At 39.7% G+C, this 242,905-nt stretch overlaps 25 protein-coding genes across 41 annotated transcripts; 12 read left to right on the forward strand and 13 right to left on the reverse strand.

The window, feature by feature from the left end:
• Window positions 1-8,880: 8,880 nt before the first annotated feature.
• Window positions 8,881-13,800, reverse strand: RB195_012889 (uncharacterized protein; the record flags this gene model as incomplete). Its single annotated transcript, XM_064202470.1, has 3 exons — window positions 8,881-9,088; window positions 12,704-12,747; window positions 13,762-13,800. The coding sequence occupies 3 exons, from the start codon at window positions 13,798-13,800 to the stop codon at window positions 8,881-8,883; spliced, it is 291 nt and encodes a 96-aa protein (XP_064058351.1).
• A 3,391-nt stretch (window positions 13,801-17,191) lies between these two features.
• RB195_012890 (uncharacterized protein) lies at window positions 17,192-33,081 on the reverse strand (the record flags this gene model as incomplete). Of its 3 annotated transcripts, XM_064202472.1 has the most annotated exons (12): window positions 17,192-17,275; window positions 18,361-18,415; window positions 18,499-18,585; window positions 18,764-18,853; window positions 23,875-23,966; window positions 26,070-26,113; window positions 26,169-26,256; window positions 26,929-27,050; window positions 29,218-29,287; window positions 30,570-30,672; window positions 30,777-30,823; window positions 33,073-33,081. In XM_064202472.1, 12 exons carry the CDS (start codon window positions 33,079-33,081, stop codon window positions 17,192-17,194), a joined length of 891 nt encoding a protein of 296 aa, XP_064058353.1. The 3 variants fall into 3 exon arrangements, with proteins under 3 accessions (XP_064058353.1, XP_064058352.1, XP_064058354.1); XM_064202473.1 differs by lacking the exons at window positions 18,499-18,585; window positions 18,764-18,853; XM_064202471.1 differs by lacking the exons at window positions 30,777-30,823; window positions 33,073-33,081 and having other exon boundaries at window positions 30,570-30,641.
• Window positions 33,082-35,262: 2,181 nt separating this feature from the next.
• On the forward strand, window positions 35,263-35,691 carry RB195_012891 (uncharacterized protein; the record flags this gene model as incomplete). The annotated part of the gene is made up of 1 exon (XM_064202474.1): window positions 35,263-35,691. One exon carries the CDS (start codon window positions 35,263-35,265, stop codon window positions 35,689-35,691), a length of 429 nt encoding a protein of 142 aa, XP_064058355.1.
• Window positions 35,692-38,334: 2,643 nt separating this feature from the next.
• RB195_012892 (uncharacterized protein) lies at window positions 38,335-39,872 on the reverse strand (the record flags this gene model as incomplete). Its single annotated transcript, XM_064202475.1, has 3 exons — window positions 38,335-38,483; window positions 39,055-39,196; window positions 39,813-39,872. The coding sequence occupies 3 exons, from the start codon at window positions 39,870-39,872 to the stop codon at window positions 38,335-38,337; spliced, it is 351 nt and encodes a 116-aa protein (XP_064058356.1).
• A 771-nt stretch (window positions 39,873-40,643) lies between these two features.
• RB195_012893 (uncharacterized protein) lies at window positions 40,644-45,987 on the forward strand (the record flags this gene model as incomplete). 3 transcript variants are annotated; one of them, XM_064202478.1, is made up of 8 exons in its annotated part: window positions 40,650-40,696; window positions 41,256-41,346; window positions 41,426-41,588; window positions 43,201-43,256; window positions 43,314-43,439; window positions 43,971-44,022; window positions 44,082-44,224; window positions 45,880-45,987. In XM_064202478.1, the coding sequence occupies 8 exons, from the start codon at window positions 40,650-40,652 to the stop codon at window positions 45,985-45,987; spliced, it is 786 nt and encodes a 261-aa protein (XP_064058358.1). The 3 variants fall into 3 exon arrangements, with proteins under 3 accessions (XP_064058357.1, XP_064058358.1, XP_064058359.1); XM_064202477.1 differs by lacking the exons at window positions 40,650-40,696; window positions 41,256-41,346; window positions 41,426-41,588 and having other exon boundaries at window positions 43,227-43,256; XM_064202476.1 differs by lacking the exons at window positions 43,201-43,256; window positions 43,314-43,439; window positions 43,971-44,022; window positions 44,082-44,224; window positions 45,880-45,987 and having other exon boundaries at window positions 40,644-40,696; window positions 41,426-41,620.
• Window positions 45,988-49,180: 3,193 nt separating this feature from the next.
• On the reverse strand, window positions 49,181-63,599 carry RB195_012894 (uncharacterized protein; the record flags this gene model as incomplete). Of its 2 annotated transcripts, XM_064202479.1 has the most annotated exons (12): window positions 49,181-49,397; window positions 51,493-51,559; window positions 51,636-51,737; window positions 51,852-51,962; window positions 53,698-53,733; window positions 53,795-54,121; window positions 54,218-54,532; window positions 55,587-55,668; window positions 58,296-58,394; window positions 60,585-60,677; window positions 60,754-60,830; window positions 63,569-63,599. In XM_064202479.1, the coding sequence occupies 12 exons, from the start codon at window positions 63,597-63,599 to the stop codon at window positions 49,181-49,183; spliced, it is 1,557 nt and encodes a 518-aa protein (XP_064058360.1). The 2 variants fall into 2 exon arrangements, with proteins under 2 accessions (XP_064058360.1, XP_064058361.1); XM_064202480.1 differs by lacking the exon at window positions 63,569-63,599 and adding an exon at window positions 63,265-63,271 and having other exon boundaries at window positions 53,795-54,532.
• Window positions 63,600-65,527: 1,928 nt separating this feature from the next.
• RB195_012895 (uncharacterized protein) lies at window positions 65,528-77,615 on the reverse strand (the record flags this gene model as incomplete). Its single annotated transcript, XM_064202481.1, has 19 exons — window positions 65,528-65,606; window positions 66,199-66,257; window positions 66,583-66,706; window positions 66,809-66,942; window positions 67,658-67,748; window positions 67,843-67,974; window positions 68,024-68,118; window positions 71,044-71,148; window positions 71,283-71,358; window positions 71,445-71,558; window positions 73,318-73,415; window positions 74,171-74,333; window positions 74,391-74,482; window positions 75,216-75,370; window positions 75,466-75,637; window positions 76,041-76,163; window positions 76,926-77,054; window positions 77,448-77,530; window positions 77,585-77,615. The coding sequence occupies 19 exons, from the start codon at window positions 77,613-77,615 to the stop codon at window positions 65,528-65,530; spliced, it is 2,055 nt and encodes a 684-aa protein (XP_064058362.1).
• A 2,143-nt stretch (window positions 77,616-79,758) lies between these two features.
• On the forward strand, window positions 79,759-86,710 carry RB195_012896 (uncharacterized protein; the record flags this gene model as incomplete). The annotated part of the gene is made up of 3 exons (XM_064202482.1): window positions 79,759-79,803; window positions 79,862-80,017; window positions 86,597-86,710. 3 exons carry the CDS (start codon window positions 79,759-79,761, stop codon window positions 86,708-86,710), a joined length of 315 nt encoding a protein of 104 aa, XP_064058363.1.
• Window positions 84,661-85,227, reverse strand: RB195_012897 (uncharacterized protein; the record flags this gene model as incomplete). The annotated part of the gene is made up of 1 exon (XM_064202483.1): window positions 84,661-85,227. The coding sequence occupies one exon, from the start codon at window positions 85,225-85,227 to the stop codon at window positions 84,661-84,663; it is 567 nt and encodes a 188-aa protein (XP_064058364.1).
• Window positions 86,711-88,959: 2,249 nt separating the features above from the next.
• RB195_012898 (uncharacterized protein) lies at window positions 88,960-89,529 on the reverse strand (the record flags this gene model as incomplete). The annotated part of the gene is made up of 1 exon (XM_064202484.1): window positions 88,960-89,529. The coding sequence occupies one exon, from the start codon at window positions 89,527-89,529 to the stop codon at window positions 88,960-88,962; it is 570 nt and encodes a 189-aa protein (XP_064058365.1).
• A 20,397-nt stretch (window positions 89,530-109,926) lies between these two features.
• RB195_012899 (uncharacterized protein) lies at window positions 109,927-131,824 on the forward strand (the record flags this gene model as incomplete). 4 transcript variants are annotated; one of them, XM_064202488.1, is made up of 15 exons in its annotated part: window positions 109,927-110,079; window positions 110,681-110,758; window positions 111,396-111,589; window positions 111,753-111,903; window positions 111,963-112,064; window positions 114,362-114,525; window positions 114,587-114,662; window positions 118,581-118,705; window positions 118,807-118,913; window positions 120,153-120,499; window positions 120,748-120,978; window positions 123,355-123,431; window positions 129,771-129,904; window positions 131,231-131,357; window positions 131,710-131,824. In XM_064202488.1, the coding sequence occupies 15 exons, from the start codon at window positions 109,927-109,929 to the stop codon at window positions 131,822-131,824; spliced, it is 2,181 nt and encodes a 726-aa protein (XP_064058366.1). The 4 variants fall into 4 exon arrangements, with proteins under 4 accessions (XP_064058366.1, XP_064058367.1, XP_064058369.1 ...); XM_064202487.1 differs by lacking the exon at window positions 120,748-120,978; XM_064202485.1 differs by lacking the exon at window positions 110,681-110,758 and having other exon boundaries at window positions 120,153-120,383; window positions 120,815-120,978.
• A 617-nt stretch (window positions 131,825-132,441) lies between these two features.
• On the reverse strand, window positions 132,442-134,243 carry RB195_012900 (uncharacterized protein; the record flags this gene model as incomplete). The annotated part of the gene is made up of 5 exons (XM_064202489.1): window positions 132,442-132,559; window positions 132,822-132,927; window positions 132,999-133,138; window positions 133,232-133,363; window positions 134,209-134,243. 5 exons carry the CDS (start codon window positions 134,241-134,243, stop codon window positions 132,442-132,444), a joined length of 531 nt encoding a protein of 176 aa, XP_064058370.1.
• A 1,986-nt stretch (window positions 134,244-136,229) lies between these two features.
• Window positions 136,230-143,222, reverse strand: RB195_012901 (uncharacterized protein; the record flags this gene model as incomplete). Of its 2 annotated transcripts, XM_064202491.1 has the most annotated exons (6): window positions 136,230-136,334; window positions 136,423-136,461; window positions 136,554-136,604; window positions 137,662-137,790; window positions 139,819-139,821; window positions 143,121-143,222. In XM_064202491.1, 6 exons carry the CDS (start codon window positions 143,220-143,222, stop codon window positions 136,230-136,232), a joined length of 429 nt encoding a protein of 142 aa, XP_064058371.1. The 2 variants fall into 2 exon arrangements, with proteins under 2 accessions (XP_064058371.1, XP_064058372.1); XM_064202490.1 differs by lacking the exons at window positions 139,819-139,821; window positions 143,121-143,222 and having other exon boundaries at window positions 137,662-137,787.
• Window positions 143,223-143,449: 227 nt separating this feature from the next.
• On the forward strand, window positions 143,450-143,926 carry RB195_012902 (uncharacterized protein; the record flags this gene model as incomplete). The annotated part of the gene is made up of 1 exon (XM_064202492.1): window positions 143,450-143,926. One exon carries the CDS (start codon window positions 143,450-143,452, stop codon window positions 143,924-143,926), a length of 477 nt encoding a protein of 158 aa, XP_064058373.1.
• Window positions 143,927-144,063: 137 nt separating this feature from the next.
• RB195_012903 (uncharacterized protein) lies at window positions 144,064-145,813 on the forward strand (the record flags this gene model as incomplete). Of its 2 annotated transcripts, XM_064202494.1 has the most annotated exons (3): window positions 144,241-144,512; window positions 144,570-144,722; window positions 144,787-145,813. In XM_064202494.1, 3 exons carry the CDS (start codon window positions 144,241-144,243, stop codon window positions 145,811-145,813), a joined length of 1,452 nt encoding a protein of 483 aa, XP_064058375.1. The 2 variants fall into 2 exon arrangements, with proteins under 2 accessions (XP_064058374.1, XP_064058375.1); XM_064202493.1 differs by having other exon boundaries at window positions 144,064-144,846.
• Window positions 144,911-145,813, forward strand: RB195_012904 (uncharacterized protein; the record flags this gene model as incomplete). The annotated part of the gene is made up of 1 exon (XM_064202495.1): window positions 144,911-145,813. One exon carries the CDS (start codon window positions 144,911-144,913, stop codon window positions 145,811-145,813), a length of 903 nt encoding a protein of 300 aa, XP_064058376.1.
• Window positions 145,814-151,297: 5,484 nt separating this feature from the next.
• Window positions 151,298-168,158, reverse strand: RB195_012905 (uncharacterized protein; the record flags this gene model as incomplete). 2 transcript variants are annotated; one of them, XM_064202496.1, is made up of 11 exons in its annotated part: window positions 151,298-151,475; window positions 151,539-151,640; window positions 151,910-152,068; window positions 152,467-152,627; window positions 154,659-154,805; window positions 154,998-155,182; window positions 162,828-162,957; window positions 163,559-163,818; window positions 163,875-163,941; window positions 167,540-167,652; window positions 168,149-168,158. In XM_064202496.1, the coding sequence occupies 11 exons, from the start codon at window positions 168,156-168,158 to the stop codon at window positions 151,298-151,300; spliced, it is 1,512 nt and encodes a 503-aa protein (XP_064058377.1). The 2 variants fall into 2 exon arrangements, with proteins under 2 accessions (XP_064058377.1, XP_064058378.1); XM_064202497.1 differs by lacking the exons at window positions 162,828-162,957; window positions 163,559-163,818; window positions 163,875-163,941; window positions 167,540-167,652; window positions 168,149-168,158 and adding an exon at window positions 156,350-156,611.
• Window positions 158,121-159,616, forward strand: RB195_012906 (uncharacterized protein; the record flags this gene model as incomplete). The annotated part of the gene is made up of 3 exons (XM_064202498.1): window positions 158,121-158,411; window positions 159,141-159,228; window positions 159,474-159,616. The coding sequence occupies 3 exons, from the start codon at window positions 158,121-158,123 to the stop codon at window positions 159,614-159,616; spliced, it is 522 nt and encodes a 173-aa protein (XP_064058379.1).
• Window positions 168,159-168,184: 26 nt separating the features above from the next.
• RB195_012907 (uncharacterized protein) lies at window positions 168,185-175,030 on the reverse strand (the record flags this gene model as incomplete). The annotated part of the gene is made up of 8 exons (XM_064202499.1): window positions 168,185-168,410; window positions 168,478-168,579; window positions 169,196-169,318; window positions 169,736-169,896; window positions 172,104-172,250; window positions 172,456-172,640; window positions 174,260-174,389; window positions 174,935-175,030. 8 exons carry the CDS (start codon window positions 175,028-175,030, stop codon window positions 168,185-168,187), a joined length of 1,170 nt encoding a protein of 389 aa, XP_064058380.1.
• Window positions 175,031-180,138: 5,108 nt separating this feature from the next.
• RB195_012908 (uncharacterized protein) lies at window positions 180,139-183,400 on the reverse strand (the record flags this gene model as incomplete). Its single annotated transcript, XM_064202500.1, has 5 exons — window positions 180,139-180,218; window positions 180,316-180,402; window positions 180,477-180,590; window positions 182,475-182,663; window positions 183,313-183,400. 5 exons carry the CDS (start codon window positions 183,398-183,400, stop codon window positions 180,139-180,141), a joined length of 558 nt encoding a protein of 185 aa, XP_064058381.1.
• A 17,794-nt stretch (window positions 183,401-201,194) lies between these two features.
• On the forward strand, window positions 201,195-212,136 carry RB195_012909 (uncharacterized protein; the record flags this gene model as incomplete). Of its 2 annotated transcripts, none has more annotated exons than XM_064202502.1 (8): window positions 201,195-201,290; window positions 201,521-201,620; window positions 202,155-202,227; window positions 204,392-204,497; window positions 207,728-207,829; window positions 209,038-209,124; window positions 209,193-209,260; window positions 211,906-211,951. In XM_064202502.1, the coding sequence occupies 8 exons, from the start codon at window positions 201,195-201,197 to the stop codon at window positions 211,949-211,951; spliced, it is 678 nt and encodes a 225-aa protein (XP_064058382.1). The 2 variants fall into 2 exon arrangements, with proteins under 2 accessions (XP_064058382.1, XP_064058383.1); XM_064202501.1 differs by lacking the exon at window positions 211,906-211,951 and adding an exon at window positions 212,079-212,136 and having other exon boundaries at window positions 201,234-201,290.
• A 2,475-nt stretch (window positions 212,137-214,611) lies between these two features.
• On the forward strand, window positions 214,612-221,539 carry RB195_012910 (uncharacterized protein; the record flags this gene model as incomplete). The annotated part of the gene is made up of 11 exons (XM_064202503.1): window positions 214,612-214,627; window positions 214,685-214,763; window positions 214,824-214,929; window positions 217,171-217,301; window positions 217,363-217,448; window positions 218,734-218,827; window positions 218,890-218,947; window positions 219,005-219,108; window positions 220,790-220,858; window positions 221,282-221,411; window positions 221,471-221,539. The coding sequence occupies 11 exons, from the start codon at window positions 214,612-214,614 to the stop codon at window positions 221,537-221,539; spliced, it is 942 nt and encodes a 313-aa protein (XP_064058384.1).
• A 1,822-nt stretch (window positions 221,540-223,361) lies between these two features.
• RB195_012911 (uncharacterized protein) lies at window positions 223,362-229,162 on the forward strand (the record flags this gene model as incomplete). 2 transcript variants are annotated; one of them, XM_064202504.1, is made up of 7 exons in its annotated part: window positions 223,362-223,386; window positions 225,481-225,578; window positions 226,152-226,220; window positions 227,251-227,421; window positions 227,487-227,582; window positions 227,885-227,974; window positions 229,082-229,162. In XM_064202504.1, the coding sequence occupies 7 exons, from the start codon at window positions 223,362-223,364 to the stop codon at window positions 229,160-229,162; spliced, it is 630 nt and encodes a 209-aa protein (XP_064058385.1). The 2 variants fall into 2 exon arrangements, with proteins under 2 accessions (XP_064058385.1, XP_064058386.1); XM_064202505.1 differs by lacking the exons at window positions 227,885-227,974; window positions 229,082-229,162 and having other exon boundaries at window positions 227,487-227,594.
• A 782-nt stretch (window positions 229,163-229,944) lies between these two features.
• On the reverse strand, window positions 229,945-236,641 carry RB195_012912 (uncharacterized protein; the record flags this gene model as incomplete). 3 transcript variants are annotated; one of them, XM_013449095.2, is made up of 14 exons in its annotated part: window positions 229,945-230,013; window positions 230,985-231,146; window positions 232,693-232,894; window positions 232,964-233,048; window positions 233,120-233,249; window positions 233,984-234,062; window positions 234,119-234,253; window positions 234,326-234,459; window positions 234,707-234,770; window positions 235,100-235,233; window positions 235,292-235,429; window positions 235,496-235,604; window positions 236,347-236,462; window positions 236,573-236,641. In XM_013449095.2, 14 exons carry the CDS (start codon window positions 236,639-236,641, stop codon window positions 229,945-229,947), a joined length of 1,626 nt encoding a protein of 541 aa, XP_013304549.2. The 3 variants fall into 3 exon arrangements, with proteins under 3 accessions (XP_013304549.2, XP_064058387.1, XP_064058388.1); XM_064202507.1 differs by lacking the exons at window positions 229,945-230,013; window positions 230,985-231,146 and adding an exon at window positions 231,829-231,924; XM_064202506.1 differs by lacking the exons at window positions 232,693-232,894; window positions 232,964-233,048; window positions 233,120-233,249; ... (7 more) ...; window positions 236,347-236,462; window positions 236,573-236,641 and having other exon boundaries at window positions 230,985-231,140.
• Window positions 236,642-239,183: 2,542 nt separating this feature from the next.
• On the forward strand, window positions 239,184-241,597 carry RB195_012913 (uncharacterized protein; the record flags this gene model as incomplete). 2 transcript variants are annotated; one of them, XM_064202509.1, is made up of 5 exons in its annotated part: window positions 239,184-239,191; window positions 239,825-239,939; window positions 240,732-240,790; window positions 240,860-240,935; window positions 241,499-241,597. In XM_064202509.1, 5 exons carry the CDS (start codon window positions 239,184-239,186, stop codon window positions 241,595-241,597), a joined length of 357 nt encoding a protein of 118 aa, XP_064058389.1. The 2 variants fall into 2 exon arrangements, with proteins under 2 accessions (XP_064058389.1, XP_064058390.1); XM_064202508.1 differs by lacking the exon at window positions 239,184-239,191 and having other exon boundaries at window positions 239,826-239,939.
• Between the last annotated feature and the right edge of the window lie 1,308 nt (window positions 241,598-242,905).

The raw sequence follows: 242,905 nt of genomic DNA on the forward strand, positions 1-242,905 counted from the left end.
AAAACAAAATTATAAATTTGGAGAAATTTCAACTACTATTATTAGCATTAAGTATTACTATTATTTTTAATTGATTTCTCCCAAGTTCCGTGGGACAATGGCCCCCATAATCAATGTTCATAACCTTTGCTAGGACGAAAATCCTGGATGCGTAGTTCGTAGTTACCGGACCATCAACCATGAAAACACTTTTGGACCCTATTCCCAATGCATAGCCAGTGCATAGTGATTAGCAGGAAAATTTGAAGATAGGGGCCCAGGAAACTCTTCTTATCGGTTTATGGATACGAATCGAGCCGTTGTTTTGCGATGAAAACGTGCACTTTCTCCGAAATTTTCAGGAATTTAGAAGCGTGAATAGCAGTCATTCCACTGGACATTTGGAAAAAAATACATCCGAAAAGACGATTTTCGTGCCCTCAGAAAATGAGAAGATTCCCTTCGTTACAAGAAGTAAAATCAAGAAAAACTGGTAACCGATTTAAGCACGGGATTCGTGGAAATTTTTTCCTTTCATAGGGGTGGACGGTGGCTTTTTTAGAGTTGTATTCGTCGATATAGTGATGATATATAGGAGAAATTAGAAATAGGAAAAAAGGAGGAATAAGAGCTTCTGATGCTTCAAATTCCTGGATTCGTGGGAAGAGTTGCACGTTTTCACCACGACGCTGGTAAACTAGATAAAATGTACGAAATTTCGAGGTCCCAGCATTTGACTTTAGGTATCTCTGGGGGACAAGATAGAGACTTCTTTTTTCAAGAAATTTTTCCCATATCTTTCAGTTACTGTAAGAATGATTCTAGCTTATGTAGAATAGTGAGTTAGACAGTTGTTTAGGGATAGTTTTAAGTTTTACGCTCCAATATCCAATGAGGAAAATTTGCGTTGAATGACCTCATTATCTGAGTTTTAGCTGTGCGGAGTTGAAAAAAAGAGGAAAAAACCAGGCGCGTCACTTTGATTTCTATTTTTGAGAATTTTTTTCTAAGGGGAAATATTGTTGAAGAAAAAGCGACAAGTCTTGTTCTAGTGTAAATTTTCCCTCACGACGTTTTGATGCATTTAATTCCTGAATTAAGGAACAATTAAGGAAGTGTGGATAGAGTTTGAGAAGGTCGCATAAATTGATGTTTTAATAACTATGGAGCTGATTCTGCTGCTATGCTGACTTTTTCAGCAAATCTAGACCTTTATTGACTTTAGACCTTTCTACAGATGTAAATGAGAGGAAACGATCCTCAAACGACTGACGCAGTAGTGTTGTGGACGAGAATGGATGCAGACAACCAACGAAGCGTCATAGATAATGTAGGGATAATGCTTGAAAAGCTCGGATAAGCTCACTGAGACGGCTACGGATGAGAACGCTCAAAAACACACACGAAAAAATAAATGGATATCGATAAAACATCAAGAACTTCACTTCTTGTGGGGATTGCATTAAACATAAAAACCGATGGGTAATGGATATTCGAACAGAAAAAAAAACATGAACTTGCCCGAAACGCTTGTCGCTAAGGAGGTATTTTTTTTTGTCGCGCCGCTAAAGAACTATAAATGTGAAGTTGTATTTTCATAATCGATAATTATTATTTAATAATCATAATTTTGCTAAACAATTAGTGATACTTAGAACAAACTCATCACAAATGAAACCTTTACCGTAACAACAACGGAATAATTGCGTCATAAGACATACATCCAAGTTCTAAGGAAAACTATTGATATATGGAAAAATCGGCAAGAACGATTTCGAGTATAAACATCTCTTACAGTGATGATGGTGAGATCAGCAACTTAAAGGATAAAGTATAAGGTGTCTGACGTTAATCAGTCCGCTTGAGTTACGCTTATGTACTTACCTTCACCAGCCAATCCAGAATCGTTATGAGGTTTATGAAAGTGCGCTAGCCAAAAAAATCACTAGGGAAATTGTAGTTGGGAGGGGGAACTCAGTCACGCTCTTACTTCTGGGGGCTCTAACCTCCTTTTTTTCTTAGTGACTTTTTAGTGACTTTAGCTTAGATCTCATAGATCCTCTAAGAGCAATACATGTATCCTAGAGCCCTGATCAATTTAGTCATTGAATTCCAGAACTAAATCCGCGACTGAGTGCCTCCCAACAACATTGTACCCCCAATGACTAGTAGGAGGCTAGCTGATGTGAGAAGTCAGTGTTTTCATCCTTACAGACAAGTCCGGCACCAATTTATGGACCTCGGAGGGATGAAACGGTTGTTGGGCACTACGGCGGTCTCAAACCATCGATCGATCGTGCAGTCACGATGGAATCTCTTACCGACAGTGCTACATCACCCCAGTATATTAGGTAGAAACCTTGGAAAAGTAACCAACGAAGTATACACACTTTTGCCACCTTTTGTGCACTTATATACATGTTAAGGGGCGGATGAAGTGTAGCGGTTCAGAGGTTCGAATCTGCCCTAGTGCTCACCAAGCCTTTCATTCCTCCGAGGTCTGGGAGGATAAAAACACTAACCTGACACATCGGCTAGCCCCTGTAAGTCATTGTATAGGCCAGTTACACGTTCCTGAACCTCAAACGATTCTGAATTGGAGTGAACGTAGCGTGACGCATCCCAAGCGGATTGATTAACGCCAGACACTTTATCCTTTTATCCTTTATATACATGTTACACTTCGTAAGTAGTTGTTGTGTTGCAGAAAAAAAACAGCTACAAATTCGAAACGGAGGTCTCTATAGTGATGGTGAGCTCAGCAACGTAAAAACTGTCGCGACGATACACCTAAGAAATTTTATACTTCTCAAGAAAAGCGTAATACTGCAGTAAAGAAGAGCGAAACGAAACTCTCCTTTTCAAAAGAATGATATCTTTATTTTCGTACTTATTCCTGGATCCTCTCGTTGTGGAATTTTCTGATGTACTTCAACATTGATGATTAAATGACGCGGCGGCTTGACACCAATATTTGAAGGGAGAAATGTTATCGAGCGTGGACCGCATCCATTATCCACCAAACATCAACACATCATCACACATCTCGAATTAATTCACTACGAGTTCATGAGAGGGGATGGGGGGTGAAAAAAATGTTGTGATGCTGCTTTTAAACCAAACAAAAAATCTCTTTAAATAGTCAAGAAAATGAACATTATTAGCAGAATTTGTTATTCATTTTGTTGTTGAACATTATTAATGTTTTTGTTATTCATTTTGTTGTTTGTTTCATTTTTTGTTTATTTGAAAACATTATTAGCAGAACGCTACTAATGTTTTTGAAAAAGAATTTTTTTGGCACATAAATAAGCACACATCAAAAACAGATTCAGATTTTTAAATTTTATAAACTACTGTTCTAAGCCTTGATTCTATTGATTTTTGTTTTTTCAGATCATCAAAATAGAGTAAAATCAAGTGAAACGAAAGAGAGAGTTCTTCTGAATTTAACTATCAAACAGAAAATTAATATTTAATGAACTTACTACTAAATAGGAGTCAGCAAAATGTAATGAACGAAAATTTTGAGCAAGTTTTGAAGCGATTTCAAAAACGGAAATTGTCACATACACTCCATCTTTATTCTCATGTTTGGGACATTTTTTCTGCACATCGAGTTTATAAATTGTTTCGAACAACACTTCTCTCCTGTCTCTATCTGTCGAAAAATATAGAAATAAAGAAAACAGAAAAATAGAAAAAAATATACAAAAATAAATGATTAAAGTAACGTATACACATCAAAGATTTCCAGGAAAGGCAGCTATTTGTTGCTATGAGTTTCCTCAGCATTAAGATGATCAGCGATCGTACCTAGGTAAGAAAAGAAAAAGAATGGGAGCTGAGCGATGAGGAGCGCAAAACCAGCGAATTGGCGGCCACACTAAAGGGAGTGGCAACGTGGTGCTAAGTGCACATGTAAGCCGTCTCAGCCTTTTTTTTTCGAAACAATTCGCTCAAGGATAAATCCGAGGAAATGTATTACTAGACCTAGCCACACTATCTTTTAAAATCAGCAGAATATGGTCAGATCAAATTGAACTGAAGATGACGGAATTCCACCTCGAAAGCATTGGATGTAATGACGTACTTTGGAAGTATTACAGAAAGGAGATGAGACTGGATTAATGTTTCCTTTTTGTCCCAAAGAGGCTTAAGTAAAACTTTTTTTTAGTAGTCTGACATTTTGACAATCACGTCTTTACCAAAGGTCATGCATATCCCATCAAACTCCTCCTCTCTCTTTTCCAAGCATCGACATCCTGCTAAGTGCACCACGCAAAAACTTCAAACACGGAAACAAACTGACCAGTCTCACCGACTAGCGGGCCCGGTGAACCACCGCGTTCTTACAGATTGTCACTCAAGACAAATGAGATCTACACACTGTGCAATGCAATCCTTGACTATTGGTGCCTGGATAGTGTTAAGGAACTGCATGTGAGACAATCTTGCAGCTCACAGAGTGTTATGAACGGCGCAAAGTCATTGGTTATTGATAAGCACTCATTTCAGCTATTCATGGGAGGATTCCTGACGGAAATCCAGAATTCTTCCAATGCCTTCCTACCAGATATTTCTTTCTCTGATCGTACACCCTTTTTGAAACTCATTTCCATCGTGTTTGTCATTTTTGCGCCACCCTAATGATTTATCCTTGGAAGTCAGTAAAAGCATTCCGAATTCCTGTGAGGAGTCCATCCATGAACAACAAAAATGAGTGCTTATGAGCCTTTTGCAGCCAAATGTTTTTTTTTTGATATACGAGCTCAGTACCCTTCCAGTTCCATCAATTTAAATGAAATTCCAGGTTAATTACGCCTGTGCATCCCCTTCACCTCGGACTCATTCACTGCTGTGATACACCGGACTCTTTTGCGAGCATAGTTGCGATATGATGTACTGGTGCTCATCCTGAACGACAGCTGGTTCGTGATAGACTTCAGGATAGCCTAGATATGCCGGAATATGTATGTTGCACTGTATTTCCCTATGCTAGGACTGGACGCTGGATGAAGATCGAAGTCATCTACCAGATAGAGTACCTAGCGTGCAATACCATATACATGGGTGAAACTGGAAGGATCCAGAGCTTGCGTACCAAAGATTGACTGGTAAAAGGCGTGGAAGTTCGATGACCCCCGTTAGGGAGAAACACTATAAAATAAGTTAGAAATGAAGTGCACGATATTAGCCCAGGAGAAAGAAATATCTGCTAGGAAGTCAGTAAAAGCATTCCGAATTCCTTTGAGGAGTCCATCCATGAATAACAAAAATGAGTGCTCATGAACTTCTAGTGATTTTAGTCGCAACACTCTCTAGGCTATAAAATTGTCTCACATGCGGTTCCTCAACACTGTCCAGACAGCAATACTTAAGGATACAGCACAGTGCGTAGATCTCATTTGCCTTGGGTGACAATCTGTGAGAGCGCGGTGGTTCATTGGGCCCGCTAGTCGTTGAGACTTGGTCAGTTTGTTCTCCTGTTTGGAGTTCTTGCGTGGTGTACTTAGCACGATATCGATGCTTGGCAAAGAGGGAAGAAGAGTTCGATTTGATGTGCAAAGCATCAGAAACCTTGGGCTATTTTTAAGGCTTCGATGAAGATGAAGTTGTCGAAACGTCAGCCCACTAATAACGTTTCACCAAAACTTCGTTGGCAAGAAACAAGAAAGGATCCAGTGTCCAGTGTTTCATAATGCCAATGTTTCAAGAAGAGAGGATATGGAGATTGATGAATGAGACTGTTCCGTAAAAATTTGCTCCGGAAATGTTAGTAAGGCTGAATAGTAAGTGTCACCTCCAGAAATCTATAAAACAAGCTGAACTCTCAATTTCAGTAGATGATATTTGCTGTAGTGTAACTCAAAAAATATTAAATGATCGTGAATGAAAAAAATGAACGAAATGAGTGAAAAATTTTTATCTCATACTGTTCCCGTTGGTCTGCTGCTACTTAAACGAACATTATTTATCCTCAATAAAAACGTTACAAATTTAAAATAGACACGAGCACAGTTTTTTGTGATACTATGTGGGCATCTTTTTATTCCTCACGAAGACATGGATGTAAGCTGTGACAAGAAACGTCAAAGTAGGCAGGCATGGATGGTTTTTTCTTTCTAGAAAAAAAAAACATTCCCTGCTTTAAGCGAGGAAGAAAGAGGATCATTGAGATATTTTGGTCACGACTGATGTATGGCTAGGATTAGGGTATTCGATAGCGCTTCACGCAAACATGAGGAGGTCATGCATGATATCCTATTTGCCTCTCACTAATTGGATTGTTGACGGGACTTTTCCCTTTTCAATCCAGAGCGTCTATGAGAAATTTTGTATCCAATATGCTAGAAGAGACGCTAGAATTTATTTCTAACAATTAATCAACTGTTAAAGTTGGACTACTACTGAAAAAAAGCACGAGAGCGCATAAGTTCAAGTGCCGAATGCCGTTTCTAAGTTTAGCGGACGACACGTGGTGTGGATATAAGAACGTTGCTTCGTTATAACTCGTTTCTAATTACAAATGCATTCCAAGTTATGAAGAACAGCAGCGATGTTGCGTTTGCTAGCCGGAAACATGCAAATTTTCAAATTCCATGCATTTTTAACGCCAAAAAATAGTTATGAATGTCAAGAGATTAAAGGCATCACCCCACGAATCTGAGGTGGTAAGGATTTCAGGTGGAGTGTTCGTATACGGGATAGCAGATTATGGAGAGAGGGGTAATTCCGTCCATTTCTTCCTAATTGCCGTAAAAAACGGCCCGTAAAAAAAGGCGCGCTATTTTCTACCACGAGTTTGATTGGAGAGCGTGCAGAGGTCTGGCGCGCTCCAATCGAACTCGTTGTGGAAAATAGCGCGCCGGAACGCCCGAGGCCGTATCTTCTGGGCCGTTTTTTTACGGCAATCAGGAAGAAATTGACTGGATCACCCGTCTCTCCGTAATCTACTCTGCCGTATACGAATACTCCACTTGAAATCCGTACCACCTCAGATTCGTGGGGTGATGCCTTTAATTGGTCAAAAGATGAATGACCATGAATGCACATAGTTTGCAGCAGGAAAAAAATCTGATGTCATTCTGATGCAAACTGATGCCATGCTTCAGATGTCATATTTCTTCTAAAGTGAAAATTATTAGGATATATTATAATATATAATCATTATATTGTTATATTAACAAATTAAATCAATCAAACTTACATAAATTAAAAAAATGATAATAAACTAATATAGTATTAGAAAAAAAAATAAATTCCCTGACGCATAAATCCGCTTAGGATGCTATGACGTGTTCTGCTGCAATTCATAAGCCTGCTCACGAAGACGTGGCACGTTATTAGGTGCCTCGTAGGCGAATCCGGTGCTACAGTTCGGTTTCCCACGCCGTTTTTCCTTTATTTAATATATCGAGGGAACGTTAGAAGGAGTATTTAGGATATTTCACATGTCTTTTTCTGGATTATTATTCTAGAAGAAACGGAGCGTGATTACACTTCTCTTATTCCAGAAAAAAATTGCTTCCAACATTGCTTTTGAGTTAATACTTGCCCACTTACATACTTAAAATCTGGTTCACATGAAGCATGACGCAAAAAAACTACCGGAAGCTTTGCATTAATCAAAATATTAACCCAAAATATTATATTGACCAAAAAAGAATTTTTTAATCAATAATCACAAATTTCTACATAAGATCTTACAAATCACAATCGAAATGACCGCCTTTAGCTTCAATACAAACACCAAATCTCTTCCAGAAATTTTAGAGGATGTGCGCGATCATTTTCCATGCGAAATGCCTTCTCTAGTGCTTTTTTCAGCGAATCCAGTGACTTGTGCTTGAAAGAGAAGGCTTTTTACTGTAGAATCGACCAGAGAGCAAAGTCCAAAAGACTGAGATCGGGTGAGTTTGACGGCCAAACACCTCTGTCAGGAGACCCGGAAGATTGGATCTCACACCACTCGTCCGGTCTTCTTTGCGCCGTGGACTGGCGCACAATCATCGTGGAAGGTCCAGTTAATGTCCTTAGTGTTTTATTTGGCCCAGAAAATCACCGCATCCTTAAAGTTTCCATAGCCCGTCACACTTCGTGTTGACCACCATGTATATAACATAGGAATAGATCAAGGAATTGTGTGCTTTTTCACATATCAGGAGCTGATGAACGTTATGGTAGGTGTTCGCCATAGTCTATGCTGTTATTCACAACTTTACGACAATAGGCATCGATGGGTAGAGGAACTGAGTTAATGGCATCACTCCACGAATCTGAGGTGGTACGGGTTTCAGGTGGAGTATTCGTACACGGGATCGTAGACTATGGAAAGAAGGGTGATTCCGTCCATTTCTTCCTAATTGCCGTGAAAAACGGCCCGGAAGATACGGATTCGAGCGATCTGGCGTGTTATTCTCTACAAGGAGTTCGATTGGAGCGCGGTAGCCTTGTGCACGCGCCGCATATTCCGGGCCATTTTTACGGCAATTTGGAAGAAATGGACAGTACCACCCCCTCGCCATAATCTACTATGCCGTATACGAATACGCCACCTGAAATCCGTACCACCTCAGATTCGTGGGGTGATGCCTTTAACTAGCCCGAGTTATTTTATATCATTAGCGATGTATAAAATCATCCAATGCGACGACCAGCAGGAGAAATGAGTGAAAAGGTGGAATAGGAGGTATAGAACTGATGCATGGAAAAATAGCGCTGTTTATTTATTTTGTTTATTATTTATTTATTAAATAATAAATGAAATAAATAAATAGTGCTACTCGAGTGAAATAGCCAAAAAAATGATGCAGCGGAATAGTCCAGGAATTAAAGTGAAGTGATTGAGAAGTTAAATCAACGAGCACAATAATGTTGCGCATTTATTTTAACTTTTAATCACTGCCGAGACCTTTGAAGCGCACTCGGTAAGAGGTCCGACTTAGACTGCACGATCAATCGATGGTTCGAAACTGCTCTAGTGCCAACCAAGGCTTTGATAACATCGGGATCAACAGATTTGTGCCACACTTGTCCGGGAGGATAAAAATACTGACTTGATACAGCGGGTGGGCCCGGACGTCGTTCTATAGCCCAAAACAGATCCCTGAAAAATCTCAACGATTCCGAATTTGCAGTTAAAGTTCGTGGCGTATCTTTAGGGGCTGCCATTGGATATTGTCAACAAAACTAAGGCAAACATGGATCCGTTTTGAAGCTACCACGTACACAAAGAGAACGATACTACTGGATTAAGCAAAGGCACATCTTCAAGACACTTTAAACTTTTTTTTCTTAATTTATTGCAAAGCTTTCTAGAAATTTCTACGATAGAAAGAGTTTATAAAGGGGATCCAAGTACAAAGTCATAACGATTTCGAAATTTCAAAAAATGACAGCTTTTGAAGGGTAGTTCGATAGTTTGGAAGAGGATCTTTTGCAAAATGATTCACGCCTCTTCTTCGCATCTCCACGGCAACTTGTCAGCTGAAAAACGTGGAATCAATCATTACCATGGGCACACAATTTCCAAGTGTCTGTGCAGTCGTGACAGCTAATAATAATGTTTCGACGAAAGGCAAACGGGGGGGGGGGGGGGGTTTAGGGGAGGGGGAGTGCATGTGCATACAATTTTCAATTTTCTAATTTTCAATCTCGAAGATCTATGCTGGAAGCTGCTGTCACCAGAAACAACAGTAGTTACTCTTCATGGCGGACACTTTGACACCCTGGATTTTTGCGGAAATACTACAGACGCGGTAATTCCTCGCGAGAAAACGAAAAAAAAAAACGCGAAAATCCCCTTTTCCTCCGAAAAAAAACGCTTCCTCCTCTTTTGGAAACGCTTATCCATGCCAGGTCCATGTGTCAAAAGATTTCCAACCGCTTTCCTGGAAATCGATAACACTCGTTATATTTCTTGTATACGGTACATTGTGCATGGAGTGAAAACAACTCTTTACCATCCGCTGATCTTTTCGTAGCCGTTCAGAGACGACCTCGAAAATCCAGAAAAGTGCATCAGTCTATTTACAAGCAGACATCTCCGGTAATTCTACAGAAAATGAGAAAAGAAAAGGAATTCTACATTCTCTATAATCTCGCTATGAATTGACAATACGTTGTAAACTACGATGGTATTTAGATTTTGCACCAAAGCCACAGATAGATACGGTAGAAATAGAACGAAGTTTTTTCTTGCAGTGTCCCAGAACTTCTTACACAACCAAATAAGGACCTTATTGATCATTTTATTATTAGGTTGAATAATAATTAAGTTCCGCAAAAGTACATGGTAATGATTCTTATAGCTTACGGATACAATGGATTGCCCGAATAAGGGATTTTGTTGTCGTTACGCAGATAGAACTTCGATTGGTGTTTAGACAGCATTCCAGTATTGTGCACCTTACGTTTAATTTTTTTCGGTTCACCATGAAAATGGAGAATTAAAAAAAATATAAATACGCTACATATGTGATGCTTCAAGAATTTAAACAAGGATACAATGGATTGGAGCTTACGGATACAATGGATTGCCCGAACAAGGGATTTCGTTGCGGTGCTGCGGACAGGGCTCAAAAATATGCAGTGTGTATGGTAAAGGAGTGATAACTGATTGGAAATTGATTTCTCAAAATCAGTTCTGGAGAACGTGACTTTGAAAGATGAAGCAAGGCGGGTGTTAGCCTTTCAGACTTCCATGACGATATTTTAAAGTCAATATTGGAACGAAATCCAAGCCCTACAACGAGAGAACTAGCAGAGAAGTCCAATAGGTCACAATCAACTGTTTACCGCCATCCAGAGAAATTTGTGGAAAAGAAAACGGAAGTTTTTCATGACTCAACCTAATATGTATAATAGATCTACCTACTACAAAAAAATTCTCATATATGAATTTATGACAAAGAATTCGTATTTCTGCTTTGAAAAAAATTACAAATTGCTTTCCGGAAAATGTGAAGACCGAGTACGATTTAGATTGAAGAATATAACTACGGTATGTTAGCACAGAAGTCTGGATGCACTTTTCAGGGCTATAAAATTAAAATGACGTCATTCCACTGCAAATTGCTAATGTTAGCCTTCGTAGAGAGGATAAACCGCAAAACAAACTGCAAAACAAGGCCTTGCACTGAAAGGACACATTTGCCGGTGGTGGAACGCGAAGAGAGGGAGAATGACGTGATTTGAAGGGATTTGAGATGAAACGAAGCAAATCAAGTGCAACGCTATTTCGGAGACAGGAATTTCCCCAAAAAAAAGAAAAGAGAAACGAATTTGTTGGTGGTACTAGGCGCATTGTGGAACCGAGATCACTAAAGAACTTTTCAGGGAATTTGAGGTACTTTAGGGAGGTGGCGACTTCGCCACAGCGTTCCCTATCACCTAAGAGGAGGAGGGGGGTGGCGCCTATTCCATCCCGTACTGAAATAGTCAAAATAGTCGTTTTGACTGTTCTTTTTCCGTAAAGAAGATATTTAAGAAGTGTTGCCCGGTTATAACTTAACTTTGCACTTGCCATCTGCACTCTTGCAAACGTTTCGCTAATGAGGTAGTGTGTCCCACGACGAAAAAAAAAAGCCCAGCTGCGAATGCTGAATATCTCATTATGCAACAATATACTGAATACAATACATACAGTATACTGAATACTGGGGTTTAATATTAAAAATGAAAATGATTAAAAAAAAATAAAGAGAAATAATGGACATATCCGTAAGCATATAGTAAGCAATAGACCAAGGGCAATAGTATAAGATAAGAATTGGTGATGTTTTTATTTTGATATATTTATAGTTTATCTTATATTTCATATTTCATTCTATACTTTATTTAATTTTTAATTTATTGATTTACATTACAACATTATTCATTGAAACTAAGACCTCAACCTTAATTAACGTTGATAATTTAAAATGTTCGAAACCAAAAGTAGAATTCACATTACACTCATAGATTTTTGCTTTACTACCATATTTAAAAAAAAATAAAAATTTCAATCAAGGTATCTAAAAAAAATAACTACTTAGAGTGTACATAATTTGATGAGCACAACCGATTGTCGAAGTCGAGTAGACAGGAATTCAGGGAAGAAAATACTCCTCCGAGGAGGAAAACAACTTCGATTCAAACGCTTTTGTTGACTTGAGTCGACGCTTTGTTGACAACTATGAGAAAATTGTGGTGCGTACTCGAATAAATCCAAAATAACAACCTTTCGAAGCATTAAATAGTCATAGGAATGTTTTGTGGCAGTATTCTATCAGGTACGGACATAAAAATACCCTGCCCTCAGGCGTTCAAGTCGTCATATTCGAACGTATTGGACACTTAGAGGTTCCCGTGACTCTTCTGTTTTTACCTGAAGCAAAATGAACTTCAGGGGTCTACTGGATAGAATGGTTGGGCCATGACGACATCTCAATCTTTTTTTTACTTTCGTTTTCCTGTCAAAATTCTGTCCCCAAACCAGAAAAAAAGAAAGAATAAAGAAAAAACGAAAAGAAAGAATCTAAAAAGAATTCTGTGTTGAATTTTGTCAATGTCAAGCATACATATGTTGTACACTATGCATTTCGACGAATCTTCAAAAAAAAAACAAAAAAAAGGAGAAGAGCTTCCCAAAGAACCTACGAATCCATCGATTTCCATCAGAATCCATTAAAACATCTCCTGAACTACGTAAATAGGTAATCCTGCTTGGGAGCTTGATTACCCATCCATTTCTTGTTTCCACAGGGAATTACATTTTACGCAACGCTGGAAAAGCCGTAGATAAAATTTGCAAGCCGAACACGAGTATTTGTTTACTTGTTTTTTTTCGTTTGTAATTTGAAATTTTTCTTACCAGCTATAGGGATATTCTACCGTAACCACCGATGTGCTATCAAAAAGAGAAAAATCACTTGAAGAGATAATAAACTAAAAATAAAAAGTATAAAAAACAAAAAAAATAAAGTAAAAAATAAACAAATATGGATAATATAAATATGAAAATAATAGTTGAATAAATCACTTAATAAATAATTCCACACTTTCTTAAAAACCCTATCATATTCTTTTGAACCGCCCTGGTCAAACGTTGGCTTTTAAATTCGTTGGCTCAGTGGTGGACCACGTTTGATTGATCATTGATCCGATTGATTGATCACTCATTGATCTAACTCGATATTTACAGCAGTACTCCACTGCATAATCTACGCAATGAACATTTTGAGAACAGTTAAGGCTTGGGAGCCAGGAATAGCTTTGGTTTATGGCTTACGCTTTCGACCTGTAGACGAGCATTGAAAATAATAGACAATAAATAATAAATAAAAGCCAAGATATCGAAGTCTTGGATTCATGAATACGTCCCGAGGATTTTTTCAAACTTAAAAATATTCTATTCAAACTCAATATATAACCGAGGAGAAAACAGAAAGTGCTAGCAATTAGCAAAATTTTGCAAAATCTTTTGATGAAGAATTCCTGGATCTTCACGAAATTAGTGTGCCTTAATCCTTTTATTTTTTTTTGCTTCATTTTTTCCTTACGACCATGAAAATGGAACGTCTACTGAACAAAACAGAGCAATTTCGATAACTTCCATTCTTTTCCATTCAAATGCGTGCTAGAGGTGCTAAAGCAGCTCGTGAGAATTGCGTCGTTTACGAGTGGGTATCAAATGATGCATGATAAACGTGGAAAATAACAGAAAATGGTGTAAACAGAGAGAAAACCACCAAAGAAACAAAAATTGGGGAGGAAAAATACAATAATACATCGAAATACCTGCTGAACGAGGGAGGAATTCGTTGAGGATGACATCATGTATTGAAATGAAGAGTGTATTATAGATTGATTCCGTTGTATAATTTCTTTTGTCTGGAAAAAGTTCTGTTTTGCAAGAAAAAAGATTGAAAAAAGAAGAAATTTTCCCTCACCCATGACATGACGATGGCGATCAATGTGTGATCCGTTCTTGAGGTCAAAATTCCACTTTTTGGTGGCGAGGAATAATGGAGTTTGGTGATTCCAAGGATTCCTCATTTCCCACACATTTCCCACCAATCTCAGCTTCAACGAGCCTATCGTATTGATAGGAATTTTTCGAGAAATTATGTCAAAAAGTTTTGTTTTGTGTTTTTTGACACTTTTTCCAACGATCCCTATGAACACTTAGTATGCGGAATCAATAAGGTCAAAAAAAAAAATCAAAACGCTGCTGTCGTGTGGATGTGAGAAATTCCCTGACAAAAGACTTTTTCTCTCCTCATTCCCTAAAAATTTTGTGAACATTTTTCATTTTTATGTACATTATTAAACTTAAGAAATTTTAACCACTTATTCCTCAACCTAATAATTATCCATTTACTTCGGAACAAGAATATCAAAGAATGTCCGAAGAGCACGAACAAATTGCGGTCAGACGCTGCTATTTTAAACATTATTTATTTATTTATTTATTTATTTATTTATTCATGCATCTGTTTATTACGCTACTCTCTGGTGTGGAAAAAGAGATGTGACAAGAACAAAAAGCGAAAAAAAAAATGCAATGGATACAGATCGAAAAAAAAACAAAATAAGGAAGAATTATTAGCAAATAAGATATAAAAAGAATAGCTCCTGTGGAACGTACTGTACTGTCATTCCCAAATCCGTTACAGTTAATGCAACAGAAAACTGTGAATTAAAAAGTATTCAAATAAAAATACTTTCTCTGAGAGTTTGTTCACTTCGGAGTCGTTCTTCCAGTAACGACTAGAACAGTCAATGCAGAAGCTTGTGAAAAGAATATCAACGTTATCCTGAATCGTTCGACATTTTCCTTGGGAGGGATTACTGACAAGTATTATATGATAAACGTAGAGACAATGTAACAAAGTTTCATGCAATCGTAGTTCTTGAGTGGTTTACAGGCTATAAGTAGAAAAAGTGAGTAAAAAAAAATGGGTGATGATTCTCATACGTTAAATTTGTTCTGAAAAATGACCGAAAGTATAATTACACTTGACGTTCTGAGAGCCTTAGAGCCAATTTTGGTGATTTTGACCTCTAATACTTAGGAGAGTTGGTGAGGTGAAGCTTGAGGTCCCCTACGGTTCTCCCTGACGAATTCCTCCGTTCTGGATTAACTGATCACTCAAACCCTGATATTCGTTTATCCACTATAACGTTCTGGGTTTGAGAAAGGATCTCGCGTGAGGATTCCTCACATCCCGTAGCAAGAGAATGTCAACCCACCACACAATGTCCAACGAAAGGCCTACCCTGCTGAATAAAAATAAGGTGAAATTGTAGTGGGCCTTGTCCTTTCTTGTCTTTGGTTCATGACACAGCTGCAGGTATTTCCAAATAAATAAATGAATAAATAAATTTTGAGCAATATCTGAAGTGGAGACGTGAAACGTTCAGTTATATGCCCGAACCTATCCGAATTAAGGTCAGCTCATGGGAAAGCGGGCGCATATTCACGTAGGCTTTCGAGTTTTAACACCTTGAACTTTGACGGATTATCCGGAAATTTCGCTCACCTCTTACTATACTCCTAATTTTAATAATTTTTAATATTTTAATGTACCCCATATATACATATGTGTGTATGTATACATTCTGAGTTATGTGACTTATGAAAAAAAAACATTTGTAAAAGATCACCATTTCCAGTTCAATTCATAATTCCGCAATTTCACAATAAAACGACATGTTCAGCAATTCAAACCTTCTCGTGTCTTGGAACCTCAGCATATTTCTGTCTATGTTTTTCATTAATTCGCCTACGAGGAGAACGAAACCTCGGAGGTATAAAAAATAGAAGATATGTAGACATACATATCCATAGTTCATTTGTCCTCAGCGTTGCACCACAACTACTATTATATTTACTATTCAGCATATCATTTCACCAGATTGACGTACTGCAGTAGGAAGGTGGATTCACTGGGAGCAATTGTCTGTTCAAAGCAGTTAACGCCTTTCATCCTTAGTGAAAGGTACGACTTGCTGGCTTCATAGCCTCCAGTGGACCTTGGAGGAAATGGAAGCTACAGAGGCTGCGTAACTATAGGTAAGGTTGTTGAATTTCAAGCCAATCAGGGTAGAACACGATTTCAAATTTAAGTTCCATTAGATTTGGTTTCCTATCAATTCGAAGGTGTCGCATCACGAAAATAACGTAGTACGGAAACCCTTGGGAAACCGTAGAGTTTGGATCATAGATCACGGAAGCCAGCGTGGCTCCGCTCAACTTCCCCACATCGTTGTAAACATTGGCGTGGAAGACGGTGTTCGTTCCAACAAAATCAGTTGCAACGCATCGTTCTGTTCATCGTTGTGCACGTGCCGCGTCGTCGCGAGCGGTCGAAGAACAATGATGCCTCCTCAGCAGCCTATTCAAGTAAAACTAACGGATAGCCTCCTGAGGGGACCGAAGCGTGCACGAGGGACGTGTTCTAACGTACCTCGTAGGAACGAAGTCCGTTTCCGCGTTGATTTTTAGTAGGATTGAGCAAATTTGAGTGCAGCCGAGCGATTTTTAGGACGATTACGAGGAACTGGGCGGAGCTACTTTGCCTAATAGTTCTATAAAAACGGCTTCCGTTATCTACAGCCCCAACTCCACGGCTTTCCTGAGTTTTCCATACTACGCCGATTTCGTGATGCGCGCTACCTTTAGGGACACAGACAGAGACAGATACAATAAAATTGAGTATTTTTTGCTACCATCATTCAAATGAGGCCAAGCCTGGGTTCCGCCATGGCTACCGATTCTTCTTTTACTCTTTTACAACCTATACTGGTTCAGCGAAGCGCATCCATCTAACTTACTCAACATTTAAATCCTATCGCTAACGCCACCTTACTTATCTGCATCTTATTATCCGCACTCATTAACTCAAGAAAGAGTAATCTGGCTATTCTGGGGCAGGTGAAGACAGTACATGGCTGTGAGTGCCAAGGGAAGATTGGACGAAATCCACAATCTACATCACGTTTATCGGAGGTGGGCTTACTGGAGAGATCGTTGAATCAAGCTAATTTTGAGTTTAAAAAAAAGTACTGTTGCTCCTCCACGTCTTCGCACCAACAACAAATTATTAATGGTGGCTATCTGAGAGTAAAATTTCTCTGTAAACTGGTAGGTAGCAACCAAATTTATTGGAAGAGTAGTCATAATCGTTTTACATATGATGAATAGGCTTGATTGACAACATCACAATCATGAAATTGAAGCTCTTCCCATATCGTTTATCTTTGGTTTGTCTCCTTTGAAGGTTCCGGCAATCTTTTCAAAGACCACCATCTGAAATTTAGTGAGTGGAGTTTCCTGGTAGCAGAAAAAACTAAAAGTCATCCTAAAAGAGGAATTAGAAAAGGAAAATTTTAATTTTTTTTTTGCAAAGTCAAGCGTTTAGTTGGGGAAAAATCCCTCTGAAAAAACCCACACTCCCTCCCATCTCATTCCTCTCGGAATTCCCGCTCATATAGTAATCAAAGATTAAATATAATAAATAGGATCAAAGAAACAACTTAGTCTCTTAATAAATATAATATAATTCAATATAATAGGTGTTAATAAGTAATGCTATAATGAATATTAGAATATAGTGGTATAGCTAAAATAAAAATATAATATAATACAAACCGCGCGGGTGCCCGAGAGCTCTCTATCCAGAATCAGCTTTTAGTTGATTTGCAGTAGCTAATTTGTAGCTTAATTTTGTTCTCCTTAATATGATTTGATTCAACAACGGGTACCTTTCCATCTCTGCTCTCTTCATTTCTTTCCTCCTTTATCCATCCTCCTTACGACTCCCCTCTTGCTTCCACACCCTCCTTACGATCCTCTGCTATGAAAATCTCATCGCATGCTTGAACTTGTTCGTAATATATCTTTGAACAGATTGAAAAAGATAGCTTTGAAGTTACTAAAATGCTACTAGGCAGAAATCCAACGTGAAGCTGGGCTGACGACGAACTCATTTACCATCTCATGTGATTTTGTATAAAACAAAACTGCAAAGGGGATCTCGATTTTGACGTGGTGCGGAGCCCAGAACGAGGTCGGATAGAAGATTGGGGAACCCAGCGTAGTCCCGCTCTTCCTCGTGGAGGACGATGACTTCAGTTGCAGCCCTCCACTTCTGTGCAACCGTCGTCTCCAGCGTTCGAAGATCGGTGATGTAGACCGATGATATCTTCTCATCAGCTTATTCCAGCGAAGCCAGTGACGATTAGGGAAAAATGAGCGGAAGCATACTGGGTTCCGCAATCTACTATCCGGACTCTACGTTTTCACTGTAGGTTCCGCACCACGTCATCGATCATGATACGCTGGCTTTTAACGTAACGCAGTGCAAACGTCCGTTGTGTTCGGAAGCAACTTACGTCATCGTCATCACTTTCAGCCTCCTTTCTCGGACGCGTCACACTTATCTTCGCCCTGCAAAACTCAAAGTCGGTCTGGTTACTTAATGACCTTTACTGAAACTCAAACAAAGGCAAAAGGGAAAAACTGAGACCAACTTAATATCCCCTCCTGGAAGCCAAAATAAATGGCGAAGGTACCGGTTTTTGCGAAAATCAACTTTCCAAGTTTGCCATCCTCGTCTTCTGTGCAAGGGTAATGCTTTTTCAAAAAAAAAAGATGGTGTTGAAATTGGTTCCCTACGGAACCGATACATAGGGATGATAACATACTATGTTAGGAAGGCAATACTTTGATGAACAGGTCAATGAGAGGTGAATCAACAGAATAGTCTCGAATAAAAAACACTTCGGTAAAATCCACCTTTCGTTGCCAAAAATCCAGTACAAAAATGGTTGCTCTTCACTGCTTACCGAACCCAGACAGAAAACAGTGTTCTCGGCTATCGTGCTTCTGTAAGTTTATATCTTTGTGATATTAGTTCTTGAAGGCGTTGAATCTGCATTTGGAGTTTTCTGTTATACACACTTAGAAATATTTTTGAAAAGATTCCTAGAAGAAGAACTTCAAGTGAAAGTTAGTGAGCCCTGCGAAACCTTCAAAAATATTTTCTTGTGATTGTTTGCAGTACCTGCACGAACACTGAGAAAGAGGAAAAACAATTTTTTTAAAAACTACTAAATTACTGGAGTTATTCTTAGGTAAAGGTGAGATCAATTTCAATAGTTTGGACCAATTACATTGAGTCGTATTTACATTGATCTATTGACCGCTTCTCACATTTTCAACAACTATGTACAACTTTGGGGCAGGAGTAGTGTAACGGTTAGAGGTTCAGCTTCCTGCACGATCGATCGGAGGTTCGAATACGCCTTAGCGCTCACCAAGACTTTCATCCCTCCGGAGTCGATAAATTGGTACCATAGTTGTCTGGGAGGATAAAAGCACTGACTTGACACATCGGCTAGCCACCGCAAGTCACTTACTCACTTAAGTCACAGGCCACTTACCTCGTTCGTAAACCTCAAACAATTCTGAATTGTACAGGCCACTTACCTCGTTCGTAAACCTCAAACGATTCTGAATTGAAGTGAATGTGGGGCGCACCCCCAGCGGATTGATTAACGTCGGAAACTCTATCCTTTATCCTTTATGTACAACTTTGTACTAGGTAGGTATCAGCACATAGCATGAGAATAGACAGACATGCAGATGGGCAGATAGATAAATCACAACAAAGCGGTAAATACTGTCCATCATAAATGAAGGAAAATGTTCTGAATCTCCGAGCAATGAATACACCGGCCAGTGAGCACCTGCACAAAATGAAATAGCGTACGATATGTTAAATCACCCATACAGTTGTGAAGAATTGCTTCACCGAGTAGATATATTTGTTCAGGGAACGTATCAAGTGGAAGGACTAAAACATTAAAGAGGCTTGTAAACGCTTGAAAACTGAATCAAATGATGAAAAAGGAAAAGTCTCTACCGCAAATTTTGCAAAAGCGAGCATGGAGCGCGCACCAGGCGAACGGTCAACGGGGCACGAGGGTGCTGGCGGCAAGTTTTGTATTCGTGTGTTGTTATTTTTTTTAACCGAGATTAATAGTCAAAAAAGGGAAGATAGGTAGAAATTCAAAAAAAAAGTTTAAAGAAGGAGAAAGGGGGAGGGGAATCCGGCTTGGGTATAAACAGTGTTTTAAAGAGGGTTTCCACGCGAGGATATGCTGAGCAGCGTAGATGTTGATGTTGAGTTCAGTTATCGTGACTATGAGTTATGTCTGGTGCCGTAGTTGTACTTTAAGGGGCTCCAGTAGCGCAGTATGGGAGCTAGGCTGCTCAGCGCGTTTTCATCAAATGTGATGAGTTGTTGTGAATAGTTGTGAAGTACCGAGGTAAGTGGCGCCTAAGTTGTGGATCGTGGAGCACCGAAGTTGCGGTTAGCTGTGGAGAAGAGCGCGTAATGGTCAGCACCCTTTGTTTGACGTTGACGTGAGATCTTCACCGAGAAGGGCGAGGTCGCGTTGGGCCGGGCCTGGGGTGTCAAGTATATTAGTAGGCTGTCCGCTATGACCCGATGTCAAATTTAGTAGGTTGCCCGGTATGGCCCAATGTTGAGATTAGTGTCACGGTGAGTTGCGTTGTTTACACTGTTTGCTAGAGTCACTCGCTTTCTAGAAATATTCATAGAGTTTGGCTTGGGTTTAACTTGATGATGTGTACAGTTCGTCGGTCCTGTCTTTTCGGCGCGTCTCGTTTGGATTTGATTTCGTTGTGGGTTCTCTTTCGCTCACTTTCTCTTGAGATTTATGGCGCATTTCTTGAGTTTCGAAATTTTCTTTGAATTTGAATTAGATGTTGCAAAACATCACGTGATCGATTTGGTCGTGGCTCAGAGTGTTGCGAAAACCTGACCAATTTGAATTTGAACGTGGGCTTCCGAAACACTTATGCATGACTTGGCACGTGGTGTCACGCGGTACTACGAAACCCACGAGCCAAGCCCCGCGCGACCCCGCCCCGCCTAGTCATTCTATATACGGAACCTCTGCGATCCGGTCCTGTTAGAAATTTATTCACTTTGTATGCCCCTGGTAATCATTCGCTATTGGTATTCTCTGGTTGTGACGTTTGTACTGCTATTCTTCTACTCTTAGTTGCAATCATATAATTTTGTTTTTAGGGAGAAGAGAGAGCAATAGATGTTAACTATGCAGTTACTTGAAGTAATCGTCGTTAGCTGCATGATAAAGATCGAAAAGCCTAGGCTCCAATTTGATCCCTTACTCGGTTTGAAATTCGGAGATCATGCTTCCTTTCTTTCTTGGATTAAAGTTTATTGTGATATTCTCCTCGTTTCTTTTGAGGTAAGAGTACTTGAAACACCGTAAGGCACTCATTTTCTACCTTTCTCTAAGCTTATTCCTCTGAAGTAACAGAGGAAGTATTTACTCAGTGTACAATTTTGAATTTCGCAGCGCGTTAGCATTGGTCCAAAGGGCGGAGCCTCCCGCAGCCGAGTTTAAGTTTAGATACGAGTCATTCAGGAGATGCAAGAGGGCTCGTATTCAGATGCTGATATCAGGTCTGCAGAACAGGCCCCCTTGGGTAGTCACGATACCGTGACCTTAACGCCTATTGTTGATCGCATTAAGCCAGCTCTCAACCAATTAGTTTCCACAGGATGGGGTTCCGGTGTTATTCACGAGGCTAGGGCGCCTTTGCCGTAGGACCCACTCGTCGTGATTTGCATAGCATATTGGGTTGTCTAGATATAAATGAGACTTTCGTGGCAGCGCTACTTCCGAAAGTATCAGGAAGTATAAGGCTGCGATTTTTTTTCTTTTTCGTTTGTTTACTACTTTGTTCGCTTTCAGTTTGTTATTGGCAAATTTCGATTGCTTGTGTTTGAAATTTTTTGGTTGTTTCGGAAAAGTTGGACCAGAAATTCATCGTTCGTGTGAGTGTGCTTTACGATTTCAAACAAGGCAAGGGTGCAACCGAATCCCTTCAAACTCTGCATTCGAGCTTTGGAGAGGACTCGATGGAGAATGCTCATTGATAATTGTTGAGAAAATACATCATGGAATAAAGCTGTTTCTTTCTTGAACTGTGATTTGCATAAAAATGGGTCAAATGTCTCATATTTTGACAACCTAATAATTCTCGACCAGCATGCCATCAGTGTTATTGCCTCGTGTAGAGGAATTTGACGACGGCTCTTAACTCCACTTACTTCTTTAAAGCAGCCCGCTTTGTTTTTACCTCCCTGATACCTTATAATAGCCTGTTGATGGACTTGTTTTGGGTCTCGTTCGTCGAAGGAGTCGCGTGACTCTCCTCCGGGCAGTATTTGGAGGAGCGCTGAATGTACTTTCCCTCACGCCCACTGCTTGCGGCTTCCGTTCCGAGAAGGTTCGTGAGCATCAGTTCAACTCGGCCCGGATGCGATACAATGCCTCTTTGACATTGCGGTTTTCTGAACGTCTGGCGCGCCCTTGGGCAGGTGTGCCATATCGTTCGTCATTTTCTTTCGATGCACCCAGAGAAGACTTTCGTGCCTCTGCGAGTATCACCCCTAACCCATGAAGATACGCACTGGCTCGCCGACAGGACAGCATCTTTCGAGAACTACCGTCGTTTCCAGGAACTAGCCAAGCGTCAAATGGTCCGGATCTTTAACATAGCCTGCTCTGCTTTATCTGCGATAAACAATATGCATGACGATCGATAGACTCACTAGGTGACTGCAAGATACCCAGTTTTCACATCTTCCTATTGCGCGTTCACTTCGTTCTCACGGACATTGCGACCGAAGCTGGATGATCTGGGAGCTGTCCATTGGTCATGTGGATAGTCGGTGTTAATGCTCTCATGCGAGCCACAGTTAAACGAGCAGATTTGGCGTCGCACTCCAAGAATTTGAAAGTAGTCGTCGACATTAGCGGTTGGCATAATCGAACGGAGGAACGGTGCTTATAAAGCACTGTTCCTCCGTTCGATTTCGACTTATAAACACGGTCGTCCCATTGACAAGAACATTTTCCTTGACATCGCTGTCCGTTTGAGAAAGACATCGACCGCCGCCGAATCAACTAGACGAACATATTTCGAGAATGTGCCTTATCGTTAATTTCGTGAGGGTCGGCAACCTTTGCCACTATAGATCGAGTAAATGGGTCTGCCATTCTTGGTTGCCCTAAGAAGTAGGGCCGGAGATCAAATTTTTAGAGACTGTCAGTCATCAGGAAAAAAGATTTTGCTAAGACCACATATTCCATGCCCTATTATACTAACGGAACCCAAATCCATCAAAAACAAAAAAAGATGACTTAGAAGAGCTTGTGGTGCTCTGTGGAGATGGGTTTTCAGAGATGCTTGGAGGTGATTTTAAAAAAAGGTTACTTTTAGAAATCTACAACAACCTTGCATCAATACAGTTTGTAGTTCTAGAAAAAAAAAACGAAACTCTCTCATAGTGTTCGATGAAGCACCAAGCATTACATTTCATGTTAGAGTGTTTCCTCTAGACTTGACTTGCATCCTATCCGTACCTACCCAAATCAAACAGCGTTTACGAATCTAATGCAAACCTATTTCTGGTCCTACTTTCCATTTTTGTTTGGATAGAGTGCAGGTCTTTTACAGACATAAGTAAAGTCAGTTTTCATCTATGCTATTGGGAGTGGAACTGTTGCACCAGAACACGAGGAGAGCAAAACGAAAAATTGGTTCAGCACTAGAAAATATTTGAATCCCATGTCGGGAATATTTCCGTGCACAATTAGGATGCAGCTGATATGCAACCAATCCCAGACGATGATTCATGACGCTTCCTACCGTAGCCAAGACGGCTTCCTATCTATATACCAAGGCATCCACTCTCCATTGTTTGTGTCTTGGGCTTTTTCCCTTATTCAAACAGTTTTGATTCGCAAGTAAATGGAAAAATTTACAAAAAAAAATAATACCTTTTCTTAGCATCAATAGATGCAGCGAGCGACCTTGTGTGAAATAGCTGTAGATACCTCAGCAACATGAACAAGATATAGCTCGAAAACGGCTGAAAATGTTTGTCCCTTTTGTCTTTCACATTCGTGATTTCCCAATAAATTTTGAGAAAATTGCTCGGTAGAAACCTTGCCAACGTTAATCATGCATCATCCGCCGCGTTTACAAGCATGATCGTTATCAGCACGTTGTAGCTCTGCCTCCGCTAAACGCAATCAGAGATTTGAGTATACGCTTTGGGAGGCCACAAGCTATGGAGCCAGCAGTTTTGTATGGCATAAGTTTTCCAAATATTGCGAAAGGGGCTTTTGTCCGAAACACTGTTAGAATCCATGACTGATAAGTCGAAAGAAGTAGAGAAAATACGAACTTTTGGACCAAGGACATTTGTTTGACAACAACCGCAGAACCACTGATTGCAACTCCAACGATCCATTCTGTCCAGAATACTTAGCTATTTGCATAGATGCATCCTGAATCGCAGGGAACCTACGTCAGAGGACATTCTATTATAAGCATCAGAAACTACACCATTCACTGCAGTAATGCTAGTGAAAAGAAGGGTTTCACAGAGATAGTAGTATATTAGTAGATAACACCTACAATAACGTGTCATGCAAATCAGATACAAATCAGATCAAATCATCGTTGTGAAGTCGTCTAAATCCGTCTTTCAACGATCGCAGGATCGCAGAGGATATAAACTCTGGGTCGTAAGTGCTTCCAACAGAAACCGGTGAGGACTGTAATGAGGACCCATTCTATAACGAACTCAATACATTGGTGTTGAAGATATGCAGCCAGTATGTCAAAATTGAGCGTAACGGGAAATTCTAACAGTCCGATCCAACAACGTCCTTGAAAAATGAAGTAATGTTCTGTGAAGCAAACTTGTAACAAGGGTAATTATCTGATAGGTGTTTGTGAGCACACGAAAATCATCTTGACTTATCAAATATAGCGAAGACAGTATTGATAGGGAACTAGTACTCCTGCTGAGTCCCATAAACCAGGTATACTTTGCCAGGATAATGACCAAAGCGTAGCAGTTGCACTCAAAGTTTGTGCTGTCATTTGATCTGGAATTCAAATCCGCTTCGGACTCTCCTTGTGGAGAGCATTTTCTCAAGGTGCATAACGCCAATGGAAAGTCAGGAAAGTTCATTCATGTGAATGATGAGATAAGTCGACAGTAAAGCAGTTGCTGCCGTTCGAACAAGAACTGCATGTGCTCCATGATTCGGAGTAGAAACTGAACAAGGCTACAGGCCGTTCATTATCGCTGTCTATTATGCAAAGGACAGTTGAGAAGGGTCCTCTTTTAGCACCACTTGGACGTTGTCGGATCGATCCTGAATACGCTGCCGACAATATTCAGAGGCACCGTATAGAGCAGCACAAAGTTGCGAGATGTCATCAGTCTTGTGTTGATATTAACTGCCTCCTGCGGTTGTAAATTCGCCCTGACAAACATAGGGGGATGTGAATCTCCTCGAGACCCTCAACGGGAGCCAGGGTGAACGGACAACTATTTTTCCTATCGGTTGTCCGTCCACTCTAATTCCTATCGAGGACCTAGAGTGTCTGGGATGTATGCTGGAAACGATCACAATCGCGAGAGGGATAGTCAACAAAGATTTGCCAACAATAGCTTTCAACACATGCACTTTGCGGCTGTGATAGACACCCACAACTGGAGTCGAGGATAGCACCATCTACGGCAAAAAGTGGCCGCACCGAGAATAAGCTGCTCAAATGACTGTTTGGCTTCTCCTGGCCTACGGTAGTACAGTGGTGCGGTATGCTACGACGAAGAACTCAGCAGCGTTTGAAACATCAACATCTTGCCTCTTCTAGAAGAGACGGAAAGCCATGTTCGCTTCTTTGGTCACGTTTTAAAGAGACCATCAGATTGCTTTGTCCAAGTTGTCTTGAGGATGCTTCCAGACTGAAATTGGAAGGCGTCACTTAGACGTATTAGAAAGTTGTTCACAGAAATGGTCAACGTGACGTCCCACAGTATATAGAACAGTAGAGCATGGACAGATTGAGAACACCACCCTAATATAAAATCATGTGCTATTCGTAGCATACTTCAGTGTGTTTCGGACCTTTCAAATTATTATTTTTACAAAAAAAAACTTCCACTACTTACACTTTGATGCCTTAGAAATAGATCGCATGATGGAATCCATCGACCTAAAAACTATAGAGTTAGATGACTCAAAGCAGAAATGAAGAAATAGTAATTTACTTGTTTTGTTGACTGGTTCAGTACTACAGTATGCGTCAACGTATGCATCGACAATTAAGAAGAGTATTGAACACACAAGCGTCGCACACTGAACGATAACAACTATATTACTAAATTCCGAGAAGCATTCGCAGAGAAGGTGGGTAAAGAACAAATGTAGGAGGTTCTTTATCATTTTTTAAAAATTAGTTTGCTTGTTTATTTGTACAATAAATGTACTACATTGAATAAAACAAGATGGAAAATTGTAACACGAAGTAAAACAACAAGAGAGTATGATAATGTTTTAGACAGAATTTCAAGAACAACCGGTAAGGAGGAAGTAATTCTTGTATCTGAAGTCAGTTTTTTTCTAAACCACTTGAACTCATAGCTTTTCTAAAGCAAGGACTACTGCTTGTAGATAAATTAATAAGTTATCAAATAAACTATTAGTATACTAAATATGTATATCATTGGGCTAGTGGAACTGAGATTTCTGAGTTATTTCTTGGAAAATTAACAACAGATTGAAAGTATGAAACGACCACTACTAAAATTTGTCTGCATTTTGTTTATTGTTCTTTTTTTAATCCGAACGTTTTGAAAGTTCTCCTTTAAGATGACGTTAGATTCACTAGGATGAAATTTCACCCTAATAACAATCCGAACATGAATGATTGAGTGTACATACATTGTAAAGATCAAAGATCATCAAAAATTGTTTACAGATGTTTCAAAACGAGGCACCAGAAAACCCATAAAAATATTTTGTTCTTACCCATACAACATAAACAGGGACAAATAGCATTGTTCTGTTGGTTACGATACCAATAACTGCAACAATGAGCGATACGAACCAAAACGCGAGGCACGTCGTCCAGAACGCCACATCGTTTAATCCTGAAAAATTTCATATTTCCAAAGTGAGCGAAAATGTACAAATGTATGTAATTATGTTGTTTTGAGATCCGTGTTTGGTTGTATGTCGTGGTTATATCTTGAAACGCTAACAATGGCAGAAATGTAATGTACTAGGTACCTGAACATAAGTAAATACTTAAAACGAAATTGTCTGGTGTGAAAACCTGATGAGAAGCATAGAATTTAGCTAATCCCTCAACAGCCTATTCTTTTCATTGGTTTATCTGAATAGGCAGATGAGGACACTTCATTGATCTCCAGCCGCTCGCTTGTGGGCGCGGCGCGTGCACGAGTGTGCAGCGTTTTCACGTGCCTTGTAGGAACAAACGTCGTTTCCCACGCTGCTTTTTCAGGACAGTTAGAGGAATTGAGGGTAACCACGCTCATATGTACACGCAAACTTCATCCTGAACTCTATGTTCTCCGAAAAATTTCGTGTTTCATGATACGCTGCCTTCAGCCTATTTATGATATTGCTTCACATCTATAACATCCCACCTCTGCGATCAATTGCAGGTCAATCATCTGACTCGAATGATTTAATCAATAACTCATTAAATGCGTTGTTTCCGTAGAAATCCCGTATAATTTTAAAGAAAAATTACAAAGGTAAGTCCTTTAAGCTCTATCTGATAACAGTCGCTGAAAAATCCCTTATTTTAACACTTTCAACAACTTTGGGAAGGTTTTTTCATGCTGAAAAGATATTATTATTGCACGAATATTAAAATAAAACACTCACATACAATATTTCAGCAAACGGAATATTAATCTACGAGCAATTCCTATATTTAAACAACTTCTATCATCAATCTACAGGATATTCATACTAACAAGGCTACATTAACAAAAAAATACGCGGAGACAAACAGTACACGTAAGTTCCACCACAATATTTGAGGCATTAATAAATAAATTATAAATGAATAAATAAATAAGTAAATAAATAAATAAATAAATAAATATATATATATGAATGTATGTACATAGGTGTTTATGTATGTGTATGTATAAATATATAGATACGGATATAGATAAAACATACATAATAGTTTTTATATATACCTATAATATATAAAACAGTACCTATATCGCTCTATTTATACATCTAATATATAAATAAACAACAATACCTATACATACATATACATTAAATATAAATTAAACATAAATAAATAGGAAATAACATAACAAAATGTTTTATATACCTATATTAGGCCTTTTTTATATCACATCATGGCGCCTTGTCCTTTAATTACAGTAGTTTCTTTCTTTCTAATTATAGCGCACTTCGTTCATATACACTATCACTATTCTTATCACATACTAAAATAGATTGCATACGACTTCGAATATTCTACTCCTTTTTGATATATCTCTATTATTATTTTGATGTCTTTTCAACTACTTAGATAATATTATTCTCTAAGATATAAAATGAAATATAAAAACAAAAAATATATATTTACACCATTTGACCCTCATAATTTCACTATTATCATTCTAATTTAAAATGTAATTAGGTTGTAGTTACCTTACTTAGGTGAGTTTATTTATTTATTTATTTATTCTATTTACTTACATTTTTAATTTTTTTAAAATTTTTCTTCTTTTCTCACTTTCTTTCCTCTTTTAAAAAAAATATATATATACGTGTACCTTGCAACTCGTATCTTCATTATACTTCTATACTTTATAACATAACACTACCGATGTGGATTACCAGTAGTCTCTGGCATGGCAGGGTAAGAGCTACGCCTCCGGTGTGTTATTATTTAGGTAGTGCCAACCCCTGGAAGCAGCCCTTCCGAAACCATACGGTAACCTTCCCTCTGACTAGGGTTTAGGTCTGTCCTAGTCTTAGACTATAGGCCTATAGGCCACTTTCAAACAAATACAGCTTACACCCATTCCCCCTATTATTTTCAGGAACACATATTCTACAAAAGTAAGGTTAACGGTTTATACAACCTATGTACTTAATTTTGGTAATAACAATGAGGGTCAAAAATGTTCTAATAATTGTTTCTATTGCAATAATATTAACTTCAGCAATTATATAACATCATATACAAAATTATATAACATCATATTTGAAAAATTTGAAATTCGAAAATATTTTACTTTCAAATGAACCTTTCAGTACCTGAAATATCACTTGCAGCGATTATCCATACAACAGTTGCATCAATAAGAATTAAGAGTGTCGCTGTCACCTGAATTTGGATTAATTATGGCGGAACTGTTCACCTCTTCATCAGGCGGCTACCAGCCGAATCTTTGCACTTTGCTTTCTTCTGCGATACCGATCATTCCTAATCGTCCTGTTATAATCCCGTCTACAGTAATGTGATTCTACAACTTCTACAATCTAGTTTTACTGTAATCATTGACTAGTTTTCTAGCGCTCCTCTCAGAGCGAAAAATGTACCGGCGTCGTCTACAGTCTAGCAGAAATTCTACCGCTAATTTTGTTATTCTATTACGTTGTCCCGGCCTAAAATATTGCAAAATCATTGAACATATTGACTGTAGACCGAATAGAGTTACAAATGACTTCAAAATAACTTATTACATTATTCATCCATAAGTACGTAATTTATAATAAAATATAGGATATTTATAAGTTCATGATATTATAATCCTAAGAATCTTTGATATTTAACATAATTTATAATTTTTTACAATATATTATATTTTCATAATTTCGAAACAAACGTGATCTAGATAGGCCCTATAAAAGTATAGTAAAAAATCAAATAATAATTAAAATAAAGGAAGAAATAAAAAATAGATGAAAAAAACTATATAAATGTTTAGAAGTCATTTGTAACCTACAGAGAAGAAGAAAGTGCAATGCATTACCATTAGCAGAGATCTTACGAATATTTTTCGCTATATTTCTGAGCAGGTAGACGATACAGTAGAAATAGGATCGAAAAATTAAATCGTCACTCGTGTATTGGGAGCTGAGGCAACAGCTACTTGAGGTACTTTGCGAAACTCCACAGGTGTACCGATAAATTTTCTAAACAAAAATCGCCGACATCCTCTTTCATTAAAAGCTTGAAAGACGGAGCTTGAGATCATGAGGTTCGATTCTACATGCTCGACGAAATGGGGGCAAATGGGCACAGTACCACTTCTTCATGGAAGAAAAAAAATTATGCTTTAAGAGAAAAATGGAATTTAAATCGGTAACCAAAAAAATGCATTAGTTCTACCATGTTTTTCCTGCTCGCTTGCCTAGCAATGGTGCTCACATCGTCTTCAGTGTAAGTTCATGGTTACATTCGTATTTTATTATTCTTTATTATTAAAATTATTCATTACTAAAATTTTTATATCCTCTCTTCCACGCAGTTTCGTATAGCTGCACTACACGCAAGTTTCTTTCGTTAGGTCAAGTACATAGTAGCTATTCCAGAGCGTAGTTCTAACAAATGTTACCGAACCGGAAGACGATGTAAAAACTAAAACTGAGAAATTATTGTTTACTTTCGAGTTGAAGAGTTCGCTGCCGACAACAGATGATGTTGGCTTCAAAGTCACGACTGGATTCTTCCCCATGGAAATCCCTAGAGCCCACCTTATTTTGAACCTTTAATAGATAGAAAATTAATTTCTCATACATACAAGATGATGATGCAAGATTATATGCACTATATGGATTCAAAAAAATACAGTATTTGGAAAGCACTTAACGTTATCCTGTTATATGATGCGGAATTTTTAAATGTTCTTCTTTCTCTCTACCCGTCCGCCCGATATCCTAAAATCGATCAACTAAAGCAGATCCAAGAACTCTTATCCGTATAAAAAAATACGAATTGGTACTAATTGGGAACGACGAAAAACGACGAGCTTTACGGAACAATAAGTTTTTTTTTAAAGATTAAGGAACTGATGGAGAAAAAAGGATTGGTGTCGTTTGTTCAGAACGAATTCTTATGTAGAAAGAGATGTCTACTGTATGAGTGTAGAATATCCGGAAAGAATTATGCGAAAACAAGGAACATTACAAAGAACAATGACCTTCTCATTAAGTACTGTTTTAAAGGCAAGCCAGAATCTCATCCCTTCGAAGATGTAAAATTGGCGCCAATGTATTTTGGAAAGATAAAAAAACACTGACACGATACATTATTTGCCACCCGCAAGTTAATATGTGGGTGTGTATTTGTTCATAAACCTCAAACAATTCTGAATTGAAATCGAAAACGTTGGAACACCCTTCGTGGATTGATCAGCGTCAAACACGTTGTCCTTTTGGAGCCCGAAAATGCAGCTCATATTTGTCATCCTCTTCCACCATTACCAGAAATAATTTCACTTATACTGTTATCGGAATAATAAGTGATTTTTTTGACAAAGGAAGTGTAAATTAAGAAGAATGTCTGGAAAAACTTTTGAAAAAACAAAAAAAAAATCATTACAATGAATTCTTGAATAGTTCTATGAAGTAGAACAACAATCACGGTCCTAATACAATGTATTAAACGCAACATATCGCGAAGTTTGCGTAATGTGGAAACCTTATAGAAAACATGTTGTGTTCGGGGTGTGGATCACGAATGAGAGCGTGTTCTCTTTCAATCTTCTTCAATCCAATCGCTAATTCTCGTGCTAAAAACGGCGTGGGAACGGAGTTTTTTTCTACGAGGTACGTTAGAACACGCTTTTTTGTAAACGTTCCGTTCCCTTCTGCAGCCTATTCATTGGTTGAACATGAATAGGCTGGTGAAGAAACCTCATCGATTTTTGGCCGCTCGCTCATGGACGCAGCGCGTGCGTGAGGGTGCAACGTTTCCACGCACCTCGTAGGAATGAGCCCTGTTTCCCGCGTTGATTTTTAAGGCGATTAGAGGAAACTGAGCGAGGTCACGCTGATATTCGTTAACTGCTCCTCAAACGCTTTATTTTTTCCATGAGATTTCCACACTAGGGCAATTTCGTGATACACCCTGGCTTCAAGTCGATGTTACTAGTTCTTTTACTACAATTGTAAATGTCGAAGTGGATCATCCGGTAGAGGAGCGCTGTAGCCTTGGTCAAACAGTCAATCGAAGCTACGTTGGCGTTGATTAGCTGATTGGAGCATTCCTTGTTTTTTTCCCCCTTTTTATATTTTTCTTCTTTCGCTTTATTGTGTTTGACTAGAACTAGTAAGCTTAGCCGGATTTTTTTCTGTTGTTGTTTTTTCGCTTTTTGTTTCTTTTTTTCGCTGCAAGGGTGTCTCTAAAATTTTGATTAGCAGAGATTGGGTTTGTGCAACGTTTTTTTTTTTTGAGTGACCATACATTAATTTGGAACTTGCAACAACTGCAACTATAAAGTGACCGTAATCACGCACAACGGCAAACGAATAACAAGGAGAAAAAGCAATCATGAAAATAAAACGAATTCTAGAATCTTAAATAAACTATAACGAGAACTCCAGTAACGAAACTGATGAGGAATTTTCGTTTTTCCCCCCACGTGATCCTCTAATCGTTCCGTGAATCATAATCAATAGATTTTCGTTCTTTTTTTGCCCCAATCTCGGGAGGAAAAAAGAACGAAAGCCTATTGATCAATCGTTCTGGCTGGGCCAATTCCCCTCAGCTCATAACGCGACGCGTGGACTCTTCACGTTTGACGCCAGGACGTTCGCATTCTCTCTGGAACAAAACTCTTTAAAAAAAAATGTTTAGTTTCTTTCGTTGCCGATGCGATGAAATTTATTTATGTTAAAGTACAAGTGCGAGGATCATAGTTTCCCTAGACGTTTCATTTCGGGCATTTTCTAGAACCTCAATATTTCTGCCAAAGGAAAGGTTGGATGTCAGAACGTTCTGTAGACGTTCTGTGTCTCAAGACGGTCCTGACGTGAAGCTCATCTACATCTAACTTTTTTTTTACAATGAAATCCTTAAGATGATTGAGTTCTACTAACATTGCTTAGGGACCCACTTCCCTAAGATTCTTAAATTTGAAAGACAATGGAATTTAAGACACTCACATCGTTCATGCTGTTAATGGATTCGTTAAAAATGTACATAGTACGAATGAATATTGTTTGTCGAAGGCAGATGCAAACAAAATTCTCACAAAAACAAGACAAACAATGTATCAAAAGAAAAAATGTTGAAAATAAAAAGGAGGAAAATGGTTCGATGGTGCAAAGAAGTATGCTTTCAGAAGCTTTTAGGCAGAATGTATATGCTTATTGCTGACTGAAAAACAGTTGCTGTAGCATACATCGATGCCTGAGAATACATCGTTGATGTCGTTTCGCATATTAAACACTTAGGAAGAACATAGAAATTAAAGAAATACAAAACAAAGTGTGCATAACTTATATGTATACACGTAAGAATTAAAGTTATGGAAACGTAACGTATGTTATGCCATTGTTGATGAACAGAATGCGAATCATAGTCCCATACTGACAATAGAGCTTTTTTTATTCTTCAGAGCTCGTCGAATAATCCGATAGATTGTCTATTGTATTGTAGCGCTTAAATCGATGCGCCAGAACATATATCCTGCCCCGTTGCTTTCAATGATAACATTTCGTTCACATCCTAATTTTGTACCAAGTCATTTCTGACACTTTTGATTGATTTGTTTAAAGGCATCACCCCACGAATCTAAGGTGTTACGGATTTTAGGTAGAGTATTCGTATACGGGATCGTAGATTATGGAGAGGAGGGTGATTCCTTCCATTTCTTCCTAATTACCGTAAAAAAGCCCTGAAGATTCCGGCGCGTGCACAAGGCTAGCGCGCTCCAATCGAACTCTTTGTACAAAGTAGCGCGCCGGAACGCTTGAAGCCGTATCTTCCGGGCCGTTTTTTACGGCAATTAGAAAGAAATGGACGAAATCACCTTTCTTTCCATAATTTACGGCTCCGTATAGGCATAACCCAACTGAAACCCGCACCAAACCAGATTCGTGGGGTGACACCTTTAAGTCAAAACAGGAATTTATCTTTCCTAAGTAAGCACTAGCTGAGCACTAGCCTTCATTTGAATGTTTTGAATGTTCGTTTGAATGTTTTCTGTTGGGCGATGAGGCCGTTTGAGAGAATAAGTCATTGATTTCTTTGATTTTCCAAGCTCCGATGAGGGAAGGGTGGGGGTAATGTTAGCTGTTAATCAATATAAATACCGATCATGGCTACAACTCAAGCAAATCAATCAAAAGCTACGTATTCAACATGCCAAGATTCAAGGACAGTCGAAAATGGACACCACTGAGAGATTCTCAAGTTTTTCGGTGGACATCGTGTTCAGGTTCGCCGTCACTGATGCTAGCAAATTTTTGTGAGCATTGAAACGGTACCACCGTTCTTGGGACCCAAATTTCATCAACGCAAACGAATTGGGACAAGTACCATAACCATTTCTATGTTTTAATTCGTAGAAGCGCTAGTGTAAGAAAATTGATGTTCTGGCACAGAAAATGCTCCAAACACTTCTTCATCAGATTATGTGGAACAGATAGAACTACATATGTACATATTAACATGAGATCCTACAGTCTTTCTGCCATGCCCGAGCTCCATTTTTATGAATCTTTTTTCCTCCTATTCGGATACGGAAACAATGTTTTACAAAGGATAAAATCACTGGCGTATCAACCCTCTTGGGATGCTTAACTTAACGCTTACTGCTATTCGTAATCGTTGAGACTTTGTTGGCCTATACAATGAATTGCAGGGGCCAACCGATGGTCAGGTCAGTGTTTCTATTTTCACAGACAAGTTTGATACCAATACCAATACTTGATACCGACCCCGGAGTGATGAAAGGCTTGGTTTGCACTAGAACACTTTCGAACAGCCTGTGCAGCTACAGCGGACCTCTAACTGACTGGTATACACACGCCCCCATCAAGGTGGTATGGTAATTGAAAGTTCCCTATTTCTGCAGTCAGGAACTATTCACAAGAAGCGGCATTTCCATAGATCCACATCCATATCCATATCCGCATTTACATTTATGAACACATCATACATGCATATGTGCATACATCGTTCATTTTGTATCTATAACCAACATTATTCGCATGTATCACGTGTGTTTGCGATGACTACATGTTTCTCTTCCGCCCGCCCCACGTACATGAGCAGATCTACATTGTAGACCACAGCGGGCAAGTATTTCGTCGAAATCACTACATTTAAATAGATTTTTATCAGAGAGGATGAGCAAGAAAACTGACCGTCATCTGAAGACCGTTAAATTAATCAAAATACCCAGATGTCTTGGAAAATTTGATATAGACAAAGTGGCAGTGGATTTGCTGTTATTCGTATCACCTGTACCACGTGTGCTCCCGTTGTTCATCGATTTGCTCGAGCGGGCACCAATAATACTTCCATTTGTCGCGATCGCGCGCAAGTGTTGCCCAGTGGCATCCCTTCTCGCGAGCGACACGAAGAGCGTCGTATTTTTCTTCGAAGGACTTCGTAAAGACGTCGGACTATCGGGTCGGCGGTCTTCCTGCATTGCGTTTGATGCCGAGTGGTATCCAATCGCTTGCGGCTCTGCTCCAACGATTGTCGTTGAAAAGCACCACGTATCCGGGCCACCTAATAACTGCTTTCCTTGGCATATGCGGCAGCGTCTCTGATCTTCGATCGGTGACTTAGGAGTGAACTTCGAATCCCTTCTTCGAATTGCGTAAAGCGGGCTACTCCTAGCATCACTCTTTCAATTTCACTTTCGCTGATGCTAATCGCATTTTCCTCCTGCTTGCGAAACGCCTACGTTTCTGAGGCGTAGGTCAAAGCAGGATGAACGGTGGTGTTGAATAATTGAGCATGGAGCGGAATGTTCTTGGTCCTCTTCACTACAATCTCGATGCTTTTGAATGCTCCCCGAGCCGCCCGTTTCCTTCTCCCCAGCTCGAAGGTCGTATATGATACTGGAGAACTGTTCTCACGAGCATGTAGAAGAATTGTAGAGCCAATGTCCTCGTCCACACGACAGTGGAAATAAAAATTGATTCTTTTGAACAACAAACGACTAAGATTGGAAGACGACGGCTACGAGAAGAAAAAAAAATTCGTACGAAAATCAGGCGAAAAGAAAAAGGGCAAGTCGACTTTTTTGTAGGGACTACAAACAAGGTCTCGATGGATTGTAGATGGAGGGAGCCACTCTGTGGAGCTCTCATTTCTGGAAGTAAATAACTAAATCAGTCGGCACCCTAAGACCTAAGCATTACAATTACAGGATCTATGACATAAATAAGAAATAAGTGAGCTAATGTTAGAGATGCTAATGTTAACTAATGAGAGAAAAGGTAAGATAGAGCAAAATTTCAGAAAAAAAAAGGCGCCACTGAGTGTCTCCCAATTACATTTTCCCCGAAGAAAAATTCAGAAAAAAAGGCGCCACTGAGTGCTTCCTCCCCCAATTACATTTCCCCCGAAGATCTTACCTTAATCGAGATAGCTCTCGAAGATAGGAGGAACTCTGGAGGATCTCGTAACGCGATACACAGCATTAAGGATAAGGGATAAAGTGTACGGCGTTGATCAATTCTCATGGGATGCGCCTATCCGTTCGACTCCAACTCAGACTTCGCTTGAGGTTTATGAATGTAGCGCTACAATTGCGGGAGCCTGTCAATGGACCAAGTAAGTGTTTTATGCTCCCAGACAAGTCTTGAACGAATTCTCCCATGAAATGTAATTACATCCTCAGCTCCATTCGTCTCCCACTTTCCAGACCGCTTTCCAGATCGATATAGCACTATAATACGTGAAAAGCACATACAGTAGATAGTCTAGTACCAGCTAGTACGACGCTCTAATCCTCTGATTTGCATGTGTCATAAACAGTGCAAAATTTCATGTTATTCCCTCACCCCCATACGTCTCCTAGGCGTCCAACATCCACGATGCAATCGCTCCACATGCAAATTTCCAAGACAGTCTTGATGCTGCAGTTAAAATCGTGGGCGTCATCGATCAGTGCCTGCAGGCTTTCTTGATTCAACGTATGTAGAGATGAGGAAAGCACGTAGAAACAATAGCCCTCTTCAATCTCTATGATGTTGAAGCTTACAAGCCCTTGTAAAGAAATTATAACAACCCTAAAAACAGTGATTTTTTGGGTTCTCTACATGGGGTGCGTGCTTTGTTCGTGCCTTGGTTATTGAAAAAGCGTTAAGCAAACTTTTTTTCCTGCTTTTTTGGCTTTTTATTAGATTGATTCAAAAATCTCGCACCAAATCCCACATTTTTTATTCAAACAGTTATAATTTTGTTGTTTTTAGATACCAATCAACAAAATAAGGACCATCATTGTCAACTACGTAAATCCAACGCTTCACTAGACTCTCAGTTCCACAAGTCCAGAACTCTGGCTTTTGCAAGTCGAAGAGGGGCGAAATATCATTCTCATAAATCTTCAAGGCGAACCGCAATAGGTCAGCTCGAGTGACGTCACTTTAAAGTTCTTCTCAATCATTCAAAATCAGATCATTTCACAAAATCAGATCGCTAAACACAATTTTTTAGAGAAGGCTGTTTATTTTTGGTCGAGTAGGAATAAACAATAGGAATAAACAGAGGGGCGGGTGTAGTGTAGCGGTTAGAGGTTCCGCTTTCTGCACAATCGATCGAAGGTGAACCGAATTGGTACCACTTTCGGGAAAAACTGACTTAACCAAAAAAAATAAGTGTCCCAGATTATACCCAAAACTACATTTATACGTCCCAAAACTGATAGCACATTCAGGAATGGTTTTAAATTGCTGGGTTTTTTTTCAATGCGTACTTTCTATACCAGTTGTATATCAGCATAAAGAAAGAAAAACATTTTATACAGTGATGCTGCAAAAAGTCCAGTGGGTCCCGCATCTTTTTACAGTAAATATCAAACGAGGTTTGGTGGTTATTAATACGTAACTGCTTCCCTAACAATGCGTAACGCTTCTCTTGAATTCCAACGCTTATTCCTGATTTTCGTCAAAAGGATCTTGAGCGTAACATAAAACTTCTCGAAGTCTTTTCTATCCTACTTCCACTTCTACGCATGCTTCACATAACTTAATTTCAGAAAAGGCGACTATGAGATTCTAGAATGATAATCACTTGGGTGTTGTATTGTGGTTACAAGATACAGAAGAAATGAGCACCACACTTTTTTAAGAACAGACAAAAAAGAGGAAATATCTTGTAGAAATCATAAAAACACTCAAATCAAGAAGATTTTTTTTCATGAAATCGTAAGGTTGATCAAGCTGAGAACAAAAAATGTCCTGTTATTCGTAAAAACGTGGCCGATTGAACAACAAACAATAATAATATGCACGCGAAGAAATGACACGGATACGCGGCGTTCGTTTTTTATTCAAAACACTGTCGCCGTCAACATGTAGAACATCCGTAGCATCAGCAGCATGGATGCATTCTAAATTTCCAAATTTATCAGACTTCTAGATATTCTGGTAGTTGAGAGGCAGATATCAAAAGTCCTCAAAGGGGAGAACTGAAAATAATCCAAATTTAAAATCGCATAATATTCCAAAGACGATGTCTTAATTTCAACTGTTGTAGAAAATCCAGAACATCTTGTCCACCACTTACATATGTTAAACCACTTCTGTAGGTTGGTAATTCCACCGAATATATTGCAGAACGGTAGCGAAAGACTTTAGTGAAAACGTTGCTGAAGGATAGAAAGATAATTATTAAGAGAGTTAAATTAAGAGAGTTAGATTTAAAAACCAGTATTGGGCCCCTTTTAATAAGTTGTGTGCTGCGAAAGGGTGTCACATCTATAAACGGAATTATTTAGGCGATCTGCTGTCTTAGTATGACCGAGGAAGCAAAGGCAGGTATTCTCGGGTCTCTTTGAACGTCCGCCCAAAATTCTGACGCTTTAAAGGCAGTATATCACGGATCCGACGTGATGCTGAACCGACTGCAGAAGCGTAGAGTTCAAATAGTACGAAACACAACATGGTTCCGCTCATCTTTACCTAATCGTCGTAAGAAAACAGCGTGGAAGACGCCTGGTATTATCTCAGTTTCCACTTCGAACGGTGAAATTAATACGGATGTGGGCTGAGGTTTAAACCGCTGCAGTTGTTCGTCATTGTCATCAATTGCGATCGAATTTTCCTGAAAAGAAGGCCTCGATAGGGAAAGTCGAAACACAGGAAACATAACTGCGTAGCCCTCGAACGCCGCTGCTTCTCACCTATCACTTTTCTAATAATAAATACCTAGACACCTTCATCAAGGTGACGAAGAGCTCCATCCAACTTGGTAGGTGATTGCACCATTGACACTTCCATTAGCAATGTTGACGGCTGATGAACTTTTCTTATGTTTGCCGCCATAATGTTCTGGTAAAGCTTTTAGTTTTTTCCAGGTTCTTGTCCTTCCAAGTCTTTTCGAACCTCTTCAGTTCATTTCACCTATTTGTCTCAATCTTTTGCAGTTGCATGCATGCAGCTTCCTTCTAAGACGCTTTTCATTATTGAAATCAGGATTGTAGCGGATGCAAATACGGATTTCTCTATATGTGGATTTTGTCATATACTCCACATACACATAAAAATATTTGGATTTCTTCTTCATAGATGCAAAAGCGAACTTCTTCCCAAGTATTAGTGTTAGAAGCTTTTTTCCGGATAGAACTACGCCTTACATACACTTTGTAAAGGAATCTGTTTCGCAGATCTCGTGAAGGTCCCCCTCAGCTCCTCTTCAGCCGTCAGAAAGGTTTTCCCACCTTAACTGACGATGTCGAAAATCCCTCATGGACAGGACGATGAAAGTCATCCACATTCATTTTCCTAGTACATCCCACCGTTCTTCAGCTATCGTCTCGCTAAGGATTAATGTAGAGGATCTTCTTGCTTAAGATCATGATGAAATCTGAACGAAAATCCAAATTTTCCAATCTGGTCATTTTCAATAATTTTTCAAATAGCACCATTTACCATACACTAATTCCCAAAGAATAAGAGGCCTGGCATTGATCAATCCGCTTCAGGTGAGCCACCGTGTTCAATCCCAATCGTTTGAAGTTTACGAACGCCTGCCGGGCTTAAAGAATGACTTGCGAGGGTTAGTCGATGTAGTCAAGTCAGCATTTTTATCCTCCAGGACAAATCTGGTACCAATTCCTCGACCCCGAAGTGGTGAAGAGCCTGGTTGGCGCTACGACGGTTTTGAACCGTCGATCAATAGTGCAGTCAACCTCCCAGCGACTGCACTAGAGCGACTGCACCATCTTACCATAGTCAGCGTGCAAAATCATCACTGATCTTTATCAGATGATTACAAGTTAGGATTTCTTGAATCGGATTGTTATGTTATTTAAAAGTCATCAGTTGTATTTACTAGCAGAGAGCGAGCGGCTGTCCTTCTTTTCACGGTACCCAAAGATCAAAGGAGTGAAGAAAGCAAGTAACGAGTTCGTTTTAAAGAAATATGGCTAATACCAGTTTTGATTTTTTTTTTGGGTACAAAATCCAAATTTACAGGTTTCTCAACGATAAGTCAGCCATTTCAAGCTGAGCCTACGCCCTGTTTGTAGAGGGCTCTTATTTCTAAGCAAATGATAATGTTCTCTGTGTTAATAACACTGTCACTTATTTATGAATCTAGAAGGTATTTGAATATTTTAGTCTTTCCTCTTACAAAGGGTAATACGTAAGTGAACTTAAAGGCATCACCCCACGAATCTGGGGTGGTACGGATTTCCGGTGGAGTATTCGTATACAGGGTCGTAGATTATGGGGAGGAGGGTGATTCCGTTCATTTCTTCCTAATTGCCGTAGAAAACGGCCCGGAAGATACGGCTTCGAGCGTTCCGGCGCGCTATTTTCCACAAGGAGTTCGATTGGAGCGCGCCAGCCCTGTGCGGCGCCGCATCTTCCGGGCCGTTTTTTTACGGCAATTAGGAAGAAATGTACGGAATCACACCTCTCTCCATAATCTACGATCCCGTATACGAATACTCCACCGGAAATCCGTACCACTCCAGATTCGTGAGGTGATGCCTTTAAGTGCACGAAAGGCGGTGAGCTGAGATCAGAATTGGTAACTCCTAAAGATTAGAATCAAGGCTTAAATTATTCTACAACAAAAATGAGGCGCAAAAAAATAAGAAAGACAACAACATTACTTTTCGTGACAATTGCCTTAAGTATGTACAAAAAACTTCCAGCAACCCTGATCCATTTGTACCAAAAATTTTCAAAGAGACTACGGATTGGTTTACATCGCTACGTTTGGACTATAACGTGGAATACTTAAAGGTGGATCCAAATACAGATAAGGAGTATACTGTATTAATTTTGATCCATATATAAATATCGATTATTTGATGTTTTCTAGATGGCTATAGGAAAAATCGAGAGACAAGAAAAGGGCGCAGTTCTCGCTGCCTTAAAAAAATTAACAGATGGGAAACCATTCTTGAAAGAAGTATATTCATCGACACTTGATGCCATGGTGTACGAAGGTCTAGATCAATCAGAAGGGACAATGTTCGACGAAAGTTCTTTTTTTTTGGTTTCATGTTCTTTCTAATGTGCTTAATTTTCCGGGAAGTTTCGTAGTGTCTGCCAGTGCTGTCATGTTATATAATAACAGGCTTATTCTGTCACGTGTGTGTGCTGTGTGTGAGACTAAATTTCAAAAAGGGAGATGGGTCCCACGGCGTCGGATTGGTGCGCCGACGCTACAAAGCTATAAAATGGGGTGCGACGGGTCTCATGGTGTCGGATTAGTGCGCCGTGGGATCCGACCAGCCAGATATCCATAAGATGGGGTGAGACGGGTCCACCGGTATGGGATTGCTGCGCCATAGTACAGTAGAATCGCGCAGTATCTTCGTGTGCATATCGCAAAAGGTAAATGGGACGTTGCAACCGTTTCATAGTCTTGGCCAATGCCCGCGTTGCGTTCCAGCTGTGCGACTTTTCCGTGGGTCCACTTCCTTGCAGGTCTGCCTCATTTTGGTGACATGCTTTCCTCAAAAAGGGGGAACATCCATGCAAGCGGCCACTTAAATAGTAGCTAACAGTCTAAGTGATCTGACGTGGAACTTTATCTCTATCAAAACGATGATGTTGTTCATATCCTTTTATTGTATGTTAAATCATTCCGTGATAACTGTTTGGAGAAGACAAGAAGAAAATCCATACTTTGAGTAATGCTTTCAAATTGTGTCTATATTATATTGCTATGAAAGAAGTGTTTGAAGCTGAAATTTGAATGTTCTCGAAATGTAGTATTGACGCATTTAGAAAGAAAACTATAGAATCTTTTTTTCAAATTTATTTTAAAAAAGGAGAAAGCGTTCTTAGGAAATCAGCATTCCAGTTTTACAGAAAATCCCACTACTATCAATTTTTGTTGACCGTGAAGGCGAGCGAAACGAACACCACAAAAGTTCAGCTTTAGCAGGGCGTTCAGACTGGTTTGAAATAGCATGGATTCCGTTCTTTTTTCCAAACGTGAAGGCTTTGCCACTTAGATCTTTTCGAAGAAATTAATATCGGTCGGAATTGATCATCCAAATAAAGTAGCGACTTCTGTGCGAAACCTTAAAGGCATCACCCCACAAATCTGAGGTGGTAGGGATTTCAGGTGGAGTATTCGCATACGGAACCATAGATTGCTGAAACCGGTGGGATCCCGCTCATTTATTCGCAATCGCCATAAAAAAACGGCCCGGAAGACGCGGCTTCGGGCGTCCCGGCGCGCTGTTTTCTACGACGAGTTCGATTGGAGCGCGCCAGCCTCGTGCACGCGACGCATGTTCTGGGCCGTTTTTTACAGCAATTAGGAAGAAATGGACGGAATCACCCCCTCTCCATAATCTACGGTCCCGTATACGAATACTCCACCTGAAATCCGTACCACCTCGGATTTGTGGGGTGATGCCTTTAAGTGAACTCAGGTTCCTGTATGAGTGCTGTGACTTATGTTGTGCTAATTAATGTGCTCAAGGATCGCTGTTTGATTTCTCATTTAACTTGACCATTTTAAAACCAGAATATGGTTTACACTTCCATTTAAATTCATTTGTGTTTCATTAAGCTTACTTACTTACTTAGCTTACTAAGCACACACAGCCATTAATCAATGAATCATAATCACCGAAGAGATCGTTGTATCAAAGATGTCTTGCATGCATCCCGGAAAGATGTCAAAATATATGGTCCAGAATTGTTAGGATATTCGATCAATCGCAAAAAAAAATTGGCTTTTTTTTTAGGATCTGGTCAGATTTGATCTTACTCTCACCATTAATGCTCTCTTTGAAATGGTATCGCTATTACAAAACCGTCGTTTGTTTATGAAAACCTATCTTGTGGGAAAGGACGTATTGAGGGCTAGTGGAGTGAGACAATTTTTATTTGATTGTTAATCAATTCATGAGTTTTTTTAGTCAGAGTGCTGTACAGCTACACTCCGAATAAATTTAAGAGTTTTTCAATGTTGGGTTCCGTGTGTTAATGGTTAGGTTAGGTGTAACGCAGTCGGTAAGAGGTTCTGCAGTGGCAGAACCCAAGTCCAACCAAGCCTTTCATCCTTTCGGTATCGATTAATCAGTACGAGACTTGACCTGAAGGATAAAAATATTTACTTGACACATAGGCTAACCCCAGCAAGTCATTGTATAGGCCAGTTTTACACGTTCGTAAACCTCAAACGATTCTGAATTGAACTTGAACGTGGTGACGGATCCCAAGCGGATTGATTAACGCCAGACACTCTATTCTTTATACTTTACTCTTCATTCTTTTGATGTGAAAATCTATGTAACCTTAGTGTAAAACTGAAAAAATGTCCTTATAAAATGTAGAGAACTAAGCCAATGTTTTTCCACTAATTTACGAACTATTTTCTATTGTAAGTAATTGTTCTTCAGATGCACTCTAGATCTTTTAAAGACTACATCAAAGACGATGTGAGAATAATTGGTTGGAATATTTTGTCAAAGAATATCTAAATTACCGTTCTTGGAACCTCTACCTTTCAGATTATACGCTGAACGGGATTAAAAATGTGCTTAAAAATAACCAATCGTTTGGAAGTACGCCCGAAATTCTAAGCAATCTGGAAGATCTTGTCGATCCTGCAATGTCGAAACTAATCATGTATGAAGTAAAAGAGACTGCGAACGTTAGTTTTTCTTCTTCTTCTTCTTCTTGATTATTTTGAGCATTTACTAAAGTTTAATAAACGTCAGATATATTCTCGCACGAATTTTACGCGTACACATATAAAATCATATAGTCGGGTCAGAAAAACATGAAGCACATTGCAGTTGCGTAGGCGGCTACGCTTGAGGCGGCGCGGTGGAAACATCGATTCGGATCAAGGTAGAACCATCGCGAACTGAGTGGCGATCCACCACGATTCTATCCGCCACGCTCGACAGCGACGCTGATGAGTAGCCGCCTACGCAACTGCGCAGCACCTAACCCTAACCCACTACATGTTAGTCAGCTTTACACATTTGTTGTTAGTAGCATTATTCTCACTACTCCAGTAACACATTTGCAAAGTTTACAGGCATATTTCTGTTCTACTATACAAAGTAAAGGAACAACCAAACCTCTTTGGCACCATTGGAACTCTAGAAATCGAGACATAAATCGAGTCAAATATCTTCTCCCTCTTTATAACATGCTTCTTTGTAACATTCTCCTCTAATTCTTGTTCAACTCAAATCCATATCGCCTACATTTTCCACCTTTTCATCCATTAAAGGCATCACCCCACGAATCTGAGGTGGTACGGATTTCAGGTGGACCATTCTTATACGGGATTGTAGATTATGGACAGGGGGTGATTCCGTGCACAAGGCTGGCGCGCTCAAATCGAACTCCTTGTAGAAAATAGCACTCCGGGACGCGCGAAGCCCTGACTTACTTGACTTAATCGGCGGGCTGATGTCATCGCCTGACACGATTACCCGCATCTTCGCCGAGGTGTGCCGTCCTTGAACACAGCTCTGCTCAACCTTCTCGATCTTCTGCGAGAGCTTGCACAGAATCAATCCATTCGTCGCCGCGAAGCCCTATCTTCTGTTTTTTACGCCAATTAGAAAGAAATGGACGGAATCATCCTTCTCTCCATAATCTACGATCCCGTATACGAATACTCCATCTGAAATCCGTACCACCGCAGATTCGTGGGGTGATGCTTTTAAATACAAATCATCAATACTCTTCAATCCTCATCTTCAAGCATCGAGCAGGATGCAACCGCGATAGTGTCTACCCTTTTTTATCTCGATATTTCCGGAGGCGGAGGAGGCGCAAGGTGCAAAGGATCACGAACGAAGAACAATGTAAGGCCGATATCTGTGAACATTGTTGATTGGAAGGATTTTCACTAAGTTTCCACCAAAATGCATGTACCGAGGCATTGTACGCCGCCTAGGTTCCTGTGTTAGGCCACAACACGCAGATGAGACGTTGAACGAAGAAATGCGACATCACGGAAGGACCGAACCAAAAAGTTTCTGGATATTAGTTATCAACTAACACTCCTGCTTAGCTCATTTTTAATTTCATGCTTTGTTGGCTAGGCTATGTCGTTTAGTTCACTTCTAGTGCTTTTTCCATCTATTCAAACTTGATTTGGGCGGTTGATTGCCTCTCTCGGCATTTACCCTGAAGAGAACCTTTGACAGGGTTTTTCTTTCTTATTTTTGGGTCAAATACGAAAGTGGCAGATTTTACCTTGTGAAAGGTTCATAATACACCCAATGTTAATCTCTTTTCACTGTATTTAGTTTATTTTATCTTCTTGTATTAATCTATTTTCAGAAATATCGCTACATCTACGAAACACATCTCGACCTTGCACATCAATATAAAGAAAAAATCTTCGAGTCTCTTGCTTTCTTTGCACATTTTTTAAAACAACTTTTTTAATGTGTACGCTGTATTCGTTACTTGATGCATTGAATTTGCTACATAGCCTTCGAAAAAAATCTCTTGGAAGCATCATTTCAATAAATTTTCATCTTTTTTGTTCAATAGTCATGGTGCTTGAACAACTAAACCTACCATCACATCAAAGCATGTAAAAGCGTATCGTATCCAAACTCCCTTCCCATTGTCTCGTCATTGAAGAAATCCATACAAGCCTAGAGCCCAAATTTATCATCATTCTGATACATAATAACGGTATAAAATGTGTAGCTGTACATCAAAAAACACTCCATGCAGTGTGCAGATCATTTTCGGCCTGAATCGCTTGTCTAGACATTGGTTTTTTGGAACGGCGTATCGGTACCAGAAAGCATTGAGACAAGTTCCATGGTATAAGGTCTATAGCAGAGTCAAAACGAAATGATGTACGGTGCAGTTGCGTAAGCGGTGGAGCTCGAAGCTTTGCAGAGGAGCGCAGCGGTTTGGATCAAGTGAGGACCCCTTCTGCCATCATTCATCGCTGCAGTTCGCGATGGTCCCACCACGATTCCAACCGCTATCTCCATCGCGCCGCTTCGAACGAGCTGCTTACGCAATTGCACTGTGTTTCATTTCGTTTTGACTGAACTATATTTAGTGCGGTTACGGCAAAAAAAAAAAACAGAATGAATGCGAGTGGAGTCACGCTTGAATTTTATCGTAAATTTCTTTGTTATTTGCCACTAGGACAGCACAGGGGTGAGATATATGATGGAAATGAGACTGAAATAAAGTGTACGATATTAGCGCACGATAAAGAAATAAGAAGGGAATAAGAACCATTCTGGATTTCCATCAGGAATTCATCCATGAATAGCAAAAATGAAGGCTTGTCTATTACTGAAGCCTTGAAGTTCGTGACACTTTGCTAGCTAAAAGATTCCGGTAAGAACGTGGTGTACACAGAACATACAGTCCTTAACACTATCCACACATCAATGCTCAAAAATGCTGGAAAGGGTGTAGATGTCACTCACCTTGGATGACAATCTGTAAGAACCTGACGGTTCTCCACTCCCCTTGTCGGTGAGAGTGATAAATTTTTTTTTATTTTTAGTGTGGTGTACTTATAACAAATATCGAAGCCCGGCAAGGGGAGAGGAAAGTTTGAATGGGTATGGATAGCATCAAAAACCTCGAACAGCTTTCTAACTTTTGATAAAGACGAGGTCGTCGAAACGTCAAAGCATAAACAAACTTTAACGAAAACTTCACTGGCAAAACAGGAAAACATAAGGCCAAACACTAATATTCAATTTATCTGATGTGGGAGGAGGGGGAGAAGGGGTGCAGCACAGTCGGTAAGAGGTTCCGTTGTCTACACGATCGATCGTAGGTTCGAATCCGCCCTAGTGCCAACCAAGCCCTTTATCCCTCCTCGGTCAATGAATTGGTACCAGACTTGTCTGGGAGGATAAAAACATTGACTTAACACATCGGCTAGCTTCCGCAAATCATTATATAGGCCAGTTACACGTTCGTAAACCTCAAATGATTCTTAAATGAAGTGTGGTGGCGCAAGTGGATTGATTAAAGGCAGCATAACACGAATATGGGGTGGTACGGTGGAGCTTCAGGTGGAGTATCCGTGTACGGGGTCGTAAAATATGGAGATAGGGTTGGTTCCGCTCATCTTTTCCTGAACCATTGTAGGGGTCGTAAAACCCTATCTGGAGATCTAGTGGTTCGCTCATCTTTCCCTGGCTATTTTGTACGATGCTTTTGCCCTCACGCGTAGCGTCCCTTATTGCCTATCCGCACGGTCCGAATTGATTTTCGACGAATCGCAGGGCGGAGGCGGCGCAAGGGGTGGAGCCTTGCAATAGATGGCGTCCTACAAAACAGCATTCTGGAGGCGGCTGTTTGCAGTGATGCAGGGAGAACGGGCGGAACTACCCCCGTATCCATAATCTACGACCCCGTATACGGATACTTCACCTGAAATCCGCACCGCCTCAGATTTGTGGTATACTGCCTTTAACTCCGCACACTTTGATCCTCATATCCTCATCCGATGCTAGCTGCCTCAGCGATACATAGATATGGATATGTTCGTGATTTGTTGTAAAATTCTTGTGTTTATCACTATGCTGCTGATGTTCACATACTACTAAGTTTATAGAAATTGAGAAATATAAGAGATTTATCAAATATGTCAAAAATCCCCTCATTTTTTTTTATTGTGGCAGAACATTTTTGACAACTGATGAATAATGACAGCAAAAGATAGTTTCACGTGAATTGTGAGGATGAATCGTTGAAAAACCGGCTTTGTTTTGGCTGTTACCTTGGCTCCTTGCCAACTATACCTAAATCCATGGGATTTACGGAAATTGTTGCTGTCACCGTCTTTAGTGGATACCAGTAAGAATCCAAGTATTTCAGGATTTTGCCTAAACCCGTATTAGGCCCAGTACAGCCAGTATTCCGGCTGTACTTATCAGCACATAGACGCGACACGTCTCCGATGCAGGCATGTACTGAACCTTCTCTACAGCACTCAAGACCTTTTTCCTCCTCGGATTTCTTTTCCTCTTGCTTTTTCGCATCGCAGGGCGGAGACGGCGCAAGGGGTGGAGGTGGTGTTTTTGTGGTTTTTCAATACTTTTTGCCGACAGTACCTGAACAGGACAACAAAATATCAGCAAAACCGTTCCTCATTACTTTTTCTGGTCCTAGGCACCTTTAATATCTCATAAATGTGTAAGGAGTGAATTTTTGACTTAATTTTTTTGTGCGATTATGCATGATTAATGTTTGCTTCTTTCTTCTTTAATTTCTAAGGTTAAACTTAAGGTTAAAGGTTTTTCAGTCAATATAATAGTTCCTAGTCCTTTTCCGAACCGCATATTTATATTCGAATTTGTGTGGCAAACAGCTTGACCACTTATGGGAACTGTCAGAGATAAATCCTTATAAAACCGATACATAAACTTTGAACTGCAATTGAGAGTAAATTTTGCAATTTTGCAAGGTTCTTAGTTTTTTTTTTTTTGCTATAGCTTTTTCAGAACCTCTAGATCATTAAAAAAAACATTTTTGAAAATTCGATAAGGCTCTGCTAACCTTTATCTATCTATCAAAAAAAAAGTCAAATGACCACAATGAGGTATATGCTGACATCGAACAATTGAAAATGGAAAAGTTGACACTGCTATGGTTCTTTGGCCGGCGTCTTATTGCCTCCTTTGCCTCCTGCTTTTGCTCCACCTTTTTCGCCTTTTCCGCCTTTTCCCCCTTTTTTGTTTTTTGAATTTTTCGATTCAGCTTTCTGCTTCTGTTCTCTCTGATGTCGTGAAAGAAGGATAACTCCAACAACAGCAAGTATGATCAAGACAATAGCAAGTAATAGGAGTATGAAGATGGTCATCCTGGAAATAAATTTCTTTTTATGGTTGTATAAAAAAGGATATGAGATATGTGGGATACCATCTGAAATATTCCAAAATTAAAGTAAAAAAGCAGAAATGCAGCACCCAAAAACTAGCAAAATGCAGAGATGGATGCATCGCTTTTGAAGGAAACCAATTAACTTTATAAACCACAAGAATTGGTGTAATCTTCATTAACAAAGAAGAAAAAATCTAGTTATTATTGGTTGTGCCGATCAATCCAAAGAACTGATTTTTTCTAATTCTTATTTTTTTTTACTTGAAACTATTTCAAATCTTTGCGGCATTATAACGCATTGTCTAATTTTTTTATTAGAAACTTATTCCAAATTTTGATAAATAAATAGTGATTTCAATCCCCCCTATAGGCTTCACTGAAAATAATTTTTTCTGTGTAGAAATCATTGCATCTATAAGATTCTTTTTCTATTACTTCCAAAAAATATAAGAATTTAGTTAGATTTGTTTGAGTCGTAAACTGAATAGTTAGTTATTGTTATTGATTTTTAGTGATTTTTATTAACGTGTCTTATGTAGGGAGACTAGGCGTTCAATATGACCAATTACTTATAGCTCCAATAGGCTTCGAGGCTCTAGCGGAAAAGATACCCCCAACACTTCAGCTATGCCAAGGCCAGTAACAATTTCAGCTACAGTTTGAAGTGATCTTACTACAAATATTCGAGCGTTCCGGCGCGCCACTTTCTACAACGAGTTCGATTGGAGTGCGCCAGTCTTGTGCATGTGCCGCATGTTCCGCGCTGTTTTTAACGGCAATTAGGAAGAAATGGATGGAATCACCCTCCCCATAATTTAGGAGCCCGTATAGGAACTCTCCACCTGAAATCCGCACCACCCCAGATTCGCGGGATCATGCCATTAATGCGCATCTCTATAGGTCCATGGCTTAGCGGGTGCCGTGAGCGGAGACTTTTACTACACTCACCGCTAAACATCTCTTTTCCTGCCAAATTCTAGGGTGTCATACAATTCACTATCACCCCGGCCAGACCCAGCTTAGTCTCGCCTCTTTCTTTACTACAATTCTAGCGTGAAGGCAATCCGGGCCCGCACTGGTTTAGTCTAAAAATACAAAGAAGCTGCCGCAAGTCTATCTGCTCGCTGTTCATCGCTGTTCTTCCGATCATGATATGCGAATCCGTCCATGGTGACGGTAAAGCTCGACTACGGGAAGGGAAGTTAATTAGACGAATGCTTGACTTCTACATACATAATGTGCTGGCGGGTGGTCCGAGAAAAAGTCAACATCTTTCCTCGACCTTTAAAATAGCAAAATGTACTCGCTTTCTTGGTCATTTTATAAGAAGGACACCAGATCGACTTTTTCAAGCGGCTTCGAGGTTGCTCACAGGCAAAAATTGAAAGAGGCCACCTTTTTCATGTGTCCCTTCGTGTGATGAGTTTTTTTTTAGAGGATACACCTCTTGCTTTGATTTCCTATGACGAAGAAGATGACGCCGAGACGAAGCGTGAGTTCTTAGTAAAAATCAATAATAATCACATCTAAAATTTCAAGTTATCTAAATAAAAGCGGAGCGATAGCACCACGCGGATATCCGCTAACATCACGGCAACGCGGCTACTAAGGCTCTGACGAAGGCGACAACGCCGAAACGTTAGCCGTAATAAATTTTGTTAACAATCTTGGCTGTTGCTTAAATTCGACTATCAATTAACCTTTTTTTTCTTCAGTACTATCAGTAAATATGTCCCAAAAGGATAACGGTTCTCTACAAATGTTTTAGAATAAGGCTTAAAATGCGTACTCAGGAATTTTGAAATTGAAAAAAGTTACGTGATGAGTCATTCAGTGATTTAAAATTGACCAACTCAGAGCAATAAGCGTAAAAGATAGATTTTTCTAGGGAATTGGAGAAATACATCACCCAAACATTTGTTGCGGAAGGTAATAATATGCTGTCTGCTGCTTTTAGGCTGGACAGGTTTTATATAGCTAGCGCTCTCGTTTCAACCTACAAGAACCGCGGAGGAGGTTAGAGACATTCCCCGTTAGACAAATACTTGAAATCTCCAATAGATCGTGAAAACTAACAGATCAATAGAGCTATCATCGGATGAGTCCGCTCCTGACTTGCTATTTTTCCCGTCGAGCCCTATTACTGAAAAGATACCGATCAAAAACATCAATTACGGTAGAACATTAATTTATAAAACGAAAGCGGTCAATGTACATACCATGACTGTCACCACCATTATCACTTTCATCTCCATCTTCACCTCCACTTCCACCGCCACCTCCATATCCACCTCCACCACTGCCTCCAGCTCCACTTCCAGCTCCATTTTCACCTCCAGCTCCGCCTCCAGCTCCATTTCCACCTCCAGCTCCGCCTCCAGCTCCATTTCCACCTCCGTTTCCACCTCCACCACTGCCTCCGTATCCGCCTCCACCTCCGCCTCCAGCTCCATTTCCACCTCCAGTTCCACTTCCAGATCCACCTCCACCTCCTCCTCCGCGTCCTCCTCCACCTCCACCTCCAGATCCGTCGCCACCACCACCTCCTATTGCGAAATTTGTTTAGACTAGAGAGTGAAAGTTAAGAAGTTTAGCAAATTTTAACATCTTCTTACAATAGTGTTTGAAATTTAGTACTGAAATGAACAACAAAAAAAGTGGTGAAGTACATCCGTATCATTATGCCGACTATACCCTAGAGATTTATTGCGATCTTATGAACAGCAGGGAATGGCAAAGCATACCAGTGTACAGATATCTCATTCCCTTTTTCCTTTAGGAAAGTATTTTTTTTATAACATACCATGCCATATGACTACAATTTGATAACCTTAAAGCATTCATAAGTCTTCGGAGTCGTGTCAATCATGCTTCCAATGTCTACAATGGTAATCGGAAAAGTTAATTGCTAACGTCTATTTGGAGAAAAAACACTTCCGTATTATAACATAGGGCGAGGAATAGGATTGATCTACTTTCAGCGTTTAAAAGGTGCTTTTTGGTAATTACCTTCGCTTGAGAGACCGAAAACTGTAGTTGCAATATGATGCAGGCGTAGGCTTGTGTGGGAGGTAGAAGATTGAGCGAATATTGATCGGTATGTGCAAAGATCTGCTTACACTCATTCCATTACGTTCATGTAGCTTATGTAGATATATTTCTGGGTACACATATTAAATCCCGGAAGATAGCATCCGATACGAAGTTGAAAGGCTATCTGAGCTTATATTACCGTTAAGAGCCGCGGTGACCATCTGTGCATGTAACCTAAGAAAATCAAGACCTGATGGGATTGAAATGAACGAGATGAGAAGGGCATCTTCATTGATATAGTCGGGTAAAAAACGACTCGAAGCACGGTACAGTTGCGTAAGCGGCTGCGCTCGAACCGATGCGGTGAAACGTAGCGGTTATGATCGAATGGGAACAACCGTTAGCACCACTCGTCGCCGCAGTTCTCGATGGTCCCATGCGTCTTTTCTCATCGCTAGGAGCGCAGTCGCCTGTATGACTGCAGTGAGATTCATGTTATTTTCACCCAACCATACCAAAAAAAATTTCCTTGGAACAAAAATCAGCAGAAGATTTAGCAAAGTTCGTAGAGATTTCACCTCCACCAAGGAATCAACAAAACGAGGGGAACATCTGAAAGATGTCGAATCAAAATCCACTGTGGTATGTGTAGGTGTAGAATTTTTGGTAATATACTGACATTAGTTGACGAATTAATCGAACATCTTCTAGAGAAGTGACAAAAGTCGAAATAATCAGAAGAACAATTATTTGAAGAAGTTGCTGAGATGCTGGAACATTCCTAAGGTCAGCGAGACTTACCACACTGTCATTTCTACGAATGGCAGCGGAACGTTTCACATTACAAATGCGCGCTCACTCATATGTTTTAGAATGTGCTGTACCCCAGTGTTTAGAATATATTCGATAATAACCTGATAGGAAACCAGAATCATATTACTAAATTGTTTCTTCACAGTTACTCTAAATTTAGCATACCACGAATATGACGTGGTAAGCGAATCCACGGAAAAAGCTAGAGATGATGTTGTAGATTGTTGTAGAACCGAGGTGGTCCTGGAATCTGTGCACTACCCGAACTCTACGCTTTCATTCTGAGTTCCGCACCACGTCAAAATTGTGATACGCTGCCTTCAAGTAAATGAGGTCTTCACCTGAACAACACTAGTCACTAGTCCAGAATATGAAAACTTGTATTTCACGTAATTGCTGTACAACCTGCATTTTTCGAAAAAGTAGTGGTCTTACCGGTTTTCTTTGTAGTCTTCTTCGTTGTTTTGCGTCCTAAAAAAGAAGTTTCTTCCTGTTTCACAGGGAAAACACGAAAAATACAGGGTTTTACCACCTCCTCCAGGACGTCCACCGCCGCCGCTGCCATCGCCATTGTTATCACCTCCTCCAGGGCGTCCACCGCTGCCGCTGCCACCTCCTCCAGGGCGTCCACCGCCGCCGCCGCCGCTGCCATCGCCGTTGTTGCCACTTCCTCCAGGGCGTCCACCGCCGCCGCTGCCATCGCCGTTGTTGCCACTTCCTCCAGGGCGTCCACCGCCGCCGCTGCCACCGCCATTGTTGCCACCTCCTCCACGGCGTCCACCGCCGCCGCTGCCACCGCCGCCACCGCCACTGCTTCCACCGCCGCCACCGCCATTGCTTCCATCGCCGCCACCGCCACCTCCTCCACGGCGTCCACCGCCGCCGCTGCCACCGCCGCCACCGCCACTGCTTCCACCGCCGCCACCGCCATTGCTTCCATAGCCGCCACCGCCACTGCTTCCATCGCCGCCACTGCTTCCATCGCCGCCACTGCTTCCATCGCCGCCACCGCCACTGCTTCCATCGCCGCCACCGCCACTGCTTCCATCGTCACCATCGCCATTGCTTCCATAGCCGCCACCGCCACTGCTTCCATCGCCGCCACTGCTTCCATCGCCGCCACCGCCACTGCTTCCATCGTCCCCACCTCCACTGCTTCCATCGCCGCCATCGCCACTGCTTCCATCGCCGCCACCGCCACTGCTTCCACCGCCGCCACCGCCACCGCCGCCACCGCCACCGCCACCGCCTTGTTTTTTATTTCCATCAGCTTAACAGGCATATTTGAGATCTTAGCTGTGCGTATACCTCAGACTCGATTAATAAGACTGCTAGTTTTTACGGTGAAGCATTCACTCTTATTGCTAGTAAACAGAACCGTTATACTCGTGGAATATCAAACACGGATGTGGTCCATGATGAAGCACACCTGTACCTTATTGTAGGCGCGGTTGTAGTACAAGGCTCAAATTAATACGTCCGAGTGCTTTTTTTAAATCAAAGCTACTACCACGTAAACAACTTTAAAACGATGTGATCTTTGACACAACAACGGAGAGATTTCTCTTGATTTGTCGTCTGAGAGTCGAATTGAACACAAGTCTTGCGCAGCGCTAACTAGGAACATAACCATAAAGTCGTACAAACACAATGCACTTCTCTAGTGAGAATTGTTAATTCGAAACCAACTAAATCATTTTTAAAGATGAAATCGATGTGTTCGTGATTAAAAAATCTGCTCATATATTACCGTACATTGTCTTGTTATATGCGTGCTGTTGTGAAAGAGTGAGCATCCATGCTAACAACGACAAGATGAAAAATATAGTGTAGAAGAAAAACGTAAATCGAATATGCAAGTCCAATGTAAGAAACCTGAAAAGCTTTTCAAGCTTTTTTCTGTTGCTTATTTTCCCTACATTGCAATTATTCTGCATGTGTTTTCCTCTTCAATTCATCATTCTCCGTTTTTTTAATGGACTTTTGTTCACAAAGGTATTTCCTCTCGTTTTCTCGTACTCGGTCATTCTCTCTATTACTCCCATTCTCTATCATTATACAAAATATATTATCTCATTCTCTTTTGACTCAATTTTTAAGCACGCTTCTTCAAGGTTTTTTTTTTGATTGTGGTTGTTATTTTCCAAACTAATGCCATTTCTTGTAACAAGGGAGTTTTTTTTGTGGTCGATTACTTTACCTACAGATCGTCAAAGAACTGTCTTCAAACCTTTAGAACAAGTCAAGGAGTAAATGCATGTTTAAAGAGTTCACTGAATCCTACGAATTTCATGATTTATAAAGAAATTTTGATAAATATTCACCTCCATATGTTTGCTTCAGTTTTTCTAAACACTTAGTCGACTTCGGGCTCCGTTTATAAGATGGCGACTTTTTCCAGAGATCCTTGAATTATCACAGATATTTTAAGGATACTTTCAGTTTCTTAGGTCTTAAGCCAACTTTTAGAAATCCTTTAAATTTTTTCTCTAGAAAGTTTTTGCTTGCGGAAAATTTACGAAATATCCACAATCAAAAGAGAGAGAATATCTGCCTAACTTTGGAACGTTGAAAATTTCTAGTAAGAGTGCCTGGATGAACATTATTACGGACAACAAAAGACAAGAAACAGCTTGATAATTGATTTTTGCTCATTTGGAAAAACTTCTTGCTTTCCAAACGTACGTAAAACAAATAAAAATTAAGAAACTGTGGAACACGGAAAAAGAGCAGCAAGAGATGGCAAAAGCAACGCAAGCAACAAAAGAACTGAAAAAAAAATGCTAACTTTATCTTATTTTTCAACAAATTTAAAATCACAATTCTTCCTACGATTTTCGCCTTTTCAAAGAGGAATAACATTATATACGTTTTTTATGATTATAAAAAGATAAAAGAGAACGTGCGCATCGTTGATCAATACCTATTGGCTGGACTTCAATTCTGAATCGTTTGACGTTTATGAATGCGTGCGCAGCTGAATAATGACTCGCGGAAGAAAACCGTATCCAAACAATTCTGATACCAATCTATCGAGCCCGAGGGGTATTTTGAGACTATTGATTGGTTATACAATCACAGACGAACCTCTCACCTACTGTCCCATACTCATTTTCGATAATAGATTCCACAGTTCTTCCTCACTAGAGGGATCACAGCCGGTTAGTCGCAAAGCTATGTGGCTCGTCCGCAGGTGGAGGAAAGGGGCTAATCGCGGGACCTACCTGCCTGCACTGAAACGCAGGTGGATTCAGGGGATGCACTCTGTGTTTCTGATGTGCAAGGGCTGACTCATATCCTGCACGTCGGTCCGGCCGAAAGCCTGTGACCAAGTGACTGGGAGGTGCAAGGGAGACGATTTGGTGTCGCCTCCAACAAATAAGCTCCACACGTCCACTCCGGAAGAAAGCACCGTTCTCTCCACTCTTGGAGGTCTTCTTTTACCGCTTCTTCGCAAAGCGTTGCGAGCTCAAATTGGTGTCTGTCCTTCACTTTAACTCATGCAGCTCCACACTGAAGTATTAACTAAAGAGGTTACAGGCCCCTGCAAATAGTTTTAGAACTCTTGCCGTTCTCATACAGTGTACAGAAGAATTTTTACGATCCGATCACATTCATCCCCGATGGTGTCGACGGTACGGTAACGATTCGGCGGAACCTCTCAAAGGCCCATATAGCAGATAAGATGCGCCAAACTAAATGGTGCAGGTACATCGTTCGTCGTCGTGACAACGTCGTTGCCTACACCTGTGCCCTGTGTCCTCACGTAACCAATCAAGGACCGAGATCAAGCCGAAAATGGAACAAAAAAAAATCATCTGAAAGCCTATTAAAGAGTATGATGACATGAGACAATCAAGGATTCATTCCGACTGACTGAAGACGAAACTAGGTGAAATGGTACAGACTAGGTACGGTAGAAAAGTGTACGCATTAAGGGGAACTCAAATACTCGCCGTATGTGTTCGGTCAAAGTTCTCGTTACGGTTGATAGTTTTTCAAACAACTGCATAAAACACAACGAAGCGATAACTCAATTCAGAAATATCAAAGTATTATTGAAGTTTGTAATGATATCTGGGATTTTTCAGTGATAAGTTTGTAGATCTTCTTCTTATAACAGCGATATTGTAGTCACATTGCGGAGGTTGTAAATTGTTCTTAAAGCTTTGAATTTCCAAATATTTTTTAGTGTTAAATTGTCCTCATTTCATATCACATAGTGTCAGCTTTCTACCAAAACACAAAACAAAAATATTAGAAAAGATTGAAACTTATTCAAGTGACTTTTTTTTAGCTATAAAGTTGAGAACGAGCATTACGATGAAGCTGTAACTGGATTCCCTGCACATTTCTAAGCTAACATTTCTTGTTGCTAATACACTGGACGAACATCAGCGATGTATTATATTATTTATGTAGTAAAGTCAAAACGACATGAAGCACGGCGGTTAGTTGTGCTAGCGGTTGCGCTCGAAGCGGTGCACTGGGACGAGGTGGTTACGATCGAATAACGACCCCTGGTGTCACCGTTCATTGCTGTACTTCGCGATGGTCCCACCCCGATTCCAACCGTTGTCTCTATCGCACCGTTTCGAGCGCAACCGCTTACGGAATTGCACCTTGCTTCATATCGTTTTGACCGGACTATAGTTCAAATTCATTTCTTGCTAAATATCTACAAATGACTTACTCTATATGATCATAACCGCTAGAAATTATTGACACTATTGCAGTTTTAAACTACCTGGAACATGAGCTGCAACAGTCATTCAAAGGACCATTCCCATTAAAGCAGCTTAATTATTTCCAGTGGATATGATCACATATAGTAAGAGTTATGCGTTGATATCTAAGCAGAAATGAAAGAAAAGATAAGGAAGAATGAAGAAGGTAAGCTACATTACTATTATATCGTCATTACTTTCTACTTATTTATTATCATTCCGCCAGCACCACTTTCGCGAAAACCCATTGAACTCTCCATTTTAAAGGAGTATCAACAACATAGTATTTTTTTTAAAGAAGTTTACCATGATATAATCGATATTCTTATTACAAAGGTCCTCCGTGCAGAAGCACGCCAATTCTTGACTCATGTGGTTGTAGAAACATCCGACGGAAACCAACTTCTGAAAGAAAACATATTCATATGGTTTGCATCGATATACGATGCGTATAGTTAAAATAATAGGGCAACTGTCCGAGAAAAGAGAAGAAAAAAACAAACAAACAGACAAATTCTTGCTATTTTCAGCTTATAATTCACTTTATTTACTTTTTTATTCACTCACATATATGTATAAATATGTAAATACACAAATAAATACATAAATAGAAACATATATGCGCACATTGAAAGAAACATATGTACATGCAGCTCACATATATACGTACATACATACACGCATCTTATACCTAAATTGCTCACACAAACACATCGCATAAAATGGCGTGAGAAACGGCCTTCGAGTTCAGATTTCTTTACGAGGCACATTACAACGCCCCCTCCCCCCCTTTTACATGCGCCAGTTCCCTCAGCAGCATATTTATTCGTTTTACTTGCTTGATCCTTACCATCCTCGATCTTTTCTATTCATCTCAAACTTCAACCTACCTAGAGTAGAGTATAGGAAGTCACAATTGAAAAACTAGGTCTCATAAAAAGAAGTGTCTCCACTAAAATAGTGTAAAGCATATAATATAAAGCATTGATATCAAGTATACACAAAAAGACGCCTTAACTCTACTAAATTTATTCATTTATTCAGTCACTATTATTACTTTGCTACCTGAACCACCTACAGCTCTGCAAATCAGCAGATCTGACACATACACTCACATATACTCTGAAATATTTCACAGGCAAATAAAAAAATCAAAATTTTCACAACGAATATAGCGCTTTTTACTCAAGGACCACATGAGTTGCCGTGTTTTGCAACTTTTGAAGGGTTGAAATAAAATACATATTAAAGGGAGCATATCACGAGTCTGGGGTGGTACGGATTTCAGGTGGAAAATCCATTTACGGGGTCCTAGATTATGGAGACGGGGTGGTTCTGCTCATCTGTCCCTGAATCACTGCAAGCAGTCGGTCCCTGAATGCTGTTTTGTACGATGCCTTCTATTAGAACGCGCCACCCTTGCACGCGTAGCGTCCCTTACTGCCTATCGGGGCGCTCCGAATTGATTTTCGACGAATCGCAGGGCGGAGACGGCGCAAGGGGTGGAGCGTTGCAAAAGATGGCGTCGTACAAAACAGCATTCTGGAGGCGGCTGTTTGCAGTGATGCAGAGATGACGCACCACCTCAGATTCGTTATATGCTCCCTTTAAAGGCATCACCCCACGAATCTGAGGTGGTACGGATTTAAGATGGAGTATTTGTATAGTATACGGGATGGGAGACTACGGAGAATGGGGTAATTCCGTCCATTTCTTCCTAATTGCCGTAAAAACGGCCCGGAAGATACGGCTTCAGGCGTTCTGGCGCACTAGGGGAGTTCGACTGGAGCGCGCCAGACTTGTGCGGCAATTAGGAAGAAATGGACGGAATCACCCCTCTCCCCATAGACTCCCATCCCGTGTACGAGTACTCCACCTGAAATCTGCACCACCTCAGATTCATGGGGTGATGCCTTTAAGGACAGAGTCACTGGTGTATTAATCCACTTCGAATACGCCAACGCGCCCTACTGTAAATTCGCAATCGTTGAGATTTTTTGAATGCATGTTGGCCTATACAATGACTTGCGGGGGCCAGCCGATTTGTCAGATCAGTGCTTTTATCCTCTCAGACACGTCTGGTACCAATTTAACGACCCGGAGGGATGAAAGGCTTGGTTTGCACCAGGGCGGCTTCAAACCATTGACACTAACACACACTGGATACAACTACTACTGCAGAAGTAGGTGATCATTAATCTAACCAATTAATTTAAAATTTAAAACTTACTACTTAATTTGACGGACTTTTTAACTTTTGTAAAAGGGTTCATACGAAGAACACTAACGGAGATTGCGACAATAAAATGGAAATATTTGATTTGTGTTAGCTATTCGGAAAAATTTTAGTACTCCACTGTCAAAATATTATTTTTGTTATCTTCTAATTCTGATTGCGAGCAGTTGTGCCTTGAATTTAAAGTCAGGCTCAACAAACGAGTCAAAGATTTCGAGCCAACGTAATGTAGTTTCAAGACACCTATTACAAATCTTACTATTAGAAACAGCATCAGTTGTTTATATAAATAAATTTGTGCTTAGATTTCTACGTTCTTTCATGATTTCACCTCAGATTTTAACCATTAACATCCTTACCGTTACTTCTGCCTTCGGCAGAATAGTTAACTCGACCGAGTGAGTATCGCATGATCTGGGTAGTTGAATTATGCAATACGAATCGTCACCACTCTAAAATAGGAGGAACATCTATGAAAAATTTAAGGACCGAAAATTATATTTTAATGCAGAGAACTTGCCAACTTACTTTAGACCTTCCACTAAAATTAATTGCACATTTGAGGGACTCAATGACAGGTAAAAGAAGTGTCAACAGCAGCAGATCTGCAGAAGGTATCACATTTTTATCATTTCTTTACATAGGTCTATTAATGGACTTTTTTTAAGCTTTTAAAGTGTGCAACAAAACATTCAATGCACTAAAAAATTTCTGGAAGTTAATGTTGCTTTTTACTTTTTGCGCAGGAAACTGGTAAGATGTTAGAGGAATTTCCGCAACCGTAAACCGAGTTCATATACGGTCCTTTAAATTCTTCAGAAGTTCTGAGCTCTCAAACTTTAAGATTTTCCTACAAACGTTAGATTTGATTTTATAACTGATGATAAGATACATTTGATCTAATTGAAGGTTTATAAAATAAAATTAGTTAGTAATGGTGTTTGCAACAATTTACAACAATTATTATATTATAAATACAAATAAATAGTATTCCAAAACTTGAATTTTCTGCTTTATAAAATATGTGACTTAGTATTAGGATAGCATTTGTAATAAAAGAGTCTTCGCTTAGCTTCAGACTTCGAGAAAAGCTTCGGACTCCGAAGACCGGTTTAGGAGCATTAGGAACGGATTGTGGAACCGAACCTAACGAATCGCTAAAGAAATAGCAACCACACGAACAGTAGAAGGCTCTCCATCTATTTATTTTTTTTTCCGTTGTTTTGGCGTTTAAGAAACCAAACGCAGAATTCTCTTCCATGCAGCGATTGTCGATTTTAATTAATCTTCCTGCAGGAATTGAAGTGGTGCAGAATTCAGGAGTTTCGTATACGGATGGGACTTTATGGGGAGAGGGTGATTCAGTCCATTTCTGCCTAATTGGAGAAAACGCCCGCAATCTGCGCCCCCTGTAGTCGACTTCCAAGATAGTGCCCCGGAACCGTATCTTCACGGCCTTTTTTTGCAATTAGGAAAAAAAACAGGAATGAATACTCCACTAAAAACAGGGAAGGAAAAATTCGTGGAAAAGAAATCCTTTAATTCAATCACTCTTCACAAGGTGATGAACCGAGGCATCGTACACCACGTGGATCCCGATGTTTGCGTAAAACACACACAAAAGACCCGTTTGATCAAAAATGCGAAAAATCGACCTGGAGATCGGATCAGAACCACATGAGTAATATTTTTGAGAAAGCTACGACTTCTTTTTTGGAGAATTGACTGATTGCTCCATTAACACGTTTTCGCTCCATTAAGTCCACATTAACTACACCTTCGACTCAGTACCAACGCATTCTTCCTTAATTCCATTCGTACGGCTACATTTTACGCCACGTATAAACATTGATCATAAGCTTTGGAATGGTTATGGTCTCATTTCTGGGTCAGATACACCTGAGACATTTCCCTTACAAGGATAACATTTGCTATGGCAAATTCCACTAATTTAAACACTGGTGTAATCTCCAGAGTGAAGTTCCGTGTCATCTAGTTGGTTTAAAGGTATCAGGTTTAAAGGTACGGGTTTCAAGTCGCTTATGCATAGCGGGGACGTAGATTGTGGGGAAGAGGGCGACTCCATCCATTTATTCCTAATTGTCGTAGAAAACGGCCCAGAAGATGCGGGGCGTGCACAAGGCTGGCGCGCTCCAATAAGACTCGTAGGAAATAGCGCCCCAGAACGCTCGAAGCCGCATCTTCTGGGCCGTTTTTACGGCAATTAGTAAGAAATGGACGGAATTACTCTCTTTCCCACAATCTACGACCCGTATAAGCATAACCCGCCACAAACCCGTACCACCCCAGATTCGAGGGGTAATGCCTTTAAGTCCTGTTAGCATAGAATAAGAAACTAGAGCTTATTTATATCTAACATTCATCCCCAAATATCACTGCATATATCAAGTATCCAGAACGAACTTCATATCACTTAGATTTTATACTTAAACTCATTCACGACAATTTCACCCACGGGTGGGTCGTATATGTAATCTGGTGAAAACGACAAGAAGCATGGGGCAGCTGCGGAACCGGTTGCCCTCGAAGTTGCGGCACGGTGGAGATGACGTCGACGTTGGACCAACGCAGAATCCATGGATGGATGAACTGTGTATGTAGCCTGATAAGGATGAAGGACCTTCAAAAACAAGAAGAGGTAGTACGAGACACATGCCGGCGCCAAGTAGAAGGAAAGCAGATGCATGCGAGATCCTATCCTAGTACCAGATTCGAAGATAATCGAGATGCTCGTATGGGAAAATCTGCCGAGTAATCTATGTTCTCCCAAGTAGTCCGGCCGAATTTGTTCCATAATTACGGACGACTGCCTACAAATATTCCAGATAACTATCCAATTTTTATGCAGTTAGATGGATAGTAATAACCGCAACCTCTTTCTACTGTATCGCTCGTTCCGCCAACTACAGTAGAATACAACGCCGAAGCGAAATGAAACGAAAATAGGATGTAAGCATTAGAATCTACAAAACTACCACCCTTAGACGATTTTTTTTAACGATCCTAATATTAACTCACTGTACATTGTCCAACCAGCAGCTGCAGTCCAAGATGAGTAATGAACTTTACTTCAAGAAATGAAATTACGTAGCAAAAATACAAAAGATCAATCTACCATATCACTTTTGTTATATTTATTGATTTCTCATGTTATATTCAAAGCCTAGAGGATGTATGGTCAGATAATCCACCACGAGGAACCTAGCTCTAAACTGATTTTTCTAAGCAGAACGAGTACATACCCTTAAAAAGAACTCCCAAAATGGGGAAAAAAATGGAAGAAAAAGTTTCCTGGTATATTAAAGACAGCTTAAAAACTTACTTACAACTAAGCATTCATCCCTATAGATCATTTCTCCTCATGTGAACTACATAATTCAAGACCATTTAAGCGGAATCTAATTTCTAAGTCCATGATGGATAGCAACTTCATTAACCGCATGTTTTCTCACATTTTACTGTCAGCATGAGATGACAAATCGCAGCAAAAGCTTAGAATTCGAATGCTGAACTGCAGAAACCAGCTTTGCTCCGCTCCTCCTTCCCTAATCGCAAAAAAAAACGGCATGGAAGACGCGGTTTTCTCTACAAAATCATTTGCAACGCGAACGATAAGGTTTCCTCGATAGTCTATCCAAGTAAAGCCATTGAACAGGCTCCCGTCTTTTTTTTTACGACGGTTAAGAAAAAATGACCTGAGCCACGCTGGTTTCCGCTATCTACAACCTGAACTCTAGGCTTTCACTGTAGTTTCTGCACTATGTCAGGATCTCAATGCGCTGCCTCTAAGCAAGTAAAGGGTAAGTAGACAGAATTTCGTCTTCGTGCAGACCTTGACATCTAACCGTATGCCGTAACCGTAAGCCTAAGTATATCCATCTATATGTCTTCATCTTTTCTCTCATATGTATGCACATACGTATTTTCTACGCATTTCTACATACCACGAGAAGGACGAACGTTTAGCTAAACGTGTTTCAGATTTCTTGCAGTGCTCGCATCACACAAGCGAGTAATAAAAAATTAAAATAGAACACATGTAAGTAGATTTCTACCATCAAAACTGTTCCTAGTGTAAATATATTTGAAACATACATATTTAAAGTGAGGTAAAATATACTTCATTAAGCGTGGATTTATTCAAGTGCATTTCACTGAAAACTTTCTTACAAAACAACACAAAATCAACAAGAATAACATTAAAAACTGCAGCAATCAACAATATATGTTGTATTTAAAAAAAAAACTAGCAAGTAACAACAAATGTTATACTAAAGAAACAAATTGGTTGTGAGGAGAATTTCAAAAGAGAGAAAAGAAAAAGGAAAATTTGACAATCACATGCAGTTTGACAGTTTTGTAACTCTAAGAAGAATTGTGAAAAGGCTCTGTACGACACATAAATTTTGTACAACAATCCAACTTCGCTATGAGTTACCAATGTAACTCAACTTCGAATATTAAAGTAACGAGAACACAATTTATGCGGAAGTGTTGGGAATAGTAGAATGGTTCTGATCTGGGAATTACTGGAAATTTATAATAGCGGTGGCACAAGTATCATCAGATAGGTAACATTTCCATTTTTTTTTTACAACCATTACCTCCTCTGTAATCTTCTACCTCTGTTTTTTTTTTTCCTAAGCGCAATCGGCTAATAAAATTCTCTTGAGAAACTAATGCTTCAAAATGGATAATGGTCTTTTAAGATTTTGTAATGAAAGGTGAATATTTTGCGAACAATCATAATTCATGTCAAAATTAAATTGTTTCAAAATATGCTGAGCTTATGTCGCAAACAAAGCAGCCATCATCTTTCCGGTGTTACATATGTTGCTATTTGATTAACTAAGCGTCAGGAACATCCAATTGAAAAAGTTTAACTACGTTACCACAAAAACCTGCAGTAATGGCATAAGATGCTCGTAAACGGAGGAAAAAAGAATTCTACTTCTTGATTTCTACTAATTTAATGTTCACGTTGCACAATACCCCACCAGAAGTTGTACTTTTTTGATAAAGAAAAAAAAAACCAAAAGAAGCTTCATACTAATTTCCCATCAACAAAAATGGCAAATAAATAAACCTTTCAAAATTTGATCTATGCCCTGCCCTAAGGCGTCTGTCAGAGCTTGATCGAAATTGAATCATCGGCGAGATTTGTGTTCGGAACACACACACATACCCATATAGTTATTTTCTGCTTTAAATGCAAAGATTATAATGGGAGTAAAACCGTCTACAACAGTAAAGAGCTACTAAAAACGTAAATGCTGGTCTTTCACGCAAATAATTTAGCATTTTTGTTGTAATCTTCAATCACTGGTTGTACCCACTGTCGATCAATAATGGAGACGTTTCTGAAAAAATAGGTTCTGATAAAGTGTCCCTTTCCTATCTTTGGACTCTTGAAATAAATCAGCCCTTTTCTAAAGAAAAAAAAAACAAAAAAGGGGAAGATGATGGCAAGAACATCGGAAATTCCTTTGACACCGTCATAAAGTTGTGTTTGGCGTTATTCATTCCACTAGGGATGCATCAACGCGCTCAACTCCAATTCGGAACAGGAAAAAAAAGTTCTATGAACACGTTTTGGCCTATGACTTGTGGGCCTTACTGATTTATCAGGCTAGTGATTTCACCCAGACCAGTTTGGTAGCAATTTAATGATCCTGGAGCGATGAAGGGCTAGATTCCGTCGGGGCGGTTACGTACCATCGACCGCGCAATGCCAGCCGAACTTCTTACCCACTGTGTTGTACCCATCCAGTAATACAATATAACTCTAACATAGTAGCAGCAAAATTTTTGCAAGAACCCATCAGAAATCCTTCTAATTTTACACGGACAGGTTACTGCCAAAAGAAAAAAGAAAGAAGAAGAAAAAAAGCACTTTGAATAGTTCGGTTGGGTACGTTTCTGTATATTAGGCGAAAACAACACCGTTCTTACCTTGCATACAAATCGGTGGTCTTGACCAGATCCGTGAAAACAATATACTGAGGACGCGACTGAAATAAGGAATAAACATCTGACAATTGCGTAAGTTTCTGCATAATTTGAATCCGCTTTTTTTCGAGATTTTCTTTGAGTACATTAACCAGACCCGGATACTTGAAGCGAAAACTATCTAACTAAAATATCCCATTTTTTACATCATACTTTCATTTTGAATGGGAGAATTCCTTTGAAACATCTTCAGTACAAATGATTGCCAAAAGCTCTATTGATATCATTTCGCCTCGACGGCTTGCCCAAAATTTAAAACGCAACGAAGTGAAGTAGCTCTATTTGCATGACAGGGGATGACTGTCGAAGAAAGTTGCAAATACTCACACGACAAAGTCCAGATGAAGGATGAATTTTCAATGTGGTGCTAGGTCTAACAAGCAATCGATAGCGATCATCTCCACGATCATATTCACAGACGTTCATGAATAAACCACAGGCTAAAGCTTGCCTAAAATTAAAAAGACCTAGTCCTTCAACTAAGCTTTCGATAAACAACTGAAACCGAAACGTCAAGATTTCCTAAATATGTATATCACTTCCTTAATCCTACCGTAGTTTTTCTCTTTGAGTTCCACATGAAGTAATCCGCATACCGCAGTCGCGAACAATTTGATGAAGCTGTTTGCGTACCTTCAGCACCATAACCAAATTTTTGAAGTTTAAGTGATTGGAAAAACACCATTCCTAAAATGAGGATAGGAGCAGTCAGAGGAAAAGACCATCTTGGACACGACGACCGCAACATGCACCAATAGTAAAAATTGTGTGTAGGGGTTAAAATGTTAAAAGCAGCATACCATGGATCTGACGTGGTATGCATTTCTCATGGAAAGCTTCTATACGAGGTCATGGATTGCGGAAGACCACGCGATTCCGCTCACCTCTCAGTAACCGTCGTAAAAAAAAATGGCAGAATTGCTTTACTTCCTACGAGGTGCGTTATAACGCGCATCTATGTACAGGCTCCATTCACCTCAGCAGTTTATTCATTAGTATAACTTGAATAGGCTGCTGAACGAGACCTTATTAATCCTCGAAGGTTCGTTCGTTGATGCGGCGCGTGCGCAAGGGTGGCGCTTTGCAATGGAAGCCGTCGTAAAGAAACCGCGGCTTTCGGACCGTTTTTTACAGCAACTACGGAGAGGTGAGCAGAACCACCTGGTTTTCTGCAATCTAAGACCCTGGATGAAAACTTTCAATGGGAAATCCATACGACGCCAGATTGGTGGTATGGTGCCTTTAATCAACTTCACCTTCCCATTGCCCTAAATCAACTTCAGATAACATGACAATCCGTGGTTACAAATTCCAGCTATTACAAAAATTATTACATTTACAAAAATTATATTAAATTATTACATAATTAATTACAAAATCGGGATCGACACCTGTACTGTACCTTTAACTGACTGCTACTGAGTCGCTTCTTCTGCTTAAATGCCAGTACAATGTCCAGCATAGTGAGATGATCACTCACGCTCGAAGAAAACCTAGAAACCAATATATCTACACTACCCAGACGAGTGTTGGAACGCTAAGTGAAAGCACATTTTGCCTAAATTAAGCAAAGAAACCAGCACCAACCGTGTAAGAGATTGTTCGCTGTCTTCTACCTCAGAACTACTCTCCTGATCAAATATGGTTTCGCATGACATAGCAGCAATTACTGTTAGAGCTTCCTCCAAGCACGATAATTCGTTGGCGATCATGAGAACTCTGAGAAATATTAGAAATGAAGCGAATACAAAAAAAGTGATATAATCACCTCGCTTGATTGGGTATGAGAGGAAATCTACACAAAATATGGCCGATCGATGTCAGCTTCAATTCCTTGCCATTTGCTTCTATTGCTCCAAGAGCCTGAAAAAGAGTAGATACGGCACAATTTTAGGGCAGCTTAACAATGAGTTTCAAGAAACGCAGCGATACCGAATGTTTTCCGCTCTTTTCAAGATTTCTAACGTTAATAGTAAATACGATAATATATTAGTATGTCCCATACTCATGTGGATTCATGTGATAAACGATGGCTTATAAAAAAAAGGTAGAAATCGGAGACGTTCTGAACTTCAATAATAACAGAAGATATTCCACTTTTAAAAAAAATTCAGGAGCAGTTCTGTTCGAAATTAAAAACAACTCCATTGAGAAGAGTCTAAGAAGTTCATAGACTTGTCATAACTTTGCGAGCTAGAACTTGTCCATTCCTATCTACTTGAGAAATATGAGTGTTTGGTGGTACGGCTTAAAATCCGAGTAATGCTAATTTTAAGACCAGAATTAGTTAGGTGATAATGCATTCAAAGGAACGAATCAAGTATCATGATATATAATAACGAGCTTAGTCCGTGTGTGTGTGTGTGTGTGTGTGTTTGTTTGTTTGTTTGTGCGTCACGAAATTCGAAAAAGGGGGTGCGACGGGTCCACCGGCTTCAGATACCTATAGAGAGGGGTGTGACGGGTCCACCGGCTTCAGATACCTATAGAGGGGGTGTGACGGGTCCACCGGCGCCAGATACCTATGGAAGGGGGTGCGGCGGGTCCACCGGCGTCGAAATGGTGCCTCGACGCTAGAAAGCTATAAAACGGGGTGCGACGGGTCCACCAGCGTCGGATTGATGCTCCGGCTCCAGATACCTATAGAAGGGTTTGCGACGGGTCCCGCGGCGTCCGGTTGGTGCGCAATAACTTCGTGTGCATGACGCAAAAGATAGATGGTTGCAGCCGTTTCATAGCCACTGGGCGCTTTGTTTTTCACCTTTATGACTCCTCCGCGTGTCCCTCTCAGAAAGTGGAAACACGCATGCAAACGGCTGCTTAAATAGTAGCAAGATGTGTATGTGTTCTAACGTGGAAAGTTACCTTTACCAGTAGGATGATGTCTTTCACGTCATTTTATGCAAAAACATCATTCTTTGATGACTGTTTATAGAAAACAGGAGGAAAACCCATATTTCGCGTGATACTTTTAAATTTTGTCTGTAATATATTGATAAGGAGTGTTTGAAGCTGAAGTTCGAATGTTCTCCAAATGTAGAAATGACGCGTTTAGAAAGAAGACTATGAAATCTTTTCCTTTCAGTTATAACACAAAAAAGGAAGAAAGATTGTTGGAGATACATAAGTCTGGTTTCACAGAAAAGGGCATTGATATTGATTTTCCTTGATCAGTGAAGGCGAGCAAACACCACTGAAAGTCTGAAGTCCGGCTTTAGGCGGACGCTCAGACTGGTAATACTATAATTTTAAGTTATTAATTACAGTAAGAAAAAACTAAATAGACGGTTGAGAGCAGCGGGGGCAGTTTTCCAACGCGTCAAGGAAGCTACGGACCAATTGACAAACCAAGATATCCGTCCCCATCTGTTCGACTCCATAGTTCCTTCAGCGCTCTGTTACCCAGCGGAGACGTGGTCAGATACCGCTGCGACGTCTAGGAAGCTACTCACTACCCATAGCCCTTGAGAGATGTCTTCTGAAGTTTAATCGGCACACACCACATCTAGTCAATCTTCGCAGCACCGGGCTATGTCCTGTCTTCGTCACCCAGCGGAATATATATCAAAAGCATGTTTAGATGGGCCAGTCACATTATAAGAAGAATCGACGATAGATAGACCAAAAGAACGCTGGAATGAATCCCAAGAGATGCCAAATGCCCTCGAGAGAGACCGTCGACGATATGGAGTGATGTGTTCGCGGACAGACCAGCTGAGAGTTCGGCAGAATACGGCTCAAAAACCTCATCAATTCACTCACGAGACTTAAAACCTTGGATGACCACGGCAAGGGAACGAAACGAATGGAAGAGATGCTAGGGCCCGCACATCCAGTGAAGACGGGCCATCCAAGTAAGTAATTATAGTATTTCAAAATAAGCGCTGGAACTGATGTGTTTAATACTAAAATTTTGAATTAATGCAATACTTAATTAAGAATGAAAATTATTTGATAATCAGTTTTCAAACACATTGAAGATCTTCCCTTTCTGACCACGCCTCTTCTCACATCAAACTTACTGCACAAGGAGAGAAAAAGAAAGGAGAAGCGGAAAATAGGAGATGTGAGGAGTAAAAAAGAAGGGAAGTCAATAGTGGCACAGTGTCTTGAGAAAAACTGAAATCAGAACACAAGTTCCATAAAGGCAACGATAAAACTTCAACAGTTTGATACCTCAAAGGACCGACGAAATTCGTGAAGAAGAAGAAAATAGATCTGCACTAAAAAGCACAACATAGTTCTCAACCATTTACAAAGGAATGTAACAACATCTAATGATCAAAAATCCTCTCATTGCGTGGACATTGTTTGTTTTAGATCTTAGTAAGTTCGTGAAAAGGTCACACTGAGAAATACTTTTCGATGTATTTACTAGAAGGTTTACGTTACAAAAAGTTGAATTGATGTTTTCTGAGCCATCCTCGTTTTTCTCTTCTTTTTTTTTTAGAGAGAGGGGGAAGAGGGGTAAATTAGACGACGGAAGAAATTTTGACGTGGAAAGAAAAGGGGTTGTATTTTTTTCATTTTGATTCTAAGAAAAACAATTTTGCCAGGTAGGGCAGATTTTGCTCAGTAGGGTTTTACACCGGTCGGATTGTGAGAAGAATAGGTGTGTGGTGTTCTGTTATAGCTTTTTTTTTCGAAAATCTCCCCGACAGATATAACAAAAATAGCGAATGCTTGAGAAATCGACATCAGCTCTGAAACTGATGGTACATATCTCTGTGTGAAGTTATCCTCTAGGAAAATGTTCTGCACAAACTACAATGGACCAAGAAAACAAACCATTAGTTCACGTTCAGCCGCAGCCAAATTTTGCACATCGGGCTGTTGGATCAGTTTCAACTTCCTGGGACGCTTAAGACCTAATGCCAACATTTCCAACAAAACCTTAAAAATTGCCGATGAAAGATGGGATACAAAGAAAACGTAAAGACCAAAAATCAGCAAAGACTCTTTGGAGTGGAAATTGATATCGAAGTCAATTCAATATGAATTCCCAGTTCTAAATAAACAGTTCTTACAGAAGATAAATTGCTCCTCAATACTTCTGGAATGCTCGATGCCATCATGTTTTGGAAGCATTCGGCAGAGTAGAGACTAAAATGGAAGTCTTACGACATTTCGAGGTGCTGATATGTGGAGAGAGTGGTGCAGTTGTTTTTGAAAGGTCTCCAGTAACCCACCGGTAGCATTTCCCAGGAGCATCACGACCCGCTCGTCCTGCTCTCTGCATTGCTTGTGCTTTGCTGATGTCACAGACTCGTAATACATCTATACGCTCAGTAGCAGTGAACGATCTCAAATTTTTCATACTCAACAGAAGACAGATATGAAGAAATATTAGATCAATTTCAATAGATTAGATCAATTTTAGATCAATTCAATGTTCAATCAATTATGAGAACCGTTACAAAATTGTATGCGGAAACGGGACAGTAAGTCCTTTCAATTCTTCCCTGAGATATATCTCAAAAATTGTGAAAGCTGATATTTCCCAGACAGCGGTTATGTAAGGCCAGATCTAGTATAACTCGTTGAATTATGCGCATACATTGTATGAACAACATAGTAAAAGAGTGAAACTTCTTAATATAGACTTCGTCAAATCTTTCATATAGTTAAAGTCCTACAATTTATGTAGAATCTCTGAAATTTCCCTTCTTAACAAACAGAATATTCGTTTGTATTCTTCTTCTGATTACAACATGCCCCTAGTGTCACAATGTTACGGAATAATTACTGTAGATCGGTTCACGTATTGATTGATTGTATTTAGACAATGGCAACAATCTTAGGTGTGACTGAACCACAGCAATGACTTTATTCTGGATGAAAATCATGGTCCGCTCGAGAAGAAAGAAAAAGAAGGGGGGAAGAAGCCAGGAGAAGAAAAAAAAAAACGATGTTGAGTAGAGGGTTTTAGAACGTATGGCGTAAGAACTTAGGTAGACAAGCAATGTGTAGCAGAATAAACAGAAAAGGAAGGGGCATTTTTTGATAAACAGTCTATGTTAGAAGGGAACCTACTGCAAAAAAAAGAAGAGTGAGCAGGCTTGAGACGATGTTTATAATAGGAACTTTGTTGTCGTTCTCGGCATGTGTGTGATGACTTTTAGATCATCCTCGCAAGCTGAAAATGGACGCGTTGCTACCTTTGATGAGTATAAGAGGCTCTTCAAGTGTGGTTAACAATTCCCGCTGTTCCTTTCTGCCACCATGACGCGCAATTGCCGTCGTCACTCCATCTCCGCACGTCACTCATTCTCCTCTATCTGGCCGGAACCGCGATATCGACACGCCCAGTCAGCACGCCCCGCTGTGCTCGGTACTGTCGCCTCGGCGATTTCCTCGGATAAGACCTTTCGGGACGCCCGTGGTTTATTTCGCGGGTGCCGATCCGTTCAACCACTGGCGAATGACGTCGGTCAACCAGTTGTCCATTGTCAATCGGGTGCGAACTCGTTGGTACCTACTTTGACGCAGTATAAGATGGACGCCGCGCTGATCGCTTCCTCACGTTCGCGCACCCCACGGGCTTGAGCACCTGTCACCGGGGATGGGTGCCCATGTTGACGTCGGCGGACGTCCCTAACTCAACTACGGTCCATCTGGGTCCGTCGCTGCTGCTTTTCGTACGCAGCGGCGCTATTCAAAAATGCACGGTCTCACCACCCTCGCCGCACATTCACACCCCAACGTACCTTTTACCACCGCTTTCTCCACCTGGCTTCTCATTCCCTTCATCCACTATGCTTCAACCGGCTCACACGTGCATCTTGCCCGGTGCATCCTGCCTAACGTTGACTCTGCCAATGGTCTTCAATGATTTGCAGTTATCGTTTCAAACTGCAACAAATTTTTTCCAACTCAACCTAATACAATGGTTGAAAGAATTACTTTCAGGTCTCGATATCTGTGATTCAAAAAAAGAATTCTCCCAGTGAAGAAAAAATCAATGAATCATGCATGTTCGATACTTGTGCTTAAAATAAAATTTTGTAATACTCGAATAAAAGGCTGGGAAAAGGCTTGGCTAACACAGCTTTCAACACTCACCTTGTTTTAACCTTCCCTGAATCAATAACTACTCTCACTCCAGGAATCGTGAGAGATGTTTCAGCAATATTCGTCGCTATCACAACTTTGCGATGGCCCTGAAAAAGAAAATACATAGAAACTAGTAGGACTGAGACAAACAAAATAAATCTGTCAAAATAAATCTGTCTGTTGAGATCCGGAGTAATCTAATTTTCTTGCACGAAGTGTGGGACCAACATATCGGTATTATTGGTTGCTACATGTTCGCATCAAAAAGGATGTGAATGCAAAGAGTAGACCGCGGGAATCGACACAGGTGGCTCTTCTGATTTAAATGGGACATTTGAACCATTCGTTCTGGTGATCTATCAGCTAGCGCTCACTACTAAGCTTCTCAAATCTAAGGTCAGCATTCAGTGTAGTTGTTAGTGATTGAAAAGGTAGGCCTAGAGTTTGTCTGTTTAGTTGTGGAGATATTTGTTCGTTTAAAGTGTTAGCTGAACCGCCCACTTCAGGCTCTGAAGAAGGGGGTTTCCAAAAAATAAAGTTAGCCAACTAAATCATTTAAAATCAATTAACAACCTCAACCATAAAAACTCAATATGACATCTTCCTATGCCGAGATTCATTGAAAGTCCAATATTTCGATTAATTTTTAAATAATCAATTTGAGTAGTTAGCGGAACCACTTTGTAATATGTTTTATTTCATTAAGATATATGGTTCAAGCGATGCTAACGATCTAACACACATTTACTCCTAAGCCTTAGCGAACAACCACAATTTGGGGAGAAACCCGCACCACAATAAGAGTTGCACCAGTACTAATCAGCAAAAAAAATATTTTCTGTGTTTCGTCTTTCACACTTACCTCTGGAGGAGGTTCAAATGCTTTCATTTGTGAACTGGCACTCATGGCACCGAAAAGAGGAACAGCATAAATTGGAGCAGCGAAGTGTTTGTTCAATTCACGTAACTTTTTCACCACAGCTTCAATTTCATCACGACCAGCAAGAAAGACAAGGAAATGGTCACTAAAGGGAGATTTTAAAATTCAAATGGGCATTTATAACGTGTAAAAGCAATCATACCTCAGAGGCTCTTCCAGGTGAAGATCTTTGATACAGACAAGGGTATTATATACGTAGTCAGAGTTCTCTAGATTCAATGCAGCATGAAAAATCTAAAAACAGATAAACTTAGGAAAGAATAGCCGCTTCTCTTCAGAAATAATTATTTCGCACGAAAGTACCACAATTCGTACGAATCACATACTTAAATAGTATTTGAAAGGTGTTCGCGGAGATTGCTGCGTCACTTTTGCATTTCGAACTTCCGACACCGCTCACTAGTGGTAGGATATTCAATAGGAGTTCAATATTCGTAAATCGTTATTGTTTATTTTATCTTATTTTTTTTATTTCGGTTATTGTTTGTGGTACCCATTAATCGGCCATCCCTCAGTGCAGTTTTCGCATGCTCAGTCAACACTTTGTCCAATAGCATTTCGTGCGTTTCAGCACAAACATCGTGTGGCAAACCTCTTTTGTTAAAAAAAAAACAACATGACATTCGAGATCAGCACCTCGGATAGCTTCAGCAGATTTGGTTTAGGCTACTTTCTTGATGATAGAAAGTCTCAATGTTGTGAAATTGCGCCAAAATCTCTCCTTTGACCATTGCTGTTTACCTTTTAGGAACAATTTCTTTCAGAAAAAAAGATTGCTCATTTCTTCACTACTTATTTGCAAAATTTTGATAATTAATCAACCAATGTGCATTCTTAGATTAATATTAACGTAAAGAAAACTAGTACGGCCAAAGCGGACCCCTTACCAACTGCGCTACACCCGTCCCTAGTGGAATCAAACACATTAACAATCCAGAATAGCGCCGACATATCCCGGAAAACCTACTTCAACTGGGAACCGTCTGCCCTTTACGACGTAAACAGGAGCATTATTGAAGTAAACAGAGAAAAGTTCGGCTTCCAGCGTCGCCGACATTATGATTATCCGGAGTTGGCGGTTATTGGATTCCTTTCGCTGACGTTGGCATAATCGCAAAACATCTGGAATGCGACAGTAAACGTTAGACAAACTATCAAAGTTCGTAAACTTATGTAACATGCAATACTACATGAAACACTGGAAAACCTGTGCTCACTTAAAAGGATGTCAGTGTTAAGGCTACGTTCGTGAGCTTCATCCACGATGATGGTGTCATAGCCCCTAAGAAGGGGATCATGGAGAGCTTCTCTCAACAACATACCATCAGTGAGGTACACAATTTGCGTACTTTCAGACGCTTCCTTTTCAAATCGAACATGGTATCCAACCTGAAATAATACGCTAATATGTTATTATTAGAACTCATTAACCCATATCCGTTATTAGTAGTTTGTAGAACTACCTCAAGCTTTTTTGCTCAAGTGTCTCTAAAAATTCTATTCCACACTGAAAAAAGGTGCCGTGAACACCCCATCTGAGAAGTAAACTCTAGTAACGAACATCGCTAAAACACAAAATCACAACGCAACACCTTATTCGCAAGGAACTCGTTTTTAACCTCCAAGGGAATTTGCAGACCCTCATGTATGCTTGGTTTTGCGTATTGTCTAGGAGGAAAAGGAGTGTACCAGTGACTTTCTGTTGTCACCATTTAGCATTTATGCTTGTATTTTGCTTCCTTCAGAATTCCATAATGTCCTAAAGCGAGAAAAAAAGAACTTAAGGATATACCTTGCGACCAAGGGGAGAATTCATTTCCCAAGCAACACGATGTGCGAGCGACACAGCAGCTAGGCGACGTGGCTGAGATACACCAATCCGACCGTTTCTTGCGAGCCCCATACGAACGCAGAACTGAACAGAAGTACATTACAAAGTAATTTTTGTTGGATACTTCGATGAAGCTGTTCAATTAATTCACACCTAAAAACTGTGGGTGCGGAAAGTGTGTAAGTAAATAGAACGAAACTTAAGACAAGCAAATTTCCACCGCTCAACAGCAATAAGGGTAGTGAACTTTAAGGAAGAGAAAGAGGTCTCCATAGAAGAAACGTCGACCGAAGTCAGCAAATGGAACAAACAAGAAGAATAAGCACTGCGCAACGAAGTGCACAACTAAGAAGAGAATACGGAAAACGGTTAGAAAAAGAAACGACGGTTAACAGGTCGAACAGAAAAAGGCTAATCTTTTGCAAGGAGAAAAAAAGAACTATTTTCAACTTTTCTCCGATTTCAGCGCATGCGTTGTAAAAGAAGTGTGCAAGTGAGAAGGTTTTACTATCTTTCATTTCAGTGACCCATTTGATAAAGCTTGTTGGGACCGTGACGCACACCCTCATTATTATTGTGCTCATACCGGTACAATTCACCAGCAGACGGGTAAATTCTGTTGTTAGCAAACTTCACCAATATATGACTGTTTACCACATTTTATGTTAACAATTGAACAAAGGTTCCATTATACGTATAAAACAGAGTAACAGGCGCAAAAGCGTGACGCAAGATCTTTCCCATCAAAAAAAGAAGTTACAAAGAAGTAGCGATAACTTAGCAGTAACATAACATAGTGTAGCATACCATGCTGTAACTGAATTTTGCTGGAGATTTCAATATTACCTGTGGTACTTGGGTGCTTTTCCCGCATCCTGTCTCTCCAATAAGAACAACAGTTTCATTCTTAAGCACAATACTCATGATTTGATGTCTAACTTCGTGAATTGGTAAATGAATCCGGTCGGAATAATCCTGAAAAAAAAGTCGCATGAGTTGGTAAGTGAATTCGCCATTAGAAAATATGAATATGAGTATGAAATTCGCCATCTGAAAATTCCACATAAAACCATGAGTTTGAGTTAACAGGTAAATTCAGATTTCTTGCTTCTAGTACACTCAAAACACTAAAAATAATTGGTTTGGTTATCAAATATTTTGTAAACATGCATTGCTTTCTCGCATTAGTACCTATGACAAAACATTATCATTACTAACTGGTAAATCAATGTTCAACAGTATAATGCCAGCATGTGGGATATGCTAGGAAAATAAAAATGTGCTACAGAATCTCCCGAAAAGCGTTCATCGGTTCACTATATGCATCTATTGGAAAACAGAAGAAAATCATGAACAAACAAATCTTACAGCTGATTTTGAAGATGTTTCCGGGTGCTCGATAATCACATTGTCCTGTCGACTATCGACTCGATCTTCATCGAGCTTACGGTCTGAATAATGACATTTCAATCCTTACAAGATATTACTATAGTGAAAGAACGAACCTGTTCGCTTCTTTGTCGTCAACTTTGTCATGACACTGAAACTAATCGAGTAATCAAAAAAGCTTACATGATTACATGCTCACACGAAGAATGCTTACAATCGTTTTCACCAAGGGAAAGGAGTGGCGCCTAACGACGATGATAACAGAAAAAAAAGCTGAAGATATAGAACCCCTGTCTAAATATTGTAAACGCTCTAGATAGAAAAATCTTAAGAGTATTTCCACAAAATTTCGAAACTTTTCGCTCCTGAGATCGATAAGAACCATTCTTTAATTGTTGTCCTTCATGAATACATTATTTCGTATTTCGATGCAAGGTAGTTGTGGAGGGGCCATTCATCGTTGCTCTAATTGAACTGTACTTTTGAGCGCAAAACGTCTATAGACCACCAAAGTCGTTCTTACGTGACAAATGTTTTTCCGTCTGAGAAGACGACAGTCCATCAATCGACAATTCATGGCTGGAAATGAATAATTAGGTCAGACGGGCAGTAGAACCTAAGCATAAGCTAAAGCTACTAAGAATTAGAACATTAGTAGATGCAGCTCTATCTTCCTTTTTTCCAAGGTGGCTTATATGTAACAGATAATCTAAGACTATTGCTTAGGTTCTTCGGCCCCGACTGATCCAGCTAATATTTCTAGTGATGAACTATCGTCTTCTTAAACGAAAAAAAAACATCTTTAAGCTCTAGGAAGGTTCTTTTGTGCACCAAAGACCAATTGGAGCAGCGTGGAGTGCGCCCCTTTCAAACTACCTCTGCAGCACCCACAACCTCAATTCTCCAACATTTGTGAAGAAAAACATAGACTAGGGAGCGGCACTCAGTGGTGCCCTTATTTCTCGAGGCTCTAACTTACTTTTTTCTTTTAGAAATTTTAGCTTACATGTCATAGATCCTCTACGACTAACACTTAAGTCTTAGGGTCCCAACTGGTTTAATTGTTTACCTTGAGAAATAAGGGTTTCACTGAGCGCCCCCCTCTCCTCGCACAACTACATTTTACCCAAAAACGTTTTCAACGAAAATAGACCTCTTATCCCGAACGAGTCAAGGATCGGTCTTGAAGACAACGATTTCTGTGTCGTTCCCTTATCGAATAACAAAGAAAAAAAGTTGCGCTAGGCCAGCAATCAATAGAGATCTTCATCCTCTAACAAGATATGGAGGATTAATGACACTTCTAGCTAGTTCATTTCTACTCTTACTTCTTATTGTGAAAAGCTTCTGCCTTCTGAAAAGCTTAAAGAAAAAAGGAACTAACTAGCATTTCTACGTGCACAGATTCTGGACAGTAATTCTCGGCATAACATTAATATTAGCAGCCTGCACTAGCAGGACATTGGAGGTAAAATTTAGTTGAGGGGAAGGGGGCACTCAGTGGCGCCCTTATTTCTCGAAGTAAATGAAAGTGAATAATATTTTTTGCATTGTAGAGAGTCCTTCAATACAAATATATATATATATATATATATATATACAAAAGTGTTGCTGCCTTGTTTTGTACATCCATACATAAGAATCAGAACACCTTTATTCCTGCAATCTGCGTATTCCTAAGCAGATAAAAACAAATTCCAAGTGAATGACATCGGACCACAACATTGTACAACACAAAAAACGAAAAAGACATTAAAATGGGGGAAATTAATATACGAACAAGGCGATCGTGTTTATGCAGAACGCCTGTCTAAATCGACGTCTAGCCCCTAGCACAGTTTAGTAACGGCTTTTACCTCAGCTACTAGTAGTAATATTGGATTTTTTCAATCCATATGAACATCACATCACATCAACATCTCTTGTTCACTAAATGAGAATCCATAGGAAGATCAGTGATCCTGCGGTTCCAACAGTGCTATTTTCTGTCAATTAACGTTACGATGAATTTGGAAATAAGCAAAATTTAAGGCCAAGTTCTGCTCACACTTGCTTCGTACACGTGCTGTATTACCGCAATAATACGTTTCGTTGCGCTTCTTTGCGCAGTGCTGTTCTTGGAGATCTTACGTTACACGTGGGGTAAACAATAATAGGTGCTTCCTTTGTTGTCGATATCCCTCTGAATGCATGAAAATACATTGTCGTTATTTTCTCAAGTTATTCTAATGAGATACGATACAAATACGAAATACGAGCGATGTTCATTCTCTATTTATTCATTATTTAGATGTCCAATATTTCGACCAAAAATAGCCATACGGATGAAGTTATGGTGAGCAGTTCGCTTTCGAATTTTATAGTAGTAAAATGAAGAATGTTGTGTCTTGTAGGTGAACCAGCATCTTATCCGTGGAAGGATCCCCGTGAGCCGAGACTCCTCCATCGAACGAACATCTGATGCATCATCCAGCGACAGAAGATATGCTCTTTTTGCTCAAGAAATGTCAGCAGATACCGCTTCTTTAAGAAATGTGGATAAAATGGAGGTGCTTATCTTTGATCATAGTGATATCCGATTCAGTGAGTAAACAGTGTTTTAGTGCACAGATTTCATATTTTGTGTATCGCCTACCCAAGGGGAGGATAGCTTCACCCCCGTGAAAACAGGAGGATAGTTTCACCCCCCCCCCCCATGAAACTCAGTAGTGCACATTCATGTTGCAATAAACATATGATACCTCTGCAATAACCTGCTCAAAGCAACCTTTTTCCCCAAGAAATTAACTATGAATTAGTATATGGATGAAATGTGAAATATTCTTTTTCTATCACTTGCGGCTTATTTCTCATTATCAGCCTTTCACAAAATTTTGTGTTCTTTTTTAAGACTCATTTATACGTTTATTTAAATCTAGGGAGCGCGGTCAGGTTTTTGAAATAGTTTTCTTGTTTCCAATTGAGACAGTACTTACTATTTCTTGGTACTTCTTGTCCAGCTCTCTGTTTAGGAGATCAAACATCTGCCGTTAATTACTGTGTTCATTTCAGTCTACTAAGGTAGTCAAATTAATAATGATCGCAACGGCACACAAGAGTGGTCACATAGCTATGTGACCACTCTTTGTGAAGCTATAAAGAACTAGCTCTTCGATTTATTTAATCTTTATTTTCAATTTAATTCCTTCTATTTTTTCCATGGTCACTCCTCCTTACTGATGAGCCTCGGGAGTGAACTATTTGACATTGTTGGTCCTAATCTTCCGCTTCGTCTAAGGGTAGAGGCGAAACGAGGATCTTTTTAATCCTAACTCCTATATTTTTGTACATTTATATTGTATATAAAACTTTTATTATTAATGCTGACGATGTAGTCTTGCAATGTTGTGGGAAGATGCATCGGGTTAGTGTTTTTTTCCCTCCCGGAAAGGTCTAATACCAATGTCCATAGATAGATGAAAAGCTTTGCTTGCAGTAAGGCGGTTTTGAGCTATCGATCGTGCAGTCACGATCGAACCTCTTAGTGGCTGTGCTGCAGCCTTCGCTCCACAAGAGCAGGGTGTAGCGCAGTTGCTAAAGGGATCGACTGTGAATGAACAATGGATGGTTCGAAACTGCCGTAGGGCCTACCGAGCTTCTCATTCTTCCGACGTGGACAAATTGATGCTAGACTTATCTGAAAGGATAAAAACACTGATTCAATCTATAAGCAGATCTCCACATTCATTGCAAATGCTGAACACGCGTTCATAAAACCTCATAGAATTCTAGGTGAAGTTGAACTTGTAGACATATCTCAAAGGGATTGATCAACGCCGTGCGCTCTATGCATTCCGCCTAATTGTAAAGAAGGTATGCAAAACAGCTTTGGTTGCACCTGTGCCTCTACGATGCAATGTGTTACGTGATAGAAAAATGACGATTCAGTCGTCGTCCAACGTACGCAGTGTAACTGTTATAACTCAAAAAAACAGCAGAAGCTCCCCCATCTGCGCAGTTGCAGAAGTTGCAGTTTCCTTGGATAGCACATTTGCGGAGTTTCCTTGGATTGCTATCGTTCTACTACCCTACCTCCAGTAGTACATCGGTGCAACTTTGGCTGCTTTGCACACCTTTACTGGATTGCCAAAGAGAATTGAGCGTAATCACACTTGTGCTCATGAATTATACCGCTATCTCTCCTATCTGTTCTCCTATTGATATCCCAATATCACCAATTTTGATAATTCTTTATATTAAGTAGTTTTAGTGACGAATCCTCGATTGTTCGTGCTCTATTGCTGTAGTATTTAACATCTGGGTCACAGAGATGCGTAATATGGTTCGGTTGCTAGAAACAAAAATAGAACAGCTTCCAAAAACTATTAAAATTTGTTGGAAAAAGCCAAGTAATGTTTCTTTGTTTTTGTATTTCCTTCCTTAAAGGCGGTGTATCACGATTACCGATTGGCGCCGAACCTAAAGCGAAAGCGTGGAGTTTGGCTAGTCCATTGCGGAACTCAGTGTAGTTCTGCTCATCAGTTCCTAAGTTTTTTTTTTCTTTGCTTCCTTTTTTTTTCAGCACCCTTATTCATTGGTTTTAACTGAATAAGCTGGTGAGGTGGTATCATTGATCTTCAACCGCTCGTATTTGGATGCGGCACGTGCAGAAAGGGGACATGTTCCCACTGAAATCGTCTTTAAAAGAAGGCGTCTTCTACTTTTTTTACAACAATTAGGGAACCACGCTGGGTTCCACAATCTGCCCGAACTCTACGTTTTCGTTGTGGGTTCCGCACCGCGTCAAAATCGTTATACGCTGCCTTTAGGAAGCCGTTACAGTTTGAACGAAGTTCTCGATAAACTCGAATAAATTAAGTTCAGATGTCAATAACGGACATGGTGCGTCGTCTCTGGGAATCTCGTGAGGTTTGCAACGCCATCGAAGACTACGATAAAGAGCTTTTTGGAAAAATTGCGAACTGTATTTTTCGTTAATCTCAATGAATGCAATAAAACATATCACTATGGGTTTTACCGCACGGTTGATTGTAGAAAAAAAAATGTGACGCCTACCGAGCGAAAATTGCTACGTAAAACTAAGCATCACACACTGTTTCTGTTCGAACACGAGATGTGGACCTAGATTTTACTAAGAATTTCTGTAAAGACAATTCAGATCAGTTTTCTGCGAAGACGTTTAGATCCACTTTCAACACCAGCCTGGCGACTCAGTCATGACTTAATGAAAATAACCAAGCTGATCACGGATGCGTTCTAAGCATGGTGGAGATAGCGGTTCGAATCGAAGTAGAAACATCGCGAACTACAGCGTTGAATGGTGTCGCAGGGGTCGAGTGCGACCGCTTACGCAGCCGCACCGTGTTTCATGTCGTTTTTACTCTACTAAATTTACTAGAGGGACGGGTGTCGGCAAGACGTCTGCTGCGGCCAGGTACTCGATGGTTCGAAACCGCCGTAGTGTCAACCAGGACGTTCACCCTTCCGGAGTTGAGAAATTGGTACCAGACTTGTCTGGGAGGATAAGAAACACTGGATTGATCATCGGCTGAGCCCTGCAAGTCATTGCAGAGGCCAACACGCAATCGGAAACCTCAACGATTACAAATAGGTGCAAAACGCGTTGGCGCATCCCAAGTGGATTGATACGCCAGTGAATTTATCCTTCACTTTTATTATGACAGCGGACTAGAATTTTTCCACTGTTTTGAGATTTCCTTCGATAACGTCTTTTCCTTGCTAATCTTCTAATGTGCCTAGAATTTCCTCGTCATTCAGTGAAGTTACGTTCGTTCTTTCCCTGTTCTCGAACTTCTTTTCAGCTTGTTTTTCCCTAATGTATGGTTGGGTCAAAACGACGTGAGGAACGGACAGTTGCGTAAGCGGCTGCGCTCGAAGCGATGGAGTGGAGCGCAGCGGTTAGGATCGTGTTAGGATCCTCGCAAATTGCCACCCATCTTTGCAGTTCGCCATGGTCGCACCTCGATTCTAACCACTGTCTCCTCTTCACTGCTTCGAGCGCAGCCGCTTTCGCAACTATCCGTGCTTCATGTCAATTTGACCCGACTATATCAATGAAGATGCCCTTCTCATCTCGCGCAGTCCAATCACATCAGGTCTTGATTCTTCTTAGGTTACATGCACAAATGGTCATCGCTGCTCTTAAAGGCATCACCCCACGAATCTGAGGTGGTGCAGATTTCAGGTGGAATATTCGTATACAGGATGGGAGACTACGGAGAGGGGGGTGATTCCGTCCATTTCTTCCTAATTGCCGTAAAAAACGGCCCGGAAGATACGGCTTCATTCGTTTTGGCGCACCATTTCGTACAAGAGGTTCGATTGGAGCGCGCCAGTCTTGTGCGGCGCCGCATCTTCCGGGCCGTTTTTTACGGCAATTGGCAAGAAATGGACGGAATCACCTCTCTCTCCGTAGTCTCCCATCCCGTATGCGAATACTCCACCTGAAATCTGCACCACCTCAGATTCGTGGGATGATGCCTTTAACGGTAATATAAGCTCAGATAGCCTTTCAACTTCGTATCAGATGCTATCTTCCGGGATTTAACGTCGCATCATGCCTACCGTGAAAACTGCATTGTATTTTTATGTGCTTTTTGCTTTTCTTTTTGTGTTGAATTTTTGACTGTATTTTCCCTATTGTATTTTATCTTTTTTCCATTTTTTCTTTTAATTTCTCTTTCCTTTTTTTTCTTATTGTATTATATTGATCACTGTGATTCCCCCCTCCCCTCGAAGCAGAAACATGTACAAAGAAGACCATGAATCCTATTTTCCAAATACTGAAGTAGGCTTCGGTGAGCAGCTATGGTAAAGGAAGGGAAAGTAAAAGCGGAAAACAAAACTTCCCAATAAATAGTCTGTGAACAAATTAGCCCGATTCCATTGCATTCCCTTCAAAAATTGCTTTAGGCAATATCGCAATATCGCCTTAAACGCAGCTCTGGAGAAACTTTTCAACGTTGGGTCCTATCTACTAATGGTTGGGTTAGGTGTTTCGCACTCGGTAAGAAGTTTTGCTATTACTGCACGATACATGAGAGGTTCCATGCGCTTGTAAACCTCAAGCAAAGAAAGAAGCGAAAAGAACGTAGTGGCGCATCCCAAATAGAATGATAGTGTTAGTAGATAGTTTTGGGCACCTTTGAGTGTGAAAACTCCTTCTTAGGCTTCACCCCCACATGGAATTCTTTCTATAGGCCCCCAAATTGACACAATCAATGTCTCTGGGCACGTCTGAGTGGGCAACGTTGTTCTGAGTCTCCACCCTTGAACAGACATTCCTAACAGGACCCCAAATTGCCCCATTCAGCGTATTTGAGCACGTTTGAGCGCACAACGTTGTTTCTGGGCTCCACCCTTCAAAACGATTGGGTCCATAGGCCCCAGAAGTGCCCCATATGGCACCTTTGGCACGTTTGAGCGCACAACGTTGTTTCCGGGCTCCACCTTTGTACACAATTTGGTCCACAGGCTCCAAAATTGCCCCATTTGGCGCCTTTGGGCACGTTTGAGCGCACAACGTTGTTTCTGGGCTCCACCCTTCAACACGATTTGGCCCATAGGCCCCAGAAGTGCCCCATATGGCGCCTTTGGGCACGTTTGAGCGCACAACGTTGTTTCTGGGCTCCACCCTTGAACACGATTTGGTCCACATCCCCCCAAATTGCCCCATATGGCGCCTTTGGGCACGTTTGAGCGCACAACGTTGTTTTGTCGATCCTCCCTTGTACAGCATTTGCTCCCTAGGCCCCCAAATTACACCATTCTCCCAGACAAACCTGGTAGCGATTTATTTATCGACCTCGTAGGGATGAAAGGCTCGGTGAGCACTATGGCGGATTCGAACCTCTGTTCGATCGTGCAGGAAGCAGAACCTCTAACCGCTGCGTATCGTGGTTTGAGCACCGTTTGCAGCGGTTAGACGTACAGGTACACCCGCGCCTGTAAAATATAAATACTTGTATCCATTTGCAAAAAAAAAAATGAAAACTTCAACTCTGTGTAGTTTACAGCGCTTTAGAAGTGGATTTATCAGAATTTGAACAGCAAAAAAGCTCATATTCTGTGTACCTTGTTATGTCTGGGAGATCGCGAATAACTTTGTTATAAGAGGATCAAAAGGAATGTTTCAGGTGGTTTTTGAGAGAAGAAGTTTTGCCCTTAGAAAATAGTCATATAGCTGTTTTTTTTCCACCACCTAGTCCTCTTGGAATTTTGGATGTGACGAAATTTAAAATTTTTGCAGAAGTTGCAGTTTCCTTGGATAGCACATTTGCGGAGTTTCCTTGGATTGCTATCGTTCTACTACCCTACCTCCAGTAGTACATCGGTGCAACTTTGGCTGCTTTGCACACCTTTACTGGATTGCCAAAGAGAATTGAGCGTAATCACACTTGTGCTCATGAATTATACCGCTATCTCTCCTATCTGTTCTCTTAGTGATCCCAATATTACCAATTTTGATAATTCTTTATATTAAGTTTAGTTTTAGTGACGAATCCTCGATCGTTCGTGCTCTATTGCTGTAGTCTTTAACATCTGGGTCACAGAGATGCGTAATATGGTTCGGTTGCTAAAAACAAAAATAGAACAGCTTTCAAAAACTATTAAAATTTATTGGAAAAAGCCAAGTAATGTTTCTTTGTTTTTGTATTTCCTTCCTTAAAGGCGGTGTATCACGATTACCGATTGGCGCCGAACCTAAAGCGAAAGCGTGGAGTTTGGCTAGTCCATTGCGGAACTCAGTGTAGTTCTGCTCATCAGTTCCTAAGTTTTTTTTTTCTTTGCTTCCTTTTTTTTCAGCACCCTTATTCATTGGTTTTAACTGAATAAGCTGGTGAGGTGGTATCATTGATCTTCAACCGCTCGTATTTGGATGCGGCACGTGCAGAAAGGGGACATGTTCCCACTGAAATCGTCTTTAAAAGAAGGCGTCTTCTACTTTTTTTACAACAATTAGGGAACCACGCTGGGTTCCACAATCTGCCCGAACTCTACGTTTTCGTTGTGGGTTCCGCACCGCGTCAAAATCGTTATACGCTGCCTTTAGGAAGCCGTTACAGTTTGAACGAAGTTCTCGATAAACTCGAATAAATTAAGTTCAGATGTCAATAACGGACATGGTGCGTCGTCTCTGGGAATCTCGTGAGGTTTGCAACGCCATCGAAGACTACGATAAAGAGCTTTTTGGAAAAATTGCGAACTGTATTTTTCGTTAATCTCAATGAATGCAATAAAACATATCACTATGGGTTTTACCGCACGGTTGATTGTAGAAAAAAAAATGTGACGCCTACCGAGCGAAAATTGCTACGTAAAACTAAGCATCACACACTGTTTCTGTTCGAACACGAGATGTGGACCTAGATTTTACTAAGAATTTCTGTAAAGACAATTCAGATCAGTTTTCTGCGAAGACGTTTAGATCCACTTTCAACACCAGCCTGGCGACTCAGTCATGACTTAATGAAAATAACCAAGCTGATCACGGATGCGTTCTAAGCATGGTGGAGATAGCGGTTCGAATCGAAGTAGAAACATCGCGAACTACAGCGTTGAATGGTGTCGCAAGGGTTCCACGTAGATTCTAACCGGCAAGCTCGCCAATACCGCTTCGAGTGCGACCGCTTACGCAGCCGCACCGTGTTTCATGTCGTTTTTACTCTACCAAATTTACTAGAGGGACGGGTGTCGGCAAGACGTCTGCTGTGGCCAGGTACTCGATGGTTCGAAACCGCCGTAGTGTCAACCAGGACGTTCACCCTTCCGGAGTTGAGAAATTTGTACCAGACTTGTCTGGGAGGATAAGAAACACTGGATTGATCATCGGCTGAGCCCTGCAAGTCATTGCAGAGGCCAACACGCAATCGGAAACCTCAACGATTACAAATAGGTGCAAAACGCGTTGGCGCATCCCAAGTGGATTGATACGCCAGTGAATTTATCCTTCACTTTTATTATGACAGCGGACTAGAATTTTTCCACTGTTTTGAGATTTCCTTCGATAACGTCTTTTCCTTGCTAATCTTCTAATTTGCCTAGAATTTCCTCGTCATTCAGTGAAGTTACGTTCGTTCTTTCCCTGTTCTCGAACTTCTTTTCAGCTTGTTTTTCCCTAATGTATGGTTGGGTCAAAACGACGTGAGGAACGGACAGTTGCGTAAGCGGCTGCGCTCGAAGCGATGGAGTGGAGCGCAGCGGTTAGGATCGTGTTAGGATCCTCGCAAATTGCCACCCATCTTTGCAGTTCGCCATGGTCGCACCTCGATTCTAACCACTGTCTCCTCTTCACTGCTTCGAGCGCAGCCGCTTTCGCAACTATCCGTGCTTCATGTCAATTTGACCCGACTATATCAATGAAGATGCCCTTCTCATCTCGCGCAGTCCAATCACATCAGGTCTTGATTCTTCTTAGGTTACATGCACAAATGGTCATCGCTGCTCTTAAAGGCATCACCCCACGAATCTGAGGTGGTGCAGATTTCAGGTGGAATATTCGTATACAGGATGGGAGACTACGGAGAGGGGGGTGATTCCGTCCATTTCTTCCTAATTGCCGTAAAAAACGGCCCGGAAGATACGGCTTCATTCGTTTTGGCGCACCATTTCGTACAAGAGGTTCGATTGGAGCGCGCCAGTCTTGTGCGGCGCCGCATCTTCCGGGCCGTTTTTTACGGCAATTGGCAAGAAATGGACGGAATCACCTCTCTCTCCGTAGTCTCCCATCCCGTATGCGAATACTCCACCTGAAATCTGCACCACCTCAGATTCGTGGGGTGATGCCTTTAACGGTAATATAAGCTCAGATAGCCTTTCAACTTGGTATCAGATGCTATCTTCCGAGATTTAACGTCGCATCATGCCTACCGTTAAAACTGCATTGTATTTTTATGTGCTTTTTGCTTTTCTTTTTGTGTTGAATTTTTGACTGTATTTTCCTTATTGTATTTTATCTTTTTTCCATTTTTTCTTTCAATTTCTCTTTCCTTTTTTTTCTTATTGTATTATATTCATCACTGTGATTCCCCCCTCCCCTGGAAGCAGGAAGCATGTGCAAAGAAGATCATGAATCCTATTTTCCAAATACTGAAGTAGGCTTCGGTGAGCAGCTATGGTAAAGGAAGGGAAAGTAAAAGCGGAAAACAAAACTTCCCAATAAATAGTCTGTGAACAAATTAGCCCGATTCCATTGCATTCCCTTCAAAAATTGCTTTAGGCAATATCGCAATATCGCCTTAAACGCAGCTCTGGAGAAACTTTTCAACGTTGGGTCCTATCTACTAATGGTTGGGTTAGGTGTTTCGCACTCGGTAAGAAGTTTCGCTATTACTGCACGATACATGAGAGGTTCCATGCGCTTGTAAACCTCAAGCAAAGAAAGAAGCGAAAAGAACGTAGTGGCGCATCCCAAATAGAATGATAGTGTTAGTAGATAGTTTTGGGCACCTTTGAGTGCGAAAACTCCTTCTTAGGCTTCACCCCCACATGGAATTCTTTCCATAGGCCCCCAAATTGACACAATCAATGTCTCTGGGCACGTCTGAGTGGGCAACGTTGTTCTGAGTCTCCACCCTTGAACAGACATTCCTAACAGGACCCCAAAATGCCGCATTAGATTTGAGCACGTTTGAGCGCACAACGTTGTTTCTGGGCTCCACCCTTCAAAACGATTGGGTCCATAGGCCCCAGAAGTGCCCCATATGGCACCTTTGGCACGTTTGAGCGCACAACGTTGTTTCAGGGCTCCACCCTTCAACACGATTTGGCCCATAGGCCCCAGAAGTGCCCCATATGGCGCCTTTGGGCACGTTTGAGCGCACAACGTTGTTTCTGGGCTCCACCCTTCAACACGATTTGGCCCATAGGCCCCAGAAGTGCCCCATATGGCGCCTTTGGGCACGTTTGAGCGCACAACTTTGTTTTGTGGCTCCACCCTTGTACACGATTTGGTCCAAAGGCTCCCAAATTGCCCCATATGGCGCCTTTGGGCACGTTTGAGCGCACAACGTTGTTTTGTCGATCCTCCCTTGTACAGCATTTGCTCCCTAGGCCCCCAAATTACACCATTCTCCCAGACAAACCTGGTAGCGATTTATTTATCGACCTCGTAGGGATGAAAGGCTCGGTGAGCACTATGGCGGATTCGAACCTCTGTTCGATCGTGCAGGAAGCGGAACCTCTAACCGCTGCGTATCGTGGTTTGAGCACTGTTTGCAGCGGTTAGACGTACAGGTACACCCGCCCCTGTAAAATATAAATACTTGTATCCACTTGCAAAAAAAAAAATGAAAACTTCAACTCTGTGTAGTTTACAGCGCTTTAGAAGTGGATTTATCAGAATTTGAACAGCAAAAAAGCTCATATTCTGTGTACCTTGTTATGTCTGGGAGATCGCGAATAACTTTGTTATAAGAGGATCAAAAGGAATGTTTCAGGTGGTTTTTGAGAGAAGAAGTTTTGCCCTTAGAAAATAGTCATATCGCTGTTTTTTTCCACCGCCTAATCCTTTTGGAATTTTGGATGTGACGAAATTTAAAATTTTCCGACATTTTTAATTTGTCCCATCTCAATTTTGAGAGAACCAGGCGGTTCGAGAAAGAGAAATTTGCCACAGAAGGGTTTTCTTAGCCCCTCTATCCGAATATATGGGTGATTTTCCAAATAGCGTTCCATTTTCCTGGAATGGAAGAACTCGCCAGAAATCCCAATTTCTGCTAGCGAGCCAAGAAGTGTGTGATCCTGAATAAAACTCAATAACTCGAAGTAACTTAGAGCTAAGCAAATCATCTTCCAATCATAATCATAGTAGGGTAGCCGAGGATTTCCTCTATCAGATGGTCCAAGACTACGCTGTTTTTCAAATTTTTGATGCAACAAAAATGGTGAAAATTCTATTTTCCCGTCTTTGTCCCATCAAAATTCCAAAAAGATTAGGAGGTGGAAGAAAAACAATATAACTGCTCTTTTAGGGCACTCAAAAACTACCTAAAGCATTTCTTTTGGTCCTCCTATCACGAAGTTATTCACGATCTCCCAGACCTAACGGTGTGCACAGAATCTGAGCTTTTTTGGTCATTAAATTCCAATAAATCTTCTTTTAAACTGCTGAAAACTACATAGAATTGATATCTTCATCTTTTGAAAGTGATTTCAAGTTTCTAACTTTTTTTTTTTGCAAAAATTTGACTCAGCGGAGTGTCAAACCTGCATCTTTCCATTCTCGTATTGTAGGGACAAAATGTTGATTTTTCCGCTTTTTTTTTCGACGTTCCTCTGTTATTCGACCTATGCACCTGACTCTTCTATTTTTGGTCGTATGCGCTTTAATCAGAATTTAAAGATATTTAATAGATTTTACAATAAAAATATAATAGAATAAAAATGAAAGTATTTCAACACCAATATTTCAGAAGCATCTCAGCAAGTTTGCCTCTTCTGCTACTTGGTGTTTCTTCGCTTCTGTGAACTGTCAGCCGATTTCTCATTTTCTATTCGTTCTTCGGATAATTTTCGATTTTTCCTTTCCGAAATACATGATATTCTCAATATATTAGATTGGCAGCAGCTGAGAACCGTTGCAGGAATGTTAGAGGAGAAGAAGAGGGGGAGATGATCGTATTCGAGAAGGTCGTGTCCCATTACCACGCTTGTCCCTGATCGGGGAACATATACGTGGTACTACTCCTAAGGCGTTAAACTCCATATGTGGAGTTATTTGGACCATCGAAACCGTGACACATGGAATGTAAGGAAGTTACCATGAGCCATAGTTGGTGGGTAAAATTTCACCTACAATGTGTCCTTATGCCAATGCCCCTGAGCGATGAAGTGATCGGTTCTCATGGGGGCTTTCAAACCATGTACATACCGTCAGGTCGAACTAACGAATTAATTCAAACCTCGAATCTTTAATCATTTGATTTTCATATTCTTGTCCTATGAGTTTTCCACACCTACTTTTAATCAATTATGTGGGACCTTCGCTGACGCGTTTGCAGGCCTAACCCCAGCGGTTGCGCGCCTAGCAGTATTGCGTCTCATAAGTTCAGACGATCTGCCGGTACAGTGCTTCAGTTCCTCTGGAAAAAGGTTGCTTTCTTCTGCAGTGGCAGCTAGGCGGATTGTGTATCCGCAGTTTCAGTGAAATTACAATAAACCAATACAGTAACCTTGAACAGTGGACCGCCCTTTTCAGAGACCCAATAAGTATTGTATAATAGTTTGGTGAAGAAGGTGTTCCCTTTTTAGAATGATAGTAGAGAATTAACAAACGCTCAGTGATGGACTTCTGTGATTAGCTTGGTGATTGTCCGCAAATATTGTGAATGTGTTGAAGAACTATTGACAGCGCTGCTCCTTTGAGAATATTTACTGAGTTCGGAGACTGCGGTAAGATAAATAAATGAATGACATTTACTGCTGTGTACCTGATACAATTTCTACTAACAAATGTTCTCCATTACAACTTTTTTTTTACATATTCTTACGTACATATTTGTTTTACATCTCTGTTTGTTTTACAGTTCTGATGAAAGATCTACTGCTGTAAAATATCTAGCTGATACTGTACGTAGCTTGTAAGAAGGTTAAAGAGAACATGGAGTGGATTAACCGGAAAATCATCTGATTTAACCAGAAATGTATGCGAATCATACCAGAAAGTATTCTTTGTTCTAAGTATACAGCTTTTTTTTTTCTCCTTTTTCTCCTTTCGGGAACCATCAATAATTTTCTAATTATAATAACTAATTAAAGGCATCACCCCACGAATCTGAGGTGGTGCAGATTTCAGGTGGAGTATTCGTATACAGGATGGGAGACTACGGAGAGGGGTGATTCCGTCCATTTCTTCCTAATTGCCGTAAAAAACGGCCCGGAAGATACGGCTTCATTCGTTTTGGCGCACTATTTTGTACAAGAGGTTCGATTAGAGCGCGCCAGTCTTGTGCGGCGCCGCATCTTCCGGACCGTTTTTTACGGCAATTAGCAAGAAATGGACGCAATCACCTCCCTCTCCGTAGTCTTCCATCTCGTATACGAATACTCCACCTGAAATCTGCACCACCTCAGATTCGTGGGGTGATGCCTTTAAATTAAGTGTCTCGCCTCTTCCTTCTCCACCTTTTCGGTATGACGTTCGAATGTGACGAAGAGAACTTGAAAACTTGTAAAGTGAAGAGAATCTAATTTTGTCACCTCAATGAAATTCATATACATTGAGCGACAGTGTACTATGCACTTCGTTTTTGTGTGGATCATAACTTTAAACTCACTAGAGTACTGATGATCTCCGTCGAGGCCGCTGTTTTAGGTTTGAAAAAGTTTTCGTATCGAAAATTCAAAGGCGCCGATGTAGAGCAGTCTGTAAGACGTTCCGCTCCTTCTGTTCTGTGTGGACGTTACTTTTCTATGTGCAATTGGATCGATCGGAGGTTCAAATTTGGCAGCATTCCACGAATCTGAGGTGGTACGGATTTCAGATGGAGTATTCTTATACGGGATAGTAGATTATGGAGAAGAGGTGATTCCGTTCATTTCTTCCTAATTTCCGTAAAAAAACGGTTCGGAAGAATGCGGCGTGTGCACAAATGCTGGCGCGCTCCAATCGAACTCATTCTAGAAAATAGAGCGCCGGAACGCTTAAAGGCCGTTTCTTACGGCAATTAGCAAGAAGTGGACGGGATCACCCTTTCCTCCATATTCTACGATCCCGTGTACGGATACCCCACCTGAAATCCGTACCACCTCAGATACGTGGGATGATGCCTTTAATCCTTCATCCAAAATATTGCCTATGTTGTAAAACCATGAAACATCGTAGTAAAATGTTTATGCTGTTGATGTGCTTATAATTTCAAAGTTTGTGGGAGAATGAGGAGCGGGCCAACTCCTCAATCTTTGTTATGAGCTACCACTGTAACCGAAGCGGTATGGATGAAAAGATTCTGGCGATGATGTCCTTGGCGATGACTCGAACAAAGCGATTGTGATCAGGATAATCAGGTGTATCATCGGTTAGGCAGCTAATTAATAAGTGTTGTAGATGAAGTTTGCTGCCTAACAGAGAAAAAAAATGGGGATTATTATACGAGCTTACTTTTTTTTTCTCCTTATAAAACTATACATCTGCACTATTTAGTGCTTGGCCTGACGAGCTTGGCCAATTTGCACTTATAAAACTCTTAGTGATACATTCAGGTAAGTTTAGCGCTAATTAGTAGTAATTATAATTATCTCTGGATTTAGATTTTAAATTTAGCTGGACTTTCAAATAAAATTGTGGCCGTATTCTAACGGCGTACCCTGTACAGCGACTTACATGTAACTCTCAGGCGCGCAATCGTAATTTGTCTTCTTTTTACGACCCCGTATGTGTCGATCGTCACTTTCGGTGAATTTATGGGGAATTGATTTCGTAGTAGAATTAGGAAATCGGGGATTGGAAAGGAAAGGAACATCTCTGCTAGTTGGAGTTGACTGTTCGTCACTGCATCATTGGGGAAGGAGAAAAGTTCGTTTTCTAGGAGCAAGATCTCCGACATTAGCTGTATTTTATTACCTTTTCTCACCCTTTTTTTCTGAAAACACCATAAACTATGCGTAATGTGAGCTTAATTCGAAAAAAAAACCCAAATTTTTAACGGTGAAAATTTACATTTCAAATAAAAACTGGTCAGAAAAAGCGCGACAACGATTTTACCCTATAATAAGACCCGTCATTTTTGGATTAGTATAGTTTTGTACGAAATCATATTCGTTGGGTGGAGAATTGAGTTCTAGAGTTGATCCTTACAACGAAAACACGCAGTACTCTTAAAGAATTAGATTTTTTATCAAGGTCACCTTCTACCCGGATCACGACAATATATTATAGGGTAGATTAGAATTCTTGCTGTTGTTCTAATTCCTTCCATCAGCTGGTTTTCAGGAGCTTCCTAATTTCTTCCTGGTTTGTATAGTAAATTGGAGTGAACAACAAGAAAATTTGTTTTTAATGTTTACTTTTGACGTTATATTAGGAACTGGAATGTTTTTTGTTTGGGAATACTTTGAGACCAATTTTGTTATCATAAAAATGAAAATTTGATGATATCAGTGAAATAACTAAGATTTCAGCGCAATTTGTTTGATTCTCGCATATGTTGGTTCTTCGCACGGGAACATTTCCCGCAGATTTTTGAGAAGTTTGTCGTTTTGACTCAACTACATATATTTTCTGTAGATTTTTAAGAAATTTGAGAAATTCGCACTCCATTTTGTAAACATTGCAGGAAATTGATGCGCTTGGGATATGCTAGAACCAGTCAGATGGGTTTTAACTAGAAACTCTGAGGTAAAGTACTAGTTTGTTACTACAAGGGCAATATAAGATGAAGATGAGATGAAATTAAGAGTTGAAAATATTGAAGAACGATCATCATTGCGAAATGATGGAATTAGATACTTCAACATTTTGATTCTAATGTGATTTCTGATGTTGAGACGATTAAAAAAGAAAGGAAGAAACAAGTTTTCTTGAGGCGTTGATTTTGATTTCGATTGTATGCAGTGTCAGAACTTTTAGTAACGCACTATAATTTCTGAATAAACATGATCTACACGGGTGGATAATGCATCCATACAAAAACTCTTGAAGAAGATTAACAAATTCTTTAAAAAGGTGATCACGAAAGGTTCGCATCGTGGAGACTCAAATGGAGTCTTGTCGGGGCACCCACGGGAGAACTAACAATAATAGTAATAATAACAATAATAATAATGATAAAATGACATTTTAGTATAATAAAAATATAATAAATAACATTTTAATATTATAATAATAACAATAATAATAAATAACCAGAAAATAAGCGATACTTTCACTTGGAATCTAATCAAATTAGGATTCATGAAGCTAAATTCTTTCTTTCTTTGAGTACTTCTTTTTAAATTGTATGCTTGTACCTATGGATTGAAGTGTTCGAGGAGAACCTGAAGAGCGAACCTTACTTTATTCAAAAAATATCAATATCAAAATATTCACATCCACATTCATACCACCACCAACCTCCAAGGCGAACACACCTTCATTTTTTCAAAGGCAAGTGTGTGAAGAGTTGTTTTATTGAATATTCCTGAATTCGCAGCAGCTCATTAGACTAAATTTTAATCATTCAATTTAATGAAGCTGCTCTGAATTTCGAAAATAGTTTAGCTCTAATTTAAGTTGGCAAGAACTGATATGGTGGATAAATTTATCGACGCGCTAATTATTTTTTCATCGGTGGACCGGAGATTTAATTTGAAGAATTGGGCAGAGCTGGTTGACCAGTCGAAAAGTTTTGATTCTTTAATTCCATAGAATCATAGATTCTTTTATTTCGCGGTTCATATAGATCTCACTTTGAACCTATACATACAAAACATTGCCTTCTGCGAGCGCTTCTAGATACTTTGCAAAAAAAAAATCATTTCAAAAATATTATTTGTTTCCGTTAGATTTCAAGTGCTATTAGCTGTGCACTAAAAAAAGTGTAATTCAAAATAAATTTTGAATTGTATTTGATCGCGCAATATTTGTTGTTCTTCGCGACATTCACGTTGAAGAAACAACCTTTGCTAGTGGCGGAGATATTCTGTATTTATGTGAGTATGAGGATTGACGACATCCAATCCCAAAATTCTTTACCGGTGGAGACTTATTTCACTTTGTTCCATCTTCAGAATGTACTTGTGGTTTTCTGTAGGTTCACAGAAAATATTACGGTGGAATGATGTTTTATCTAAAGTATTTAAAGAATTATGCCATAACATCGTAAATTTAAAGAGTTATCCCATAATCTCATTACAGGAAAACTGAAAAGCGTAACGCAATCAAAGAATCTGCTGAACCTACTAGAATAACTTAGTTGAGATGATCAATATTAATCAATTTAAACAGCTCTTATGTTATTACATTCAATCATCATTTACAAAAAAAAATTTAAAAAATGTCGTATAACCGGAATACATGCATTCGAGACAGAGCCTGCACCAATACTATAGTCAATTTTATTCTTGAAAACTGTCAAAAATGTGTTTAACAATGTAAAGAAATGAATGAATGAGCTTTCAAACGATTTAACATGGAAAATCGCTCAGTCAAGGACGATATTTTAGCATGTGACAATTAAATTTTGTAAGGAACCTGTAGAATGGGTCATGTGTGCTGTCAATACTGAACTAATCCACAATTCTGATTGCATGTTTTGTTAGGTAGGCCGAAATTGTACTGTATTACTGTAGATTCTCATTTATGTTTAAGAATTTCACCAGTTTTCACCCGTTGGGTTGAGGGAACCGGACATAAACGTAGTTACCATCTCAAATGTTTCATTCCCTTTTTAAAAAATTCTTTGGTTTTTCAGAATCTGGCAAAGAGAAAGTCGGCTAACCAGGATTGAAAATCGATAAGGATCAGAGCTTATGTCCTATGCAATCCAACCGGGCAAATTGAAAGTTATCGGTTATAAAACCTTACATCTGAATTAAACATCTCAATCAATACGAAAATCCGAGTATTGAACGTTTTTCTTCGAATGAATTCCTTTTTTTCTGCTCCATGATGAAATTACAACTCAGCGAAAGCTTAAAACGATAACTTACGATGAATCATGTGGAATGTTCTAACCTTGGATACTATGCGGAACTAGTTCAATAAGGTGAAAATTTTTTATTAGGTTAAAAATCACTTTGCTAGGATCATCGTACAAAAAACACAGATCGGGAAACCCTCGATTCGTTTTATCGTCCTTATTATTTCGTCGTTTCAGTTAGGTCGTCGAATTGAAACAACACGAATGCATGGAAGGACAGGCGATACAATCTCGATGAGATGTAATCAGTCGGCAAACTCGCTGAGTCCGTCACAATGGCAAAAAGTAGCAGCTATCGTAAACGGGCGCTCATCTATGATGATTTCGTCGGGTTAAAGGAATTGTATGTCCATTGAACAATAGGAAAAAATTCGTAAAGGATCGTTTTGCTCTTCGCTCCTTATCTCACTTAAGTAGCAGTTGTTTTGCGTAGTTTTACGTAATTTAGCATGTAATTTAAGTAATTTAGTAGCTTTATTTAATTTTTATTGACTGTAGAAGAGTGGTAATAAAAATATGCTCACAAAATTATCGCCTGAATAATTCGTAGAATACGGCAAGGATAACGAAAAAAAAAAGCCAGGTAACAATTTAAAGAAATCCGGAGCAGGAGCTAGAGTCTTTCTCTCTCACTCTCCTCCAAAGCGGTATCTCACCGATTCCACAGGCAGACAAAGAGATAAGGAGGAATAATTGTGGTAGCGTGGGATTGAAACAGATAGAAACAGTTGTCGTTACCCTTTGTCTGTGTTTCCTGAAATACACCCAAATGGTTTTCGTAATTTATGAACTACCCATAAGTTGGTCCACTGGTGCATCGTTGGCTCCTTTATTTACTTCCTAGTACTTATTTACTAAGCTCATTGGTGTGTCAAAAACAACAAAAAAGGAAAAGTATATAAGCAAAAAGAAAAACATACGGTATGACCAGGTATTAGTTCTGCGTAGGATTGCAAATAAGTATAGAAATACAGAAAAATCTTCGCTTTGAGACAATTTTTATCATACAAAAATGGTAATAAAAGTATGCACACAGAAATATTACCGTAATAAAAGAATAATATAGTAATAAAGTGGAAATTTATCGTATAAGCATTGTAATAGAGGCTTATTTGAAGCTGACAATTTGGAATAAATGAAAATTAAAGGAAACTAAGTGAGTTTACCTTACAAAGCTAAATAGTAACCTTTAGTTTACCTTTCGAAGTGTCGCGAATAGGTATAAGTGAAATTAAAAAAATAATATAAAAAATAGAATAATATATAAAATAGAAAAATAGAATGGTATAAAAATGGTATAAATAGCATAAAATAACTATAAATATTGAAATATCTGCTGAATTTTCAGTCGTTCATTTATTGGAAGAGGATATGTAGTCTGTTTCGCTTTGTTCAGAAACCTCTGCGAGATGGGATGGGCGGGTAAAATCACCGATACTCACTTCTGTAGATGCGATCGCAACAATTTCACGCACTCTCCCTGCTCACCAAATATTCCGTTGGCCTCTGCCATGCCCCTCAAGCATATCCGAGCAATTATAGATATTTACGCCTATACATAATAGCTATCAGACAAAACGGACCAGTATGAAAAGTAAAATTTTAATGAAATGAGTCAACACAGGAGGTATTTCCTTGTAGTCGAGGCCAAATTGGAACACAACTTCAATTCGTAGTGCCCTCGAACCTGTAAATCGTTAGGTTCGGTTTAGAGCATCAAATATAAATAAATATAAATATTATTCTGAGAAAAAGTTTGCAGCAAAAAGCCAAAACAATTTTCTGCTGTTGCCTACATTTTTTACTTTTTTTTTAGTTCTTAATTAGGAGAGAAACATCTTGAAAGAAACCCGATTTGATTTGATTTCTATGGATTGCATTTGTCATAATACTCGAAAAAAGATCATTATGTAAGAAAAACATAGACGTTTCGCTAGCAAACACACCTCTTTTATATTTATGATACAATTTCGCATAGAGGCATTTGTAATTCGATCTGACGGTTGAATTTAAGGAGTCTAACCTTTTCATTTATGTTTTACATTGTTCCTATGTGGATAAAAGTGAAGAGTTGACAATAGCCTAGTACTAAGTATAGCTTTGAGAAGTCGTATGCAAATAGAAGCATATAATGGAACATTTTCAGATTTTTATCAAGTATTCCTACTGAAAAATATGGACGCTACATAGATATATCTCCATGCTGCGTTTTGCATCTGTAAGACGACCAAATATCGACATATATTTCTCATTTGTATTTTTTTCTACTAAAATTTTCCATTGTTCATATAGTTCGCAAAATCCTCACTTCGCTGGATCCACGGTGGCACCACAGATGAACAGCTATGCCGAGAGAAAAAATTCTCTCTTATCTTTTTTTTTCAAAATAAAGGATCGTAATCGTTGCCAGACTACTTAAGGATTAAGTTAAGAAAGTCTTGTCACGGTTTTCTGAAGAGTCTAGAAGTTTCGATTCTTGGTCGATACGCATGATCATCATGTGGTAGTTATGAAGTAGTAATACCCGAAATATTCATGAAAGCTGTTCAATCAATTTTCCTATGAAACGATAAAAATGTGCAATAGATGCGAAAGATGCCCCGCCTTCGAAGAAATATAGCCTCAATTACGTATCCCTATTGTGATGATGATTGACAATGTCGGACTAACTCGACGGAACATTATGCTTTTGGCGGACAGCCAATTACCGAGTAGCCACCACCACCACCGCCGCCACCACCACCACCACCGCCAGTCATGACGATTTATAAACGTCTAGTCGACCACACAATACTTTTAGGTGGTTACTCTCCAACCTCCTATCTCCCCTATACTAATATTATTCATTCTAATCGCTTTAGTAGTTTGTAAGGACAATTTTAAGGACGATTACGGAGATCCTGAGAAATTTTTCGAGCTGGCAACATCTTTAAATCATATTTAAAATCTGCCTAACTTGTTTTCTTCCCTTCGTCTTTTTTTCTCTGCTTCACATCATTCTAATTAAAAAACCAACGGGTGTTTGTACTTTTTAAAATTTATTACTAACAACTATTAATGCTATTTTTTTAAATATTTTTTTACGGTTTCAAGCAATGTTTATTTATAGTGTTTTTAGTAAAAACCATGTTACAGTACTTAGTATCTTTTGAGACCCCACATGTCCAAGAAAATTTCTCTTACTTTTGCTTAATTTGTGCTCTTTCTTATATTTTTTCCTTCAAAATAGCGGTGGATCCCCTTGGATTCGCATTATTTTTTTTTATCGATTCGAGTTTTGATCATCGTTATGAGCATAAATGTGACTGAGTTAGTACAGTAACTCTTACCCTAGATCCCCTAAGAAATTGACGCAATTCTACGGCGAAGAGTCGTTGATTGATAGTTCAGTGATGTGTTTCTGTTGGACCAGAATGGAGCTGGTACGATGTGGTTTCCCGCTGTGTGAATGCCGTTTGTACCGTCGAAGACCGTCGCCAGCTCTTCCTTCACCTCCTCCGCTTATCGTGCAATCCACACCAGATCCAGTGTGCACCGCCTGTTGCGCAATGTTTGAGCGCCGCCGCTTGTCCAAATACTGTACGATCGCCTTCTGTCACAGTACCCCCGTCTATTATCTGGCGTAATCTCTGTTTATGGCGTTTCGTTTAGTGTGAATTTATGGAAGTAGTATTCTCATTACTCTCGTACGACTTTTATGGGATCATTAAGTGCTCCCAAAGCCAATTAACAGGTTAAAATCATTGTTGAAGACTAACTGACGAAGCAAAAAAAATGCACAAAAAGTTCAGTCAGTTTAGTGGGGCTTAAGGATTATTCTTAGCTTAAAAAAAGACTAGGAGACTGATAAATCCTTTAAATATAGTATTCTCTTCCTGAAAAAAAGCAAAATTGTCGAAAGTTCTGCTCAAGAAATTCTACAGTAGTCGTATTGTTTGTATTCTTTAACTTCCTTTCACTAATTTTCCTCATCTACTACCGGACCTATTGGTAGAGAGTTATTCCTTGCCTCAATGTGACCACTAATGGATCATTATAGCAGAATTTTGCCAGCCTTTGCCGTCTCCTTCTCTCCTACTAACGACATATGTGCTCTAACACTGCGCATAGCACAACTGTTTCGGAGGTTTACAGCCCAAATCTGACAGTTCTGGCTTGTATAAGTCATTCGTTGTGAGTTATGCGAACTATGCGAGATAGTTGCCTTTGTTTTCAGTTGCGGTATCTGATAATACATATTTATTCTCAGTTAAATTATTGAAATTAGGCAGGAAAATCTTGTGATGGTGATGTGAACTCCTTCCTTCCTTAATCCTCTCTTGCTTAGGGGACAGCGATTTAGGATTGCATACAGTGTTTTTTTCGATCAATACCTTGGCTACAGCTCAAGAAATCAATTAAAACAGTGTTTTTTCCTCCAGATTTTCTTTCGATATATGCAACATTTCCGAGTTTTTCTTTCTAGGACATTTTTCTCATGCAAATTTTAAAAGCTCTTCGTTTTATTCCTTTTTCTACAGTACGTTTACGTTTCAAAAATTGTACGTTAGCATTTAAACTCTTTTACATCATCTTTTACAAGTAGTAAAAACTTACTTCAAACTCGCACCTCAGACCTGCTGCCTGTGCATATTTTCGATTTGCGTACAATTTTCTGTATTTTCCTGTATTTTCGGTATCCGAGCTACCACCACATTCGATTTTTTCCTTTCTCCTTATGTATTTTTACTTAATTAATCAATTTTGTTTCCCCACCGCACCGCTTTCGATCACTATGAGGCTCCTGTTCAATAAGACATGGGACGTTGTTAGATTTCCCAGTTGCACTTAGAGAAAAGTCTCCAGAACTCGCAAAATTTGTAGGAACGTTTATTACCGTTTCTGGAAGAACATTCCTTTGATAATGGTGAGACTTGAATCACTTCTCTCTATCTGAATTTCTACTTCCACTGTACTTATAATTCTAATTTACACTTTTTTTTGTTTTTTTTTTATAAATAAGATTTTTCCTGGTTCTGTTCTCTAACTGTTCCTTGTTCTTCGACGATAACCCTAGATTTCCGCTCATAACCACAGCATAGCACTATCCATTATTTTGCCGCTGTCTCCTTGTCTCAAGAGTTATTGATGGTTTACGTGCGCAAAAGACAAATCACCGGGTTTTCGCTCATAGATCGTCATTTCCTGGGAGACTTCCAGGACAAAATGAAGGTGAACACGGGTGGTACAAGCTGTAGTGTGCTTCAGTGGCTTGTTGTTCCATGTACTGAGCAAGAAAACTATACGCTATCGTATTGTTTTCAAGTAAAAATTGACTGTATTGCATTCTGTTCAAACTAGGATCCTATGGATGTACGCATTATCCGGGGAATATGGTCGTGTTTAAAGGGACAAACTCAGAAAATTGGTGAATGGTTGCGCTAAGGAATTTTTCCCTGAAATATATTATAATAGTAAGTAGTTTTTATTAGATCTCTTATCTAAAACACATAATTATCAAGTTAATTAGTTGTCTAATTATCTAAATTTATTTACCCACTTATCTATTTGATTATTTATTAGTTATTTATGAACGTTTGTCCGATGACACAAATGCGGCCGAGCGAAAAACCCTGAATCAGCGGTTATCCCTGATTTTCAGGTTAATGAGCGCTTATATCCCATTTTGAGTTATTCACTGATTGTTATAAAGTATGCAATCTATGTGTAAAGGGTCGGCAAAGTTGTATTTTTTTATAAATGTAAAAAAACCGAGGATTGATTCAGTTTGAACTAATCCCAATCAGATTTTAGATCGTGCATCGATCTTATTAGCCGAAAATCTCCGTTCATTGTGTTTCCTTGGTGTTCGGAGCTAGTGTGACGAGTTGGTCGCCGGCGCCGCTGCTGCTGCTGCTGTGACGTTCAGCTTGTGAAGTGAATGTGTGTATGTATAGCCAAGGAGCCAGCCAGCCAGTCAGCCAGCCGGCTGGCTGGCTGACTGGCTTGCCGTGATAAGTACCGTAGTCGTCTTCCGACTGCGCTTTTCAGGGAATAGACGTTGGTGGCGTTTGTTGAGGAGAACGCCGTGTAAGGGGGTATGCGAGTGTGTGTATGTGTGTGTGGCCGTCCATCCGTCCGTCCACCTACAGTATACTGAGCTGAGCTTCTAACCACAGCAGCACCATCGATTGTCCCATGGGGCCGACCGACGAGGCAAAGAGATAGAATCTCATTATTTGACTCGCCCGCCCTGGTCGACTCCGGATATTCGGGAAGATATTCGGTGGTGGAGTCCAACGTTCAATCTGAACAGTCTCTATGTCAATGTCGCACATATTGAACCAGTTCTTAGTTGTTGCTGGAAGTTTGTTGCGCTGCTATTATAACCGTAAACATTTTAAGGATTTATTTTGTATGCAAATTAATGAGTACAGACGACTGCACGCTATTCTCACCCCCGCAATTTTTTTAAAAATGAATTGCATGCTTTGTAAACTTTTATCTCTTTATACTTTGTGACATATGACAAATGGAAACAAACAGCAGTCATTCGAACAGTTATTTTGAGATGTTGACTGCAGCGTTCTCAGATTTCCCATCAATTTCTTCTAAACCACTTTTTTCACGTTTTTAGGAACCCAATAAATGTAAAATATGTATATTGTCGCTGTTTGAAACTTAGACAAAATTCTATTGAGCACTGTTCTTTTTTGTTTCGGTTTTATGGTGCGACTTTGAGGTTTTTTCAAAGTAAACAAATAAACAGCAGCTAATTCAACCATTGGTACTCATTATGACAATTGTTTATGCATTAAAATAACTCTCTAAACCATTCTAGTTAGCTGCATAAGCAGAATCCTTGATCCAAAGCCTGATCCTTATCTTTACATCTCAATATCTTCGTTTCACTCGATGTCGGAGTAGTCTTCCTCTTCTTCATGCAGCAAGCAATCCACTCTTCGTTCCACAAATTAGAATTATGCCTGAGGGTCATACGGCCATATAACGAATCAACAACAATATTCCCTTATTCCTTGTCTGGTGACCTAAAGTTATTTTACGGCAATGAAAGAGAGAGGGAGAGAGAAGCTATGGAAACCCGAAGAAACGATTACCGCTGCTGCTGCTGCTGTCGGCGACGGTGTGACACCATCGGAGTATCCCCCCGTTGTTGCCTTGTAACGGTTACTCGGTTACATCTATTCCCGGCCAATCATCTTTTTGTAGCCATATATCCATGGTTAAATCCAGAAAAAAAACGGTAGCTTTTGTTCTATTTGATAACTATTTATGTATCTTTGTGTTTGTTCTCAGCGATTGCAACATTCGCCAGTGCATCTTGTGATGTTGCGACCTTAATCGGTCAAGCGATAAGCACTCACTCACTACCTTTTTCTACCTCGTTTTTTCGTTCCGAACAGCCTGACTGTAAAGATTCGCTGATAACAACGGCTTCTCTGAACTGGTGGATAGCATCTTGCACAACTTTTTCAATCATATTTCTAGGAAATTTCTCAATTTCGATGATTTCTTCGTTTTTTTTTCATCAGTAAAAAATTAAGTAAGGATCAGTTATACTCTTGTTTTTCTTTTCTCTGTTGTTCTTTCTTTCTTTCTTTCTTTCACTCAAGATTTGTTGTACTTGTAAACTACAAGTACTTTTAAGGACAACAAAAGGAAATCTTCGTTACTGTCGCTCTCATTCGTTTCTCCTCAAGAACACGTACCTCTTATTGTTGAAGTTTTTCGACCCAACTACCGAATCACCTCATTAAAAACTGTTTTCACGAACGGTCGTTTCTGGTCACGCTAGACGCCCGTGTCGAAGATGGGACCAGCGCGTCGAGCACGCAATAATGTGTCAGCTCATAAAATACGTCTTTACGAGCACCTACGATAGCCTCACGTTGACCCTCTAACCGCGCAACATTCGCTCGTGTTTTATGGGATCGTTTTATGCAGTTTGGACTACTCGATTCACCAGCGATTATTCGCTGTTTATGGTACATATAGTTCGTAAAAAGTAAGTTTTTTGACCTTACCAATACTTACCTCAGTTGAGAAGCAAAACCTTTCGTATCTAGAGGACCTTGATACTAATTCTAACTTAAATTTCTCCGGCTGTATGGATATTTCCATTCTTTATTTACTCAAACAGTTATTTACGTAGTCTCTAATGTTCTTGGACACTTCTATTTGTTCACGAAATCTCTGCGGTTCTGGGAAATTTATCCTCAAACATTCTACTTAGGGTTGCCTTATCATTCCTTCACTTTAAGGCACAAGGTCACTTTTACTCCAGTGAACCGCGTGAAGTCTGCGATTTTCTTGGATCCTTATTTGTTCACGACATTTCTGAGATTCCGAGAAGTTCATTCACAAAGGCTCTTCTGCTCAGGATTGAGTTATTCCTTACTGTAAGACATAACGTCACTTTGTCGCTACTGTTCCGCTGATCTTTTCAAGTGTGGAATCTTATCGTATGTAACTTTTGTCCCCACGGTTTGGTCACCTGGAGTAGTTAGGTTGAAAAAACTTCTCAGGAACTCTCCAGAATCCAGGTATGTGAACATGTGCCTTGCTCAATTTGAGAAAGGAATGTTCCAGAATACCTACATCCCAAACTGTGCTCTCTCCCTATTATTTGTTCCTAGAATTTCCTAATTTGATGCTTCGCCCCGTTTGTGCATACATACATACGTTTGAACGTGAACATCTGGCGCAAATGTCAAAAGTCTTTGTGGTGTCCATGTTGCATCCTTTTCGCTGCATATGTACATACATATTTCCAAAGGCAAAGTTCACTCGTGTGGATTCGTTGCCTGTCATGTTCTTTATCGTGTCCTTACTATAAATATCTGTTTTCTTTGATATATAGATGAGAGTGATGGCGTCGAACTGAAATCATATCAACTGTTGAGCAGTCGAAAATTGATTGTCTGCTATTAGGACATCAAAAGCGAAGTAATAGCAGGACAAATTGTAACAAATATGTATTGGACTCCTCTGAAAATGCACGTTTTATCCACAAATTCCTTACCTCAGAGCTTGGACATGGTTTTAAAAACCTCTCATCAACCAAACTATTGTAATTATATGTCATATTGTTGCTTTTAATGAGCTGAACACAAGTTTGTTAAATAAATTTATTCGTTAACGAAATAAAATTAAAGAAATATATAATAAATAATTAAATAAAGAAATCGAATTCGCTATTCGAAAATCGCCTTCTTCAGGGCTTGAAGTGAGAAAATTCCTACTACTGTGATTATAAATGTCATTTATAGTTAAATTGTAGGTGAATTGTGTAAATTAATTTTAAAAAAACGATTTGCGACAGAAGTTCCAGGGATTATTTTCGGGTAAAGTTTCAATTTCCAAAATTCTATTGGAGAGTGGATGATTTCTGTTCCTTCCATTCATGGAAACCTTTCCGGTAAAGTCCCTAATCTTTACATAGAAAGTATCAATAGCAAAATAAGTATTTGTATGTCTAATAGATCTACAAAATAAAGAAATGTATATAGAAAATATAGAAAAGCTATAGCAGCTTTAAAACTGAACTTAAACTGCACATTTCCACTTAAACGGCAAATATAAATTTCTTTTTATTAATTGGATAACCGTTTCAATGAACATTTATTGATTAGTGTATTAGTAATAATATTGATCACTCCAAGACTGATCATGGTGTCAGTTTGGAACAAAATGAACGCAGTATGAGGAAGGAATTCCACAAATCCCTTCTATAAATAAGTGAACCTTATCGCTGTGAAGCTGGTGCTCATTGGCAGATGATGATTTGACCTTCTAGACATGAGCTGTCGATACTATCATAAATCATTTTCTCGGCTTTTGTCGTTTTGTGCGGCACATCTGTCCGTCCGTGTTTGCGTCGAGTCAGATCAGTGGTGGAGGAGGGTCTTGTGGTCCGTCCGGTCCGATCCGATCCGTATGCAAATTCCGTATGTGAGTCGACGGAGAGGAGAGAGAGGGCGGGCGGGCGGTTGTGTAGAGTAGAGAGGTTGGCGGCCGATCCTTAGAACTGCATCGTCATCCACGTAATTCGAGTCGACAGTTTATACTCAGGCGAGTCAGGCCAGTGTTCTCGAAACAGGTTATACAATAGTCAGATGAGACGTCACTCGTTCATCCTAGTTCAGTCCACCATAAAGTTACTAGCATCTATTCGTAAATTCTTTTTATTTATTGAGAAAAAAAATTTTGTTCCAGTGTTTTTTTTCACATCGTTTTCCATCTAACTAACAATTTTTTTTGTTTTTCTTTTTGTTGTCTTTCCTTGAATACTCTCTCTATCCGAATGTCAACTGGATAGAATGTCTTACGGTGTTGAATTCGCTCGTTTCCCATCTAAACCATAGGTGTTTTCATTCGTCAGCTCTCCTCCTTAAGAAAATGAATGATTTTGTGTATTTTATCCGAAGTTCCAAGCAGTGGAAGACCTCCTTTCTTCCTCATCCCATGGTAGCAGTAACGATAATTCATCGTGTTTTGTATGTACAAGATTTCCTTCAATTATCTTCACTTTTTTCTTTTTTTTCTTTTTCTTGTTTCTTTTCTTCATAGCACTGAAGTCGTAACAAAACTATATTAGCCAATTTAAAAAATGCTATTTTTTTTAAAAGAATTTTGCTCAATTTCTATACAAAGAGTCTTTTTTTTTCGTTTCCTTTGAATTACATTGCATTTCAAGGATTTCCTTGGAAATATTTTTGTCGAACTCGCTGATAGCAAACTAATTATCGTAATCTTGCTGATAGCTCACTAATTATCGTTCCCAGATCAGCGCCAGCGAAAACTCGAACTTCCCACCAATTACTGAGCTAATTGTCGACCTACCACGATGCGGTAGGATCAAACACATCCACAGTGCTCCGCGTAGTTCCACTAAGCGCCGTCACTCATCGTAACACTATTAGACTTATCGGGCCTGTATCAATTTCACCTATCACATTATTTGGATTGCGGGCGCTCCTTACACCTCCGCTCCTCGTCCTGTGTTTGGTTTTTTCATTAAGGTCTCTAGGCTCTGGGAGCCGCAACCACTTTAGACCCAGTAATAGGATAATCTCAGAATCTGACTGACGGATCGGCGGCTAATGTTTTTGATTATTTCATTGATATGGTTATGGTGGTTTGATAGGTGTCCTAACTCAATTTTTTCGGATGAGAATAGGGCTTTTTCAAAACCATAACTTGTTTTTTATTTAAACAAATATATCAAAAGATAGATTTCAAAGGACAGAAGGTCTTCTAACTACTTTACCGTAAACATACCGTCTCCATCACAACCCATTTTCTTCTTAGCTTTATTCTCACTGTCTCCTTCCGTGTAAAATTAGTGAGAGCACATCTGTGACGCCTTTGAATTACGTACTAAAACCACTTCTGCTTCTTGACCTTAGAATCATAGCCATAACTTTCATTTGAACGTGAGCGTATCAGCGTGAAATACCTTACCGTTTCACAACTTTTAAAATCACTCTGAAATTATTCGGACCGCTCTCCTGCCTCAATTCGCCTTCTACTGGATGAAAACAGTTTCAGAACGCTAACCGGATGCAAAAGTTCTTCGTTTTTTTCGTCTCTCCAATGTTTTTATGAAGTCATAAATTTTCCAACATGATGGAAACGCAATAGCTTTGACAAATGCATTGTTCGGTATTAATAAACGAACAACTATTATTCTAGAAAAGATGGAACTTCGCTTCCATAAAGGTTTCATGAGAACGTCTGTTGTTTAATAGTTTTCTGTACGTATCAACGGCTGGAATTGAATGAGTTTACTGTTTTTGATCATGACCTAGATAGAAGTCTTCATTTTTGAACTCATTTTGGTTTTTTTTTTCGCCAAATACATTGGTATTTCAAATTATGTTCGTTGACTGTGCTTAACTACGACACCTGCACTCCTCATGTACCGCATCAATCATCGTTCCGTGTCCCATGAACGTCAACGATGCCGGAAATTTGACGACGACGATCGATTTTCCAGACAGTGGTTTTCGTGAAAAGTTTGATGTAGAAACTGCTACTATGGGAGTAGATGCTTGTGGGTGATAAATGAGGTGAAATTTCGTTGTCTGAAGGAAAATTTCTCGGAATTTTTTTTTCGTACGTTTGAAATATTCACTGCAAAGATGGAGCTTTGTTGCTGAAGACGCCATCAATATTGGAAAGATTCAATTCTTCAAACGAAAAATTTGGATTTACTCTTTTTACCTTATGTATTCGTTTATTTCAGATAGTGGGCGAAATAGGTGTGAAGGGGATCACTGGTTACTCCTAGGCCAGACCTAGTTTTCCCTAATTTTGTCCGGTTTTTCTCGTATTTTTCCTTATCTTTCACCCGGCTAATAGATCCTCAATCCTCTATCCTCATTCAAAGTCAATCCTTCAACGAGTGTACCGGACCCTGTAATTTAGTGATTAACACAGCATTGAGCAATAACGTCTAGTGCTGTCCTCTTGTCCGCTGGCATTAATCTAAGTGGAATTAATTGGCGCAGCACGAGCACTTGATGCGATGAATGCATGAGATGTTAGCGCATTTTCCTGTTTTCTTATTCACTTATTGTTCGCCTAACACAACAGGAAGAGCTGCTTTTTTTTGGGGAAAAGCTTGGTAAAAACGGTGATTATCTTATTAGGAGAAGTGACAAAATACCCTTATCAATCAACGGTTACCGGGAGAAAATCAGGAGGAATCTTTCTTGCCATCTTCTGCATCAAATATTGAATGATCTCATGAATCGCTTATGATTTTGTACGCAAGACTTCCTAATCCTCTTTAATGTCAACATAAATTTGATTGCAGAATGTCCGAACCGCAACTATGGCCTGGCGCCGTGGATGTTTGGCAGTTTCATGCTCCTCTCGCTCCAGGAGCATTTCCAGTACATGGAGCTGCACTGCCGCTTAATGATTCCTCTACAGGTCTTGTTAAACTTGAGAAGGCAGATCCAATCGAGGTAATTCACTTATGTTAGTGAGGTGATCGTTTCGCCAGCCAACCATGTATGGCAACAAATAAACTCATGATATGGCTATATCTTTCGGCTGACACTCAACCAAGACTATTTTTTAGAGAGCGCTCAGATAACTCTCTAATCTATCACATTTTATTGCGCGGCGTTCGGAAACCAGTTCGGCACGACGACGAGCCGCTGATATCACTACATCTCTCGTGCTTATTCACTAATCAACATCTTTTGAGCAGATACCCTAACATTTCGGATATGAGCAATTCCCATGGAGCCGTATTGAGAGAGGATTCACTGCTTTATACGACACATTTTGTGCTCACCTCAAATCAATGCGTAAACTACAGTATGAAGTAGGGCCGATAGGGCGTGGTGTGAACGTCTGATTGGACGCAGTGCCATCGTTGTGGGCGGAGTCACGGGCAGCGGGCCGCGCGCGCTGCCTGTGCGGCTATTGCGAAGCGCTCGCGGAAACATCGTCAGAGAGCTGTCACCTCATATTCATCTGTATTTACAAGAAGCGAAGGCCCTAGGCGCCACGTAACGCAACGGCTAAGACGTCGTCACCGGCCCGTCGTCATCCGTCAAGTCCCGCTCCTTTGCCGGCGAGTTCAAATCCCCGCCCCATCCTGGTCGTCGTGTGTGCCCGTTAGGCATGGCCCACAGGGTACATATACAAAAATATTTCTTTCTTTCTTTTTTTTTCAAATTTACTGCTTGTCGTTACGGATTTGAAATATCATCGTTATATATGCGGTTATTTATTGCGCTGTCTGTGGGTCGACTCTCGTCTCTCTCTCGCAGTCATTCGCAGAGACGCTCGGATTCCCGCATTGAATTGTTATCCTTTTCGCTATATTTTAAGATATGTGTCAGAGAAGACAGCTCAATAGGCTATAACTTTGATGACCGCACACTGCTGCGTGCTTGCTACACATCGTTTCTCTCATTTCTCACCTCTCTATTGCTTCAATACTCTTTAGTTAAGCGTTTCACGATTAAAACATGCTAAATTGATGTACTAGAATGTTATTTTCTTGTACACTCGTTTAAACCGCGCTAATCGCTATTACGGACCCTGAAAATCAATCCTAAAAAGTGTGGTATGAATTTCTTTTAGTCCTATAAAGTGTTCCATCTCGCTGAAACATCCACAAATCCCCCCATTCACCTTTGGAAATTGGATCGATGCGATTAAAACGATAAATACAGATTGCGCAGACTAAATGTCTCTGTTAGGGAATAGGGAAAGGACACATTTCTACGTTCGTTACGTTCAATATTTGAAAACAATACGATTTCAGTACGGCGATGGCTACGGACCACCAGCACCACCGCCAGGCGATGGATCCTATCCGGTACCGACGGATCCAACGGGAAACATGGGTCCATACTATAATAATATGTACCAGCTAGGTGGACCAATGTCCACAAGCGATCAGATGATGCATCCTCATCTTGATGAGCAAGTGAAGCGTGACAAGGCGGCTATTCATTCGTAAGACATCTATACATATACACATATACATACTCTTTCGGCTTCATATTCATAACAAAGCGTTTCTCTCGAGGGGGCGCCTTCACTTTGTTTGCACTCTTTGTGCAACTCAAAGACTTGTGAGGTTTTTTTCCCTTAAAGATTTTCACTTGAGATATTACAGACACCCACTTTTTCCACTGCTTACTGTGTTATTCGAAAAATGTGAGCTAGCAACCTCTACACCACGTGAACAAAATCGTGATGGAACATCTACAAGTGATGTGTGTTCATCAAGTTCCTTTAAAGAAGACCTTGCTGAATTTGCAAAAACTGTGAGTTGTTCTAGAATATTCGATAAAGACGTGAACAAGTACTGAGTCTGTCATCTTAGGTGAAAATGGAGAACACGTTTTATGTGCCTAACAGAGAGCTCGACAATCTTATGCTTCAGTCCATCCAAATGCTTCGTTTCCATTTATTGGAGCTTGAAAAGGTGAGAAATCGTAAATAGGCTGAAGGTGATTTGAAAAAATATTTTTCATTGAATTTCTACGGACTCCATGATTTCCTTCCATGTTTCTTTCTTCCTTCTTTTTAAGAATTTCTGATAATTTCAAATTTTTCCAGTTTCCAAATTTATTTCAATAACTTTGCACAAATTTGGAGTTTTACTGGATTTCTGGAAACGTGGTTTTGTCCTTGAAGTAAAGACATGCGTGTGTTATGAGATAAAACAGATTATACGGTTATTCGAGGGTATATGCCATAGGAAGAGCAACCAGGAGCTTTTGAATACGTTCGGATGATTTGATTCTCCACTAAAATCCTAAGAATCGATTTTAGTTTCACGTTATGAGAAATAATCCTTAATCTTATTAAGAAAATTATGAAAAGAAATAATTTTTGATAAATTTACATCTTTTAAACAAACTCAGCTGCTCAACTCGTACGTGAATCGCAAGAAGTCAATTTTCTCTAAAAAAAATTTTCCTACATCTCCTTTATGGACATCCATTGGCAACTTCTCATCTCTTTCATGGATTAGAGATTACCTCTGATGTTCTATTTTCAATATCTGTCCGAAGAAGATTTTTTCCTTCTGTCCCTAACGTACCTGCTCGTGAAAATGTCGCGAATAAAGTGAATAAGTAACGATGATAGGCTTCCGTTCAGCTCTAGACACCGTAAATTTATTAATTTATCCCTTAAAATTTTCGTTTAATTGCAATTAAATTGCTTAATTTAATAGTAAATTGAACTTTTCTAGGATATATTCTTTTCCCCGTTGGAACTAACCATTACTTCGCAAACATTTGAAATGTGGTGTTCGCGCTTCTGATATGATTCGTCTTAGTACCATCCATTCTTAGTTTTATGCACTCCAGGAGTGCATTTGCACTTTCATCTCAACTTTCGTGACTCCTATTAGATGAAGATTCGTTTATCAGTTTGCCGTTATCATGTCGTGTTGTCTCAAAAGTGAAGTTTCGTTGGGGTTTTTTTTTCTCTTTAGGGTCTAACCGCCCTTCCACATTGCTCATGGGGAACGATGTTCGTTCTTTTTTCTACTCGTCTCATTCGACTTCATTCAATGAAAACGCATTTCTCCTCTTTTTATTTTATGCGATTTCTCCTTCTATCCCCCATTGCGAACTCTGCGGGACGTCTGACATCGTTTTGCTGTTCCGACCGATTTTCAAGGAAACACCGACGTTAGAATGTACTGGATTCAATCGATTTTTGTTTCCTGGACGCGGTTACGTGTCCACCAAAGCAAGCGCGTTTTTAAATTTGTTGTAGATGAATTTACCACATAAATAATTGTGCAACACATAACACTTTGTCACTATAACGGCGTTGTTGATGGTCTATCGATCTGTGTCCGGGGCGGCGTGAAACTTTTGATGGAACGACTTGAACGTGACGTGGTGGTGGTGGCGTCAGCGACGGCAGCGGCGAAGCGTACGGAACGTGCGACAAGCGGATTTGTCTTCATCTTCTCCTAACACACATACACACACAGATACATTGACAGATTTTATTGATCTAGTATCAAAATCATGTAGACAAATGTTTTTATTTGTAATGGATGCACTTGTCATTCACTTGAAGAGGAACGATCATTTCTAATGAGAAGTGAAAATCATTTCAGTCATCCTGGAAGAAAAAAATGTGATATTTCAGCTTTACTAAGAAATCTTTGTCCGTTTCGACACATGATCGATTCTCATCAATAATGTACTTGTCTAAATATTTAAAAATCACCGCCGTGTCAAATCGTTTCAAATAGTCCCGCTCTCACTGAGTGCTAATAGGAACAAATGTTGCCATCATCTTGTGGCTCAGGTGAAGTACGTTGGAAGTGACAGCTGCTTGGAAGTTTTTCCGGATAGATTTTTCGCGTTCCCTGTCCTCATTAATCTAAAATTACGCTTTTTCGGAATTCAAGGTGTTCATCGTATATCTCAAAAATTCATGTTGTACCTCTGGAAAGAAATGTCTTGTTTTGCTCGAACAATTACCTTTGGGGAAGATTTTAGTAATCCCACACTAGTTCTCCATTGTCTATTACTATCCAGGTCATATTCTTCGCGGGAACCACGATACAAAATATATATAATTAAACAATTAATAACGCATTATGATTAGTTTCATATATTTTTGACCCTCTAGCCATCCCATGTTTTTTTTCCTCAATTCTCTACCATTCTTCTCTTGAATGAATTCAATATTTTACCACTAATACTCAACACTGAACCATCAAGGAGATCATAATAATTTTCTTTGCAGGTCCACGAGCTTTGCGATAATTTTTGTAATCGATACGTGACTTGTTTGAAAGGAAAAATGCCTATGGATATAGTTGGCGATGAACGAGCATCCTCCTCTCAACCGCCAATGTCACCCGGCTCAACGGCTCAATCAGCTAGTCCAAATATGGGTACACCAATGAGGTTTGTGGATATTCTACGATTATCCAAGAGGAAGAGGATATAACTCTCGTTTTTTTTCCAGCCATTTTCAACCTCCCTACGAGCCACAAACAGTTCCCTTGCCGGAGAATAATCGGTCGTTGCAGAATTCTATTGAGGTGATTATTAGTGCACTAATCGAGACTACGTTACAGTGTTCAAAAAGTCTTCCAGTCCAGTCACAATGAATGCTGGATTTAAAGTAGAAGAAGAAGAAGAAGAAGAAAACATCTGTTGTGCGACATTGTGCACGCCTGACATATGACTGTGGTGGCGCTGATTTATAAGCGCTAGTACCGCCTTCACCATCATCATAGAGACTAGCAGGAATAGAGAAGTGTGCCTAGCTTACAAAGATGATGATGGAGATGATTCAAGTCAAGGGATTGACATTCATTCATTCATTCATTCATTCATTCATTCACTCATCGATAACAGCCAATCCCACTTGCACTTTCAACAATTTCACACAAACCCACAACCTCCATCAAATTCCTCAACGATGAGACCACGAACGAACGACATACAACCACCACCGCCACCACCATCATCATCACCACCACCACCACCATGCACAACACCTGACGCCTAGCAGTTACCCTCGATTTGAGGAGGTTAGCGTCGGCGCTGGCGGGTGCAAGCACACATCGATCGCGATTGTGTGATTGAATGGAAGGGGAAGTTCGTAGAGGGGTGGGGGGATGCGGGGGGGGGGGGGAATGATGCGTTCTGATTGAAGGGATTTTTCTTTGTACTTACAAAATATTCAAAAACATATATGTATTCTATTTCTCTACAAACGTTGATAACGCCCTTTAGTGTAGTAGCTTTTCTGGAGCTATCTGCTGGGAGTTTTCTCCGTGGATATGGGAATATTTCAAACATATATGTATTTTATTTCTTGACAAAATTAAAATAAAATACTAGATTAATTTCCGTAATTATTTATTGTTGATCAAGCGCTATATAAATAAATATAAGAAAAATTTATTAGAACTATTCCATTTCGCTAATTCATCCTGTATATGACCATACAAGTATTAAACATCCTCTGATGGAGAAAAAAAATCATTTTATGTAACAGAGTCAATGCAAGAACGTTTGTATTTTCCCGGAATATCCTTGAAATACATTCTAAATAGATTATAAATTACATTTTTTTGCTGTTTGGAAATTTTTCTAATACATTTTCTTTTTGTTTCAGGAATTTTTTCCCTTTTTTTGCTCCAAAACATATCGAACAGAGTTTACAGACATTAAAAATTGGAATATCTGAGACTTTTTCCATATTTTTGTTCTTGTTGTGTAATAAAAAAACAATTGCACTATAATCTCTTGTTAAAATTATGTTTATAGCGTCCATTTCATTTCAAAATTTTTCTGCCATACTTCAAAATTTGTATCTCCTTCGCTAACACAACATGACGCTTCAAATAGCGGTTGTTGTCAATCTTACGTGTCTGCACCCTATAATTTGGAGTCATTTTCCAGGAAGGCCGGGGGAAAGAGTCCGCTAATGCGTTCGCCACGCGCCCCCCACGTATCATCTTTCCTTGAAACCTTCCCTGGTCAAGTATATAGCTAATCTTATGCTAATTTTTCTCTTTGCGGGAAATCACGGGCGCCATCATTGAACAGCGCAGGTTTTGACGAACATCGTACGGCATTCTTTTGTGTGTTCGGGGAATGAGGGATTTTTGACATTGTAGCCATCTTATGGATAAGTATTGGCAAGTATTTCAATGCTAAACCTGCCCTAATAACAGCTTCTTAGGTTTTCATGGATTCTTATGGATAGGGATGATTTAAAGTACGAAAAAATAATAACACAAAATAATAGCAGAAATAATAATCGGTTCAGATAACGATAAATCAAGTCTCGTGAATCATAGCAATACAAAGATAAGATCACAAACACTTGCTCTTTTATTGATTGATCCTTAGTCGTAAGTAGTTTACCTTAGTCCTTGTAACGCTAGCGTTAGTTAATACATCAAACATACGTATTCATATTGATTGGTATTGATTCCATATCATGGAGTATTACAAAGCAACAGCTTATTCTAAGCGTCTCAATATCACCCTTTTATAGCTTTTATACTTCAGAATCCTTCAGAATCCTTACTTCAGAAATGAAAAATCCAGAAATCGTTTTTGGTGCTTCCATTAGGAATTTTAGAATATGTAGTTCACGTTGTATTTAGCAATCAGCGCGTTCTTTACATCTTAATTGAAATTCGATATAAAAAAAAGATGAAAATCCTGGATAGATGGCCTACAGTAACGGCCTACTGTAGCACAAGCTCATTATAAAATTTTTTGAGCTCTAATTTTTCCTTTGTACATAGTTTGAAGATATAAAATCAGTAAGTAAAACTATTCTCTGGCAGCATTTAATCTCAGGTTAAGTAGGAAAAACTTTTTGATCGCCAATCTGTTGGGAATGGATAATATGTATAAGCTAAATCGTTGCAGTAAATAGTAAATAGTAAGTAAATAAAGTGAATAGCAGTAAATAAGTAAATAAGGGTTAAATAATTCGAAATCAACGTTTCATCCAAGAAGATGAAGGTTTCGATTGTATCGAGGATCGTGCTAAGATTTGTGGCTTAGGTATGTACTAAGGTTAACACGATGCACTTTACGGGCAAGACTCTTCTCCTCTATAAAATCAGCATTTACCGCAATTTCTGTTCCATGCTATCTGTAGTTTAACCTACCTTTTTGTTTGTTTACATTTTTGCAATTTAATCAAATTCAAAACAGTTTGCTGGTACCACTCTGAGTATTGAAATCATTCTGAAATCTGAAATTCAAAACATTTTAAACACACTCAACGGCATTTTCTAATAACAACCTGTTGCTGTTACCATTCCCGGCTTTTTCTTCTGGACATGAAATGTAGCCTTTTTAGGTCTCTTTGGATTCCCCAGATTAGTAAATACACACCTAGAACATGCTACAGTACACTCCTTTCGTTTTGAAACAACTACTAATTGCAGATATCTTTTTGTATAAAATGCGTATATCATAAAAACTGGAAAAAAAGACGAATAGAACGATTGTGTATGAATGTATGAACGTATGAGAGCTAAATTATTGATCCTGGCCTAAGGATTCCGACAACTAGAACTACAGATCTCACATCCAATAGAGGATTTATTTCCGGGCACCTACAGTATCCGTGTGTGTGTGTGTGTGGAGAGAGAGGTGCTTTTGTTTTATTGTTGTCGCAACCGTCCCCTCTCCTCGCACCGTTTTGTTTGTATATTGGGGCGCGAAATTTGCGCACACCCACCCTTCGTCGTGCTACCGTAGCACTTCTTTTCCACTTTGACGCCATGGACTTCATTTGCTATGAACTTGCTGAGGTAATAATATGAATTCGATTAATTTTACATTAATTTCACGTGTGATTACTGTATAAACCGTAACTTTTGTGAATTAATATTTCAGCAGCAGCAAATAATTTAAGTTTGCGTGCTCCTCCACATTATCACCAATATTTAATATCATTTATTACTTTATAAAATTGCTACTCGACTTAAATAAGCTTGAGCTGAAGCCAATCCATCGAAATGATCGAGAAGAGTATATTATGGAACATGTTCCTTTCTGAGGAAGTATTGATTGATTTTTTTCCTGTCCAGCATTGAACAGTTATCTCTATATCAGCTCTCGAATGAAACGAAATAGAGGTCTCGGATCTCTTGAAGGGACGCGAATCGATTCCATGCATTGCTTATCGCGTTACTAGTTTTTCTCGACCACTGGCCTGGAACGCGTTCAGCACGAGTTGCTGTTCGAGTTCCCCCCACCCCCGTTTCCGTACTTTTGATCCAGGACTGGTTTTCTGGATGCTTCTGAGCATTTGGAACACAAAGGCGGATTATAACAGCAATAAAATTTGAGCAAATGGGCACAGACGTTAACGATTGCGAACTTTCAACAGTACTTTTTAGATAAATTAGATTTTTAGTGCTGAACTATACCAAATCTCTTCTTTTTCGGATTTTAATCAAAATTCACTTTTTCAGGGACCATCAATGGGCTATCCACTACCTTCTCAACCAGGCCACCCTTTAGCGATGGGCGGGACGTCACCCACGGCGGCTGGAACGTCCCAAACCCTGCCCATGCAAGCCGTCAATAGCCCTAGCAGGTGGAGAAAGATGGAAACTTAACACTTATCTTTGCATCCAACTTCATAAAGTACAACGAAAAGGAGGAAAGGAGGATCATCATATTTTTTTCTCTTTCCAGTTCGACGTGTCTCCGGAATGATGTCACGCCGCAATCTGGTGATACACCCGTACAGCAAGTAGCTAATAATGGGAACCCTCCAAGCCTTGATTCGATCTCGGAAGCTGGTAAGTAGATCGAAAAAATGCTTGCAAAACTTTCCTAAACTAAACTAACCTTGCATAGACGTTACATATTTCGTCTTCGGTATATTTCAACGCAATTTTTTCAGTCCCGCCTGTCCGCTTGTTTCTCTATCCTCATACTTTTTTTTAACGATGCTTCTTTCCCTCTTTTAACCATCATTTCTTTTTCCTTTACTGCTTTTCATCACAATCATTCTATTCGTGTTGTTGTTGTTAGAATTTTGTGGATATTCCCTGGGAAATCACCTAGCAACCGGTAACCTTTGTTTAACGTAGTTGCATAGTAGACGACCACTGAGGTCACTGAGGTAAAATTTCTTTTTAGTCCGATAAAGGCCTACGGGAAAATCTCATTTGTACTCAAGTGAGATTTACTGATCATGTCCCTTCAATATGGGTGTTGTCATCACAATATCGATCAATTTCAACTTTTGTAGATCTATTTTAGATGCTAACTTGGAGACAGCGTTCGGGAAAATTTTTGATTTTGAGCTCACCGCAGGCGTAGGTACATAGACTTCGCAACGTAGTTTGCAGGACAAGAATAGGTATCTGAGGAAGGAAATTTCCTCGTCGAGTTTAGGTATCATAAGCCTCAGAGGTACAGGAATGCTCATTTTAACTAACAAGGCAACTACTTGCACCCATTGGATCGACGAAGTTAAAACTGCTCGATTACAGGTGAAATTGCCTTATAAAAGAACTCTCCGTTGTTTGGAGGGTTTCTGACGCATCCGATTCTTAGAATCGTAGACATTTTGCCTGCAAACTACTTCCGGAAACCAATATATTAGTGAAAAAGGTGGAAGAAAGCTTTTTCCTAACCTTGAGAAATACTTCCTAGTTTACCTTGGGAAATTCTTAATAGTTTGAGGAATTCACATCCACATCTCCCTGGTTATTGGGCTGACATGAGCTAGAGTTTAGGTACGGCTCTACCCCTTAATTCCCCTAATTCTTCCATTGTCCATGTGTCCATAGCACTGTCAGGTCATATAGTGTAAGTTCGTCTGTTGCATGTCTGTCCCGTTCCTTTCGTTCTTGCACCTTGCATGCTGAGTCGGCGTCGTCCTAGGAGCACTATTCTCCTTGAAGCCAGCTGGCATGGTCTTTCGGCTAGGCTCACAATAACAGTTATGAGTGTGTCGTGTGTATCGCAGATTTTACGCTTGAATGCGTTTGTCTAATGAGCTTTCAATGTTGTCCGTCGACGGCTTTCAGAGCTTTGTATGTCTACGGCTGCCGGCAGTGGTTGCGGTGGTCTTATGGATGAATGTCTACAACATCCACCAGGTCTACTTATGGACTGTACCGGCTACGCCGGCCCATCGAATCAACATCGTGGTGGTGGTGGCGGTGGCGGCGGCGGATATGAGATATATGGTGGTGGCAACGATTACTGCCAACAGGTTGTTGTATATTCACAACATCCATCAGATCCACCTCAGGCAGGTCGTGATACGCCGCTTCGAGGTGGCAAGGCTGCCACCGCTCAGTCGAAAAAACGAGGGATCTTCCCGAAACCGGCCACGAACATTCTTCGAGCTTGGCTTTTCCAGCATCTAACGGTAACTTATCATTGCTTCCTTTAACGCTTTTGTCATCTAACTTGGCTGCGCCTGACGCCTGGCTGCGATTGACGTGGTTCATTTATGTTTTTTTTTTGTGTGTTGCACTTTTTTGTTCATTCACAATATGTTCGACAAGCAATTTAGTGTCTTTATGTTCGCCAGCACCGTCTCATCGTTCTTTCTTATCTTCACATAACTCTAACAATTTTTTAAAATTTCTTTTGACAATCTATGACGTCACATAGCAAGCGGATCTGCGCGGGACACATCACTACGGATTGTTTCCCCCCGGTGTCAACGGCGAATTTGTAGGCGATGAACTCTTGTCATTGTGCGGTTCGAACGAAGATGGTCGCGAAAGCGTGCTGAGCGACGGCCAGAACGGATCCATAAACGGGCACAAACGCAAAGTCCCGAAAGTTTTCTCGAAAGAAGCGATCACAAAGTTTCGCGCATGGCTATTTCAAAATCTTACGGTATGTTTCAAATAATCGAATCGCTCCTATTGATCTCTGCTGGATTTCTTTTCCAATTCCGTGAATTATTTATGAAGGCGCTCTAAGTCCTCGCATCATATTACGCAGGTCATTCGTTCATGTTATCAAAATAATTATCGAATTAATTAGCTAAAGTAATTACACCTGGAATAATATCACTTATTTTTTGAAAAAAATATCGCCTATTTTTTCTTGCTGGCCCTTTAATCTCTGGAATTGATACATCGGACGACTTCATACACACAGGATGCTTAGTGAATTATTCGTTTTGAAGTCGTAGTCAATGAGTACACTTATTCGTCCCAGAAGGTTACTGTAATAGCGTTTTTGTGTCGCCGGGAAGTCGTTACGTGACGATTCGCTAATAACTGCACGCGAGACAGGAAATTGGCGTGTGCAGATTTCCAGGCGGAGTATCCAAGAATGGGTTGTGGTATACGGTAGTCGTCGTAAACGTGTGTTGTAAGCGTTCTTCTAAACAAGTAATGAATTCTGTGCGAAATGTTTTTTTTTCTTCAGCGAAATGATGAGAAGACTCGTATTGATCCCATTTTTTTTTGTTGCTGAACATTTTTGGACAATTAGTTACGTTTAAACTTCGGCGATTTCTTCTTCACAATGTCACAGATACAGTAAGCTTTTTTGAGCATGTTGTCGGTAAACGACGACTGCACATCGGCGAACGAACATATCACACTCATTCCACCACCTACCGTGTCACAGCGAGAGAAAAAAAAAACTCTCGACGAATTATGTAGAGATGTGTAACAATATCTTACACAAAGAGGTCAACTTATGGCACGTGCGTTCCTCGACGCTACCGATGTACGACGACGAAATAATAGCTACGACGCTCTCGTCAACATTTGTTTCGAATTTGACCGCTGTTTCAAATTGAACGTGTGCTGTCAAAGGGACCATTTAAGGGATCTTCAGGATTTTGTAACAAAATCCTATTGCCCTTGTTTTCCCTCAAGATATTCAGAGAAGAACAACATTTTGTTAAGTAGTTGTTGTTAAAGGAAAAAGTGGAAAAAAATGTAGAAACTAAAGAGAAAATGGGCCTAACGAAGTGAATATCGAGAAGAAAACGAATAGAGTGATGAGTTTTTCAAGGAACCCCTTTGTAAGGAACTCCCAGTGATCTACTACGTTGCCTTCCACGGTTGTTGAAGTAATAAATTAGTCTGGTAGTTCTAAAAAATTGCAAGACGTTCCATTTCGTATTGGGTTGTATCTCCATGTCGGCTTCTGGATTTGAATAGCTTTCTATAGCTGATTTAGTAGTTTACGCACGAATGCATACATTTATTTGAACGTTCGGGTACAGAATATATGGGAGAAAAATTGAAATCAGAGTACAGAAGGGACGGGAGTCCTACGATAATTTCTTGTCATCTTCAAACTGAGTTTTTTTTTCAAGATATTTTGAGGAATAGGTACATAAATTATACACTCCCTAAAGTTGCTGAGTAATTTCTGTGCTTGTTTTTTTTTCCTCAGCGGATATTACTTTTTTTTTCTTTTAAGGACTTCTTCAAGATATTCAAACTTTTTTTGTAACCATTAGTTGTAAGAAATAACTTAGGTCACTTCCTTTTTATTCGTTTGATCAAAGGAAAAGAAAGTGCAAGTCACAACTATTTAACTCGATCTATTATTTATGATATGCTAGATATTCCACAAATGAGGTCACACACATATAATCCGCGCTTTATTAGCTCTTTGAGCTCTTTCTTTAAGTACAAATAAAAGTACTTTTGGATTATATGTGATTTTTAGCATAGATAAAGAAGATTAATGAAAATTTGAAAGAAAAATTTGAAGCAACATTCGTAACTACGCAAATAGAAACCTTTATTCGAATTTTTGTTATCCTTGCTTGAAAAATTCAGGAATGAAAAACTCAGAGTAGAGAGTTTTCTCGTCGGGAGGCATTTTTTTTGTAAAGATTTTTTTGATTTTATTAAAATTCTATAAATTCTGCGTCAATCGCATGCTATCGGGCTGAAGGCGAGCGAATTCGAGCTCTACGCGTCAGAACGGCGGCGAGTAAACGTCTGCCTCGGCTGACTACGATGGTAGTCGTCAGGCAGGCAGTCAGGCAGTGGCACTCAACGTCAAGTTCATTATTCTCGATAAATTGGCAATCGCTTTCGTTGGCCGACGTTTCCATTTCTCATGAGCGACAGCGCGAAAATTATCGCGCGTCATTTTGACAGCGGCATGCGAGATGTGAAATCACATCGTGTCACGATGACTGACTCCTTCATTTGTCTTCGCTCGCTTGCTTGCTCGTTCCCTCTCCCTCCATCCCTATTTTCCTCGTATATTCAATGTGGATTTTTTTTTCAGCATCCATATCCATCAGAAGAACAGAAAAAACAACTGGCGAATGACACGGGTCTGACTATTCTACAGGTCAATAACTGGTGAGTCTTCTGAGTTCTATTTTAAAAAAATTGGACTCGCTTTCTGAATTCTTCTTCTCATATCCTCCTCTCTTTTAGTAGTGGAGCTATTGAGTCACTTGAAAGTTATGATATCCTCTCATGGAATTCGAATTTTGAGATTTTCCCCTTCGGAATACTTCGGAATATCGTATTTTCCTGGCAGTATCTTGCCAATATTACAGTTGTGGTTGATTTTCGATACTGTTTCTTCATAGATTTCTTCGGATAGGAAGGAGAAAAATGGAAGAATTTAGCTACAAATCCAGAATTCACCATGGAAAACGTGCGTCACGCAGTTTTTGGTAGATCATAAAAGTTCAACCAAGAATCTCAGGCTTTCTCATACACCTTTTCTGAGAGATACGCGCTCCTTCCTCATCAGCGCCTCGTCAACGTCAATCGCTACCCCAGCTAGAGCTGTCTGTCTGTTTGCTGTCTTTGCGGCGGCCTCTTTTTTTTGATGTTGTCAAAAATTACTCAATATTACCTTATCACAAATATAACCGGTTAAAAATTAAGATGATGATTGACATTCGGGGATTCGCGGTGAAATCTCATTCACCACGGTAATGTGATGCTGTGTGCCAGTAGCGTAGGGAAGTGATGCCGTATGGTGCGTTATCGTACGAGATAATGGGCGATGATCTCACATTTAAGTACGCATGACCTAACGTGAATATGATGCGCTAAAGTGAATAATTACTGTAAAATTATATGCATATGTGTCTGGGGGGAAATGTGGCTAACGTAGTTTATAGTCCAGGAGGGATCCACGAAAAATTATCGCTGCTAGAATGAAGGAGAATGAAGGAAAATCCGCGAGATAGTACATAATTCCCTTGTTTGGGATGGTTACTGGGTGGAAAGCCAGTTTTTTCTTAGGCATATGAGTTTAAGGAAATGTGACTAGTAGTTTACAGTCCAGAAGGGATCCACGAAATATTATCGCCAAGAGAATGAAGGAAAATTTCAGCGCGGGTACATAATTGCGGTGCTTACGTGGGTTACTGGGTGAAAAGCCAGTTTTTTTTTCTTCCATCATGGTTCTATAGCGGGTTTCTGACTGCTGCTATCGCTGCTGCTGCTGCTGCTGCTGTTGTTGTTGTTCTGACCGATTTTGTCTACAGTCTGCATTTGAGCGAGGGTTAATTACAGCATGTTCAAACTACCTTTGTTCTCTTTTCAAATGTGTCCTCTGAAAAGGCACTAAGTGACGTTCGCGTGCCGCTCGTCACACGGCGTCGATTACCGTCTCCTTAAGGGGACAATCCTTAAGGAGACACGCGAGCGGATAGTGGTCGATGTAAGGGGGTTGGCGGACGAAATTGAATCGTCTCCTTTTCAAAATATATGGAAATAGATCCCGACATGATTTTCACTTCTAATCGATATGGGTTGAAGATGTTTTTCAACGTTTAATAGATCATTTTAACTTATACAATGTTTACTTTGACAAGATTTAGTTCTGAAAAAAAAAATCCGCTAAAATTTTGACATCGTTCTAATCTAATCATAGTCAACAAGTTGTTTACTTATTTATTCACATACATCAATGGTGCATCAGAAAAGAAGAAAAAAAGAAAAGGAGAAACACTCTGTCTAGGTCAAAAAATTTTACAAAAATTGTCACCAAATTTATCGTCAGTGAAACCTGGCACTGTCCTCTTCCATGGCGGATAAAATGTCGAAAAGTATGAGTAAACTAACTAAAAATAAACTAAGCAGCTAAAAATAAACTTAAAGGATAAAGTTTAAAGTTTCTGGCGTTAATCAATCCGCTTGGGATGCGCCCCCACGTTCACTTCAATTCAGAAAAATAAACTTAACTAACCAAAAATAAACTGAGCTGAACGTAGCCTCATAGTTTATAAATGAGAAAAAAAGCCAACTTTTGGAAGGAGTATAAGTCTCCCGGTGACGACGAAGTCGGATCTTGGTGGTTGGGTACCCGTCCATCCAGAAAAAAAGCATTTACATGATTTAAACTCAAGATTTTCGTATTTTTTTTGATTACTACGTTCGTAAAACTCAAAACTCTCCATTCCTACGCGGTTCGGCCTCACCGTCAAATTCATTTCCTAAATCGTTCCTCAAAAAACTTCAGTTCATTTCTATGTACATATTTGCAAGCTAAAATCAACGTTTCCTCTCACTTACGCGGTTTTTGCAGTTCCGTTGATTAATGTTAAATATTACAATAATCAATTAATTTTGAATATTTACGATTCTTCACAGAAACTGGATTTGCAATTGGGGGCAAAACCGAAAAAAAAGAAAGCGTTCAGTCGCTTTTGAAGTTAATACGTTGTTCTGATGAGGAATTTTCTTTGATTTTCTTTCAATAATTGTTCCATTTTGCCATTTTGTTAACGGGCTGGACATCAATAACGGCTCAACTCTATACTTATTCATTTAATTTTGTTTTGATGAAGAATGTGTGATTCTACAAAAGTTCAAAAGTGATGGTTTCAACATTTTGTTCACCGTACATTGCAACATCAACTATTCGATTATTCTATTAGTGGTTCAGTAACATATTTCGAGACACTACGACGAATGCGTAATGAATTCGCAATGGATTGTGTAGTTGTGGGCTGCTGCTTACGGCGGGCGGACGCTGGCGCACGTCCGCAAAAGCAAACCACCGGTCCGTAATTGACGGCGCACGTCGTTCATGTTGGTCCGAAATGGGGCTGTAAATAGTCGTTTGATTTACTCATTCTTCTCATTTTCTCCCTCGACTACTGAAGGGACCGATGTACTTCGGAAGCGGAAGCGTTTGGATTGAAAAATCAATAAACACTCTCACCATTAGCCTATTTTTCCAGGCATAGCCACTTTGAGGTGGAATAGTTGTGATTTGAACAAATCGGATCCCTTTTTTCCAGTGAATCGTCCAAATCTGTGCCTAGATGTTCTTCCGAATTGTGGTGTGATTTGAAAGATAGCCGGGAACCCCCTCGGGGGGATAAATGAACGCTTCATCGTTTCTCCCCTTCTCCCACCCGATGGCTATTTGCTCCACCATTAAATTGATAAGATGGCCGTAGTTAAGTCAAGTGCTTCGCCTCCGCCTCCTTACTGCGGTTCGCGCCATGAACCACCACCATCACATTTCGCGAATCGGAGTATCCATTACTACAATTTCGACGAAGGGGAACAAATCCATCTGAGTATGGGATTGAGTTGTATCAAGCCATGAATGAGGCAGCTAACATTCACTTCTATAAATTTTTTCGTCGAGTTCAGATATTTTGCGGATTTTTTTTTCTGCTCGTAGCCAGTTTACATTTCGACTATGGTGAAACATAGTGAAATGTTCTCTGTAATTTTTCAGGATTTTCACTCACAGTCCTTAAAAAAACTTTCTCAGATGGAAATCCTAAAGAAATTTTTGAACACTGCGCGATATAAAACACTTCGAAACACGAAACTCATTCTTATCTATTTCCTATTCAATTTTAATTCATTTTTTTTAAATAAATAAATTTTATTTTAATATAAATTTTTCGAATGTATTTTGAAGAGCAATTTGAAGAGCATTAGCCATTAAAACATTTTTTACGGAGCAATAGTATACTGAATTGTTTTTTTTAAGCTTCAGAGCAGGAAAAGAGAGAGTTCTCCCTTTTTTGCCTCGTGGAAGTTGAGGGACATAGCAGCGGTACCTCTAACAGATTAATTGGCACTAATCACCGAGGTTTATTAGCATCAACAAGTCTATAATAATATTAATACTATGAAATACGATATTGTGTTAATCTGACACAGCAATCGCTGCATCAATCGGCAACAGTGCCGGCCGTGGCGCGTTCCCTCGTCGATTACCGTAACCGCGGGCCTTGAAGATGAAATAGCTTGCCGCGAGAGGGGTAGCAGGAGCTATAGGATGGAAATGTGTATGGGTTCGTGAGAGGCACGCAGACATTGAAAGTCAGGCAGCCTTGGCAGTGATGGATGACGGCAGCTGGCCGCGCTGACAACACTGAGAGAGCAACGACAGAGACATGAGTCGAAATGATACCCCCAGCATCGAGCAAGTGGGGGACTAACGTGTACGTAACGTTTGATATGAAATCAGAATTGAAACGGGGATCCGCGAAGGAGGTGGGGGAGAAGGAAGTTCATACTTTTCCATCGGATAGCGTACGATTTACGTCATCCCGGCTAAGCTCATCGTAGATAATGCTTGAGATGAGCGTGACGATCTTGATTAATGGCCAAGTTTCGGGGCCCCCGTCTCGCTGGGGCTCGATTTCTCCCTCTCTATTTCTCAACCACGTTCAACCCGTTGTTTGAATGATAGAGTGTGGGGGGGTTTGCATTTGATTACGTGATTGAAATCGTTGTCATCCGACGGGGGCCCGGCATTGATGTGTGTTTGAATTCTGGCAGCGCCTGACAAGTGCGCAACCATCGATGTCAATGTTGTTGAAGGATTATGTGTCAGAACATTCGGAAAAGATTTATTTGATGTTGTTAGAAGTGGTAGATTTCATCAATTACCATCGATTCGAACCAAGTATAACTTATATAACTAATCAAATAGCATCATGCACTTAGTAAAAGTATTTATTAATGGTAAAAGTGCAAAAGACTTTTGCCTTTCTCCATTAGTCGCCAAAAACTTCTTACGTTTTTCCACAATGTAACGTCTTTTCTTCGTTTACCTCGTTCGTTTTCGTTTTTTTTTTTCTTCTGCTAGGCTGACACTTTTTTCTTTTTGCTAAATACCTCACTCTTTTGTTCATGTAACAAACTAGGATCCAATTTTAAATACTGTACGAGAAGAGCTTTGTGTGGAAATGTTAGGCTAGATTAATTATTCTAAATAAGTCCTAAGTAAATCCTAATGATCCTAAAATAATAAAGGATTGAAAGCCCCTTGGCCCTAAAAAAAATGCCTTCATCCAGTCTAGGTCTTAAAAAACAGTTTAGGATCGATCACTACGAAGATATTCCGGAGATATTTGAAAAAATCTGATCTTTTGTCCCCTTAAATTCTCTGAAAACGAAAGGAATCTGTACTGAATATGTAGTTTGATGAGAGGTTAGTCGGAAAACGAATTAATGCTAATATTATTAATCATAGTCAGAATCATCATTTTAATCATAATATAAAAATATAATAATAATAATAATATAGTTAAGTTTAATAACTTAGTATAAAATAACTTAGTACACAATAACTTATAATAATAATGATAATAATAGCAATAAATATAAGATAACTTAGTGCAAATATGTAAAAGTATATTAGTATAAATGGTATAGTAAGTATAAAAGTATTACTATTAGTATAAATATAATATATAACAGAATGATTAAGTCATAGTAATATTAATCATTCTATTCATTTATCGACAATTTTAAACTATTATTTTATTTATTTTATTCTATTTTTACAATTTTATCGTTCATTAAAATTTATTGCATACGATATTACTGGAGAAGTAAGTGTTCTGAGTGTTGCTAACCCTTAGCACCATTACTTGATCGTAAAGCACTATTTACGATGCTTACGACGCCAACTTGTTGCGCGTATGGTTGCGTTGATGCTGATATCGCAACATTCAGTTTACGATTTCCGCGCCCCGCGTAGTAAGTCGTCATAAACGCGATTTACGTCCGATTTGTGGGGTGTAGGATCGGGAAGAAGTGAGTGAGCGTTTCCGAGATGTTATCGCGTACGTAATCGCTACGCGATCAGCACTAAACGATGTGCTTCAACGTTAAAAATTCACACTCTATGTACCTCGACTCTATTCAATAGAGTTCATAGTTTGCAAAATTTGAATGACAACGGATTTTTGCACTTATTGCTGTGTGTGAAGAGCCTCACGAAAAAAAAAAACAAGGACAACTGCGATGAATCCATAGCGCAGAGGCAAAAAACCGAAAGAAAAAACTGAAGAAAATTCCAAATTTTCATACGATTGACCTTTATTACGTTTATTTATTTTATTATTTATTTTACATTCCCGGTTATTTTCACTGAACCAGACAAACACATCCGAGGGAAAAATTTTAACTTGAAAAAATTTATTCAGAAAAAACGGCGTAAAATAAGAGGTTCTTCAACAGCGTAGCTTCAGTGTATGAAGTAAAATATTGGTAAACAAGAATATTGTTCACCTTTTTCAGAAATTTAATTTATACTTTAACGCTTATTTTTTTAAGTGAGGCGCGATTATAGTTTCTTCACTTCTATGACTAGAGATTTCCTCCTTCCTTCACTATTCCTCTTCTTCTTTTTCTTCCTCTTATTCTCAAAAAAAAAGAATACGGTAGTTTTCTCAAACTATTTATTCATTTAAGGTTCATCAATGCACGGCGACGCATCGTGCAGCCGATGATAGATCAAAGTAATCGTGCTGGAAGAGCACCAGCAGTTAGTGTATTCAAAAATCGGCGACGTAATAGAAGCGATCAAAGTCCTGGACCTAGCCCAGGTACGTTCTGAAATTTTGATGCTTTGTAAATTTATCGTAAGAGTCTGCACAAATAACATGGTGTTGACAAACAAAAATTTCGACATTTAATCCTCGAATTCACCAAAAAAAAATACGTCAAGCATGATAATGTCGTTGAAAGCAGCGTCACAGATGGAAATGAACAGTCTTTCAACGTGTTGTCTAAAAAATCGCTGTTTTGCAGGATATGATTCCCTACTCGTTGGAATTTCTGAAATCCACGAGGAAAAAATTGAAACTAAAAATACGAGACTAATCGATAGAAGCTGGAGATGATTACATGTGTTTACATTACCTGTTAAACATATTTACAAGATGTTTACTTTGTTCCGAAAAATTTGAGGAGATAATTACAAAATCAAGCAAACACTGGATATTTTTTCGTGGCAAAATACTAGTCCTCCCAGACTGAACACCGTTACTCGTTTTGAAATCACCTCAAAAGTTTACGTAACGGGAGATGAAGGGTCTCGCAACGTATTTCTGTAAGGCAACGGTGTACAAGCATTAAGGAAAAAGTGCTTGTAAATTAAAACTGGAAAAATTAATTTTTCTTAACCACTGAAAACCCCTACATGGAAAATAAAGATCAGTTATTAACAGGAAAACAGCTAAAGCATTATGATCGTTTATCTTAGGCAGCTGAGTTGTTTTTAAATAACTTTTTTTTCTGGTAAATCATGGTGCATTCTCTAGGGTTTTTTTTCCATGTGAAATTTTTTTTAGAAGGAATCATAGGATTTAATTTCACTCACCCTTGTTTTTGAGCATATTAAAAGAAGCACTTTGAGAGTTGTGAGAATTGTAGGCGTTGATAGGATACCGTTTCTTATATAGTCTGATCAAAACGAACTCACATACGGTGTGGTTGCGTAAGCGGTTGCGTACGTGCGCGGTAGAGACTTAGACGGCTCCGACGAGGCTGTGGAGTCGCGCGAAGGTCCCACAGCGCCATTTCGAGCGCAGTTGCTTACGCAATCTGACCACAAATCAAATAATTTTAATCTAACTGTACTTTAATTGCGCTTAAACTTGCAGAAGACATGATGGGATGGCAGAGAATGTTGAAGAGATGTAATGTACTCCTAATATTTCCATCTTATTCTTCTTTTTGTTTTTTTTTTCTTAAAAAATCTCTAAAATTAAAAATTAATCAAATAGAAATTAAATTAGTTGAATCCAAACTCTTCAAAATTTTTCTCCAAATCTAAATCTCAAAAATAGCAAGTAGTTGTACGGTTCGCATTTCAAAACATAATTATACTTATACGAAAGTCTTCTTTCATTTAATTCTATCATTCAAAGATCTTGGTGCTGGTTATTCACCTGACACTGCTGCTGTCACTATGCCTGTAGCGTATCCTGGAGCAGAGATCTACAATATGCAACGGACAATGTTCCCAACGACACCGTATAGTGCATTTCCAAATCCGTAAGTTTCTTTTAGCCAAGTTTATAAAATGTAAATTTATAAAATGCAGCAATTGAGAGAAACATTCGAAAGTTATTTCCCAAACGTACCTTAAAATGTTAATTTTTCTGGATTCGTATGGGCCCGCCTGGAAGTTGTGGAATTTCACTTTTTCGAGAAGGTCCCTCAATCGAATACACTTTATGATAATGATTTTGTTCCGCTACGAACCGCCTTTCGTTGCTGAAATGATCCTCGATTTTTTTCTTCAAATAAATCCTCAGCGCGTTTAAATCGAGTAGGTCAAAATCCCACCGATCAGACAAACATCACATGAGAAACGCATGATCATATACTACACACACCGTTTCAGAGCAATGGCGAATCCATTTATGCCTCAAATGGGAATGATGGGTTTCCCATCCGCTGGTGCTGCTCCATGGATGGATCCAAGTTTATTGTCCTCAACACATGGTATGGAGGGTTGAACAGAATTCTTTCAACAACAACAACATCAACAACATTGCCTTCGGATTCATATTCGGTTGGAATGTTTGGGGAATAGTACAGAAGAAAAGAAAAAAAGCAAGCCTAAAAGCCCTACGGCAGTATTTTTGCGTAGCTTAGTGATGTCTTTCTGATAATTTTTTCGTTCGTTCGTTCGTTCCTTTATCTCTACTTTTTTCCTATACTTGGTTTCGCTTCTATGACATATATTATATGTGAGTATACGTTACGCTCACCTTCTCAATATGTCTGCTCAGTTCTCATCGATCTAATGAAAATCGATATTCCAATCGACATCCGTTCTGTCCACGACATTTCGTATTTCATGACATCTAGTTTTGCATGTGTATGTGTATTGATTGCTCTAGTGTTTTTTTTTTCTAATTCTTATTTTTCCTTCTTCGAGTTTCTTACATACATTTATCGCCCTTCCATTGGGTGGCGCACATTTTTCTCCGTACAGGGTCTATTTGTTTGCTTCGATTGTTGGATTGTGTGTGAGTGTTTCTATTCATGTTTTTTTTTCATCGCTTCATTGGGTTTATGCTTGTTCGCGAAGCGCCAGTACGCAAATTATCGCGACACAACTATTGTTGAACTAATCATGATAGTGCAAAATGTTAGTCGCCGTCTCAATGCTGTACTTCATTGACGTTTTGAGTCTTTGAATTGTATTGATTTGATGTTCACATGCTATCTGGCAAATCGTAAAGATTCTATATGTAATCTATTGTTTTAATGTCCTATAAAATAGCAAAAGATCCCTTACTACGATCAAAAGTGATCATGGGCTCCTAATAGTAAGGTCAAAACGACGTGAAACACGGTGCGTAGGCGGCTGCGATCGAAGCGGCCCGGTGAGTGTAGCGGTTAGGATTGACGTGGGACCATCGCGAATAGCAGCGATTAGTAGTGATAGCAAGGGTCCCACCTCGATCCATGACGCTCCACCGCACCGCTTCGAGCGCAACCACTTACGCAACTACACCATGCTCCATTTCGATTTGACAATACTGTACATAGAAGAAAATACAAAATCCACCTATTTCATTCGTAATGCTTGCGAGAAGAAATATTACATCGACTAAAAAGTATTTGAACATTTCTTCGAGTGAAGACTGGAGATCAAATGTCTATACCAATGTAAATTACTACCTTCTTCCAATGCACAGACAACTTGTGGATCCGGTGTTTTCAGAACGTAGCATGGCGGGGAGACGAAGAATGTTCTCAGTACAACTTTGACATGGGGCAAAGGTCTTGAAGTCCTTCCCTTCCAAGCAATGAATGGGATCCTACAAAAGGTTTTAGTCGGATGGAGCCAGATCTGGCCTGTATGAGGGATGAGGGAGAACAGTCGAAGCATATTCGCCGAGCTAACAACTCACTTCACTTCACTTTTCGGCGGAGGTACGTTGCCACAAAAAGTTTGGCACATATTCTGCTTCTTCACCATTGCCAGCTTCTCCAGTTCAGTTTCGACGATGTCGTGGGCGGTACCTCCAGTACCTGCTGTCGTCCTGAAAGATTGAAATGGATCTCCATCCACTATACGCCGCAGCTCCTTCAAGTTGAGTTTAGATGGCCTGTCCAGACTTCACTCCGTCTTCTAAACTATAGCCTCTGGGCCTGAAGCGATTGTACCAGTTTAGGATGGTGTGATATCTCGGAGCGTGTTCTTAGTGAACATTCTTCATTTTGGTCTCCGGTCGATCGCGACGTTACTTGCTCCTAATCGTCACTGTGCAGTTTTCATTATGATTGCTGCATATAACATGTACCAGCGCAAGAACCTGAGGGAACAGCTCTGCTAACACTATTTTTTTTTGCCTAGGTCACAGTGTGAAAAGCAATTTACGTACAAAAAAAAAATTTGACAGATAATCACCAGGTCTTGTGTGCTTGAAACCTTAGCATTTTGTACCTAATTTATAATTCTTGTTCTGCCAACGAGGTTAAGTGAAACTTCATTCGTGGTACCACCACGCAATCATGTCATCTTTTTCAAAGGTCTGAAAATGGCTCGAGGTCTTTGATACTATGCATATCCCATCGAACTCCTCTTCTCTCCTTGCCAAACCCTTAACATTTGAGGTGGTCTCCTTATTACAGACATCACCCCGCGAATCTGGGGTGGTGCGGGTTTCAGGTGGGTTATGCCTATACGGAGTCGTTGATTATGGAGAGAAGGGTAATTCCGTCCATTTTTTCTTAGCTGCCGTAAAAAATGGCCCGGAAGATACGGCTTCAAACGTTCCCGCGCTTCTTTCCACGACAAGTTCGGTTGGAGCGCGCCAGCCTTGTGCCCCCGCCGCATTCTTCGGCCCGTTTTTTACGGCAATTAGGAAGAAATAGACGGATTCACCCTTCTCTCCATAATCTAGGAACCCGTATAGGCATAACTCACCTGAAACCTGCACCACCCTGGATTCGTGGGGTAATCCCTTTTAGCCACCAAAGTAGAAGGGGTTTTCTGCGGTTGCTACAAGAGGAAGTGCAAGATAATGGTGTTTCGAACGTGTATCATCGGTACATTACTTATCCACTTTTCATAAAACTGTTTTTGGTGCACTAAAAGTAAAGTAGCCGTCTATGTTCCTCTTCATGCGATTGAGCTTATCCGTTATCATAGATCTCAGAGTCTCCAGTGGCAATGGGTATCGACAACAAGCATCTGGTTGAGGATTCAAATGCCAAAGCGCTTCTTCGCTGAACTTCTCTTTCGTAGCTGCTTTTCATCATACAGCCATGACAATAGAACTCGTCCACAAGTTCAATCGGTTGTCCATTCACCTTACTTGCCGTTACGAGACTCTGGAGAATGCATATTTGCCTCCATTTATCTCGGTGAAGTCGTAAACCGTAGACTCAAAATAATTTTGACACAAGGTTGTCGACGGAAGATAGCGTAAGCTGCATGGAGCGAATACCACTACATTGTCTCGCACCAGAGCTCGACCACGAAACCTCCGACCACGAAACGTCCGACGCTGCTTCGACGAAGTGGACAGGATCCTGCGCAGCTGTTCTTCGCATTATTTCATCGACTCCAGTGCTGGGCAGAAAGGATTCACCTGTCACCTTTTGTCTTACTACAGTTTCCACTTCTAACGGTGAGGTACACCCGGCTAGCGCTCGCTCTGCAAACTCGATTTATACTCTCAGATAGGCAAAGAAACATTCCTGAGATCCCACTGACGCGAAATGCGTTGGTAACACAACCTCTATGATTATGGATTCAATAAAGAGTCACATTCAATCTATCTATTCTTATCTTGGTCTTAGGGGTGGGTATGTCGGTTAGAGGTCCGTTTTAGCCATGCGGTCGGTGATTCGAAACCGCTCTAGGGCCACCAAGCTCTTCATGCCTCCGGGATCGACAAATTGGTATCAGACTTGTCTGATACCAATTTGTCGATCCCGGAGGCATGAAGAGGAGGATAAAACACTTGATCATCACCGCAATTCATTGTATAGGCCAACGCGCGTTCCAAAACCTCAAAGATTACGAATTGCACTAAAACGCGTTGGCGCATCCCAAGTGGATTGTACGCCATTGACTTTATCCTTGTTTTATCTTGGTTTTTAGAGTTGTCAGCTACTGTCGCTTGTATCCGAAAAACTCCTTCAGAATTTGTTTGTTCATGAAATATATAACAGAAAAGGGCTGGATTTCTGGAATTTCAAGGACTTTGTTCACATTATTGCTGTTACAGAGCTCTTTTTGACTTATTTTTTGGTGGTATCACCTCATAAACTGTTTAAAAGCATCACTCCACGAATCTGAGGTAGTACGGATTTCAGGTGGAGTATTCGTATACGGGATCGTGGATTATGGAGAGGTGGATGATTGCGTCCATTTCTTGCTAATTGACGTAAAAAAACGGCCCGGAAGATGCGGCGTGTGCACACGGCTGGCGCGCTCCAATCGAACTCGTTGTGGAAAATAGCGCGCCGGAACGCTCGAGGCCGTATCTTCGGGGCCGTTTTCTACGGCAGTTAGGAAGAAATGGACGGAATCACTCCCCTCTCCTTAATCTACAATCCCGTACACGAATACTCCACCTGAAATCCGTGCCACCTCAGATTCGTGGAGTGATGCCTTTAACACACTTTATGAGATCAACAATTGGATTATACCACCAAGAAGTGTTTTTTCTTTAATTTTGTCTTACTACAAACAATAAACACTACAAAATCTCCCAGACAACCGTACTCCTTATTTTTATGCATAACCTAATAGTAGGAGCTAAATGATAGAGTTATCGTATAATATATACGAGCACACGTTAAGAACGGAAATGTCGTCGTAGTTGAAAAATAAAAGCTATTGGTGGGAAATATTAGAAAGCACATTCAATGATGTCGTACAGAGCCTTCGGTACATTATTTCGCTCCGCCTCCGACTTTTGCTGCTCGAGCCAACTCCGACGGAGTCATATCCGGGCATGATTCATAGCCACCATCATCGCCCATTTTTGATTTGGTCATCTGCGTTAGGTTAGAATTATTTTCATCAAATTTTCTTCAAGCTCCATTGATTACAGAATGGAAGAAAAATTGTCACTTGGTCACTTACCGTACTTTTTGCTCCAGGGGTTCCTGCTGCGTTATTACCCTAAAAATTTTTCTTTCTTGCTTATTAATTGTTATAATGATTTTTGATCGGTGGGAGTGACATATTTGTTCGAGATGTTATGTACAACGTACCTGGTCTTTTTCAGCAGCTTGAGCTGACTTAGACCCAGCATCATGTCTTGGCTGAAATAATTGGATACAGAAATGAGAAGCATTCTTTTATGTTTGACCAGAGAACATGCCTCATATTCCATTTTTTTCATATTATATCATTCTCATTTTTGTTCATATTTTCATCCAGAATCATCCAGAGAACATTATTATTATTATATATTATTATTATTATTATTATTATATATTATTACTATTATTATTGTATTATTTTCATTTAATTTATATTTTGTCTGGAGGACATGTCTCATATTCTATTTTATTAATATTATATTATTTTCATTTTATTCATATTTTATCGAAAGAACGTTATTATTATTATTATTATTATTATTATTATTATTATTATTATTATTATTATTATTATTATTATTATTATTATTATTGCTATTATTATTACTCATATTATATTATTTTTATTTTGTTCATATTTTATCTCATATTCTACAGCCTGGATTTTCTGGAGAATTTATTTGACTTCCGTGCACCTAACTAAACTATCCGTTACGTTAAAGACATTTGTTAGGAAATTTTCATCGAACACGGCGGTAATGGCTGTCGACATATGTCGAACTACATATGTACGTGAATGTGAAATTACGACAATGAGCTATCTGCAAAGTAACATGTTTTGGTGGCTGCTGGAATTCTGGAACATTGATCATATATGGAACAATAGCAGAGCATCAAATTCACAATCCTTATGCGTAGACGACTTGGCAGTATTCACTTATCATGTAGGAGAAAATAGGACGAGCAAAATTTTCTCCACAAACTCGTGTGAGCTCTCTTATTCCGAGAAATATATTGCGAACAGATCGATAATAGAATAAGTCCTCATACTTTTTACTTTTACTATCACTTAAACATTTATAAGCTTTCTAAAAATCTTTTCAGTTTCAACGTCTTATTTATGAACTTTTTGGGCTGGTCCTGCTTTTGCATGTTTCATCAGTTGTTTCCCGTTTTCGTGATGAAAACCTATTGCTAAGACCTTTCCGAATAAAGCGTTTATAAAGTTTTTGAGGATTTAAATTTATCGGTTTTCTCACAATTATTGTTCACATACCGCCATTGGACCACCAGGTGGTTTTCCGGCTGCCTGTCTCGGTTTGTCCTTGCTACCGCATCCCAATAGATGTAGCACTGTTATTACACTTGACAAAAGCAAGAGTGCGAGGGTGACCAGTGGCATGATCTACAAAATTAAAATTTAATTTTTTCATATAATTAATGTTTCACATAGCGCTCTTATGGTTATAGAAGTGTGTGGTGTCAGTTGGAAGTCCTCGAGTTTGCCTTTATGATTTGGGGAAATCTTACAGACGCAATTCATTTTATGAGTTCAAACCATATTTTTTTGATTATCTTCTAGAAACATAAAGACTGAAGAAGACTAAGAATTCTTCTTCTGTGATCTTGGCCCCTTTGCGAGTTTTTCGCACCAACATCATCCTAGCCCCTCTTTACCCACTTTCCGTCTATCCGAAAGAAAAGGTTCCTAAGAACCCAACGGTATTTCCAAACGCTTAACGTGAATGGCTGAATTTATCTTCAAAAGCCTAACGTGAATAGTTAAACTCAAAGCCTCTTGAAATCATATTTTTTGTAGAATTTTTTGAAAAAAAAAAATAATCCTAAGAAGTTCATCATTCGATTGCGTTGACGCTACCAGAGGGAAGGTGGGACTTCTCGGGGGTCTGAATTATTTTCTTCATTCTTAGATCGATACTTTTTTTTTGAAAGAAGGCTTCCAAGTCACCTACACATCTTGACTCGGGGAATAAGTCGTGTTTTGTCTTTCAAAGTTAGTAATATCCATGTAAATGAAGAAAATCCACAAAATATTATGCATTATTTGACTTTCACCTACACCACCGTCGTGTATTGATTTCTTAGTTCGATTGGCTTTTGTTTTTCGAATCATTGAAATTAAGTCCGGAGTGGGCAAAACGAAGCATTTTCGACACTTGTCTTTTGCATTGAATCGAGGTGATAAGGCCCAGGGCATGAAATACTGGAAAACAAATGGAGAACGTGGGAACTTAATGTCTGGCTCATTTTTTTGTGTGTAATTACGCAAGATTAGAATCCTTCATAAGGTTGAGAAAACCGTTTTCACCTATTTCCTTTCACCGCCTCCAGAACGCCTTTTCAAACATTTCTGCTAATGGAAATTGGATTTCTGCCTCTAATTTCTTGTAATTTGCATGATTAGAGTTTTTCTCAGTCGGATTTCGAGGTTTTAAGATGCTACAAAATCCTAATATGCTATAAAATAACGCTAATAGGATGGAAGAAAAATAAAAGTTTACGAAATAAAAAAAAAACTAGAGGTGACCTAGTACCAAAGCAACACAAAACTAATGGAAAAATATCGATAGTACTAATGTCGATAGGAGCTGAATCGGTAGATTTTAATCCATTCTACGTAATATTTATGCGAATATAAGATGAAAACTGTAGAAGTAGAAAAAAAACGACAAAAGTCGACAAATCGAGTCCTAGCGCCGTAATCCTCAGGCGTTAGAAGTGAGACGTGATAATATATTCATCTGGATACGTTAGGAACACACTTAAGACATCAACTATAATACTTTTTTTAAGTGCTTATCTGTTGCCCACCTAAGATTGGCTTTTGCTAGCAGACTTCACAGACGCGGTGGCGCAGCTTGTGCGCGTTTCTAACAATAGGTGGTCATTCACACGTGGAAAACATCAACATCTTGCACTGCCATCGAAAGTGACTAAAGTAAATCGTCTGCGCTTCTTTGGTCATGTATTAAGGAGACCGGCAGATCACCTTGTTCAACGAGTTTTGAGGAGTTCGTCGGGTTCGAGCTGGAAGAAGCCACCTGGCCGAAAACGGAAGTTCTGGACTGAGGCGGTGAAAGAGGACCTGAAGACACTCGGCGTGGGGGCGTTGGGCGAGACGTAGGTTTCGCGAGTATGGATAACGACGAATGGATTGATTCGTGAGCTCTCGCAGAGGGAGGTTGGGGTGTGTTCAGGACGGCACACCTCGGCGAAGATGCGGGTAATAGCGTCAGGCGATGACATCAGCCCGCCGGTTAAGTCAAGTAAGTCAAGGTGGTCATCCACAATACACGAGCACGTCATAGAGCTTGTTCGATAATCACTAGTTGTTAGAGAAGCGCACTAGCTATCACATCTGTGAACTGTGCTGGGAGTCTTGCCATTCCTATTGGTGCATGAAAAAACGTACCTGCTGTACAAAGATGAGACGTTAGTCGGAATTATATGAACAGAAATGAGCCACACCACTATTTTGGACGCTAGGACTTCTTATCATTATCGTCACTATTAAGAATCGTAGGCCGGTTGTAGTGTAGCGGTTAGAGGTTCCGCTTTCTGCACGATCGATCGGAGGTTCGAGTCCGCTCTAGTGCTCACCAAGCCTTTCATCCCTCCAGGGTCGATAAATCTCCAGGGCATCCGAAGCGGATTGATTAACGCCAGACACTTTATCCTTTATCCTTTATTTTGGTTTTAGAGGCGGGTATAGCGCAGTCGTCAGAGGTGGCTGTAGCCACACGATCGATGGTTCCAAGCTCTTAATGCCTCCAGGATTGACAAATTGGTATCAGACTTGATCTGTCTGGGAGGATAAAAACACTTGATCATCGGCTGGCCACCGCAACTCATTGTATAGGCCAAAAACCTCAACGACTGCAGTAAAACGCGTTGGCGCATCCCAAGTGGATTGATACGCCAGTGACTTTACTGAAGATTGTTCGAGTTGAATATTATCTAGCTTTCTAGGCAATACATGTACACACAACCGCCTGAATTCCGGCCGAGGCTGGATTTTCAGGCTTACTATGATGCTTGCTAGGCTAGCGTTCAGTAATCGATAAAAATTCAAGGGAGGGTTCAAGAGAGATAAGGAACACTTTCTGTAAATTTCTGCTTGGGAATTACAATTTTCTGTTGGCAAAAACCCTTATTTTGCCTTTCGAGGAAAATAAGCATTAGTGGAAGATTTTGAAACGTTCTTGCTAATCGGAAATGTCAGTATCACATTTGAAGGGTACTTAGACTTATTCGTTTACGTCACTTTGATACTTCTGTAATTTCATACGGAATTATCATCATCTTTTTCTCTTCGCTATTAAAACATATCCATGTGTTAACATAAGATTACATTATTATTACCATCATACTTGATAACGATAAGGGTCCAAGAAGAAGGAACAAGAAGCAAATCTAATTGAAGAGGTCTCCCTATTCTTCCTGAATTATTATTCCCCCAGCCTGAAGGTGCGGCTAAAGCCGAACTTCAGGTAGTAGTTCGAATGTTCTTTTGTCTTGAAACCTCGGCATATTCTGTCTGTGTTTTGTTATAGTGTGCCTACGAGGTTTTTAGATGGAACCTTTATTTAAATAAATAACGCATGATGAATCTAAAAGTTTATTTACCTCCACTAACATATGAGGGAAACTAAGTTGCCTTATCAAAGCCAACATACATGTGCATGTGCACCTAGCTTTGCACAACGGTTAAAATGTAGAATACTCGCCCACCAGGTGCATGACAATGGTATTTTCGTAACGCACAGACACAGACAGACACACAGACACAGACACAAACACACACATACACACACAAACACACACAAACACACGGACTAAGCGCGTTATTATATAGCATGATGAATCTAAGACTATAACACTTCACGTTTCTGTGGATTAACAACAGTAATTACAAGAGCGGCTGTGTGCTACTGCGTTCTTTAAAAATTCAAAGTTACACGTCCTCTCTCGTATGAAGTGCATGCGAAAATAAGAAATATTTCACAAACTGATAAGCTACAAAACCGTGTTATTCTCGGAAGACAACAGTTCAGAAACTTTGTTAGCCTTGGATCTCCGAAAGCAAATCGAAACTGGTCTAAATGAATTATCTTCAAAACCCACAGAAGCACAGGAACATTCTAATACGCACAGATAGACTAACCTCCTTATAATATGTAGAAATGTAAATATAACTTGACTCATTCAGCTACAAGGCACACAGGTGTTACGACTACATACCGTTACTCGTATCTTCTCCAAAGTGCGTCAAACCGTTCCTCATTTTTCGTTTTCTGAAAACGCAAAATTTTATCCGAACTGTGTACACACGCCAAAAGTCTCCGGATTTTCTGTACCCACCTATGGAGCTTCACAATTCCTATTCACGAGCAGGCCGTGTTTTCTGTCTTCGGTATGCATACTGCGTCGAAGCTGGAAAAGCTAGTTCTATCATGGCATTCTGAAGGGAACTTTTGTAATTCGCTTTTGTGCCTTCATATACTGCGATTGAAAAATCGAACATAATTCTACACAACTACGCCAGAAGGCGAGAAGATGTTGATTCTTCCATGGGACGTCCACCATTATAACAGCTCCAGTTTCGTTATGGCCTACCGACGTAAAAGGACTTGCTACCCAAACAGCATTATCGAACTTCATTATCGGTGTCCGGCATTCAATCCGGAGACTTTTGGCATGGGTATACAGGTCGGATAATTTTGATAAAATTTGCGTTTCCAGAAAACGGAAAATGAGGAACGGTTTGACGCACTTTGGAGAAGATATGAGTAACGGTATGTAGTCGTAACACCTGTGTGCCTTGTAGCCGAATGAGTCAAGTTATTTGCATTTCTACATATTGTAACGAGATTAGTCTATCTGTGTGTGGTGAAATGTTCCTGTGCTCCTGTAGGTCTTGAAGATACTTCATGTAAGGGGGAGAGTTAAACACTGTGTTGTACGGGTTCTCTGCAAAGCTTCACATAATGGCTTCAGACTGAGGATATAGATGTTAAGTCAAGCTTCAACAACAGCCTAAATTTTCTTGCAAATGTAAAGTGATTTGTTTCAGCAAAGACAAAGGAAACCTTCATCAACACAAATACTTCTGAAAAGAATCTTTGTCGATAACATCAGCTGATTTTGTTACACACGTTCGTTTTTAAGAAACCATTGGTATACATATGTGTAGGTGTGGGCGTCCGCTAATATTGGACTTCGGACTCTTACTGGTGCTCGCTGTGGTCGCTTCCATCGACTATAAAAATTTGAAGTATTGGAACCTTCTGCGAACCTCTCATTAGAATTATTTGTCTTTTCCCAAACAGCAATTTCATCGCTTTTTAAAAAAAAAAGAAACACAAGAATTGATGAAGAAAACTAGTGAAGATTCCATAGTTTTCTTGCTAAAAGCGTTAGCACTACATTTGGAGGATAATCAAACTTGATTTTGCACCTGCATTTTACATTTCCTCGATACCGCTACAGTTTGAGAACATTATCCAAAGTATCCGTTTTCCCACCTTTGTTTTCTAACAGTTAACATAGGACGCATCAACTGTTTCTCCTGAGCTCCCGTTGTTCATCGGTTTGTTCGAGTGGGCATCAGTAGTACTACCATTCGTCCCGATAGCGCTTAAAGGCATCACCCCACGAATCTGAGGTGGTACGAATTTCAAGTGGAGTATTCGTATACCCTCCACAACGGTTTACCGCCTCATAGCGTGACACTGGGCGTCGAACTGCGATGCACAGCGGAGGTTCGTCCTCCGGCAGGGTCTCCCAAGCTGAGAAGGAGTTCGACACATCCGACATTCCGACTTCTCGGAATCGGAAGCCTAGCTAAGAGTAAACCACTGCTAAGATTCACCACCGTCTTGGCAAAATGTCGCAAGGTGGTTCCCTAATCCATATAGGTTGGGCGACGACCTGTGGTGAAAGCTAAGCTCGAAAAGTTTGGGGAAAAGTCTCTTTGCCACTCCAGCATATCACTGCCTCAGTACCCTGCACACTGGGCCCCGCCGTCTCAGACGTCGGACGGTATGGCAACCGGTGAGAGGCGATCAAATCTCAGGTTGCTCAGGGCGTCATTGATTCTGGACCAAGACGACACACGCACGACTCGCCATGGAGACTGTCTCAGACTGTGTACTTACAACGCGAGAACAGTTTCCACAGACGCTGACCTGAATGCCCTTCTCGGACCTGCAGAGCGTATCAAATTTCACGTGATTGTTCTGCAGGAGACCAAGTGCAGAAGGAGCGACGTACGACAGATGAATGACGGTACACTCGTCATTCGTGGAGAGAAGGTTCCGTCGCGAAATGTAGGCGGTGTTGGTTTTGTTGTGCACCCATCTGTCGTCCATCTTGTCGATTCTCACGAGATCCTGTCACCTCGTCTGGCCATTCTTCGCCTCCGCCCTCTCCGCCAAAAATCCATCAGTATCATCAACTGCTACTCATCAACATCAGCAGCTGATGAATCCGAATTGGACGCGTTTTACGAGGAGCTGTAGGAAGTAGTCTGCAACGAGAAGTCCTTCTACAAATTCGTTGTCGGAGACTTCAACGCAAAACTAGGAAAGGCCACAGAAGAGGAATGCAGGATTGGAAGATTTGGACTAGGGTCCTCTTTCATGGGAACTCTCTTTTCATGAAAAAAGATCATCGTCGGTGGACATGGGAACCGCCCAATGGCGCGACTCGTGCGGAGATCGACCAAATACTCACCAACTGGAGGTGGTGTCTACTTGGCGTCTCAGTAGTACCATCCTTTTGTAGTGGTTCTGATCACCGTCTCCTTCGTGCGAGAATACGACTTAGCCACACGATGGAAAAGAGCATCTGCTATCGGCAACGAAGGAGAAAAGAAGTCGTCTACGACGATTGCGTACTCGAGGACTCCTTGTCTCAAGGTGACTGGCACATCGAGGAAGACCCAGACGTGGACTACGAGATGCTGCTGAGAGGATTACGAGCTTGTGCTGAACGTGCCTCGAAGCTGCGCACGACAAACTTGGATCGAATTTCGAAGACCACCAAGGAATTGTTGGAAAGAAGAAGGGCTTTGAGGCTTGATCCGAATGCATCGCACATTGAGCGGTTAGTAGCAAACACTAGCTGCAGAAAAGCGTTGCAGGAGGATCTTTTGAAGTACAGGCAGAAGAAGATTCTGGAAGCAGCACAAAGAAGAACGAGTCTAAAGAAGTGCCGCAGGGATCTCCGCGAATATAATATTCCGCTAGCAACCTTGCTGAGCGAAGACCGGACTCGCACGTCTTCTCGTCGTGAGATGGAAACAATTACGGAGAGGTTCTACTCGAATCTTTTCGTTCATCAACTCCTGTGTCAAGCCCAATCATTCCCACTGGCGAAGCTCTTCGGGAGTGCGAGTCGCTATCAAGAGCATGAAACCTGGCACAGCCCCCGGACCTGATTTTATATCAGCAGACTTTCTTCGGGCTGGTGGCCATTCGCTTCATGTAATCTTAGCAGCGCACATGACATCCTATCTTCAGAAAGAAAGGATCCCAGACCAGTGGAAGACCTCGCGAACCGTTCTTATCCATAAGAAAGGTGACCGAGAGGACCTTCGGAACTGCCGTCCGATATGCTTGCTGAGCGTGTTATACAAAGTATTCACCAAGATCATCCTCACGCGCATATCTAGGACGCTGAGTGAAGCCCAGCCTCAAGAACAAGCTGGATTCCGCCAGGGGTTCAGCTGCTTGGACCACATCCAGACCGTGTCGAGGGTCATAGAGGTTTGCCGGGAATACCGCCTGCCCCTTGTTCAATGGATAATGAAATCACTATCCTGGGAAGAAAGGGGCATACGTGTTGATGGAAGATTTCTTTCGAACCTTCGTTTCGCGGACGACATCGTTCTCTTTTCGAGCAGTACCAATGAAGCAGAAACGATGCTCAACGAATTGAACGAAGCAGGGAAGAGAGTAGGACTACGAATAAACAGAAAGAAGACACAGTTCATGAAGAGCACCTACTGCGAGGACGGAGGAGTACAACTTGAAGGCTCCCAAATCGTGGAAACTCCGTCATACGTATACCTCGGACGTTCCATGAACATGGAAAACGACTTGAAGGAAGAACTGAATAGAAGAATGAGAGCAGCATGGGCAGCATTTGCAGCCGTCAGGGAAGCTACGGACCAACTGACGGACCAAGATCTTCGTGCCCATCTATTCGACTCGACAGTCCTTCCAGCGCTCTGTTACGCAGCGGAGACGTGGGCAGACACCGCGGCCACGTTAAGGAAGCTACCTACTACCCACAGATCCCTTGAGAGATGTCTCTTGAAGTTTAACCGGCGCACACAACACCTTGCCGGTCTTCGTAGCTCCGACTTAAGAGGAATGTCCTGTCTTCGCGACCCAGCGGAATAAGTATCGAAAGCAAAACATAGATGGGCCGGTCACATCATGAGAAGAATCGACGATAGATGGACAAAAAGAACGCTAGAGTGGATCCCAAGGGACACTAAACGCCCCCGAGGGAGGCCGCCAACGAGATCGGGTGACGTGTTCGCTGCACGGATGGACCAGCTGAGAGCTCAGCTGAACACGGCTCAAGGACCTTGTCAACGTCACTCACGAAGCTTGAAAACATTTTGGATGACAATGGCGAGGGAACGAAACGAGTGGAAGAGATGCTGGGACCCGCACGTCCAGTGAAGACGGGCCATCTAAGTATCTAAGTAAGTATTCGTATATGGGATACTAGATTATAGAGAGGGGTGTGATTCCGTCCATTTCTTCCTAATTGCCGTAGAAAACGGCCCGGAAGATACTGCTTCTAGCGTTCCGGCGCGCTACTTTCTACAAGATGTCCGAATGGAGCGTGCCAGCCTTGTGCACGCGCCGCATCTTCCGGACCGTTTTTACGGCAATTAGGAAGAAATGGACGAAATCACACCCCTTTCCATAATCTAGTATCCCGCACACGAATACTCCACTTGAAATTCGTACCACCTCAGATTCGTGGGGTGATGCTTTTAAGTATTATATCGATCGCGAGTGGTTTTTATATACCCTGTAGAGCTGCTCAGAAACAAGGGCAGCCAGAACGCGACCTATTGCATGGTTGTCTTGTGCATGTCGTTGAACAGGAGGCACAAATAGACCTCAAGTTCACTAATGAATGACGGTTGATTCCCAGCATGTAGAAAAAGCTCTGGCGAAATTCTCCCTCCCGACTTCATGTGCTAAATCTGTCATCCCCGATCATAACCACAACTTTAATAACTTTATGCAAGTTATTTATTTTCCTTTGATTGAATGTAAGACAAATATGAATTAATAGAAAGAATCAATAGTACCTGTAAGGCTAAAGGCTTTGTTGGTCGCTCCCCGGAGTTGGCTGGACGCATTTCCAGCAATGCTGCCAGAGAAAATGAACGAGCTTTTTGCACGAAATCCGTCACTGCTCCATTGAGGGATGATTACGACCTCAAACAATTGTGTTTTCCTGCAGAATTCATCGAACAGGTATCCTCTGTGCCTTCGATGAAATCGAATGGTCGCTTTTTTTTATCGTGGTGTTCTGTTTTGGAAATAAACACAAAATGAATTAAGGCAGTAACTCTGTAAGGAAACAAGTCTATTGCGCTTGTTTTACTTGAGAATATTGTTCTCCTACACGTTTGTTTAGGCTGCTCAAAAAAGCTCTATAGTAATAATACCCATTTCGGAAACTACCTTGGATGGTTCTATGTCAAGTTAAGGTCCTGAATCTTGACATAATGCGCTTTTTCCACCCGTTTCAAGAGTATGAATACTTTCTCGCCAAGTAAGGGAGATCTGTGATCCTCCAATTTCTCCGAGCCTTCCTATTTTCTAAATCATGTAAGACTTTACTTCTGTGATATTTTCTTCCTTATTTTTTTTGCATAAATGCCATATCTCAGCTCCCATCTACTGGAGAGAATCTAGTTTTGGAAATTTTCCTGAGCTTTCTCTACAGTCGAGTAACATGAGGAAAAATGCGACGCACTTAAAAATTTGGGAACATTTTCGCTGCGCTTGAAAGAGTGCTAGGGATATCGAAGTCCTCCTAAGTGTTTAAAGTCATCATCCCACGAATCTGAGGTGGTGCGGATTTCAGGTGGACTATTCGTATACGGGGTCGTGGATTATGGGGAGAAGAGTGATTCCGTCCATTTCTGCCTAATTACCGGATAAAACGGCCCGAAAGATACAGCGTGTGCACAAGGTTGGCACGCTCCAATCGAACTCGTTGTAGAAAGTAGCGCACCAGAACACTCGAAGCCGTATCTTCCGGGCCGTTTTTTACGGCAATTAGGAAGAAATGAACTGAATCACCCTTCTTTCCATAATCTACGATCCCATATACGAATACTCCATCTGGAATCCGTGCCACCTCAGATTCGTGGGGTGATGCCCTTAATTATGTTGAGAATCTTTTGCTTTGGACACTTTTTTTATTCTTGCGGTTTCTTTCAAACGGAACCACTCGATACTGTAAAAAAGGAAAGACAGTAAAAGACAGTAAAAAAAAGAACACAGTAAAAAAAGGAAGTAATTCGCCGCATGTTCAAATCAATCAAACGAACAATCTGTTCAAGTTCTTTCTCTCAAAATATATGAAAGAAGCACAAGATTATATATTCGTCGTAGTGAATACAGTATTAGCAACATCTATACCGTCTATGTCACGTGGCTCAAAACAGTTCATATTCTATTTATTGTTGAATGTTCTAAGTAACTCACTGTAAGAGAAACGAATACAAATACAGAGACAATCAGAAAAACAGAAAACACGGTTCGCTCAGTCGAAATACTTGAGGTGTTTGTGAGGTACTTCATGAATACGAACAGTTGCAGTAGATATTTCGCGTGAGATGAGGAGATGAGTAGACGGTATCACGTGTGGGCGGTAGCAAATTGAATACCAGCATGCAGTCACATGTTTATACACCCACTCTATCCACGCTATCAATCCTAATTCATAAATTTCGCCCACGTTTAATATTATCGCAAACCTGTGCACTTTCACTGAGATCCCCAGTAGCGCAATGGTAGCCGTTTTTTGCCGCGCACAAACACGCAGCGGAACAATCAACCGTACTCTTAAACGATATAAAACAATGAAAAAAATATATAGATACTCTGTCTAACCAATTAACTTGATAAGCGTTATGCTTCAGACTTTTTGTAGTGCTTGCTTCAGTCGCCTTAAATAATTAGTGAAAGTTGTATGCGCAGGGCATGTTGTACAAATTTTTGCAACAGAACCAGAACTGTTTTTGCTATGAACGACGTTTTATCTCTCCTTTACAAGCGGTTGCATCGATGAAGACTTCTGAAGCACATCTACCATAGGATTCCAGAACTAGTAAGGATAGAGCGGATAGAGTGCAAGGTAATCATCCAGCCCTATGGGGATGTGCCTACGTGTCCGACATCAATTCAAAATTGTTTTGAGGTATATGAATGCATGTCCAGCCTTCCAATGACTTGCAGGGGCCAAACAATGTGTAACGTCAGTGTTCTATTCTCGCAGACAATAATGATAACTATTTATTGCTTCAGAACGGAACAAAATTAAAGCTTGGTTGGGACTAATTGCTTGTGAAGGAGTCGTTGTGTCGTTGAAACATATCATGGGTTCGTCACACCTAATTTTACTTTCCTTGGCATATGTGGCAGCTTCTCTGATTTTCGATCGATGATGTACGACTGAACTTCGAATCCTTTCTTTCACATGGAAAATGCAGGGCACTCCCGGCATCCCTCTTTCAATTGGGCCACCCTAGGTCGCTGACCGCGGATGCCGATGCGCCAAGTGTGAAGTTTTTCCCGATTCGGGCTCTTTTGGTTTTTTTTTCTAGATGTAATATCTTAGGGGATGATGACCTGTTCTGGATGTGGCATTTGAGAGGATATATTGCAAATGTTCTTACTTTCTAGGCTCTGACGAAGGGGACGTCAAAAAGTTACCCGTAATAAAAGACTGTTAGCAATCTTGGCTATTGCTTGACAATATCAATAAAATATTCTCAGTCACTATGCTAAGATTCAAGGAAAGTCGAACTTTGCGCTTAGGTAGCTTTCCCTCCTAGACAGGTTTGTGACTAATTTAACGACAACAGAAGGAAGTCATCGCTGTCGCTAACGCTCAGGTGAGCAACACCTGTAACACTTATATGCTGGTGGACAGATCCCAACACCCCCACTTTGGTATGATATGACCTTTTGGTGTAAATACAAATGCAAATTGCATAGATGTAAACTCTTCCCACCCGGAGTGGGCGGCCTAGTTTCAAGTGGTGGCCACCATCACACCATGAGGAGCCGAAAATATGTGTTCCACTTGTGATCCTTTACAAGTTATCAGTTGATTAGGTATGGCGCAAAGAAAGTAAAGGCTTATAGTTGTTTAAACTGTGTTATACATGTTTTCTTCAATGGTTTTAATTCTCCATAGGTAGTGAAAAAAACGATATTCCTTTCTCTGTTTACCTTTTCATTCAGCACTGCATAAGGTCCCTGACACTACCAACAACGTGAAATGATTTTTTTTCTAGAGCACTCTTCAAAATATCAGGAATCAATTGATTTCAGCTACAAATTTCGGATAAAAAAACGAGTATAGCCTATTGAATAGTTCCATGTCGAGCACATCGTTTTGAAATGTCAGTTTCAGTGGTTGATATTAGAAAAAGTTTATGTTATTGTCCAATGCGAGGTTTCAAACAATTTTGTTCGATTTGGGTAAATAGCTGTAGGTCTTCTCCCCACAAAATATGCGTCAAGATATTGCAGAAAACGATTAGCACTCGGTAATTACAACAAATACTTGTTGAATTAAAGTCACTGGCGTATCAATCCATTCGGGATGCGCCAACGCGTTTTACTGGAATTCGTAATCGTTGAGGTTTTGAAAAAACCTCAACGAGTTGTGTTGGCCTATACAATGACTTGTGGGGGCCAGACCATGATCAAGTCAGTGTTTTTATCCTCCCAGACAAGTCTGATAACAATTTATCGAGGACCCCAGAGGGATGAAAGACTTGGTTTGCTCTAGGGCGGTTTCGAACCCTCGACCGTGTGGCTACAACGGACCTCTAACCCACTGCGCCACACCCGCACACTTGTTGAATTACTAAGCAATGTCCAAACTTTCAATGAACTGAAACATAATGACGCACTATGCTACTCTTCAAAAGTTAAGCATTGTGTTGTAAAACGATATTATTGGTTAACATTTTGGTAAATTATCTCCTTTTCCGGGCCTAGAAGGTGATCATACCTGCGGTCTATATCAACTATTATGATGAATCATTAGCAACTTTCGTTTTTGTTTCGCATATATTTCTCTAGGCGGCGGCAAACAGTTGATTGTTGGGTGTTACTGGGCTTTTCTGCTAGTCTTCTCCTTGTTTGGAGGGGATTTTGTTCCGGTGTCGATTTCAAAATATCGCTATCGAGTCCTCAAGTGCTACCGCCCTTGTTTCGTCTGTCAAAGGTCACCTCACCAGAACTGAATTTAAAAAACCATTTTCTAATCGCCCGATCGGATATCACTCCTTCAACATACACATTGCATATTTTTTAAGCCGTAACCACATCACCACTACCACTCCCACGTGGATGCTCATTCAACCCACCTCGTACATAGGAATGACTTCCGTTTCCCACGCCGTGATTTAGGGGGATTAGGGGAAACTGAGTGGGGCCACGGTCATATTCCTAATCTACATAACGATCTCTATGTTTTTTGTTAGGTTTCCACGGTATATCAATTTCCTGATACTCCCTCTTTAAATTTAAGTATCGGTGCTTACAAACATTTCAGCCTTTCTTTTTATCAGTTGTTTTCTTTCATTTTTTTGTTGTAGTTGTTTTATATTAGTCTTTATCACAAAAAGAAGACTCGAGGAATGGTCGCTCATCGTCTTCTAGCAAGTCCACTAGTATATGCGTATAGAGTTTCTTTTTAGTCTTTTTAATAAGAGTGTAGTTGAGACTGTTCAGGCCATCTTTCTTCCAGTCTGTTTCTGTTAGATCCAATAGTTTCCAGCGACATCTAAAATACATTTATACCTTTTCTGTTTATATTTTTTCAAGAACAGCAGATAATAGAACGAACTTATTCACTGGATTGCTCTTCGGTTCCCCTCCATGCTTGATCATCGTGTAACGAGCAATATTTTCAGGGTATCGATCAACATCGTATCCTACCGTTATGACTCTGGAATGTAGAAAACCTAACCTTTTTTGAGTTTTTCAAAACTTAATCACAAGTACACATTATAAACTATTCATAAATAAGCTTATTACTCATAACTACCTAACAAATATCAACAACAAACACAAACGTCGACTATTTCGTCAGGGATCCAGTCTTTAAAAAAACAAGCTTTTTTCCCGTGCTAGATACAATACAAACGGTTCAAAACACTTCAAATGGCATATATGAATACATTCGAATAAGACTATATTTTCGTCTTAGGAGCTCACCTCTTGTATAGATCGTCATCTTCACCGCCCCAGCCCCAGAATCGATTCGAAAACCCATTCACCATTCGAAATTGTTCAACGGTAAGAGCAGTGCTCGTTCCAAACATTGTAGCATAAGGAAGCCAAAAAATTAATGATATTTTTTCAACCAGGTAAATTCTGCAAAATGAGACTAGGTGCGCTTAAAGGCATCACCCCACGAATCTGAGGTGGTACGGATTCCAGATGGTGTATTTTTATACGAGATAGTAGATTATGGAGAGTGGGTGACTCCGTCCATTTCTTCCTGATTGCCGTAAAAAACGGTCCGCATTGATGCGGTGCGTGCACAAGGCTGGCGCGCTCCAATCGAACTCGTTGTAGAAAATATCGCGCTGGATCGCTAGAAGCCGTAGGTCCGGGCCGTTTTTTACGGCAATTAGAAAGAAATGGACGGAATCACCCTTCTCTCCATAATCTACGATCCCGTATACGAATACTCCACCTGAAATCCGTACCACCTCAGATCCGTGGGGTGATGCCTTTCAACGCTAAAGTCATTGAACAGCTTTGCTTACTTGTAGCCGAATTTATTCAATGCAACAGCCATATGGCGTGGATTTCTTAGTGAACACGTATGCACAATACGATCATCTTCAGGAAGAACGTCTACATCGTGAAATAGGATGCAATTCCATTCATACATCGACATCGCTTCAATGAAGCCTGCGTTGAAGAGCTGAAGTTAAATGCAGTGAGATCTTCGTTTTCCGAAATTCCACCCAAAAGATAAGAATTCCGCATGGACCAGCTTATCTCTTTATCAAAAAGAGCCCACTTTACGCAATTTTATTTCTTCATTCTTAAATAGCTGTCCTACCAAGCAAGCTGATCAAGCTAGTTTTTCTTAGTTTTTCTGATCTCTTACTATCGATGTATCTGATTACAGGATTTTTAAGGCCGTTTTGCGTATTTGCTGTGATATCTGTAACTATCCCCTATCAACTAACGGAGGTCACGCCTCAAAAATTTTTAAGTGCTTTAAAAAAATTAAAAAATGCCGCTAAGGCTAAGATACTCTTTGCTAATCTTTCAAGTCTAGCAATGTTGCTTTTTTTTTCTTGATTAAATGAGGAATATGTCATTGGAACCCATTCAAAAATTCAAAAATGCTTTACTGAAGCAGTGATGAACTTGTTTAGAGTCCTCACTCCACGAGTCTGAGGTGGTGCGGATTTCAGGTGGAATATTCGTATACGGGATCGTAGATTATGGAGAGGGCGGTGATTCCGCCCATTTCTTCTTAATTGCCGTGAAAAATAGCCCGGAAAATACGGCTTCGAGCGTTCCGGTGCGCTACTTTCTACAACCAGTTCGTTTGGAGCGTGCCAACCTTGTGCACGCCCCGCATCATCCAGACCGTTTTTTACGGCAATTAGGAAGAAATGGACGGAATCACCCCCTTTCCATGATCCGCTATGCCGTATACGAATGCTCCACCTGAAATCCGTACCACCTCAGATTCGTGGGTTGATGCCTTTAAACAGAACCAAATTTACAAGGGCTATCTGACAAAATGAGGTTAATGACGATGGTGCTCGATGTAACAACCAAAGTAGTGGTGTGTTCTGTCTGTGCATAGTTATACGTTGCAATCTGGTCTCTGCTAGCTTTTCCTCTCTGTAATTTTTCTCAATGGAAACATGACATGACCTAAACCCATTTTAAAGGCAGCATACCACGAATCTGAGGTGGTGCGGATTTCAGGTGGAGTATCCGAATATGAGGTCGTAGATTATGGAGACAGGAGTAGTTCCACTCATCTCTCCCTGCATCACTACAAACAGCCGCCTCCAGAATGCTGTTTTGTACGACGCCGTCTATCGCAGTGCTCCACCCCTTGCGCCACCTCCGCCCTGCGATATGTCGAAAATCAATTCGGACTGCCACGATAAGCAGTAAGGGACGCTACGCATGCAAGGATGGCGCGCTGCAATAGAAGGCATCACACAAAACAGCAGTCAGGGGCCGGCAGTTTGCGGTGATTCAGGGAAGGATGAACGGAACCACCCCGGTCTCCATAATCTACGACCTTGTGTACGGATACTCCACCTGAAGTCCGCACCACCTCAGATTTGTGGTATGCTGCCTTTAAGCTTTAAGATTAGTGGTCGCCATTTGGTTACACATCACCAAAGAAGACAAGAACCAGCAGAACCTCGACTAGATATAGTCAGAGATAAGTTTTAACACATATTTGGACCAACTTGACTTATACAACGATTTCGAATTTTTTTAAAGGGGAATAACCTCATGTTTTCTCTTAACTTACAGCTTCTTTCGAAAAGTTCATTAAGATGAGAGATCTGAGATATTTGGTTCGCACTTATTTTCATATCATCAAAAACGCTTTGAAAAGCCAAATACTGGTTTTCTGAGTTGTAAGTTGTTGCTGTCAAAGAAGGTCTCCGAAATATGATAGGGATTAAACATATTTATTTGTTTGGGTGCATATAGAATGGAGAGACATGAGAAAATTATCAACGGTATCACTGAGTACTACAGTCGTTATGATACCGTGATCTCAGCCGATCATATCGGCGCCGCAACTCATAAGAGGTGCAGTTAGTTCTTCAGTGAGTCCATAGACTAAAAAATACATAACTTAATTGATTAAATTACTTTTTTTTCTCCTGGAATTCCTCCTTGGAATGACGTACAACGGACGGGCTGATCACGCAAAAGAGAACGATTGTCTAAGCTCACATACCTTCGCTCTGTTGAACGTTTGGCCCGAAATTTGTTCCACAACTATAATTGAATATTCCAGCATCTGTTTCGTGAGGAAACTATGCAAATTATTGAGAAGGATGTGTAAATGAGCGTCTCTGTTACGGAATGGGATTATAACTGCCATCTAGAAATAATATAGAATACCTCATTGTGAAATTCCCATATTTTATTTCTATACACATATGCATGCAATCATGTAATAACTTTTTTACCAAAGTATGTCCACTATAGCACTTTTTTCTAAATCTATGATATTTGGAGAGTAGATTGAATTTAGTTCTACCTCGTATCATTTCAAATAAAAATAAAACACCACCTTATCTCTGGCGTTGCATCCTACCGGTATATGATGACCTCCATGAAACAGGTAATCATACTTCTTTTCCAGAACTTCTGTCGACAATTCTGTCATAGAAGGAGTGATGCGCCCAGAAAAATCATCCAAGCTCAGCGAGCAATCATCGCTTTTGTCCTTTTTTCTACTAACCGAAGACAGCCAATCTGAAGCAGAAGAAAAAATCTTCCCTTTTGTATATGTATATATATAAATAAAATATAGAAGTATTTGGTATATCAATCCGCTTGGGATACATTTGACTGTATTTCGGTTTCATAAACGAGTGCATGCAGTTATCATCGTAAATATTCAATTTTGAGTGTTTATTACAAGAAATAGGGACAAGTGGAGGAAGTGGAGGTGTAGCGGTAGGAAGTTCCGCTCCTTGCAGGATCGATCGGAGTTTTGAATCTGCTCTAGTGCTCACCAAGCCTTTCATCCCTGCGGGGTCGATGAATTGGTACTAGACCCGTCTGGATGGATAGAAACACTGACTTGACACATCGACTACGCAACGCCATTCTGAATTGAAGTGAACGTGGGGGCGCATACTTTATCCTTTATTACAGGAAATGTCGGAATCTTTTAGCACGAGATGTTGCAGTAGATGAAGTACAAGAAGGTGGAGTTGTTTAGTACAGTCTCACTGCCCATAATATGGATGGTAGAATGACAAGGGAAAGAATTTTTGTAGTAATTTTTTAATCTAATTAATGTTTGTAATATAAGTTTCTGACAATTTAGATTTTTTTGGCAATAAACGTCTGTTTCGTCACGCTGTACTGTCGGCTTTTGAGTGAACAAATAGCAGGTTAGTGAGAGTTTACTTCACAGAAGTATCTAAATGCACTCTTCGGCATCCGGTTCAATGCAGTGTACGCACTTGGAAAAACGTATCATTTTCATCGAAGACAGTACTTTTAGTGCTTCGGTGCTGATGAGAAGAAAATAGGAAGCGCAATAGTTGTGGGGAACGACCACAAAAATGTTACAAAGGAAACTGGCTTAGCGTCGTGCAGATGCGAATTTATGCGACAGCAGAAGCTCAAGCTCTAGATCGATGTAATCCGATATCTGAATGTAACCTTCTGTAATAAACTCAACGCGTTGATGTTCAAGATGAACACTCAATGGAGCGATCATTATCGAAATCTATGAGAATGCTTGGATGGAATACATCTAATGATTTTAAAACGGTGCTTATACGCTTGAACACTGTTTTATTAGGTAGTCAAGATATAAATGACACTTTTGACCCATTTTTACACAAATCACATTTCAAGAAAAAAACAAATTCATCCCACAATGTATTCTCCACAATTATCAATTACCATTCTCCATCGAGCGCGCAGGGAACGAATACCCATATAGTAGAAATCGATTGGTTTGGAGTTGAAGAAATTGGACAGCCAAATTCGAACCTCCTCGACGTTTTCGAACCTCAGCCAACTCGTGCTGCACCGAGCAGAGAAGGTAGTAGTCCGAAGGTGCCGTGTCTGAGCAGTGGCAGGACACACCAGTTGAGCTCTTCGAGTTTCTGCTGGATTGTTTCTGCTTTGTGGTCGAGGTCTTCAAAACTTTCGTCTCCGTCATGAAAGCGATTGAATCACTTGATACATTGACTTCTCGAAATACAGTTCTCTCCAAACCTCGACTGTAGAGTTTGAAAGGATTTAGTCGCACTCTCACATTGCTTGAAATCGTAGACCATGCTCACACGGACGATAAATTTCTGGTCCAAGGTTTTGTAAAACAACCAGAAAATTTTAAATGCAAGTTATTGAAATTTGCAAATAACAAATTGACAACAAACAGGATAGTAAACAAACGAGAGAAACGAACTTTTTTATTGATTTCGTTGAGCTGTAGCCAAGATTGGTATTGATCGCCTTTATTAAACAATGGCTAACGTTTCGGCGTTATTGCCTTCGTCGGAGCCTGGAAAGTTCATGCCATTAGCGATTTATCCCCTCAAACGCCTCCTCACCCTACCGAAAGCATCCAAACGGTAGTCAAACTCAAACAGCAACACATTGACTAGTACTTACCCCATTAGTTAGACTTGTTAATGCAGCAGACCACCACGTACCACATCTACGAGTCACATGGGTTTTTATATAGGGACCTCACGGCCCGCCCGTAGATCAAAATCCGCATAGGTCTTGATATAGGGATAACTCGTTTGTGATAGCAATGCACTCATCCTTCTTGTTCATTTTTGGACTTTTGGCGGTTATCCGAAAGGTGTCTAGCGTTCTGCGTGCTGTGATCTCGGACTCGTTGGATAATATACGAACTTCTACCTCCACTTCGGAGTTTGGATGACATATTCTACGGTGTGCTCCAAGTGGGGTGAAGGTTTTAGATTTTACGAGTCCATCTAGATGCTCCTTAACCCTTATATACAGTGGACGTCACGTTTCCCCTATATACTCGTCACCGCACAACCTGCACGTGATACGATACACTACTCCTGATATCATGCAATCACCCTCTCTGCCATACGGGCAAACAACGCAGCTGAGAGTTGTGCAGAGTCGATCATACGCACGATTACGTACCAGCTGACTCTTGAGGTTTGCTGGAGGTATTTCCACAACCCTCACGTCATTCTGTAGACCCGCTTTTCGTAGACAACCCCGTACCGCTCTGTTCATATCATAAGATATATAAGGTAACAGCAGGGCTCCCAAAAAACTTTATTTCGCGTCTCAAAAACGACTTACCCGCATGTCAAGTCCTATACACGCTAATCAAAACTCAAGCTCTCTGAAAATAGCCTCACCTCGAACGATCCACGTGACTTTAAAGAGAGACCTATCATTAGTGGTATTGGGGGCCCCACGGATAGAATTTCCTAGCTGCTCAACATAATCCTAAATCAGTCTGCTCAAATATGTCCCTGCCCACCTCAGCAGTTCTGGCAACTTCCTAAAACATCTCCGCAGTACCTCGTTTGAGCGTGAATGTGTAGTAGAGACATTTGACTTTACGTCACTCTATACGAACGTTTCAAACGATGTAGCGATGCAGGCTATTCACGAACTGCTCACGCAGCGCCAGGCTTCATTGAACATGTATGGATTAAGCATTAGGCAGATCATGACATTGATAAACGAATGCCTGAATTGCCCTATTTTCCGATGGTCGGGACAGTACTACCGACAACTTAGAGGCCTAGCTATTGGACAAAGGCTGGCACCCACTCTCGCCATTGTTTTCGTTGCCAAGATCGGAAAGCCTATAATAGACCGCAAACCACTGCTGTATTATCGTTACATAGATGATTGCTGCGTCGTCTGCTCAAGACAAGCAGAACTAGACACGTGCTTCAATCTTCTCAATCAGCAGTGTCCGCACATTAAGTTCAAGGGAGAGACCGATAGACAATTGGTCGGCTTTCTTGAATTTGCACGTTAACAAGTCTATCTAATGACGTAAGTACTAGCCAATGTGTTGCTGTTTGAGTTTGCCTACCGTTTGGATGCTTTCGGTAGGGTGATGAGGCGCTTGAGGGGATAAATCACTAATGGCTTTGAACTTTCCAGGCTCTGACGAAGGCGATAACGCCGAAACGTTAGCCGTTGTTTAATAAAGGCGATCAATACCAATCTTGGCTCAAGGAAATCAATTAAAAAAAACTTCCTTTCAACATGCCGAGATTCAAAGACAGTCGAACATGGGCAAAACGAGAGAAAAATCGCAACCTTATATTTCGCAATACTTTCGGAAACACGACTGCCACGAAAGTCTCATTTACGTCTTGACAACCTAATATTTTGAGGCGCGAACATCCAAACTCCGAAAAGGGTTAGCAAGCAAAAGGAAGATAAAAACTCTAGCGATGCTTGAGAATTGTTACCATAAACTCGAGTACATTCTGACAAGATGTACTGTTCTGTCTTTCAAAAGTATAAAGGGGATTTGCATTAGATGCGAACAAAATCCTACCCATTTAGAAAAACAACAGTTCCAAAGAAGTAGATATTCCAATTCAATTGAAGGCGACATTGCAGGTCTAAAAAATGAGGAAGGTGGTCTGTTCTACTGTCGAATGAGAAGCTCGCTTTGCGTCTGCGTAGGTCCATGAACAATCAAGTATTTTGCTCAAATTACTTGCAGGTTCAGAGAGAGCTAGGAGAAGCTACCTGGGAGCAAATTGAGTTTGCAGTTGTAGCACGATGGTTGGCAAGTGGACGTCAAGAGTTGGGTTTGAAAAAGCACGAGAGGGGAAGAATCAGCAATGGAAGCCTTCTTTGAGTTACTTTGAGTGAATAGCGGCAAGATGAAGAGACGCTCGGTAGTTCTCAACGCTGTTAATGAAACTCCTGCTGGCAATGCAACCTCAACTGTTCAAGAGTATACTTGAACAGTCCCTTGGATCATCTTGTAACTGAGCACGTACTACAATCGAAATAAAAAGAAAGAAACCAACGACGAAGTTGTTTTGTTCAGAAAATAACGAATGGAAACGTTGGCAGAGACAGCAGAAGCGCCCCACTGCTGAAGACATGCCTCTTGTAGAGGAACTGGCGAGATGGCGAAGATCATCCGTTGAATGTGCATCGATAGCAGCCTTACGATATCTGCTTCAATAAAGTCAAGATGTTAGCATGTTTCTGTTATTTGCCCAATTATGTGAAGAACAGGGATACCATCTACAGCGATGATGAAGTTCAATGATGCGGTTTGAATGGCAAGTTCTTTTTACATGGAAATGCCGTTGTAACGAAAACCAATAAGCCACAACAAAAGTGGATCTGGTGTATTGTGGATGTTATGTGAAAGAATCAACATCTTTTTGCTTTCTTGAGAAGTCACATAAAACCATGCTCGATTTTCCAGTCGCATTTATAAGAAGGCTACAAGTGCGAATTACAAAGTTCTCTTTGGAATGCAAGAGAGCAAGCTTTTCCAACTTCAACGCATGCAGGCATATCGAAGACAGAAAACACGGCTTGCCTGTGAATAGTAGTTGTGAAGCTCCGGAGAGCTGGATAGAGAAAATCCGGAGACTTCTGGTATGGGTACACAGTTCGGATAAAACTTTGCGCTTCCAGAAATTGGAAGAAAGAGGAACGGCTTGACGCGCTTTGGAGAAGAATGTCCACCTGTGTGCCTTGTAGCCGGATGAGTCAAGTTGGATTTTTATGTCTACATATTATAACGAGGTTCGTCCACCTGTATGTACATGTGTACTCTGTGGAATGTTCCTGTGCACCTGTGGGTTTCAAAGATACTTCACGTAGTTGGGAAGGTTGAACATTGCGTCGTAGGGGCTCTGTGCAATGCGTCACACAATGGTTTCATTTTGAGAATATAGGTGTTTATTCACCAAGTTCAGTACAGTCCGAGAATATCGTCTGAAGTATCCGTTTTTCAATCTTTGTTCCCAAAGGTCAGCATGGAATGTGCTAGTAAGAAATGACTAGCACTTCGTCACTCCGGTAAGGATAAAGGTCCCGCGTCATATCACGTAAACCGTTAGCTCTTCTTTTATTCACAAGCGGCTGTCTGCGTGCATGAATCCAACTTCTAAAGAAAAGATGTGGCAAGTCTGATTAGGAAAACTTAAGAGAGAACGGGGCATAGTTTGAAACGCTAGGCATGCAGCTGTCACAGAAAAAGAACATGTAATAATGCCTTCTCTTTGACAAATTCGCTTGCAATTATTCCTGGCACATCAACAATCGCGCTTTTTGTTTTATAGCGCTTTTTTCTAGCGCCGACTCACCTATTCGACTCGTAGTGACCCGTCTTGCCTTATTTTACTTCCTTTTGATGTCGACGCGCCAATTCAATACCATAGGACCTGCCTCACCCTGACTTACTGTTTCCTGGCGCCAGCGAATTGATTGGACTGGATGGAATCCGTGTCATGTGGCAATAGCACCAAGCCAGGTTGAACCCGCTTCGCTTCGTAAAATGTTTTCGTCACACACAAACGCATGGGAACACAAAAATGAAGGGGCAAACACACAACAAGTCCATAATTACAGAACATGATATATCTAATGTGCTCGCCTTTGCGTTCAGTTCTATTCCTCGTAGCTATACGTCTAAACCCACTTCTTTGCAACCTCAAATATACTATTTTAAAGTATAATTGCATTTGCGAGTGAATTTATGTGCTCTGGAAAGCTGCTCAGCTAGACAGCGATCTACTGCAAAATTGTCTTGTGCAAAACGTACAAACATACATGAAATAGACTTCGAGGTCACTGATGACTAGAGGTTTTTTTGAATATGTAAAAAAAGAACTCTGCGAAAATTTTCTCCCGATTAAGGTCATTACCCCACGAATCTGGTGTGGTGCGGGTTTCAGGTGTGTTATGCCTATACGGAGTAGTAGATAATTGAGAGAAGGGTGACTCCGTCCATTTCTTCCTAATTGCCGTAAAAAAAAACAGCCCGGAAGATGCGGCGCGTGCACAACGTTGGGACGTTCCAATCGAACTCGTTATAGAAAACCAGCCTGAACGTCCGGATAGGTAGCGACGTTTTTTTGAGAATTATAATTGCTTTTTTCTATCCTTAACGCTTTCCTCAATTTTTTACCCGGAAATTTAAACATAGGTGAACGATTTTATGGTTTTTCCCTAAATGCTCAGTTCTATATTTGGAGAGCAATCCAGCTTAATTTTACATCTATTTGGAAAGAAAAACAGAATCAAAGTATGAGTCTCCTCCGTTCTCAGCTATTAGCAAAGAATGATGTGCTAACATGGACTGACGTGAATATCACTATCGTAGTGATAAAAATAACGTCCTACGTCAGTCAAACTGTTCGCTACTATGTATTGCATTTGATCAGCAGTTCGCACGTGCGTTTCCTCTTTTTGAAGGATGTTAGCAGCATCAGGAGACATGCTGGGAAATGGATATGCGAAAGGACCATAGGAACCCATTCTACAGCGTTGGGGCCCCCACGCACCAAAACGGCCCAGTGGAACCCGTCCCTCCCCATACTATAGCTTCCTGGCACCGGCGCACCATTTCAACCTAGTGGGACCCCCGTCCCACCCCATTTTACAGATATCTGGCCCCGGTGCACGAATTCGACGCCGTATTTCGTCTCACCCAATTTTACCGCGTTGAGCTTCCAGCGCACCAAGCCGACGCCATAGTGTTCGTCTCCCTCTCTTTTTGGAATTTCTTGACTAGGACACACACTTATAGAGATGCACACACGTGACAGAATAAGCCCGTTATTATAAAGCGTGATAGCTAGCAAATTTGGAAGAATATATTAACATAAAAGTTTATTTACCTTCACTAACATATGAGAGAAACTAACTTGCCTTATCAAAGCCAACAAACATACCTGCAGGGTCAACATACATACCTGCAATGGTGAAAAGGTAGAGTGCTCGTTTATCAAGTGCATGGCGATGGTTCGGTACCTCAGCGGTGTGGAGTTTTGCATCATTATGGAGTATTTTCGTGACACACAGACAAACAAACAAACAAACAACAAACACACACACGGACTAAGCGCATTATTATATAGCATGATAGCGCGCCGGAAGCCTTGAAGCCGTTCACCCTCCTCTCTATAATCTACGACCCCGTATAGGAACTCTCCACCTGAAATTTGATCCGTACCACACCACATTCGTGGGGTGGTACGGATCAAATTTATTAACTTCATGCAACTTATTAACATTCTTTCAATTGTATATAAGATAAATACGAATGATTTTTTCAATTACGAACGAACATGATATGATACGAATGATTGGAAGAGTAAGTAGAAGAAAACGAATAGGATGAAAACAAATACGAATTTAGAGAAAGAATCAGTAGTACCTGTAAGGCTGAAGGCTTTGTTGGTCGCTCCCCAGAGTTGGCTAGACGCATTTTCAATAATGCTACCAGAGAAAATGCACGAGTTGTTTGCAAGAAACCCGCAATTGCTCCATTGAGGAATGATTATAACCTTAAACATTTCCTTTTTTTTTGCGAATTTGATCGAACAAATACTCTAAAGCCGAGTAATCAGTCGTTGTTTAGCCTGTTTTGGAAATAAACACAAAATTGTAGTAGGGTTCTAGCTTTCTAACGAAACAAATCCATTCTGGTTTTTTTTTCTTAAAGGCAGCACACTACGAGTCTGATGTGGTGAGGAAACCCGCATGATTAGCTAGAGATGGGGTTGTAGATTGCGGATCCAAGATAGTTTCGTTCACTCTAATCACCATAAAAAACGGCGAGAAAGAAGAGAAAAAAGGGAGAAGTGAAAATAAAAAAGTAAAAATTGTGTGACGAATTTTTTCCTTTGGACACTTTGTTTATTCTTGCGGTCTTTTCCAAAGAGAACTATAAGAAACAGCAAACGGGAACGGAAATAAATCACCGCGTTTTCAAATCAATCAAACAACAATCAGTTCAAGTTCTTTCACTCAAAATATCTGAAAGAAGCACAAGATTCTATATTCGTAGTAGCGGATGCAGTCTTAGCAACATCTATACTGTCTATACGTCACCTGGCTCAAAACGGTTCATATTCTATTTATTGTTGAATGTTCTAAGTTACTCACTGTAAGAAAAACGATAATAATTACAGAGGCAATCAGAAGAAGAGAAAACACGGTTCGCTCAGCCGAAATACTTGAGGTGTTTGTGAGGTACTTCATGAATACGAACAGTTGCGGAGGTAGTTCGTATGGGAAGCTTCCGAATGGAATGCTGCGATAAAGGTGTTGTTCAGAGAGTGGAAGAGATGAAGAGTGTACATGCAGACAGAAGTAAATCACATAGCCAGCTTGTTTGTACATTCCACTGCATCCACGCTGGCACTCTGAATTCATAAAGTTCATCCACTTTTAATATTAACTGGAATGCTGTGCTGGTCACCGAGATCCCCAGTTGCACAATAGTAGCCGTATTTCCACAGACAACCAGCGGAACAATCACTCATGCGCTTAAACGATACATGAGATTGAGGGGAATATAAATGTACTCTGTATAACTGATTAAATGGGATTCGTACGGTTTCGGACTTTTTGTAGTGTTCCCAACGCTCGCTTAAAGGCATCTCCCCTCGAATCTGAGGTGGTACGGATTTCAGGTGGAGTATTCGTATACGGGATAGTAGGTAAGGGAGAGGGGGGTGATTCGTCCATTTCTTCCTAATTGCCGTAAAAAACGGACCGGTAGATACTGATTCGAGCGTTCCGGCGCGCTATTTTCTACAACGAGTTCGATTGGAGCGCACCAGCCGTGTACACACGCCTAATACTCCACCTCAAATCCGTACCACCTCAGATTCATGAGATGATGCCTTTAGAGCTTAGTTGGCACTAGTACCTTTTAAAGAAGTCTCATCACCGGGTCGTAAGTTCTTCTCCAGTCCTTTCTGTATCGCGTGATATCCGATCGCTCACAGCTTTGATTCAAAGCGGCAGCGTTTCTGACTCTGATCGATCGTTATTGTAGAACAGAACGTCGATCCCCTTCTTTCATTTCTGTTATGCCAGATACTTCTGGAATCACCTTTTCGGGCTTTCTATGACGCTGACCGCGAACGAGCCGATGTGTTGTGTATTTTTCTCTATTCCAGACAAGTCTGTTTCCAATTTATCGACAACAAACGAATAGAAATGCTTTCTTGCCGCTCATGGTCATGAAAAACACCTGTAACACTTATATGCTGGTGGACAGATTCCAATACTCCCACTTTGATGTGATGTGACCTTTTGGTGTAAACACAAATGTCAATTGTAAATGTAAACTCTTCCCACCTGGAGAGGCGGCATAGTTCCTAGTGGTGGTCACCTTCTTGAAGAACAATATAAATACTTTTCCTGTTTGCACTGTTTTTGAAGTCCTTATTTATAGACATTTTGATGTACAGAATGTTCAACAACGGCCTCTATCTGCCCAATGACGAACCTGATTGAGTCTTGTTCCATACAAGGATCAAAATCCATATTTATGTAAAGTTGGACGCTAGCTGGAGCCAAAAATAGGTGTTCCAATTTTTATCCTTTACAATCCTATCAAGTAATTTGGCTTGATGCAAAGAATTGAGTATAATATAATTGGTTTAAACATTATTATACATGTTTCCTTCAACGTGTGCAGTTCTCCATACGTGAAACAATAATATTTCGTTCTTTTCTTTTCAGCACTTTTAAAAAATATCGGCAATCAATTGATTTCAGCTACAACTTTCACATAAAAAACAAATATCGTCCATTGAATAATTTCATATCGAGCACGTGCCTTTCGAATGCCAGTTTTAGTGGTTGGTGTTAGGAAACGCTATTCTTCTACATCTTACATCGGCAAAGTTGTGCCGGATCATCACTGAGCTTCAAGGACGGCACTGCTTTCAAATATTCTACGGCGGAAGAAAGAAAAGAGTGGAATTGCAGTCTTCCCGTTTGAGTAATCTCGTTTGGGTATGTAGGTTGTAGATTACGAATATGGGCGTGACCCTGCTCAATTTCTCCTAATTCTCCTTGAAAACGGCTAGCCAGCGGTTGCGATCGTGTAAGGATCCTCGCTGCCGCCACCCATCTATGCAGCTCGTCATGGTCCCACCTCGATTCCAATCGCTATCGCCACCGCATCGGTTCGAGCGCAGCCGCTTACGCAACTGTCCGTGCTTCATGTCGTTTTGACCCGACTACAGCGGTCGAGAGTCATCCTACCTATTATTTTCATTATATTGAACGGCATTGCAGTTTGATGTGAAACGCGTAGGAATGAGCATTCTATTCTACATTCTAGCAGCTTTTCAGTGTAATGGTTCGAAATGGCGACCCTGCTCCGTTGTCACTACCAAAATCCGGATGAAAAGGAACAAAAGTACCATTTCCGGAACAGCCAAACAATGACATATTTGAGCATATAGATCGTATCCATTTTAAATTTTTGGAACAAACCTTCTGTAGATCACATTTAATAGAACGTGACTGATGTTTTTGTGTAGAATGTTTGAACTGCTGGAATCAAGGTAAGTATTTAATCGGTCCATATTTTGTGGGAAGAAGTTAACATATTTATTATCATACACATGGAAGGACAATTTATTAAAGTTTTGCTGCGGAGAAGATATCATGATCATGATCATGATATATAATAACGGGCTCATTCTGTCATGTGTATATATGTATGTATGTATGTGTGTATGTGTGTGTGGGTGTGTGTCACGAAATTCGAAAAGGGGTGGGACAGGTCCACCGGCGTCGAGTTGGTGCCTCGACGCCAGATACCTATAGGAGGGAGTGCGACGTCTCGCAGGGCGTCGGGTTGGTGTGTTGGCGCCTAATATCTATGAAAGGGGTGCAACGGACCCTAGGGCGTCGAGTTGGTGCGCCGGCACCATATAGCTATAATATGGGGTGCGACAGGTCCCGAGGCGTCGGATTGGTGCACCGGCGTCGTAAAGCTATAAAATGCGGTAAGGCGGGTCCCACGGGTTCGAATTCCTGCGTCACGGTGTAGAAGTATCGCGCAGTAACTTCGTGTGCATGTCGAAAAAGGTAAGTGGGACGTTGCAACCGTTTCAGAGTTGTACCCACTTTCCGCGTTGCTTTCCACCTCTGCGACTCCTCCATTCCTCAGAAAGTGGAAACCCGCGTGCAAACGGCTGCTTAAATAGTAGCAAACTGTTTATATGATCTGACGTGAGACGCTATCTTTATCAGTGCGATGATGTCGTCCACGTCATTTCATGTTAAAACATTATTCTGCGATAACTGTTAGGGAGAAACAAGAGGAAAGCCCACACTTCGAGTAGTACTTTCAAATCGTGTCTGCACTGTGTTGGGAACGAAGGCGTGTTTGAAGCTAAAGTTTGAATATTCTCCAAGTGTAGAACTGACACGTTTAGAAAGGAAACTATGAAACCTTCCGCCTTCATTTATAATAAAAAAGAGGAAAAGAGGAAGAAAGCGCTGTTAGAACAACACAAATCTAATTTCAGAGAATTATAGAGAGAAAGAGAATAAATAAACTGCTATTAATTTTCATTGATCAGTGAAGGGGAGCAAAGTGAACACCACAGAAAGTCTGAAGTCCGGCATTAGCCGGACGTTCAGACTGTATGAAATAATGAAGATAATCATGCAAATAACACAGCCACTATTTTCGTGCAGAAAGGATATCATAGTAACCAGCACTTGCGAGAATGATATAGGTGAAGTTGAGTGAAGTCACGTCACAATCCCACAATTCCTCCCCTCCCTCTCTCCCCCCACTCTTCTTCTTCTTCTCCTCCTCCTCCTCCTCAGAAAACTACGAGTAAAAATTTACTGGAATTGCTTCAATCTACATTGGACTAGTATTTCAGAGACAATAAGTCTGTTATACTCGTAAAAGTATATACGTCTGTATACACATGCCGAATCCATTGATGTCTTGAAAATGGTGAATTTTTGATTTGTAGATATATAGAAAACCGTAGAGCGTACATATGGAAAATATATGAAAATAAAATTTATGTAAATATAATATAGGAAAATATAATAAAATAAAATATATATGTGGAACCTGCCCATTCATACACACACTTTTGTTTTTCTATCTATAGTAGGTGTCAGGCCATGGTCATAGGTGCCCATGTCATTTGCCGCGACGCATCCGCGTGTGAGTTCGTGGCGTTGGCAATCTACCACTACCTTATCTGAATCAAAACACTGTTCGGGCAAATTCAAAACCAGCGTATCACGAAATTGACGCAACGTGGAAATCTGAAGAAAATGAAAAAAAATAAAAAATATGAGCGCGGCGCAACTCACCCAATTGTCTTTGAAAAAAATACGTGCTCGAAAAAAAAACAGCTTTAATTTCTACGAGGTATTTTAGAACACGTTCCCTTGTACACGCTCCGGTCCACTCAGCAGCCTATTCGTTGATTTCAGTTGAATAGGCCGCCGAGGAGACCACATTGATTTTCGACCGCTCGCACGTGGACGCGGCGTGTGGGCAAGAGTGTTGAAGCGTTGCAACGTACGTCGTAGGAATTAAAGCTGTTTCCCGCCTTGTTTTTCAGGACGATCAGAAAGAGCTGAAAGGGACCAAGCTCATGCTCGCAAGTTACACCTTGACTCTACGTTTTCCATCACGTTTCCACACTACGTCAATTTCGTGATACTCTACCTTTAGGTATCGGTGCTTACTTGGGGACATTTCAACATCCTCATTTTTTAGTTATTTTATCTCCTCGTACTTATTGTTGTTTTATAGTTAGTTATAGTTAGTTCTTCCTTTTCCTTGCAGAAAGAAGAATCAACAAATGGTCGCTCATTGTTTTCTAGCAGGTCAACTAGTATGTGCGTATAGAGTTTTCTTTTAGTCCTTTTAATAAGAGTGTAGTTGAGATTGTTCAGACCATCACTCTTCCAGTCTCTGTTTGTTAGATCCAGTAGTTTCCAGCGACATCTAAAATGTATTTATACCTTTTCTGTTTATATTTTTTACTCAAAGAACAGTAGATAATAGAACGAACTTATTCACTGGATTGCTCTTCGGTTCCCCTCCATGCTTGATCATCGTATAATGAGCGATACTCTCTGGATATCGATCAACATCGTATCCTACCGCTATAACTCTGCAAAGTTGAAAATATTAGTTCAGAGATTTTTTTTCGGAACTTAATCACAACTGGATAGTATAAGCTTACATCACTATCTGACAAAAATCTTCAACAAACATACACGCCGACATTTTTTTCAGTGCCAACACGTTTTTTTCCTGTATTTTCCTAGGTACTATGTAGAACTAACAAGGTTATTGTGCTTTCACGCTGCAGAAAAAATGGAGACAATTCGCCGAATGTGATGTCTTAAGCGCCTAGATTTTGAAAAAAAAAGAAGTTCTGACTTAACTTCTTTCCCCTACAAGTCCTCTCTTGCTAAGACAAGTTTTTTAGTTATCGAAGGGAGTTCTAGTAAATTTGCGGAGCCGTTCCGCGGCAAATAACGGAAGATAACGAATGGGAAAGGGCGAGTTCCTTGAGGCAAGCACCGCGAAGACGCTGCGCTTATCGCGTCGTTTTAAAATCATCAACAAATGCTGTGTACCATCCAGAAACATCCATCTAATTTGTTATGTATGAATTCTCGTAGTGCGCAGCTTTAGAGGACAAGTTGTGGTTAGAAAACATTTTTGAACGGGTGTATATGAATGCATTCTAATAAGATCATGTTTTCGTCTTAGGAGCTCACCTCTTGTATAGATCATCGTCTTCACCGCCCCAGCCCCAGAATCGATTCGAAAACCCATTCACCATTCGAAATTGTTCAACGGTAAGAGCAGTGCTCGTTCCAAACATTGTAGCATAAGGAAGCCTAAAAATTAATGATATTTCCTCGTCCGGGTAACTTTAAAAGAAAGAGACCAGGTGCGCTTAAAGGCATCACCCCACGAATCTGAGGTGGTACGGATTCCAGGTGGTGTATTTTTATACGAGATAGTAGATTATGGAGGGTGGGTGACTCCGTCCATTTCTTCCTACTTGCCGTAAAAAACGGTCCGGATTGATGCGGCGCGTGTACAAGGCTGTCTTCAATCGAACTCGTAGAAAATAGCGCTAGAAGCCGTACGTCCGGGCCGTTTTTTACGGCAATTAGGAAGAAATGGACGGAATCACCCTTCTCTCCATAATCTACGATCCCGTATACGAATACTCCACCTGAAATCCGTACCACCTCAGATTCTTGGGGTGATGCCTCTAAATACTAAGGTCATTGAACAGCTTTGCTTACTTGTAGCCGAATTTATTCAATGCAACAGCCATATGGCGTGGATTTCTTAGTGAACACGTATGCACAATGCGATCATCTTCAGGAAGAACGTCTACATCGTGAAATAGGATGCAATTCCATTCATACATCGACATCGCTTCAATGAAGCCTGCGTTGAAGAGCTGAAGTGAAATGTAGCGAGATCATCGCCCTACCAAATTCCCCCAAAGGGACAAGGATTCTCTGTAGATCTGCTTTTTCTCGAAGGCAACATACATTATGCACTTTCATTTCTTCACTCATAAGAAGTTGTTCTCTCAGGCGAACTTGCCGAGACACAATAATATGCATGTACATTGAAAACCTATCGCGAATAACGGTGCTACATCGAGTGGAGTGGAGTATGGAGTGGAAATTCCAGAACAACTTCAAAACAAAAAAAAATCACTGAATTTCACATACAGAAACCTCTATATCGTCGAGAAATGAACAAAGAAAAAAGCTCGCCAAAAAGCCAGAGCCAAATATTCGCCAAAAGGTGTTAATTGGAACCCCAGCCTAAAAAAAGCTCGAAAAAGTGTTCAGGGAGACCCAAAATATCACACTTCGTCAGATCATCGGAAAAAAATTTTGAAGACAACTACAGGGATCTCAATTGTGCGATTTTAATCACTGTGTAAAATTGTTGTTCGATTTTACTTTGAACGTCAGTTGCAAGAAAAGAAGCCGTGAAGACAGCCAACAAAGTTGCGATTCAACAGAATTGTGTCTGCAATTTCTAAAAACTACACTTAGTGAACAAACGAACTTCGTTCATACATAGTAGCAGCGAAAACTTTGAAAATCTCACTTTTCGTCCTTTCCTTTTCATTTCGTCCCTACCTTGCACCTTCGTTTATCTCTAGAACGGGGTTTAAATTAAAGGCAACATACCATGAATCTGAGGTGGTGCGGATTTCAGGTGGAGTATCCGTATACGGGGTCGTAGGTTATGGAGACGGGGGAAGTTCCGCTCATCTCTCCCTGCATCACTGCATACAGCCGCCTCCAGAATCCTGTTTTGTACGACGCCATGTATTGCAACGCTCCACCCCTTGCGCCACCTCCGCCCTGCGATTCGTCGAAAATCAATTCGGACTGTCCCGATAGGCAGTAAGGGACGCTACGCATGCAAGGATGGTGCGCTGCAATAGAAGGTATCGTACAAAACAGCACTCAGGGACCGACTGCTTGCAGTGATTCAGGGAAGGATGAACGGAACCACCCCGGTCTCCATAATCTACGACCTTGTGTACGGATACTCCACCTGAAATCCGCACCACCCCAGATTCGTGGTATTTAGCCTTTAAATAAAACACAGCTAATTCACGTTAGTCTTAAGTGTAAAGCGATAGTGTACCCTCTGTGGACTTTCAACTGAATTGTGCAGTACACAATTACCATCTTTTCTTGCATCTTTCTTCTTATGGGATCGTCTTTTCATAACTTCTTGTAGGAATGAAGAATATTGAACTTTTGGCTATATTTTATGCTTTTATTTCAAAACTTCTTCTTTAATTTACAAAAAATTAAGTTCGTCACAGCATTACCAGGTAAATGACATTCAAAACATTTCGACATTCTCTAATTTCTATGTAACTACGTACACTGCCCGTTTATAGTTGGGTCAAAACGCTATGAGGCACAGACAGTTGCGCAAGCGGCTGCGCTCGGAGCGGCGCGGTGGAGCTTAGCGGGTAAAATCGTGTAAGGATCCTCACTACCGCCACCGACCTCTGCTGTTCGCCATGGTCCCACCTTGATTCCAATCACTGCGCTCCACCGCACCGCTTCAAGCGCAGCCGCTTGCGGAACTGTCCGTGCCTCATGTCGTTTTGACCCAACTATATTTCTGCACTTCAACCAGTGCTGGCTCATTGAACCTTCGGGAAATGTTGCTGCATCAGTGTTTCTTCGAAAGTACTTAAAGGCATCACCCCACGAATCTGAGGTGGTGCAGATTTCAGGTGGAGTACCCGTATACAGGATGGGAGACTACGGAGAGGGGAGTGATTCCGTCCATTTCTTCCTAAACGTCGTTAAAAACGGTCCGGAAGATACGGCTTCATTCGTTTTGGCGCACCATTTTGTACAAGGGGTTCGATTGGAGCGCGCCAGTCTTGTGCGGCGCCGCATCTTCCGGGCCGTTTTTTACGGCAATTAGCAAGAAATGGACGGAATCACCTCCTCTCCGTAGTCTCCCATCCCGTATACGAATACTCCACCTGAAATCTGCACCACCTCAGATTCGTGGGGTGATGCCTTTAATTGTGATAGCATCTAGCGGGCATGTTGGTCAAGTAGAAGGAAATGATTGTGTATGGTTCAGATATTGAAATGATTCAGATACCTTCGCTCTGTTAAACGTTTGGTTTCCAATTTGCTCCACCACTATAATTGAATATTCCAGCATCTGTTTCGTGAGGAAACTATGCAAATTATTGAGAAGGATGTGTAAATGAGCGTCTCTGTTACGGAATGGGATTAGAACTGCCATCTAGAAATAATACAGATAACATTGTTGTGAAGTTTACGTATTAATATTTCTACACTTGTATGCAATTATGTGTTAATTCACTACTAAAGAGTTCTACTCTCAAGTGTATTCGTTTTTCTTGGTGATTTTTCAAAAATCTAACCTAGCTTTGGCTAGTCGAGTTTAGTTCCACTTCGTGTAGTTTCAAATAAAAATAAAACATCACCTTATCTTTGGCGTTGCATTCTGTGGGTATATGATGACCTCCAGGTAATAGGTAATTATATTTCTCCTCCAGGACTTCAGTAGGCAATACTGTCATAGACAGATTGATACGCCCAGAAAAATCATCCAGATTCAGCGAGCAGTGATTGGTTTCATTCTTCCAACTACCGAATGATGATAACCATTCTAAAGGGCAAAGTGCTATTGTTTTATGTATATGAAGAAAGATTAAATTCTATGATGTATTGGTTTAATGCACCAATACCTTCGCCAATGTGACCTCGTGGGAAACGAAAAAAACAAACTGGATTATATTTTATTTTTTAAATTTGAGGATTGGTTATTGACTTTGCATTTCGAGAGAGCTTCACTCAAATTTTAAAATGACTTCTGTAAAAGTGAGTATAGGCGAATTTTGAGACAAAAACAAGTCGGCAAACAAATTTTTCAGTAGTGTTCAGTATAAATACGTGAATATAACTAGTTTTAATTTAACAATTCTCATAAAGTCTTATTATTTCTATTTGCCTCTATTCAACTTATATTTGAGCTATCTGGCGAGCATTCACTCGACATATATTCAAACTCAACAAGTCGATACCACAAAACACAGCCAAAATAAGATAAGATATTACTGGGCAAGGTATTACTCCATCCTTGTGTGTAATTGTAAAGGAAAACCTATGTATAAAGTAAGTGTTTCTATTCTCCCAGACAATAAAGGATAAAGGATAAAGTTTCTGGCGTTAATCAATCCGTTTGGGATGCGCCCCCACGTTCACTCCAATTCAGAATTGTTTGAGGTTCACGAACGTATAACTGGCCTATACAATGACTTGATGGAAGGGGGTAGCCGATGTGTCAAGTCAGTGTTTTTATTCCCTCCCAGACAAGTCTGGTACCAATTTAGTCTGGACCCCAGAAAGATGAAGGGCTTGGCGAGCACTAGGGAGGATTTGAACCTCCGATGCGAAGAAGGAAGCGGAACCTCTATCCGCCACACTACATCCGCCGTTTTCACATCGAGGATAGTGATCAGTATTCATCAGACTTGTGTCTCCCAAATTTACCTAGATAAACCTAGATATTCTGCTCCTCCAAGCCATTTTTCACATTTTATTCGAGAATTCGAGAATAGATGAGAATTTACTAACCCATTAATTTAAACACATCTGAAGGTGAAATAGGAATTTAAAATGGAAAAAGTGTCCGAAAAAGACATAAAGGAACAAAAAAAAATATCCAAATACTTCATACTTACTTATTTTTATCGCTATACTTTCAAATTTGTCATAGATTAAAGCTACCGACACATCCGCACTAAGCCCGTTATTATATAGCATGATATAAGTAATGCGCTCGCCTACGCGTTCAGTTCTATTCCTCACAGTTCTGTTTATCACAGTTCTAAGTCTAAATCTATTTTTAGCAACCCGAAAGATTCATTTCAAAGTGTGGTCGTTATCGCTAGTGATTTTATGTGCTCTGGAAAGTTGCTCAGCAACAGTTACAGTTAAATTGCGACCTATTGCAAGGTTGTCCTGCATTTCGTTGAACAAGTGGCACAAAGTAGACTTCAAGTTGTCGATGATAATGGTATTACTGACAGAAGGTTGATTTTCAACATGTAGGAGAAACTCTGTGAAACTTCAATCTCCAACTTCATGCGCTAATTCTGTTATCCGCAATTCATAACCACGACTCTAATTACTTTGTGCGACTTATCTTTTGATAGAATGTAAGATAAATATGAATAAATAAAAAGAATCACTAGTAGGAAATGGGAACTTTAAGAAATGTAGTACCTGCAAAATTGATGACTTTCTTGGTCGCATTCCAGAGTTGGTTTGACGCATTTTCGCTAATGCTACCAGAGAAAGTAAACGAATTGTTTTCAAGAAACCCGTAACGGCTCCATTGGGGGATGATTATGACCTCAAACAATGAAGGACCTGTGAGACAATTTCCGTCTACCTTTATGAAATTTACATCTTTTATATTTTGATAAATACCGTGTCTCGGCCTCTATCTACTGGTAAGAGTCAAACTTCAAAAATTTCTCTGAACTCTGACTGTAATCGAGCAATGTAGGGAAAAATGTGACGAGTGGAAAAAAGTTTGAAATAACTTCACTTTTCTTAAAGGTGTTAAGCAGATGGAACTTATCCAAAATGCTGAATTATGTGAATAATCTTTTCTTTTCTTTTTGTTGATCCTGCAGTTTCTTCTAAAACGAATTATTCAAGACACTAAAGGAGAAGAGGAATAATTTGTAAAATCAATCAAACCGAATACTATAATACTAACCGAATACTGTATTACATTTTGAAGCATTCACAACTTGAAACCTCTGGATAGATCCTTAAGATCTATTGTACAATACGCACCCATTACGTGGACCTATACTAAGTATGTCTAGCTGGACAGCTCTCTCAAATTAGTTGATATCCTATTTATATTGAATGTTCTGAGTAACTTACTGTAACAAAAACGAAGGCAATTATAGAGGCGAGAAGTAGTGCAGCAAATACATTTCGATCAATCGAAATTTTTGACGGGTTTTTAACGATTCTCATAAATGCGAATAATTGCCGGACGTAGTTTATATGGGATACTTCTGAAAATGATGTGATAAAGATGTTGTTCTGAGATGGAGATGATGATGATGTGTGATGAGTACACGGTGGCAAATCACGTAACTTAAAAAGCAGATATTTTTAGTTTCGTATAGGACATGTACTTTTAATGTCAGTTTCACTGGTTGGTATCAGGAAGCGCTTGAATTATGTTATAGTTTTATGTGGACCACAGCTGTACATACACAGCAACTGAGCCGTTTCAGAAAATTATGTTTGGTTAGAGCTACAGGTCTTCTCTCCACAAAATATATTATAGTACTGCAAGTACTTATGGAATTATTTGACAATGTTCGACCTTCATTGAACCTTAGCCCAGTGACGTCCCGTAATGCTCTTTATACGTTCTACATTCCGTTGCGAAATGATATTATTTGCTGAAATTCCGGTAGATCGTTCTTTAGGTCTTAGTAGATAATCCAACCTACGACCTATGCCAACCATATCTCTCCACAACCAGATGAGCAGAGCTCATTCTCTGAGCTCATTCTCTGATCACTAAGCTCCCCATTATACCTTATACTCACCCTAAATAGGAACATCTTAAAGGCAATGTATAACGAAGCTAACGATGTTGCGGCTTCTTTGGGCAAATGTAGAGTTTGGGATGTAGATTACAAGTGTGGGCGCGCCCCCGCTATATTTCACCTAAACGTTTTGAAAAACGGCATGAGAAACAACATTTGTTCCTACGAGGTACGTAAGAACGCGCCACACATGTGCACGCGCCGCTTCCACCAGCGAGGAGTTGAGGATCAAAGAGGTCTTCTTAGGAGTCTATTCGAGTAAGACCAGTGAGTAAGCTGCAGAGGGAAACGGAGCGTTTAAAAGAATGGAATGTTGTAATGTAATTGTAGGAACTAAAGCGGTTTCCACGACGGATACGGAGCGCCTTCCCTAACCGAGAAGCATTCTCCCTTGAACAAATGTTACCAATCCTAAAGCAAAACAACCACGCTTCAATTGTGTAATTTTGAGAGCTGGAAGAATTTATGGAAATTAGAAAAATAATGAAGTAGGCGGTGCTGTCAGCAGGACAGGAAAATTTACTAAAGAATAGTCAGAACATTGTTTTTTTGATCGATCAATACAATCAGACCTATACTTGCAGGAGATATCTCTCGGAAGAATAGGGAGGTTTATGCCAGAGATAAGCAGTCACAAATGTGCTTTTCAACACACAAAACGAAATATGGATTAGTCACTTTTGAACGATATGACTCGTACTGAAAATTGCGGCGCATAAGAAATTGACGGTTTTGGCGATACATACAGGGGATGACTACGAGAAAGTACAAAAATATTTGCACTCTGCCTTTATCAGAGGTGTTTCCTTCGAGAAATATGTTCAATAACAGTCTTTAGTCTTTAGTAATCTTTAGTAAAAAAAAAAGCCAGAAGTCCTTAGTAAAAGTTGCGTAGTCTCCCATAATTTCTTCTGTAACAGGAAAACATGTAGATGAAATTTGGAAAATATAGTGATGAGAAACAGATAAGTAAACGAATGCCGTATTAGCTGGTCAATATCAGCATGCTCTTTCTTTTTCTTTTTTTTTTTGAGGGCTGACAAGCAGTGTCAGTGAACATTCACAGTCACACCCATCACGTCATTGGGACGAGGGGGACGTCAAACCATCGCAGTCACTAGTACAATACAGTGCCCGGCAATAACAATATAAAAAAAAGTTTTATTCCTTTTTAGATTTTAGATAGAGAGATTTTTTTATTTTTTTGTGGAGCGTTGAAATCCAGTCAATAGAGAGATTTTTTATTTTTTTGTGGAGCGTTGAAATCTGGTCAATCAATAAAACCCTATGTTAGGACTGAGACATCACAAGATAACAAATTCGCTCACATTTTTCAGTTTTAAAGCAAAAGTAACTATTATATTTTTATTATATCAAAGTTCATTGTTAAATTTACCTGTATTTATCTTATTTTTATTTATTTATTCGTCTTTTTTAAAATTTTATTTTATTTTTCTATTATATTATTTTAAAATAATTGTTATTATTATTCAGCTTCAACGTTTGAGTGCCTTTGAGAATATTGGCGTAGTGAATACACAGATTTCATCGATTTCCTTAAATTGTAGTTAAAATTGATATTGATCTATCTTTATTTTACATTTTTTTCCAGGCTCTGACGATGGCGATGACGCCGAAACGATGAAAGCTATGCAAATAGCTTTATTATTTTGAGATTATTTTAAGTGTGAATGTATTTCTGGTGTCCTCTTATACATTTGCTATATCATTTAGATGTTAATGTGTAAAATGACCTTCAATAACTATTTCCTCAGCGATAACATACTTTTATCAGGAGAAAAATCATGCATAGTGTAGTTTTCCAATGTTAATGGACTGTTATTATTTTATTATTATTATTATTATTATTATTATTATTATTATTATTATTATTATTATTATTATTATTATTATTATTATTATTATTGATAAAAACGGTACATCACTCATCTCACCTTTGTTCACTCCCTATGTGAATGCGCCTACGCGTTCGACGTTCAGTGTTCATAACTGTTTGAGGTAGGTATAAACACGTGTTTAGCCTTAAAATGACGTGCTATTTAATGCCAGTATTTCAATTTTCAATCCAGATAATAGTAGTTCCAATTTATCGATTCCAGATCAATGAAAACTTGATTGACACTAGGGCTTTATAAACAAGTTTCACATCGCGTTTACGATCTTCGATCAATCGTGTGCATTTGATAGCGCGTGATCTCCAGTGCCTCACAGCTCCCGTCCAAGAATTCTCGTTGAAATTTCAATTGTTCGTCTCAGCTGATTTTACTTTCCTTAACATTTATGGAAGCTTCTCTGTTCTTCGATCGTTGGCGCAGTATCGAACTCCAGATTCCTTTCTTCACTTAGAAGTATGCTCTTCTCCGTAACACCTCTTTAGGCCCATAGAAAGTTTCACGTTCGTCACATCGTAACAACGTGATGTTGAAGTGTAAGCGACGAAGATAATCCAAGGTGGTATTGATTTGCATGTAATAAACAACTGATTAGGATTGTCAGCTGTTTATCGGTTAAAAAGTCGGTGATAAGTGCCGCACTCATTTTAACGGAAACACCTATTACATCAACTACTCTATTCTCTATCAACTTTTCCTAAAAACAGTTCATCTTTTAAGTTATGTACAGCGTTTAGTGAGTAGCGTCATCTCGTCTCGGTCACACCGATGATGTCGCAATTAATTTTCCTGGTTTTCACGATCAGATCCTCAATATCCACTTCCGATGCAACAGTACGTAGTTGTATGCAAAAATTGTCATCCTAGTCCTTTTCCATTTCGGCAGCCTAAATGGCTTTTGCCACCCCGTAATTCCTGCCGTTGCTGCTCCAGGAATTCTCCTGGAGTCTCGAAACTCCTTCCCACTACTGTGTCATGCCAATAAATTTAAAACCGATGGGAGATTTGCAGGCCCGTAGTCCCATACGTTTTGTGAGAGGACGCCGTATTTTGTCGGATGATAGAATGGACCTTATCTGTTGGAAGCGACTCCAAGCCGAATTTTGTCGCTGTCCACTTTCACTTGATTACAGGTTTTCGCCAGACCAGCGGTTCTCAAAAGATTTTTGGCACGGCAGAAGGAGCGACTTCTGAATTCTCCTGCGGCTCACGCAGGCGCAAGGTCGTTTTTGGTCCGCGGTGAGCCCGATATCCGCCACCCAGGGACGCACCACGTAGTTTGCGACTGACCGGACGTGATCCCTGTTGCGAGGGAGGTCCGTGACACTAGGTCATAAATCTCTATAGTCACAGGGCTGGAAAATAATTCCTGTCGAGAATGATTTCGAAAATTTGATGGAAAACCCAGACCTTTTTAATAAACATGGGAACTTTATTTCTTGTTTCCATTTCTAGGCTCCATCTTAAAGTCAGCATAACACGAATCTGACGTAGTGAAGGAAACCGCTGGACAAGCTGGAGATGGGGTTGTAGATTGCGCGACTAGGGGTGGTTCCGCTTATTTCTCTCTTATCGCAGTAAAGAAACGCAGTGAAAGACTCCGTTTTTCGCGACGATTTCAGTTGCAACGCTCTACTCTCGTACACGCGCCGCATCCAGGTGCACAGCGGTCGAAAGCCAGTGAGTTCTCCCCTACTGCCTATTCAATTGAAACCAACGAATAGGTTCTTGAGGGGTCCAGAACGTATACATAGGGGAGCATTCTAACGTTTCTCGTAGGAACTAAAGCGGTTTCCACGCCATTGAGGAAGGGATGAGCAGAACCACCCCTGCTCTCGCAATCTGCAACTTCCTCTCCAGCTTTTCCTGAGGATTCTCTCACCACGTCAGATTCGTGGTATGCTGCCTTTAAATGACTTGATTGAGTGACTTTTCACTGAAAGCTATGGCCTTCTTGATTTGTTTCAGTGCGAATGATAGCATTTGCTAAGGTACCAGATATGAGTAAAGGTGGAGATTTAAGAAGAAATCACGAGGAAGTTCACCTAGCATCTGTAATCATCTCATTTTATTCCTTTTCCGTACCAACTCCTTCCCTCTTCCCTCGTGTTTGATTGGGGAAAAATTGTCTGAAGGCATACCTTAATTCATGTATGAAGAACCTTGCAATAGAAGTGTTGAAGCTGCTGTGTGAACTGAAGTGTTTGAATAAAAATGTTTCGAATTATATCATACACCATCCTATTTTTATGATCATCCAGACAAATACGATCACATAAAAACTTGAAATCCCAAAGAAATAGTTAATTTGTAATATTTAATACATTCACAACGATGGTGCGTACAACAAATCATCACAAATGTACATAGTCCGAGCGGAATCTATGGCAAATGAAGAAATGTGAAACAAGAATTCTTCCTCAGGGAACTCCTCGCCACTCCTAACGAACAAAACACGCTGACCACGCGAATCATGCGTGACCATTTCTCAATGTTTTATTATATTTATAGACACTATATAACTTAATTCGTAATGAAGAAATCAACAAGAAAGACTGAAAAAAAATTCGAGATAGCTATAACATGTCGCAAACGTTGTAACAGCTGGCTATTTTCCAGATGTCAGGTAGCATAAGTTCCCAGCACCACAAGTGTAGCCCGAAGGACACTGTCCATTGACGCAAGGCCCTAAAAAATCCAAATTTTATCAAATTATTACTAACTAACGAACGAATTCGTGTCAATCGAGGAACCCTTTCTCTGATAAACCTTAAACGCAACTAACCCAGAACTCCTCCTGATCCAATTGGGCAACAGAAATTGTTCGTATTACAGATATAACCGACAGGGCATTGTTGGTTTACACAAGGACCTAAAAATTAAGATCTTTCGTTGAAAATCTGGTATAAAACAATGAGTCATTGTTGAGAAAAAGCTGTAAAATACCTGTCGAATTGCCTGATTGGCAACGGCAACAAAAATTGTTCACAGTGCAGAAAAATCCTTGCCCGCAAAGTCCTCCAAGGCAAGCAGCTACAGCCGGCCCTCCAGAGCAAGCAGCTGAAATGTCTTTCTCTTCAAACGTGATAAATATCTCTGCTTAGATAGTAGCAACCATCAAATTCACTTTTCCTTTTTTTTTTTGAAATGAGGGAATCAAGCTCTCAACACTTCGTACTGGAATCATCAAAGAGAATGAAAGGGTAGGAAAGATGTTCAAGGAAAATGTCATGAAATAGGTCGACCCCCCAAAAGAATTGATATCTTTTTGAGAAAGAACTTTCTTCCCTCTACTTGAAAATTTCTCTTTGGAAGTCACTTTCATCTCGATTTTAGTCGATTATTTAAATATCATTAATTTCTTAAAGGGTGAAATCTATTAGAGTTCTTTGGTAGTGTGAACTTCAGGGACTTTACCTGGAGAACTGTACAAACTATTCAATTCAATAATCATCCAAATTGATGATATCAGTGATATCAAACTGCAAAGTTTGGGCTCAACATAAGGATCAATCACTTTGATCAGTAGATCACCAGCTGCTCTAACAATATTATGGGCAAAAGCTAGGAAAAAAGCCCATGTATGAACTCGAGAGTCAATGGCTACACTTCATAAACAATGTCTTAGTTTACGCCGAACAGGTGAAAAGCACGTGAAAACCTTTTGCATGTCCTTTCCTGAATATTTTAGAATCTTTATATTTAATTTGGTATATTAAAGTAACAGTATGGGCGACTGTGTAGCGCAGTCAGAAAGAGGTTCCGTTGTCGGCACGATAGACCGGAAGTTCGAATCTCCCGTAGTGCTCACCAAGCTTTCATCCGCCGGGGTCGATAAGTTAGTACCAGAGTTAGTTAGTACCTATCTAGGTAAATTTGGGAGACATAAGTCTGATGAATACTGATCACTATCCTCGATGTGAAAAGGGCGGATGTAGTGTGGCGGATAGAGGTTCCGCTTCCTTCTTCGCGTCGGAGGTTCAAATCCTCCCTAGTGCTCGCCAAGCCCTTCATCTTTCCGGGGTCCAGACTAAATTGGTACCAGACTTGTCTGGGAGGGGATAAAAACACTGACTTGACACATCGGCTAGCCCCGCAAGTCAGTGTATAGGCCAGATACACGTTCGTAAACCCCATACGATTCTGAATTGAAGTGAACGTGGTAGTGCATCCCAAGCGGATTGAATAACGCCAGACACTTTACTCTTTATCCTTCCAAAGTAACAGTATTTCTAAAATTCTACATACATTATAGGCTATCTATATAAGAATATTTTTCAATTTTTCCCTTTTATTTACGGATGGTGCCCGGGGAATTTCACAGCTGCGCTACAGTTGTTTTGTTGAGCACCAGCGTTGTTTCATGTGAGGAGCGGTCAGGCTCTTCGCTCGTGCGCCGGTGCTTAGCACAAGCAAACATCTCAACGGCTCCTCTCGTTGTTAACGTAAATAGAGCTAGCCAGCAAAGCGAGCCCGAACTACCGTGTTCAGAGAAAGAGAGAGAGAGAGCGCGGAGAAGAATTAACGAAGTAACCCGGCTAGCCCATTATCAGCTTATCTTGAAGAAAAAAAAGCATAAAGTCACTGGCGTATTGATCCACTTGGGATGCGCCAACGCGTTTTACTGGAATTCGTAATCGTTGAGGTTTTTGGAACGCGTGTTGGTCCATTCAATGACTTGTGGGGGCCAGTCGATGATCAAGTCAGTGTTTTTATCCTCCCAGATAAGTCTGGTACCAATTTATCGACCCCAGAGTGATGAAAGGCTTGGCTTGCACTAGAACGGTTTCGAACCCTCGACCGTGTAGCTACAACGGACCCCTTACCGACTGCGCCACACCCGCGCATGTTAAAGAAATTAAGCGCAAAACATTCATTAAGAACTAATTGATCGAAATGCACTAAAGTGAAATTGGAGAGATCCTTATAAAGTGAAAATCTCACTCTCAAGGTTCACGTTGTTCGCCGGACAACAACATCCTTGTACGCATACGGATGGAGCTGGCATTGCTTGACATTGGTAGTTGTTGGTGCAGGAGGAGAAGCAGTTCGCCGGACATCGGAATTGACGTTTTGTACGCGATACGGTCATATTGTGGTCGTGTTGAAAAGCATCATCGTGAAGTTTTAAATCTGAATTTGGAAGTTTAAGAAGAAGAAGAAAAAGAAGAACTTTTTAAATGTAAAAATCTTGATATGGATCAGGTGAAACGAACACAAGAGAAAATAAGTGGAAAAAAAGCCAGAAGGCGAAAAAAGAGGAAAAGAGACGGAGAGCCCGCGGGAATACAGAACTACGACTAAATCTTCAGTGCTTACTATGAACGGTTTCAGGAAAAGTCAAAGTATCATTGGTGGCAGGGTTTACAAATCTCCTAAACATATTTTTTTGTATATATTTTTGTTTGTAGTATTTTTTCACTATCATAATCGATCTAAGCTGAAAAATTAAAGCTTACTTATCATTTATAAATCGGAATTAATTTGCAACGGGAGTAAAAAATTTGAAAACCCGACTAGAACCGTATCCTGCAGTCAAAAGAACGAAGTTTATTGGGAAGTTGTGATAAAAGTAAGAAATTGTAAATTTGTCCAACCTATTTGTGATTTTTTTAAACGCTTTTAGCAGAGTTGAAATGGCGCAAGTAAGTTGTTAGGTTACTGTAACAACGAAAAATTTCACCGTTCGGAAAACTACAGTAATCAGTAGTTATTGATTTTATTTTTTGAAGTGAAAATGTTCTATTAGTTAGTATATTGGTACATTTGGTGTATTTCATACCTTCTACAGCTTCTTCTGATACTTCAGCAAATACGAAGTAGACAGTAATTGGCAACAGCAACGCTAAGGAGTACGCCAATCGCCTCATGGCTCCTGAAATCAGATGAAATGAATTTTCGAATATTCGGGAAGGATTGTACGCAGAGTAGCGAAGAAAACGAATAGGTGGAGAATGAATTAAGGTTCATTGTAAGTTTGTGAAACTAAGAAACAACGAGAAGACGTGATGCTTACTGATTTTCACTTGCTCATTAAAGTGTGTACTCAAAGGGGGGTGCGGCCTAGATGAGAGGAGTGATTGAGTGGACAGTGCTATGTTTGGCTAGCTTACCGTGCAGCACGCGTCCGACGTTCAAGCTCCTCCTTAACGCGTACTATCTCATCGCTTTCGTGTCTCGTCTCCTACTAAGCTATGATGATCTTACATGAAAGTCTACATACGTTCCGCAGAACACTCCAAATAGGACGGAGCAAAGATGGGATTTGAATTATTACGAGATTTGTTTGCTGAGTCGATTCTACGGCATACGTCTGTACGTAGCATACCAGGAAGTGTCTACGAGAAAGCGCGGATTATTTGGTAGAGACCTAGGAAGCGGGTAATAACGGTAAGAGTATCCTCACAACGACGAAGGTGCACAAACCTATGAAAAAACACCATAGACTTCAAAAAAAGATATATTCCATAAATCCAACAATGGAAAGAGTAGGCTGCGAGCCCAGTTAGAGCCTAGGTTCTCATTCTACAAGAAAAAAGAGAAAAATGAACGATTAAACTCCAGAGAGCCCAACCACCTCCCGAGTGGTTGAAGCTATTCTGACCATGTCGACGTTTATCGTGATGCTCCGCCTGCGGACCAAAATAACTCACTCAGCAAGTGATCTAGCCTTTAGGGCGGAATCCAATGGTCAGCGTGGAAATAGCTTTTGAGAGGATTATCTGTTCCGAACGACATTTCGACACAGTCAAGGTCCAGAGGCGAGATGCCCGGAATAAAAATTCTTTTCATGGCTACGGTTATGGTGCAGCAAATTGCGAACATTTTCAACCAAATATCAATTGATGATAGACCCGTCAATCGGTTGTGGTTCCCTGAAACTCTGTAAGAACAAAGTTTATTTACTTTTGTTCATTTTACATTAGTTACTACAGTACTACAGCAATACTTATTTATTCAAATTAGCATTATTTTGATAAATTTTTGGTTTATTTGCTCAGAAAAAGTGCGGTATGTCTTTGGTTAGACGTAATTGTAGTAAAATAAGTCCCATATACATGCTGCAAAGCACGATTGGTTAGAGAAAAAGCGAAAATCAAAGGAAATCCAAGAGCTCAAATCGAGAAATCACGAATCGTTAGTAAAACGATTTCGTCGAGTCTATTTTCCGAAACTTACTCATCAGAAGAAACATTTGTAGTAATAGTAGTAGAATGCTAATGTTTACAAAAGCACGTGCTCCAAAGAATCGTGATCGTGGTGTAACTCACAAATGTAAACATCGGATTCTTTAGTTCTTTAGTTTCTTTGATGTTCCGTTGATATGACAAGAAAAAATCTCTCCCATTTCCAGCGATGCTCTCCAATAAATATGCTCGCCACTCATCCGTGCTATGCTAACGGATGCGCCGACGGATTCTTTCAAAAAATCAACTAGGCTGATCAATTTTTCTTTTGTGAAAGGAATTGAGTGCGTCATTGAAATCTCTCGATATTCCATTGAATCTACATCTTAAGGATTTCCACAGGGATGAATGACTGAAATTACAGTATGCAACTGTAGAAACTCAAAATTAAAAATCTTTTGGGCCGGAGCTAAAGAAAAACCTGTTTATGCTTTACTATCGAGCCTTGAAGCTCTTCTAGATCCAGGATTTATCTGACGTTGGCACATCCTAAGTGGATTGATACGCCTGTGACTTTATCCTTTATCTTCATCCTTTTAATTCTATTGTTGGATATGTTGAATACGAACGGAGCTAAATGTAAATCTATGGATTCACTATCAAACTCTGGAGTAAAAAAAAATATTCCGGTCTAACACTAGTATCACGAATAACTGCTTGGAACATGACGGAGAAATGAAAAAATTTACGGCACTAAAAACCGATTTCATGAGCTGGTGTCATAGAATGATTGGATATGCGCTGAAAGTGTTTTAAAAAAGTTTAATGTAGATTTAAAACATTTACTAATACGCTTGTATCCAGTCTGTTTTTATGATCCCCTTGACCTAACACTTACTCATATTTTGATCGTTTTTTGGCGCCTTAGCTGGCTATAGATAGCAGACTTTATATCAATTTCACATTATGTTCACTCTTCCCTACTGAATAGCCTCGGAAGTGAATAGCACTTATTATTCCTACTTATTCTCTACTTCCTATTCTGTATTCTGCTCCTTCCGTCTAAGGGTAGAGGCGAAACGGAAGTAGCTACTATATTCTAAGCTGCTTCCCTAATATTTAGCTATATACTAATCTACTTTCTATTATTTTGCTGAATTGGACTACTATTAGCATGACCTAAAACTATTCCAATTTTTTTCAAAAAAAGTGAAAACATAGGCTTTGTATCAAACGGATAACACCAGCTGGTCCTGTGTTGTGAACTCCTTGACTTATGTCCACCATATCCACCTATATGTGATCCCTCTTCCAGCCTTATTGAAGCTATAAATAGATAGCTCTTCCATCCTACCTTATTCATATTCACCCGTCTTTACTGGAGAGGATCCGGAGTTAATTCTTCTTATTTATCTCAGTCACACTGGATTTTTCCATCCCTACCGTTTAAAAGTAGAGGCAAAACAGATATCTATTAGATTCCCACTCCTAAACTCTTAAAAATTCATTCTATAGTAGAATTTTGATTATACAACCTTGGTCAAGCACAAATCTCTACCAACGTTCTCGGAAGAAACCAATTTCTGGAGAGACGTGCTAGAGGTAGCTGCCAGTCACATGAGGACAAAAACAAGAGAACGATTACATTAATACCTTCTCAAGTTCTTATCTTTTTAGGGGGGGGGGGGGGGGTAAAGAAAAAAGACTCGCTTTTCCACGATTACAACTTAATATTGTCGGATTTATGAATGTGACGTAACCTTATGAAGTTTTCTCGGTTAACAGCAAAACAAAAAATATAGTGGAGATTTCACAACTCGACTGAATTCCCTTTCAGTTTCTCCAATCGGTTCCAGTGGGTTTTAGGTTAAAAAAAAAGACGAATCATGTCATGGATATTATCAATGCAATCCTCCGGAGGATCCTTCCATTCTCTTATTTTTCCTCATTCAGCACCGCTATCATTCATTTGTTTTTGTGCTCGAACATTGGGTCTGTTTGGTGGTGTCCACCTGCGCAATTTCCTGAAGGAATTCATCGGATTCGGAAAAACCGGTCACGCACAAAGAAAGCCCATGACTGAGATGTTTGTGAGGCAAAAGTTTATATGTCGTCATGGTGAGTCGACCGATTGAGGTGAGAACAGATCTGGAAAATGTGTGGAGAAAAAATAATGAGTCATAGGAAAGCTGGTTTCTCAAGACAAAATCACAGCATTTAGAGAAGGTTGGTCTCATGAGGAAAGAACTTAAATATACGGTCTCTTAAGAGGATCATGTGTATGTATCCCCCTACATGCTGTTGTCTTGAAGTTCGAACTAAGGACCTGCTGTGATGATGGATAAACGATCTAAAAAACTAGAAACAAATCCTTGAAGTAGGGATCCGGTTGTAAACATTATTGAAATAACGGAGATTAGCTCAAATGTATAGTGTCTGACTCATTTATAAGCCATAGAATCCTGAAGATATGTTCCGAGAATGCTGAAAGGGCGGTTTTTTTTTAGTGATTTGTATGATTTGCGTATTGCTTGGACAAGTTTCGACGTCGAAAGAACGGCATTCGGCTGAGAACACAAACTGGATATCCAGGTGAATTGAATGTCCTTTTATTCGACAGTATCAGTACTTTTTATTTGGTAATTCTTTAATGCCTGGTTATCGTGTACATTGAACGAAAATCGGTGAGATTTCTTCCTTTTATCAACCAGGATGATGTGAGGCAACGCTAAGAACTCTAAACTATTTTGGAAGTTTTTACTTACATTGGTGCATTTATTGTGTCTCGAAAAGAATCACATTCTCCCTCATCCTTCAAAAAATCTTCACTGGACAGCCCTAACCTCCTCTCACCTCCTTGCTCCACCCGAACACTGTTTAAAAGCCCAAGAGTTGTTGCAGCTGCTTGGATTTTTTTTGACTCTATGTACTATGTTAAAAAAGAAAAATCTATTTGTTTACTAGATTACTTACTACATTATGGTTTTTCCTGTTTTTTTAAATGCATTGGAGTTCTCTTCCCTAATAAAAAAAAATTCTTTTAGATCAAACATAATGAAATTTCACAAAATGTATGTAAAAGAAGAAAGAGAATGAGAAGAGAGAAAAATAGAGAATACGGATAAATAGATCAAGTAATTCGCTTACTTTGAATTTGGAAAGTTTATAAGGTATAGAACTTTGCATAATTAGCTGGATGAATATTTTGGGAATTTTTTGGAGAGAAATCAAGTTTAATAATTAATACTAAATCAAACAAATCAGCGCATAAATAATAAGCAATAAGTAATAATTGATAAGTAATAAATAGAGTAGTTAGTACATAAAAATGAATTTTCTAATCAGTTTAGAGAGCATTATAGGACTAAGACACTGAGACAATTGCGTTTGATGACAATGTTTGATTGCGCTAGTCACTTGACCACGGGTAATTGGCAGCGCCAGGAAAATCCTCCCCATATCCCTCGTGCTTCCTTATCCCAGCGTACGCCTTGCACTTCTACATCTCACTATTAAAAAAAGGATAAAGTCACTGGCGTATGAATCCACTTGGGATGCGCCAACTCGTTTCACTCCAATGCGTAATCGTTGAGTTTTTAGTACGAGTGTTGGCCTACAGAATGACTTCCGGGAGCCAGCCGATGATCAAGTCAGTGTTTTTGTCAGATCTCATTATAAGATCCAAAAATAGGTATTAGATCTTTTTTCGGCGCTCAGCTAAGACGTTTGTCCGAACAAATCATTTTCGATCTCATCCTTTCAGGTTCTGGAGAAGGCAGTCTCGCAGAAATCTCAGCCGGGAGTTACTCTATGACAGCTTCGTGGTCAGCTGAGCTCAAGCGGACGTATTTATTTGTTTATTACTCACTTATTACGTTCATTGACATGCCAAAAAGCGGATGACGGGGGCAAATACAAAACAAATACACTAACTTAAAAGACGAAGAGAAAAAAGAATACAGCGAGCAGTTATTGGTTTCGTGAACGATTCCGACCCAGGTAATTTGCTAAATAATACATATGCTTAATCACCTTTATTTCAAAGTTTTTTTCGAAAGTAGAACATAGTGACAAAGAAAACAGTACAATCTATTAATGGAAGGTAGACATGGAGGCCTCAATGTATGGAATACGGTTGTTGTAGAGCGAACTTCTTTGTTACTTGACGGCAACTCCACTACCGCTCATATTAAGAAAATAAAAAATAATGAAATGGATGCTAGCCAGAGATTTTTCTCGGTCTCCTTGAAAGATTCGTCTTTTTCGAAGAAAATCCTACTACGTTATGGTGGAAGAGAAAGGTAAAGGTAGGATATTGCTAGGATCTTGGAGAGCCTAAGAATTTATATGTGTTCTCCATGCACGACTTTCAATAATGCTCAGCATGATGATGATTCAGTATTTGTTCTCTTAGGTTGAGCCAGACACGATGTTATTATAATCCTTTATTGAATAACGTTTCGGCGACGTCTCCTGAAAGGGTGAAATCGAACGTGATTTAAGCGATCAAACGTATTCTCCGCTCAACAAAGAAAATCCTAAGTCATAGAAAATCCTAGAATTTCTACTGTTGTACTTTAAATGTGAATGTAAATCGTACACTGGAAACGGAGCACTTTGCTGCCGCAGCTGGACACCCGTGGTGAGGTGAACAGTACAACCAAATAGCACCCTTAAATAGTCGACGAGTTCCCGCCTAATACAGGAGCATTCCTCTTTGCTATTCATATGTGCCTCATTTGCGTTGAAGTAACGCATATGTCAGTTGTTACGATTTCTTAAAGGTTTTTTCAGAGAGTTTTTGCTATCCAGATATCGTATGGGCTCGAAATTTCCAACGACAACAGCAACACTCGAAATGAGACACATCCGAATAGTAGTAGGTGGTCCGGTTGCTTTAGTGTTGGGCTACGTGGGCAAATTCGTCATAAAAAGATAATCATAAAATTTCTACTGTTGCACCACAACTGGAAATGCAAATTGTACATTAGGATCGGAGGACTGTTGCTGTTACCAAGTCATAGTAATAAAGATGTAGTGGTTCTGTAGCCAATACGTTATTGCCGAAACGTTAGCTGTTGCTTAAGTTGACATTTCAGATTTGTTACCAATCTCTGGATGACAGCTCTTTTTTAAGTATCAAAATCAATCTCATAAAACAGTACGTTTCAATATAGCTCGTACATTCCCAAAGCACAGTCGCCGAAAGGGCTGATAAAGTTCAGAGAGGTACCAGCAAGCTGTTTTTGACTGGTGATAGAAGTCCTTTCTTTGAGGCAAAAAATCGTCTCAGAAAGGCAGACCATCCACTTTCTCCACCGCTGCCAAGGATGTAGTAGTTATGTCAATATGTTGTTGCCAAAGATTCCATAGTCCCTTCAGACAGTTGACCTTTCAGGTTGTGGGCTTCACCGACGTGCTAGACGGCAGCACCTTTCTCCATTGTATGGGAATCTTTTGCTGTATAACAGTGTAGGTTATATAGCTCGTACGTTCTCAATGCGTACACGTTCCGAACGCTTGATTACGTGGGGTAATGCCTTTAAAGCAGGGCCACCACGAACAGCTAGCAATCAAACTTCTATACGTGGCCCTAGCAGTTCAATATAGAGTATTAGGACCCTTCCCCCTTCTTGGTTACCTGCTTATTACAATATTAGCTTATTACTATTACTACTATTACTATTTGCCTATTACTATTACAATTATTATTGTAACACTGACATCACAGTAAAGTAGGAGTGCCCAGATTGATTCAAGATTTTCTTCTCCTCCAGTGGATGGCCCTGTCTGATTAGGGTCAAGCGAATGATTTTTAACTATCGTTTTCGGTGTTTCTATTTTTATCTTTTATATTCTAATCCTATTATATAATTTATTTCGATATATGTACTTTTACATATACCATTTAGGCTATTTTATCATATTTTTGTCTTTATTCTCATTTTTTTATTCCAAGAAAACTGTTCTATCTACACTTTTAAACCTGTGTGACGACAATTTGCACATACAACACACATATGGTTGCATCGTAAGCGAGAATTAAATATTTGCTGATGGAAGTTAGGAAGATTCCGTCGATCGCTTGACCTTAATCAGACAGGGTCATCCACTGAGTACCGTCCATGACAGTGGAGAACAGGTAAGTGTTCTTCAGAATACGGACAGACATCAGAATAGTTTGTCAAATTGATGTTCCCGTAAACATGTATCCATGTGGAATGAAAATTGATCATTTAGAACTAATGGAGAACTAAACTATGGGCAAATATCGACCTTGACTATCCTCGCCGCTTATGCTGCAATATCAGTCTATGTGAGAAAAAGTATGGGAAATTTGTCCAGTGTTTCCGGTACCGTATACAAGTTAGACAAGGCAGAGAAGACGAAGAGATGGATGACGTTTTCCTCAGATCCGAAACAGCGTCAATACTTATTTACACTTAATAGATCTGGAAATTGATTAAAAAAATAACCAAAATAATAAAAAAATTAACTAAAATGAATGAAATAAGAACTTTATTTTATTTTTTTTCAAGTACTTTTATACCCATTCCTGCTTAGTGACACACTTAAAATATATGGTAAACTCTGCTTAATCGTGCTCCATACCTTCCGTATGTGACGTTTTTCGTTCTTCATAGAACTATAAATAACATGCTCAAATTTTTTTTTGATTATTGAAAAATTATCTCGTATATCTCATAGGGATCGAATACAATAAGAATGTGACAGGTTCATTTGCAACTCGTACCTTCTCATTTTACTCTCTGTTGTGGCAAACTATCTATTTTTCTGGAAGAGTTCAGAAAATCTAGGGAAAGAAAAGCAGCAAAAACCTCCACCACGACCTTCAACGGCAATCACTCTTGCTGCATTTCTCTTTTTCATCTCACTTTTTTTCTCTTTTCTCATTTCTTTCTTTTTCAACCACGCATCCGCATCGAATTGTGTTATTTGGACAGATTTATAGAAATCTCTATGACTTCACGGGAAATCCTTCATGCCAATTTTCATTGCTTTTAACGAGTTCATTGTTTCTGTCTGGATCGCTCCTTTGTTCTGGTCCTCTTCGTTCAACTCAGGAGTGGATAGTGAGCCTCAGAACAGAGAAAGCAGCTAAATTACTGAACCTGAAAGAATTTGAAAAAGATTTTTCTACAGTGATTTTGCTTGAAATACAATAGGTAAGTGGATCTATCGGTTCCAAGATGAATATAATTTTTTATAATAATTTTCTTCTTGTTGAAGGGTAGAAGTTAGTCCGACATCTTGTGGCTGGAGTACTGTGTTCAATAGAGCTGTTACAAAACTATCGTAATTGTGTCGTCAATAGAATAGTACTAAGGACTTAAATACATTTTGTCCTATTCTTTCTTCCTAGTTTTTAGAGCCTCGAAAGGGAAACTATCAAAAGCAGGATTTTTCTCGCATGGTCTAAGAACAAACACGGGCGAAGTGAGCAACGGAAGAAGACCGGTTCAGAGAATAATGGTCAAGTGCAGAGCAGAAAGATCAGCTTTGAGCACCAACGCGGTGCGCGGTGTCATGGCGAAAAACAAATATTTCGTTGTCGTTTTAACTAAAATGGCTATGGGTCATCACGAGCGTTATCGTTTCAAGGTCTATCTGCAAAACTGTGGATGAAGTACATGTACAAAGATAAGGATAAAAGTATCTGCCGTTACACAATCCGCTTCGGATCCACTACCACATTCACTTCAATTCAGAATCGTTTGGAATTTACGAACGCATGTCTAGGCTGCACAATTTCGTCCGGAGACTAAAAGATGTATCAACTTAGGGTATTTGTCCTCTCAGACAAGTCTTAATTAAGGACCAACTCCTTTTTTTATATTTTAGCAGTGCTGTTTGAGAACCACGCGTTCAGTTTACCGCAATATTTCCCTCCTATTCTAGTGGTACCAAATTATTGGAATCGGAGCGATGAAGGGTTTGAGGGTGATTTCGAACCATCGATCGATCTTGTAGATACAATGGAACCTTTTACCCACTTCACTACTCGTCCTTTAACTACATAAATATGTGTGGAAACATTCTGCTAGAGACTACCGTCATAATAACAAAAACAAAAAAAGGAATATTCATCAATTATGAATGACTTTATGCCGTTCGTAACACTCTGTGAGCTATAAGATTGCCCCATGGACTTCCTTGACACTATCCAGACATCAGTACTTAAGGATCCGGCACAGTTCTCAGATCTCATTCGCCTTGGGTGACAATCTGTAAAAATGCGATGGTTCACCAGCTACGCTAGCCATGTGAGATTATTCAGATTCTTTTCCTTCTGGAGTTCTTGGGTAGCGCACTTAGAACGATATCGAGGCTTGGCAAGGAGAGAGGAGGAAGGAGCTCGATGGAATATGCATAGCATCAAAGACCTCGAACCATTTTTAGGCCTTTGACAATGACGAAGTTGTCGAAACGTCAGCCAAATAGTAAAATTTTATCAAACCCTCGTTGGCATAACAAAAAAACATAAATACAGTACCCAATGCCAAGATTTGAAGTAGAGAGGAGTTGGAAATTATCATCACAACCGTTAAATAGACCGCTGAACACTGTAATAACAAAGTAATACACTAAATTCATAACATTTAACATTTTTAACATAAATTTATAACGTCAGGACAATAATAAATTCCAATAACATCAGTTTCCCTAATTAAAGGACAATAATATCAGTTTCCCTAATTAAAGGTCATTCTTTTAACTCGTTTCCAGAGAAAACAAGTTAAAAGAATGACCTTTAATTAGGGAAACTGATAAGAAGACAATAATTGGCCAGCGTTAATCAAAGGATGAAGTAAGTATTATACATGACTAACAAAACATGGACAACATTTCCAAACGCAACCGTCGCGCAGTCGGTAAAGAGGTTCAGCTGCTGCCTATGCGATCCATGGAAGGTTCGAATCCACCCCCTAGTGCTCACTAAATCCCCCATCCCTCTAAAGTTGATGAATTGGTACCAAATTTTCTGGAGAGGATAAAAACTCTGACATTACACATTGGCTACTCCCGCCCCCTCCTCCACCCCTAATCTTGAAGTAATGCTGAAGTAAGATCTCAGTTCTCGCGCCAAAAAATGACAAGATTGTTGGAAATGCAGGTTATAATTAAAGTTTCCACCAAAACATCATCGTTCTCAAAAGAAGAAAACATGAATTCAGTCCGTAATGCTAAGGATTCAAAAAGAGAGAACTTGGAGTCTTGTCCAGAAACGATTTCCATGATTTCAGATGACGAAGCACGTTTGAGATGCATGACCAAATAATCCGAACCCGTCATGGCTCACTGATTGTCCTCGTTGCCTCGATGAGTAACCGCTGGGGATGAAACCCGTTCCTGTTGTGCCGAGAGCGGCAAGACACCATTTCATCCAACTAACACTGAAATTTTGACTTTGAATCTTTCAAAAAGTATTCTTTGCACTTAAATTTATTTGGAATTTTTCATCAAAACAGTATTTATACTAATTATATGTATGAATGAAGGTTAGAGCTCGCTGTGTTATCGTTGCTGGGTCAATCATAACCAAGACAGTTTCCGGTTAGGATAGTTCTGATTTTTTTCATGTTTGTGCGGATATTACCCACAACAAGGCAAAAACATGCTGTTCATACTGTTCAGTGGTAGATTTATTCTACAAGACGAGAATTCTACATACCTATTGCGTCTTATGGATTGCAACAGAATATTAAAACATTAAAAATTATTTCTCTGCATTAAAATAACAGTAACATTTAAAAAAAATCATTCCTAAGCTGGACAACACTAATATTCGGTTAGATAACATCACTTCAAACTAGGAAGTGTAAATTATAAGGAAATAGTCGTGGTATTCCGTGACACACGCCTCTCTTTCTAAAAATTTTGGCTAAGTTAGTTCCGTGTTGTCTACACATAGTCAGTTTTTTTTCAAGCTAAAACTACGAGAAATTTTGAAAGAATGATTTTTCTCGAAGCTAGACAATTGAAGTGCTTGGAAAAAAAAGCCGATGTATCAAAACATCGCCGTTTCGAATTGTTCTGGTTCTCTTGACGGCCTCTGAAAAGCTTAAGCTTTACAGCCAGTTTTATCCATTTTCCTCAATTTCTCAAATCCAACACAGAGTTTCTTGGACTACCAATACTCTTTTGACCGTAGCAAAATTACGTTGAGCTTTGTAAATTTCATAGGTATCGATTTCTGTGGGCATAATTCACAAAATTGTGAAAACTTGTGCTGTTTATCGGTATCGGCAATGTATTACGGTGTATAAACCTCCATTTCCTAAGCATTTATGCGTAACGTTCGTGTTTTCCGAATTTGTTGAAGATTTTTTGAATCACTAGAGTGTTCGAACAACCAGTTTTCCCTCGAATACTCGTGATTCTCCGAATTCGAGCGGGAATCTAGACACTCCAACATCTTTATTTATTCGTACATCCATTTTTTCAATAATTCCAGTCCAACTACGCATCTTTCAAATTCCGAAATCTAAAAATATGTGAAAAAAATAAACAAAAGACATAGAAAACGGAGCAAAATACGTATTGTTTTGACCTAACTCATCCGCACAACAGAACACAGTAACCAGAATGCTCTTTCAGAGCGCTAAGTACATCCTGGTATTGGATTGCTGTACATAGCTATATTCCACTGCCGTTGGCGACAGCAATTTTATTTTTTTGTACGTATTTAGAATACACTTGAGGCTAATGGCTTGACAACCCACAATCTACAAATGTCAAAAGTAAACTTCTCACCAGTAACGACCGCGGAGAGAATATTTTATTTGCTCCATTGCTTTTGATGCTTTCCTCAAGCTTAGTATCCACATTACATTTATCGTACGCTAAAGGATAAAGGATAAAATAGCCATATTGCAAATATTTTTTTCCTTATTCTTGAACTTTTTGACATAATGTACAGTAATGCACAGATCAAAAAACATTTGTATCTCTGAATGTAAAAAATGCAATTAAAAGATAAAGTATGTGGTGTCTGGGGTTGATCTTGGCTTGGCGCTTGGAATGCGCCACCACGTTCCTTTCAATCCAGAATCATTTGTGGTCCACAGTTCAGAACCATTTGTTGTCTATCCTACACAATGACTTGCGGGGCCAGCCGATTTATCGAGTCAGTGTTTTTATCCTCAAGTATCAGACAAACCAATATATCGACATAATAAGGGATGTAAGGCTTGGTTCACACTAGGGCGGTTTCGAACCATCGATGGTTTGCTCAGTCACAGCCGAACCTCTCACCGACTATGCTAGATAAAATCCGTTGGTTAGATCTGGTTCTACTAGTTAGATCCAGAACTTTATAACGTTTCTTAAAGGCATCACTCTACATGAGGTGCTACGGATTTCGGTGGGAGTCCGTATAGTCGTAGATTGTAAGGGGGGGGGGGATCCCCTCCCTTTTTTCCTGGCCGCCGAAAAAAACCCCCCGGGGGGGGGGGGGGCGGGAAAAGGGGGGCCCCCCCCAAAAAAACTTTTTGGGGAAAAAAACCCCCCCCCCCCCCTTCCCGGGGAAAAAAGGAAAAAAAAAAAAAAAAAATCTTTTAAATAAAAACCCACACCCCCCTATACGAATACTGCACCTGAAATCCGTATCACCTCAGATTCGTGGAGTGATGCCTTTAAACCCCAGTGAAGATGATCAAAACAACCACTCCGAGTGTGGACGGTTAAATCACGAAACCTGTTGGCCAATATGGACTGTACAATAAATATGAACAACAATATTAACAATAATTCCTCGGATCGGGGTGGTATCGGGCCAAACTCACTATAGGATCGACCGCTAAATATTCCGTAACTCCTTATAAATCAAATACAATGGGTGATGAACCGCATCCACATATATATGTATGTAGAGAACCGTTGAGAATGTTCACTAGGATCACTTGAGCACAAGCTTTTGTCTCTGGTGCATTCATTTCTGGCATTTACACTTCGGACGTTATTTCGGATTCAGTTTTATCTACATATTTGTATCCATCTCAAGAAACTTTTTCTATTGCTCCTCAAGGAACTTTTTCTAGTTATTTTTATTTTTCAAATTCTATAGAATTCTTTTTTTTTGTTTCTATTTTTTGTTGTTTTTGTTAAATGTTTCTAATCCTTCCAAATACTTTCATTTGTCAAATGCAGCAAACTTTGAACGAAAAAAATAACTGTGAGAAAAAATTGCTATTGGTCTGTACTGCTATGAAGCTCCTCTATGCTACAACGCTACCACTATTTAAGAAAATATCTTAAAAATCTTGCCCCAGAACCACCTTACGGGAACATTTGAGTACGAGGAGGTGAAGAACTTGTCGACTATGCTTAATTGCACTACCTCACTACCTTAAAATCAAGTTTACCAACGTTTCTATGGTATTCACTTGTCTCATATGAATGCATGACAGCTGTATAAACTCAGTCTATCTGTTTGCTATCTGTACCTCCTACGCCCTATTAGGACAAAATTACGGATTTAATTTCTGCACAGCGTTTACGCTCTTTTTTTTTTCTTTAAAAAGTAAAATTTATTTTATTTTAGTCGTACTAAGTATTTCTAAAGTTAATCTCTGACTCTCCTGTTGCGTGCATCTACGAAATCGGTGATTTTTCTGCTTTCCCTGAAAAATCCACAATTACTCAGACCATTCCAATGTGTACATACATCGGTTCCATCTGCTTCTATAAATGCACCCATACGTACTGAATCATTAAAATCACTTACTAGTACAGCATTATTTTACATTTACTTCATTTTTTATTTATTACATTCATTATTACTTATTATTATTTATATATTATATATCTATATTATTCGTTAAATTTATTACCTCTTTATTATTATTTATATTATTTTTTATCCTTACACCCAAATCTTTAACCTCTAAGTTACATAGTTCTCATTCTCTTGCCTTCAGTTTCTAGTTTTCTCAGTGAGGATTTCTTTGAATATTGATTGCATTAGAAAGACAATCCAAAGAGGACTTGACTTCTCCTCTTGCTTGATCCAACTTTTTGATTCCAGAACTATGTATAGAAATGTGTAAGAAACCAAAAGCAGGGGGAAAACAAATTTCCTCCACTTCTTAGCCTTTGAACCCGTTAAGTTTATTATTATTTATATTATTTTTTATTTCTGCATCCAAATCTTTAACCTCTAAGTTACGTAGTTCTTTATATACGGTATACGTAAGTAATAGCGGGTTTTTTCTTTAAATTTAAACTCGCGAAGAAAAAAGTATTTAGCTCTATAAAGCATATTATTTGGAAGAACATTGTACAAAGTGGTTGCTCACGGCTTCAAATGCCAACTTAATTTGTGTTGATTTTTGTTGATTTGTATCGTGCATTTCTCTATACTTGAGATAAAATGAGCATTTTAAAAAATAGTCCCTTTGGGTTCTAATGCTAACTTAGTTTTTGTTGATTTTTAGGTTTTCGTTGATTTTTGTTGATTTGTATTATGCATTTCTCTATACTTCGAGCGTGCCTTGCCGTTCAGGTCGTTACAGTTAATCCCCCTTAACCGGTGATTTTTCAACGTTCAGGTGTCCTTTAAAGTTTTAGGAACGTTGTTTAACGTACGTATTTTGAACTTGGTAACGATTTATCCACTAAAAATGGTCTCTAAAGGTACAGACAAACTTTGAATCCACCTGTTTTGCCAGATACGTATTGCTCATTCACATAGGCACTCACAGCTGTGAACATACATATCAGCCGTACACGTCAGCCACTGCGCAGAATAAATTATCCGGGAATCAATCGGGAAATAAATCATAAGTAAATAAAGCCTAAGCAGTGAAATTTCACTCGTACAATAGATTTAGTTGCAAAGTCTTTCGTTTTATAGTAATCCCAGTCGGTCACACTTGAACTTTTGTCCAAAGTTCAAATGTGACCGCCATTCAATGTTGAGTGAACAAAAATGATCGAAAAATCAGCAATTCTTCCTCGTACCACAATCAAAAACTGTTCCATTCAATGTTTTAAGCATCAAAAGACCTATTTAAGTTTATTCTTTGTGAAGAAAGCGAACAGCAATTGATTGCTACGGCTGATCCTGTTTCGGTGTTGAGTAATCCTGAGTCTGACTACGTGAGCACAGCGCTCCTTAAAGACATCACCCCACGAATCTGAGGTGGTGCAGATTTCAGGTGGAGTATTCATATACGGGATGGGAGACTATGGAGAGGGAGGTGATTCCGTCCATTTCTTCCTAATTCCCGTAAAAACGGCCCGGAAGATGCGGCGCCGCACAAGGCTGGCGCGCCCCAGTCGAACTCCTTGTAGAAAATAGTGCGCTAGAACGCCTAAAGCCGTATCTTCCGGGCCATTTTCTATGGCAATTAGGAAGAAATGGACCGAATCACCCCCCTCTCCATAGTCTCCCATCCCGTATATGAATACTCCACCTGAAATCCGTACCACCTCAGATTCGTGGAGTGATGCCTTTAAGGTGGGGATACGGCTCAGGTCCTCAGGAGATCCTGGATGTACAAAATCAAATCCATCAGTTCGAAATAGAGGCCAAGTGCAGAAGAAAGTGTGAAACGTTACCAGTGAATGTGAACAAATCTAAACGCTATCCAGAAGAATGTAGTCAACATCAGGAGTTTTCACCTTGACTGTAACAGAAGAGCGATCTCTTTACCCCCTACGAGAACGATTGCCCAAGTATTCATCGCCAAAAAAATTAAGTGCGAAGTTATTTTGGTTTTTTCCCCTTTTTGACTCGTATGAACTATGGTTTACTCCTCTGGTAGACCTTTTATATGTGTAATTAAATAGATCTCTAAATGCAGGAAATGAGCTTACTGTAAAGATGAAATAGGTGTCGTTACCATACGATTCTCTAAATTTTGTTCTTGACTGTATTAGTTTTGGTGATCATAATTATTTTGCCTACGAGCACGATAAAAATTTTCCTACGGGCTTTGCTGCCATGAAGCTGACCTCAAAAATGCTGTCAGATCCATATAAATATAAAGAACTACTAACTTTTTATTATAGTTTTCCTTCTATTTCTGGTCTTGCCGTTTTCCCACCACAATTATAGCGTTTATGAGCGTTGTTAACGAATTCGGTGATCAGCGTGAGCCCCGAAATGTCAATATCTAAATAAATAACAAAAATAGAAATATATTTAAAGAAGAATAATTTAGAAAATAAAATAAAATAAAATAAAAATGTTCAAAAATAAAAAAAATATAAAGTAAAAATAATAATTTATATAATATATAAGGTAATTATATAATAATATAATAATGTAATAATAAAATATGAAATAAAAATAATAAACAAATAATCAATATAATAAATGTCGATGTAATTCCGAAGCTTTAAAAGTACCCCCTAAAGAAAACACTTACACTTCACATTATTCAGATAGCTAAACTAGAGCAAAATCAGCGTTTTAATTAAATTTTGCTCAGGATGTCCTTTGCATTTATTAGGTGCAGGAAGTAGCCAGTGCAAATTTCACAAGAGTACTAAATTCTTCTATAACAATGAACTTGGCGGTCTCCGAAGCGATTCTGGTTAGAGAAAAATTTATAAAATTCATTTTCAAATTTACTTAAAATTTATAAAATTCAAGTATAACTATAAATATAATATATTGAAAAAAATACAAATATAAATTCTAACTGAAGATAAAGTTCCATAGCGCATTTAGCTCAATTTTGTAATTTTGTGCACTCCATCGTCTTTTTGGGAAAGAAAATCAACGAACTGAGATCAACGAAAATCAACGAACTTTGCGAGAAACTCTGATGGTACACTAGTCATTATTCGTTGTTCTGTTAAACTCCGTAAAGCTAACCGTTTGATCGATTGATTGTTTTGTTGATGATCGCTCCGGAAATGTAACCGTGTAGTCAGGGCCATGGCCAAATTCCTACGATCATACCCCTACGTTCCTTTCCTTTTCCAATTCCTACGACCCTTTAGGAGCTTAGCTGCCATGTTTTTTTTGATTTCGTCTACCGTATTTCATCTCATAGCGACCATAACACTGTGTTGTTTGGTGAATTTCCTCACTGGACGAATGCAGGAATGAATGGACTGGCGTGAAAAAGCGCGAATGCGCATATCCGGTCGATTTTACATAATACTGTTTGCCGCATCGTCACCACCATTATCGAACTCACCCCCCAGCCTCTCTCCCTCTCGTGTACACGTACCTACAATATAGGATGTTGCTTCTATTTTGCTTGTCGATTGGGATTTTTCTTTTTGTTTCTGGAATTTTTTCTACAGTCGCTCATATTCCTCAAGAACGCCTCATTCTTCGCACTGTACTTACTGTTTTATCGGTCGATCAATCAAACTCCGGAAAAGGGCCAGAAACAAACAATAATTTTCTGTGCCTAGCTGTGTGTCCTTGAATCAACGATTTTTCGATTTTTCACGAGATTTTCAAGTACTTTGAAACTTGAAAGTAATCCCAAGTAATTTCTCTGACGTTCTCTAAAACTTAAAACTAATCCCAATTTTTTTTCTTCATTCCATAATGTCATCATTCAGGAATATTCAGAAGCTTTCTATAGTCATGGTGTCTCCGAGAGCGATCGCTGGCATGTCTTTCTGTATAAGGCTATTTATTCTGGTACGCTTTTTGTTTACATACATTGTATAAATTTACCATACAGTCTTTTTTTTGGACTGTCTTTATATTCTGCACAAAATATCAGGTATTAGGAGTTCAGAGTTCCAGTTAACTCTGAAAAAATAAATCCTTCAATTATTTTGTAAACCCTCAATTGTCGATGATTACCTGAAACAGTTTCTGCACTATCGATTATCCAGACAACCAGTACTTTTTTTTCTACTATTCAGTGCCTGGCAATTGTGGCAATGATTCTGATCCTGGTGGCACCAGGCGCATGCTTCTCACGTTATCTAAACGGTCAACCAATAAGCAGGGAAATTTGTCCGGGTACGTTTTTTTGCGCAAGCGTGACATATTTCGACAAACTGCAAAATATAAAAACACAAAAAATGATTCTAATACAAATACAATTACAAAATTCCGGTGTAAAGACGTCGTTTTAGTTATTTGTCAACATTAGTCAGATTTTGATAAGATTTTCCTTGATTGATCCTCTAAAACTTTTTTTTATCAATCCAGTGTAAAAATTGAATTCGAAACCTAACAATTAGTAGTTCGATAAGTTTGATTCTTCGCTCACATCCACGGATCGAGTCAAATGCACAACAAGGAAAACGTTGAGAAGAAAGAAAAACAAAAAAGAAAAGTACAGTTGAGTTGATCATAAAGAGAGAAAAGAGTAAAAACAAACAAGAAATAAAACGAAGATTAAAATCCATAGAATTGAAAATAAATTGAAAGATTGAAAATAAAATAAATTTAATAGAAATTGAAAGTGAAAATTGTAGGAGGAAATATTTGTATTTGCTGGCAAATCCGTTTTGTCCACGCTTCACTGAGAACATTTTTTTGCTTTTCCAGGTCAGAACAGCATTTTTCCGATGAACGCCGACAGGTGGAGCAATGCGTTGCATTTTCAAGGGAGAGGAGAAAAGTGGGTCGTTTACGGAAATGATTCCGAAAATTCCAGCAGAACTAAAACTGCTGAGCTCTCTTCACTACAAACTTTTGCTCCACCGAACTTTGGAAGCGTCTTAATTCCTGAAATCGCTAAAATCTCTGAAATCTCTGAAACTAATCAGAAGAGGATGAAAATTAATAGCATCTTATAAGTTCAGAAATGGACCAAGTTGACAACAAAATTATACAGCTAGATTATTTACTTATTTATTTATTAATTTGTTTATTACATTCGATGACGTGTCAAAAATGATGTGGCATAGGCAAATACAAAACAAATACAATTAACCCAAAGTGAAAAGGCAGAAAAAGAAGACAACGAGCAGAGGAGATCAGTTCCGCGTACGATTCCGGCTTGGGTAATTTGATATTCAAACGAGAAAACGTCAATAAATGCCGAATGTCGTTTGATTTCAAAAAAAAACTGCAAAGTTGAATGATTGAGTGGAGAGCATGAAGTTAGTACTAGTAGTTAGATCCTTTAATTCGTCCTTTAATTCCTTCCTTCCTTCCTTCCTTTGATATCTTTAATTCCTTTAATTCCTTATAATTCGCTCTTCATGTCAATTGTGTCAAAATTCGAGTCACGTGGAACTTGCAGGATTGCACAAATGCCTGGTAAAGGAATTGGAAAACTTGAAATCAGATCAGAAATCAATGATCAATCTGTGGTTTTCCATAAGAATATATAAATGACAATATTTTGATATATATAATGTATATACATGCTTAAATACATAGTATATGTATATAAATAACTTTTTTGTCTCCTTAAAATTTCCTTTCCATACCTTAATTCTTCAGAAAATATGTTAGAGCCCTAAAAAGGCAAAATATTTTGGTTGATATCGATCGAACAATTAATACCTTTGAGAAGTCCTTTAGTTATTAACCTACGTATCATTGGCTCATGTGGAGCAACGTCTAGCCTAAAAGTCAAAAAAAATTCGCAGCATCGCGTAGAATAGCAACAGGAACCTTCCAGAAAAAACAATCATTTCTGACTTTGTGAAAAATCCTTAAAAATGGCAAATTTTCAGTAACTTTGCCATGTAGTCATCATTCTTTTTGCACTGTACGGCGAATCTTTAGCAAAAATGTGTTCAATTATTGTGTGGGGGAGGATTTGTACAGCTGTAGCGTCGTTTTCGAAGGATAACGTTGTTCTAACGTAAAAATACAGGACATCAGCAGATACTAGGCCACCTAAATTATTGATTTTATGATTTGCAGCTATAAAAATATCTTTTAGAAAAAAGTTTGATGTTTTGAGTAACCCAAAAACCTGTATGCTTTGTAAATCTCTGTTTTATCACTACTATCATTATTTTTGTAGTTATTGAACCAGATCCAGCCCCATTATGATCAACTTACGCAATTTTTGTAATATAATTAATTGTAATCATTTATATTAGTATTTTTTATTTGCTGTTTAGTTTCTAACGATTAGAAAATTAACCTCCGCAGAAATTATTTTGCGTCTAGACATAGGACATCTTAATTTGCTCACAGCAACAGTCAAATTTATGCTTTGTGTGGAGTTGAAGGCACATTCTGCCACCCATTTGGCAGAAAGCTCTGTGTCCGGCAGTGTTCTTTGTCTGTAATTTAGTTCTTTTGTCTGTATTTTTTTTATTTCCCAGTGTTTTTGTCGAATTTTGAGTAAGTGGTTATGTTGAACATTCTCTAAAGTCCTCGTTTCTGTCAAAATATCGAAGCCAAATATTATTTTTGATGACTTTTTGAATATGCCAGGGATGATTTTCTTTGAAATTCTTACTCACGTCAAACACTCATTTTTAAAAAGAGCTAAGAAATTTTTGTCGGCATGTATCAACCTTGTCGATTTGTTTAGATGCATTTAAAATTTGAAGGATCTAATTTTGTAGAATGTGTAAAAACGCTGACCACTTGAAATATTTCTGCTACAGAAATATTATGTTTCTCCTCTTTGAACAAAGATAGTTGAATAATAAACATAGCCGGATATCCTTCTAGAAATCAATAATCAGTAACGTGAAAGAAAAATCAACGATAATTTATTAAATTAAAATTAAACTTTAAAAAATTGACTGAAAAGTTATTAAATCCACGTTTTTGTCCGTTGATTAGCCGATTTAATTCGTACTCTGTTCCAGTGTTTATGGTCAAGTCGCGCTGATCGTCATTACACTTTTTCTCGCATTGGTTACTGTAGGTATCAGCTGTGTACATTTGGCTATTGGTCACAATTTAACATATGCGGTAAGTCTATTCCTCTCTATAGTATACAATAGTAAACAATATCGATTTTTTAAAATGTAAAATGCCTTCCTTCGGTATCCAGAACACCATTTCCACGAGGAAATTTTTCACTTCTTCTTTTTCCCACTGAATAACACAGATTTGTTGAAAATAAAAAATTAGGTATAAAATTCTTACATACATAGCATTCGGTAGTTCGACACAGTATTTTCAAACCAGATTAGTTCTAGTACAATGGCGTATGCTACGCTTTCTCACAGCAACTAAAATTTGATGGGTCCTTCTTAGATTGTTCTTAAAATTCACAATAAATAATCCACCTCGGTTATTCACTCCGTCAAAGTTTCGGGGAATTTCTACCCACTAAATTTCCCTAGATCATGCTGTGAGAGATCTCCTGGGAACCATTTGAATCATTCAGAAAAGGGATTAGTTAATGTTTATTTTGTTTCTTATTATTATTATTAATTATTATCTTATTATTATTATTATTATCATTAAGAATTATTTTATTTCATTCATGGAAAATTTGCTTCATTTTGATTTTCTTTGTCTCTTCTGAAGTGATGACCGGACAGTGAATGTTCACGTTCATACGGCGGTACCGATATGTTTGAGAGTTTTGAAAATTTTCATCTTATGGAAATTCGATGAGAATCTACGATAAACATACTTGTACATATGTGTCATTTTATAGACGTAAAAGCCGGTTCCGTCAGTCAAAGCATCATGTATGAGTCGCCACGTAAAGCGCTTATATTTGATCGGAGTGTGTACTGGTTTGTGAAATCCGTTTTTATTCGTCCAACGTTGACGCATATTTTTAGATGACACCTCGATTATTCACTCGTCAGCAAAATTCGGGAAATTTCTATCCACTAAATTTTCTTAGATCATCGTGTGAGAGATCTCCTAGCAACGATTTGAATCATATAGAAAAGGGACCAGCTGATTTTTATAGAAAATTATTTTAGAAGAAGTTCTCATTAAGTATTCCCTCTTACTCACTCTTAACTCTATATTTGATTTAAAGGCACCAGCCCACGAATCTGGGGTGGTGAGATTACGAGGAGGAGGGTGATTCCCTCCATTTCTTCCAAATTGCCGTAAAAAACAGCGCCGAAAGATACGGCGCGTCCACAAGGTTGGCGCGCTCCAATCGAACTCATTGTAGAAAATAGCGGACCTTCATACACCTTCAAAGCCGCATCTTCCGGGCCGTTTGCTACGGTAATTAGGAAGAAATGGACGGAATCACCCTCCTGCCCATAATCTACCACCCCGTATAGGCATAACCCATCTGAAACACTCCGGCACCACTCCAGATTCCTGGGGTGATGCTTTTAAATATTCCATGGAGGTGAGCGAACGATGAACTACACATACAATGATTGCGCGTTTGATTGCATGCTATTCAACTGGTATCCGCGTCCTGTGATGATGACTACTGGTGAACTGGATATTAGGTAATCGTCCACAGCAAGGATAATCCCTCACAATATGATTGCACGCTAACTTGTTCACGTTCGACCATTGCTGATTCAATTCAACGAGTAAAAAAAAAGAGACACTTATCTGCTCAATCTAATCAAAAAGTCACAAGAAAATCATTCTATATGTAAAGGAAAATATTATAAAGTAGAAACATCAACAACTAAATGAATAAAATAAATGATAATAAATAAATATGTAAAGGATAAAGTGCGTTGGCGTTAATGAATCTGCTTGAGATACACCACCACGTTCATTTCAACTCAGAATCATTCACAATTCACAAACGTTCGTCTTTCTATGAATTTTCCCTCTAAAAACATTGTTTTACTGAAATTCTGTAAATAAAAATTGAATAACAATGAGCTCCAGTGCGAGAATGTATAAAATAGTGAACACGGAATTAAAACTCACAATACTGGCTGTAAAATCAGAAAAAATAACTCCATATTATTTTTATTATTCTTATTTTTATTATTTTTATTTTCTTCTTACAATTCTTCACAACGTTTCGTTAAAACAAACTGAATGATTGTGAGAATTACCATCGTCCAACTGACCGAGATGAAACCTGAGCATTTCTCGGACTTGCTAACATTCGATCGATAATCACATCTATAAGAGTAAGGCATATCGAGCCTAAGAAAATCGTTAACGCTGTGCTTCTTTTTTTTTAATCATAAGAATTAAGATTTATAAGTTTTATCTTTGTAGAAAATGCGAGATAAGCAGCAGAAGGAAACTTTTATGGAAATGAAAGAAATTAAATTTTGGCACAATGCCAAATAGATTTTCATCAAATTTCTTAAGGTGTCCCTCGCATATTTTTACGCTCCCTTTCAAGACCACATTGTTTCACTCGATAAAAGAAGAGAATTTTTGAATTTATGTTGATTTTCCTCTCAAGATCAATTGAATTTACCATGATCTTCTGCTACCGTCCAAGAAGCTGAAGTTTTTTTTTTTTGAATAAAAATTTTGCAACACGTAAATATGGACCTTACAAGAGGTATGTAGGCTAAAGATCATAAAAAGTAAACAATTAATTTTTCGCTCTACTACTACTACTACTATGGTAGAATCTAATTTGTTTGTTATTTTTGGCTTAACTTTACTAAATGTCAAGTTTCCCCGCTTCAATCGTGTTCCTCATTCCTTCCGAGTTCTTTCTAGCATGCAGCAAACTCTTTGTAGGAAAAAATCGGGTACATCTTAGCTCCAAATTGAGTCCAATTTGTCATAATTCATATCATACTATGACTTCTTCTATTGCAAAGTATATTTTTGATTCATCCTCTAAAAAATCTTTCACTGTGACTATACCTAAAGGTTTATTTTATGAAACTAGAATATCGCGGGCCCTAAAAGGAACCAACATCCTATTAAACGTTAACGCTCAGCAATTTTTCTGAATTTTGACATCTTCCGTATAAAAAAGTTGTAAGAGTTCAGCTTTTTAAAACTTTTCGAGATTAAAACATATTTTAGTCTCAGAAGGATTCCTCTGAGTACACTTCGTACTTTTGCAAAAGAAAAAAATCCAAAATATTGTTTATACCTAGCTTTGTTTTTCATCACCCCTATGATTATTGTAACTCTTGGATAACATCTTTTCAATTTCTCCTTGATTTTATCGAAAATTAAAAACCCACGTCGTTTTATTATACTGTTGTTCTATAACAGATTTTATTTCTAAGAAGGATCTGTGCGAATTTTAGTAGTCAGAATTTTAATTTCAGCAACTTTTTGCCTCCGGAATCGCGTTAATAGCATTTCTCGTGTGTGGCGGTGTTGAGACGTGGTACGCAACGGGATTTGATCATATGTCCTTCTTCATCATGGTAAGTTCTTAAATACAACAATACCTCCAGTCTTTTTTGAAGAAATTTACTTCTACAGCATAAGAGATATCGCTAGAAATTAACATTTAGGGAAAATATAATTGGTAGCGAGGGGAACTCAACCGTGCTTTTATTTTTGGAAGCTTCATCTTCCTTTCTTCTGTTAGCAGCTTTAGCATGTCATAGATCCTTTGGCTCTCCTTGTTTATGGGCCTTCCTTCTTTTAAAAAAAAAGGGGGGGTGGGTCCCCCCCCCCCCCAATCGAAAGCAATCATATTCATTCTAAAGCGTCAGATCTTTTCTGTTCCATTTCCGTTCAAAATCGATCAACCGCTAAAAAAAGTCCAATTAAAGTTACAAAGACAGTTATTCTCAAACATAGATACGATTCACATTTAATTTGTAATTAATCAATCAATCAATAACATTAATATTTAATTTGTTTATGTTCATGAACATGAAGGTTAATTAGTTAATTTGATGTTTTTCTATCCAACTACGCACAACTTGGTGTTCTTTTTGTTCCAGAAAACAAAAAACGCAAGAGTTAGACGTTTGGTTTGTTTAGAATCATATTATTTCATTTCATCTTCAATGACAACAAACGATAGAAAAAAATGTTTTAAATGCGTGTACTCATAAAAGAAATCACGGGCAGTTATAAGAAGTATGACTAAAGCAAGCACTAACTTCTAAGTTCTAGTTTCTAGCAAGCAGGTAACCTCTAGCGCTTTAAAATCACCATATGACAAGATATTTTGATCGAACTGTGCGTAAATGAACACAGTTCGACCAAAATATTTTGTCATCTGGTGATTTTATGCATGCATATTTGGTAGGGTCAAAACGACATGAAGCACGGTGCAGTTGCGGAAGCGGGTGCGCTCGAAGCGATGCGGCCAAGCGTAGCGGTTACAATGTATGGTAAACCCTTGCTGAGACCATTCTTTGCTGAAGTTGATGATGATGGTCTCACCTTGATTCCAACCGCTGTCTTCACCGCGCTACTTCAAGCGCAGACGCTTTCGTAACTGCATCGTACTCATGTCGTTTTGACCCTACTATACATACAAATATAGATGAATGCATAAATACATGCATACATACGTACATACATACATAAATACGTAGTTTTGTTTGTCACTGCAGTAACCACACCAGTCAACGTTGCATATTTCTTATCACTTCAAGCTTAACCTTTGTTGTAGGCTGTAGGAAATGGAGTGGTTTCTGGTTGTGCGGGGTTGCCCGGCTGTCAGATTCAGTTCGTCGTGAAGGGTTGGGCGGTAGCAGCGGTTTGTTTTTCTCTCATTCTCAAAGATTCTTTCGAAGCCTTGAATGCTCTCCGTATGTGCTATTCCAGGCATTTTACTTCCTCGCTGGTCTGCTCTATCTCGTCGATATGGGATTGGTTTTCGCAAAAAAAGACAAGTGAGTTATGTGATATAGTTCTGGGTTTCCTTCTTCTGCACTAACTTCTAGCTTTTGCTTCGAATTAGCCGGGCAGCAAGGGTGAAGGTACCAAAAAACGTAATTGATGTGATTGTATTTGTGTAGCATATAATGTCGTATAGCAACCTGTGTCTGTGTATTATGAAAAGAGTTTCAAGCACTAAGGCGTACCTGAGGCCTAAGGCTTACGGCTCACAACTACCTGAGCTTGGTGCAACTGCGTAAGAGGTTGCACTTGAAACGGTGCAGTGGAGTTACAGTCGAGTGGTATCTTAGCTGGAACCACTCATCGCTGCAGTTCGCAATGGTCCCACCTCTATCCCGTCCGTTGGCTCTTCCGCGCCGTTTAGAGTGCACCCGGTTCCGCAACTGTACCGAACTTCATGTCGTTTGGAGCTGAGCATACTGCGGATTGGCTAAGAAGCAGAGGAATAGGTCAATATTGTTACAATGATGATCGAGGTCAAAAGGAAATGAAGCAAGGCCATCTTAAAATTGTTCACCAGCCCAAAGAAACGGTGAGGTCCAGCGTCAGAATGGCAGGCAGAAAAAATCAGACCACAAGATTACGAGGTGACGTGCAAAGAAGGTCCCACAGAGGATGCCTCCAATAATGCTTTTCGAGACCAATTAGCGATGAAATATATCCTAAGGAGTTACATCGTCGTCGCCAAAGGCAAAGAGCAGAATGGGCTAAGATGGGTCCTACAATGTCGAGATGGAGCCCCGGCACCGGATAAAAGTAGTACGAGGTGGGACAGGTCCCATGTCAGATGATTGGTGCGGCAAAGCATAGAGGTGGGATAAACATAGGGTATAGTAGTATCGTGCCATGTTTGCCAAATCCGTTCTTGATAGATTGAACACGCGCATGTAGACAGCTGCTTGAATAGTAGCTAAGAGTTTGCATGATCTGACGTAAGACCCCTATTTTACTCATTGTGATGATGTTAACGCCTACGTCATCTTATGTTAGTAAATCATTCTACGTTAACTGTTGGGGAAAGAAAAGATGAGAAAAACTTTGTCTAATACTTCGAATGAAAGGAGTAAAAATGTGAAATGAAGTTCAAAGTTTCTAAGATATACTACTGACACTTCAAGCAAGAAAATGAGGAATCAGGATATCAGGATAAACATCATTCTGAAGTAGCAAGAGTAGTGAGTGAGGAAGAGTAGATCTTCGACGAGTACTTTCAACTTTCCCAAATTGTGGTGGTATCAACAGAGTGTCACTGTTTTTTTTTTTGAATGAATTAAAATGATTTGAATGATTTTTTTATTTTTGGGGGGGAGCATTGTTAGTAGGCTGGCTACTTTTTTTGCACACGCACACCGTTTACAATTTCATAGTTTCTCAATCACACTTTGATGATCATCCGTCAATGTATCAACTATGAGGTCTGTTCGATCTTTCTAGGAGCGTACAATTTCCAAGGGCTAGAAGTTGGGGCAGGAGGGAAGTTGAGGCTCAAAGAGCAACTCAAGAGCGTAATTGAGGTCACTTCAGGGAATGCTTACATCCCTGGAACAAGAAGTAGTCTGATGGGGCGAAGTCTGCCGAACCGGGTAGATAAACGGTTGTTTCGTAACTCACGGTCACGTGTTGGCGGCCAATGGCCGCAGCGACATGCGACCTTGATGCAAAAACTGTTCGATTCTTTCACTGACCTCGAATTCAATATTGAGTTGTTTGAAACCAGAAGCGTATACTACGGGCGACAATATTATAACACAACAAATAGAGTTATCACAAGAGTAGAACGAAGTGCGAATTTCTTCCACTGTGACAAAACTGTCGCTGACGTATCTTTTACTTCGTCAGATGAAGAATTTCGCAGTATTATTGTTAAAAACATTACTATTTCTGAATGCATGCATATAGTAGAGTAAAAACGAAACGAGGCTCGGTGCAGTTGCGTTAGTGGCTGCGCTCTAAGTTGTGCGATGGAGCGTAGCGGTTAGGAAGGAGTTTCGCTAACACCATTTGTCGCTGCAGTTCGCGATGGGTCCACTTTGATTCCATCTGTTAGCAGAATCCCTTACCGCACTACATTCGCTCTTAAAAACGCTCTTGGTGCGAGGTTTTTGCAACATAAGCCTAGGACCAAAGGGGCGATCAATTTTGAAACACATTCACATAATGTTCTCTTCACTCGTTCTTCTCATCAATCCCCCAATCGTTGATGCAAATACCATTGCAACCAACTCCAACACTTATTACATATACGCTAAGTAGTATAAACAAGCTATATCATCAACAGCTGATTAAAATAACCGTTCGTAGTAAGTTAGTCGGGAATGTGTTCGCGACAAAAAAAAAGCGGTCAATGGAAAGGAGCGAAACAAAGAAAGCTGCGGAAAGAGAACATGGAGAAAAGAAGTGTAGCCTCTACCAAAACGTCTTAAGCTAGCGGTTTTCGTTAGTCAGAGGGTCATTGAATTCTTATTCTTTTTTTTTTGGTTAAACTTTCGGGAAAATCACAAAAGAGGAAGAAATTCCCATATTGGTATCAGAAATGCTAACTGGAAGAATTATACATCTCTGAGAATGGGATCTTCGAAACATGTGGCGAAGTTCAAAAGTGAACAGAGGATTCACAAAAAACGGCGGTTGTTTCCAGATTCGTTGCTGATACCTACCCTGTCTCACGACCACAGCACTACTAACAGAACTACGGTGGGTCAGTAGAAGCTCGCAGTTTTTTTCGGCACTATAACTGCTTGCAAACTAACCATGGATGACTCTCATCTTTGTACATTCGTGAATAAAGTTATAAAATCATCATTGATTTAGTAGCGACGTTTCGGAGGTTGTCATGACGGGAACGCGACGTCTAATGAACGACCGATAACCATGCATCCTCAAGAGATTCTCTACATTATGATCTAACACATTGCTTAGTTCTAGTTATTTTAGTTTTTGTGAAGTTAATGCTCACAAAATTGTCAACAATTCAATTCTATGCCGATGACAATGATTGGTACTTTTCTCTATGTTTTTCGCGATCACCTTGTTCGTTCATTCAATTGTTCTATGCTTACCTAGCCGGTGGTTCTGCTAATTTTGTGTGAGCCTTCGACTAGACGCTCTTGCCAAGATAAACTTATTTCTCACAATTTGACCAGCTTCATATTCTTGTATATGTATATTGTTTGACATATCAATCAGTGAAATTGTAGCATTTAATAGACCACTGTTTGGCAGGAAAAAATTTGTAATATGTGATATCCTAACTTCCAGCTACAGAAGTTCACGCCAAAACAAATAAAGCTCTTATTCTTAGATAGCATTGTTTTCTCCTTCAATACGGAATTACTATCCTTGGAGAGAGCGAGTCATTTCTAACACATGAGAATCTCCAAGGTAAAAATTCCCGCTGGGCATTGATCCACAACCAAATCCACGAGCATTCTCATTTGGTGCCTCATAGAATGAACATAGATTGGCTCCCGGAGGTCAATATGTTTACAAACCTTAAACAATTCCAAGTTTAGATTGTTTCGGCAAGTTCTCCATCTCTGGATCTATCCTGAGCATAAGATTTAATACGGATGCAGTCGAATCTCTCGATCCGATGCTAAAAATGGTAAGAACGCATCTTTTATCATGTAAGGTTTACGTTACGCTTGAAGAGAAGTAAACTGTGTTGTTGAATGTTGCAGCTGTGTTTTGTTCAACGATAACTCAATGTGTACTTCAGGGGTAATACCCATTTTTCATTTCCAAACCCCCAGTAACAGTTTAGCTGGATCAACACTGTAACTCTGTTCTTTGTGGTAGGTCGGAATAGAGATTTTTGAAAAGTGTCTTGAGTTCTACTAGAACTTTTTGATTGATTGGTGATTCGAATAAACATTTCGTTCTAAGGATATCGCTGCGTCATTTTGATGATTTACTGGATTTACTGGACCATGCGTTAGAACGGATAGATCGTACTTTTACTAATGACATGACAAATTAACTGAAGACGACAGTTTTCCTTACTCATCCTTACAAGTATAAAGAAATACCACAGGGACCATCGCAAAGATGATGTTCCGCTAACTACCTTGAACAAAGATTCACACTTCTTTTCGTCGTGAGATGAAAAATATCACGGAGAGGTTCTATTCGAACCTTTTCCGCTCGTCAACTTTAGTGTCAAGCCCGATCACTACTGCTGGTGAAACCTCCCAGCCACAGATTTTTCCTTTAAAAGTCAAGGTGCGGTCATGGGCATGAAACGAGGCGCAGCCTCTGGGGGCAATCTTATATCAGCAAACTTTCTTCACGTTGATGGTCATCCCCTTCATATAATTTGGTGGCGCATGTGGCGTGCTATCTTCACAAGGGAATGATCCCAGTCGATAAACTTGCAAACTATTCTTATCCATAAGAAAGGTGAGGATCTTCGAAATTGTAGTTCCAAAAGTTTGTTGACTGACTGCTGATTACTTAAGATTTTCTACAAAGATCATCCTTATGCGCATAGCTAGGACCCTGGATGAAGCCCAACCTCAAGAAGCAGGATTCTGTTAGGGTTCCAGCTGCATGGATCACATTCAAAGCGTGTCGATGGTCATAGAGGTTTTACGAGATTACCTCATGTCTCTTATCCTAACCTTTGTCGACTACGATAAAGTCTTTCACGCAGTGAAAGACTTTATCGTAGTCGAATAGAAGCGAACGCAATATTCTCAGCGCTGGTCGATCAGTGCTTTATGTGAGAACATTAGCCAACTGCTACGATCGTTGGACCCACACAATAAACCTCTACCACCGCCTCCTCACCATATCTACTGGAAAGGAGGTATGATAAGGCGATAGTATATATCCGAATGGAGATTCGATACGGCGGAAATAAATCGCTGTGCTACATTACAGTGGGTAATGAAATCACTTAGTGATTTCTTGGTGAGAGAGGTGCATACGTCTTGACCCTCCTTCTCAAGCCTTTGTACTGTGGACGACATCCTCCTTTTGTTTGAGAAATGCCACTGAAGCAGAGACGATGCTCAGGCATTTAAACTAAGAAGGAAAGAGAATAAGATTGCGATTAAACAGGAAGCTCAAAGAGAAAAAAGCTTGTAGAGAAAAGAAAGTACACATATAACTTGATTGATTATCATATCCATGTTCCAGTTCCGTAACTAAGAACATTTCTGAAAGATACGTGTCAGTTTGTATGATGCATGGGAGTTTGAACAATCTCAAATACCAACATACCTCAATTTTCCATATATCGCAGCTAAGGCAATCGAAATCAATTGTTTGTAGTGTTTCTCAAAATTCAACGACAATACCACTCAATGTTCTCATTTTTCAGGATCTTGCTAAGTTTTGAACCATGAGCGCTTCTGAAGGTTACTTCTTAAGTTGAAATTAGTCATAAATTCTGTACTGTAAATGCAGCAATTTAGGGACAGGGAAACAGGTTGCACTAAATAAGAAACAGGCAGACGCTATACGTGCTCGAGTAAAGAAAAAAAGGGATGCACGGTTAGTTGAAGCAAGAAGCTTTTAAGCAAGCCACTTCGGACTAACTAAAAAGTGTATCAGGGAACTAGCTAGAGAAGAAGAACGAAATTATGTTGAATTCCGTAAAATGGAGATATTATACCAATTTCGACCAAAATCTTCAGCGACATCAAGAAATCCAGATGACGTTAGTTGGCTCCAGGACTTTTTTTTTACTTCGATTGAAAAATAGAGGTCTCAATTCATATTCCTACTTTCAATCTTCTACAAATACAAATAACACATTCCATTAAGATATTTTGCATTTACCTGAACTAGGGAATAATTTCTGTCACTCATATAGTCTGTTAGCACTCCACAACTATTTACATGGACTGTACTGCACAATTTAAATGAAGTTTTTAACAACGACAGTAACGGGATTTTCCTCCTGCTTGTGACAATCCCGTGTTTCTGAAGCATAGGTGAAACGAGGAGGAAGGATTGTGTTGAAGGGATAAACACGGAACTAATTAATCTTTCTCGGTCTTCTTCAAAATATCTTCGATTTCCTTGTATGCTCCCAGAGTCACTTAGTTCTTCCCGTTCAGTTAAGAGGTTAGGACGTTCATCATGTGTATTCCAGATCTAGACGCACAGATCTGCGATATTCGAATATACTCGTCTCGCCGAGCACCAAAGACCCGTCTTCTCCTTACAAACATCGGCTGCCTAACGTTCAACTGAATTAAAGAGAAGTCCTTCCACGCGTTTCATCAAGATCGTCTTGTGTGTGTTCCACCTGGTTGATGCTCACTTTTACGAGAACACTGTAATCAGCGATACGAAGATGGTTTAGTTGTTGCTCAACTCAACTTACACTCTCATGTGATTCTATTCCAGTTTTCGTATTACGTTCTGGAGAGTAGAACTGAATGGTTTGGATGAGATTGTATCACTCTGTCGAGCCTCCCTCTTCACGTCAATTGTGGTGCAATTGACGTGAAGTGTCAATTGTAGTGTAGAATGGAGAAATTTTGGTCGTGAAGTTGCCATGCTACTCAAAATGTACTTTATGCATCGAGTAGGGACGCGCTGGTTGTCAATGCTTTTATGACATCTTCTGTCCCAAGCGAATCAAAGGATTTTCTTAGGTTAGTGGAGATAGTGTGTATGCGATCAGTTGTGTTGAATTCTTGTAAAGAGCTCACAGACGGTTTACACTAAGCAGAAGTAGTGAGTAATGTAAGTAAACTTAGAAATGTACTGTTAAGGTCTAGCCGTAGATTCCTCAAATGCTCACATTCTTCTCCTGTCGGGACCGGGTGCCGTACAATTCTTTGTGGAGCTGTTCGATGAGGGCGGTCGTCTTTGTTTAAGACTGTTCCGACACCCGTTCCCGACAAACGTTCCTTCCCTCCTCGGCAGCTTCGGTTAATACTACTACTCTTATTTCTTCTTTTTCTTTGTTGTTTCTCTGCAAACTCACATACTGGGAGTTTGCTACCCGCGCGGCTCGTGCGGTTTCCATTCACGTCCCTACTACTGTCTTCAAGACTGTCAAACAAATTTCAGACTAACTCGGTAGGTGTCGCTTCTCTAGAATCTCTGAAGCCTCTGTTGATTTCTGCTGAATTTACATTTTCCTGGTGGAAGTGGAAGACCCCTCGCTGGACCTCCCTAAGATTGCATTTGTTTGCATAGCTTCGTTTGCAGTCGATCTTGGGCACCCGAAAAATTTAATAATTTCGGCGGGAGTTCCTCGGGGGCGAAGGCTTTTAATGATCGCCGCTCTTCTAACGTACTCCTCATTTCACTTGACGAGCCAGGGCATCCTGAAGTTGGGAACGCTAGAAAGATTTAGTTAGCTAATTTTAACTCCAGTCTAACGTCTACCCTGGACCAAAATTATCCAGAACTTTAAATACAGTTTTGTCCGAATTCTAACGACACAGTGCATTCCTACTGATAGCTTCTCGGAACCACATAGTTTTCTATCCTTCCAAAAAAAGAAGGCATGGCAACGAGCTTGTTTCTATTTTTCTCTCGCAAATTATTTTTTCATACCTGATGATTTTTACACGAGAAGAAGAGGAGGAAAGATAAAAGAGAATTAGAAAAAAGTAGAAGCTTTTGGTATTTTTGTTTCATTCTCAAAACCAAGATAAGTTGATTTTCGGAACCCGTTAAAGAGGTGATCTCCATCCATTTCTCAGGATTTATTTCAAATTCAAGAAATTCAATTTTTTAAAATTCCAATTTCCCATTCGAATAGTTATTTGTCTGAACAAATCAGAAGATGAGAGTGTTCCTTTATTTTTCATCGGAATTGGAGAAAGTAGTCCAGAGTTGTCAATCGTAATTTCATTCATTTTTAACTACTGCTTCGTTACTCTTTAACAGATAATTGAAACATCAATTTCACAATTATTCATTGGCTTTTTTCTAGTCATTCCCTCGACGAAAACGAGGAGTTTCTATGGGTTTTGGAGAACGGAAAGCCTACTTTCTTTCAATAAGACCTAATCCAAAATTCGCCACATGGTTTGGAAAAAGAAAGCATCTACCATCAGAAAACAAGTTCATACATATTTTTCAAAAATGTGTAGATGATTATTTTCGCAAGATTTACAAATTCCAGCAAAAATAAGATACTGCTTCCTGTGGCACCAATGCCAGTAACTGAAAAGACTGTACAGCAGCGCGATGAAGACGATGACGATATTGGTATGTATAAGTGCAGCTAAATTATGAGATTCATACAATTATTTCTATTTTCTTCTAACTTTTTTAATTTTTATCGGAATATTTTATTGTTGGGGAGAGAAGGGTAGGAGAGTTCTTTCTTGTGCACAAGGATACAAGAAAAGTAGAAAACCTAACAGTAAACGTTGAAAAATGTCAGGTTATCTCATAAATACTCAATGTTTTTGATGAACTCGCATTTCCCGCGTATGTTCATACGCAGTCTGGATTACTGCAGTGCAGGAAATGCACTTTTTCCCACATTTACTGGGATGCATCAGTTTGCTCCTTATACATCTTACACACAATTATTATCTCGATTAGAGCCTCTTTCGTCGCTCCCTCCTTCTCTACCACACAACTGGTGTGAAGGCAACCGAGGCCCACACCAACCTAGTTCAAATAATACGGTAAGGGCGTCGCCCTTTACAAAATGTGTGCGAGTGGTGTAGAAAGTTCAAGGATCGCTACTATTCGGTGTATTAGGTGTATTCTGGAGGTGAACATCGATGTACGACATCTGAAAGTGATTGAAAACAGTGTTTGTTTTGTGCGTATTCAGTGCGATGCTGAACTTAAGACCTTTAGGCTTTGATCAATTCATAATTTTCGCTTAGAAGTGATTGTTTGCGAACAAATCCCTTCAAAATTCCTTCCTTTTGAATCCACATAGTTTGCATGAATGGAAATGGATTTGATGAGGTTCTTGAATAACAAAACGCGGATGCTAAAGTCCGCTTAGGATCAATACGTTTCTTATTCTTACCATCAACAAATAACAATCCTGGTTCAGCTCAGAAAAGTAGTACACGAGTCTGTTTTCCTTGTTTCTGTTTTGGAATATGTATTATGACGACAGAAGCGGTGAAGGATGACACCGCCATTAGTTCAAGTTCCAAAATTCCATTGCACTATTCAACGATACAGGGCGGGTGTAGTGTAACGGTTAGAGGTTCCGCTGTCTGCACGACCGATCGGAGGTTCCAATCCACCCTAGTGCTCACCAAGCCTTTTATCCCTCCGGGGTCGATAAATTGGTACCAGACTTGTCCGGGAGGGAATAAAAACACTGACTTGACACATCGGCTAGCCACCGCAAGTCATTGTATAGGCCAGTTACACGTTCGTAAACCTTAAACGATTCTGAGTTGAAGTGAACGTGGGGCGCATCCCAAGCGGATTGATTAACGCTAGGAACTTTAACCTTTATCCTTATTCGACGGTACAACAAGAATATGTATGATTTTGATCATATCAGAGATTTCAGACGACATTAGCCGTCGTGGACCTGGTCTCAAAAAAGGCGTCAATGCCAACAATCCCTTCATCAAAGGATGTCCTTTTTGGACAGTGGGGACAGGGTTCGATTAAAATGAGTGAAAATCTTCCCTTCTCGATCTTTTCATCCACCTTACGTTTTCAGTGATGAGGAGGAAATGGCAGAAGATGATTATCCGGTCGATATTGAAGCAATTGAAAAGGTACACATATGTCCTCGTATATGGAACGCCTAGCTAATATAGTTCTACACATTTTAGGTCGTCAATGGTGCAGAATTAAAACGACCACCATATATAAAGAAATCTTTCGAAGCGTTCAGCGACATGGATTCCTTTAAGAAAGACGATGTGTTGTTTGATAGGTAAGAACCGTTATTAAACCTCTTCTCACTTCTAAGGTGCTAACCCTTATCACTACTTTATGAAAGGTCGTATTGTGGAAATAGTGCGCCTATCGGTGAGCAAAATAGAGTGGCCAGAAATAACCAGATGGTTTTTATTATCCAAGAAAACCTAACAGAGCTTTGATGTTAATGTTTTAACATTAGCGTCAAAGCAGTATTTTGAGATACATTTAGCGGTCCGTTTGCAGTATAGCTATGGATATATGATCCTGGATGAAGGATGAAAGGATAAAGTGTCTGGCGTTAATCAATCCCCGTGAAATGCCCCACCACGTTCACTTCATTCAGAATCGTTTGAGGTTTACGAACGTGTAACTGGCCTATGCAATGACTTGCGGTGGCTAGCCGATGTCTCCACTCAGTGTTTTTATCCTCCCAGAGAAGTTTGGTACCAATTTATCGACCCCGGAGGGATGAGAGGCTTGGTGAGCAATAGACGGAGTTGAAATCGATCATAGTGCAGCCGCAGCAGAACCTCTTACCGATTGCAAGACACCTACTACGGATACCAGGATCCTTTTCGACATCCGTAGCGTATGATCGGCGGTAGGTAAGCAGAGTAAGCAGCCAACTGTTCAGGTAGCAACGACGGTGAATCTCTCTGGAATAACCTACTTTCCTAACTGGTCAGGCAAGGCACCGCTGGAGTCATGCTCGGAAATTTACGGGGTCCTCTTCACCCGCTGCCCCTCCTTTCATATCATAGGCGTAAAACTATATCATGATATTATTAATTCATTTTCCGAGTATTTGAAGGTCATGAGATTAGACTAAAAAATGAAGGGGGAGGAAATTTCCTTGCGGGTCAATACAGCTCATAGATGAGCATCTCTCGATGTTCGCAATTAAATATGTATCTGCCGGCAAGATAATCGCAATCAGCACCAACAGATCTTTACTGCGACCAATGTCTCCAATCTTAAAAATTGCACCACGTATTTTGAAGCAAGAGCCGAGATTGTTAACAAACTTTGTTACTGCTAACGTTCCAACGTTACCACATACGTTATCGGTGCAATTTCCGCGGTCGAACGTTCAAGCTTCACATCTTTCATCGCATCAAATGCTCTTTACAGAGTAAAATATGTAGTTCACGCCAAAAAAAAGCCTAGCTCTTCGCTTGTAATCCAGTTAAAAACCATGGGACAGCTAAACAAACTCAAGACCTTTGCGGGTTTTGATCTACGGGGTCATATGCAGGTTAAATCCTAATTAGTATTAACGGAGCGATTTTATCACGCGGAGGTCCGCTAATTCGCGGCAACGCGGTTATCTAGGTAAGCACAACGTTTTGGACTCTTCTGGTTTCAATTTTGGATGTAGCATCTTAGGGAATGATGTCTTGTTCTGAATGAGGCATTTGAGAGGATATATCACAAATGATCTGACTTTCCAGGCTCTGACGAAGGCGACACCGCCGAAACATTAGCCGTAATAAAGTTTGTTAACAATCTTGGCTGTTGCTAAATTGGACTATCGACAAATTAAACAAACGTTGCAAACATACTTGAAAAAATCCATTTTCAGCCAGATAAGATTGTAAAAAGCCAAAATTTTTGCAATTTTTTTTTCTGACTGATACATCATATGTAAATATACGTGTGAATAAGTCCTGTTCTTGTGTAGGATTGTTTTATAGAGAACTGATCTTTGGAAATACGGTGACTACAGTATTGAATCTGTTTTGTAGCGACACCACAACCAAGAAGTTAGTTCACTTGACTTAGTTATTCAAAAGGCGCTGGAGCAACGCTGTTAAAGGCATCACCCCACGAATCTGAGGTGGTACGGATTTCAGGTGGAGTATTCGTATACGGGATAGTAGATTATGGAGAGGGGTGTGATTCCGTCCATTCCTTCCTAATTGCCGTAAAAAAACGGCCCGGAAGATGCAGCGCCGCACAGGGCTGGCGCGCTCCAATCGAACTCGTTGTAGAAAATAGTGCGCCGGAACGCTTGAAGCCGTATCTTCCGGGCCGTTTTCTACCGCAATTAGGAAGAAATGAAAGGAATCACCCTTCTCCCCATAATCTACGACCCCGTATACGAATACTCCACCGGAAATCCGTACCACTCCAGATTCGTGTGGTGATGCCTTTAAGCGTTTCGGTGACTTACGTTCTTTATTAAGAGACTCAAAAAAACCACGTGAAAGAAGAGTGCGCACTTTTCATAGTGCAAGCGAAGTACAGAAAATTGTTACATGGGCAAATACAATTTATATTACAACCTTTGACGTTCAGAATAGAGAACCGAAAAAGGTTAGTTAAAATAAGTTTTTGACTTTGTCAGAAATTCACGAATGCATATGAGTTTTTAGCAACGAACACCTCAAGAAGAACCTATGAGGGATGTTATACGATTGTCAGGAGAAAGAACAAAAGAATAAGAAGAAATCTGCAGCACTATTAATAGCAAAGAAAAAACACATTAACGTACAATAGCAAATGTTTTGCACATAAATATGTTGCGGTTTTACTGTATAGTTATTCTTAACATATATGTATTAAAGGTTTTCACTTAATCTAAATATTCAACTCCGTATTCGAATGCTTATTCACTGCTACAAAATACGGTAATTAAAATACGGTAGTACATACATCCCTCTGGCGCCAAACTTCACAATTTTCTGTATTTTCCGGTCGCATAGCTCTCACCTCTACATCGCTCTTTTGAAAGAAAGAGAGTAAAACCACATTCAGAATCTTCTGTAAAGAAGCCGCAGAAATATTGATAAGATCTGAATTCTTCTTCGAAGACGTCCAAGCCGTGCTAGCTGGAAGTGTCATTCAAAAGCGATAGGGATAGTTCAGTTCCTTTTTTTTCTGCTCAAATCCCTGCGCATGGACAACAGAACCATATTGATAAAGAGGCCCACGATCACAAAGTGTGACGCCGCATAGGTCAAAGAAGTAAGGTTCCACTACAATGGTGGTGGCGCACCAATCAGTCTGCTATGACCTCTATTCTAAAGGTGGTGTAGTGTAGTGTAGTGGTTAGAAGTTCTGCTTCCTGCACGATCGATCGGAGGTTCGAATTCGCCCTAGTGCTCGCCAAGCTTTTCATCTCTTCGGTGCCGATCAGCCGAAATATTTTGCACCGCGCCGTAATTTCAAGCGGCGTTGTTGAAAAGTAAATGATATACTGTGAACCGTTCTATGGTCGTGAGAGCTACACTCACTCTATGTACGTTTCCGTTTATTTTCCCTCCTTCTGTTACGCTCTTCAGGCTTGCAAGATCCTTCCTTCAAAGACTGAGGATGCATGCACTTTTACGGCAATTAGGAAGAAATGGACGGAATCGCCTTCCTCTCCATAATCCATGACCCCGTATAGGCATAACCCACTTGACACCCGCCCCACTCCAGATTCGTGGGGTGATGCCTTGAAGCAACGAGGGAATATAGATGTAAAATCACGTTTGAATATCCTCTAAATGTAAAATATTCAGCTACTTATAGCAAAATCACTACAAGAAAACAATGTGTACGCCTCTTAAGAAGAGTGAAATAAGCTTCATTGGAAAGAAGCAAATTTATTTCTTTAGCAGAAATTTAAGGAGATTGATCTCGCTTTAAAATTGTGTTAATAAAACTTCACACTGTCCCTTTCCTCTTTTCCACACATCCATCTCTCTCCTCTTTTTGGTCTTTTCCTTCCTCATTTCCCTTTCTTATTCCTCTTCATTACCTTCCGACCGCCTCTCACTCTAACTCTCCGCTCCTCCCACAAGCCTTTACGCTTGACCTTAATTATAGGATATGTACAAAATCACTTCAGAGAAACTTATTTGATTTAATGTTCTAGTAAAGAGCACTTATAATCACTCATTTAAGAATATCTAGCGCCTTTGCAAAGACGATCAATGACAAAGATTTGTCAAAAACAAAGACTTTCAATCGATTCTATAATATTGGCGAGATTTCTTAATTCATGACCGGAAACAAAACACCGGATGTCGTGTGAGAGCACGTCGTAATGACTCTTTCACATCACACACATACCTATCCTGTTCAGATAATCACTTTAATATACCTTAGTAGTAACAGTATCATCCAACTTTATAGATTCAATGAGCACATATCCCAGAATATTATCTTCCCTACTTTTTCTCTTTCCTATCGATCCAAGTGTCTTTTCATACGGTAGTTTGTCCAGACTCGTCTAACATACTTCTAGAGCCGAACTGTAGCTGTACAGTCGAATTGAAAATGGGAGACGTGGAACCGCTTATAAGTGAGTTTTTTAGTTGCACCATAAAACTCGTTGAATGATATTGAATGCATGGTTACTATGCCACCAGTTGGTGTGTTCATCTTCGTACCCAACAACCATGAAGAGTTTGAGGAAAAGTTCTTTTTTTCTTGATGATAAGGACTAGTTAGCTCACCTCTACACACATTTCTAAATAATTTTGCGCAGAACTGATCCGACCTGTTACATATTTTTCGTCTTGTCGGTTAAAATTTTCCTCAGATTACTCCAGCTCCTGACTGTCTGATCATGACCGCACTATTTGCAGAAAGCCAATCGTTAGATGCATTCAAATAAATTACAAAATGTCCTCCGAGGTAGTTCGTTGTTCCTGAAACACTCCACACAGTTACTTGTCATGGGCTGGTTGTAGCGCAGTTGGTAAGAAAACCCGCTAAGACTGCACGATCGGTAGATGGTTCGAAGTCGCTCTAGCGCCAACCTAGCCTTTCATGCCTCCTAGATCGATAAAGATTGTTAAAGAGGGAGATAAATTGTTACCAGATTTGTCCGGGAGGAAAAATACACTGACTTGTCACTGTAAAGGCTATTTACACGTTCGTGAACCTCAAACGATTCTGAATTGAAGTCGATCGCGCAGGCGCATCCCAAGCGGATTTATAAACCCCAGACACTTTATCCTCAACACTTGTGATCAACGCAAAGCAGTGTTTCTTTCATACTGGCATGAAAGGGGGAAGAATAGGCCGTTAGTTACACCATAATGCCTTCTATGCTTTCTACTATTACATGTCTAGTTTGGGTCCGAAGGCTTCCACCCTATAATATGTACGAAATCAGTTATTTGTAGGTTTTTTTTTTGTGTGGTGCGTCATACTGCGAGTAATCTACACCATCATATCGAATTAGTTATATAGAGGAAAAAAGAAAGAATTGGAAAAAAAAGCAAAAATTGCATGGTTAAATATGCAATTCACTAGAACAAACAGTACGTGCTCAACAGATTCTTTAACTTTTTTTCTGACCAAAACCTGTATTTGTTCAGAGTTCATCGACGTGTCGCTCGGCTTGACGACAGTCTCGTCGTTAGTGAATGTGGTACTACGGCACATGTCGCACAAACTCCTGTAGCGCACAACTTTTCTTCACAATAGCGCCCAAAGAATTAAAAGAATTAAATTCGTTATTGGAATTTTTCAATAAGGAATTGAATTTTCGCCAACTCGTAAACATATTTCTTTCTATAAGTGTTTCTCTTACTTTAAAGTCTTTCTGATAGCTTTTCATGGTTAAGATAATCTCATAAATCATTATAGAAGGTTCATTTAATGTATATACATTGTTCTGTTAATTCATTTCAAACATAAAAACATTTAAGTATGATTATCCCTAAAGATTCATCGCCTCCTCCTCAGTAGACATATCCGTTCTAATTACCATAACTACTAATTACTAGTCACTCAATTACTGAGTCATCCAAAGCTTGAACGAAGCGGAAACGCGCTGAGACATAACCGTGAACCAAAATACGAAGTTCTAGGAAAAATTCCTAATACTCGTCATTGTTTTGATAAGCACTTCTGCACGCCTTTTTAAATATTTCTTTTTTCTTCTTTTTTTTCTTTAGTTTTTTTTTTAAATATAAGTTATGTGTTCGATGTGGTCGTCTCCTAATTTCACATTTGCCTTTTCTGAACAGCACATGAAAGAATACCTATTAGTCAGCTGCTGGACATTAGCCCCTGTCCTACGTCCTACTTGTCCTATGTCAGAAATATGTTGATATAAATATGCATCATAATAAATAATTAATAATAATAAGTGTAATATATAATATAAAATAGCAACCCATAATAATAATAATAATAATAATAATAATAATAATAATAATAATAATAATAATAATAATAATAATAATAATAATAATAATAATAATAATATAACAAATGATAAATATGCCTGTAAGTGTCTAAGTAAGTGAATATGCATAATAATCTTTATTTTCCATATTTGTATTGTATTTGTTTAACAAATATTATATTAGTTTATTTGTATTTGTTTAACAACCTCGTGTACAGCTTATCAAACTCGATAATATAAATTTCCATATTTGAGCGATTTCAACGGACGATGTCAATTCTTCGGGAAACGTTGAAAAATATGAGGGAAACTTTGATGAACTGGATGATGGATCAAAACACAAAGATGATGAGGTTAGTTGAAGAAAGAGGTGCAAACTTCAAATATACATTATCAACAGTACATTGAAAATAAATAGATAAGAACTTGAAATTGAAAAAGGGACTAATATAGCATATGAAATTCTAGTCGAGACATGAAATATGCTCTGAAGCGTCTCTTTGGTTTCGCTTTCATGAATAACATCAAAATTTCGGGAAAAGAGCACATGTTGGATTTTGGCACGCTACTCACTACTCTTTTTTCTACAACTGTAAAAGCGAAAATGTTTTATTATTTGCATTTCAGGCATTTCTTCACGAATTCGTCACTGAGTTGACCTTAAATTCATTTCTAACTAGTATTGTTGACAAATTTTTTCGAAAACTTTTTGCTGAAAAGATTTTCCATTGGTTGAAATAATAGCACACTAGGGAAGTCATCTATAAAAAAAAGCATTTGAAAAAACTCTTCTTGGTTTATATTTCATATTGATGTCCAAAATGAAAATAGAAGGATATTTCACGAATTTCTACACGTTATAGGATATCCAAATATCTTGACATACGTCAGGCAACTTTATGAGTTGTTCTTATCCATGTTTTCAGGTACAAGAACCCCTGGAAGATACAGCTTCTATCCAGAACGAAAAAGTCGACGAAAATAGTACTGAACCAGTAAGTTTGTAATTAAGCGTTGTTGTGATTTTCAATAATTGTAAAAATTTAACGGAGAATAAAAATTCCCCGGCAAACGCGGAAAAATGTGAGGGAAATGTTCTTGAACCGAATTCTTAATCCTTAATCTAAAAATAATTTGGTTAGTTACAAACACATTTAGCTTTTGTAAAACAGTCTCGTTTTCTCGGATCTCGTCCGTCTGCTACTGTCCATTAATTTGTCCTGAGTTAGAAAAGTATGAACGCATTGTATTGGTATTCTCCATGATACAATAATTTGAACTGCGGGTATAGTCGGGTCAAAACGGCATGAATCTCGGTGCAATTGCACAAAAGCGGCCGCACTCGACGCGATGCGGTGGAGCGTAGCGGTTGGAATCGAGGTTGGACCATCGCGAACAGCAACGGACAGTAGTGCTAGCAAGCGTCCTCCTTCGATCCTAACCACTATGCTCCGGCGCACCGCTTCGAGCGCAGCCGTTTACACATCTGTACAGTCCTGGATGTCGTTTTCATCTTAGAATAGAAAGAAACGGGTGGATACGTAGAAAATAACACCATCAACAGAGTAATTGATACACTTGATGAAATTCTAGTCGAAGAAACATGCTCCCCAGGGTGTTTCCGGAATCGCTTTCAAAGCTTTCAACGAGATTATTAACTGAGAAAGCATCCTTGATTTGAGCGTACGCCACAAATGTTCTCTCATACTTTTCAATCAAAATCTTCCAATATTTATTCACAATGCACTTTCAGATTTTCGCTTTTTTGTCTCCAAGATTATTTACATTCCCTTTCTTTCTAATTAAAATTATTATGTTACATAATAAGTAACTCATCGATACAAATGAAGAAAATACTAGTTTTGCGTAGTGTTTGTACCTATTTTGTACCTTTTTATAGAAGTTCAGAATCAAAATTGAAGAGTATTTTTCAAACTGTTAAATGCTGTAAAGTTATACAAGCCACTTAAATCCTTTGATGTACAGTAGCTTTTTGAGTTCTTCTTACCATACTCTTACTTTTAGGTACAAGAATTTTCTGCTCAGGACGAAGAAACAAACGAAAATGGTACTGAGGAAACTGTGGACATTGAGGACAAAGGAGACCAAACTGAAATGGAAGGCAATGCTGGTCTGGAATCCGAGGAAAATGCGAATGAACCACCTGTAACCTTTGATCAGGAACCAGCTGACAAAGTAAGAGAATATCATGCGTAATTCAATTCAATTTCATTTGGGAATTTGAATTTCTCCTCGTACAGGCACCAGTCTACGCTCTTCCACAGCAGCAAGTACAAAGATATGATGTGGACTCGGACGCGGACAGCTTGACAGGTCTTGAGAGGCCTGACTTCAGTGTAATTATTTAAAATACTAAATTAGTTATTGACTTATAACGAGGCAGCTTAGTTGGTCAAACGTGGATTTACTGTTACACATTATTGTGTGATAGTTTCTATTCTGAAATAGTATTCATAGGTTCCACTTAGACATCGTGTGAAAGGCTACCAAAAGCTCTCTACCTGATCTTTGAGATATTTCCTTCTATCTCGTACACCTGACTCGTACCTAGTTTGAGCGATCGAAAGCATGGCTTCAAACAAATCACCTGCCAAAGTAACAGGAACTTATATAATCATAATGAATTATAAACTTTCAGATGCCCCGGAGAAAAAAGCCAGAGAAGAAGGAAAAGAAACCAAAATCGACTAGTGAATGGGCGCAAGATTTATCCAAGCGATTAAAAAGGGTAAATTTTCGATAGTTTTCAACTGATCTCTTTCTTGAATCCTTCCGCTAGGTTATCTCAAGTGGTTGTTTCCATCTTTTTGACAGATGTGTTTTCTACTCGAAAATTGTTAGACTAGCCGTGTTGGGCTCCATCCGACTAGGTCCTGCGAGATATAAAAAACAAAAAAAGAAAAACGCTGACCCGATTATCAGATTTCCTCATAATTTCCCCCAAAGGGAAATGTGATTTGACGTTTCTTGAGGGAGAAAAGAACCCAGAAGACAAATTTGGTGTATCGGGACGTATCCACGACGAATGAGAGGATAGACTACGCGTAAGATAAGCACAAAGCCGTGAAAGTATAATGAAGATGCAGGAAAAAATACAGTTCAACTTTCCATTCATTTCTCTTACATTCTGTAGTCTGTATATTGTAGATATATTAATATCGATGGAAAGATAACGAACATAAAATCATGGTGACAAGATCCGGCAAGTGAGAACGTCCTGTCCCTTTTCACAGTTTTACATCCTCCCGGTTGGGTGTAGGTGTGTGTAAGCGATAATGAATAATGGGCTCGTCAAAGCACCACTAATGATAGTTCTGTGTGAAGCCAGGAATTGGTGCATTTGTAGTTTGTGTACCTTTCATTATATAAACGAGAGCAGTAACTGAAGTTAATAACCATAGTAAGAGAACTGAACATATCTGCAATCGATCTTAGGTATATACAATAAAAATTTGAAAAAAGACCAGAAAGTTAGGTTGTTTTTCGTTACTTACAACTTCGTTTAGTCATTCGAACGATCAATTTAAAACCATAATATAATAGGGTCAAAACGACATGAAACTCGGTACAGTTGCGTAAGCGACTCCGCCCGCAGCGGTGCCGTGAAGCGTAGCGGTTAGGATCGAGGAGGGACTCTCGCTAGCACCATTCGTCGTTACAGTTGGCGGTCCCACCTTGATTCCAATCGCTACCTTCATCGCCCCGATTCGAGCTCAGCCGCCTACGCAACTTCGTCTTCGTCGTTCGTCATGTCGTTCTGACCCGACTATACGCAGTTCATGTTATTGTGTCATGGAGAATACCAATACAATATATTCATCCTTTTCCAATTCAGGACAAATTAATGGACAGGAGCGGACGTGACGATATCCGCAATGTTCCAGGAGTGAAGACTAGAACTTGTGCGATTTTGTAAATGTACGGCTGAAAAGAACAGTGTGCGAGGAGGCTAGCTGGTGAAAGTTCTGAATATTTGTTTCGAAGATCGTTGTGTATGGGAATTCGAATGCGGCTCATAAAGTTTTTGGAAGAATAGTCATATAAACAAAGCTATGACATACTTTGCTGGGGTATCACACACAGATATTGGAACTCCCGAAATCGTCGCAACAAAAAGTTCGGATGAAATTGGGTACTTCCTAAATAAACTTATAACAGGCCAAAACGGCTGTTTTGGAAATTCGTCAACGGGGATTTGGATTTTTAACTATGTCATAAATCACGTTGCTGCCCAAACCATTCTTTTTCATTCACCAGCGATAGAGTCGTTTTCCGTTTCCCTTCATCCTTCACTTAATGCTATATTAGGACTGTTCGGAGAAGAGGAATAGAGTTTCGGGCAACGCGTGGAATAATATTTCGAACTTTGCATTTCTGCTCACTAGTTAAGTCGACCGAAGTGAGCCTCAACTTCCACTGAATTGTTACCTGGAGGTTCATACTGTTTTTCACTATAAATCTGACCTTTGCTCCGAAACGTCTATATAGAAAGCTCTAATCCGCCGCCGAGATCTGTATATATAACGAACGTAAAAACCCAATTGAATAGATACACATGTACGGATCTTCTGCTTATTATTTGATCTAGATGTTAAACACAAATCAGAAAAAGACGAACACATTTTATTTCGTTTTACTTCAAATGCAAAACGCTACATTAACAATACAACTATCAACCTAAGAAATCTTCAAGTCGATTCACTTGAGGGCAGCAAAAGCTTTCGGGAAGGCGCACTCATCGAGGTGGTGGATGTAATCCGTCATTTCCTTTAAAAAAAAAGTCCAAGAATTCGGATAATAGTGAACAGAGAAATATGCATGAGGTAAGGAGTGCAATCCTTAATGAATTCTACAGAAACGGTTTTGAATAGTGATACTGCTCTACGGCACACTGTTGAGGCGTTTTTTCCAAGAACTAAAGATAGCAAATTGTCCAATTCGAAATACTGTTCTGCAATTAACACGATGTCACTGTTTCTTCAAAACCTACACAAAAATTATGTAGGGGCTATGTCACGTTACTAAAAAACTCTCAATTTAAACTTCCGAAGTGTCTGTTCCTCAACATTTTGAAAGTTGCAATTCTTGTAATAACATAACACACCTCCAGATGGCTTTGAGAGAAGCTAAAAACACAGAGCTTTTTTGTTAGATAGCATGATTTGTCACACCAGTGAATCGATGTAAAAATTGTACAGTTTCTTCACTTCTCATATACTACCATACAATCCAGAAGAAAACTATGATAGAACACAAAAGTTCATACCATCCGTAAACTGAGCAATTTCCATACTTTCTTCGAATGTTTGTGTTTCAGTTGGTGAGGCCGAAAAAGTTGTTTTGTGGCACAAATAAATAACGTTTAGCATTAGAAGTGATAGCTTCTTCTAAGAAATGTACTTAAAGCCATTATTTGTTAGAGAGCGCAGCCGCAACCTTCGCAACTCTAGTACGAAATGAGTGTGCGTAATGCATCCATGGTACGTGAATATTTCTTGCCCCACTTTAAAAACAAGTGTGAAAAAAATTTCGAGAAGTAAAGAAAAATGAGGAAATTGAATGCACCTGATTTTCTCACTGTATGCGAGAGCTTTGCCATCATCTCCAAACGGCTTGTGTGCGCCATCCTCTCAGAAATTCAGTTTGAGTATTCTGCTCAAACTGAATTTCTGAGAGGATGGCGCACACAAGCCGTTTGGAGGCCAGTTGGTATCACAGGAAAATGCAAGAAACCTTACCTGATGACAAGTCTCTTCAGTCTGGCTCCGGCCATTTACGCGATCATTGCATTCTTCTAATATAGCTTTGAAATCAGCTACGTGGTCGCCACAACGTTCCCTCCACTGCGACAGTTGATCAACACCCTCCTCAAGAGGTTCATTGTGTTCAGGCATTTTCAACTAAAGCAATGAATTAGCGAGAAGCAAACAGCTAGCACAAATAGAAAAAATTTGCATAGAGGGAAATATAAAACAGTTGGAGGTGTTACAAGAAGACCTAAACACACTTTGCTTACGGGCAACTCAACCGAGTCTATCAAAATAAGTGATTTCCAGAAGAGAAACACAAGCGTTCATTTTAATTAGTGCTCACAAAAGCGAATATACGTGGACGAAGAACCGATTTTAACACAATCACCAACAACTAGTCAGATGACCGATTCATTTCATTTATACAACTTCTCGCACAAGCATTCATAAACATAAATTTAAAACATAACGAGGAAAAACACGTCTATGAATACTTGACAGTATTTGGAGGTACACATACACATGAATGTTTGAGATGCAAATAGAAGGAAAAGCCGGCACGTTTAATACAAATGTGATTTGCATATTATAGAATATTGCTACCAGCTCTGAAGGAACGAGAATATCGAAACGGTGAAGCAAGAACTCGGGATGGAATTTGTGATTTCTAACCGTAGAGTATAAGAAAACAATCTATTTGCCACTTGCAGGAAAAAAAAATTAAAAAAAATGTCAGAACACAAACGATGATGCAGAAATCACTCGTACAGAAAAAAAATCAGCTTCAACGTCGATAAAGAAAGGCAAAACCAACATCATAATATTCATAAAATCATTTCCGAAATCTTGCTGGGGGTGTTGGGGACCTTGGCCGAGGACGTTTACCTAGCGACTGATAGACTTCCCGTTCTCGAGCTTTGCTTCTCTCCTGAGGAAAAAATAAATAAATAATCCCATTCGGAAAGGCAATAGGTTGTTACCCGTCCATCTTTGTAACACATGGGGATCAAGGTGTAAACGACCGGATGTCTAACGAGGACAATATACTCAAGAAATTCACGAGACCATGAATCAACAGATGTGATTACGAGCATATATGAGATGATGAACACAAATTTTGCAGACATATACTTTGAAAAGAGAAGGGAAGAAAGCTTAATTTATTTGTTGTTTTACTTACTTTTCAAAGTTCGGCCTTTCTACATGAAAACACACTTTTACAAACGAGAAAGGTGGAAAGAGTGGTGTACCCAGCGTTAAGAGTTTTAACCGTCAAGCTGTAAAGACTAATCACCAAAGTCTCCCCCACACGGAGCAAAATTGTCATCTTGAGATAAATAGGTGACGAATTCATGTCCACTCCCAAACTAAAAATTCTTTCCCGCAAAAACTCACAAAAAATACAATGTGTTTGAAGTACCTTACTCATCAACCCAAGTTGAAGATCGTAAAACGGTGCGAAAGACGGCTCGTGTCCAACAAAAATTATTTAGGTCATTCTTTTTGTGAGAACGCGTGGCAAACAATGGCTGATGTGAAGAAAAAAACGTGCTCAACGTGTAGTCGTAGAGTTTTTTTCCCCCATAAGGGTGAAACACTTGGCCAACAAACACATAAAACTTAAGAAACGATTCTTAGCTTTTTGTAAACCATATTCGTTGACCGAAATAGATGCACAATTAATTTTGAGAATTACCTTCGCTCGTTCACGGTCGCGATCAGAATATCGCTCCCGGCTTTTGCTTCGACTTCTGCTCCTCTTCCTTTTATCATCTCTTCGATCATCCCTTCTCTCTCTATCTCTTCTATCTTCACGCCCTCCTTTTCCACCGCGACCTTTAGCCCTGCCGTTTCGATCGGGCGACTCTCTTCTGCGACGCACAGGAGAATATTTGTTCCTACAAACAATATAGGTAAACAAGACCTCACAAACCACATCTAAACAAAGAATCAAGAACCACAATGACCTTTTCGGACTCCTTGATCGAGATTTTGACCGCGATCGACTGCGACTTTTCCCACGTCGTTTACGAGCATCATCACGATCAGAATCTAGAATTACCACCTCACTGCTTTTGCGAAAATCGTTCCAATATTTAAAAGAGTAACTAAACAGAACTTACCTTCATCAACCTTTTTCTTTTCGCTAGTAATCTTCTGTGCAACAAGCTGAGCTTTTGCAGCTTTCTGTGAAGTTTCAATTTTTGCTCTCAACTTCTCGATTATTTCGTCCATTTCTCTCCAACTCACCGCCTAAAATGGTTAAAATTAACAAATTATTGAGAACGCATGGCTTACCCCTTCTAAAGTGAAATAAATAACACCTATAGAGAAGTAATAAAGGCTTTGATTAAACCAAACAAAGATTTTTAATTGGTAGATTGGTAACGAATTTCAAAAGAATTTGTTCATGATTTTGCCATAGGCGTATACAAATAAACTTGACCATTACTGAATCACTACACGTTTCTAAAACATGAAAGCAGATACTTTTTTTCGCTCAAACCTCAACACTTGCTGTATAAACAAATTTTTTCCATTGCTCTAAGAGTAGCAACTAGGACCTTATGCTCTCAAATGCAAAAGAAAAGTTTAGTTTGCAATGCTGCTTTGACTGTGGCAACAATGAAAACCACCATAGGACAGTCAAAACATTTTTGTATACGTCATACGTATATTTTTGTATATGAAAATTGAAAAAAAACTACTCCTGTGACAAAATTCCACGTGACTTCCTATAGTCAAATTTGGGGGCGGAAAACGAACTATGCTTTCGTCCTACACCTTCATCTTTTTGAACCCAAGAGGGTGAATTGTATATCAAAGAGAATCTCCAGAACTCCGAATGTAACATGAAGTAAACAATAAACATTGTATATAGAGTGTTTTTTCTTTTTCCCTTTACCCGCCTCCGTTTTGGGCATTAAAAAGCAATTTGTAGAATTTTTAACGAAAAATGATTTTCATTAAGTTGCGGACCATCTGACCTTTTGATTGGCATACATATTCAGTAACATCATGGCTATCGTATGAACATCAGTGTCTGAAGCATCAAAAAGTTCATACCTGGAAAATGTTGTTTAAAAGAATGCAAAAAGGGAGAAAAGTAAATCTAAAAATACCAATTTCGAGGCTTATCTGGCAGCGGAACTTGCGGTTGCACTGTTCGAGCAGCTAAGAAAATACAAGCACAGGCAATAGTTTCCGGAGAATACCGCACAAACATGTCTGTCCTAAGCCCATCGTTCATATAGGTCCTGATACAAAGAAAAGAAATAATGCTTGGGTGCAACAAAAAACAAAAACAAAAACGAAAATGATTCGTATACCATGCTCTCTGAATTAAGTCAGTTCGATGGTGAGCACGAAGGACAAAACAGTACGCACATATCAATTTGTGGGGATGTTTAACATGAACAACAAACCCTAGCGTTGCCAAAAGACGACGTTCCGCTTTGATAATCTGGAACAAAGACACAACATTCAGTTTCTTTCTTATTGTAAAAATAAGAGTGACATACCGCCAATTTCGTAAACCTTGCACAATGAATGGGCGTACAACAGTAGCTGGCCACCTCTTGTTACAACAGCTGTAACCCAAGTTTGTCTATGTACCACTGCATACTCACACTCAGGGCGCAAGATTTGCGAAAAAGACAGTACGAAAGCAATGTGCCACATAAACGCGTTATAGTGTGTGGAAAACTTACGTTATTCTTCGTATTAACATAGCTAATGTCGAGAGGAGGAGGTTTCAACCGTGCAGCAGTATCACTAAAATAGCATTTCAATATAGTCGAACGCAAATGTAGAAGACAGAAAAATGTACGGCAGAGTAGTTAATGTATAATGCCTGGGGTATTATACAACTAACGGCATTCTGGCTAACGTCCACAAGATAATTTGAAATAAAGTTGGAAAAAATATAAACTATTTGAAATAAAATATGAACTCGGGCTTTGCAATATTTACCCAAAACTTTCATCAATCGAAGTTTTAATGGTAAGTCAATATCGAAAAGAAATGGTGAAAAAAATTAAAAATGAGAGGATAAAGAACAAAAGAATAAGTGAAGTGATGAGATGAGTAACAAAAAAACTCACTCAGTAACAGCCCGCCCTGATTCCCTCAGCTTATGAAGCTGTTCAAGACGATAGAAAACATTGTAAACATCTCTGGTACGACGTGGCTCTTCTTCAATTTTTGAGGCCAGTAGCAAACAGGCCATTACAGTATGCTGAAAAGCGATAGAACACATCATTCACAAAAACTTGCGAATTTAGAGTTTATCATACCTCATAACGAAACTTTAAGAAACTCTTAAGGTAGTAAAAACGTTGAAATAATATTTGGCCAGTTGCGGCGGCCACTTGAGGGAGTTTTAGGAGGACCGCTCCTTCTTGTATCAGAGAACAACCAAAGAAACGAAGATTCTACAAAACAAATGGGATAACGACACTGAACAACGAAGCATGTGAATACGAAAAAAAAACTACAACCTTTTCCGTCTCTCTATCCATTCCATCTGCTAATGAAGGCGGATCTTGCAAAGCTAGGCGGGCTTTCTCATCCATCGTTTGATACCATTTATCGCAATTTATGTTGACCCTAAAAAATAGCATTGCTACTATTTGCTACAGTTTATGAGCCTTAACACTGAAAACTAGTAGCAAACACCATCACTCTACGGTCGCAGCAGCCCCAATGGAGATTGGGCTAGTCCAACCTCGATTCCAACCGCTATCCACAATACTCCGTTTCCAGCGCACTCAACTACAGAGAGATTCAGGTCGTTTTGTGAAAGTATTTTTTGTAGAGTTAAACGGATAGGATTATCCAACCTTACACAAGACACTATTTTTGTCCATTAGTTTCGTCATAGAGTGCTAACTATGTTCTTACGCGAAAAAATGAAAAAATGAGACCGGAATCCAACCCATAAAAATTGAAGTCTTTGAGAAGATACCATAGCATCAGGAAAGACTGTTAAACTAGCTGTTATTAAACTGTTAATCCATTTTAATATTACGACTACGAAGTTAGCTAGTTGCGCATAGTTACACAGAAAATAAATTCAAATCAGGATCTTAGAAGAGAAAAAGACCTTCAAAAAGAAAGACAACGTAATCTTATTCATGCACTACTACACAAAAAAAGAATAACCACAAAGACCAAAAATAAAGTAGATTCGAATGAAGTATTGCCACGTGATGGACTAGCTATCGACCCTTAGAAAGGCTTTAAGAAAAACGCGAACAATTAAATGAAAATATAAAAAAAAGAGATTTGGTAAATGCAAAGCTCATATACGTTAAAAAATACACTTCATTGAACAGAAAGGAAAGCTTACGTGGAAAAGTGTGGCCGAAGCCCAAACGAGCTAGGTTTTATCGGGTTATTATCTTCTGCATATGGTTCCGTCTTTTCTCCACCATTTTCTGCGTCTTTATTGGGGGCAGTTTCAGGCTGAAATATATAATTTAGCAAGAGGAAAAAAGATGCAACACTCACTAGGAGAATAAGATTTTTAAAAAAGAACGGGATACACCAACTCATAGAACAAAAATCACACGTACTTTTCTTGTCCGAACAAAAGCTTGTGCTTTCGCTAAAGCTAAAATTCTTTTCTCCGCAAGCGTGGTCATCGGAGAATTCACGCCCACAACAAACGAACGAAACTAAGCAACAGGCTAGCGGGGATCGGGCGAGACACTCTAAATAGGATACTGTATAAAGACGACTGTACGTATTATAAAATAGATTCGAAAAAAGAAGAAATAGTAGAAGGCTCAAATATTCGGAAATATTTACTTGTCAGATCAGTCCGTAATTTTGCGTATGCACAGAACCAACGGGCGGTGCAGCACAATCTACGGGCCCCATCTTATCGGCTCATATCCCACATGTAGGTTGCAATGATGGGCTGATCACCTTGGTTTGATCTTAGGGACTAAAATAGTGGATAATAAGAATAAAATGTAGTTGGGGGAGTGCACTCAGTGGCGCCATTATTTCTGGAAGTAAATAGCTAGATCAATCGGGGTCTTAAGGCCTAAGCATTAGTCTTGGAAGATCTGTGACATGCAAGCTAAAGTTACTAAGAGAAAAAAGTGAGATAGAGCTTTCAGTAAGGGCGCCACTGAGCCCTCCTCCTCCTGAGGAGTAGTGGGATGGGGGGGCACTCAACCGAACCCTCATTTCTGGAAGTGATTAGCTAAGTAAATCTGGGGCCTTTAAACCTGAACATTAATCCTACAATATCTATGACATGTAAGCTAAAGTTACTAAGAGAAAAAAGATAGAGCTTTCAGAGATAAGAGCACGGTTGAGTGCCCTCGCACCCAGATTTTCCCCGTAAGTCATGCTCTGACTTATGGTTTAGCGGCGGACTCGTCCACGAACACATTGGATTTGAATGACTCAGGATTTTCTTATAATTTTCACAACACATCTTCCTTTATGTCGCAGGGACGTGGCCGAACTCTACACCGTCCTCAAATGCTACTTACAGCACGCTATACGGTGCCTCTAGTTGTGGTAATGTAGTGGGAAACAGCGATTTCGTGATTTATTTGGTTACAAAGTTGAATTTCCGACTTTTTCTCTCGTTTTCCCCCAAAATCAATGCGACGAGCAATCGTTGTCAGATACGACACCTCCAAAACATATCATAAAAACAAGATAGAGGCTAAAGTTAGAAAGTTGGATCGTTCCCCTCTACCTAGATGATCCACTTTCGAACCAGTAAACTATGGACTTTCTTTGTTTGGCGTATAGTGGTTTGATCGGACAAATCATGTTCGATTTCATCTTTTCGAACTTCGGACTCTGAAGAAGGCGGTATTGCCGAAACGTTAGCCTCGAATAAAGGATAATAATAACCTCGTCTCCGGCTCAACTAAAAAAATCCGATACACTTTAGATAGGCCTCCTTTGAGGCTACCTCAGTAGCAAAGAGTTTTACTTGTAATTTTAGTTTTATGTTTTAGTTCTAATTTTAATTTTTTTTGTTTTTTTTCAGTTCTAATAAACGGAACAGTGCTGCTGAGCTCTTTTTTCTTTGCGTTAGCTATTCGTCATATCACCACTCCAAGACATAGTTCCTTCTAAGCACCAAAAGTCTCTGCCCCTTAAACTGCTTGTAAAACCCTGTTCTGGAAGCAATAAATCCTAGAATACAACTTCATATACGGTCATTAAAACACCTCAAAGAAACCCGTCGGTAACACTGTCGATCTCATCGTGAAGCCGAGGTCGCCACGAACGCTGATCTCTTCGATATCCGCTCGGAACAACAAAAACACATCTGATTACCGATGAATTTGTTTCACGACACATTCCTCGAGCGACCCTTGTGGATAACGCTCAGAAAGTGCACACGCGACGCGTCCGCACTTGTGGACCTCGCGCGGCGGTACATTTCGAATTTCCGTTGCCGCAGTAATTCGCACAATTCAGTTCGATTCTGCTGATTCTGTCATGGTTATAGTCTTCTCATCTCTTTAGCTTCCTTCTCTGCTGCTATTGTGGGATAAAATATAGTTGAGGGGGCAATCAACCGCGCCCTTATTCCTGGAAGTAAATAACAAAATGAGTAGGGACTCTGAGACCTAAGCATTAATCCTAGAGGATCTATGAAATGTAAACTTAAGTTACTAAGCGAAAAAAGGAAGATAGATCTTCCAGAAATAAGAACGCGGTTGAGTGACTCCCAAATACATTTTGCCTTGTTCTGTGCTCTGTATCCTGAAATACCGTTTGTGAATCTTAGCATTGTAGAGTTGAATCATGTAATACGTGGTACACTATTTGCTGTATTTTCTGATATGTCGCTCTCCTGTTTTTGTTCTCAAATGGGGTAATTCCTACGTTGGTGATTTTTCAAATAAACAAGAGTTGAGAGCATATTCAAGAATTTGCGGTTTTGATACCAAGCCGACATTGGCGAGAACCCAAAATTTCGTGCCGCAATGGTGGTGTAGTTGAATCTTCTGCTCCTAGACTTCAATCCTGTTTTTGTAAACTCCAGTTGTCATGCAGCCAGAACAGGAGACTTATGATTTTGAACATGTAGCACTTGTCATCGTTACTGTCGCCTTCTGCGTTCAACTTCAGATTTATGATTTCAGATTTTATCATACGTATACTTTTTCAGGACACTACTCGCTCTCAAAACGACATACAACCATGACTTCGTGAGTTCATTTCTGTATTTTTCAGTGATAGGAAGAATCTGTAACAATTTTCTAGTGTTAAACCTAAGACGAGCTGGCTAAGAATAAAAATAGTCTGCCAGCCACCTACATTTGTCTTGATCAACAATTCCTTTATTCTGTCTGATTTGATCGAGGTAGCTAGTCGGAGGCGACCGCGTCCTATACGCTATACAATCATTGATCATTTCCTCACACTAAGATTCCGCACTGTGACTAAACTTTGGGGTATAGATAGAGATGCCAAAATTTATAATTGCGAAAGGAGAATAAAAAAGGTTTTTCATAGGTAAAAATCCTTCAGAACCCAGAGCAAAACATTGCTCCGGTCTTCAGACGTTTTCCTTTCTTTTATAAGTCTAGGTCCCCTGCCTACTTTTCATTCATTTCATCATGGAACTTTTGCATATGATTTGTTTTTGTTGTTATTCTTAGTGGGATTGATTGTCTAGAAATGATAGTTTTAAGTTAATTCTTGGTTTTGTTCCCTCATATCTTCCGCATAGGCTGTTCGCATGCCTAAAGTTCCGAACAAAGTCAGAGAAACAGTTCATTTGTAATAACGTTTTCTCTTTTTCTGATGTTGTTTTCACATCTTATCAGTTTTGCTTGTAGCATGGCGAAACCTCGTGCCGAAATGACGCAAGAGGAACTGGCAGCAAAGGAGCAAGAAGAGTTTAACGTTGGACCGTTGTCAATTTTAAACAACTCCGTGAAGAATAACGCTCAGGTACAAACTATAGATGCTAGTATAATGATCTAAGTCGTAGCATATTTCTAAGACTAAAGAGCATAGTGCTGCAGAAGACATGCGTTTCCGGTGTCCGAGCTTCGCTTGGTAGCATTCGAGATTTTCGCATATAGCTGGTGTGTGCATAGCAACTGTTTGAAGTTGTCTTTTCCAATAAAGTGTGCAGTTAGCTGCGTATGTGATCCCGGGCCATTGATCTAGTTCATTATCCCGCTATCAGTGAAGATCCGATAATTTTGGGACCATATTTTCTTATTTCTTTTTTTTTACTAAACCTTGCGTCAGAGGTAAAACGCGTTGTTAAAAAGTTATTGAGGGGAATGCTCTAGCTGAACAGGCTGGGATATCTACATCTGGTGAAGGGAGTATCGTGTGAATCTATACACTTCTCACAAACTGTGTTAATGCTAGGTGGGGCTAAAATCGGAAGCGTTGACTTGACTCAAAGCCTGGATTTCGCGAAATTGGATATATTGGGATTTCTCTACGAATAGGTACGGTTAGGTGTGTAGTTCACTACCATAAGTGCGCTAACACCAATGATCCAGGGAATTGTAACTCTCCCAGAAAGATGGAACACTCTGATAGGTACAGTGAATACATCGACTGATGGTCACAATGTGTGATTAAGAAGCTATGAAATTGTAGAGTGTATGAATGTTTAAAAAAGTAAGTAGCCAACCTAATATTTGTATTATTTACGTGATCTTAAGTCTTTATATTTGATGTTGTTGATTCTCGTTGATATGTGTCATTATTTGTTGCGTTCAGGTGCTCATCAACTGCAGAAACAACAAAAAACTTCTTGGTCGAGTGAAGGCGTTTGATCGGTGCGTTTTATCGTACAGCAGGCTTTTTCCTGTTTTTATGCTGTTTTTGAACCAATTATTTGATTCCAGGCATTGCAACATGGTTCTCGAAAGTGTTAAGGAAATGTGGACGGAGCAGCCAAAAACCGGCAAAGGAAAGAAAAAGGTTTGTATTGTCTCTCTATGGTTCCTAATATGAAGAATTTGTAAGGGATCTTCCCGGGGATCTAGTTATAGCTGGTCTCATGCAGACATAACACTATTCGTCAAGGTTAGCGATACATCACTGCAAATTCACAGTGTTTTACATAGCATTTTTTTAGAACTTGTCGCATTATCCTAAGTAGTTCTTTCGCTTTCAACATACGTGTTTCGACGACAGTCTTTCTTCAGCAATGCCGCTTCCTGAGCGAAATCAATTCCTTATGTCACTTTTATTTTACTTTTTTATGTTCTGTCTTTCTGGTTCAAATCCGAAATAATCCAGTGGCTTGTTATCCAAGCTTCAGACCACAACAGTTGCAAGGAATCATATTGGATAGCTGAGGATACCTCTGACATACAAGTTCTTTGATAGTCATAGTAATCATATCATAATCAAAATAGTTTTTTTTTTGTTGGGAGAACTGTAATGTAAGCAATTTGAGGGAGTATTTTAGATCTTAGCTTATTCTTTGATTGGTCCTGCTGTCTCATGTTTTTTAAAAGTGAATATTGCTCTTTTTTCAGGCCAAAGCCGTTCCAAAAGATCGCTTCATTTCAAAAATGTTCCTCCGTGGTGATTCAGTGATACTTGTTTTGAAGAACCCACTTGCCCCTAGTGAATAATAGGTTAAGTGGTTCTGTTGTAAATTTTGATTCTGGATACGTTGTTCATAGATATTGTATTAACAACGTGGTTATCTTCTTTTCCAACGAGTTGTCCATTCGTTGCTTGTTTCGTCGTTTATTGTGGTTTTTTTGTTCCTTATTTTCGAATGAAGTTGTGCTTTATTTAATTCAGAAGTGAAGAACAATAGATGCTGTGTTTTCTTGTAATGTATGGTAAACCGCGGAGTCTATATTTCCTAATAGTGTGCCTAAAGGCAAATAAAGGGTCCCATCTAAAAACATCGCAGGCACACTATTAGAAAATATAGGCAGAAGTATCCCGAGGTTTCAAGAAAAGAGAACGCTTGAATTAAACCAGAGAGTTCTTGAACTGAATGTGAGCAGCCTGAGGAGTTGGGCAAGCGTACTGCAGCGTGCACTCTTTACCTGGAACAATTAAAATTCGCGCTTTGCTCTACCACAGTGGCATGCTCACCAGATCAATCCTGTAAAGTACATTCGATACTGTCTACGTCTACAAAGCTTGTCGCAGCGATGCGGTGAGTTAGCTGGTTAGCTAAACCCCTTATATAAGACAAATCGGGGCTTCCGCAATATTGTACGATAACTTTCAAGAAAGGTCTTTAGAATTTCAAATAATCAATACAACCACTAGGGTAAGACAGCAAAAACACTACAACACTATCCCTTTTATAGTCATATTATGACTTCTTCACTGACTACAGTCTGAGGGATTCGAAGAGGATCGCATCGTATCCGACTCCAGCGTGATTTGGGGTGGTAACGGCGACGAAGTCGTTGATGGCGAATATTTGTCGGCGTGGGATACAAATACGAACAAGAGCCAGCCAGCGAGGGATTTATTACAAATGACAGCGTATCCATTTCTTGTAGAACTGGGATAAAATTCCTTCAAAGTGTTGCAAATAGAGAGCTGCTGGACTCCTCCACGCGCCTTTGCAAAAAGCATTTTGTGAGTCTTCAATCAAATTAATAAGGTATTTAACATATAAAACCATTCGTACTGTATGATAAAGTGCGTTTGATGTTACAAATCGGAGTCGGAGCATGTTTGAACCACATACATATCAAATATACATATCAAAGCCGAAATTGTGAGGAGATGAGTTCCGCTCGGCCAATCGACTTATGTAAAAACATGAAACTGACATTCTAACATTTTACTTCGTGTACTGGTAACTGTACTGCTCAGAATCCGCACTTTAGTGCCAACATAAATTACATTATTTGAGAAAGAGTTAGGACTAAATGTAAACTTGAGTTGTTCTTTCCCAGGGGCATATA

Source organism: Necator americanus, chromosome V (assembly GCF_031761385.1).
Source record: "Necator americanus strain Aroian chromosome V, whole genome shotgun sequence".
NCBI lineage: Eukaryota > Metazoa > Nematoda > Chromadorea > Rhabditida > Ancylostomatidae > Necator > Necator americanus.